We start from the raw sequence: 260,721 nt of genomic DNA, 5'->3' as shown, positions 1-260,721 counted from the left end.
ACAGGGGCAGATACTACACTCATCACTTGCGAAGAAACATTTGAAACACACTTTCACTCATAAGCTAAAAAATTTAAAGTAGCTGGAAACTGCATCTGGAACATTTAGGTCACCAATAAGGCTCAACTTTCATCCTAGCTGTAGTATCATGTTTGTAGAGGGCATGTGATAGAGCACAATTTTGAAAAGGCCTTTCATTTTGTAAAAAGCAGTGCCCATGTATGATTAAATTCATGGGCCCTCTTTGGTTGATTTATTTATTTTCCTTAATCTGTGCTCAGCAACATGCAACCGTATATAAATATGCCTTACTTCAAAAATATTTTATTCTCGCCACTAATTAATAGGCAAGTACCTTCCAGTCTTGCTCTTGCAGAAAGCCCACAGCAGCAGGACAAACCTGGTCCAGATCTACCTATTTCAAGGAAGAAATCTTTCAGATCCTGCTGCCTGCTCACTCCTGCCCTGCTTCTGCATGGTCATTTATATTCCCATTGGGCTGACCATAACTTGTCAGCAATTCCTCTGCCACCCAGAGAAACTCCTTTGACCCTAGGCAAGTTGTGTGAAGAGCACTGGACAGCTTCCAGCCATAAGAGACTTCTGTGGGGAAACACTCCAGACAGTGGTGAAATGGCAAAGAACATCTGGTACCACCTGCTGCTGCTGCTGAGGAACAGGATCTGGGATCCTGTTCCAATGAGGTGGCAAAAGCCCTGGCACAGCCATGCAGCACAGCTGTTCTGCAGTACCACTGGCTGCTGGTGAGCCAGGGGCAGGGTCTGAGGATGCCAATGCAAACCTCAGATGAAGGGTTGGTAGCAGTTTCTGCTGTTTCTGTCTCTTAGACAAGTGCTAATCAGACTAATTAATTCTTTCTTCTTCCCATATTTCAGATGGGCTCTTTTTGCTTTCTCAGCAGGAATGCCAGTCTACCTGTCTGTGTAAAGAAAGCAAGGGAAGAAATGAGGCTCTAGATGTCATCAGATGTGCAGAGCAAGCGTTCATGTTGGTGGGGATCTTTTGTTATATTCTGGAAAGGTATCTCTTCTCTGTGGCAGAGAGTGAGTTCTGAGCTGAGCTTTTCCCTCCTTCTTGTTTAGATTGAAAAACATACACCTAGCTTTAGGTGACCAAGTGAAGCTAAAGAACACAGAAAGAAGTCTCGTACAATGAATAGCCAAGTGCCCATAAATTTCAAGGTCTTTTTTTATTATTATTTGACCTGTAACCCAAAACTGCTTCAAATTGGTTCTGTGATGCTAATTCGTTTCTGTTCCTCACAGTCTACATGTGACAACGAATAAATCAAGAGGTCACTTCCTCTAAAACTCTCCAGGAAATGCTCCCCAGCCATAAACTCAACAAGGCCACAAAGAGAACAAGTTCAATCCAGCCAAGCTTCCAAAACTGCCGAGACTGACGGAAGTTGGAGCACACACCTGTAGATCAGAATGTCCTGAACAGGTGGTCCCATCCAACCTCTCTCTGACCCAAAGGACATAGCCCCCATCCAGCCAAACAACTCTAGGGTGAAGTGAGTGTGCAAGAAGCTCACCAGAGGTCACCAAAGTTTAACAAAAAAGATAACTGTGTTATTTCTATCTTTGTGTTCATGGGCACACACACACACACACACACACACATGCACACACAGAGGCATCCCTGGTCAGGGATACTTACCAGCCAACATGCCTTATTAATAAAGGGCAAATAGCAAGATCTGATTCTGAAATTTCCTACCTTCTCTAAATTCCTATTTCTCTAGCAAATCTCTGTTTCTGTTGTCATCTGAAAATTTCATTACAAGCAATTTTTCCTGTATTTTCAACTCCACAGTAAAATAATGAAAAGGTATTGGACCTAATGTGAACTGTGCCCAATTCTCCTGACAAAGATGGAAATGAAAAGCATCTCCTGTCATCTGTCACTTTGCAATCACAAAAGTCATTTAACCTAGAGGAAAGGGTTTTAAAGACCCTGGAATAATAGCACAGAACTGACAGATCACACAACAAAATTGTTTTAATTTGTTCCAGATGTATTGCTTCAGTGAATTTAATACAAAGACTAATCTGAATCACTGCCCCTATGGTTGTCACTCTTCTATTCTCTCAGGGAGACATGCCAAATTTTTTCTGCTTTCAACTGTGTGGCTTTCAACAGTCAGGCCAAGGGAGTACACAATTTGGTCCCAAGTAACTAGTTAAGTATTTGAAGCTGTTGCCAGCCTTTTATGAGCTCAGTTCAAAATGACATTTAGGGAGGTTTGAAATATCTTAGATAAGAAAGATGCTGAAGAAATAGAGAAGTATCATCAGCAGAAGAAAAAAAAAATAAAAAGGAAAATCACTATCTACTGAAATAATAGAAATTGCATATGTAAACAGATATGCACACATTATTCCCCTATTGTCAAAGTAAGTGCACACCATTAACAGAAATTCTCAAATTGTGAAAGGATATGCAAATTTGTTTAAATCCTAAATCTTCAGTTTGTAGGGTAGTGATTTACTCTGTATTATTAAAATGTTTAGCTGCAAAACAGAGAACAGAATTGAATGTTCTGTTCAAATACTTACATAAATCCACAGTAAACTTGGAAGACAGCTCTGTCTGATACCATCTTAATGGAAACAGCATTATTTACTTAAGGAAAAACAGTATTTTGAAAAGACTAAGGAAAAAAAAAAGAAGTTTGGGCTATGGTAATGGTGAAACAATCCAAAGTGCCTCTGCAAAAATAGCAGAAATTCAGAAGAAAATATTAATGTCAGAAAATCTTTTGAAGGCAAGAATATTAACTTCTGCTGTTATGAATAAATGTATTCTAAATTATTCTTTGTCTGATGGTTTTAAGAAGTATTACCATAATCACATAAACTTCCTTTTTTTCATATAACCTATGTATAGCATAAGGCTTCCCTTTCAGTGCCATGATCAGAGAAACTGTTTGAATGAAGATATTAAAGCAGTGAGATTCCAATTAGCGTATGAAACACTGAATCTGTCAAAATGATTGCTTGGATTACTGCTAAACCCAGAAAACCCCAAATGATGGAAGATGAATGGAAGCTCAGATGTGGAGCTGTACCCATTCCACAAGCCCCTCTCCCCCACCCTGTTTGATCCCGGAGCATGTCTTTTCGCAGCCAAATTATCCTTTTCCTGGTTTACAGGTAGATGAAGAACAAAGTTTTATTCAAAGTGAGAGTCAAGGAGAATATGTTACATAGCACAGTTTTGAAAGGCAGTGACCCTAGCTGTCTTGCTGAACAAGATTAATCTGTCTGATGTAGATTTATGTGGAAAGAGGAGAAAAGAGAGCAATGCTGATGCCTGGGCTTAAAAGAGAAGTTTTACATTATAGCTGAAAGAACAAGATTGTTGCAGTGAAAAATATGAGGCTTCTCATCAGAAATTAGCATAAAGCTAAAGAGACCTGACAAACAGCTGTTTTGTGTAAAAATGTTTTATGAGATTTCTTTTCAATATCTTCAGTTCTTTACTGCATCTTTTATGTACGTCAGGCATGCACACACACATACACAATCAGGAAAAATTTTATGGACATATAGATCAAATTGTTCAAAGGAGTAAATTAAGACCAGTTTAGCAACCCTGCACTGAAGTTAGTCTCTTCATGCCTCAGTGCATCCCAAGCAAACTCAAGGGTCTTATCCTTTACTTGAAAACAAACATATGGAAAACTATGTTTCAACACTGTCCTGGGGTCTCTGGTGAGCTATAGACCACTCACTTAGCCCATAGGGAAAATGAAGAAATTATCCACTCTTACCCCTGTGCTGAACCACTGACCTTACTGAGACTATCCCTCTAGCAAAAATAAATATTTACAAAACAGAAGATTCCTTCTCTGTCTGTGAAAAACCTGTCTCTCTTTGCTGAAGCCAAGAACCAATAGAGTTGATTATTTCTTTTCTGACCTGTTCAGAAAATACGTGCTGTGGGGAGCAGACATGAAAATGTCCTTCTCCTGGGAATTTTCCAGGCTGGGTGATCTTTGTGGTTGTTGCAGTGGGAAATGCCTGGTCCTGGCAGAGGTAGGCTCTGTGCTGATGAGGGCAGGAGCCAAGGGGTCCCCAGCGGTGACAGGATGGATGGCGGAGGACAGGCACTAAGGCCCACAGCACCTGTCAGGGACCATGTGGGAAAACTTCCTGTCAGGGCAAGTTGCCCCTCTGGTTGCTGGACTCCCTCTTTGCCTTCCTTGGCAAAGAAGGAGTCCACGTGTCCAACACGTGACATTCTGCAGCTGCTGCAGCCACTTTGGCCACAGCAAGACTGAAAAGGAGGAAGGCCTAGCATAGAGGAAAGGTAATGCTGCCCAAAGCAGCATTAGATTGCATTTTTTTCACACTTCTCATTCACTATTATTGCCTTAATAGAAACATGCACTCTACTCTTTATGTGTTTAGAGGGGGCTGAAAAATAAGTGAAATAACTTATTTTCACCCTTCAGATTCTGAGTGCTTACATATTTTTCATACTTTCTCAATGTTGCTACTAGTCTGCCTAGTAGTGATACTGCAGGACTGATGCTCATGGCAGCACTGTGCTAGATCATGGTCAGTGCTTGGCACAGACAAATGGTAAGTGTGACCTGTGCCATCACTACCCTCCAGGGCTTTGGACAGTTCCTTACAGTATCCAGATTTTATCCTAGTCTCACTTCAATAAACTCCTCAAGCTCTCTGTTAAGAGGAAGTGGGCTAAAAAAGGTACATAAACATAAATAAATATATGGGTAAGCCAGTCATCTTAGCAAGTTTTAACCACCACTCTCTTGTCTTCTTAGGAACCTTTTAGATCAATGTGCTGATGGAACAGACCTTAGCTGGACAGATGAAGATTTGCTTCCCAAGTGCCATTCCCACATGAGGGATCTGGCACAACCTTCTCTCTTGATTATTTATCCTAAAATGTTTCCTTCCTTCAGTTTTCTCTGACAGTAATACCAGTGTAAAATATTCTGATGGTCTAAATGCAATTCAGAATCTTTACCTCTGTGAAGCCGTTTATTGGTTTAGATTGAGTAGTTTTACACAATTAGTAGTTCTACGCTTTATATATTCTTTTTCAGGGGTCGCTGTTAAGCCTAGATAATGTGTTCTGGTCAGAGCAAAAAACTTAATTTTAGGGACATTACAGCTATATTTTGAAACTGTTGTTTGTTATAGGGATATTAGCAAAATAATCACCCTCTCTAAAATTAATTCAGAACTTATTATGGTCTGTAGTATTACTTCAAAATGCTGTAGTAATAAGCAGGTGTGCACTTTGGGGTATTTTTTTTTTTTAAAAATCCTTAGATAAATGCTTTTACAACACATTAGCTAATTCATTAGGAAAGATGGCATTTAATAATAGCTTTATTGAAAGTGATCACTAGCATATAAAAAAGGTCTTTTTCATATATAATGAAAAGGTTGCAGTCATATATCATTTCTATATGATAAGTTGAGTCATATTCATTGCAGGATAATATCCACCAATTCCACTGAAGCTATATTAGGAATTAATTTTGCTCATGACGTCTTGTGTTTCTATTCTGTATTAGCTACATTATATTATCTCCCTCCACAGGCACAATTACATGTACGTCAAACTTGATTTGATGTAATTATCTAGGCATAAATGATCTTGTTTTGGCTTGTTTCAACAACTTGAGCCACTTCCACCCTGTTCCCACAAGATTTTTCTGCCTGTAGAACTCTCTTGGCAGTTCTTCAGCTCTGATCAAAAACTCAGTCTGAAAAGGTACAAATACTTTGTGTGTACTTACTGTACAAACACAGTTTGCTTTTTTTTTACAGTATGTCACAACTTTTGCAGGTGGCTTGCAAGAAACATTAATTTAAACCATTTTTTTGAACTAGCACACTTGCATATAAAAAGCAAAGGTATCAATGGCACTTCAGGTGAGACACACATCTTTAGGTATCTATTGTAGCTTAAGCTCCTGAATTACTTCCATCCTTATAGAAAAATATTTGTAAGCTATCATTTATGTGTGGTTGTTCAGACATGAATATTTTTGTCTATTGACAAAAAAAACCACGAAACAGTTACGATTTTATCATTAGTAGGGAAATTGGCACCTGCTTCGAAACACCCTGCAGCTATCAGAGGAAGAAGCTGTGTTTTCTTCACTGTCAGGCAATGGTTCAGACTTGAAACATCTGAGAGAAGGCAAAGAGCAAAGACAGTGATCTGGGCACCCTCCCCTTCAAACTCCTCCACAGGGAAGCTCTGTGTTGGCTAGCATGCAGATATACACTTCTGTTGCCTTTCTGAGGGTCTAGTGCTGGCAAGAAAAGTCTCAGTTTTGACTGAACTAACACCTTCTGGGCATATCAGGAACAGAAATGAATTTGGCAGACACATCAGACAAAGCCCCATACTTTGTCCCAGGGCAGAGGGTGCTTCAAAGTGCATCATAAGTTGCTGAGAAAGCAACCGTCACTCCTCTTTTCTCTGGTTATTGTCTAACAGGTGTTCTTAAAACCTGCACAGTCTACACCAGATCAGGCACCCACCAAATACAGAAACAGCTAAAGAAATGTAGGTGCTATCTACAGCAGCCACTGAAATCTGCCTGCTCCTTTTCACTAAGTGTTCCAATGGCCAGCTCTAGTGAGTTGGACTGCCTTTTTGGTGCATTTGAACAATGCAGATCAAATCCAAGGCATTTAGGTACTGCTGGACTAAACCTGATCAATATTACTGGTATCCTAGCAGTCAGGAACTAGCCAAGGACCAGGACCTGGCGCCAGCCCTCTGTACCATTTTAACCTGGAAGGAAGCTGGCTGGAACATCTATTTAGTAGTAAATGTCACTGCTCCACAGCACGAGACAAATCCCACTCCACCTTACATCTCTCATTTTCATATCAGTGCTTGGTGCTGACATGCAGTGGGGTTCCCTGTGCTCTCCATGCCTCCATGCTTTTGCAGTAGGCTGAGGAATGACAGCCCCTCACTCTGTCCTCATTTCGTGAAATGGAGAAACTCATCACCACAAAGTGCTTTGTATAACAGAATTATAAAATGTTGCAGAAGGTCATTAGGGAAAGCCAGGGATGGAAGGCCCTTCTGAAGGGAGAGAGGCAACAACCTCCAGCATGGCAAGTCTGGGAGCCTGGCTGGTAGTTAGGAAGTTTTACACCAGAGAATGCTCTAGGAGCATGTGCTTTTTCTGATCAAGCATATGTCAGAGACAGAACATGTGAGGGGATGAATTTTTCTTCTGAACTCATGAGGTTGGTTCAGTACTGTCAGTTTAGTTTTCCTGCTTTCCAGACCTAGTGAGATATTGCAGGAAGTTAATTAGAAGGGCCAAAGGCCAACTAGAATTTTATCTGGATGCAGATGTAAAAGAGAATGAAAATGGTTTCTATAAATACATCAGCAACACAATGAGAGCTAAGGAGAATCTCCATCCCTTAGTGGATGCAGGTCAAAAACACAGAGACTAAGGATGTGGAAAAGACTGAGATGCTTAGTGCCTTCTTTGCCTCGGTCTTTGATAGAAAGGTTAGTTGTGGTCTAAGTACCCAGCGCTCTGAGTTGGAAGAAAGGGATGGGGAGCAGAATGAAGTTCCATAATAAAAGAGCAGTACTCAGCAACCTGCTACATTATTTTTTATACTGTGGGACCAGATGGAATCCACCAAAGAACAGCTGGCAAAGCTTTCATTGAGCCACTGTCAATCAGTCCTGGTCAACCAAGGAGGTCCCAGGTTACTGGATATTAGAAAATGTGATGCCCATCCATAAGAAATGTGGGAAGGAGCATCCAGGGAACAAAAGGCTTGTCAGCCTGATCTCAGTGCCAGGCAAGGTCATGAAATAGATAATTTTCAGTGCCATCATGCAGTAAGTACAGGCCAACCAGGTGATGAGATCCAGCCAGGATGGACTTAGGAAACACAGATCCTCATTAATCAACATGATCTCCTTCTGTGACAGGGTAACCTACCTAGGGGATGATAGAAAGGCTGTGAGTGCTATCACATGGACATTAACTAAGCATTTTACACCAGGAAAATTATTATCCAGGAGGAACTGGCTTCCTATGACTTGGGCAGGTGCTTTCTTTGGTGAGTTAAGAGCTGTCTGGATGGCCAGAGCCAGTGACTGGTGAGTGGAGATACATCCACCTGATGGATGGTCATTAGTGCTGTTCTCCAGGGCTCAGTATCAGGGCTAGTCCTGACCTGTGCAGGGGGATCACCATTAGTAAGCTCTCAGATGACACCAAGTTGGATGGGAGTATTGATCTCTTGGAGGGTAGAAAGCATCTGCAAAAGGATGAAGACAGGCCAGATCAATGGGCCGAGGCAAGTGGTATGAGGTTTAACAAGGCCAAGTGCCAAGTCCCACACTTGAGTCAACAATCCCAGGCAGTGCCACAAACTTCAGGCAGGGTCTGGAAAGATGCCCAGTGGTAAAGGACCTGGAAGTGCTCGTCAACAGTGACTGAACATGAGCCCAGGTGGTCAAGAAGGCCAATGGCATCCTGGCCTGTATCAACAATAGTGTGGCCAGCAGGAGCAGGGAAGAGTTTTTCCCCTGACCTTGCCACTGGTGAGGCCACACCTCAAATCTTGTGTCCAGTTCTGGGCCACTCATTACAAGAAATTGAGTTGCTTGAGCAGAGAAGGGTAACAGAGCCAGTGAAGGGTCTGGAGCACAAATCCTGTGAGGAGCAGCTGAGGGAGCTGGGATTGTTTGCCCTGGAGAAAAGGAGGTGCAGCAGTGACCTTATCTCTCTCTACAACTCCTTGAAAGGAGCCTGTAGTGAGGTGTGTGTCAGTCGCTTCAGATAATGAGACTGGGCAAGAGGAAATGCCTCCTATTTCCACCAGGGGAAGTTTAGATTGGATATTAGTGAAAATATATTCAACATACAGTTGACAAGCAGTGGAGCAGACTGCCCAGGGAGGTGGATGAGCCACCCTTCCTGGAGATGTTTAGAAGACATAGTGCTTAGGAACATGGTCTAACAGTGGACTTGGCAATGTTAGGTTAACAGTTTTACTCAATAATCTTAAAGGTCTTTTCTGACCTAAATGATTCTACTACTCTATTAACCTATTACTTTTTTCTTCCATTGCTCATACTCTCACTCTTGTCCTGTAGTACGTCTTGTAGAAAATGGAAAAATCTGCTGTAGTTAAAGATTCTTCTGAAAGAAATAAACAAACTCCTAGCACGCCATAAAATACTGCCTCTTGTAGTCTGTAAAGGTTGTAAAAGCCATGTGCACATGTGGCTAGCAACACATTTGAACTTCCCAAGGGGAAGTTCAGTCTGCTTGCAAATCAGGCAACATAGGTTTTGTCACACACAGAAGCACAAGGGGGGCTGTGATGCCATCACTTTGCTGATGAAGGTGCCAGGTTATTGCTTTCCTGGGTGTGGTGCTTGGCCCATTTTCACAGCTCAGTTTGATAACACACAACCCATAAAGCCAAGAAGAATAAAAACACCAGAGTCAGATTTCATCCAGGTCCGAAAACCTCTGAACAAAACATACAGCCTCTTCTGCCTGTGAACTTTTTGTTTTCAAAAGCAGCATTTTGCATGATTCCACTGATTTGAATGAAATTGGGAGAATTTGTGGCATGATTTTTATAGTAAGATTAGCTGAAAAATATGTGTATGTAGTGGTCAGTAGTGGCCACCATCTTCAAATTCTGCAAAACACAGCTCTGCCCCTGGCAAGGCTAGGAAAGGCCACAGGTGGAAAGCACAGTTACACTGAAAAGAGAAAAATGACCAACAGCAATCTTGACACTAAAAATACTCTTGTGTGTGTAGGCTCCAAATTATCTCGTATTCTGTAGTGCAAAACACTCCTCTTCTTCAGGGCCAGATGCCAGACTGTGTAAATCATCTTCCCAGTGCTGCCATCATTGATGTCTGCCAGCTGGCATCAGCTGTGGGTTTGACTGTAGGTACTTCTTTTCCTGAAGCCAAACAACACCCCTAAAAGTAGTCAGAAGCCTTAGGCCTTGCTGTTTTCCTTCTCCCATCCCTCCTGGTGGCAAGTCTACATGCCAGCAGCCTGCTAGGAAAATGCTTGTCAGTTTCTAAAAGCACAACTGCAAAAACAAAGGAAAAACTCCCACATATCTCTTCCCTTTCTCATTCCCACACAGAGGAACCTTGCCATCCAATGGAGGAAGAAGGCTTGCTGGACAGAAGCCCCAGCTCAAGCGGGATGTTTCAGCCTACCCAGTGAAGGGGAGCAGTCCCATTGCTGTCAGGCCAGAGCCAATGCAAAAATTTTACACAACTATTTTTGTGGTGGGACCTAATGGCTTGGTATCTGAGACATCCGCTGAAATTCAAACACCCTTTGTACACAGCTCAGCCAGCCTCATGTTGCTGGTTACTGAAGCCATGGCTCTGGACTGCTTCTCAGGCTTTGTTAACAGCAGAAAAAAAACAACAAATCAGCTTGCTTTGAACTGCTATCAATCATGTTTGGTGTTACTGTGTCAGGCACACCTTGGGCAAAAACCGAAAACCTGCAACATTCCCCATCTCTCTCTCTGCTTCTCCAAATCCTGTTTTTGAGAGAGGAGACAAAATAGAAGCATGGTTATGGCAGGACCTCATGGCTTGCAGCCTCTAAATGTAGGGGAGTCCTGATCTGTATTAACAGAAAAACACCCTGCTGCACCCCCACACACACATTCATGCTCACCTTCTCAAATACTGTCATTCAAGTGCCAATTTCAGATGCTGATTCTTTCATGGGAACACAATACAAATATACAGTAATAGCCTCAATGTATTCTTTTTTCCTTTTCTTCACTTTAACCATTGCATTATTTTCATAGCTTATTCTTAAGGTCACTTCTGTGATGTGCAATCCAACACTTAGTTCCTCTGTCCTAAACCAAGGTACCCATATTCTTAAACCAGTATCTGTCAGCATCAATGAGTGCTCCAAGCACAAAGGGTGCAAGGAAGCAGTAGATGATTTTTCAGATTGATCCACTCTACTTTCAATGTGAGAAGAAAAAGCTTATCACAATCTAATTGCTCTGCTTCTTGCAGAAATGGAACTTGCCACTTGTGCTCACAGTGAGATGAAACACATAGATATTTTGTATTCAGAGGTAATGCTGTTTGAGGCTCTGAGAAGGTTGTGTGCAGTCAAGATCTGTATGTCCTCCTGAGGCGCTTTGCTTTATCTGTGTTACATATTCTAAATTAAATTAAATTAAATCACGGGATTATCTCTGTAAGTGTTGCAGCACCCAGGCCTGGCCTATAGGCCTACTTAGCCATAGACACATTCCCATAGAGGTATGTATATGTGCATTAAAGAGAGAATAACATTCAGATTATACTCTGGAAATTTTGTAAAATTCCTCAAGAAAGGGCATCCCAATGTCTCCACAAAATTCTATTTTTGGAAAATGTGACTTAGCTTTTCAACCTCACAGAACAGGGGTTCATTTGGTTTCATGATTCAGGCACTTGGCTTTAAGTGACATAATTGAAGAGCAGAGTGAAATAAATTGTTTGCCTAACATGAAAAGAAGTAGTCTTCCATTTTTTCACTTGCTCATCTGCCAAGTGAGGACTTGCATGGTCTGTGAATCAGCCAGGCTGAGGTATGAAGGCCACCCAGATCACCCCACAGTTAATACCCTCCCTATGATCCAGCCCATATACTTTGTGGCTGAGGAGATGGCTCACTGATCTCTGAGCAGTTTCTGAGGGCTCTCAGCTCAAACATACCACATCTTTCCTTGGCAGGACAGTGGCTTAAGATTGGTTTGTTCTTTGTTGAACTTCAAATTCAAATCTGCATCCTCTGTTCCAAACTATGGTTTATTGAAGTGCACTTTAACAAGGTCATATGCTATTTTGGATATGTAACAACAAAAATGTAGTTGGAAAATCAAAGAAAATTAAAAACAGCTTGTTACACTCAAATATTCAAAAATTACACAAGTTCTCTGTAATACACAGTTAAAAATAGGAGAGGGCAGGCAGAAACCCCAAGGAAATGTAAATCACAGGGAAAATACAAGGGAGGACAGCAAGACTGGAAGAGATTTCAAGAAGTCATCCACTCTTTGTCTCAGGACAAAATCATAATCTCTGTCATTCTCTACAGATGCTTTTTTTTTATTTTAGACAAGATAAGACAAACATCAAACACCAGTAGTGTGGATTCCACAGCTTCTCCAGGCAATCTGTCCCAGCACTTCACTATCTCTGCATTAATGCCTTGCCTTCAACCCTTTCAATCTTTCCACCATTACTTTGATTCTGTTCCTTCGTGTCATAACCAAGAGGGACAAGAAAATGAGTAGAAATCAATTTATAGAAATTACACTGTGTTTTGAAGAAGGGACAGCAAACAGTTTTCCTTTACAAGTTCATGGTAAGTAGTTCTGGTTTACAACTATGGGGTTTCCCCCTTGCTTTTCTTTTAGGCCCAAATTCATTTCCACACAGTGGCAAAATTATCTGCTTCAGAAAGCCCATTAATACAGTAAATCCATATAAAGATGTGAAGATGAGTACTGAAATCCTTCCTGAACCTATTTAACAGTGTTCCTGTTAGAGGTCTGAATCAGCAAGACCTAGAAGCATGAAACCTTCAATGCCAACATCCCGAAAGGTGATTTCATATTCTTATCTGTAAGAATATATCCTGAAGTTTTTAGATGTATTCTGGTTTGGCTGAATAGTTCCTCTCAGGCAATAGTTTTACCACTGATGTAATTTGAGAACTTCTAAGAAGACTCTGATAAGAAATAGGGTCTAAGCATAGGCTGTGGCATCATTGTATTGCATTGCCAGAAAGAAACCAGTTCCTATGTGGCAGACAGTAACTTGGAAAAAGTTATGGTCTTGACAGTGGTGCTCTGTTCTCATGGGAGGACATTAGCCATTGTGGATGGCCACATTCAGCTTGTGCCACATTATCCATACAAAGACACGTTTGCTGAAGCCAAAAGGCAGATCTGCTGCAGGGAATGAGCTGTCACAGCTTCATCAACTTCCACTGGGCAGCAGAGAGTTCCATAAATTAAGAAACTTGTTCCCAAACATCTGCATGCTTGATTTCCTTCTCTGTTTACAGAAATATTATCCACTATCCAGGCAGGCTGGTCTCTGCTCTTTTTGGATGTGTTCTTGAGCATCTTATGGCTGTTCAGCTTGGCATGATTGTAAATATTTCAGTACTGTTAATAGGTACAGAACAGCCAGATCTTTAGCAACTTACTAGTTGAATTCCTCTTACTATGAACTAGGAAAAAAACCCAAAACTATGCTTTACAGTCATGTTAGTTCTGCATTTAAAAGAATATCTTTGAAGCGGAATTACTACAGTTTGTATGGGACTGTTACAGCAAGGAAATAGTGGGATGTAAGTTTTGACATGGGTTGGATAGTTTGAAGTGGGCAGAATATCTTCAGACTTTAATATATACATTACATATCCAATGAAGAATAACAATGCTCATACAAAGAGTTGACATTTGTCTTTTATTCAGATCCTACTCAAAGATTTTAACTATGGCATAAAGGTAAGACTGCAAGATTAGACTGACAGTCTATGTGCAAACCTGAATACTTCTAATTTTGCAGATCAAAATTCTGCATGTCACAAACTCTCAGGCTGATGCTGCAAGGCTCAGAGCAGTTGGAGACTCCATTTGCCAAAGCTTCCTGACAGAAATTGTCTCACACCACCTAACTCCACAAAGTTCATGAAAGTTTGATGGGGCAGGATACAATCTGCTATCAGTTCCTGATCTATAGAAACACGGAAGTACATGTACAACTTACCACTCATGATCAGATCATGTGCCATGTCAAGTCTGTCCTCTTACAGAACCCAACCTGAGTTTGAGTTTTGTAAGAACTAACTTTTCATCATTTGGTATTGTAAATGCAACATATCCATCACCTGTATTGCACAATATTTTCCCTAGACTGAGATAAAGAAAACCAGACACTAAACAGGCCATTTTTCAGAAGTGTATGTCTCTTCCTTTCTCTTCTCCATGACTTAATGCTATTACTTTCCAAAAGCCTAGGCATGTATCCAAAATCCCACAGAGACTTTTCTAAGCAAACTGCTCCACTTCATTGTTCTTCAGCACATTGTCTCTGCACAGCTGGAGCAGAATGTGGCCTTGAGTCTCTTACCTCCCATCTCTGTGTGTGATTCCTCATCAGTGTTGAAAGGTGCTGTCAACACAGCTTTGATTTATTTTTCATTCTCTGCCTGACTCATTTACAATGGCAAAATCTCTAGATGCAAGATTAATTTGGCAAAAAGCCAGTAATTGCCAACAATGCCGAAAGGAAATACTTTATACAAAAAAATTTCCCTGTTGTATTAACAGAGGTCATAGAAGAGGTTTCATTTTTCCTTTTTTTCCAATACAGAACTCCTGTTTGACCACTGAAGGCAGCCAGATGCTCACATACAACCTCCCAGTTCCATGGGAAATCCCAGGCCTTGTATCCATGCCCTGCTGCATGTTGCAGTGGCATGGGACAGCGCATGCCCAGGGCGCCCTGCTCCCCCAACCTGTGCTGCCAGAACCCAGAGTGCACTTGGCAGCTAAGGGAAGGAATGCCCCAAAAGCCTCAGGGGCACTTTCCAGCATTGGTGAACCCATGGGAAGCTCTGCCAGCCTCCCAGGCATTCACTGCAACAGACAATATAAAGCCAGATCTAACAGTGTATTTATTACATTAACATGCAAGGTTTAGTAAATGTGTTACAAGGAAGGAGATACTGAAAATGAAAGGTATGTGTTTAGCTCGGTTTAGCTCAATAGGGCTTATCTTTAAGTTCAGACAGTACTTCCAAAGCCAGACTAATCTTTGGGACAACTACCACAGCTCTGAGCAATATAAAAAGTGTAGATTTCCTTTATATTGCACTTTTCTTTGGCAGCTTCACCAGTGTGCCTGTTCACACATCCCTAAAGATTTTCTATAACTCCCAGCTCCAATAGCTGATTCAACCAAGGCATCAGTTTGTATCTATTTAGCTTACTAATGACATCCCACATATCACATATGCCAGCTCAGCCACTGGCAGGAAAACGGCTTTTGAAATACACCTTCACAAAGGACAGATGTAGAAGGGTGGCTGAAAATAACAAAAACTTAAAGCTCATGTAAGTTTATGTGTATAACATCTCTGACAAAATCTAGTTCTTTATAAACCCACAGACAGAATTAAGAAAGGAGCTCATTAATAACTGTGTAATAGATTTTAGACCTATATTTGCAAGTAACAAAGGTTTGATTGATAGCATCATTGGAAAGGTGATTACCAGACATAATTTGCTTAGTAAATACAGGGAACAACCAGTAAGTTTCCTTCCATGGCAACGTTCTCTTTTACTCCCTGAAATCATCAGGACTTCCTCCCAGGAAACCAGAACAAGGCAATTTCTGACCCATGGATATTCTGTGCTGCTTCCTGTGCCCAGGTCTTAGTCACTACTCTCTCAAAAAGCAGCAAAACATGCAGTTGTAATGTAAGCATAAACTTGGGTGGTCTTGTATCAAATTACACATAATTTGCTATCAGGCTTTTATTTCCAGGTGTAATCAGGACTCTCTTCTAAAGTAATCAAATTAATTAGGTTCACCAATAATGTTAGAAGTTTTCTAATTAACCTTCTCCGCAGCACAAACAAAACATCTTTCTCATTCTGTCCCCACAATCCCTGCCCAAGAGGACTTCAGCAGCATCTTGAGCAGGTACACCTGGGGAGAGACATTGAGTGCCTTACTATAATTAATATTTTATGACATTTTAACTGGAGGTCTCTGACTAATGGTGTTAACTGGCATGAGCTAAGTGTTATGGAGAGCTAGATGAAAGCTACAGCTTGTCCCAGGGAATATTGTTTATTTCTGCAGCAGGGGGTATCCTATGGGAACCCTTGCTCATAAGGAAGAGAAATCAGAGGAGCCACATAATCTCATGTCATTTGTCAATTAACAAATCACACTTGGATGTTGTTCCTTAAGTGAGAAGCAAATTACAGATGTGCAAGACAGTTTGGGAAAAGCCAGCTAGCAGTGCCCTAGGGCACCTGATCCTATCTCCCAGTCTATCATCCTCTCTCCCAAGTGATGCACTGCTGATTTCTGACCTCTCCTCTGGACTGGAAATCCTTGCATCTGTTCTCTTCAAGAAGGAGGGCCCAGAATAGGAAGAGAAGTACAAGCATATTACTTCTGCTGCGAAGGTGTTTCAAGACATGAAGGAACTGCCAGGCCCTGTCTCTTAGTTTTAAATCTTGGACAGGTTCAGAGTCTGGCAGATGCCCAAGTGTGGCTGCTACACAGTTGCTCCAGGTACATCTGCTCTGCCAGCTTTATCCAGTCATTGGCACACAGATGCATGGATTCCAGTCAACATTTCCACACGTAGCAGTACAGGGAAAAATGATTTTACTTTTGTCATCACTGATCTTCACATTCAGCTGGGCGTGTCTATGGAATAGACTCCTTTCTAGTCCATTGCAGAAGACCCTGTCTACCTTAGCCCCTATACAGAGAAAGCGTTGTAAGTTCGGTCAGACCTCAGGTACCAGCTCTCCTTGTGTTGTGTCGGCTTGCATGTAAGCAAAACTAGCTTCAACACCATAACCCCACTAGGCTAAGTTGCCCGAGCTTAGACCATCTCCAATTTCTAAGCAGGGGCAACACACGGAGCTTTTGATCTAACAGCTTCGTAAACTCCCACGTTAACATGATAATGAAGGCAAGGGAGTTTTATCCAACACAGGTATTCCACAGAAGATTTCTATGCTGTGAGTAATTAGCACTGTAAACTGTACCCATAACTATGAAATAAACTCATCTGCTGAATTATTTCAAGAGCCTGCTTCCCCCACACACACCTTACCTATAAGGCCAAAGTAAACTAGCTTTTAAGGAATACTGTTAATACTTCACAGTAAAGAGAGGTACAATTTTTTAAGGAAGTAATGGCAGCTTCTCCTGTGGCTGAATGAAAAAATAATGTTACTTGCCTTGGGAACAGTCTTGAAAGAATAAGTGTCGTACATGCAGAGATGAAAAAATACTGTGTAAGATGCAGCTGTTCATTCACAGCCTTGTAAAACTTAATGATATCGTGTAGAGTGTGGCTGCTAACGTAAACTGTAAATAATTCATTGGAAGCAATTTATGTGAAGGCACCTTCCAAAGGTTTGGTGTGGTTTTTTCCCCTAGTCAGTGACACTGACTTAGACCAGAACAGCTGTGCACAGGCTTGGGGTTTACGGGGCTGAGGAAGTAAGGCCCAGAAAGAAGAACACTGAGCTACCTATTTTCAGGGGTTTTAAGGATGGGTATGCTGGCGCATCACAATGCCCAGCACCTCTTTGTGTCAGTAAGTCTATTTGATTTGGGTTTTTTTTTCCACTTCCCTTCTAGCAGGGAGAAGAGTGCTAGAAGTCCTGCTGCTTGGCCAGCTGCTTCATGCACACACATGCAGCGGTGTCATCTCCTATTTATCCACCCCTTTGCCATGGCAGACAAAGCCAAGCCCCGGCCATGCTGATAGCCCCAGGGCTGCACGGTGGTCACCAAAAAGTTGCTTCTATTTAGAATTCCTCCTTGCTGTTAATTACAAATAAATCTTTCTCTCACAAATCTTCAGCATGTGATACACTTGCCCTCCATCAACAACAAAAGAAGCTGCATGCTGGTTTTAGTTCTCCTTCCTGCTGTGGTATTCATAACTGATGGCAATTAACGCCACTCTGGAGCACGCTTTATTCATATTTCTGTAGCTGTAAATAACACCCAGCATGCAGGCAGGGTAGCTCTCACTCATCCTTGCCTACAAACCTCTTAGGGTTTGCATTTTGTGGTCAGAGGAGAAACAGGAGGTGGGATTAGCTGTCCGTGCTACCATGGTTAGCCAAAACCTTCCTTGTGGTGACCATTAAAGCCCTGTTCCTAAAACTGGAGGTTTTAACAGGAAAAAGGAGGCATATTTTAAACAGAGGTGGATATTTTAACTTCCTCTTTTCTCCAGAGCAACAGATCGAGTACAGAGCAGAAGTCAGCATACCAGTACTATTTATCCCTGAGACCATGTTTGTCTTGTGGGGAGACACCTCATTTTCCATCTCTGCCTCAGCCTCCCCATAATGGCTGTCCAGGTTTCCCAAAGACTTTCCTGGGAAAGCTCTATCTGTGTGTTAAATACTATGGTAAAGGTTCTCTGCTCACATTCATTGGAGAGCAAGCTGAGCAGGCCCGTCTTGCAGGTGGTGTTGCCTTGACTTTGGTCACCCTTCTTCAGCTTCAGTCCTAGGCCTGAGTCCTTTTGTTTTCCCAAGAGGCCTCATTTCATATGCAGTCTTTATTTCTTAAGAGATGTCATGACCAAAGTGTACCAAGTCTAAAAGTGAAAGCAAAATTTTGAAATTTTGAAAGCAAAAATAATGATTTTTTCCCTGCTATGGTTTAGCCCCAGTAGGCAACTTAGTAGCACACTGCCACTCACTTACTGGACCCTAAATGCCAGTGGGGGAGTAGAGGTGGCTTTACATAAGAACAGTTTAATAATTGAAATAAAATATAATAATAACATAAATATAACTAACTGTATTTAAAAACTGTATTTAAAAGGGAGTTAACAGAAACAGAAAGAGAAATAAAACCCAAGTGATGTACAACTCAGTTGCTCACCACCTGCTGACTGATCTCCCTGCAGAGATCAGCAGTTCCCAGCCAACTCCCCCATTTTACACTGGGCATGATATTCTACCAGTTCAGGCCAGATGTCCTTGACTTAGGGTTAGCACTACTTAGCAACAATCAAAACATAGGTGTGTCAACATTATCATCATAATGAATTTAAACTACAGCTACTAAGAAGAAAATTAACTGTAATCCAGGTGAAACCAAAACATTTGCTCATCATTTTAAGCCTCCTGCCTGTGAATTATGCATTGATTTATATTTTTCCCTTTCAAAAGGATAGCAAATGGATATTTCATCCATTTTCAACCTGGTGAAACTTAATCACACACACCTTAAAAGCCCCTTTACACCCCATCTAAGGTTCATCAGTCAGACCTATTCTGACAATTTTGTTCTCAAAAGGATGAACTGGACATCCCACCTGCCTCTGAACCAGCTTGTTTACATGGTGAAAGTCTCTGCAGTCCTCTCCTTCCTTCCGGGTTACATCCTCCTCCTCTTCTGATGTTCTTCTCTGCCTCAGTCTGTAAAGTGGCTACTCAGATCCCTTGGGCTGTGGCCTTGGCCAGGATTCCCATCTGCCCAGGCTGCACCAGCACTGCTGCAGTAAGAGTGCAGGAGGCGACTGGGGGGTGACCTCAATTACTTGACACCCAGGGTCATTCAGGAACTCGGGAGAATTTTTAAAACTATGTTTATGTTGGTGTATACTTATATCTAGCGGAAGCGACATAATAAGGATTCTGGCTGGAGGATTAGGGATGTAGAAGCAGGATGAGAGCTGGCAGGAAGAAATAGAGGGAACCTATAGAGGGGGAGGAGAGTAAAGACTTTTCCACACACTGTAATGAGCATCCTCAATGCTCTTCTGTCTGTGCATGTCTTAATTTCTAAAGCTGGAATTTTGGAAGGAACAGTAATAAACTGTTAATGCTGGTTTTCATGTAGGTGTTTAAACTTAGTATATGCAAGAGATACATAAAATAAGGTGGAAGCATATAAATGTAATCTCATTTGATAAGACTCAAATCATCAGATCATCCTCAAAACTTTAAATATTTTTCACTTTATCAACACTGCTGAGCGATGTCACAGACTGAGCATTTCCACCAGCAGAAAATTTAATTCTTTTAATTAGCTAGGAAACATATCAAGAGAGCTTCTACTACAAATTCCTGGCATCTGAGATGATGTGAAACCTTTATTCCCAAGTGGACCCGGAAAAAAACAGTAAAAATTTGAACTGCTATATTACAACACTTGAACCTACTGCATGTGGTAGTGACATTAGGAGCAGAAAATAACCAGTTCAAGCCCAGATGTTGCACTCCTCACTGGGCACCCTTTCTTTGATTTTCAGCAGATTTAAAGGCTGTAACTCAGTTTACATGAAGTACTAATGAAGCTCAGTGCAGCAGACCACATTATATTTTGCATAAAATGAAGTATTGAAACCAATGGTGAGGAGAGAAAGAAAAGAAAGAGCAGGAGAAGAGGGGACACGTACAGCCTTCAGACAACGAGTTTGCAAGGAGAAACAAATGCTCTCCATATGCCTGTTCAGAAAGCTGCCAGACTTCCTGTAACATGGGATTGATGTGAGAACGGTAAGCAGCAGCCAAATACCAAGAAGGGGTCTAGAACATGGAGTCTCTCCTGGTGCATGGTTCGTTAGCCACCAGATGCACCAGATACTGGGGCCAGACAATAGGTAGGAGAAGCAGTACCCAGCACTGCCCTTATTCTGTTCCCTTCACAGACCTGATACTCCTTGCACTAGTGTGGGGCTATTTCTTTGCCAGTACGGCTGTGTCCTGAAATGGTGGTGCTCACCACGGCAGGAAGCCTGGTGCAGAATAGCAAAACTATTCTGGGAGGCAGGGCAAGCAGCAGAAATCAGAGCACCAGCCGACTGGTACAGCACCGATGAAGAAAAAAGGTCTGTTACAAGCACAGGCAAGAGAACAATTACAAAGGCAAAATAATTTAACATGTATAAATTAACACTTAATTCATAACAGTAGGGACAATGTTTAGAAATGCCAGTAAGAACAAAATATTTAGAAATAGGTTTATAGTCACATCAAAAAATCTTTCTGTGTGATAAGTCAAATTAATTATTAACAGTGCAATTGGGTCAATAGTTGTGATTTTATTCCAATGGCCAGTGACTGACATTCACTGCTGTCTAGGCTGAGTGTCAGTTGCAGATAGCAATGCACTGAACTGTTATAAAAAAGCCCAAAGACTCTAGCAGACCCAGAAATGAAGGGAAAAGAGGACGTGTTTTCACACAAATGCAGGGATCTTGTTTCCACTTCAGAAGGTCACCCTATGTGCCCCCGGAATGGAGCCCAGCAGGGGTCCCATTCCAGGAGGCTGTGGAGTGGAGGAGGAGATGGATGTGAGGTTTGAGTTACTTGGCCATCAGCTGAACTCTTGCTGTCAATTGGCCACACAGAGCTCTGAGCTCTGTGAGCTGCCTTCCATTTCAGCGCTGTTGCCAACCAGGTGCAGTACAGCACCCACAAAGCCTGAGAGAGACCCAGTGCTGCCTCTACTCACAGCCTTGTGCTGCCCTTTCCCTTGCAGTTCCATGAGCAACATAAGCAATATGAGCAATTTCCATGAGCAAAATGAGTGACTTCCAAGAGCATTACATACAAACCTGTCTGCAGTGCATGTGGAGACATTCACACTCCCTAGGCTGATTATCTACACTGTTTGAAAAAATGCACACACATATTCACAAAATCCTTATTTTTCCCAAGTACTGTATTCAAATTAAATATTCATCTCCCTTAAAAACCGATCCGATTTTACTCTCTAGCAATTTGCAAATCTAAACAGCAAATGTAGAAAAAAAATTAGCATAGTAAGAAATAAGTTATTTCTCTGATAAGCTCATAAACCCTTTTAATTAAAGTCGCAATATTTTTAATTGCTAAAGGGAATATTTTGTTTATAATAGGAAACATTTCTAAGTTTTAATTTAAGTTCCAATCTAATATTTTGATGACTGAGAAATGGCCTCCAGGGGGCAATAGTATCCACCAAACGAAATAATGTGCATTTCAACTTTGTCAAAGGATTTCCTTGCATGTATCTTTTTGGGAAACAGGAAAGTTAAGTTAGACAATGCAAACTTTGACTATCCTCCTGTGAGAATACACTGAAGAAAACAACCACCATTCATTCAAAAATCCACTTAATAAGAAAGATATTGTTAATCAAATTACAAGAGCATACTTCCAGAAACTTTATGCATGCAATCTAAAATTACTAATAAAATGTATAAATAGGCATTGTTTGTTTTTTAAGCTTCTAGACATGCTATTTTGAAGACATCTGAAGTATCTTGGAATTGCTGTATTGTGTCACTTTCCCTGTTGACAGCAACCTATTGACGTTCAAAGGATTTATGAAACTTTGGGGCTGACAGAGCAGGTGGCCTGATAGAGATCAGGGTGACACCACCCCGTGTGCCCCAGCACAGCCAGTGTGAGGGCAGGGTCAGCCCTCACACAAACACAAGTGCTATAGGTAAGTAACCCCGTCTTGTTCCCTTGCTGGCTAGCTGGGATGGCCATCCCTTAGCGAGAAATATATCTGTATACACACACAATATGGATACCTCAAGCAGGTGGCTCCTGGAGCAGCCTTGGAGAGATGGAACAGGGTCTCTCAGAGTTCTTGGGGCTCTCCACCACTCCAGCAGCACACTGGCCTGCCCAGTCAGGCTGAGGAGTCACACATAATCCCACAATTAATCACATAATCTAACAATGAGCACGTCCAAGTTGCACCTGTTGGATGACAGGAAGCACGCGTCAGTGTCAGGCCACCAACATTCTTCAGCCAGAAGAAGGATTCCAAAAAATGGCATTGAGACTCTGCCAGGGGTACCTTTGAAACTGCCACTCCTTGGAAATTGATCACGAGGTGTTGCTATCAGGCCACTACTTCCTGGCAGCTTCCCGACTGTAACTCTGTAAAATGTTGTCATCCTTATTCCAGGTAACGGTCACATTAAAATACAACTTTTCGATTATACATTAAAAAAAAGCTGTTCATTATTCATTACTTACTGTGCTGTTATGTTTAAGCACTTAGTCAAGATCATGTTGCCCAGCTTTTTGGGAAATGAATTATCCCAGAAAGCCTGTAGTCTAAAACTGCAAGAACACACATAGGACTGAAGGCAGGTGTCACCTTGTGAAGCAGTAAGAGATATGGGGTTAGCAGTGGGAAAAAAAGAAAGGCATCTAAAGGAAGAAGAATATTGTGATATCTCCAGGTGCCATTTCTTAAAAAAATTTAGAAAAATGTAATTAATCAGAAGACTGAATATACAAGGAAATCACAATAATCAAAAACCTCACATTCAAGGAGGGAGAGCTCCCATCTTCCTTCTGGTCACTATCCATTAGAGGTACATGATAGGGGGACAGACAGGGGAGATGCTTTAGTCCAGGAATGTGGTTAAATACCATCACTTTTCTTCTGACTTTTCAAGATTCTTGTGCAATTATGAGATCCAAAGGTAACATTGCTTAGTCCACTTGTTGATCTATCTTGTTCTGTTTGACTTTTCTCTTCAATGTCTACATAGCAGTCAGAATACAACCTTAAATTAACTTTGTCATGTTTAACTTGGCAGTTTTATTTTGGATACAAGGTGCTGGTGGAATATTTTCTTTCATTTTGATCATAAAGAAGGAACTCTATTTTGAAACACATTTTAAATTCCATTCATCATGTTGCTTTTGTAGTTTGCCATGTCCAGGCTTGACAAAGTGTTGATCAATCACCCATTGAGAACATGACTCATATAGGAGAAAGCACAATGAAAGCTGTGTTTCTCTGACTGCAGATTTTAATAAAAGGAAACTGCTCTTTGAAGAACGCCAACCTTTTTCACCCTGCAGCCAAAGGGATGTCCAGTAAACCTTAGGAAAAAAAGTCAAAATAACTATCTTCCTCCATAAGAACCAGTATTTCAGAGTCCATTCCAAATGCCTTTAGCAGAAATAACTCAAATGAAGTTGGATTAAGCATCAATTAGCATGGTGTTAGTGGAACTGTCCTCGACAAAATAAACAGTTTTCTACTGTTGCCGTTAGCTAGAAATGGAAGAATGTCCATTGTTAAAAGAGGGAAATTCTGTGTCATGTAATTATTTAAAATAATTTATACATTTTAACATAATTCTGTGTAATAAAATACATATACTAATTGTCTTGGGAAAAAAGAAAGAGATTCTACAAAGACATATAAAGGTACAATCGCATTATGAGAAACCTGGGAAAATGGAATCACAAACAAATATATCCCTATGTTATTTAATCAAATAAAACCTCAGATAACCATAGTTTCTTCTAAGATCAAAAACATACTGGCCATTTCATTTTGAGAGGTATTCCATAGCTTTCTACTCTGGTAAATTATGCGCAGTGATCAGTACTTTGGCCATTTATTTGTTCACAGCTAATGTTTCTTCTAGCAAGTTTGGATGAGTACAAGATTTCACATTTGAAAAAAGAATAGGACTTATTTGGGCATCAGCTATTCATGAACTGTTCTGTACAATTTCTGACCTTTTGTAGCCAGACATTAAGATACATTTACATAGTTCTTCATACATGCAATGAGAAAAGCCACACTGCTAGAAGACTAAGAATCAAAGGAAAAACCGAGCCCCGTCAGCCAGCTAAGCTCAGCAGAAACATGAAGAAGTGCTGATAGGTAACACAGAAAACCAAACACCTGAAGCTGTGTGCATTAAGGAGGAACTTTTCTGGGAACAGCTACAGCTGTGAGGTCATTCTCTTACAACTATTGAATAGCTGAAAAGTGGAAGTTTTTTGAGAACATCTTTTGCTACGGATAAGTGGCTGGGAGTGTGGGACTGCATTGCAGGGCATGTCAGCACATATCACACATTAGTCGTCATGACAACACGAACTTTCCTTGCGTCAAAGTACACCATTACTGTGGGCTTTCCACCTGATTCTCGCCACTACAAGTCCAATCAACTGTGCAACTTGTCTAAGTGATTTTCCATGGGCATTTTTAAAGTAGAATGTTTACTATAATTTCAGGTCCTGTGCAAATCTTTTCCTCTGGAGAGCATCCTCATTCATGTTTATTAATTATACTGGCTCTCAAAGCTCTTATTTTCTTACTATTTCCTTATTTAGTAAACTAGCACTGTTGGATAATAGAAGAATATCTATCTGATAGTTTCCTTTTGGAAATCATTAGTCCAATTTAGTGGGTGTGTCTGTGTGTAGGGTTTTTTTTGTTTGTTTTTGGTTTGTTTTGTTTTGGTTGGTTGGTTTTTGTTTGTGTTTTTTTGGTTTTGTTTTTTTTTTTTGTCATGAATTCTGGAAGCATCTGGATTTGTTCCTTAGCAACACTTTTTAGTTTGCCATTTGCTTTTATTCAGCTCCCCAAAGAGTGCTTTTAAAGCTGTAGTAAGGTTGGCCATTTCAGAGAAGAAGCTTTTATTTTTCCTCTTGAATGAATGGTGAGATCATGCCCAGATATCACAGCCTGACAGGAACATTCTTCAGTATATTAAAAACTGTCCTTGAAACAATGAAATACTTTTAAACTGAGATAATAGGTGAATTACTGGCAAGAATACTGATAACTGTCTATTGTGCTTGGCAAGGGCACAAGAGGAAAAGGACAGCTAATTACTTAATGTACTGTATAGAAAGTTAATTTTGACTAAACAAAAGCTTAGACATTTATCTGAGCCTCCAAAGGTACTTTTCACCTTGTTGGTAAACATCTAGCACCTAGCTTTGCCTACCCACACACAGAGTGCAGTCTAGCTCTCCAGCATGCCTGGCAGTGGTGCTTAGATATCTCTGCATACTGGAAAATACTAAAACAACAGCACGAATTTTACATGTAGTGAGAGCAAATCACTTGAGAGTTGCCCCCTTTGGACACAATAGATACCACAAAACATACATCACCCACACAAATAGTGAAAGTCCTTATGAATAATTCAAGGTCAATACGTTGATACCTGTCTCCATATTTTGCAGTTCCACCCTTCATCACACAAAGAAGAGTTATACATTGTTTCAAAGGTGAGTTTTTTCACAGCATGCTCAGACAATGGGAAACTAGACTTTTTTGAGTTAATTTATAGTGAAATAGTAAAATGGAGCAGAACAAAGAGTGCTACAATTGAAAGAATGTGCCAGCAGAAGTCTGTTCACCCATTAACTTCTGTGGAAAGGCCCTGAGACATACAATGGGCTGCTGATTAAACAGACACTCTGTGCCTGCTCATTCACTGCCCAGAGTCCCCAAAATGTATGGTGCTCTCTTTGCTCCCTGGAACTCCTACAAGTTTAATGGGTGCCATCTACTGCAGACTGATCAGTTAATCCATAAATAAATATATTCCAGAAAAGAAATGTTCAATTTCTGCATGCAGGCTTCAGCACATTTCATGACCTAAACTTCCTCTGTCCAAATAAGTACATTACCAAAACCCTGCAATAAACAGTCTCTTTGGCTAGATCCTTGGCCTAGTCTACTCCCCTTCTGCTGTTTAACCAGAACAAAAGGCACTTCACATTTCTGAGGAGATATAATAAGTTTGCTACCCACCACAACTCTTTGTGTAGCTGCTTTGGATGTGGTTTCTGGCTGCAGTGTGGAAATTCAGGCAATGAACTCCAGCATGACAAGGAGCAGCTATTATTGTGTGCAATGTAAAACGGCTTTTTGGCACCACTCTTTTGCCCCAACACACAACACAGAAAATTGCATCTGGAGTTTCAACACACTTGGGTATCTATTTCTTGAATCAAACTGAAATTCAGAAAGTTGTAAGACTGATATAAATCTTCCTTGTTTAAGCACACTCTTGTATATGAACAGAAAATCTAAAGATCTGTCAAGAACTTCTAATCTACAGGGAAGCCTTGGAGGACGTTTGACAACATCTAGCTTGTTTCTTCTGTTGAATCTCTGATGTTCATACACACAAGTCTCACCCTTGATGCCAGGGCAGCTATTAATATGGTCAGCACTGGGATCAACATTAGCAGAAGGGCCAAAATCAAGTTGTTAACAGCCAGATCTGTAACATATGTTACCTGTTAGGAGGTCCTGTGACACGTACCAGCCCTGCTAAAGAGAGATAAGGTGTATCATACCATCATCTGACACAGCACAGCACAGACTCAGATAACCCAGTGTCAACGCTGAGTGCTCAGAAGATAAGCAAAATGGAACAGAGAGACAAACTGGATGGATACCCAGCAGAATGTCTTTTTTTCTGCCCCTACCACAGATATTCACCTTTATCAGATTTCCAGAGTTTTCTCTTGCACTTCAGTGGAATAATAATTATAACTCCTCTCATTCTAACAGAATTCACTGCCTCTGAGATGTCTCACTTAAAATTACAGAACTTAATGGTGCAGTCTTGGTTTTGCTCTCTCTTAAGACCTGGGGTTTCATATTATGCAGAAAGACACTTGGTGGCACTCATTCAACATAATTTTTACTTCCCATAACACAGATTCTCTGGGCGAACCTAAAAACATGGGAAAATTCCCCTTAGTAAGTGTATCCTCTGAACTCTGTAACTAAGACCAACTTTTGCAGTCATTACCCACTTTTTGACTTAATCATTAATGATGTTAATACTTCATTCAAAAAAAACCCTAAAGATCCCTTTGTGATAGTAAACTGATCACTAAATTTGAGCTGGGATCTTTTTGCCTACCAATTACTATGCAGAATCTTCATATTTCTGCTTTGATGGGTACTTAAAATTTACTCCCTGTGTAAAGTGCAAATTCTCTGTCCCTTAACATAACTGTTCACTGCAAATTGCATACAGCTCTTTGAAAACAAACAAGGGAAACAAACCCTGACTGAACCATCTGGTAACCAGGGTAGTCACTCAAAGACAACTGCAAAGGAGGTAGAGTTTCATTGGCAGTAGCCTGTAGAACTTCTGATTTATACTTTGGAGAGATAGCCATTTGCAACCCAGTATTCATACTGTGCTTAGAGAAAGACATAGGGGAAACCAGCAGCACCCTGACCCTTTAGATGAACAAATACCTATAATCTCTCTATAAAATCCAGCTTTTCCAGGAACTACCCCAGTCCATGTACCTCATGGACAGTACCCTAAAGTGCTGCCAAGGACCACAGCTTTATCACAAATACCTGGCAGTTATTCTTATCAAGGCTGCTGAAAGGTCTGACAGTCAGGAGGGAATTTATTTATTTATTACCCTTAACAGCAGGACAGTATGACATACTAGCTAAGGATAATCTAATACCATCAGATAGCTCAAAGCCTGACTGAAGGTGCCTCTTTTGTGGGAGGGGGAAGATCATGCCCAGATGTCCCTGCAACTCTCCACTTACCACACTCAAAATAAAACTTCTGAGAAACAGATTACAAATAGGTCAGTGGCCACTCAGTGGAAATGTGCTAAAGGAATGGAGCACAGCTAAGCATATTCTCAAAACACAGATAATGCTCTCACCAACAGTGTAAGTGGCCCTCCTCTAGAACAGAAACAAGGTTCATTGCCCATCCCCACCATCCTTCAACAACAGCCAAAAGAGTGACCCACAGCTGTTACTCCACGGTCACAGTGACCACAGAGCATGATTACTCCATGGATGCTCATTGGTCCTGAACCTATGAAATTCATGCTGCTAGGAAACTCCTTTCCCAACAGTTTTACTTTTGTTCCAAGTTTCACCAGCTGCACCAGGGAAACTTTAACTTTTTCGGACAAAGTGACCATGCCATTATCTTCATGTACTTGAATGCAATTTGTTTGTATACTCAGTAGTGTTTATATACTTGAGGAAATGCTTTGCTGACAAGTTCCATAGTTGTCTAATAATCTTTACTAAAGCCCAGGAGGCACTTTTCAATGTAAGCAAAGATTTTTGCATGTCAGAAGGTGCGTACCCAATGCAAGTTTTTTATTTCAGAACTTTTGACTTCTAGAAAGAGTATTACATTTTAAAAGGCGAGACTATTCTCTTCCCCCTTCCAGACTTCTGTGCAGCTAAGGGGCTTTTATTTTAATCTTCTAAAAAGAGTTAAAGACAACCCACTGTTTTAGCAAAAAACACAGAGAGGCAAGGTGCAATCCAGAACCGAGTTACAATTAATCAGCTGAATATCATACTGAGCACGAGTTGACCACATTAAGCACATCGAATACAAAGCACTAACATGTGCTCTTCACACCAAGCCAGTATTCAGCGTATGCTGTGTCAGACGTGTTTTGTCACCATAATCACACAGCCTTTCCCACACCAGGTGCCAGAGCATGAGCCACAAAGGGCAGAGCCTCTCCGAAATGCTTTGATGACCTGTCCCTTACAGGAAGGTGGGGCTGCATTGTATAGAAATGCAAACAGCTCCATTTCTGTGAGCTCTAGGTACTTCGTATTTCATTACTGTTATTATTATTTATTTTGTTAAAGGTTCGTTAATGGGAGAAATAGGGGAGAACCGCAGGAAGCCGAGTCGACACCAGCCCCGGGGAAGCTTAGGGCAATAGGCGAGCGGGCAGAAGCGGTGTCTCGGCCCGGCGCGGCTGGTCCGTGTGCGCACACTGCCCAGTGGGTGGTGCTGCGGGCACAGCTTGCTTGGAGGTCCAGCCCGACGAGCTGCCCTCCGGGGGCGCCGCATCCCCGCCGCCCCGGCTCCAAGCCCCAGGGCCGGCCGGGATCGGGGAGCCGCGGCCGCCGCGCTCCCAAGGGTTAAAAACCTTCGAGCCCCACGCGTGGGAGGGGTCGGGGCAACGTGGGGAGAAATGCAGAAAAAGTAGGTCAGCTGCGTCCAGAGACGGGACGGGGACGGGGACGGGGACGGGGGACAGGGGACAGGGACCGGGACCGGGACCAGCGGGGGGCTCTCCCTTGCCGGCTCTGCAGGAGCCTGCAGAAAATTTGTTCCAGGCCATTAGCAGGTACTCACAGTATTTACAACCCGATAGCTCTACCGCTCAGTACACATCAGTATTTTGGTAAATACACAGACACATTCAAGGAATTTCGGAGGGGGAGGGGAAAAAGAGTGGGGTGGGGGGGGGGGGAGGGGAGGGCGGTGCAAATTAAAAGTGAAGCACAATTTGAAACTCTGCCTACACCACAGCTTTTATAATCAGCTTGTGACATGCTTGGCACTAAACACTGTTTATGTCCACAATTAATGCAGTTAATACTAGGTTAGTAACTGTGGCAGCCAGCCACGTGCATTGCCTGGCACATGGGTGCCTGCTCCCAGCAGAAGAGGCAGGCTTTGCTCTTCATCGCTCACAGCCAGGCCAGTTCAAGCACATCTGGAGCCAGTTTAACTGGGGCCTCCCTCCAATGCAGCACTCAACATTGCCAGTGTATTCTTTCACACAAAACGCTATAAAAAGGGGAGAAGGAATTAGGACAAAAATGGGAGTGAGACAGGATTTAAATAATGGAAGTGCAAGGCTTTTTCCAGTGGAAGCCACCCTGTTACACAGGGCTTCATAGCCTGCCTGAACAAGACCCAGCATCAGGGAGCCCCTAACGGGGCCTCCAGAACCAGTTTGACCAGTTCCTGTTCCTCCTATCTCCCCATGCTGTTGGACATCTCAGCAAGCATTGCACACCTGTAGCTGCTGCTAGGCATCTGCTGTCTCCACCTGATGAGGGGAAGTGACGGGCTGTTCTTGATAAAAGGTGGTACATCAGGACTGTATACCCACCAATCATAAGCATGCAATTCCAAGTAAAGTTCTCCAAAAAAGTCTTTCTCAAGACAGAGTCACCATGTTGCAATAGGAAGATTTTATGAGCTGGTTGCAAAAATTCGTTTGTACTTTTTGGGTGGGAGGTGAATTTTGAAACTGAATTTTTACAAAGATTGAAAGCTCTAGCAAAGACTTCTGCATCAAATTCAGGGCTCCCTTGGGAAATCCAGTATCTTCAAACATTGCATCTATGTCAAGGCATACACCTATGGACCTGCTCATTAATACACCAGGCACGCCCGTAACATGACCTGTTTGTTTTTTGTGGCCACTTACAACTCCAGTGAGAGCAGAATATACGTGCAAATCGGTCACGCTTTAAGTAACGTCACTATCATCTGTCACGTGTTTGTTCACTTATCTGCTCCCCAAGGAGAGGAGTGTTTGTTTTGAGATTTTACATGCCTCTAAACATTTATTCCAGTAATGTCAAGGTCAAAGAAAGGTGTAGAAAGCTCCACTTGCAGTAGGAGCTGGTGTAATCTGAGACAAGATCCCAGAGGAAAGGAAGCCTACTTCACAGTCACAGCTTGGCCATCAAAAACAAATGCATACTGCACTGACACACATCACTCTCCCTCTGGAGGGCTACCTCATGCTAGAAGAACATCCCTCTCAACCCTCATGCTATAACCTAGTTCTTCATATAGTCTGCAATGATCTGTCATATCAATTCCCGCTTTCTTTGGCATGGTATCTCATTTCTGTTCAAAATAAGTCCACAAGTACTAGAGTCAAAGCTTCTTCAGTAGTATTTTAATCAAAATTTTTAGTGTTCTCTTAATTTTTGCTGAGCAAAAGGGAAAATTCACCTTGTTTGTTGTTTTGGTTTTGTTTGGGGTTTTTTAAATTAAGCTACAAATTCACTAAAGGAAATTAATGCTTCACAGGATACAAAAGAATACAAAAGACCACATGTGTTTGCTGTTACTGCTCTCCAGACTTCTTTCCTTTATTGCATTCTTAGTCACCCATTACTGCTTTTTCACCTGCTGCAAGCTATAAGCAAGAGGGTAGCAAATACATGGCAACACATGCTTTTAAGTGTGCTATTCTTTCCTGTTTCAAGGGTTTAAAACTAACTTTAATGCACACGCCTCCAAAATGCACCAAAAACCCCAAAATAACTGTCTCTTACCAGAAAAAAAAACACCAAAACACTGAAATTTAAATTTCAGCTGAGACACTTTTCATTTAGCCATGCTTAAATATCACAGAACTGATACTGCATGTAGACAACAAAAGGGTCATACACTCATCAGCAATTAAACAAATAATCATTTAGCAATGCAAAAATGCAAATTTACGAAAAAGGATTGTGTCCAAGCAATGCACGGATTATGAGGAAAGAAATTTCTATGCCCATTAAAGGGAAATGGCATTCTATGCAGCGTGCAATCATTTGGTATACTAGAGAGATATTTTATCCCCTAAGTAATGAAGAAGGGGGATTAGTTGGAGTCCCTGTTCATTGTAAAAAAAAAAAAAGAAAGTAAAACTTTTCACTGTTTTTTCATCAATGCAAACTTGTGTTTAGGAAGACAGGATAGTGTATGACAAATATACCCTCTCCCTGCTTTGAGCTTTACTATAACAATTCAGGTGGAGACACTTACCCTGTTTAAAATGTCTTTTCTATCCATTTGCCTACTGAGGATAATCAGAGTGTTTAAGCATGGTGCATAGCCCCGACTCCTGGGGACAGGGAGGGGCTGACCAAAGCCAATGGGGCTAATATCATTTAGTGGATTTATAGGTAGGACTTCTTGGACACACTGCTATTCTTTATATATTTTAAAACTTCAAAGATGGAAATGCACAAAGCTGAGAATGGACATGGACTACACCCAGTCTTATCATTGAAATGATTGTATGTCAATTATGTCCATACTAATGAAGTTAGTCAGACGCGCTCTTCTACCTGCAGCCAGATGGCACTGATTGCTGGTGTAGCTCTTTTGGATAACTCCTTCTGGTCAGAAATGTGTGGGAAGCCCTGGTTTCAATACAGTGGTGAAGACTGTGGAAGTCATAACGATCAATCGGTGGAGAGGTCATTTTTATTTATAGTGAAATCTGAGAGTAAGTCTGATGCATTTATGTGCTCACAGGGAGCCTTTCACTCTGCCCAAGTGGCTGCAGCATGCTTTGTTTCTTAGCAGCGTGTTCAGGAATAATCAAAGGGTGGGAGAGTAAGCTGAAAGGCACCTAGGCGATGGTCAGTGGAAGCAGAATGTAAATATGGAAGGCAAACAATGCCACCACTCACAGCCAGATATCAGACCCATGAGCAGCTATCAGCCCTCAGAATAAGTACTGCCTGTGGTAGTCGGTACAGTCAAACCACATTTTACCAGCTGAAAGAGGAAGAAAGGAGAATTTTACTCCCTTTCTACTTCTTCACCCTGTTTCCTCTGATATGCAGGAGTTACGAGAGAAAGGGATCATTATAAGATAGTTTTTGACCCACAATATAGAATAATTCCTCTGTTAGTTAAGTTGCAACTGGGTTCTGCTGTACACTGTGTGGGGTAGAGCTGACTAAAATGTGTGCCTTCAGTCATTTGTTGACTAACCCAGTCTTTGTGGCCAACTCATGCATGTTCCACTGCAAATGCCTTTGATAATACTGCTATAAAGGCTTGTGAATGTCAGTGTAGGAGGGCAAAATATTTTGAGCTGCTCAGCTTCACTTTATAAATATTTTTGGAAGCCACCAGTGTGAAATGCTCCATTCACATTCAGCACTGAAAAAAATAATGGCTTCTTCTAAAACAAAGACACATCTGTCAGTGCAGTAGAGTATATGAATTTACATAATCTGCAGCACAGAAAAAGTACTTTCTCAAACAAATTAAGTCAAAGCAGGCAGAGAAAGAACAGCATGAAGCTCTCTATGCAATGTCAACAATAATTAACAGAGTACTTTATAGTCTGCCAGTGCTTCCCGTGAATAAGGTACTCTCAGACTTTTGGTATGAACAGGCTGCCCTCCCGTTTCTCTGCTGCAACCCAAAGCTGCAAGTCTTCACTTTGGGTTTTTGGCTAGCCTATCATTAACTTTTAAATGTTGAATGCCACCCAACATTTCCCCTTAGAAGGACAAAGGACAGAGGACATGAAGATTCTGTTGCAACTGCTGCAAGGATTCATGGGGTTTGCTTTGCTGTGTCATACTGGGAATTCAGCGAATTTGCTTATCAGATGCATCAAAAGAAAATTAAAACAAACAAACAAACGCAAACATGTTGCACCATGCACAGAACTTACTAATCCCTTTATTCCTCAGTTTCCCTGCTGATACCTTGAGAGAAGGCAGTTTTCTTGTTTCCCTCACATATGCATAAAACATTTGGAAGTTTTCTTCAACTCCTACTGATTCTCCAGGGACGCAGACTGCAGACATTTTGAATCATGGAGTCTCTTCTCTTAGGCTGCCCATGCACAAAATGCAGAACTGATGTGAGCTTGCTTTTGAGCACAGAACAGTATTGTACTGCTCCTGTATCTCTGATTTAATCACACTGCCTTTGCATGTATTTACGGATTAAATTTCCAGTATTGCCACAGAATGGGAAACTCCTGACATCTTTCTCTCTTCACAAATGGTAAAACTCCAGCCTTGCCTAGAACAGAGGGATTTCCACAAGTTTTTCCTCATAGACTAATTTTGACTGATTTCTTCCACGTGTAAGAGTGCTCAGAAGGTTGTCAGGGAGACAACTGTTGACACAGCTTTACCCTGGTATGTGAAGGGTTTGGGCAGTTGAGTGCTTTTCAGCAGATTGTGCATTCGTGCAGATGCAAGCACACTGGCAGACTACAGACCTGACTTTTTCATTTGCCGGTCTGAGCTCGTGAGCAAGCACTACCTCCAAAATACAGCTGTAAGAGGAGGCCAGCATACCCTCAGCTAGTGTTATTTGTACTGGTTTAAGCAACAAAAAAAACCTGGTGACCAAAAGTCAAGTGCAGTCAGTGTGAGACGCAGGACTTATTTGGAAGGTTGGCTTGCACTGTGTACATTGCTGCTAGTAGTTCAGCTGGTTGTTTAAACTCATCCAGACCAATATAAAACACTGTAATAATGCTTCTCTGATGCCAGCATCCTTTTTAAAGTACAGCCCTGAGCCCAGAAATTCCCATCAGCCTGCAGTCTGTGTCATTGCCTCCAGCTCCTCTGTGGATCCCAAAGCTTTCTTCCTTTCCTTCCTGCAAGCTGTGACCAAAATTAAATGAAAACCAGCCATCACGTTCCCTGAATTGGTGTAAAGGTTGAAAACAAGTATAATAAACTTTGCACTGACTGTGGCTAATTAGCACAAGGGCAATCATTTATGATTAAGCCATATAAAATGTTTGTTATTAGCACGAGAGCTGAACACTACAGTACACAGCAAAGGTCCAGGGCACAGAGAAGTTAAGTGACTTACTCAGTTTGATGCAGCAATTCACTGACAGAGGTAGAAACAGGCCACTCAGTTTTCTCTCTCAAAACAGGTCTAATCTCTAGATCATACTTTGATCTCCCTTTAGCAGCAGAAAATAAAACCCCTCTGTTCATGGTATAAGTCTTTACAGAAATTACTTTCAAGTTACAGACTCACCATTATCACATCACTGCAAGATCAAACAAAGAGAGGGGCAGTAGGAGAGGAAAAGAAGGGTTACTTTGTGTCATTTACTTCTACAGTCTGCTCAACAAAGCCAAAGAGGAAAAACAATTTTTTTTTTTTTCAGACAGATGTCTTTTACAGCACATCAAACACTTCTCATGGGCGTATGTCAGAGACATTTTACTACAAAGGCTTTGTCCTTTGCATTCGCAGCAGCCCGGATGTTTATCAGGATTTTCCATTCCCTAAATTCAAGATCACATTGGGATCTGTGTTAAGATGGCAGCAGAAGTACATCAACAAAGTCCAAAGTACAAAATTCTTAGTAAAAAGAAAGCACTAACACAACTTGTTCCTGTGCTAAGGCTGTGGTGCGGGAGTTCCTGTCATTTCTAAAAGAATGTCTGAAGAAGGAAACAGCCTATTTTCAATGCACTGGCTTGGAAAAAGTATGCGGGAACAATTGTCTTTCCTAATGCATTTACTTCTAGTAAATGTAAATTTAGTAAATTTAAAAATTTAGTAAATTACATTAAATTTAGTAAATTAAAAAAAAAATCTAGTAAGTAGTCCTCCGTGCAAAGCATGCGGCTGCCATATCACAAAGACAATATCCCATTATTTACAACGTAACATTTCATGCACATACTGTGCTCTCAGTGTGCCTGCAGCAATTCTCTGATTTGTTTATTTATAAGGGCAGTTTGTAATTCTTTAAGTTATCTAGCACAACAAAGATCATTACACGCAGAGACAAACTGAATTTAACATTGCTACATAATCTTCCTCTCTTAGGCCAAGACTCAACAGCATCTTGCATTTCCTCTCTCCTCACCCCATTCTCTGGTGTGCAAAATCTCAGTCCACAAATTACTACAGGATCCTTCAAAAAACTCCTGTATCCTTCCTTGGTGAGGGGTTCTTTTTTCTAGGACTCTAAGTCACTGAGTTTTGCTGTAAGACAGTACTCCCAGCCTTTCTGCCAGTAGGACAGCATGGTGGAGGATGGCATATGCTTCCCCAGCAAGCTGGTCTGCTGCACTCACTGGGAATGGTCATGCCTGAAGGTTTTCAAATCACCAAGACACACCAGCAACAGTAACAGCACCTGTCCCCAAACCCAATACTTCACTCCCTTCACTTAGGATGACACTGAGCTTCCACAAGACATTCTGTTCCCTGGCAGCACCATAGATTTAAATGTTTCACTTGAGAGGAAGTTTCACTGTAAGCCAGAAGGACAGCATACTCCAACACTTATCGCAGAAAAAGAGGGTAGGCAGAGATAGCAGAGATGTCTGAAGTCCCTTCTTTTGCTTCTGTTTGGAATATAAAAAAATCTCAATTCTTCCCTATGCCAATTTTCTTGTAGCTGGAAGTAACTATTGTCTCATTTTAGTGATCCTAGTTTCTCAAGAAGACAAGACATCAGTCCTATACTTTACTGTCTGCTTACCACCACTGCTACTGTGTAGTCTCACATAGCATTTGTGCGTTGCCCTTGCATTCACCAGCAAGGAACAAACAGATCCATCCATCAGGCTCCAGCAAATGTGTATCTGCAGACAAGGGAACTCATGTTTATTACTGGTAGCAGTAACTCCTTCCCCAGTGAGTCTGAACAGCCTCTCTCTCCAGGTTAAACCAAATGGCTTTGGTTGTCTGTCAGAGATGTAGGTGAATGGATGTGCCGCCCGAAAACTCCCACCTCCCAGATCATATACTACTTATGTGAAAACAATGGGTAAGCTTCTGGCAGCTCTTCCTGTTTAAAGTGGGCTGGGGAAAAGCAGCATGTAATTTTCTGGCAGCAACACTGGAACAGTAAAACAAATGAGTCCCCACAGCTATTCCCACCTGTTCTTAGAGCAATATATATATTGGATATATACCCACCCCTGGGTCTATCTGTGATGTTAACTCAAATTATAAAAAAAAAAAAAACAAAACCAACTGAACCCAGACCCCAGACTTTCCTGCATAGGAAAAAGGGTGTAAAAGAGCAGGTGGAAATTTCTCTTGTTTTCACATCTCACTTAAGTTGGGCCTAAACTCCTTCCATAAAAGGGAATAACAGCAGGACAGATGAGTCTGCAACAACAGCATCAACCCAAGGGTGATACTGACCAGAGGTACTGTAATACATGAATATGGAGCAAGATGAGGGTGAGCCAGAAGATGATGTTTGTCTTCTATGCAGAGCCCAAAATTTGTCTGTCTGTTACAGGAAATTACACTAATACTGAATCACAGTTCAGTACGCATCATCATCCTGTACAGATGTTTTCCATGGTGAGGAAGTTGTTAGGTAGGTTTTACAATTTTATGCAGTAATTTTGTTTCAAAATGTGTCTTAGAGCATCCAGTTTTCCTTGTGCATGAAGGTATCTGCAGCATTTATTATTTGTATACTCTCCAGTAAAAACTCTGGCCAAGACACTCCAAGGATAGGTGCAATACCCTTTCATATTCTACCTGGAAAAGACAAATAGTTTGCAAATATTCTCTAACAAAACATACAGAAGAGAAGATGAAAGAACTGAAAAGGATCTGTGAAATAAAATGGAGATATGTCTCATGACAAATGCACTAGGATTGCCTGGGATTTTTCTGAGATATTCTTAATTTTTTTTCCATGTTATTTTTTGTTAGTAGATATATCTTCAGAAGGAATATACTAATTTAAAAATGCCATTATGATTAGAATTGGCAAGCTTTCTGTGCTCCTGAAACTTTTTCAGAACCCTTGGGAAATTGCTTTAAAAAGTCCCAAAGATTCTAGAGGCTGACAGGGAGTTAATTCAACTCATCTGTAGCAAAACATGTTTAAAATTTATTTATTTTAATAGATATTAAATGTTGACAGTGGAGTAAAGAGATATGCTGATAATAGAAAAATCATCTCTTTTGCAAAAAACAGTAATGAAGCATTATTGCACAAGGGGAAAAAGAAGAAAAAGCATTTCATCCTGAATACTCTTTCCCCTTAGACAATATGGCCTTTAGCAAACTGTGATGCTGTCCAGGTCTTTAAATAGTGCAGTTTCCAAACAAAAGATTGTGTAAAAAAGATTTGAAGAAGATATATTTATAATTAATGATGGAGCTTGGAAGAAGTCCAACAATGAAAGCAATTCTTGTTTTCTAACCTACAGAACAAGCTTTCTATAAACACACAGAGTGAAAATTACCCCAGTAAAGAAGCAAAGCGATGAAGTAAAACAGGGTTCACATACCATACTTGAAAATGTTTCAGACTTTCTGATATTCTCAACTAAGATGACAGCTATCTATCACAGATTTAACATCAATGGAAGTCTGTGGAGACAGCCTTGCTGCTGTATCAATACAGCTCCAAATGGTCCTGCTTCCTTTCATAGCTACTTCTGGATGGAAACAGTTCTACTATCTTTTCAGTAGCCCGTAAGTCAGCATTGCATAGAGTGAAGCAGCTGAATTTCAGTTGTTCTTTTAGAGTTTAGTGTTTCATTCTCCTGGTTTGTGCTGTTTTTATAATTGCTAGTTCTCTGATTGAGGCTCTAGCCTAAATACAGGGGGGAAGGGGCGGTTTGGTCTTTGCAAAAGCCAAACCAAAGATGTTTCAGTTCCAGGTCCCATTTTTTTCTGAACCCTGAAAGTTAAAGCCTGGATGGCTTGGATAAGTGCTTCTAATTCTAGCATACCACTATTTAAAACAAGAGGGAGGATGTGTTTTTAAAAAGCTAAAACTAGTATGGCCTGAAATGAAGTCTCTGAAGACATTTAGGGAGGATTCAGATAAACAATTCCATTCCTCTCCCCACCAATTAATATCTCTCATTAATTTTTATCCTATCCCTTCCTTGCTTTCTATCTCTCAGATATTGTTTGCTTCCCCTCAATTTCCAATGGAGCTTGAAATTAGATTTCCTTTACCTCCTTGCTAGTGAACAAAGCTCTGAACTGCACATCCTGGTGAAAGTTAACTCCCAGACTGACTCACTGAGTTATCTTCCACCTCTGTACCTGAGCTGCCTGAAACCACACAAAAGAAATTACTGTGTAGTCCTGTGTCCATCTCACACCGTCATTATTTGATTGTTGGAAGGATAGCTCTGAGTTTAGTTGGACAGAAATAGAACCACCCAATTGTAGTGGTTTTAGTCTCCATTTATGACAGCAGAAATTGGGCCACACTGTTACTCAAGATAGAAACAGCACTCATTGTCACAATTTATAACTTCATCAGGAGTTAACTTGGGAGCTGCAAGCTGGCAGCAAAAATTCATACATTGCTGCAAACTGTATTTTCATAATTTCTGTTGATACTGGCAAAGTGCTTGTTTTGGCTTTCTGCATGTTGCAGTCATTAGTATAATATAACATAGCCACTTAGATATATTTAGGGGAAGGTCATTTTTATACAAATTGTTATGTCCTGGGAAGTTAAATAAACAACCAAGTTAAAGATATCAACAATCCCACTCCTTGATCTTTGCCAAAGTGAATTTTAAACACTAGTTGATTCAATTGGAGGAAAAATCAAGCAGTGATTATGTCACTTGCAAGAGAGAGGACATTACATTTCTTTTTATTTGAGGACTCACCTGGAATGCTACCCCTTGAAAATGGCTAGATGTATCCGTAAAGCTAGAGGTGTTCAAAGACAAGCTACAACACACCTGGTCCCTATACCATTAGCAAGATTACTCATCCTGTTCATAATAATGAAAATTCCTATTGAGACTTCACTGAGCAGAAAGTACAGTATCCTAACTGTTTATTAACAGCTCTTCGGAATGCGTTTCCAAGGCACAAAAGGACACTGACCTTGAAAATAGTATTTGGGTGGAAGTAAACGTCCAGGGTTTTCATTTTGCAAGTATGTAACCATAAAAGTTACAAAGCAAGTCACTTTTGAGAAGTACTCATCTTTTACGCTCATTAGATTGCAATCCAGCAATGACTGAACATGATATTTAAACAGTAGTGTTTTTGCCAATGAGTTGCATGATCAACACGAACTGCTAATGTTTTCTATTCTAAACCTTCTCAAAATGTCAAGTGTTCTTGTCAGCTGAGTTTAAGTGGCATAAAAGTAACTTTTGAAATTGTTGTTGATGAGATACCCTTGGGAAACTCAGTATATATACTAAAATTATATTCACAATATTCTCTAATCTCCCCTGCTGCAAAAGAATTAGGCTCCCAACTCACATTTCCATTGATGGTAATGTAGCACAGTCTGGGTCTTTCTTCCAGAAAAGACACTGAGCATTCTTAAATAACACAGGTCTTGTGCCCTGAATTTTCTCAAGTGGCAAGAAAATAAAAACCTAAATTAAAGAAATTCCTTTTAAAAACCTAGACCTGATAACTAACTCTGTTACAACCCTCGTAATTGCAGCACTGTTAATTTTTATATAGCTTTTTTACACACCAGATCACCAGCACAGCAGAAAAATTCACAGTTGTCTGAGTCACACTGGCTGTAGCAGATTCACAGATTTCTTCAGTCCCAGTTTCTTCTGTGCCTTGAAACATCGGAAAAAGGTAAGGAAACTGGTGCATTAGCTAAGGTCCTTGCCAAGGATTTGGAAGACCTGGGCTCAGTCCCCTGATACTCATGGTTATCGTGTGTGAAACTATAGGAGCCATACAGAACTGCTTGCAATAACAAACAGGCAGAACTTTGATGTGCCTGTCCAGAGGTCTCGCAGCCTCTGTTAGGTGCCTCCAGAGCTCTTTTGGCTCTTGCAGGGTCTCCTTTGGCCCAAAAACATCATCAGCCCATCAGTGCTGATGATGTTTGTTACACCATTTACAGCAAAGCCATGAATTAATTTTCTTCTAAATTTCTAATTAAGTCAAGATCATCATCGACACTGTATTTCCAGTGCCATGGATTTCACGTGTTGCAGATTAGGTGTTTCCTGAAGTCCCCTTTTTGACTACCAAGTGAATTATTTTTTACTCAAAGTATTTCCCAAAAATTTTGTTAGACAGTTGGAACTTTATTGGATTGCTAGCACAGGGACTGCACATTTGTGATCAGTGTTTGGTACTTTATTCACACATCAGAGAGTCACAGAATGGGTCAGGTTGGAAGGCAGCACAGTGGGTCATCTGGTCCAGCTTCCCTGCTCAAGAAGGGTCATCCTAGAGCACATGGCACAGGACTGTGTCCAGAAGGTTCTTGAATATATAAGATCTTTTACTCAGAAGATGCAGAAATGCCCTAAAGTCTCTGTTCACTTGTTGAAAGGCGAGTACTTCATGCTGTTGTTCCATGCGCAAGTGTCTGCAGTAATAAATAGTTATTTTGGACAGGGAAACTGTTTTCAGGTTTAGCACACCACAACAACTACAGTGGTGCAAAGCATAAGCATTTATAAAGATGAGCTTTCGTAAATGGCACTTCACGGGTAAAGTGAAAATAAGCAAAAAAATCTAAAAGCAGGGTAGAATTTATTATCTGTATTTTTATTATCTGATTTTGTATCTGCATTTTTTCACTTGACCTGTAGCAAGCATTAGATATCAGTTCCATTAAATAAACATTTCAGAATTTATTGCTTTCAAATTGCTAACTGCTCATTTGTGATCATTTAGTAACACTCAGTAATGATGTCTCTAGAACAAGTAATTCATGCCTAAACTGGCTTTCACGCTGCTGAAATGTAAAAGTTCAAGCATGCTGGTAGAACAAGTTGGCCTCCTAAGAACATTTCAGGGTCATTTCACATGTTTAATTGCATCTGGTCTTGTAACTCTGTTATGACACTCCAGGATCTAAAAGCCTGTTTTCACCCAGGTAATATTCAGTGCTGCAGCCTCATTTGCATTGTATTCACAAACTTAGCAAGTGGGTTGAAAAATGCACAGGGATATTCAGCAGATAGCTTAACCCACATCCAGAGATGTCCAGAATGTGGGTTACATACAGGTAGAAGAGGTAGAAGAATACAGCTGCCACATCCAGGTCAATGAGATGCATCTGGGTTCTCAGCCCATCCTTGCCTCAGCTGCCTTCCTCTGTGAACCAGGCAACTGGGCCAGTTGGCAATGCTGCTTAGCAGGGAGAGCACTTTCACTGTTAGCCCAAACTGCTCACAGTCCTGATAGTTGTAAAGTCCAGCATTTTGCAATATCGACTCACTGCCATGAAGTAGGAAATTAATCTTTAGAACAACACATAAGGTAGGAGCTTTCTTAATTACTAACAAGGATCACAAACCCCTCAACAAAGTACAGAGCCATAAATGCAGCAAAAAACATCCTACCAGTATGAATTTTTAGCCAAAACATCAGAAGCCAGGGGACTGATTAGAAGCAAAAGGCTACTCATTTTTGTATAAAATAATAGTAACTTTAATGCTTATAATTTTCAGGTGATTTATTTAGCCTTCACACACATCCACAATGAAGGACAGCAAAACAATTCTGTCTGTGCAACATGGGGATGACAAGGCAGCAAGAATACAGAATCTGCCCAGGACCAGCATGAGGAGTCTGGAATGCCTGGCTGCCAGCCCCATTCTCAAAATACATCGTTCCTTTCTAGAGACAGCAGCTGTTTGTTCTCTGACACTTACAGAGCATCTAAGATTATTTCCATTGAAGTTAATATTCTGTGTGGTCCAGTGAGAACAAAATAGGGTCATAGATGTTTAGGCTGGCCCAGTTTCACTGAAGGCTCCTGGTAAACCCATGGTTACACACAACTCTGTAATTATCAGGTTCATTTTGGGAAGCTGAGTGGCACATGAGGAAGGCTGGGGCAATAACACAAAGGCTGTGCACTCAGCTTTGTTCTGCCACAAGCATGGCCAGTCTTTTGGTCAGGGCAATTCCCATAGCCTGAAATGAAGCTGAAGGTTGCATGCACTCTGATATACTCCATTGCTATGGTGTGTACTTTGTGCAAGGAAAATCCAAGCATTGTTAGAGGTGTGTGCCTTCCACAAGGAAAATCCAAGCATTTTCCCAGCCTATGACTGATGCTCACACCAGAGATGCGAATGCATAATATCTTGGGCAAAAAGGCTTCCTCTAGGATATATGAGCATCGATCTGCATTTCAGTTGTGTGATGGGCTTGTCCATTCCATGACAAAGTGGGCATTGTGGGGTTCTAGGGAAAGTGGCTAATAAGGGTGTATAGACAGGAGAATTGTCCTGGCAACACAGGATCCAGATTTGAAGCCCCAGGAAGGATGTCCTTGTTATGCTCTAGTCTCTTTGTGAGACCTTGGGAACACATAAGCATTTTAACTTTTTTCCACAACAAAGCTGAGGATATAATTTTTTTTAAAAAATGCTATGTTAACCAAAATGTGATATTTTTAGCAGATTTTAAAGGTACTGTCTTCAATGCAGACTTGCATTGAAGCTGGTGGACAGTACTGTGTGACTTGAAGAAAGACCTTCTGACTTCAGTGCTTCCGACTTCCATCAGGTTCCTGCACAAACAGGACGCAGAAGCCAGGAGCCATGAGCCACTGACATTAGTATATCAGGAACAGCAGCATTTAAATGAATATACTCATTTCGACTGAAGAAAATTATGTCAATCTGACTGCTTATTACAAACTTTCCCCTGCTTTTTGGCCCTTGCTATATGTCCAGAGGGCATACTGAGACACTATAGGCATTTCCCTAGGGCAATCCTAAGTGCTGTGAAGCACTTTGGACATCCTTACTGTCACTGAAGAAATGCAGGTACCATGAAATGATAATAAAGCCCACATAAGAATCCCAAAGTGTGTCAAACAGCTAACACTGAGCCTTGCGTAATAACCTGCAATTAGCATGTAATGCCCAAGGCATTTGCACATTGACAACATGGTTTAATCCAGTAATAAAGTAGGCTAAAATGATTATTATAGCTAATAGTATTTTTAACAGAAGTGAAACTACAGAAAAGAAGCTACAGAAACATATCGATTTCAGCTGTGCCTCCCTGACATGTCTGTATAGATTTTGTTATTTACGGTCCATTTTTTCAAAAAGGACCCAAGGCAAATGTAGAAATCCCTGGTTGTATGAAATAGATGGTTGTGCATCAAAATGAGGGATTTGCATGTTTAACTGCCCATATTTGTATCCTTCTATCCAGTTTGCATATGCAAAGGCAAAGATTGTTATATTTATCAGTGCATAAATGAAAGGAGAAGAGATAAATGACCTGGTTTGCAGAGGTGCTGAGCACATGCAGTTTCCATTTATTTCAACTGGAGTGTGAAAAACAGGCCCTAAGTGACTGGCTCAAGCTCACACAATGCATGATTGTCAGTGCCAGGAAGAAAACCCAGAAATCCTTCCAGTCTAATCCTCCCCGTCTAAATCCTCCCCAGCCTAAGCTCTAGACACAGTCTCTCCAAGAAATAAAGAAAAAAAAAAAGAAAAGAAAAGAGAAAAAAATCTGTCCAATAGCCTCACTACACTCTTATTCCTATCTTAATTTGCTAAGAGAATAAAAAAAAGGGACATGAAAAACTCCTGCATAATCTTTAATGACTAGCAAATAATGCCAAGTAGGGCAAGTAAATATGTGTGAAGCATTGCTCACACACCCATCAACTTGCATGTGTGTCACAGATGGTTTTAGTGAAGAGCCAAAAAGAGAAAGAGAGAAAGGAAAAGGAAAACAAGTCCAGATAAAGAGTAAGCTAGAAAGAGAGACAAAGACATTCTCTGTTATTAAAAAAAAAAAACAACCTTAAAAATGCTACAAAAACTAATGATAAAAAACCCCACCATTCCCTTTCCTTGATAACGTGTAGGCTAATCTCTACATAAATAGAAATAACAGCCCTTTGAAATGGCAATGATTTGCTTGGAAAACATTCATTAAAAACGTCCTGCAATTATTGACTCTATCATTATTTCTTGGCAGCAGCTGAGTCTCACTGCATCTTGTGTTGTTTTTCCAATGAAAACCAGAGTATTGTTTGGGGAAAAAAAACCTACAAAAACAGAAACAAAAAAAAAATCAGACAAAAAAAAAACCCACAAGGACATTGTATTTGAAATATGTGCTTGGTGACATGGAGCTGATTGCCCAAAGGAATCAGGATACAGATATTTGTATTATTGTACACGTGAGTAGCTTGAATCATGTACTGCTCGCTCTCTTTGTTTGGATTATGCAGCTTGGCTGGGCAGCCATCCAAAAGATTCACATTAAATTCTAGCTATATTCAGCACAAAAGTCATCTAACATCAGAGAATCAAAGTTACATCAACCAACAAGCACTAAGGAATTGATAAGCCACTAAAATTAGGTCATCTTCTAGCAGCTGCTTTTGATGGATGAAGTAGAATTTAGCCTCAGGTTTTCTATTTAAAGATCTGTTACAGCATCTTTTCCTGCAGCTACAATGAGAACACAACAAAGTATAATGCTTCTGATTAAATGTTTAATCATTACTCTTTACTCTTCTGATTGTTTCTGCCATGGCACAGATTTACAGCACATGCTATTTGTAGCCTTCCTAGCCCTTTTTAAACTGGCATTAAAACAGTCAGGATTTTTAATTCCTTAGTTGAAAAACCTAATAAATTATTTTTTAAAAAATGGGTAAAAAACTTTCAAAGCTGTTTACTTGGCACATTTAAAGAGACAGACTTTCATTTCTGAAACTCAAAATGAGTAAGCAATTATCCCACCACTGTGCCCTGTGGAAGAATCACCACATCGCTAGGAACTGTATGAATACAAAAGTACATATCTGTGCACAAGTACATGAGACGGCTAAGGAAATTCTTATGTTTCTATGATTTTATTTGTGGCTACTTTTTGGGAAATTATCTCATTAAATCTAATTAACATATACTTTTAAAAGTACTAGCTAGTGCACTGGGCTATCTTTGGTCATTAGTGACCAGCATTATAATTGCTAGAATACAACATATGCCCTACTAAGACATGCTTGTGGTATCAGGTTAATACAAATAGTTCCATCATTATCATCATTAGCATCAAAACCATGACACAGCTTTAGAAGAGAGTTCAAAAGGAAATAAACAAAAAAACCTGAATTAATTTCAAATACATAGAACCTGCCCTTGACCTGTTCAGAAGGTCAGCTGGCTGCAGCTTGTGTAAAACACTGTTGTGTCATCATTTCATAGATGAAGCTAATGCAGGACTTCATTGTCATGGCTTTCAATACGACATCTCTCATGTCTGTTAAAATCAGTAGAATCTTATTTAAATAACCTTGAAAAATAGGAAGGGAAAAGAAACTACATCCATCCAACAGAAAAATGAAGTAAATAGTCGTCTGCCTTTTCAAGTAAAAAAAATGATAGGGGAGAAAGACTGAAAAATATAGTACATGACAATGCCACATAAGACACATAACTTTCTACAAATGACAGCCACGTGCATGCTGCTCTATAGCAGTCATCCTCTGTGTTCCCTTCTGCCAGCCTTGTAAGTGGGCTGTTGCTGGGTAAGAGTCATAAGAGGTTGAAACTCGCTGTCGTTTCCATTCCAAATTTGGTGTGCCCAGTCTTTATTACTTGCGAAAGCAACATTATGCACTGTAATTCAAAGTCTAAATCTAGCTTTTTCCAGCTACATACCTCTTCTTCAACAGAAAGACTAAACTGGGGCGGGGGAGAGGAAGGGGGGGAATGTGTAATAATATGTCTGGAGTAGACAACACATCTGAAACTTTTTCTTTTCAAGGAAGAATTCTTTGCAGGAAGAATGTAAATGAGTTTAATTTATCAGTTCTGCTTAGTACTGTATTCTGCTTGGATCTCAAGCTAATCAGCTTTGTCTTTTGCTTGGGGCCTCGGAGAAAAAGCCAGCCAGGGAGCCAGCTTGTAGGTGCCTATCTGGCTCATGGAATAGGACATCTGGTGAGATGGGGATGCTTTGATGACACATAAATTTCTGACAACCTCAGCTGAAGGCTGTCTGTCATAACATCTGCTGTCTTACTGCACTATGACCATGCTATGCATTGAGCATATCTGATATTACACTATGTAAAACTTGGAATGCCAGTTTTGACTGGCCTAAGTAGAAGTAAGACAAAAATGCCTCTTCTCTGCTCTAGCTGGCCCCCTTGTCATATCTTAGTATTAACATCCTCTCTGTTCATTTGTTTACTAACAGTTACCTCATCACCTCCTTATAACTGTGTCCTTAAGGCAAAACTGGCCAAAGATGCCAGAGTACAACAAGAGTTTGCTTACTTTGTGATATTGCATCTCTGCATCAATCTAAGGAAATAAACACAATGTCCTCTATTGTTAAACAAAATACCCAACCCTTTTTCCACTAACTAAAACCATGTATTTTTACAAGGTCCACAAAGTTTGTTTAACTGAGGACAGAAAAGAAGAATAATATTTTCAGGAGAAGCTGTATTATCCTGGTAACTTTTTCTGGCAGTGGACCTCATTTAAAGTTAAACCAATTACTGAATCTTTCAAAATATTTTTATTCTTGACAGTGACAAACATGCATAAATGACAGTGGAAGTTTAGTTTACACAGTATACTGAATCTTATATGAATCTCAACACAATGTAACATTATTTAACCCATGACCATATACTAAAACTTGATTGTTCCAAAATGGACATGAGGCACTCTTGAAAAATCCAATGGGACAATTTATCACTTGACAGTTTAAAAAAGTACTGTTTCTATTATAGTTTCAAAAAAATCTTTCTTTTACCTGTTTCTTTTCCTAGGGTTACTTGCTTCAACAAATAATGTGATGATCAGAATTTAGGGATAATCTAAGAAGGAAGAATAGCTGCCCTTCTCTTTTGTGCTGTTGCCAGCTTTATCAACTGTCAACATTCTTGAAAAGATAAATGGAGATAAAAATAAAACACTAGAAAAAAAATACAAAAAAGAAGACAGTGCAGCAGTTTCTCATATTTAGGGCATTTGTTTGGTATACTACAGTTCCTAGTTTTGATAAAATGCTGTGTTTTTAAATATCAGATTTGTCATTGTGATTGTGAGAAACTGTACTTTGTCAAAAATAATGTGAGGAATTGAAAACAGATCAAATCACATTATTATGAGCCGTAGTTCTATTCACCAGGTATGAAAGCTCTAATAGTTGTAGCTCTTCTTGCTTGCCCACACATAGTTGCTATGCATTATGTTCCAAAACATAAACGCAGAAACCTGCTGCCAAGAGTCAGTAAGAAGAGGAAAATCATGGTTACACATCTTCTTTGATGAGACTACCTTCTTCTTTTAGGTCTCTTTGTTTCTGCCTGTGTCAGAAGAGTTTTGCCATCCTATCTGTGTCTTCTTGGAAGGGCAATATGTCCTATTTCCTCTTAAAGGTTGAGGGTTTGGCAAGGAACATTCTGATCTTCTAAGAGTGAACAAACATTGTGCAAGATCTCATTACAGAGATCCCAAGTTGCCAGCCTAAAATGCTTTACCAGGCAATCACTATTTCCTGGGTATGCTTATGAACCACAAGGAGCTGGATATTTATGCAGCTTGCAGAATGCTGCGCATATAAAAATCAGCTACAAGAGGGAAAAAATGTTTATGGAAGAAAAGGTTGGTATACACTGACACATTTTGATGGGTCACTAATCTAAACAAGCCAAAGCAAAGATTAAGCTGACAGTATGAGGTTTGGTTTGTGGTCATGTGTGCTGAGGAACCAGCTGTGCCAGCTGTCTTTCAGAAAGTGCTCATGTTGTTTTCCATACCCATGAACTGCACTGGAGAAGAAAACTGTGAAAAGAATAATTAGACTCACAAAATCAAGCCCTTGAACCTGGGTAAATTAAGCAATAGGATTAAGGTTTTTCTCTGCCTCTTAATTGAGCCCCCCCATCATGCTCCCTGAGCTCAGTTCCCGTGGCCAAGTTTAGTTACACACTTCATACCTATAGACAAGTAAATAATGTAAAACACGGTCAGATATTCTGCTAGAACCTTGCCTTCTTTCAGTGAATGGGCAGTTACTCAATACTTATGTTTATCCTACTCATTCAGCATGAGATCTCAGGTGTCATTTGCTGCATGCTTTTCAAACCCTACAAGCAAAAGAGAAATTTTCTTTTTCTCAGGCTTTTATCTGGCTTCTACATTATAATATGTTCACATTGTTTCCTGTTTAGCTTTTTATTTTCCCTTTAAATAAACCTGAATACATTTACTAAAAGTGTGATGTCATTACTAGTATTTTTAGATGCACAAAGAGATGAGTTTCAGTGAGAAAAAAAGTTAAATTTGTCTATACAGTAAGCTAATTTGTGTGGCCAGTTTGAGTTGCCAGCTCCAATTCTCAGTACTCAAGAGCACTCTATATTTGCCGAACATGATTCTCACTGCCATCAGTTTCTGCTGTGAGGGTTTGGTATTTCTGCATATCAGATCAACACCTCTAAACATGGATATTCCTAAATCAAGAACCTACTGTTCTTCCCCAGCCATCTAGGTCCTTCTCTTCACCTGCTACTTCTCACCTTTTCACTGACTGCATTGCACCAAAGCTGCCATCTTCCCCTCCTACCAGGTCAGTAATATTTGGATTGCAGCAAGGGTAGCACATTTACTCTGTGTCTAGTATTTAGCTCCAGATAACGGCTGGCAGCAGCAATTTCAAGTGAAATTTGCAAAGAAAAGTCTCCTCCCTTTTGTGTATATGCATGCATATGTGTGTAGAAGAGGTGACTGAAGTAGAAAATTATAATTTTCCCTTGTCCAAAGCCTTTGATCACATCTCTTTCTATCCTGCAGCTTGTTGCTGAAGGTATAGAACCCACTTTGGGGTGTTCTACCCCTTTAACCTTTCCCCCGCTGTTTCCACAGAGGTTTGGGCTGGGGTTGCTTATCTAGGGCCAAGACCCATAATTGTGGATGGTTTTAAAGGTATGGTGAGAATAACATGAACGACAACAAGAAATAAGAATGTCCACTAAATAAAAAGGAAAAAAAATATCACACTCAGGAATTTGTTTAAAGCCAGACCAGGCTTCTTTCTAAGTGCAGTGGTGGAGGACCCACATCTCAGAACTGTGAAATCAAGTAGACAAAACCCATTTTATGTGTGTTACTAGGGGATGATTTGAACACATTGTACCAGACCTTTTCCACTAAGATTCCTAGAATTAAAGCTTACTCTTGTGATGCTGCCGGCAGCCTGTGTAAGCTTTGCCTAGCTGAAGTGGTCAAGAAAGGTACATTCACAGCTATATCAAGGCCTTTCCAACTTACTGGCAATAGCAGTAATGAATATACGAAATATTTTACTTCCATTTCCCTTACCATATATAGCAATTATTCTGTCATTCATCAAATGTACACAAATTTCTTTTCATATGTAAATAGACCATTTGCTTCACAGCTCTAGCCAAACAGTTGTGCAGTTCTTTGTTAAGAAGATAATATATTTAATGATGGAGTGCCTTGTTTCCATTGTATGGAACAGGTGTTGTTTAATGGCACAGGCATTGTAACATTATATTCCTTTATTAATGTGAGTGTAACGAACATATTGTAGAGACATGAATGTACTGGTCTCATGGTTAGGGTTAGTGGTTTCTTATGATGTGGTAAGTGTAGGATAGTGGCTTAGATTCAGACTGCAGAGAAGCAGGAGTTCATTATAGCAAATCCAAGTGATGTGGCTGGTTTTGGCCCTTGTTCACTTTTGAAAAGCAGAGAATACATGAAAGACTTCATGGAAAATGTGCAAGTTATTCAGTGTGGTTAATTCTATGTTGGCTTTGCTCCCATCTTCTTTTAAGACTGTGTATGTGAACATGCTTTCTGAAACAGCAAAACCAATCTGCAATGCATTTATGTTGCTTTTGGATACATCACAATCCCTAGTATCATATTTCACAAAGTAACCTGTCTTCAAATATGAGGGAAGAAGTCTCTAGGTGATCCACTAAAGCTATGAAACAATGCTCACTTGGATAGTGCAGCTACAAAAAGTGGGTCCTTTGCTCTTTTTCACATATGCTGCCACATTTTAAGAGTTTCTGCTCTTAGTGTTACCTAGAACTGCTGTTCAGCCAACTGGCAAGGTAGCTACAGCTGCACAGGCAAACAGGTGAATATGTAAAGCAACTAAAGAATCTGATTTTTCCTATTGTATGAAATTACTCATTTAGTATCAGTCAGAGGGCCAGAACTGACAAGTGCAAGGAAATGCTGGCAGTGGCCATTTGCTTTATGAAACTCAAATGTCTGCTTCAGTTTGTTAGTACACATCTAATCTTTTTTCTCAAGTGCCTCATGCTAGCTTTGATGCCCTATGTCTCATTATGTAATGCATTAAAACTATCTTTTTTTTTTTTTCTTTTTTTTTTTTTTTTTTCCTACCATTTTGGAAGCATTGCCTTTAAAAATCAAGGTATGTAATGAAGTGATTCTGTTAGAGAAAAGTTAACAAATGTGATTAAATCCTCACCTCTGTACTCTACCTCCTAATATATGACATATCTTAGTTTTTGTTTCATCTGGCAATTTAATAATCTTGATCATGTTAATCAGTATTTCACTTCCATCCGTAATGCTAATGGGTCCTTTCAAAGCACCTTGTATAGGTCAGCCACAACCACTTTCCTAGTAAAGCAAATGATAGCATCCCATTAATGATTTTCATTGCTACTTTCTGAATTCCATCAGTTCCCAAAGTTTTACTTTCAGTGAAGGATCAACAAGAGAACAAGGTAGCTATGAAATGAAGTGCTAATATGATTCAAGTATTTTCACTCTTCTCTTTAATCTTCTTTACATTTTTGAAAGCAACTGAACAAATACCCCCATGAAGTTGTTCAGCTTTTCTTTTTGCTTAAACTGAAAAACATTCTGGTCTTATTTTCTTCTCACTAACACAAATTTTGCAATATTCCATCTCCAATTGCAGCTGAATTTCTTTACATTTACAACTCAGTAAACAAGAGGACAAACAGATTCATTACCTGCTTTCCAATTTTCTCCCATGAGGCTTGGGATCAAGGCATGGTTCAATTCCAGGAAGAGAGGAAATCACCTCTATGTTCATGGTCAGTCACAAACTGGGGTGAGTGAAAAGTTCCCACACATGATGATCCCTAAGCCCTGGAAGCTCAGCCCAGATAACTGTGCTTGAACTTGCCATGGGTATGTAGGACAGACAAAACATTTGGGACCTTTATTTGAGCCACTTCACAGATTTGCTGCCATATGTTAAGTCAGTTGCAAACATTGTGCCTTTCCTCTCAAACCAGGCTCTGCCCCACATCTCATTTCATCCTCTTAACTCAGGCAACAGCATCAGTCTTCTTGTCCCTCTCATTTCACTCTCTCTTCCTGAAGACCCAATTTCTTCTATGAAAACTGGTTTTACTGAGCCATCTCCCAAACCTACTGCAGGTTACAGAGAGCAGGGGAGTCATCATCCAAGGGCACATTGGTTCATTTTGCACTGTAATAGTGACACGTGCTACAGATGCTCATACGTGATAGGCATTCCTGTCTTGGCCATGGCCTATCCAGACATTGTAGAGGCACACCCTGAAATACAGCCTCTTCCCAAAGCAATTTGTCTGCCTAGCAAGCAGGACTGACAATGGATTTGTTTTGAGTGGAGGCATGGGCAATTCGTCTACTGTTACAAAACACGACAGAAAACTGTGAGCAAATGCAACTTTTGGCTTCCCGACACAATACTGTATCCGACAAGCCACATCAGGCTTTACTTAAATAGTTTTTAACTGAATTTATTATTAACCAGAATGAATTCTATAACAAGATGGGAATAGTAGCCAGCAGCCAGCTGTGGCAGACCACACAGCTTTCCTGTTACATGTTTCAGCCTGGCTGCTGCTCATCCCTCTGAGGACACAGACCACAGCACAGGATTGATCACACAGGTTGCATTATCAGCTCTTCTCTTTATTAATACCTTGGTTTTGTCACCTGCCATCAGAGACTCAGGACCGGTCTTTTAAGTATGCCTGTCATGTAAATCAGATTTTAAAAAAATCACACTGTCCAGGGTGAAACTGACAGCACAGCCCGGTTTATCTACCAAATCACTCTGCAACCTGGACTTCAAAAGGAAAGGCAGCAGGGTAAGTTAAATCCATACATGATCCTGAGTGGACACTGCTCAGACATCTTTGTTACACAGACTTCAAGGCTACAATACACAGCTTTATACCTAAACTGGAACCAGAGTGGGCCAAGTAGTTCTCCTATTTCTCCCACGGTAAAGATAGTGTAAAACTTTCAGCAGCATCCTCTGAACTAGCTGTCCTGCGAAATGCAAACATAATGCATTACATGACAGTTACAGACACATGAGGTATCACACTCAATATTAATTTTTCTCAGAGTACACTTCTACCCGTATCAGGAGATCACATTGTTTTCTGCAGCAAGAGCTTTTCTTAACTGATGGAAAAATAATCTGATGTTGGCCAAGAGAAACGCTATTTCTCTAAAGAGGAAAATGAAAATAATATATTCTTAAATGGACAAAAAGAAATCTCTGACTGGTAGAAAAAGACAAACAAATTCTGTTCACAGCTCTGCATCTGTCTGTGATACTGGCCAACTTACCTTGAATTGTCAGCAATGTAGCTAAGAGCAAATTGTGACCAGTAACTATGTTGCATTGTATCTTACTATAAAAAGAATTACTAGCATGCAAAGTGATACCTAATCACAGCAGCATGAAAACAGAAAAGCAGGTAGGTAAGGAAGACAGGAGATACAAGGTTTTCCAGAAATAATTGTCCCTGAACAATAGAGGTTCTCTGTGCAAAAGCCTTTTAGTGGGAAGATCAGTATCTTTCAACTATTATTTTGGAAATACTACTCTTCCTTAATAGAATAAACCTATTAATATTGCCCTGGAGCACTTAAGAGAAAATAAATGCATTACAATATTTTAAGAAGAAATCATCTGTCTCCAAATTTGTATTTTCCACCCCAAAAAGAATAATATTATTGAAAATAATCAGTACAGACTTTCCTTCAGGAAACTTTTAATGCTTTTTCTTCAAAGGTTTATGAAGACTAAAGAAGGCTCAAGCATCTGTGTGAACCTAGAGCCTATACAGCTAACAGAGATGCAGTAATCAGTGTCAGCATGATTCACTCTTTCTATAAATTTGCCTGTGACATATACGGGTACAATGCAGCTGTTGTATGGTCTCAGGCAGAGTGCAAGGGAGAGTCAAGTCATATGGGTGCTAAAATGATGTCACTAAACATAGCTATCATTAAATTATTTTTAAAGTTTTAACACGGAAACATGATACTACTAGCCAACAGTTACTGGACAGACCAGCTGGGGGGATCTACTAGCAGCATAATTCACAACATAGACATTCAAGACATTGCATACGAATCTTAAAATAAGCAAAAAGAGGGGTAGAATTCCAGAATTATTTTTAAAACAAATTTCATAACAACCCTATCCATCATGCCAGCTACTCAGTGCTTCTGGACACTCCCTAGTAACTGCTGTGGTCTCGCTATCATGATCTCATCTTGAATTGTCATTACATAATGAGCTAAAAAATAGTATCTTGTTATCAGTGCAGAAAAACCCCTTGTATTCTAAACAGAAAATGAACTCACAATTTATAGATACTAGTTGCTATGTTTTCTTCCATCAGCTTCCTAAAAACCTACTTGCTAGTGACCTTTTGTGATTCAAATTTTCTTCTTTGCCTGTTGACAGCTGATGGGTGGCATACAAGCTAGAAGGGGCCAGAGTGGAGCAAATGGCACAGCAAGAATTTCTACAGCAGCACCACACATGGCACATTTAGCAAGGAAACTCAGAGCACAGGTCATGCTGCACCAGCATGCAAGATGAGCTTTAGTAGGTGACAGGACTCCAGAGCGGAAGGGTTTCCTTGCAACAACTACCATTACCTGGAGCTACTATGATGTTGTATTGTGAGAACACTACTTAAGAAATAAAGCTTTTTTTTTTTTTTTTTTAAGTGATAATAATCATGTTTACACATTCTCACACTACAGACTTCTACTTAATGAGCTAATATATTCCTCAAGTTATGCAACACTCCCATAAGATTTTTCAGATTACAAATGGATTTTTTTCTAGGCACCATATTGCCATGTAGCCTGAAATTATCAACCGACCTGCATTAATTCAGAACTTCTGAAAAGTCATTATGCAACATTGCAACAGAGGTACAGGAGCAGAGGTTAGTCATTACCATGGCCCTAAGTGAAGTGACAGCACTAAAACCACATTAGGGAAAAATTTCAAAAGGCTACACCTACAGTGTCTAAGTAAAGAACGTAAATGAAGTGTTAATTGAAAGTCAGAGAAGTAGCAAGTTATGAAAATAAGATAGTAAGATTTACAGAGGAAAGAGAGACTGCTGATTGAAGAGAAATTATTTATAAGGCAAACTGCTGTAATTTGGATAAAAACTCTCCAGGAGAAGACAATTTGATATTACCTTATTTATGTTGAATTAAACACCATGAGAGATAATTCTTGAAGATGCTAAATCCATACACTGGGGATCTCAGCAGGGAAGACTGACCATGCCTGACATTTAGGATTAAATGGCATGAGGTTGCGCTGTTCTTTTCATTTGCCCTCTGTACTACTCCATTACAGCCTGCTGGTGATATGCTCAGAAGGAAACCTGAGCTGCCCTCAACAGTAATGAAGTGCCATTGTGTTACAACAGCATGCTTAACTTACATGTTTCAGTGTTATTTTTGACAGCCATGTGAAAAAACCCCAAAAATGTGTGTGTGTGTGCATGCATGAGTACATTAAATTCAATTCACATGAGCAGCAGGCATAATTCTTTCCCAGAAATGAGTATAGTATCAAGGCTTAGGTTTTCTAAAAGTGTTTTTTCCTATCTGATGCTTATTTGGGCAAGGAGAAATCTGCTTGTCCTACAGGGAGACACAGCAGCAGCTTGCAGTAGTACATCTGCCTTCCCTCCCAGCCCAACCTTTAGCATTTTCCCAGTGCTACTGCATTCCTATATACAAATTAATCATGGTACTGGAAGCAAATCTCAGTCCTTGCCTCATGCCTTCTCTGTCCCAGGACCCAGATCTATCTCAGTCTATGATGGATCACCAGGCTTCAACACAGAGCTTGAGTGGTGCAGCAGGACTGAAACAGTGCTTGTATGTAAGGGTAATGCCATTTCTAATGCAAATATAAGGTGTTTGCAAACCCACCTGCATCAATGCTGAGAAACCCAAGCTGCTGATAAGCTTTCATCCAGGCAGTGTAGCATCTGAAGAGAAGTGTCTCCCACAATTATTCCTCCCCATGGTCTCAGAGTGTCCTTCACATGATGGATAAGTCAGGAAAGAAGAGCAGGATGAAAAATATCTAGCTGCCATATTTATGGCAGGTGAGGAGATCAGGATACTATGGACAACTCCAAGTTAACTTCAAACAAAACCAACTCAGGTATCAGGTTGCTTTGGTTCATACCACCTGGAGCTCTCTGCAAACTACCTTGCAATCCTTCTTCAGCAGCATGGCCTCATTTCTGGCAGAAACAAAACAACTATTAGTGGCATTTGGCAAACAAAACAAGTGGCATTTGGAAGATATTTTCCTTGTCATGGCAACACATACAACAACCTTTGTGGATGGCAAGAGATTGCTGGGCTTGAACAGGCAAGGCTCTTCTCTTGCAATAATAACAGATGACAATTTAAAAGACCCAAAGAGCAACATTAAAGAGTTGCTGGATGGGGAGCAGTGATGAGGTTCCCTTGAGGAAGGAGAATATTTGGCATGGCTATGACATATGGTTAGTGAAGATCTGTGTAAGTTGCTGGCCATATTGGCCAGGACCAGGGCAGTGATTGTCCTCTTATCCTCAGCACTGATAAGGCCACACCTGGAATCCTGTGCTCAGTTTTGGACCACTCATTACAAGAAGGACATTGAGATGCTGAAGATTGTCCAGAAGGGCAATCGAGTTGATGAAGGGTCTGGAACACAAGTTCTTTGAGGAGAGGCTAAGAGAGCTTGGTTGTTTAGCCTGGAGAAAAGGAGGCCCAGGGGAGATTTTATGCTGTCTACATCTGCCTAAAAGAAGATTATGGCAAGGTAGGTCTTGGCCTCTTTCACAGATTATAAGTGGCAGAATGAGAGGAAATAGCTTCAAGTTGCCCCTCAGTTTGGGGCGGAATTGGATATGGGAAAAAATGTCTTCAGCAGAAGGGCTGAAGTTGGAACTGGCTTTCCAGGAAGTGGTTAAATCACCACCATCCCTGAAGGTATTTAAAAGATGTGTAGATGTGGTGCTTAGGGGTATGATCTACTGGTGGGCTTAGCAGTATTAGCATTAAGTTTGGGCTTGATGATCTTTTCCAATCTAAATGATTAAACTATTCTAGGCCACCTAAACATCTGTAAGCTGTACCTGGTTTCTGCTGAGTCATTTGGTGCCTTTGTGCAAGTCAAAACTTTGTGAAGAAAGTGTCTCAGTTTCTTCCCTTTGAAAGCAGAATAATGTTTACTTAGCAGAGTAAACCTCAGAAACACCAAAAGACTGCCCTGCACTTTGAAGCTCACAGATACCATTTTACAACAGAGTCATTCCATTTTCTCCTCCTGCTGTTTTCCATACCAAAATGAAATTATTCCATGAACACTGAAATGAAACCTGGTTACTAATGGAGGTCAAACCTTTGTCCCTTCAGATTTCTTTGCCCAGTCACCTGTGCCCAAACCTGACTCATCAGTCCCCACTGTGTTTCTTTATGCACAAAACTGTGTGTACTGTTCCAAGGAGCCCCATGTTGACTGCTGGCAATTTCTGTATCCTCCTTCCCCTCTACAGAGGTACTAACTCTGTCTCTCTTCTTCTAGACAGAAAGCAGTTTCCACAAACCTAGTCAAAATATAATTATTCCAACTCTTCAAATCCAGCCGAAGACTGAACAAGTTCAGAAGCTGCTTGTGAGGGCAAATAGCAGACAGACAGACTAATCATAAAGGAAGATTGCATAAGCATCATTTTCTTATGAAACCAAGCTACAGTAGAATTAGGAGATTCAACATGATGTTCCACAGGGACTGTAATTCATCCACCTTATACAATTTATCATACACCAACATTTTTCATTTCACAGAGCAACACAAAATATTACGCAGGAAAAAGAAGAGCTGATCCCTCATTATAGTTGTTCTAGGGGTCACGAACCTCACTATGTGTTTTGCAAGCAGATATAAAAAATTAACTACTGTACTGAATAATTTCACTTAGAGTTAAAATCTATAGGGTGAATAAACAGAACCAGGATTTGGATGTATCATCAAATCACTATAAAGCTAAGTTACACTATTTTAACTAACTAAAATATCAATGAATCACAGACATCTACAGGAATACTGGTCACCCTTCTAAATTTCAGTAGATACGGCATAGTCTTCCTCACAGTCATGTACAACTACCTAAATGTGGCTCCCACAGCTCAGCTCCATTCTGCAGCTGTTTTGCAGTGGTGTACATGCTTTACATTTTGGTATTATGCACACTTCACTTTATAACGTGTGAGCTTTCTGCTTAATTTAAGTTCCTCATTCCATTTGTGGTTGCCATCAAAGTATTTAACCTTGTTTATAACTTACAGAACTGAAGAGTTACCTCAACAATATTGAAGCCTATGCCGTCCTGATGACCTGCATCCAGCCATTTTAAATCAACAAACATATCTTTTCCCTGACCCTTTTGAGCTTTTGTTCAAAAGTTTGAAGGCTGCTTACTGACAAGTGATTTGTTTCCATTAGAACATGCCTCATTCCAGCCATCCGTGACCATTTTGTACTTAGGGCTTTATAACCAGCACGTCTCAACATTCCTAAAATCCCAGAGAGGATCTGAAAATAGAATAAGAAATGAGCATTTAAATTAAAAGCAACAGCACTTGCATGAAGCTGCCAGGTTTTTATGGTAGATAGTGTCTTTTTGCCCACCCCCACTCTCTCTACTCCCCCTTTTTCTCAGGGTTGTAAGCTATGTTTTCCATAATATTTTGCAATGCCACCTAGGGTTACATTTACTCTATTTATAGGGGCCTGTTTCAGAGTGAAACAGGTGTCAGATTGAGTGAAGCTGTTGTCAGCATACAAGTCCTCTTGGGGAGGGGATGGGAGGTTTACTACTTTCTGTACTTGGGGAATTTACAGTCTGATCGCTAATCTCTCTGCAGGGCTCAGTAGGAGGAGGGGGGAAAGCAGGAAAACAGTGGAAGGAAAGGTTAGCTTTCTGCTGGAGCTATGCACTGTTGCCTCTACCCCAGATCCATGTAACCAGACCTTTGCTTTTTTTCATGTGCTGAAACTGATCTGAGTGTTTGTAAAAGGGGCCAAATAGACAGCTTGTCCTGAGGAATGAATTCCTTCCAACAGAAATGAAACAGAGTTCAGCTGAGAATCGGGCAACTGAAGACCCCTGTCCCACCTGTATCCCACCCACTCCTATCTGTTGATTACACCAGGGACCAGTCCCAGGGAACAAAGATCAGCATAATGCTTCCATGCCTCTTCATCTCATGCCACATTTGGCATTATTGTATCCTGAATAGCAGTCCATTAACATCACAATCAGGAACGCTGCAAGGACACAACCTACAGAACACTGTGCTAATGGTGTGCAGCAATAAATACCAGCATAAAGTGTCCCTAGCACACTGAGCTCAGAGTCAGACCACGAAGGCAATGGGTATGTGAAAACAGGAAGGGGGTGGCATAGAAAGATGAGGTAACACTAAAAAAATAGTTTAGAGAAAAGAAGTCACAGCTCCTTGCTCACCTTCACTTTGTTTGCAGGATGACATGCTTATTGCCTAGGCAGTGATTTGTAAGACTTAAATAGAGACCACTAAGACAGCTGACACAGACCAGTAGCAGTTAATGAATTGTTGCAACTATTAATCACTACCTATACCAAAACAAAGACACCAGAACACACCAGACATGCTACAGTGGCAAGGAAAAGAGTTGCTACTTTTTCAGGAACACCTCCAATCTGCAGAATTCAATTTGACACACAGAGGGAGGACAAAGGTAATGTGATAAAACTCAGACAACTGACATGAGGAAGAAGAATGACTGGCTTTTCTTGCTGAGAACATTTAACGCAGAAATTAGTGCCCTTTATGCACAGCATAGAAAGCAGGTCTTTGGGAAGTGTGGGAATAAGAATCTCACAAATGGCATCAATGTGTAGGGAGAACCTGAGAGATGTGCAGCATCAAAGCCAGATGCTGGTGTGCACCATAAAGACTAGAAGAAGAGCTGTCAGGGTGAAGATAGTGTGAAAGGACAACAGAGACCATTTGATAAGTAAGATGACATGTATGTAATGATTTAGAGGTATCTTGGACTTACCTGGCATCACTAGCATACCAGTCTGGCCATATGATGTACATTTTTTAATTATTCACAGGTATTCATCAGGAACTGGAAGCTAACAACTTCCATAACACCTGAAACTGAGAGGATCTTTAAATATTCCTATCTTCCAGATTTTTCTTAAATGTCGGTTAGACCACCATACAGATTTCCATTGCAAGAAAGTCATCTGTAGTTCTTGGAAAGACGCAGGTCACATAAAACTGCCACATTTATCCAAGGCGTTAAGGCAAATGGATTTACATGTGCAAATATCCCAGTTCAACATGTGTTTGTGGATTTACTGTGATTCGTCAGTCATTCATGTTAATAGGCTATACAAATAACAACTTACATTTTAAATTTAGTATTTGTACTTGGAGTTATCACTACTGTACAACTCATCATGGTATTTGTGGTTTCTTTTGTGTACTTATTTATGAAGACTTGAGGTTTAAATATAATGAAAATCACAAAAATATGAAAAAATAATCACAAAAATATGAAAATCCCACTGCACAGAAATGCAGTGGGACTCTTGCAGAACTATTTAGTTTTTTTATTAAGCAAGGAAACAAAATGAAAAAATATCACATAACTTCATGGAAAATGGGATTGGGAGAAAACACACAAATATTTAAGTACAAAAGGTTACATTTTCAGAAGAGCTCACCAGCTCCCATTCCTGAAAATGAACACCAGACTCACTGGATGCTGAGTGCTGTCAAAAATCTAACCACTTCACTGAAGAGCCTAACTGGGAGCTGAATTGTCTTTGTAATCTGATCCCATTTGGGAGATGTGGCATACCAAATTCTTTGGAAAGAACTAGATCTTATCACTGCCATTCCTGAATTAATAGAACACAGTTGATAGAGCACTTTGAGCAATATAAATAATTTTAATAATAAATTTGCATACAGGAAGAAAAAAAAAGAAAACAAAATCTCTGAAGAATCTAAGGCATTTTAGCAGGTTGTTCTTACATTTGATAGGGAACTTCAAAACAAGCAGCTGGATAAATCCCCATGTGGTCAGAGACACTGGGCACAACTTCACTGGATTTTGTCCTTCTCTAACCTCCAGGGATTGTTTCTTCTTATGCACAAGAGTAGAGGGAGAGTGCTGGACACTGGTAAGACCGCCATGGCTCTCTTGCCTGCCGCACTATCTTCCAAAGGATGGTGCAACTGTTTCTTCTATTCCACCATCCCTAAAGCTGTTGTGCCCAACTCTTCCCTCATGGCAGGATTCAGGTGTGCAGCATATCTATATGCATATATGTTTATATATATACACATATGAAAATACAAAAACTGAGACATTGCAGACACGTTATCCAGAGGGGATTATGAAGTCATTGTTTCCACTCCCTGAAATGTGTTTGGGTCTCTTCAGCTATAATAATGGAAATGATTTCCAGGCAAGGTCTGCTACCAGTTTCCTGCATCCCTTCAGCTTTTGTCAGACCTCATATCTCTAAGGAAATGCCAATACCTTGAATTACAGGAAACAGAGACAAAAATCACCATAGTCTTTCTTGTCATTCTTAGGTCCTTATCCCTAATATTCTTGGCAACTGATCACTTCAAAATGATCACTATCTCTATCAATCTCTACCTGCTAGGTGTAGCTCTTTGTTTTGCTCTAGTCTCCTACAGATTCAGTTAATTTTGCATTTTTTTCTCAGACCACAGTTCTTTCAATTATTTCTGCAAAACATCCTTCCTGTCTACAGCATCACACAATTATGCATTATATTTTCATTGTGTGACAGGCCTTCATTCTTGAGGGTCACCAAATCTGCATTTGAAAATTCCTTGATGGCTAGAGAAGAAGCTTGTACACTTCTCCTTGTACAAGTAACAAAATAATAAAAGCATCACTGTGCAGCAGGAACATCACATTCACCTTTCAAAGGGCTTGCTACCCTTATGGAGTTAATTTACATTAACATAAATATTCCATTAGTAGAAATGTTTATCACATACTTCTCCCTCAAGAGGCATTCTGCAACAAGATTCTTCAACCACTTATGTTTAACTAATGTGTATCACATTTGAATAATATAAAAGGACAACTGAGTTAAGTGATTGAATGCCTGGAGAAAACCAGTGTTAATTTCCACTAAAAGCAAAGCACATTCCCTTCATTTTGCTGCTTAATTACTGCAGTATTTGGCCCACAAATAATAAAAAAAATGGTTCAAGAACTCTCCAATAATAGGTTACTGAAGCTTATTTTTGTTTTCCCACATATCTCTGAAAAAGATTTTTCATATGCATTATTTCTAGTCTATTCCTGTGACCCAGAGCAAGGCTGGTAAGGTTGAATACCTGCTTCCCAGTACGTTGTTGATGTAATCTGATAACCTTACAGTAGCTTGGCATGGGGTGGCTTCTGTATCCCAGGCTACATTAGTGCCAAAAATCCACCCAAAGGATATGGAAAACAGTGCTCTTCTGCTCAATTCTGAGAGAATATTCTCCATGGTTCTCCAGAATTTTTCTGAAGAAGCTTTATAAGTAAGCTTTAGCAATGAACTGATCCCCATGCTATTCTGCTAGCGTGACTTGCTGGCCATGTACTTTTAAAAACAGTATCAATGACTTGCTTAAGCTAGTTGGTTAAGATGAAGGACATACTGTTTTATGTAAATTTTAACTTATTGGTAGCTAAAGCTAACTAATAGTTGGGAAGGGGAGGGGAGGGGAGGGGAGGGGAGGGGAGGGGAGGGGAGGGGAGGGGAGGGGAGGGGAGGGGAGGGGAGGGGAGGGGAGGGGAGGGTGAGGCAATGCAAACATCTCTGCATTGGACAGCAAACTCAGTTTCTCTGTTGTAGGGATTACTGGAATCATTAAAATGTTGCCATAAGAACAAACAATTCTACTTGTATCAAATGTTGGATAGCACTGAAATCAAGTAAAAATTATGATGTGTGTTAATGGAAATAAAAATGATAGAAAATTATAGGGTTATTGAAAGAAAGAAGTCCTCAGTCTGATTTGGTAAAACAGAGGGCAGTAAATCAGACTGGAGGGATTTCACTGCAGTGATCAGCATTAAGCTGTCGTGGAGAACTTTTGATGGCAGTAGGGATTTCTGGAATCTAGAGAGGATGCACATCAGATTAGGAAACATGATGGTATAGCAGAGAGCTGGGGAGAAATGTGGCAAGGCTCAGAACTGCCATGGGGCAAGAAGACCTATGGACCCACCTCTGCATCATGGACCATATTCCTCCTTTCTGGGAAAACTAACAGTGAATTCCATGCCACAGTCACAGCATCATCCATCAGACGCCAAAGAAAAACACAGCTGAAACATATAACCATAAAATAAAATCAAATAACAATTCTAGAACTTAAAGAGTACTGACACTTAATACCTGTAACTGCATTCCAAATAATATACTCTGTGCAGTCAAACATTCATGGTACACTTGATCATAAAGAGCAGAGAAGCAGTGTCAAAAAGGATGAAGCATTCCAGTTTCTTTGTAAGCAAGCCTGGTGAAGGATGCTTGTCTGATAGCTATGTGAAGGATTTATTTATTTATCAAACAAATTTTCAGCAATGCACAGAGGTACACTGCTCTGGAAGCTCCACTCTTCCCTAGATGGTAGGAAGCAGAAGCTACAGATGCTGAAAGGACTACACAATACATATAAACATATGTGTAAACACATGTACACGTATACATATATACATGTAAAACCACCATTATCACATGGAGTTACTCTCAGCTCTGCTCACAAAAAGTAAAGCATAGAGCTACCTGACTTTCTCTTTATACATCATATACTTTGCCACTGGAGAACCACAGCCTTAGGAAGAATCACCAAAGTGCCCTCCTGGAGAAAAGTATCTATGGGGAGACATCACCAAGAAGCAGCTATCTTCCTAACAGGCATATTTCTTTTTATATTTTATAGGAGAAATATATTTTTAGCATTCTCAGTAGTACTTTCTCAAAGACAGGTTATATAAAGCGATACAACACACACACACACACACAGACACACACATAGAAGCACGCAAAAAATAAAATATGAATGACTCACTGCACTTATGCAAACTAAGTTGTGTAAGCCTGTTTTTCTCAACTCTTAAAAAACCCCAAAACAGCACATACACAACCCTACAAAATGAGCTGAAATGCTCAGTTATGAAAGCTAAAATTGTTGAATAAAAGCAGAACTCCCTCAGCTTCTCAGGGCCCTTCACACCCACATCTGGTATAGTGTTTACTAATGGATAAAAATAGAAAGTTGAAACTTAACAGACCCTAACATTTATCACAGTATTTAAGAATAAAAACAGAAAACATCTGAGAATTGGCATTCACTTCTCAGGCAAAAGAAACCTAAAGAGGGAAAGATTAACAGCTGTGCTTTGAAAGGGATCCAGTTAACTCTCACTGAAATACTACTCTCTAAGTATTTAGCAAGGACAAGCTAGAAAGAAAATAATCAACCGTACTTCTTCATTTCAACAGGTAGGTAATTTTAATGTAACCTGAAAAGAATTTAATATTTTTTAAAAATCTTGCAGCATTTCCTCTAAACCGTTATATTCAACCCATTGTTGGCAGATGACATCAAAGGACTTGATTTCTTTGGACATGTACAAAATGCATTTTTCTTGAAGAAGAGCAGGTTATTTTCTTATCTGCCAGAACCAGCAGATGACAGCATGAATGGTAGAGATGGGACATGAACACATGGGTCACTGTTCTGGGGTTCAAAAACCATTATCTGTCCATTTGAAAGGTATCCGTGATCAGCCCATAAAGCAATAGCTATTCAATTAAAGATCTGGAAAAGTTTGGCACACCAACTTTGAGAGCTGCCAAATCATGCTTTTGAACAGATAGGCCACAACATTTAGATAAAATAAGCCCTGAATTAAGGAAAATATAGCATAAAATGAACCTTCTAACATATTTTCAGAAGTGTGACCCAAAATAATCTAAGAGAGCTTTTGCAAATAATCCTTTTAATTGCAATAGGAACATTATTTTGGTGAATTATTCAAATCTACTGCTGATGAGAAGACATCAGGCTAGAAAATTGTACGAGTCAGCTAACTAACTCACAGGGTTCTCTTCTTCTCTGTCTTCCATACACAGTACACAAATACATAGCACAAAGTAGAGCATGCCATTGATAAGCCATTGATTGGCCCCTATGAGCACCTGAATGTCATCAATCACAGAATGGCTTGGGTTGGAGGGACCTTAAAGAACATCTAGTTCCAACCCTCTGACATGAGCAGGGATGCCTCTTACTAGAGCACGTTCTTCAGAGTCTTGTCCAGCCTGGCTGTGAACACTTCAGGGATGCGGCAGCCACAGCTTCTCTGGACAGCCTGTTCTAGAGTCTCATCACCCTCACAGTAGAGAATTTCTTCCTAATATCTAATCTAAACCTACTTTCTTTCAGTTAAAGCCACTCCCCCTTATCCTGCTACTGTAGCTCCTGGAGAAGGATCCTTCTTTGGCTTTCCTGTAGGCCCCCTTCAGATACTGGAATGTTGCTGTGCGGTCTCCATGCAACTTTCTCTTCTCCATGGTGAGAACCTGTCTTCATAGGGAAGGTGCCATTATCAACTTTTTGGCCTCCCCCAGACTTGCTCCAGCAGCTCCAGTCCTTATCTTGGTGGCACCAGAACTGCACACAGTGTTCCAGGTGGGTCTCACTGGAGAAGAGTAGAGGGGAAGAATCACCTCCCTTGACCTGCTGTTCACACCTCTTTTGATACAGTCCAAGATGCAGCTGGTTTCATAAAACACCACCAAGTCAGTCTCCTCCAGGCTGCTCTCAATCACTTTGTTCAATCTGTAGCTGTGACTGGGACAGCCACAACCAGGCATTGGACCCTGCACTTTGCTTTGTTAAACTTCGGCAGGCCCAGCTCTCAAGCTTGTCCAGGTCCCCTGATGACATCCCTTCCCCACCACGTGACTGCATCACACAGCTCAGTCTCAAACTGGCAGACTTGCTGAGAGAGCACTCAACGCCAAGTCTGTCTGACTGCTCAGAGGCTGAAGCACTGCTCAGAGAAAGGGCAGGTGGCAGACCCGAGTGTACCAGTGTCCGTGCCAATGCCGAGCAGAGCTGTAGCACCAGCACAGGCAGACCAGGAGGACCCTGGATATGATGGGAGAGAATGCTGCACTGGTAAAGGACAGCAAAGAAGGGAACAGAGAAGGGAGACTGCAGGATGGCTCAGGAGGAACCTGAGGCAGGGCAACAAGAAATTTTAAAGGTGAGGCTGCTTTACAGAGGATATTGAGCAGGCACTAGAATAGGATATATTATATGTAGGAAGAAAACTCTTAGCACATCTTGTGTTAGAAGTTGCAGCTCTATCTCAGGATTCCAGCACCTCCATTCCAGCTCTGTGACTGCAGAAAAAGCCCCTGATGGCATCCTAGCCTCACAATAGAAAGAGGTGCTTGTTTTGTTTTACATGATACATGGGACACAAGTCCTGATTCTGTGCCCACTACTTGTTACTTATTCAACATGACAGACACATAGAAAACAGAACAGAGTATATTTAGAGGAAATAAAAGCCTAGGCTTTAAGGCCACAAGCCACAGCTCAATGGTTTTGTAAGATATCTTTAGAAAAATACCATTTTCTGTGCTGTGGTAAATTAAGAGTTTCTATTTGAAGAAAATATTGTTTTTTTGGACTACAGAGTTCGCAATAAAAAAAAATAATTTTGATCTTTGTCACAAGAGCAATCAAAGCAACCCTGATTTTCAGATTCTTATAGAAGGCCAGACTTCAGTTTTAAACTGTTGCCAGTACATCAGCTTTGATGTACAGGTTTCCAGCACACTGGTAACCCAAAAATCTGCCTGCATTACTGCTGCAGCCACAGAGACAGACAGCATTCAGGAACCAGTTCTGTCTGCTCTGGAAGAGAGCCTAAGACAGAATCAGCAGGTACCCTGCCTTCAAGTTAATCCCATTTAACACTGAGAAGGCGAAGAACAACTACATTCATGGACTCCACTAGCTTCTGGTGCTAGAGCAAATTCTCCTTCAAAACTGAAAACTAGACTAGGTTTGGTTTCAGGAAAGACTCCCAGGTATCACACAATGTCAGCTGCTGTACAACTCTGCCTTCTACTTTGGGTCACTGCAGGGTCAGGTTGAGCCAGGGGCAGTACACCATGCGGAGCAGCAGCAACACCAAGACAATGTTTTGCTAAAGATCTATCAGTAAAAACCTGAGGAACCATATTTCAATAAGAAAACCACTGCAAAATATTCCATTCTGGGGAACCAGACGGAGGCCAGTTTCTACTTTGTACTGCTGACTACTTTAACATGCTTTAAGCAAGTTGTTACAAGTATCAGAAACTTCTAGCACTGCAACACAGTTTTGCATGGGTCATTTATGATACACTGGGCCACATAGATCAGGTCCAGAAATTACATAATCTTGTCAGCTACAACAAACAAACAAACAAAATCTTTCTATTAATATAACTTAAGTGCTTAATCACAGACAAATCCAGCTTGACTGACACTAACAATGCTATGGCTGAGAAAGACATATGGAAGAGCTGAAAGAAATAAGGTAACAAATCTAAGGACAGGTGACCTACCCTCAAATCTTAACTCTACTCATTTTCTCCAGTCAGAAGTCATATAAATTAACTTTCAGATCTCAAGATACTTTTTAATTCTGGGGAATAAAAAAAAGCAGAAGAAAGTTCCAGTCCTACCAAGTGGGGGGTTAACTTTATTTCCACAGTTTGTCAAGTCACATAAAGTCAAATCATGATTAAGTTTTTGCTTAATGCAAATTTTTCAGTGTTTGCATTTTCAAAGAAGGAAACATTCTGAATAACTAACACAAGCCAGAATATTGTGCATGTACAATTAATACTGTTTCAGTATATTTGGATTTCCATTCAACTGTTGTCTTTCAATAGTGTCATAAATAACCAAACCAGTTTATTTCCTGCATTCTGTCTTTCAAACAACATGATAAAGGACAAAGACAAAAATGCCCTGTCAGAGAGGGCAAAATTCAGTTTTACAAGAATCTATTTTACTAAATCTGCTAAATATATCAAGTTTGGTTTCACAACTTCCTCCTGACCAATGACAAGGAGTTCTGAATTCCGCTGGAGATGGAGAAGATTACATGCTGGTACTCCAAAGTGCTTACATTGATAAATTAACTTTATTTTTAGGAAGTACAGACTCTACTTTCAGAAAGTACCACCACCACTACACCCAGGTTCTATTTTTAGGGACAGGCAAGTAACAACAAATTCAAACCAGATAGTTTATGCCACTGACTCAAGTCAAAGGTAGGGATTTTTCCCTGTATTCTTCACCAGTTCTTCCCAACTTCCTGATCTTCCTTCCTTCTGAGCAGTAGAATAAAGAACAGGAGTATCATTTTATTCATTGTGTGACTACATGAGTGCAAAGAAGCAATGATGACTGAAGAAGGAAACAGACAACAACTCAGAAATTTTGTATTCCGTATTTACTGTGGGCAAAAGGATGCTTTATCTGAAAATGACAGTCCAGCTTCCAGATTATGCATTGGGATTTTACTGAGGCTGTAATTTGAGTAAAAATGAGCTGACATCACAATTACAAATGCTAAATGTTATATGATTGGCCCAAGTCAGAAGACAGACACCATAGCCCTGAGGAAAGTCATTCTAAGTGAAGCCCAATAGCTGGAATTTAGTAACTCGCACACGCAAGGTCTCTGCTGTTCAAATCCAGCCAAATTAGGTAAATCAATTCCTGATCAAAAAGCATCACTGCTGGGCGCCCTTCTCAAGCAGACAAGCCCAAAAGGATAATGACAGGAATTTGTTCATCCAGCCCCAGAGGCAGGGCTGTGCCACACTAGCAGAGCTGTTCTTCAAAGCTAGAATGACTCTGGTATTGCCAGCCTTCGTGTTGATGGAAGATGTTGGGCTCAGCAATTGCACAGACATGTCACACATTTTGGCCAAATTCACTTTCTGGTCCTAATAAGATAGCTAAAAAGTCAGGGTATGATTTTTCACATAGGTACATAAATGACCACATTAATGACATATTAATGTCTATATGTAATAGAGACATTTTAAACATACATAAATGTAGGAGGTTTTGCACATGTATTTCACAGAATTACACATAACCCCTTTCTTTAATCATCACCTCAGTACACACTTAGTGCTCACCTGAAGAATGCCTGTGCCCATTCTTTTGAAAATTTTAGTGCTAAATTTAAGATATACTTAATTTTTAATGTTAAGCCATGTCACATATTAAACTCACTGATACCTGCTAAGACTATCAAACACTGTCCCACAGAGCATTTATACTGTTTAAACAGACCCTTTATGTAAGATGAAGAGGTATAAATAAGACCCATGTACCCAAGTACCCTGCACAGGATACTCTTCAGAGTACTGCAAGCTGCTTAGCACAGCCTAGAGCTACTTGTGGCATTGGTGAGTTGTGCAGAGAGGCTGCAACTGAGGAACAATGACAACAGAAACCCATCTATAGTTTGATAAAAATTTTCTGTGAAACAGTGTTTGCCTAGCATATAAGCACAGATGAGTCTATTTTTTGCTGTGCTACCCTAAGCCAGTAATAGAAGCCTAGTAACATACAGCTACAAACTGGCACAAGAACTATTTTCACCCTTTTTATAATTTGGGGAGTAAATTTTAGCTGTGAGTTCATCAGAATTCCAATATAAAAGGACTTGGATAACAAAAGAACAGCAACAGTTTGTGAATTCTGACTTTACAGCTACTTAATAGACATAGGCATATATGCATTGCGCCATAGACAGCTGGTATATCATGTGACATTTTTTAATATATACACCTATTATATTCTCATTTTCAAGGATGAAAACTCTGATAATATAAATGATTGTACAAAAAGGTGTCATCTATTGATAACTGAAACAGTTGACAAGTGCAGCCCTACAAATCAGTTCAAAGAATACTGTAAGGGAAGCCTACTCAGAGAAATGATAATGAAGTGGGTATATGCTGGTACATCATATGTACTACATAAGCAAGACCTCTCTCAGCTGCTGCATCTCTAGCTCCCTTCAATCACTCATAAATTAATCCCAGCTGACTACCAGATGCAATTGCAATTTCAAGTTCTTTATAAAGACTCCTCTGTTAGTAGCTCTGGGTAATTTGACCAATCCTGGAGTTTTGGCTTCTCTCCTATCTGCAGAGGTATGCTAGTGTTTAGGGTAACTGTAGAAAGTCAGATGTGATATACCAGGCTTGAAAGATAAACAGGTCAGTACATCAAGTTAGAACTTTGATCCACCTCTACAGAGTGAAATTATGTCCTACATGGTCAGACAGATGGAAGCCCCCTGTCTTTGTGTGGACAGTCAGTCAAAAATTGTCTTGCAGGCAGCTGAGATGTGGGGGCACCTGGGATGAAGGGTATATGGGGACCCACAAAGTACTGATGGATGGAGGATATAGAACAGAGGTGTGGAAAATATTTGGATGGTTCTAGCTGCCACAAAATCACGTAGAACTTTGAGTTGTGCACTTCTATAATAATCTCTTCTGATGTATTTCACAAGAAGACTGTGTTATGTGGAAATAAGTAAATGTGCACAAGCACAAACTATTTCCCAGCACAGCCCTGCTAAAGCAATATTTACTACTTTTCTTTGAATCAGAAAGCCCCAAGATGGCATACAGGAATTAAGTCTTGTCATCCTGGGGTGAAGTATTAGTCTTTTTTGCATATGCAATGCCACAGCTAGCTCAGAAACATCTTGTGTATCCTGATTTCTAGCTTCACTTGTTAATCTCTAGGCTGAACCTACATACCATAAAGACTCCTTTCTCAACAGACAATTCAGCTGGAGGAGAAAGATGGCAGCAGAACACACATTTGCTCCCAGTTTGCCTTATGACACCTGACCAAAAAGGGACTTCCTGACCTGTGAGGGGAACTCCTCTGACTAACAGTGAAGTTTCCATTCCATCAAGCTAACTCCCCCGTTCCAGCTCAGCAGGTGAGAATTTAAGGCAGTGGAACCATGAAAGGGAGATTGTGGACAGTGTCCTCTTGGCTGCCACCCAGAGCTTGGTTTGCCCTCTGCAAAGACTCCCTTGTGCTTTCCTTGAAAGGGATAGAAGGTCCCAAGAATGGCAGAGGATAAAGGGTCCCAAGAAGGACAGAGGGATAGACGATCCCAAGTATCATTTGTAGGGGTTTCTTTGTTGGTTAGTTTTTTTGGGGTTTATTTTTTAGTTTCACTGTATTAATGTAGAATTCTGGAGAGAAGAATAAAAAGCCCTAAAAGGCACTTTGAAAAATTATTTTTCAGACCACAAGCACATTTTACCTTAAAAATCCTTAGGGTCCATTGCCACAATGTGCTACATTTCCACCTGTACACCAGACATCATTTTCACCTTCTAGCAGAGTTCCTTGTACTTTGCAGATAGTCTTTTGTATCTCATATTCCATCCCATTAGGATCATAGAATCACAAAATATGCTGAGTTGGAAGGGACCCATCAGGGTCATTGAGTCCAACTTCTAGCCCTATGTAAGACAATCCAAGAATAAATCACACCATGTACCAGAAAGCGTTGTCCGAAAACATTTTGAACTCAGATAGGCTTGATGCTGTGACCACTTCTCTGGGGAGCCAGGATATTGAGAAATAAGCCCTATTCTATAAAAGAATTTGGCCTAAATGTGTATAAAAACCAGTATTTTGCAAATCCTATTTGTTCAAGCAAATTCTGACTCTCAGGTACAAGAGAGCTATGTATCCAAGTTAAAATCCTCAGAACTAAAAATCCCAAAATGCTCAGTCCTAGTCTGGTCCATGAAAACACCTGAGCCCTTACAGGATTGTGCTGGATTCTGCACTCCAGAATAACTTAAAACTGTCTCAACCAAGCTGATTAGACACCTCATTCATGCCCAAGCGCTTAACACATAGCAGCCAGGTGTTCCTCCTATCAGCTCCTGAAGAGGTTGAGTCTGACACATGTCAGTATACTCCAGTCATTGGGTCAGGCTGATGTTTAAAAGTAATAGCCACCACTTTCTGCACTTCGTTTTTCAGCACAGCTGCAAGTGATATGTGTTTTATCCTGGATATGGGATAATCATAAGTCACCGCCTCTTTTCCTGAAGTGCTGTAGGTCTTCATTTCACAGGAAAGCATCCTGAGTGGTGCCTCAGCCTAAAGGGCCGAATTTTCAAAATCATTGAAATTGCACTAGTGACCAGTAAATCATTGGTGTGGGTGTGGGACATGCACGAACACATGTGGAAAAAAATGAGCCTACATGAGAAGGAAACTGGGACACCCACCTGAGGTCACTCAGTGAGGTATGGAAACAATCATACTAGCAGGAACAAGAACATAGGTCCTCTCACCAGTCATGAAAAATAAAAAAAACACTACCAAAATTTCATACACTGAAAAAATTGCCAACAAGGCACAGGCAGTAGCCAAGTAATTGTACTATTGCCTTACAGCAAGAAACAAATATGGATTTGAACAGAGAAGACAGGTAACTGAATTTTTATCAGAAGCCAGCAATCCACTTGCAGCCTAGAGAATGCAGGTTTAACACCCATGTCTAGATTTCACTTGGAGACCCAAATATTTGCCCTTCACCAAAGTCCTCTGACCACACCTATTACAATCTTTCACACAGCTGCCTTCCCTTCAAAAGAGATTATTTCTCCTCAGCTTAAGTGGTCAACATCAGCCCAATAAGCCCATTATAATTAACCATGCTGGTGCTTCCTGCATAGCTTCTGACATTCTTGTCTGTTGAAACTCCTCTGACCTTGGGGCTGTATCCCACGGATCCTGCTTTAATCCACCCCTACGTTTTTCCATAATAAGGTTCATGTACCCCCACACAACAAATACAAGCACACATACAGACAGTGTTTTAAATAAGTAGTAGTTTTCCCTTAAGGGTAAAAATGTTCTGTAATAGTATTTCTTTTTGTTATGAAATACTGTAAACGATCTTGGTGTGGTAATATTTTGTAATATGTCTGTGTTATGCAACTAAGGCTGTAGGATTCAGCTGACTTACATGCACCTGGAGATACTGACAGATAGTGGAGACTTGGAGCTGTTGAAAAGCACTTACATATCCTTGTGCTTGTATAGATGCACACAGATAAACACACAAAACAACTAACCCATCATCAGTCTACATACTTTTACAAAAAAAATACTAGATACAATAAAGTTTGTGTAGTTTAATTTCTGCTCATTTCCTGTTCTCTTCAAATGAAAACCCCTTTAAATCTTAAAACCCAGTATTTGTGCCTCTTTTTTAGGGAGGTAGAACTTCTGCCTTCTCTTCTACAAAGACATGTAAATCTTGTTGACTTCAGCTAGGCCAGGGCATCTCAATATCCTCAACTTTGATTTTGATTCTTTTACTCAGCTTTTAAATCAACTTGAAGAGAAGAATGTAGAAACTTGCCAAATATTCATGTTTCTAAAGCAAATCCTACTTCCAAGAACATAATTGTTTGTTTAGTGACTTCTTTCCTACTCCTAAGATCATCATCAGGTTAAGGTGATCTGAATGACAATATTCATATGAAAAGCAGTTTCACACTTCATCTTCCTCTTTTCTTTAATTCTAGCAAGACAGTGGCTGGCTGCATAACCAAAAGTTTATCTCAAAATCTTCACAGACCATATGGTTGTGCCTAGGGAAGTTAACCCTCAGTGGAGTTAAGCACCAGCCTGCTTATTGCCTCAGCACAAGCATCACAGTTAATCACATGCCTGTCGTGGCAGCATCAGGCATTTTTTCACACTTTCCATCATCCCACGGATTCTCTCATCTCAGAATTGTGGGATAGCAAATCTGTGTAGGAAAGGTAGGCTTTTAATACTCACCAAAGAGTTGGTGTGAGCAAGAAATTAATTTGGTACTGCATGGAAAGACAACAGAAATATCAGTTTTTGGAGGATAAGGAAGATAATAAGAAGGTTCAGACTCAGTCTCAGAAGATAATACTGAGACAATGATAATTGTGGTCAAAAAGTGTCAAGCCTGTGCAAGATTAAAAGGTAGAGAAGGGTTTTCTTAGAACAAAATTTTATTAGCTCACCACTCTAAAAAGAAATCTGAATGTTTCCCTGTATTTCTGTTTCCCCCCCTAGCTCACAGTCTGTCCCATCCAATTCTAGGGTTCTGCTCAGGGCCAAATCCAGGTCAGGCCGCAGTGTGACTCCACAACATAAGCAAACACACAGATGTGTGTAGCACCACTTATTACACAGTTATAAATTTGAAACACAGAGCAACAAATTGACACCAGAGCATCTACGTATATATACCTTACCAGATATGACCATTCCTTGAAATGGTCTGTAATCCTACAGCACTTGCATGACCCTAGCACACTTTGCGGGTGTCCTGCACACACAATCTACCTGTCCTTGTAGCAAGCAGCATCAGGCTCTTGTGGGTAGGATCTCATACTGCACTGTACACTCAGTGCTGGGCAGTGTAAGATGGATCTGAAAGCTGAAGCCATAGGTCAGGGTAGAGTTCAGGGTCTTCAGCACACACCTACACAGGAGGTAGGTGTGCTCTTCAGTGCACCACAACAGAACGTGTATTAGAGGCTCTTCTCCCACTTTTTCTTTGACAGCCTGCATGCTCCAGAGCTTCTCGCCAGGAGTTCTTCAGTCAAACTGGTTTCCAGTCCAATGGATCCCACACTGCAGTGCCATGGTTGCCAACATTACTGATAATATACTTACAGAGAGAGCTTTTCCAACTGAACATTGAAACTGAAGTTCAGGGGCCTTGAAGAAAGGTCTGCTATGGAACATATGCTGAACTCTGACAAAGAAGTGCCACACTGCTTGCTGTAAGCATGTAACATGTGTGAATGAGGACCAAACTATGGGGCCTCCTCAAGAGTCAATGGAAAGGAGTTGATGCTGTCAGCAGGGATGATGCACAATTACATCTATCTGAGCCCCTCCAGATAGGAAGTGAGCATTCACAGCACTTAATTAGTAAGATAAAGTAGATCTGGGGAATTATTGATATTGCCAATCTCCAAAAGAGAATAAGAATTCTTAATATTTCACAGGATTTGACTCTAAGGAGCTGTACCTCAGATACAAATGCTGCCCATCAAAATATTTTGCATTGAGGTCACTAAAATGAAATACCTGCCTTAGAGACCTGGTTTTGGTTTTCTGCATCCATCCTTTTAGAATACATTCATGAGTTATAGAGATAACAGATACCACATTCTTTTACCTGAACCCTTACGTTTTGTTCTCATGCCAAGAGTTATGCCAAAATCAACCAATACTAAAAATACTTCTGAAAACACTATACTGTCAGTCTCTTGTTATGTCAATCACCTGTAGGTGAACAGGGAATCCAAAAGTCTTATTCCTTTCCCATTCAGTAACTGTCACACAACACTTTTAATACAAGAAATGTATTAAATTATAAGGCAAGCACAAGAGACCTGTTTGACTCAGATGCATTACCAGTGCTTTTTTTTTCTGCATGAATAACTGTCACTCTCATTTTCATTTTGGTAATTACAGAAAATGGGCTGTTTTTAAATGTCTGTTCCAGCAGACCTGAAGATGTTGATTTCAGACTGATTCAGACTCTAAAGTCTAATTCATGCAGTTGATCCACAACATTAACTGGAGTGTAGGTTTCATCAATTTGGTAGAGTGTCTTTTATAACAGCAGATGGTAATTTTTTGATATGTAAAGCATTAAATGGACTCTTTTACAAAACCACTTTAAATGCTTTCTTTTAAAAAAAGCCACCAACCAACCAAACCAAAACCCACCAGAGAACTACAAAAATTGCTCCCCCCACAGTGCTCAGATACTTTAACCCAAAGAAATTGCTGACAGATTTGTTTTCAGCACAGCAGAGTAAAGAGCTGACAACGTATTTTTTTTTGCTGGATATGGCAACTTAGGTCTATTTTTAGGTCTCCTTTTCCATTTTTAAAGTACACCAAAATAGCAATGGGCTTAAAAATCACCATCTGCTTCTAGAAATTAAATAATTCTCTGAAGAATAGATAATAGGCATAAAAAGCCTACTCGCAACTTTCAGATCTTTCACAGCAAGATTGAAAGTCACATGCTATTTGTAAACATTTTTTATTTCATCAAACAATTCTGCAGGGTCACAACACCCCTGTTAAGTGGTCAATACACCTATTTATCAGTTATCACCAGCATAAACTGTATACATTCTAGTCACGAATGACTGACTAGCAAATGCTATTGCTATTGCTTTTATGACTTAGAGTAAAGCTGCTGATATTTACAGCACAATAAAGGCTCTCCCCATTTCTTTCTTTAACTTTGGTTTAGTTAAGGTGGGAACTATCCTATTTCACAGGGCCTTTTTTTTTTTTTAATGTCCATTAGAGCTATTCTGCAATTAGCATGTTAGCATTACTTGCAAATGTGTGTAAAGAAATCTGAGCTTGTTTGCATCCAGCTAGTTTGGATCCTGCTAACAATGAATCACTATGTCAGTTCAAGATGGCTCTGGATGTGGACACTTGCTCACTGGCTGAAGCCTGTCAGCAGTTTCCCCATCCTCAGCATTTGTGGCCCTGACAGCTTGGATGACTGACTGCACCAATAGCCTTAGAAAACAACATGGTACTATTGCTATCAGTTGGTCCTTACCCTTGTATCTTTTGAACCTTACACAATATAAACTGAGCTTGAAAAAGGTGGAAAAGGAGGATCCATTAGTTTTCCATGAAAAGTGGTTTGATGAATGAAAAAAGGCTCATGCTAAAGTGCCTGTTCCACTTCCTTTCTGAATTAAAGTTCCCGCAAAGTTCTTGGTCATCACACTTTCTGAGAGGGCTCCAGACAAAAACAGCACATACCCAAGGCTAGATGGTACATATCCCCTCCCCTTAGCTGGGAATACCAGGGAAGTGGGAGCAGAGATTGTATGAAAGAATGGTCAGAAGGTGGCAAAGGCCAAAGAAGAGAAAATGAGTATTACTAGTATGTGGGCTGGTGGGACGGTGTTCCCTAGTTCTGTGATTTCAGTAAAGATGACAAATTTGCAACTGCAGTAATTTCAGTTTAAAACATTTCCATGTTTTGAACCACAGAAGAGCACTTATCTTTTCAGTATCATTTTCAAGAAAGGTAGTTTGGTTTGGTTTTTTCCCCCCATGATATTCCATTTAAAAAGCAATGTCTTTTTCAGAGAATAAGACTAAATCTTCTAAAATATAAAATGAGATAAGACAATGCAGGATACTTTAAATGACACATATGATATGTTCTAAACAAACACGTTTACAAAATGAAAACATTTTGGAAGTAGTAGTATTTAACAAGTACCATTTTTTAACAGGTTTGTCTTATTGTAGTTACTTAAAATCAAAGTTCACAACAGCAACAGTTCAAACAAGAAGATGTCCCTTATTCGTGTTTATACTTGGTGGATTAGAATTTTTGTGAAATGAAATTTAAAAGGCCTGCTAGTGGCCACTGTAGCAACAGCATTTAGGCTAACATTTTGACAAAAAGAGAGCAGGAAAATCACAGAGAAACATATGCTTTGTTGATATATCCTACTTTGGCAGGGACAGGGAATTCTTCAGAGTAATGTGCAAGAATCCTCTATTTCTAGTAAACAATTGAGAAACATTTTATTTGTGAGGGAAATTTGTTCTTATTTTTTTCTGAGTCAGTAGTCAGTAACTAAAGAAAGGAACGTTTCCAAGAAAGGGAAGAAAAGAGTAATTAAGGCAAGCAGTGGGTTTGAAAACTTTAGTGTTCCTTGGACACTTTTTCACATTTTCAAAGGGGACCCCCTTTACTGAAGAACAGTTGCAGAAAAAATAGAACAGATTATGAATAGCCAAGATTCCTAGTGATCTCATTGGGAATTACACATTTATTTGGAAGGCATTAAAGGAATAAGATTACAGAAGCAAGACCTGATCCAAATTCCATTATGTAAATGGAAAAAGAAAATTTTGTTGTCTTAAAAGGAAATTGAATTGAGCCTTTAGTTCCCCGTTAATGAGATACTAGTAAACGTTGAGAATTGCAGGGGAAGTGATAAAAGAGGGATGCCACTTCGGGTTGGGTTAGATTTTTTCATATTATATACTTATTTAATATGAAGGTTGTGATTTACTCAAGATTTATCATCGTAAGACTCTTCCTCCTACTGACTCAATCTATCTAAAGTGCCATTCAGATATAATGGAAATAGGGCATATCACAGATTCTAAATGTTTCATTAGTCTGTGGCTGAGCAAAGAAAGCTATTTAACCTGCATAGGATCCATTTCTTATTCCAGACAATTTATTCCTTTCTTCAATAGCATACAGTTATTGCTGGTTCTAATGGTATTACCTGGTTTGAAACAAACACTTCATAGATTCCTCTTTCTTTTACAGTTGGGACACTTTCATGATTTGTTCTATTCCACTAAAGTTGCTTTTGTAAGTGCATTGGGAATCACCCAAATGTGTGCCAAGGCTGCAAGATGATATCACAAACAGGTTCTCCCACCACTTCTAAGTAACACTTAGGCCAAGTGGGCTCATACTATGCACATATGTTCTAGAATCTGAACCCAACTCCAGGAGCAAGGATTAACCTTTGGTGCTGCAAGATTCTCAAAACTCACTGCTTTTGCTGGACCCAGAATAAGTTCAAGGCTCTCAGGAATGGAGTCTGCACAGCAGGACTGTTCAAGCAGCATATCACAGTCATGAGACTTTCTGTTCCTTCTCTGAAGTTATAGGTACACATAGGGGACTACAAATAATGTGAATTTCAAGAGAGAAACAGATCCATTTTGATCTACTTTTCTTTAAAATTAATAAATTCAGGCCATGCATGAACTATCCAGTCATATCCTGTTAAAGTTTAAACAGTGAAACCACAAGGGAAAATAAACTAACATCTCTTCCCTTTTTATCTTAAAAGTGTCTGAAATGAATTGGTTGCTAAAGAAACCTGATATAATTGTGACAGAGTGTTTTGAAACCCTTAGTGGAGTTCATCTGAAACCTCAGCATAGCAAGTGGCCTCTTATCTGCGTACTATTCCAGGAAGAAATGCATGGCATTTCGTCATCACAGCTGAAAGAGTAGCTGGCTCTGCACGTAGGCTAGGCGAGAATAAGAGCCCTCAGCTATAATGAGGGCACACTGGTAGCTAATGCTTAGTCAGAGGCCATTTCCTTTAGCCTTTGCTACTGCTTGCAGGAGTTGGAATGCAGGAAAAGGCAAAAAATAAAGTAAACATATTGAAGGTCAATGTTTATCTTCTGTACTTTTTCTCAATGCAGATTAATTCTGAAGACATGGCACAGATGCATTAATGTGGTGACATCCTAAACCATCCTCCCTATTACAAGGACTTTAAGTAGCTTTATTTAGTGTGGCAGTTCATGAGCAGAATTACTTAAAGGAGAGAGAATCATAAAAAAGCAGATGTCTCCTTTTTTTTTTTTTAGTCTGACATTTAAAGGCAAATTAGTAAGTGGGAGTTTAATATAGATATTTCCTTGTGAACACTGATCTTGAATTTCCAAGCAGGCAAACCGACTTTCTCCTTAATAAAGCTGTTGAAACATAGATAGCTTGTAGCAATTACTTCAAAAACAGGGATGAATCTTCATATGTGAGGGAATATGGTAAGGAACATTTCTTTTTATAGGCTTTTCCTCTTCTGTACATCCTGAAGATGATAATATGAGTGATGTACTGTCATGCTTTTTAACACAGGAATCTGCATAATTTGAAAATGGAATGATTAATCAATAGAATATGAAAATGTTAAATATGAATGTGTAGCAATGTTCAGGCTGTAAGTTTGCAAGACACTTAATTTGGGACCACATTTTGCTTTCTAACTCTGGCTGCAGAAACACTGGCAATTATTGTGAATTTAATGAGCTATCACTATGCTGATTTAAGCATACAACTGTATGTACTGTACAACTGAACACACTGGACTGAGTCATTTTACATACACCAGCAGTTGCTGGTCTGAATAAGGGCTAGATTCGACTTGTTCTGTTTAACTCACTGGCTGAACTGAAAATAGTTGGCACAGATTTTTCTCAGGAAATTCAAACTTACACAAGCAGAGAAAAAACATTGCAAATGAGATGCTGCTGTGTGCAAAAATTCATCTTGGGTAAAACTTTAAACCCCAGTAATAAATCTTGTTTTCAGTTCTCACAAATAGGCTTTTCTATTCAACTCTGAAGGTTTAAAGCAGTTGTTAATCAAATACTGTACACAGTACTAAGCAGGAAAGTGTTCAGTTATTTCTGAAACACATTATTTTGAGGCTATGTTTGAATCTTCCATATTTATGTGATGAGAGTTATGTCACAAAGTTAATCATTCCCAGGATGCTAGCATTCAGGGTAATGAAAAACTTCTTGTGCAAGCAGTCATTAATCAGTGAGTCTAACATTGCATAATGCTTTCTCAAGCATGTGTTATGTGATCAGAGTACAAGGCTGCATAATACAGCAAAGTGTTTATGCCATATGCTGACCTTTTCTAAAGCAGAAACGGAGCCATGTGATGTGCTGCTCCTGCCAGCATTTGCTTATTGCCAATAATTAAGTTTGATGATATGAAGAAACACAAACTTGTATTGCTTTAGAGTTCTAAAAGGAAGAAGCTTTGAAGTTTTTGGCACTGTAAAGCACAAAGATAGCCAACTTGGCTTGGATACACTACCGTTGTCCATTACAGGCACCACCCATCAAAACTGGAATCAAGTGCCCTGCTCAAGTGGTTACTGGCATTTGTGTAAAGGAAAACATGTGCATCATTACAGGACTGCTGTATTAACCAGAAGAGCATAAAGGTCACAGGAGTAAAGCAGCCAAAAGCATGCTTGGTACCTCAAATCTCAGAACATCATTATTACATTTGATGTTCTTGTGCAATAGTACTAGTAAGCAGCTATTACTTAATCTCCTACCAGTATTACACAAAACTATACTTGCGAAATACTTCAGATAAATATGCTGTAATTATACAAAATATAAAAACATGTATAGGGCAAAATGTTTTTGTAACTCTAAACACACATACCTGTGGGGATGTGGTTTGAGTGAGCTATTTGAAAAATTGAATCAGTGATTTAGAAGCTTCTATGAATAACCTTAAAAACTATGTAAACTATGTGCTAGAAGAAGAGTGGATACATGGACATATATTTTATATACTGTGCACGCATACACACACACACACACACACACACACACACACACACACACACACAGAGTGTGGATCAAAAGCTCTGTCTTGTACACAGCCGCTTTGTGTCTGTTGGCAGAATCAGGCTACTGAGTTGCAATAGCCAGCTTCATACAACTTTTTTAGCACAGCCAGCTGTAGCTATACCACTGCTGCTCCAACATCATTCCTCCTCTCACTTGCCAGTGTTTCCTTCTCTCTCACTCATGACTGCCTTTTCTACTTTGAAAAGCTGGTACAGATAGGGATAGCCAGTATCTGTGAGTATTATCACCTGTTACCAGCAACTCAGCTCCATTATGTGATCCATGATATGGTACCAATGTCTGAAAAGTGACTTCTGATATCCCTTGCTTACACTGAGGAAGTATTTTCAAGCTTAACTAGGAATCCTGAAGAGTAAAGCTGACTGGAAGCACAATTACAAAACTAAGACATCTCTGTACTGCAACATAGGTGTCCTAGCCCAAAATTTAGATTCTAAAAATTCCTGCTGAGATTTTGCATCAGGAAGTGACAGTATTAGGCAACTGCATGTAGGAAGTGCTGTGTCCAAGGCCTTTTGGGATGAATGAATTAAACCTTCTCCATCTTCTAAGGAGTCTGACTCATTAAGGATCTTCATGTTTAGTAGACAGGAGTCTGAACAAAGAAAATGCTGGGGACAATAGGAAAGTGAGCAGGTCTCCATCCTTGCTACAGTATCATAAAACCAGGGTGATACTTGCTGCATGAAGGAACTGCAAGACAGGCCTTACCTCTATAAACTATTAGGCAGATGTCATTATCTCTACATCCCAATAAATTAACTTGTAGAATAAGTAATTAGAGAAATTTCATCATGTGTAACTTCAAAGAATCCAGTGAACAGGTCACTACTGTAGGAAATTTTGGCTCAGGTCAATTAAGTGAAAGGAGAGAGAAGAAACTTGAGTTGCTTTGCTGTTCCATGAGTCCTTCAACTACTGCGCAGCTATACAGATGGAAGTGCCATAGTATATCCCCTTCCCTTTTTCAAAAAAGGACTGATGTCAGATAAGATTTGTAAAATCCAAAAAGGAGACAAGAACTTCATTCCACCCGAAATGGAAAAAACCCATGTCCATGTGTTCATTTACAATCTAGTAACTTAGACAGAATCCTTTCTGTTATGCTGTTTTTGTGGCTCCCACCTCCATTCATATATTGCAAGGACACTCTAGGAATCATGTTTGGAGGTTACAATCTCTACTAGTCTTTTGGGTACAGAACTCAGATGTTGTAACCAACCAATACAGAAAGATCTAGTTTGCGGTATTGCTCATGAAGAAATAGAAATGACTGTGTTGAAATTAACTGTGACCTAAGAATGCAGCCTGAACCCACCCTACAAAACCTATTTAGTATACACTCTTCCAAGACCCACTGCTTCTTAGAAGCATGCTCCCTGGCTCTCTCCTCCTTTCACCTCTACTTGGATGGAGTGGTCAAAAGATGGTAACTACAGGACAACATGAACCATTCACCCTCAGGGGTCACTAGCTCGAGATCTCACATGCATTTCCAAAAATACTTCAGCTTTGAAGACAACAGTCCCATCAATAAAGACTTATTACACAAAAGATGGAGAGTCAAACTTTTTTCACACAAGCCTACAGATGTATTATTAACATTTATATGTCAGAAAAACACGACCTTTACAACTATATCCTCACAATTATATTTTTTAACTTTGTCTTTCTAAGCTGCATGGAAGAGACACATTTAAAAAAAATTACAACTGGCTTCAGAATTTTTAACATACTAAAAAGAATTGAGCCAAAGATGATATCACAAAGTCCCTTATGCTTAAGGGAAAATGTTAAATCAATTAGCAGTTGCCAGAATAAAGAAGCAACAATTTGATGTATAAGTTCCTTACAAAAATAACAAACTTTCCATGTTCTTCTGAAACTGGTTATATTATGCAACAAGAAAACTTCACCATATTCTCAGCTTGTTATTGTTACAAAAGCTTTATTAGCAGATGCTTCAGAAATTACAATCAAAGGATAGTACTCACTAGCCAGAACTTTGAAGAGTTTATAACATACATGCACAGACTATGCCTTAGAGGGTTAACATACTATTTTCAACTCAAGTATAACAAATACTTTGGAATACTAGGAGTTAGCTTTGACACAGAATGTTCACACCCTCTGTAATAAATTCTTTTAACATACTTCATATTTCTTCCCATGTGAATGAGTGTCATTGGAAGAATTATCTACTAGATAAAAGCTGAAGATGAAATCTAAGTCTAGACTTATTTAAAGAGGGTAGACACTGATCTTATAATCTGTGACAGTGGCTGATTAATGAGCTACTCATGATTGCTGCAGGCCTCTCCAAACTGCAGGAGCAAACGATATTATAGCACTGGGAGGAATGTGCTATCTGGATGCCACACCTTTGTTGAAGCTTAAGAACTCACTTTGATTCCTACTACATTTATTCTAGACTTGAACTACCCTATGTACATGACCAGATACATGGTAACACACATGCATACCCTCACTACTCACCTGCTGCTTCTGCAGCAAAATTTCTGTGCTATAGAACACATGGTAAGTATGCCCACTTGTAGCAGTCATGGTACGTGCTGTATAGGGCCCACACTGGCTGTTCTGCTGGTTGTGCTCTTGCACAAACAAATTTAAAACTTCCTGAAGCAGAATAGTAGTATCACATCCTGAGGGATTGATTTGGTCTTGCCTGACAGTCTGGATAATTTTATTTACATGTACACACATAAATACACACATACACATGCATGCATATGACATGCCAGTATACATACATATATATTATAAAGCATAATGAACACATTGTGTAAACACAGCACACTCTGCTTAACTACAGAAATTTCTATTCAACTCTGCTCCAAGGCTGAAACAGAGCATGATTTAAATCTACAATAAAAAGGGCATATAATCTAATCTTTAGTGGCAGCTCAGTAATTTCTGATTACATCTTTCAAACACCTTACAGGGAAACTTTTTAAACTCTACTAACTTTGCTTAAAAAGTACTAATGTTCTTAAAGTGAAAAGAACACATAGAAAGTTTCAAAAGTGCTCCCTGCACATTCATGTCTGAGATTTAGAAGAAAGAAAAGCCAGCAGGAAAAAAGGCACAAATAGAAAAAAAAGTCATTCTAATCCCCTAAAGTAGACAAGAGAAATTTTATTACCTTTAGCTGAAAACAATTCTTCTTTTGGTTTATCTGATTGACATTTTTCTTCTTCTCATATTCGGAGACAGCTCTCTGTCTAAAAGTGTGCAGAAAAAGAACATTTTAACCACATCATCACGAACTTTATCACAGCTTAAGTACACAGACTGTATCAGCCTCAGTAGACAATGCAGCCCTATAGCTTTTCAGCAGTGCCTTTAGGTTCAAGAGCAAGGCTAAAATTCCACAAATGACACATGAAAGCACATCTTGTTCAATGCACACCACTCAAATGAACAACAATTTTTTTAAAGTACATTTTTTAAATCTGAAAAAAATTGCCTCTGTAATCTCAGCAAACATCTATTCAGGGATTTTCTTGCATGAAAAAGGCATAAGTAAAGACTATGCAGTGATAAATTAAGATTTCAGCTACTCTTCACATTGCATCTATGAGTTGGGTTTGGTATATGAAGTGACACTAGTGCTAAAACCCCTTACTTTTACTCCCTAAGTCTCTGAAAACCAGATTCTGAGTAGCATAATATTTTGCCTTCTCCTGTGGTGATCTCTTCAACAAATGTGACTATGATTAAATGCATGAAAGAGCAATGACTGAGTAAAATATGCAGCAGTTGAGAATGATCCTAACGTTTACTACTCTAAATGCATAGTTAAAAGCAGTTCTAGAAAAGCATTGACATGAACCTTGATGGAGAACTATGACTAATTTCACATAGATGGACAGAATTTCAAAAATAACTGGGCAGCAATGACTGCAAATGCCATAAAAAGGTTCCATTGAAAACATCTCCAAAAACACTTAACACTTAATTACATAATCTTAGAATAAATAAAACACCTTTTTTTCATTACACATGAGCTACTCAAAAGCATTGAACTGACAACAGCCACACAGACAATCATGAAAATTTTATCCAGAAATTTAGTAAAGCTACTAAGAATGTGAGTTACTTCAGTACTGTTGAAAATATAAACAGCGTGCTACATTAAAAGCTAAAATTGTATGTGTTATATAAAGTCACACATTAATTTCTTCATGAAACTGAGAATTTCTAGGCAATCCAGTAAGTGGAACATACAAATGTTGAGAAGCTATCTGCTGATAACTAATAATGGATAATGGACCTACCTGTGTTATAACTTTTCAATATCCAGCTCACTGGAGTGCAGAAAAACTCACTATTCACTTGAGCTCAGCAGGAGGAGAAGAAAAAGCTGCTTATGTCTAGGGACCAGGAGACAATCTTTCAGAAAACCAGCAGAGACCAGGGCTCACTCATCCATGAGCCATTGTGGAGAAAAGCATGGCCTTACCAGGAATTGAAAGAGTTGAGCCTAAGTGTTTGAAGGAAGATTTGCCAGATCATACCTTTCATAAGGAAAAACCAGCCTTTATAAGAGCATTTTTGTTACAAATAACCCTCTCATTGAATCAGAGTTCTAATACTACTACTAATTATGAGCACTGACGCCATTAAAACACATCACTTAATAAATGAAACAGTGACTACCATATCTTTTGCTAAAATATTTTTCCTCCAGAATGACTTCAACATCATTCCAAAGTACCTTTAAAAACTGTCCTACTGATACTCACTTTGTAATAATATTCCAACTGTTGACTTCTAAGAAGGAACTGAAATTGCTATGATATGACACTATCTTCTCCTGAGAAAAGGAATACAGAGACCACTGTGACAGCAAAACTATTTTCTGAGATCAAAACTACTAGTTAAAGGCATAAATCTACACAGTCATATGCCACAGTATTTAAAGTTGTTAGATATTTTTAAATAGACATTCACAGAAGCTACTTAATCAGCGCTTGGTAGAAACAGAGGCAGCTCAATAGCCAGACTGTATATCAAAGTTATGCAACCGAAACCCGTCTGCATATGCTTAATATTTTTTTCCTATTAACATAATTATTTTGTAGTCAGTAAAAATGAAAATGACATGTTAGAATTTCAAAAACATGAGAAAATGACCCTCTAGGCTTTATATAACTATCAAAACAAGTACCAGTACTTTATTTGCAAATTATTGTGCAAGAAATGATCGACTCAGCAAGTTTACCAGTCAACAAAATGTGAGCTCTACTGGTTATAATCAATTTACATGTAATGATAAGTCTAAATATGAATTTAAATGAGTTCTTGTCATTTCATGTTGATGAGATTCTTTATCATCATAGATATGGACAGTGACCATAGCTAATGTTGCAGAAACAGCAGAGCATGCACAAGTTTCATGAGCCAATGATAACCCAGCATGAATAATTTTGTTTGCATATAAAAAGACAGCCTTGGACTGCTAAGCCATGTTTATTTTCCAGTCAAATTAACAAAAATACTTTCTACAAGGTTATTTCCAGACATTTTCTGTATATGCTGTGTCCACTGCAAATACACAGTATGAATCACAAGTTTTCTTACCTTAAAACCTACTGCATTTCTCTTGCAATGTATGAAAAGAACTCTGAGGCCACCACAAAATAAAGAACCTTTTAACATCATCCCTGTTGTATATAAATATACATTCATAAAACTTGCAAAAGGAATATTCTGGAGATTAAGATAATTCTAGGTTCTATTACAGCACATTGGTCATATCCCCGCACAGCCATCTTTAATACAATCATCAAAAATTTAAAATAACTGCGACGAGTGAAATAAAATTCCATTACAGTGCTGATCAGATGATATGTTGGAAAAAAGAAGGACAAAGACAGGTTTAACATACAAGAATGTATAATTAAAGGCTGGCCTCGAAAATGTCATCATTTAATACAATTAAATTAATATAACGGCAACAACTTTATCAAAACGAGACCATTAAGTGCTAAAGTGAATTTCATGTTGCTTAGTAAGTAAGATAAATAAAGCTTAACATTTTCTGAATTATAATCCTTTTCACTTCCCCCAGCTTTATTAATAATATAGATATTCTGATAGAATACTCAAATATAATTTTTACTGATATGCAGAATAATTTAAATGCATATTTGGTACAGTTTCTTCTTTTTGGTGTTCAGTAGTTGCTTTTGTTTTAATAAAATGATATAGCAGATTTATGCTTAACATCACAGATATATTTTGTCTATGTAAAGAATTACAGAGCTTTTTCAATTGTGGAATGGTATGTTTCATACATGTGAAATTTTTAAAATGCTGCATGAACCTGTGACTTTGCCAATACACAGATCAACCATCAGAAACTGTAATGAGCATGACCTGACACACATTTCTGTCTTGGCTTTGTATAAGTATGGACACATTCAAAATGTTGTAACATCTGTATGATTTGCTGTTACTTTGGTGACTGTGATATTCCCGGTGCAGATGCAAAGTGCACCTTAATGGTCCTCATAGAAGTACTTTTATCCCCCTGTATTTTAAAGGCATCAGATTCTTTTATTCTCCCTTGTAGCGAGGAGGTCTCTTCTCCTTAAATGCAAGAAGGCCTTCAATTCTATCTTTTGTTGGGATAGTCTGCAATGAGCAGAATAACAATTCATTATTGACACCAAAAACAATACCAAGAAACATGTTTTCATACAAATCCCAGTTCTTCAATGCATCCAAGATGCATCAGAAAAATTATAATACAGCAGAAAAATTAAAACTATCTAGTCAGATACAGGAATATATCAGACACTTCAAGGGCATGACAAAAGGTTGATAAACAATTTGGGAGGGAAAGGAGTACCTTTTCTCCAAACAGATCAGTTAAAAAAATTCTCTAGGGTTTGACGTTTGTTCATTTTCTTTTCTTTTTTGTGGGGGTGTGGTGGGGGGATGGGTCGAGGAGAAAGAGAGGCTTGGGTTTCTTGGGTTTTTTTTTGTTTGGTTCATTTTGGGTTTTAGGGAGGGGGAAGAAGGTTATTAATCTGATTACCACATCTTAAATAAGCATATAGTGCTCATGCTTTTATTTCCATCATGAAAACTTGACTTGAAGTCCAAGAATATATAATCTCAAACATATCATTCCCATTTTTCACTGGCAAAGAGGTTTGTCTCAAATTTTGATTGGCTAGCACATATGCCATTATTGACATCATATTAGTGAAGTGTCCTTTGTATTATTTCATGTTAAACCAAAACAAAGCAAAAGCAAGGCAGTCTTTGGACTGGCATGGTAGTGTATGACTGGCTAGATGTATGGCTGGTACTCCTTCACTATCTTCACCCTAACAGTACTAGTATGGCTGTGTTATTGTCCTGAACTGCACCTTCTCCCCTTAAATTCCTTACAAAATCAGACAAAATATATACAAAATATAGATGGAAATTCAAATAAAATGCCAAAAAGTTTGCAGAAGAAATCACAGAGCAATTTTTTTGTTGGATTTCTGCATGTTTCATAACAGGCATCAACAAAGCTTGTTTTCTGTGTTTTTTTCATGTAATCATATTTACATACCTGAGCATAACAAGCTTCTTCAATGGCTAAACCTGTTACTAAGTCAACCTGTGGAAAAGAATACAACGGTTTTTAAAATAATTTTTTAAAATTAATTATATATTATTTCCTCACAGCTGACATAAATATTATGTTGTTGTATGACACATACTAAAATACTTCTGCAAAGATCTTCTATACTACTTTAACATAGAAATGCTACACTGATATGTGGTAAGAGTGATTAGTAACAGACTCCTGATTTGGAAATACAACTAGCATGTAATACGGTAAAAAAGTCTGCTTTTTATTACAAGTCATGTGGTTAGGTACAAACCATTAGCTACCTGCACATTTATAATAATTTCATTTCCTACAGGGGAAAAGATGCACTGCATGATTACTTAATTTTTTTCTGAAACAAAATATCTTCCTAATGTCATATAAGAACAGGATAGTGTGCCACAAAATAAACACAGATTCAAGTTCAAAAGTATTTAAGACAGAAAAATAAAGAGGCCCATGTCTATCCTGCATCATCATCATCATCATCATCACCATCATCATCATCATCATCATCTATTTTTAATACATTTAGTTTCTTTGTGAACTGCCCTGAACAGCTGAAAAGGCTGAATTTTGGCATCACTATTTCTCCATCTGTCTTAAGCACCAGATGCTGCAGAATTCACTAGCTCTCTGCTTGACCACTGGAAGGACTATGGCTATGCACCACAAGCATGTTTCAAGGGGAGCTAAGTTACAGGATGAGCTATCAAAGGATGCCATGACATCTGTGCCATGGTAGTTTTATAACAACAGCTTGGATGACCATTTGCCTTGACTGGCTTTGATACAGTAGATCTTGTCTTGGGCCTCAGCGCTGTACTAGAGGTCATCATTCAGAGTACATCTAACCTTATCATCCTAATTCTATAAACACCATTATTTTGACCTTTCAATCCACTGTATCTGGTAGTGAGATAACTTAGTTTGTAACATTTTGAGCCTTAGGTATTGAAATAAATCTTAAATTCCACCATTATTTGCTGTGGAAACCTAAAATACTCTCTGTGCAGTGGCATCTGAGTTTGGTTTTCAGGCCACCACTTGCTGGTGTTACGCTTTGCTGAACTTGCTGGTTGCTTTTGTGACTTTTAAGAAAAAAGGACAAATTCATCCTCTTGGATTCAGATGCTGCACATGGTATGGTCCTCTTTCCCTTGTACCAGATTCAGCTACAAGGTGTCCTGGTGCATAGCCTAACTTTATGAACAGACCTGCTGAACTCAGCATTAGGATATGTATACCTCAAGTAAAACACATATCCAGGAGGGATTTTAAATGAGCTTTAGAGCTAGGTCAATAGCATGGCAATGGAGTGGCAATCAGAATCAAACATGAAATGAGGCTCCAGGTACAATTTTAACACTGCCATTAAACAATTAAAAATAAATAATATGCCCTTCAGCCTTTATTAGTTACTAAACACTGAGAGTTTGATAGACTTGACAGAGTATGATTTTGATAATTTTTCCCACCTGGGATTTGAAACACAATTTGCTCATAGTAGTTTATGTTTACTTTCTGTTATTAATAATTAGCAGAGTACACTACTCTTGAGGTTACTAAGCCTTGTTACAGAAATCAGCATCTCAGGAGTTGGAGATATAAAAAAAATTACATTTCTTTCTTTAGAAAGTTTTGACCAAATAGACTTCGAAAGACTACACAATGCTAAAGCAAAAACAGTACTAGGAAAAGAATGTCAGCACAGTACAACTGTTGTCAACCTGACTTCCGTCCTACTCTCACCGAAAGTACAGATCCTTACCTCCATTCCCTGATTGATAGCCAGTTTTGCAACTCTCATTGCTACTGGTCCCTAAAATGGAAGAAAAAGCTTATTTACACATCATCAAAACCTGCAAGATTTGTAACTGAAAAGTCTGCATATCAATATTCTTATATTAGGACAATTTAGACTTTGGACATTCACTAAATTTACAGTATATAAGTCATATAGCCTAGATTTTATCATTACAGTAAACATTTGCTTCTAAACTGATAGTTTCAATATTGAGAAAAAGTAAAAGCACACTATTTTCAAAATAACCTAATTATTACGTTTGGTTTATGTTTCAAAAGTGCTGAGTGTGTCGACATTTGTCAAGCTTTATCAATTTCCTTCAAAACAAGGCTTGGAATGGCCACTTTAAGATACATCATTATACGTCTTTGCACGGTCAGTCCTATGTCCCTACTATCACACAATGTAGACATGTGAAAATATGTAATCATGAAATAAAATTAATTGACTCAAGCTTCAAACCTATAGTATGCTATTGCAAAAACTGCTCTGATCAAGTGATGACACTTTCCCATGAGCGACTGAGTTCCCCAGTGAGCAGAGGGTTTCCCACACTCGCCTCCAATGTGCTGCAGAACTGCAAGACATCTTTGGAAATCATCTCAGTTCTGTGCCTATCCATCAGCATCAGCTTCTGGATGTTCAGGCCTGCTGACTTGGGAAAAGCCACATGCTTATGAGGCAGTTCTAATAAGAAGTTGTAACCATCAATCAACTTTCCAGAACCACTGTATGTTAAATTTTTTACTGTACTTTTAATTTTTGTCTTTCTATGAAGGTGTTCAAGACACAAATAACCACCATTAAATGCCATACCTAAGCTATAACATTTTACATTTCCAATGAAAAATTTTAACTGCTACCCTTGTGATCCAATAAAGTGATTCACTAATTATTTTCTTTTTCTGCCTCCTAGGAATTTTCTATCTAGGACCTTTTGCTTCCCTTCTGAGGAGTTCAACAGCAACAAAGTAATCTACTAAAATAATGGCTATACTAAAAAATAAAACCTGTATAACATTTTTTTGTTGTTGTTTAAAAGCTGAAAGCCAGAACACATAATGAAAACACAGACCAGATCCTGGCAAAATGAGGATTGATGGAGGTTTGTCTCAGTATGAAATAATTACCAAATAACACCATTCAATACAAGAGAGAAAACTTCTGAGTATTATTATGTGGCTGTCTTGCCACATAACTAGCACAGATTTTTGGTATATAATTTTGTGACAGTTCTCTTTAATAAAACTGTGTCTTTTTCAGTCTTACTATTGGTAAAAACTAAAAAATCAAAATGATTTGTTATACCTGAGGTAAGAATTCTCTTGCCAGAGCTAATGCTCTTCTGTATGCAGCATCCCCTGCTTCATTCTGTTCTACCACATGGCTAATCAATCCTATTGATTTTGCTTCCTCACCATCTACAATGCGTGCAGAGAAGATTAGTTCTTTTGCCAATGACACTCCAATTGTGCGAGGTAATCTTTGTGTCCCCCCTAGAGTTTGTAAAAAGAGAAAATGCAACTATTATTTTCCCATGTATCTACAAATGTGCCTTGTTCATTTTAATTATTTTAATTTTAAGTTCCATAAACAATTACATAAACATACAGAAATTCAAGTAGTACAAAGGCATTATTAAGTACCTTCTTCAGTTTTCCACACTACATTTAAATTGAAACAATTGCCCTGTTTCTTAGAAAGACACGTAAAGAAAGGTACTATTAATAGAGATTCTGTTCTATTACAGACATATTACCTTATTTGTATCAGCCAAAAGCCTATCAAAAACTACAGTAATTAATATATCCAAATCCTCTGTTTCTTTTTAACACTACATATTTTTAAGATATAAATCACCACTTCCAAAGAACTACACTTAAAAAGAAAATGTACCTTAACAAGTCTGTCCTAAAATTTGCACCTTAGGGACAATATTTATATGTAAACTAAACTAAAACCACTACTAGACAAGTTCTTTAAGAAGCCATGGTTTTGCCTCATCTTACTTCCGTATTAGTGTTGCAGCCTCAACGTGTCATTACAAAAACTAGGGAAGAACAATGACAGGTGCAGATCAGCAGAGAAAAGCATCTAACTTTATAACAGTTAGCTGTTCTTAGCACATTAAAAAGTTCTTTGACTTATCAGCATTTCCAGAAGGTCAACAAGCAGTAACTACATTAACCAGACATGAAGATTCCTTAGCTGGACTAACAATTAACTTTTGAGAACTAACAAACAATGAGAATGTGGAAATAATCATTATCAAAATGGAAGATGTAGATTCAAATCACTGAAGCACATATTTATGAATTAAAACAGTGGAAATGGCCTTTATCCAGAAGAAAGGATTTTTAAAATCATAAGGTCTACCATTTTGACATGGATCTGAAACAAATACTCAATTTATACAAACAGTCTGTAAGCAAAAATTTCTTTCCAAATAGTTATTTCTGCAAGAGCATGCTAATATATTCAAATGTAAATATAAGTATATATGCAAGAAGAGTATTTATAGAAGTAGCTCAAAGCAAGGTGATAAAACACTGTGTAAATATGTGTTCAACTAACAAAACATATTAATTTCTACTACGTAATGTGGACTACGCCACAAGTATTTTATTCAAGCCATTCAGTCCTCTTATTGATGTTTCCTGAAAGTACTTTCAATACATTATGAGATAAATAAACTGACTGGAAATAAACTAGAAGTTTTTGTGATTTAATGTATCAGCTTTCAACTACTATTTTTTCTGAACCACAAGCCTCAGTACTACTGTGTTCCTTTCTATAAAAACAGATCTGCCTTTGAACACCTTATATAATACAAAATTGTAAACAGTTTGGAGGATTTCTGCCTTATGTCTTGCTGACGGCCTATAATAAAAACTGAGATACATTTTGCAGACGAGAACTGGAGGAATGAAAAAAAATTATCATAACAATTAAAATAAAATTTGTAGAACAAAAGTGTTAGTAAATACACAGAATGTAATAGTGTCTATGATCCTGCAGTGCTTGAGAGGATTACAGCAAATCTATCCTAATGGTCAAGGGTAACAGCAATTCAATAAATTCTGCTAATTCTGCTAAATTCTTAAGCTAAGTCTGTGATACTGATAGGGGTAAAATTTTGCTACCAGCACAATTTAGAGATATTTTTAAGAAAGGGACAAGGGATGCACAGTCACTAAAGTTATCCCACACCAGATCCCAAAAAACACTACAAAACCTGAAGCATAAGCCTTGGCTTGCCTCACTGGTGACATTCATGGAGAATGACTAAAGCTGTATCTATCAAATTTATACCAGAACTACATGCCAGAAAAATGTGAGCTGTGTTTTCAAGAAACTCATTGCTTCTGATACTGAGCTGCACCACCACCACCACCCCCACCAAACATTTACTGGGTTATTTATTTAAATATTGAACGTCTTTTAATTTCTCACCCAAATAAGCTGTCATACTAATCAACATCTATTCTTATACACATTTTAAACACAGATTGGAACATAGCAAATGTCTACCTTATTCTCCTTAAGAATATTTTAGTCACAAGTTCTTCCTTTCACCACAGCCATGGAATCTAAAAAAGCATCCAGTTTGGCTTTTGATTAAAGAAAACTATTTGTCCAAATCATAAGACTTGAAACCATATGAGGCTGAATTTACTGACTCTGCATCTTCTGCTTCCTTCTTGCACATATTCCTAGTATTTTTCTTTACTTAATTATCTACCCCTTCCTTTACTGTTTTATCTCTTCTATTACTGCTTTACCAGGAAATGCTGAAAACAAAGTTTCATTGAGCAACAATATTTCATAACTTTGACCAAACAATGGATATGTTGAAGCATGAAATAGTGTTTATAGATTAAAAAAAAAATGTTCTTGCCAGTGTCTTACACAATAATGATTAAAGAAAAAAAAAAAAGCAGACTATAGTTGTTTGGCTGCCTCCTACACTGAAAAGCCATTAAGCAGAGGAGCATACTCTTTGATTAATATTTACAGAACAGAAGCCAACAGTTCACTTCATCAATCATATATATTCAGTAGTAGGGGTAAGAAACTTGCACACACAAAAGCTGTAAGACCAAATTAATCAAATGCAAACAACACACTGAAATACATCCAACACACCAAAGTTGCATCCATTAATGAAGAAAAGACTGAGTACGCCACAGAGATGTTCTGTTTTGGTAATACACAAAGAACACATAAGGTCTGCCAACTATAATCAGAGCTAAAGGAAGTAACACCCAGTCTTCAAAGACATTTCATCTAAATGTAGTGTAGAATTTGATGGGAGAATAGTTGTTTCATCTTCAAAATTTAATGACATGTTATTTCAAGGACCAGTGATCTGGTATTAGTCACTGTGCTGATAAAAGTATTTAACATACACTTGCAATGTAAATGTGTTCTTACCTGAAATGGTATAGAGGAAATGTTGTAATAATTGTAAATAGCGTTTTAAAATACACTAATTCATATTTAAAGTTTGTTTACTGTGAAAAGACACAGTAAACAAAAGACTGCTAATTTCTGGTACAAAAACTGTTAAACAGTATTTTTTTTAATTTAACAAATAGTTGATTTTGTATGAATATTTATTTACTGTGAGTAATTCATCAGTTACAAAATATGTACACAACTGATTTGAATTAAGGGAATTACGTGATAAATGCCCAAGAGTATATCCAACAAGATGAAGCAACTAGCTTACTGGAAATAGATTCATCATTCTGGCAGAGAATATCTAGAGTCACTAGTTTCTCATAGCTGACGGCACTGTCAAAACATATTGGAATAAATCGTGTTCTGACAAAAAAAAATCCAAAATTTAATTCAGTAATAAACCTGTTGATTAAGTAAAGTAAAATCCACCCCTCCCCTCCCTTCCCCTCCCCTTCCCTTTCTGGGCTCAGGCATTCCTAATTTTGTCTCAGAAGAGAACTGTTCCCCATGAAGAACCCTTCCCCAGCACAAATCAGAGAACCACCTAAACACCAAAACCAGCTTAGACTGGGAAAGACACCCAAAATCATGCAAAAAGATGACAGGGTGTAAACATGATGAAGAAGAAAAGAAACAAAACACTATTTCTGTAAGAGAAAAAAAAGCACTGAGATGACAAAAAGCAGGCTATAGGTAAGGCCACTCTTATATATATAGCCACATAGGCCATTTGGAAAAAGACTGGAGATGTGAGGAAAAATGGAGACAATGGCCTGAGGCTGACCCAGAGGTTGCTCCAGGGTCTGTAATGACTGAAAAAAGAGGGTTTTTTGAGCAGCATTTCATAGTAGGTTGCCCAAAGGACTCATATAAGTCTGGCTTGTCAGTCAAGCCAAAGAATGTCCCACAGGCACACCAGACACAATCTCCCTAACTGAGGTCCAAGAGGCAGGAAAACTTGCTGTATCTCTGCCAGCCTGGCAGTGGCAAACCCCATCTCCGAAACAGCCCACTTAATTTGCAAATCAGTCCTTAACTTTCACAATCCGTTCTATTCATCTGCATCTGTGGATTGGTTTATTTAAAAACTTATCTGAAAAATGCCTACACCAAACCACCATGCGTGGGTGGCTTGAAGATGACAGCTTGAATCAGAAGAATGCAGTACTTGGCTTGAAGATGTACGAATGCTTAAGATGTATGAGAGGAAGTGTAAATATACTTTAAGAATTCACTAGCAGTTAAATAATTACAGCTTTTGTACTGAAAGATGAAATGGGCACGTAATTTAGAAAAACTAATTTATTTTCAAAATAAGTAATTGTGTTGTAGATTGAGAAAACAGAAGACGGTTTCCTAGCAGATGGCTGCATACGTGAAATGGATGGAACCAAAGAAATGCATCTGGAACCCAAAGTTTACAAAATGGACTCCACTTCAAAAGGGATTCTGCACCTGGTGTAAGGAGCTCACTCCACATTTCACTCACAAACATGGTACAAACTCTACTGTCAGACAAAATACTGTTTGAGAAGCACAGATCTGCATTACCCCCCATGGACTTCCAGGACTTGCGACTCCCAGTATTGCTAATGCACACACCGACAATATATCTTATTTGGTTTTAAACTGAAATTATTTGAGGAAAAAAACAAACCAGAAATGCCAAAGACTGTTGATCTACTTATTAACTTTTATTAAGTGTACACAAATGCCACAAGCATGAGCACACAGAGATACTCACTAAGACCACATGCCCTCCACTTACTCCATATAAGAGCTTGGTATTTTGTTTGAGGATGCAATAAGTCACCTTAAACGAAATTCAGAAGTAGATACACATTAAAACATAAGTCTTCTTGCTGCACATAGATATTAATGGCTCACAAGACGGCATTTTCCAGTTTCAAAATTACACCCACACATTTATGAAGTCATTACTCAGCTGTTACAGGTAGGAGGTTTTGACCAGTGCTGCACTGTAAGATCATACTTCATAAATCATGTGGGATTTATGCGTAATATTAGGTAAGAACTTTTATTTAACTTGTATTTTAAACAAATAATTTTACTAATCCATATTCTTACACTTTTCAACAGACTATGACAGCTGAATTTCACTTAATGTGAAAATCAAGACAAGAAAAAAACAGGCAAGAGAAAAACTTTTGTCATTACCTAGGGCAAATGAGAGAGCAAAATTAATTACCATGTTAGTATCCTATTTTTACTTATATTTTTAATGAGATCACAGTCAGAAATTGGGTCAGTTGCTATAGTTTTTAGTGGATGGAATTGAAATTAATAAACAACAAGCAAAGCAAAAAACAGACCAATAAATCTGAAGTCTTCACTGCTTAGAAGCAAGTGAATTTCATGTTTTCTCACTTCAGTGTTCTTCTTACAGAAATACACCATTTTATTCTTCCACACAGCAAAGAAATCTGCTAAAGCCCTCAAACCAATTCCTATTCTTTAACCCTATTCTTTCTCCTGTTCTGACTACTATCAAATTAATCTGCTTTCAACTCTTCCATAGTAATGGGTTTTTAAGAATTTATGTCTGAAATTATTCATCCCTGAAATTCTGTGACTTAAGCAGCAGCAAAGAAAGAAGAATTGGTGGGTAATAAAATGGAAGCTCAGGGAAAACAGCAAAGTCAATGAGACAGCAGGAGGACACAATCTCACTTGGTTCAGCTACCAAATCTGAAGATGGCAGAGCACCCTCTCTGCTGATAAATATAGGCAAAATGAACTTGTACGTATGAAGCACATTTTTCATCTTAAGTAAAATGTCCTCCCAGCAGAGGAAGCATACACTACAGCTACACTGCAGCTAACCTAGTACTTAGGCTATAGTACAATGTCTACAAAAATTTGGGGGTGGCTTTGAAAACACAGATTCTACAAAAACACTGGCCAAATCCTTCAATAATGGCATACATTAATATAGCAATATTCAATGCAAAAAGGAAACTCTTCCATGAATTGGAACTTGAGCTACATTAGTATCAACATTTCAGTTTAAAGCCAGTTTCTGTGCAACACTGGACCTACCTAAATAAGTACAAACTGGTATTTTAACACTTTATTGTCTTGGACTACTCAAATATTTTTCCTTAACTACAGCTCTTCCATCACCTTCTTGACATTTCTTAATTCTTAAAAAAAAAAACCCAGAAATCAAAATGTGAGAGGAAATCAACAAAGAGACTAAATAAGCGATTATTCCTAGTCTTCTGGAACTTCTTCCCAGTTGTAACTGTCAGACAGTTACAACACTACAGAAATTAAGTACATTAAGAAAACACCTTTTATGTTCCTCTTGCCTGTTGCTGTGACATAGCAATACAGGACCGAAGTCACTGTTTTTAGCATGCAATGCATCAAGGCTGCATGCAATATCAAGTCTTTTCCCATAAATGGAGGACCTAGTGCTTATTATATTCTTCAGTCACCTAATCAAGCACACATAAGTTGGATTTCATGGGCCTTTACAGTTTAAAGGACCAAAGAAATTTGACACTAATTTTGTTTTCCTTACATCCTACATCCAAATTCCAGGAAGAAAGACATTAGGGGCTATATAGGCATGAGGTAACAAAGAAATGAATCCATATCAACAGCAAGAGCTAGAATAGCTGACCTGCATCTGTGGAGCCCTGCACTGCACTTATTTAAAAAATTACAAATATATTTTAATTAACGTAAGTCATTAAGAATAGTTTGTATAACAAACACAAAGGTTCAGCAAGATAGGGAACATCACTCATTTCTGACTAGCTGGTTTCATCCTGCTCTTCAGGCAGGACTATTCTGAAGTGAGCAGAGCCCACTGCTGAACACTTCATGCTTCTACTTTGTGGCTACAGTCTGGCTGCTGGTCTTAGTTCCTGGATTCTTAGGGCAGATCCTTTGACTATTCTCTGGCAGCAATCCATCTGCTTGACTAAAGATTCAGAGCTAGAGCTCTCCCAAATCCTAAGCAGGTTAGGAATATTTTACTGGAGCCTGGAGACATCAAAAGCTCTTTTACTGCCTAAGTCCTTCAGAGAACAAATGGCATTTGAACACGAAACTGAAAAAAAAAAATCTTTAAATAAAATTTAAAAAAAAAATATCTTGAAATCTGAAGAGAATCATGGAATCTTTAAGAAAAAAATGTTAAATTACAAGCTTCGTAAGAGTCCATTAGCCTGCAAGGCCAGAAATTTGATGAGCAAGCATGAACCCACACCAGCTTCTTGGCCTCAGTCTCTCTTCTCTTTCTTTCTCAGATAAAACGGTATCTTTTAACAGACTTACTACTTCTGTTTCATTTTAAGCCTGAGATGTGTTTCACCCTAGTTACTGCCAGCCTTCTTCCCTATCCAGATTCAGTTGTAACATTTATTCTTCTTGGAAGTAGACCACTGAAACAGCTCAGAAACTGAAAGCATTTATCACACCTCCATTTTTAATCCTAGTCAAACAGGGCTGTATCTTACCATGCACATGTAATTGAAGGTCTCACAGAGAGCATTAGATGTTCTGTGGAGCTATCTGGTGGAATACCAAAAGGAAGATAAGGTTGCAGTGGCCCTTATGCCTTTTTATGTTACAAAACATAAATATGATTTGAGACAGTCTACTTTGCTCTCTCAGTCTCTCTCATCTATTTCCTTGTCATACGTCTCTATTTCTTTAGGTGTTTTTAAGATTCTAAAGCATAATTATTTCTGCTGAAGAAAAAAAAATCTGAAGCAAAACATCATCATTTACAACTTGTTTTTGGTTGATAATTAAGTGCAAGCATTGAACTGCACCCTCAGAATTTTTGATAGTCCTATGTACATCTGAAAAAGACTTATTAAGCAAATTTATCCCTCCATTCTAGCCTGTTACTTGTACTCAAGCCATGTACTAATTCATACCAGTGAGAACTTGTGTGAAAAAAACCCTGGTTGTTTGAACAGACAAAAATAAAACATAATAAAAAAAACTCAATAAAAACGAGACCAAAATCTCAATAAAAACGAGACCAAAATGAGACAGTGATCTTACATGGTACTCACATCATATGTGTGGATTATCCTTGAATAGAAGCAATTTTAATTGTTTTGCATGGATAATTCCCCAGCCTTAGTAATAAGTACATCCTTTACTTACTGGTTCATAACAGAACAGAGGGCTAGGTGTAGCTGTGAGCTCAGGCTGCTAGGTTTGAATCCCACAGAAAATCTCACCCTCCTTATTTGACTAAATACAGTCATGATGCCTCACAATACTCTGGCGCAGGTCTCTAAGTATGAAAGCAGTGGTGTTTTCTTGCGAACATGCTGAATAGGAAACAAACAACTATTTCCCCCTCAAAAATTAAGAAATGTATATAATATAAACTACATATAGCTGATGCTGAAGGTATAGAGAAAGGAAGGCAGGGTATGGGGAGAAAAACACTTATAAAGACAAAACACTAGGAAACTGAGGGTAGGGAGTAAGACTGAAATTGCAGGGAGTTAGAACAGATGACTGTAATGGGAAGCAAAGTTTCCAGTGACCCTGTGCAAAACTTCTAAATGTCTCCTTTTTGTGCAAGATCATCACTCTGTTTCCTAGAAACTGGGCAAATAAGGGCTACCTTTAGCTTGGTTGTTTTCTAGAAATGGCTAGAAAAAATTCCTAGGACAATCCAAATTGTCTCTGGCCAATAAATATGTTTCATCATTCTGCATAATTAAGGAAGCCAAGAAGCTATGAAGACCACATAGGGCCCAAGATATGAGGAGAATTTCACTCTATTCATAATTAACTAAGAAACTCCTTCTGTCATATATTTTTCGTATTAGCAGATTTAACTAAAAGGTCAAAATTAAACTAACTTTCTTCATCCTTTTAGTTTGGACAAATCAAGTTTCAATATAGTTATTCATATTTCTTGATGCCCAGATGCAAAATAATGTCAAACTATGCATCAGGGTAAGCTGAGAGACTGAATTCTCAAAACACTCATGGCTATGTCAAGTACATTGCACTCTGTTCCAGTTTTCTTTGCAGTTTCACAAAACTGCTAGAGCAAGAATCACTTAGAATTACTCAAGAGTCATCTGATTAACACTGCCTTCCCAGATCTCAATTTCTTATTAAAATATAAAGAACGTTAATACAGAGATGTAAGCTTAAAGTTACAATGGATCAACAGCTTTTGTTTGCATGATGAAAAATTGAGGTAAAGCAGGAAGGACAGGAATCTACTATTTCTAGAATTCAGAGATTTGCAATAGTTGGCTCAAACAAATCTCCAGAGCCAGAAAGGTTCTGTGAAATAATTAAGGAAACAGTACTCCATAAACATTTTGTTCAGCTGTTTTGTGCTGAACTAACTTGTGCAGCTGTTCTTCTGAGGCAGACTACACAATTGCCATTTCATTTGTTGAATTTTCTGGATGCTGAAATAAAATGCCAGACATTGAATTCATTAGGAGTTTGGAAACTGTTTTTCTTTCTCATACAATACAGTCATAAATGAATATGAAATGGAAATAATTAGATTCTGTACTCTTGTTCAGTAATGACAGGTCTCCAAATAAGTAAACTACTCAGTTGAAACAGAGCTACATTATTCATACTGATATAACAGACATATTTTTAATTCCTTCAAATTTGACCAGAAGTAGACCAAATCTAGTGTTCTGTCTTACATTGGCCTGACACATTGATGCAACTTACTTCACAGTCATCAACCTTGTGGCAGCTGAACATGGGAGCAAAGAAAACTAGAATGCTGTGCTTCAGTATCAGAGATACCAGATGTTTCATTATATCTTTACATTATCTTAGCTGAGAGACCAGGAGATGGCTTAGTTGTGTTTTCCAAGTACCCTTCAGTGTTCTATAATGCCATGATGGTAACCATGCAACGTAATTCAAATATTTTTGAACAATTGTATTTTATTTGTTACAGGATAAATGATCCATAACTGTATTTTGTATGCATATTCTAAATTCAGTTACTGTACCTCTGAAAAAAATAAGTTTGATTATCTTTTAAGCTTAATCAGGTGGTTTTGTTTATTCTTTTTAGTATAAACAAAAGATCATCACTTTTGATCTTCTGTTCCTCAAAACCCTTAAGTACTTTACAATGTGGTAAAAACAAATGTTTAACTTAATATTTTCTATCTTCTATTACTCAAAACTCCTTAGTAGTAATGCTTCCTAAACAGAGAAAATATCCACTTGTAATATTCATAAATGAGTAGTTGGGAGGGTTACTATTTTAATGTATTTATTGACACAAAAAAGTGCTAAAACTAGTATGCACTAACAAAACCTTTTTTCCTCCCCGTTTTCTTCCCCTTAGTAACAACTCATACTCTTACAGCTCCCTACATGCAAAGACATGGATTTCTTTAGACTGAATGCTAAATTTTTCAAATTCAAACCAAGTGTTTTAGCAGTATAAAATAGGTTTAATATTTTCAGTTTGCTCTAACGCATTATATACATATCTGTGAACAAGGGAAGTGAGATACATCAGAATCTGTTTTGCAGCCTCCGTGGTCATTAGTAATCCAAGTCGGGTAATCACCATGTAACAGGCTAAATTGGCTTTTCTAAAAGCAGAGGGGTGGAACCTAGGTTGATATGTTACAGCAGATATCAAAGTTTTAAGTTTACAAATCTGATTACACCTGTTAAAATTTACAAACTACATAGGAAAATACCTCAGAGTATCACAAATGGACTAATGTGAGTTTATTTAGAAAAAGTGGAGATTGATATTTCTATTTCCCACTTAACATTTTGTCTAAAATATCAGAACAATTAGGAGATAAAAGAAGCTCTTGTTTGCATGTTTTTCACCTTGTTAACAAAACATTGTATTTTTTACACTGATTATACTCCTTCACTCCATAGGAGTTTTGGAAAAGGCAAACTTCTTATCATCACAACACAGTTTCCTCATAGATACTACTGAAATCTATTTCCATAACACTCCTGTAAGATGAGGCATTATCACCTTCATGAACTTTTACACGGAGAAATGAATAATTGTGTTCCCAGAACTAGGCTAGAAGATGTGAAGGAAAGAAGGAATTATGTTAATTTTACATAAGTGGGAAATAAAATATACAAAATATTGAGTATTAGATGATTAAAGGAAAACCATCTATTTTATGAAGGAGGGGGTCAGTGAAAAAACGTATCATGTTGTATAATGCTTATGCACAAAGCAGATAATTTCAATCAAAAGTGACAGTTGAACTCATTACAGTTTCTCTGACAATCATTAGAAAATGTGAATTCACCAGTAAGTGGAATATTCAGACATATTCTTTTCTGAGCAGAACACAGGTGGGTTTCTTGTCAAAGCAGCTCTGCTTTATATCCATTAATGTGTGTAACTAATTTAAGTTCACCAGACTCTTCACTCTGAGGAAGCTTAGCCAAGATGACTGCCCAGTCCCACAGAGAAGGACTGGCAAGATTATAGCTTTGCAGTGGACTGACCAAGATAAATATGTTAAGTTTAAGAAAAAAGAAGTACTAGGCTACCTGGACAGTTGGCCACAGTACACCAAACTCTGGCCAAAGTGAATGCCCAAGGCCATTAGCCAAAGAAGAAAGCTGGCCAACAAGCTTGGCAGCTCTCCAAGGCTCTCCCAGTTGAGGCCCCAGGATCAATGGCTGCTCCATCAACAGTTCCAAGACTCCATTTAAGATAATTCTCAGGCTTTAGAAGTGGTGTGGAAAATCTATGTATGAAGTAGAAAGGCCAAAAGTCTAGAAACCCACAGACTTCATACAATTAGTTTTTTACCTTTTTATTTCATTTACTTCATACTAATTCCTGCCTTAGCTTTATGTGTCAAAAAATTTCCTACTTCCTTCTGCCATACCAGCTATCATTCTTAGGCTCTTCATTGTCTTTATCATTCACCACAAAACAAAAGGGGTTCAGTGCATTATACACGTTTTTGTAATAATAATTCCCTCCCGGAATTATTGTCCATTTTGTCTCACCAATCTGATTTTATGATGAGATTAAGTTTCCCTTGTAAATTTAGCAGGTTAAAGTTGAAGGTTAATAACTTTCCCAAGTTCTGTCAATTTGTAAGAAATGGGCTGAGGCAGCATTTCACACCCTACTGCTCAGACTGGAAGTGAATATGAAACCTGTATATGGGGATCAGGTAACAGTAAGAGAGTCTGCAAAAGAGTAGATGTTAATTATCTCTGGCAGGAGGAGAAATAGCTAAATGCTACTTGGTTCAATTTTCTAGTACCCCCTGCAGGTTAATACAAAGGAGTAGCATTTGGCTTCAAAGTGAATGGCATATATATCCTGGCTAATTAAAATGAAAATAAGACCAAAGGTCTTTCATGTTGTTATTAATATTTAATAAAATATTTCTAGGCTTCTGTGTGAAGAGAATACCAAAGGGAGATCTGACTGTATTTCACCCATCTCCTCAATTTCAGGAAATGATACTATCTTTTGCACAATACCATAGTAACTACTATCATTGTTGGGATTGTACTGAAGAGTCTTCCTTGTTTTCAGTTTCCTCATATACATACCAAATTATCCAGACTACTCATACTTCTCTGGTCATAGAGATAATACTGATGGTTCATTTAATTTAGCTACTTCAAGTGCAAACTAATCTTCCTAAGATAGATTCAGGATTCAAAAATAAATATGTAATTTTGTGAATTTTCTGTACTATGGTGTTATATATTTCATCTCTTATTGCATTGTCTAGCAATCTCGCACTTTCTACTATTGTGCAATCAGTTTTCATTTCACACCCATATTAATTTCCTTTGCATGAAACAATAGGGTAAGCAGATTTTTACAGATCTTATTTTTCTTAAATCAAGTGCTAAAAAAATTAAAATACATCTAAAAATTAAACACTTAACATAAAGAATCTTAGTGATATAGCATTTATATTTCTATTTCAGGCAGTACTGGTAGTATCACCTTCATTATTATCACATAAAATTTTCCAATACAAAATGTTATTTTTATTTGAACATAACCCCTCAAGTTTTTTAAAAGCTCTTCCCTTTATAAGTATTAAAAACAGGCCAACAATCAGCTCATATTGCTTGTCTGGTCACAGGTTATTGTTTTCCTAATTCAGCCAAAAAAATTCACCTGTACCTAAGAATGAAACTCATAGGAAAATGTGACTTGCTCAAAAAAGAAAGGAGAGTAAAGTAAAAAAAAGGAAAAGAGAAGAGAGGGGAAGGGAGGGTAGGAAAAAGAAAGCCTTGTTTTGAGCCACTCTAACATTTTTACATTGGAACACATAGTTAAATTTGGCTTGACTTTGGTAGCAGTGTCATTTGCAATTGACACAATGTATTTGGGGAACTTTCAGTCTTCAAAAAATTCTTATTATGAACTGCACCAGGATATATGCCCATTCTAACTGAGAGTCATTTGTGTCCACTCCAGACAGCTTAAGTAATACTTTAAACAAATAAATTTTGAAGTGACTCCCCTCTTCCAGCATACATAAGTCTTTAAAAACACTAGCTCCATTCCCAGCTCCATAAAGGACTGTGTTTTAGCAGGCACAATAATTTCTGGTATGTTCCCATCCAAATGTTTTTGATGTTCCATCTGTCCATCTGGACACTCTGTGCACTGCCCTTTTTCCCAATTGCTTGTTGAGTTATCAGCCCCAGTCCCCGCCTCAGTGTTGCAGATTTTTAACAGGCTTTCCTGTCCCTCAGCTACTAGGTCCTTTAAGTTCCAGGATCACCTTAAACCCACCACCACCCACCAAGCCTGTCCATCTAAAAAAGCTAATGCAACTCCTGCTAAAACCTCATTTCTTCTCCAATTTTGCTTCCTGTTGAAATACAGTTTCCTGCTAAAATAGTCCTGAGCTGCATCTTCCTTCCATAAAGTCCCTATGAACTGTGAATATCCACTGGGGTGCTCTGCTTGCATCCACATGCTGTAGTAGAGTGGGCATTGCAAAAGGGTAACCAAGACCGCAGGAAAAAGCCTAAGATTTCTGCCCTGGCACCTGACTTCAGCCTTCCTATACAAGGAAAATAATGCTCAGGCCTGGACAGAAGCAAATAAATGCCACTGGGAAGTGGCAGACAAATAAATAAATGAAGACTCAATTTTTTTGCTTCAGTCTTCAGTGGCAGCCTCTCTTCCCACACCTCTGAAGTAGACAGACCACAAGACAGAGACTGGGGGACCAAAATTCCTCCACTGTAAGAGATCAGGTTCATGACTACCTGAGGAACCTGAACATACATATAAATCTGAGGGACCTTATGAAATGCATTACAGAGTCCGGAGATAATTGGCTGATGATACCCTGAGATGAGACCAGTTGGTCAGAGCCTGGTGCTAGTAACACCAAGACTGTGGGTTCAATCCTCATATGCGCCATTCACTTAAGAACTGGTCTTGATGATCCTAGTGGGTCCCTTTCAACTCAGAATATTCGATAATTCTCTAATTCTGTAGTTGCCAAACCACTCACCATGATATTCAAAAAGTCATGTCATTCAGGTGAAGTTCCAGGTGGATGAGAAAAGAGGAGACAATGTATCTGTCTGGTAACTACTGACCCAACAGTCTCACTTCTATGCCTGGGAAGGTCATGGAATAAATCATTCTAAAAGCTTTGTGGGACAGGAAGGTGATTCAGGACAGCCAGTACAGCTTCATCAAAGGCAAGTCCTGCTTGACCAACCCAGTGGCCTTGAATGATGGCATTACTCCATCAATGGACAAAGAAAGCTATCATTTATCTGGACTTCTGTAAAGAATTTGAGACACTCCGCTTTAACATCCTTCTCTCTAAACTTAAGATGGATTTGATGGGTGGACTGTTTGGTGGATGAGGAATTGATTGGACAGTCACATCCTGAGGACACAGGTTAACTTTTCAATGTCCAGACAGACATCAGTGACAAGTGATGTCCCTCAGGGGGTCAGTATTGGGACCAGTGTGTTTATTACTGTATTGGGTTGCAATGCAAGATGTAGCCAAAAGTATGTATTCTATTACCATCTGTTAAAACCAGGTGTGGCATTGTTCTTTATCTCTTCCAGGAGCCATCCTCCCTCCAGTGGGGTGTCTTCTCTTAATGGGCCATTGAGTCTCACTGCAGGACTGATAAAATGACATCATCCCATTGGGAGATGCTTCAGCCAGGGGAAGGAGCCAAGCGTTCCTACCTGGATATAATTTGAGATTTGCAACACCACAGTCAGCCTTTCTCCACTGGACTCCCAGAGGAAGAGTGGACCCATCTACACCACCACCAGACCTTCAGAGGAAAACTACACCCTTCTACAGGATCATTGCTTCAACAGAACCACATTGTCACTGCAGGAGGACTGCAGCCACCATTTAGTTAGACTGCTACAAACACCATGCCCAACAGGGTGTCAGGTTGTATTCTGACTCTGTCAGTGGATAGGCTGGTTTTTTTTTTGTACTACTGCATTTTCTATTTTCATTTTCCTAATAAAGAACTGTAACTCCTATTCCCATATCTTTGCCTGAAAGCCCCTTGATTTCAATATTATAATAATTTGGAAGAGGGGAGGGTGTTACATTTTTCCATTTCAAGGAAGATTTCTGCCTTTCTTAGCAGACATCTGTCTTTTCAAACCAAGACAACTACCTTCAGCGATGATACAGACATCAGGATCAAGTGTACCCTCAGCAAATATGCAGATGACATCAAGCTGAGTGATGCAGCTGACACACCTGAAGGATGGGATACCATCCAGAGGGACCTGGACAAGCACAAGAACTATACCCACGGGAGTCTCATGAAATTTAACAAGACCAAAGTACAAGATGCTGCAACTGGGCTATGGAAACCCCCAGTATCAGCACAGGCTGGGGATGAGCAGGTCAAAAGCAGCCCTGTGAGAAGGCCCTGGGGGTGCTGGTGGGTGAGAGGCTGGACATGACCCAGCCATGGGTACTCCCAGCCCAGAGAGCCAAACGTGTCCTGGGCTGCATCCAGAGCAGTGTGGGCAGCAGGGGAGGGAGGGGATTCTGCCCCTCTGCTCTGCTCTGCTGAGACCCCACCTGGAACCCTGCATCCAGCTCTGGGGTCCCAGCACAGGAAGGACATGGAATTACAGGAGTAAGTCCAGAGGAGGGACACAGAGATGATTCAAGGGCTGGAGTACCCCTCTTACAAGGAAAGGCTGAGAGAGTTGGGGTTGGAAGGCTCCAGAGTGATTTTATTGTGGCCTTTCAATATTTCAAGGGGGCTTAGGAGAAAGAGAGATTTAGTAGGGCCTGTTGCAATAGAATAGGAGTTAATGGCTTTAAACAAAAAAGACAGTTGACTTATATTAGATATAAGGAAGAATTTTTGTTTTACAAAGTGAGGGTGGTGAGGTACTGGAAGAGGTTGCCCAGGGAAGTTATCAATATTCTGCCACTGAAAGTGTCCAAAGCCAGGCTGGATGAAGCTTTGAGCTCTCTGTTTTAGTGGAAGGTATCCTTCCAACCTTTCCAAGGAATCTCATGTCCACCTGTGAATATCTTAAAGCATTAAGAGAGAGTTAATGTCCACTCAAGCTATTCTTTGTGGTTTTTCTTCCTTACAGAGTAGTTCTCTGTTACATATCCAGTGCTGTTTCTTGCAATAATCTGACTTTACTTTAGAGAAGAAACTGAACCACACAGCAATCTCTCTTCATCACACACAGAACTGCAACCGGAATCAGTACCACAGACATTATTCTGTCAAACAACTCAACTCATATATACACTTATTTAATCATGCCATTTTAATAGTTTTAGATAGACATTAAACCAGAGTGAATAATAACTATCTTTAATTTATTAAATTTACAGAGATTAGTCAATTTGTAGTATACTTTTCAAAATCAGTTTTGAAACACCAGTGCCATTGAAACATTAGTAGATCTACTTTGTTTTCTAACTGCATGCGTCTGTCTTTCCAAATTTAGAAAATCACAGCTCAGCTGCAACAAATATATAATACATACACGTTATGTATATACACATATTTGTATATTGAGATAGCATTACCCATTAGGTTTGTACAGCTCCTTCTGGCTTTCTTGGCACTCTTTGTGCCAAGAGGAAACTATAATTTTTATTTACAGTCATAAACAAACAATGGCTTATGTTTAAACAAATTAGTGAACACTACACAAAGAAAGGTAGCATCATATTTGCACTTGTTAAGAGCTATTACCCTTTGCATTTGCAAAGTACATCAGTGCTTGAAATGAGATGTTGGAGATGCATAGATCTACATCTCCAGGAAATCAATTGGTAACTTATATTCAAAACAATCATCTGCATTACCAGTTTGTTGAATTGAAGCTTTACAACTTTTCACCCTCAACAGCACCACAGTGAAACTGACTAACTGCTTCAAAATGTGAACTTTTTAGACCACAAAACCCATAAAAGTTCTCAAATGCAAAATGAGGAAATTTCAACTGGAGAACTAAAAATACGGCAACAAATCCTGAATATAATGAGCAATTCCTTTTCCCTCCTGAGCAGTCCCTCAGAGAATTTCCTTAAAAACCTTAATTAAGAAAGCTTTACTCTTCACTACATAGAGATTTGTGTCCATTGAAGTGTTTCACTTTCACTTCTGAAGATGAGATACAGCAATATGCTCCAAAGTTTTGCTCTCTCAGTCAAGACAAAAATAACACAAGCTAACGTCATACTTAAATATATCATGTCCCTAGTACAATCTTGACATATATTTATGTAAAAAACCCATGTACCTACTGGTATGATAACCTTTCATGCTTGCATTCTGTATGTGTCACAGAATTTGTCAGCACTGGGGCTTTCCAGTTATTTTATTATTAAAGCAAATGGAAACGGAAACTTAAAAGGGCAAGCTCAACATAACTGTGGGCATAGTGATGCATACGTTAACAGGAGATACTAAATATCTTCCAGAACAAGCTATACAAAGTGCATTTTCCTATTCAGTACTGAATCTGCAGCAACACAGTTTGGTGATAAAATGTCATCCATCTGCATGCATCTCTTAATGCTCCAATAACCTTCTGCATGTCAAACACCTTCTCTTCAAACTTTTAGCTTTTGTTGACACTTCATTAGGGTACATTTTGAAAATCCCCTTGATTTGAAATATATTTTGAAACACTGAGTCTCTGGAAGGCTTTTGCAACTCTCTCTTGGTTCTGGATAGGAAGTTTATCTTGCATCTTTTAATTCTAGTTTTTGTATACTCAAATAACACAAAAGACCTCAAATGGCAATTCAATGAGCACTCCAGAGCTCTCCCAGTCTCCTAGCAATTAATGTATTGATGGACTGCACTAAGGACTTTAAGGCCTCCAAAATCCATTCCTCTGCAAAGCCTTAGCATATGATTTTTAGTCTGAGACATCATATTCATGCAAACTCCCTGCTGCAGAACTAAGAAATCTTACAGTCTCTATTACAAATTTAAAAAGCATGTAGACCTTACAAGGAAAAGATCTTAGGAAAGCAGGTAGGACACCTAAACATATAATGGTGGCTATTTGTTGTGAGGTGTTTCAGAGAAGCAAAGATTTAGTTTCAGATAAGCATTGTTAAAGTGGAGGCAGGGCTGAAATGCTTGGCTAGTGTGAATTTTGACCCCCTGTGTTGGGGGATGGGTACGTGAGCCCTGGATGAAGTTGTCCCACCCCAAACCCCCTGTGAAAGGCAGCCCAGGAGTTCTGATTTGGTTTAAGCCCCTGGGGTTTCTCTCTTGCTGTGTTCCTAGTGGTCCCTGACCCTAGGCTCCACCCTCAAAGGTGGAGACCCTCAAGGGTTCTGTCCCTCAAGACCCCTCACTCTGCCTTTGTTCAGAGCTTTTCTGTCTCTGGATCTGAGTTTGTTCCCATGCTGAATAAACGGTTTCATGAGCAGAAGCCCATCTTGTTCCTGTCCCATGCTGGTTCCCAGTAACTGTAGCTTCTCTGGACATGATCCTGCAGTTGCTGACTGCAACAGGTATTAGCTCTCACCAGGAAAAAAAATTTAAAAAAATTTAAAAATAAATTAAAAAAAAAATAAATCTGTGAACCAGCATCTTTGATGGTCTGCTACATTTCAATCCAGTTCTGATTAGGATTTAATTATTTTTATTTGCATCAGCCTTGCATGTCATTGCTCATCTCAGAGCAATTTCAGTGAAATCTCAGTGAAATTGTACAGGAGTGCTCCCCTGTTAACACAGTGTAGGTCAGGATGCTCATGCTACACAACTGCTTGTGCCGATGTTCAGGCCAGAAACCGTGAGAATCCAGAACTCAGAGCTGTGCTAAGAAGTCTGAAATTTTGATGCATCTGATCCAGTAATGGTTTTCAATTCTCTGATAAACTTGTTGCAGTTCTTTCCAATGCCACAGATAATTTCTTAATTTCTAATTTTAATTGACACATCATTACTTTCCCCACAATCATTAAAGATTTCTAGCAGATACACTGCACCTATTCATCTACTGCTTACATAAAAGTAGTTCCTACAGAAAATCAACAACTGAAAGGATATTTTAGATAGCTGTATATTATTTGCATTTTCTATTTGTCCAAGATTTTTCTTCTGGTCATTACTATCCTTGCTGTAGTATACTTTATATGTCTGAATATAACTTCTAAAACTATTCCCATAACTCACAGATGAGACTGAAATGAAAAAGTATAGCTTTTCACAAGTGACAAGACTAAAAGTATATAAACACCAATTGGAATTCATTAGTGGGAGATGTCAGTACTTCATCATTCATTTACCTCCTAATTCAGAAGACCCTGACCAGGTGATTGAACAGTAATATTTTGGTCACCAGTTTCTTTCTTATTTCATCTCTAGAATTAACTTTCCAAAAAGAGATTTTTGTGGTTCTTAAAAACCCCAAAAACTAGTAGAAAAGACTTTTGACCTGCATACAAGTAATTACATCTTTAGTTCAACCAGAAGCTGAAGAATGAAACAGCATACTGAAATTCTTCCTTTGCTCTTGTTACATGTCAAATGCAATTTTCTGCAGTAATTACATTTTGACTATATTTTGTTCCTTTATCACTGAAAGATCATCAGGAAGGGATTTTGATAATTAATCTAACGCACCTGTGTTTTCAGTGGATTACAGAAAGAAGTAATTTAAAAGATTTGAAATATAATATATCTGCTTCTTTATTAAAAAAATATAATATTTTTTCAATTTGGGCTGATAACAAGGGTAAGGTTAATCATTAAAACACCAATTACCTGAACTGCAAATACAGTACAAAAGTTGTTTCACTTATTCCTACAGACTTCCAACATGTAGCACCATTCAATGAGTTACTAAAACCATCATATTCTGAACCACAAATGAGTCATCATACACATTCCAATCCTGAAGATCAAAGCTAAAATTTTACTTTGCTCAACATGAAGTCATCAGAGTTTAAAACTCATTTTAATTCATCACATAAAGCTTGAAACAGTCACTGAACGAACATCCTACATGTCTGTAAACTATTAAATCAAACAATTTGAAAACTACAATCTGTGCCTTCTAAACTGCTTTACACCGATAGAGCAATGTGCCTTTTCAGATAAGTCATCATCTCATAAGACAATATTAGGGAAAGTGTTCTTTTTAGGAAGGGCTTTGGATGCAGTTAAACTCCTAATTTAAAAACCACTGGAGCTACCCAATTTAAGATATTGACAAAAAAAAAAAAAAAAAGCTTTGTACTTCTTCATACATCATACAAAATATAAATACACAATTATTGTACATGATAAGCACTGCAAACACAATAACATTATGAGAAAATTGTGATCAGCCCATTAAATTGGTTAGTGAGCCCTGAACTGTGTTAAACACATATCCATTACATCTACAGATTGCAGTAATTAAGCTTTCTGCATTTTATTGCCATAGATAACTCTTCATAACAGTACAACATTTCATAAATTTCTTTCAGTGAAATAAAATTAAATACACATTTGCTAATAAAGCCACTAAAATAAGGATATTAACAGCTATCTTTCTAATTCTCTGAATTGCTATTAAAATAAATTTACTCATCACAGAATGATTGACTGATTCTTTAAAAAAAAAAAGCTACAAAACAAGTATTCAGGACTGCCTATTTTTAAATGGAATGTCCAAATACTGAAAGAAAGAAAAGAGAAGGAAAACTGCTTAAATACACACATGAAACACCTGAATGTCACTCCTAATGTTTGAACAAGAAGACTTACTTTACAGCTGCCTTTGTCCATTTTATGAACAGACGAAATAGAAACAACCACTCTAAAAATCTGAAAAAGGTTAATCTGGTTTTATTGTACACTCTTATATATAAATTGATAATTATTACACAGTTTTGGACTGCACCCTAGCTCTCATATTTCAGAACATACTTCTAATATCATGTTCTCACATAAGTTAGCAGGAGCTGCAATTCAATTATGGAACACAGTCAATTACTCATGAGAAGAGTTAACTTCAGGTTATTGAACCGTTTGTTCCAAGATAAGTATTTCTCCAACTGAATGCAATGAAATTTCAGCAACAGTCAAGTAAAAAAACTGAGCATGCAAAAAGCCTCATGAGAAATTCCCTCTGCAAATATAAATGCTGCAAATACAATATCTCAAAGGAAAATGAAGAAAAACCCCAGAATGTCATACAAGTGTATGTAAAGTGGAAGAGGGAACAGTCCACTCAAGAACAATACAGAAACACCAACCACATGAGCACAAGTGGAAGTAAGAGCTGGAGTTAGAGGCAAATAAGAAGACCTTCTCTAAGCATGTTAGCATCTTAAAAATGGAACAAAATAAATGTGTGGGTCTCTGGTGAATAAGGCATGAGATCAAGCAAGAACTGACACGGAAAAAGTATGGCAAAGGTCACAGAAAAGCTTCAACATTATTCAGTGTTTTCTCTGCCTTGTTTTTCACTGATCTGCTTCCTGGCCCATCAGAGTTCTGCCTAAGCATCACAGTGGTGTCTGTGGGACTGAACTACTGCAAACAGTAGCAGATGACTGGGTCAGGGAACAGATGAGCAGAACTGGACATTTCCAGGGACAAGGAGACTTGTCCTGATGCATCCAAGGGTGCTAAAGAAGTTGACTAATGTCACTGTGATATAAACCTCTTCTTTTGAAGGTCACAGCAGTCAAGTAAAGTATCCTGGAAGTCATTTGTATTCACAGGAGAAGTCCCTGACCAACCTGAATGTGAGATGGGTAACTCAAAAGATGAGAGGAGAGCAAAGACTGTAATTTACCACAAATTTAGAGAGTTTTTGGCAAACTACCACAGTGTCCTTGTTGTTATCCTCAAACAGCTAAATGATAGTTACAGAAAAAAGAGACCAACTCATCTTAGAGATACACAGAAAAAGCTTCAGATGGAAAAAGCAAAAATTGCAACAAATTAAATTCTAGTAAAATAGAAGAAAAAAGGTCTTCACATGGAGGTGGATCAAACCATAGAACTGGTTGGTCAGAGAGGCTGAGAAGTTACTTAGCTTTACAATATGCCAAATGGCAACACAAGGCCCTGACTAGCCTGATCTAACTTCAACAGGGAACAAAAGTATATGTCCTCAAAAGTGCCTGCCTAACCTAAGTTACTCTATCATTCTAGAATACACAAGGTAAGTTCATCTTGCACCTCAGTCAACCTGACATGTCCAGCTGTTCCAATAAAAGAGGTTGATGCTTCTCTAAATGCCAATGAGGTTGCTTCTACAACTGAACCTTGGACCCAGGATCAGATTCTCCACGTCTGCTGTAGTCAAAATTAGCCTGGACATCTTAAATTGTAGCTCTTTTGTGGACTGTTTTTTTGGGGTTTTTTACTATAATAAAGAAGAATTTGAACACACTGTTCTACAAGTAGATCTAAATGGGTGATGACTTTGGGCAGGAGGGAAAGACATGCAGCTGAGGGTATGATAGTAAGCAGTAATTTTTTGACACAGCTGCTTGTAATATCCTGACACCCTTCCATATAACTATTTAAATTGTTTAACCAACCACATCAGGAAAAAGTGCATCATGACTAAGTTGCCAGAGCTAGCATTCAACAAAGCAACTGCTCTTTGTCAGGTAACACAGAGACTCAAGTAAGCTAGTGTGAGTGATGTAAGGAGCAAGGAACAAGGGAGCAGAAAATCAAAAAACACATGAGTTTTGTCAGCACTTCTCTTACTGCTTAGAGAATGCACAGTTGCAGGCACTGGCTATGATGTAATGGTCATTTTACAGAAAAGTAGTACTTAGATCATTCAACCACTTAACTATCAGGTCACTGTTATATTAGAGTCTACAGATCCCTCTGTGCAAAATCAACTCAGTGGTACAAGTTCTGAACAAAGCTTGTAACAAAGCAGGGGCTTAAGGGCAGGAAAGATCAGACAAATTCATGGAAGCAAAATCCCACGTGAGTTATTAAAAATATATAAACCTCATCCAGCTCAGAAAATCCTGAATAAAAAAAACCAGAGACTGGGAAAGTAATAAAGTGAAGTTTCATTTATAGACGCTTGCCCAGTGGGAGACAAGACACAAGACTAGTTAGACCTTTGGGGTATAAAATACAAGGTTCTATAGTCTCACTTGTGCAAATAAGCCCCATCCATAAGTTGGAGAATCATACAAGGAAAACTATAGCCTCTATTCATCCTTGTACTTGAAAGATTAAATCTGAACTTACAGATTTCAACCAGTTCTTAAACTTCTCTGTGGACCAATCAACTGTCAAGGAAGGTTAGCCTGTGTGTACATCAGGAGACAAAACAATTATCTCACAAACATGTAGTCTACTGCAGTTTCATTAGCAATGCATTTTAAATTTTGTTTGATTCTAAATTTTATTCTTGTTTCAATATAAAGAAAACAAGACAAGTGTACAAAATTGTAAATCTGTGTCAGAAACAAAAGTTCTAATAACATCTTCATCTGTGCCCTAAGGGTCTCATTAAGGGATCAGACAGAAAAAGGAGGCCATGAAATGGTTTGCACAACCACTTAAACCAGTGGAGATTCATAGCTCAAGCTGTATTTACTCAATCAAATGTACTCTGATTTCATTTAGTAGTTTCCTACAAGTCTTTTGCCTATTCAAAATTTTTTCCCTACTTCCACTATGCTTCATTTGCAACATCAAAAAACTATTCTTCAGGTTGAAAAGGTTTGTCATAAAGATCATAAGTAATGTATTGAGAGAGTATTGAAAACAGTTTTTTCTCCACCTAGCATATTTTGGGAGTGTCAGAGGCATTGTTTCCTAGTCCTGTTATAAAAAAAAACCTATGGTTTTAGATTACAATTTATTGTAATTAATTTTACAATTATCTAACACCTGTGCTGATCCACTGACCACTATGAGGATGAAACTTCAGCAAATTCTTCATTCTCTAAATGTCAAAGACAGTGTCTCTGCACTGTTTCTGGTCCTTACATTCCTCTCTTTGTATTTCTTGTTGACTCTACACTGTTTCTATTCAGTAAAAATATCAGCATAATGCTTTCAGGCTTTTGTTTTATCTGCCCATGAAGTCTCATTCTGTACTGTGAGATTTAATCTGCTCTTTGAACTATAGGAGTAATTCCAGCCTCCACTATTTACTTCTTGTGTTGTGAAACAAGAACCATTGTGCCTTCTTCCTTCACACACCTCATGCTGGACAGTAGTCCTGTGGACACACTAACAATCCTCTTCAATTCAGGCCTTAAATTTTCTTTACTCTGATGCCTAAAGAAAACTGAAGACTGAAGAGACTCAAAACATTACCTATCATACCTATTACAGTCCCATGGTGTCTTTATATTTTGAAACAATATATTCCGTATTTCAACATTTATATTTACACTTATATTGCAAATATTTTCCATCAGGAGCAATCACCTTCCTCCACCTTGCACCTTGCCTTAAGATACAGACTTCTCATCTTTAACCAGGATATTATTGTGCTACAATAATAAAAATTAATTTTAGCAAGTAATTCTAAAAGCATTCTTTGATATTACAGATTTTAGAAATTATTCAAAATTACTTAGTTCTATTCTTAGTGTGTTAGATTTACAGTTATCAGAAGAAAACCTATATTTTCTTTTACTATAAAAACAAATGGAAAATTCATTTAAATCGCTCACCTAAAAACAACAGAGATAAAGTAGGGCATGCAAATGATTTGGGTTTGGGTACGGTTGATTTTTTTTAAATGATTTTCAAAACTGAAGTGATTTAATGAACTTTAAAGTAAATGGCTTTAAAACTGCTTCCATTACATCACTGAAGAACAACTGTTCATGTACAAATATGTAATATTTTTCAACCATGTAATACAACAGCCTAATTCTACTGCATTGGGTTCAAGGTATGAAAAATAAAATATCCAAACACTGATTCATATTACTATAAAACAAGAGGCTAATGTGGATAACAGTTCAATGAGCTTTTATTCCACTGAGATAAAGTGAGTCATATAATAGACATTTTCTAAACTTCTGAGAAACTGCCACATTAACTCTGCCATAAAAGAAGGATTAAAGTATGATACAAAGTTTAACTGTCCAGAAGGCTTGATATACAGACGTTTGCTATGGTCAAATAAGTGTTCTAACACAAAAGGTATTTAGTAAAATCTAAACACTCTCACTTCTCATTCTGCTCTTCATAAAAATACATTTGTTTTGGTTTTTTAATATATAAAAGGAAACTGGGATTGTAGTAAGAGGGCAGTCACATTGGCTATGTTTCACTGATGGCCATATCAGTGACAATGTTTCACTTTTCACAAGTTTCACAGAGGTTTTTCAGCTCCTCCATTTCTATATACATATACTATATATTTCTATATGCATATAGATATATTTCTATATATTACTTCCTAATATATAAGGTTTCATCTATAAGGTCTTCTGAAATATGAGAAAACATTTTCTGTTTTTATGAGATTACTATAAATCCCTTTTGAGCTTCTTCCTTTTTGAAGGTCTTCAAAAATTCGTGTTTTATCTTTCAAGTGTGAAAACTGTTGTAACTGGTACTGCCTGTTGAGACCAGGCAATTGCTCTCCCTCATATCATCAAACATCGAATAAAATGTCTCAATCACGAAGCTAGTACAAAAAATGCAACATCACTGGCTTAGAGTGATCAGTAGCATGACCATTTATTACAGCTCAAATGAAAATGAACAAGCTGCATGTCGTAATAATGGAAACACCACTACTAACATCATGCATGAAATGAAAGCTAATACTTCTACTATGATTAGTACTCTAAAAAAGTAGAAAATAAGAAAAAGAACAATGATTAATGAACACCAGTATCACTTTTGCACTTATTTTAGATCTGAAATTTTCCCAGGAAACATTTAAAGAAACACAAATATCACAAAACACTAGTCAGAAAGCACTTTGCTAATCCTTTTGAATGTTTAATTGTCAGGAATTAAAATTGAAAGTCATTATTCATACTGCTTCAATGTCAACAGAAGTTGATAATGGTCACTACAAGCCTCTTTTGCCTCAATCTATTTTCTTTCCTAGCAAACAGATACTTTGGTAGCTTATTCTTTTCCAAAACACTTAATAAGAATTTTGGAATCACTGTCATTTAGATTTTTCAAAATAGTTCCACAAACTGTTTCTAAAACAAAAAAATCAAGCTGGAATTATGTTAAATTCATCTACAAAAATAAGACTTAAGAAAAAAAAGAAAAATTAAATTGTAGGTAGTGAGTTAACTAGCTACATCCACCTAAAAACATGAGTGTATGGATGCATGCATGGGTATAAAACACTGCAAAAGGTGAAAACAGAGGTTATTTTAAAATGTTAATTCTTAGAATTACAATTGATTAAAGTATTTTGGGTATAGTACCAAACCCTTCAACACCATCCTTTTTTCACATTTAGAATATTACATGAGTTGTTGCAGGACTCTAAGTGCAAGGGATTAGCAAGACATAACTTTATTCAGTGGCATTACATATTTAAACTTCCATATATCGAAAAACAATATTTAAGATTTTTATACACTCTGTCCTTCAAAGTGAATATTATTTCTAACTAAATCACAATATATTACACTTTCTTTTCTGCACACATCACTTTTATATGTCTTTACTACAATAAATCAGTAAAGTAAATAACCACTAGACTTGATCTTAAAAACCTTTTCCAACCTAAAGGATTCTGTATTCTAGCATCCAATAAGCATTCGCTGAACTCCTTTCCATCACCTCTACCTAAAAGGAATTCAAAAGAGCAAGTACAGTAGGCAGTAGTCTGTAAAATGAGCTAGGCATCCTACAGCATGACCCCAAGCCAGGGAACACTAGAAATTAGAGTAAACATAAGTAACCAGCAAATAAAATTACTTAGATTCAGTTTAACATTATGTATATATCTTCTTTATTAAGTTGTCTTGTAAATTACTTTTATTTAGACTCATGAAAAAACAACAACTACAGTTTTGCGTCTACAAGTTTAACATAGGTTAAATAGTTCATTAGAACCTCAGTTCCAGGTAAATTATAGACTTCTTGTTGTGTGAAATTCCATTCTAATTATTTGGAATAATTCATACTTACCTAGCATCACAAGACAAGACCAGTGATACCAAGCACAAATAAACAGTATGGACTTTATAGTAGAGATGTATATTGTTTATCTTACCTGCAAAGTTCTATTGACAAGTTTTAATGAAGCTTCAGATGTTTGGTTTCTAAGCAGACTGGAAGAAGACCAAAAGTACACTGAAGACTCAAAGTATATATTTTTTAATGATGTAAACATGAACTGGAGCTAGAATAATTAAATAAGTAGATGACTTCTAATAAGCTTCTCCATTTTCTGCAAGCTACAGGATTTTCAAACTGATGAATACTTCACATTACTTTCTGCTTCTGCACTACTAAACTACAGGTATGATGGCAAAGCATTATGAAATAGCCTTTGCAACAACAAAACATTATCTACTGTATGAAGCCAGATTCCACCTAGATTTATATTCAATATCATATTTCTTCCCCAGAAAGACACAAAAAGGAGTGTCACACATTATTGAATCAATCTGGATTTTCCTTAATCACATATTGTAAAATACTGACTTAGTTAAGTAGGGAGGTTTGTAACTTTTTCTAAGTATTTAGGAGTCTACAATACAACAAATAAGTAATTTTTAAAAAAGTCTTCTTAACAGCTTAAGAAAATTATTTTGGAGAAGTACCTTGCTTAATTCTGATTGTGTTTAGAAGAGATAGATTTTAAGATTTTGACTTAATCAGACACATACTTGATTATGAGGCTAAGAAATTTGCAAATAAGCTCTTTTCACCAAACATTAAGAGAACTTAGTAAATCACAGTGAAAGATGACAGAGAAAACTGCCAGACTGACCAATGAAATAACTAACAAACAAGTGCTGAAAATATTTGACTCATCACTGTGGAGGCCCAAGGGCCAATGATGAAAACCCTCATCCCATGACACTGGGGAGGCGGTAACAAGTAATACCCCCTGAGGCTGGGGTGAGAGAAGGTTTCTCTCCCACAGTTCTTCGCAACTATATGATGATGTATTGTTAAATTTATTCCCCCTTTGATTCACCAAGTTTATGTCATCCTGGTCCAACCCCTGTTCACCATATTTGTAACTCCCTAGAATGTTCTCCCTTCCCCTGATTCCTATAGGCCCCAGTTTGCTGCACTGCCCCACCCATTACCCTGTTGGTTTCCCTGGTCCCTAGCCACACTTTTGCACAATTTTCCGTTTTTCCAATTGGGCCCTGACCCTCAGCTCTGCCCTGTCACCCTGTATTTAATCCTGTGCCCTCAAATCATTATTGTCTTTGTCCCTGGACCTTCTTCAGTAAATAAGCCTTTCCTGGAGCACCATACAAAGACCCATCCCTCATCTCTGTTGTCTGCCTAAAGATTTTGTTGTGCATTCTGGGCTGAAGAAGCACTGGTCGTTCTCAGGCCATGTTGTTGTGTGACACAACAAGTGGCTCCTGAAAAGGGACCTTTTTGGAGGTCCCTGAGAGCGACTCCAGCAACAAATCATCCGGTCCATTGTTGTCGGAAGCAAGACGTCTTCAGGTGAGCCACAACCCAGAAGCAAGACCTGAGTTTTATCAGGGCTTGTGGAAGGGAGAGTCAGCACACTCCAGACAGCAGGAGGACCGATTCAGCTGATGACAGCCCACAGGACCTCTTGAAGACCCACACCCAGATCTGCCAGAGAGTGAGATATTGGTGGGGAGACACCCAGGAAAGCAGGCAAAAAGGGTTTAGTTGTTTAATTCCTATAGGTGGGCAATCCTTTTCCATCAAAAGCAGCCATGGGGAATGTGTTGTCCCAGGCTGAAAGGCATGTATACATACAAGTTAGGGAAGTTTTGATTCTAGAGGAGAAACCTTTTGTTAAGGGGAATTTAAAATGTTTTGTTCAGTGGTTGTTTAAAGAGTTTCCAAATATTTCTATGATCTAGCTTACCAAGTGGAGTTTTGGGATTCTGTTGGGGAGAGGATTTATTTTTTACAAACTTGTGGGGTTTTGAAAGTTGCTAAGTTTTATTCTGTTTTTCGTTTGATTTATGAGGTCATTTCCCAAGTTAGTGGTTCAAGTTTGCTTCCCCAGTTGTCACATTCCGTCTCCAATTTTCCTAATCCCATTATCCTGGAGAACAGGATGGGAGATGGAACCTGCAATGAGGCACAGGCAAGCCACCTGCTGTCTGCCATCTCCCCTCCCTGTCTACCCCTACCCAGGATGGTACTGGCCATACTGCCCCACTCTGTCCTAACCCATGTTCTGTCGCCCCTTGATCCTATTCTCCCATCATACACCACACAAAATGGTGCCCACCCCATGAGGGGAACCACTATTTTGAATTCACTCCCACCGCCCTCTGTTTCCCACCTTTTTGTCAGATCCTTCCCCTGCAATCAGGCCCCACCCTTGCACTGAGTACCACCCCTGTATCAGGACCCTCCCCTTCCATCAGGAAGTCCCTCCCTTGCATGGGCCCCACGTCCTCCAATCCAGCCTCTTCTGTTTCCCATTGCTAGTGGAAATGATGCCGTCCGGAAAGTAGCCATCTTGGCTACTGAAAGTCCAAAACACTGGGCCTTGCCAGTTGGCCAAATGCATTGCTCCTCTACCGAGAAATATGCTTCCCCTTCAGAGGAAGAGAGTGAGGGCTCATCTGAGTTTGAAGATGAGCCTGAAGACTTTTGGCAAAGGACGCAAAAGCGGCCGCAAGGGAGGGGGACTGGGAACTGGTGTTGAAAATTCAAGTGGCACCAGCGCAGTATTGCAGAGGAGCTAACCCCCAGTGGGAATCTGTCCCCCATCAGGAGATGAAAGACATTTGTAAGGCAGCAAAAAGATTACAGGAGGAACTCACCTTATTTTAACAACTTACTGTTGCTCACATTATGGTGCATCATGACTCGAGGCACTTTATGCAAAACCTGCTCTCTCCCACTGAATTCATCTTGCGGGAGGGAGTATGGAAAAAAAGAATTGCAGCAGCTATTAAAAGACTATGCCCGGGAAGACGGACAGGCACATTTAACAATGAACCACCTAGCCAGGGAGGGGGATTTTACTAAGCCAAAAGACCAAGCCATAGACCTTCCCCAGCCAGTGTTAGAGGACATTAAGGGTGCAGCTAAAACAGCTTTGCTGCAAACTCCCGATGGGATCACACCAAATATAGATTTTACTAACATTAAAGCAGCACTGGATAAAACTTCTAGAAAATTTGTGGACCATGTAACACAGGCTATAAATAAACAAATTGACCACCCAAAGGCTCGGCAAGAGCTATTAGAACACCTGCTTGTGACTAATGCAAATAATATCTGTAAAGATATTTTATGCTCTCTCCCCATCGATACCAAGCCAACAACTGCCCAGATGGTAGAGGCCTGCACCCTTAGAGCAACAGTGGACCGGGACACCAGTTTAGTAAAAGCCAGTGTGCTAGCCAGGGTGCAGTGGAAGCATTGGTTGTGGCTAAGGTAATCCCCCACAAACACAATAACACTGACGGAAATAGCCAATGTTTTAAGTGCGGGGAGATGGGACATTTCCAATGGAACAGTTTAAATTAAGGTGACAATAGATCCTGTTTTTGGGGATGTCCTCCCCATCATGCACAATGTCCTCAGTGTAAACACCAACAACAACACACATAACACCACTTGTGGCGTCACCAGCCTCCAGGAAACTCCTGGTTGAGTGCGGAGAGGCCTTGTGCTATCTAGGACACCAAATGCAAGGCTGTTTCACCCTAATCTCTCAACCCTCATGGAGGACCAGCGTGCTGAGCTCCTCCAGTCCATCGTGACAGCACCATCACTGCAGAAGGGCTCAACTTACGACAGGTCCAGCTGGGAACCTGGAAACAGTTAGTAAGCACACTTTGTATACACACTGAAGACATGTACGTGCACAACATCCCAACAGGGAAATATAGGCCAGAAGATCAACCCCAAGACATTTTAATTATGGTGGACACGAGAGAGGGGATAGAGGGACATACCATCCACCCCAAAGTACCAACTATAACATCAACACAGGAAATTACAGTTTATATTTTATACCTGAACCCCACTATCTTCATCCCCAAGGGCACTGTTGTCTCCCGAGCTTATCTTTTGCCAGAATTGACCGTCATCATGCCTGCAGATTCACTAGTGATGTGGGCTCAGATCATGGGTCATGATAGACCTATTTCAAGTGTGCTCTATACCAGAAGGGAAAAACCATACACCTCACAGGACTGTTGGACACCAGAGTGGATGTCACTATCATCTCCTGCTCCGAGTGGCCAAAGGAGTGGCCCCTTGTACCAACCACTGGAGTAATTTTGGGCATTGGGTGAGTTCACACCCATCATCAGTTTCAGGAGCCAGGACATCATCTGTATTGAGGGACCTGAGGGGAGGGCACCCACGGTGAGACCTTTTGTGGTCTGGTCCCCTATAACACTCTGGGGGAGGGATCTATGAACTCAGTGGGGGACAAGACTAGAAATCTTTGTCCCACTGCGGTCAGGGCCACTGAGCAGCACGCCACCCTTCAGCTAACCTGAAGGACTGATAAATCCATATGGATGGATCACTGGCCCTTTCCAGATAAAAAGCTAAAGGCGCTGCAGTCTCTCGTGCAGGAGCAGCTGTCCAAGGGCCATACTGTACCATCCACTAGCCCTTGGAACACACCTGTCTTTAACGTTCAAAAGCCTGGCAAGGACAGGTGGCAGCTCTTGCAAGACCTGAGAAAGATCAATGAGGTCCTTGAGGATATGGGTCCCCTCCAGCCCGGACTGCCCTCAGCATCTATGATACCCAGGATTGGCAGATGGTGGTCATCTATGTGAAGGACTGTTTTTTTTAACACCCTGCTCCACCCAGAAGATGCCCCTGATTTGCCTTCTCAGTCTTTCCCTAACAGTCTTGCTACAAGGCATGAAGAACTCACCAGTGATCCACCAGTGATTCGTGGCCCAGATCTTGTCCCCTATTCAGAGAAAATACCCAAATGTGATCATCCTCCACTATTATGGATGACATCCTTATTAGTGTAGAGACTCATTTCCCATTAGACTGTGCTTTTCAAGATGTCACTGAAGCTGTCCAGAGCAGAGGGTTTGAGATAGCCAAGGAGATCCAGCGCACCACCCCTTGGAAGTACCTTGGCTTCAAGATCAAGGAGAGGACCAGCATGCTGCAGCCTCCCCAGATCAAGGACCCAGGACCCTCCGGGAACTGCACCAGCTCTGCAAGAGCATCAACTGGGTTTGTCCACTGCTGGGGATCAGCATTGCACAGAATCACTCTTGTGCACTGCAGGCTGAAGAAACACTGGGCGCTCTCAGGCCGTGTTGTGCAACACAACACATCTTACAATGCAATGAAAATCAGAATAAGGCATATTATTTATTTATTAGTGTAGAGAAACAAAAACTTAGTATTCAAAAGATGGAATCAAAGAATATCAATGATTACTAGAAATGAAAATATCAGTCATATGGTGGTATGTTCTATTTATATGAAATGATATTCAAATGCAGTTAATTCTTGGAAAAAATTTTCCTCCTACACACATTCTTAAAGCTGACTTCTTCTTTGTGGAAATGATTACTGCTGTTATAACACTTCCATATTTCTACATTGCCATCTCAGTGATTGATGTCATTTATTTCAATCAGATATTAAAAAATCAATGAGGTACACTGTGAATAGTTCATGTTCCAGTATCCCACTTCTGTGGCAGTGCAGGTTCTCCTGGAGTTATTTTACATTTCCAAAAATAGGCATAAAAATTCCTACTCTACTGCACACATATCAGAAGATCAAAAATGAATCAGTAACATTTTTTTATGCAAAAAAATTCAAGGTATTTAAAAATACAACATTTTTCATAACCTGCAGTTATTTAAAACAAAATAACTATGTCATTATACTTTCTTAAAGCTGACCTGTCACAGCTTAAATTCTTCAAAGATATGTTCAACTGCTTAAATCTCTATACAGAAGGGAAGGACCCAGAAGAAAAATCAACATCACCTCAACTTTTCCCCAGAAATCACTTCCATTTTACTGGGCATCGCTATTTTACAGAGGAAGGGAACAGTAAAGACTATGCGTAAACTGTCAGACCTGTCTCAGTAAATGTCAAAAGTCATGTTTGATCATGTAGAGTCAACCAACCAAACTCTGTACTTGGTCTGTGCTTATGATTCTATTATCTAGTCTACTAAAAAGGTGTCATTAGTGTAACCTTACAATCTATTCAGCTGTACACTAAAGATTCACTGTAAAATATTATCTACAGTTATCCTTTCAGAAACCTGTGATCTGATAATAATGTTACAGGAGTAACAGAAATATTCATTATATTATTAAGCATTCATTTCCCTCTGTGACAAAAATATCTACATCATCACACAGAGAAAAGATGGATCTGTGATTTTGAAAATGCACTTCCCTTAAGCTAAGTGCTTATTGATCTGTTTATGTAAATGCCTAACAGTAACACTGTCCCTGACAGAATTAGATTATGTACATACAAATAAGAGATCATTACTTTAAGCGAAGAAAATTTGATACTTGCATTAGTTGTGGGGTTTTGCATATCTGTTTACTTTGGCATTCTTGATGCATTTCAGTCACAATTCTTCAGGCAATGCAGAACCTTACCTCTATCAATGGCTACTTCAGAGAATGATGAAAACTGCAACACCTAAACTATACCCTTAATAAGAATAAACAAATAAAATAAAAAAACCTCTCAATTTTCTCCTGAATATCAAAACAAAGCAATTATATCAGTATTATTTTCAAAAGATAACCTTTTAGTTAGGATCATATTCTTTGCATCTGCAGAGATACCAGACATATGCTGAAAGTAAGATTCCTACTTGGTGTTTGGTCCTAGTTAGAAACAAATCCTAGAACAACTAACCCAACATGACCCAGCAAAACCCAGAACAAACACCTCAAGGCAACTCAGTAATGTCGGACACACTAGAGATTAGTAACGTTAAGTTCAGATAAACACTTCTTCAGCCATATAAAAGACCTATTACTCTAGAAATTCACCACCAATCTCAGAGTCCTTCCTAGAAGTCTCTCTATAGTCTGATGATGCGCTTTGAAATTAACTGCGACAATTTGATCCTCGCATATATATTCTCATACACACTCATATCAGAATTGGATAAGGTGCTGCACTATGGTGTCTCCCCATTCCTATTTGTCCTTGTTCTTAAATAAACACTTATTTTCCTGAAGGAATAAACACTGGGGGCTTGTGGGGCTTTTTTTCAGGGGTGTTGGGATGGGTTTTTTCAAAAGGAAATAATAGAGAAATTTTGTCACTATCATTGGTTCCATTATGTATAATCGCCTCTTGTGTATCTAAAAAATGTCCTTGCACTGGGTCAAGAATCACTAAACCTTGTGGATCTCTTGTTCCTTAAATGCAACCGTTCACAATAACCGTATGTTCAGTAAGATACAGACACTTCTAAGATAATCTCAGAATATATTTTAGAGCAGGAAATGATCTTCAACTCAACTGTCAAATTCATCCCAACCTTAACTGTAGCAGTACTATTACTTCACTACCCTGCATTTATTTGTAAGGATAACTTCATTTTCCTTCCTGATACTCAAGTTGGCTTCCTGATGTGACAGCTTAAGCCATGCTCCCTTTGGCAGCAACTCAGTAACTGCACACATCTTACATACCTTATCCTTGGTTATGGAGAAGTACAGTAAAGATCTGCAGCAAGCCTATTACAATCAATAGAAGAACATGAAAGTGAGTTTACTGTCCGCACCACACAGAGTAAGAAGAAGGTAGAAATCACAAAACACCATCATTTAAAAGACTAAAACTCCTTTCTTTTAAAGACTAAAGTATGAATCATACATGTAATGAAACCTTCAGAGTAGGGGTTTTGTCAGAAGTGATAATATGAAGTTCTATTGCATCGGGAAACAAGAGAATGAAAAAAATAACAAATCAGGAAAATAGCATGAGAGTGCAATAATATTTTGTTCTTTGAATGGTGTTTTCAGGAAACTCAATGATTTTTCCATTGACACATCATACTTCACCACTGTAAAGTACTACTTCCCTTTTCTACATAAGGGGCAGGGAAAGGTAAAAAAAAACAACCAGATTTAGACTCTCACATACACATTTAACATGTTTCTTTATGTTGTGCTAAGAAGTAAAGATGTTGATTCTGAGAAATAAAAAAACAAAATCCAAAAGAACATGTTTTTTACTGTCTTTTGATACTTCATTGAACTGCTAAAATCACAGAATTACTGAATGCTAAGTTGGAAGGAACCTCTGGTGATCACCTTGTCCAACATCCATGAAAGGTCATCTAGAAAAAGTTCAGGACCATGTCCAGATAAAGTCATTCCAAAGACGTAATTCTTCTAATGCTAGAAGCTAGCTCCTGGATGACAGGATGAGCTAACAGACATCTACACAAATCTGGTAAAATATATGGCACCTGAAAAACCTGAAACACATACTAGTCTAAAAGTTATTTTATTTAGCCCACCAGAACAAGAAATGCAAAACACAGCTTTCAGTGATTTCTTTGTCCTTGTTTTTAAATAAACACTTATTTTTCTGGACAAATAAACATTGGGGGCTTGTGGGACTTTTTTTTCAGGGGTGTTGGGGTGGTTTTTTTCATAAGGAAACAACAGAGAAATTTTGTCACTATTATTGGTTCCCTTATGTATAACCACCTCTTCTCTAGGAATAGAAAAGCATGTGTCTTTGCAGACATTCAACTACACCAAACTAAATTTAGGTTTTAAAAATAAAAAAAGGTATTGTAAAGATAAACTTTTAATAAAAGCTGAAGTAGAATAGACCCTCCTGACCCAGAAAAAAGGTCTTGTCTAGAGACATTACATATGTATTGCAGGGAATTCCAGAGTATCAGAAAATCTGTAGCTACAATACAATCTGTAGTTACAATCCATAGTCTAATTTAGGACACCTCTTTTACAGAACATGGAAACAATTTATTTGGGGTTTAACCCATTTTAAAATGGAGAAGCATCAAAACTGACAACATATCAGCCTTTTTCATTATTTGAACCTTTGACATTTCCAAGACTACCTTAAATCCTTCTTAATTCACAGAGGTTTATTTTTTCCATATGAACAATGAGTAAGGACAACAATAGCTGCTTCCTATGCTGCATGTACTATTATTTTTGTACTCCTAGTGCTTCTTTCTTCCTCTGTATTTCTCACTTCAAGACTGAAGAAAAGAAAGCTTTTTAATGGCAACAGTGTTATGCTCTGGGTGACCTCCTATTCTGTTGAAGAGACGGATATCCAGAATCTGGCACTTCTAAAGTGTTCAGCATGAACACTTTTGATCATCCGTAGTAGTTATAAAGCTGGCTAGGCATAACATCCTTTTGAGAAAGTTAACTATCAAAACTCAGACACTCATTTCTTAGAGAAGCAGTAATAAATCTTTCACTGCTATAGGTTCAGACCTGTAGGAAGTGATAGCCCAATATAACTAACTGGGTTAAAACTATCTTTTAATTTCCTCAGGTGAAAGAACATTAAACTATATGCTAAATATTGCCTTGCTCAAACTCACAGCAATTAGTACATGAACCTAGCATCAATCTTAGGAATTTGAAAAAAAGTTCAATCGTTACCAGCTAATTTTCAGGCAGAATTACTATAGCAAGAGAGCATTTGGTCTTCAAATGATTACATTTCTCTTCCATATTGGAAACAGTCAATTCTGTACCAACTCCTTTCTTTCTGACCTTTTTTTTAATTTTATGTAAAATGAAGACTGAAATGAAAAACAAAATAATAAAAATATGAACATTTACTCTATTTTTATAACTTATTCTTATAAAATATTTGCTACAATCTTTTATGTGAGCTTTTATACATCAAAATTCAAAGGAAATTACTGGCTTCTGCCATGCAACATACATTTACTAAATATTTATTCTGAAGCACACTTTTTTCTCTCCGATTTTATTTGGCATATTTACAATGGCTATGTGCGGACCTGTGGTATGCCTCTGTACCTTCATGAGTTTATAAGAGTTATCAGAGCAAATCATACACACATAATTGTATATTGCCTGTCTGTTTTAAGTAATAGAAAGAAATTTAAAAAAAAAAAAAAGACATATCCATTTGAAAGAACATAAAACCAATTTGCTCTTATATTCCATATTTTACAAGAAACTCCCCTTAAAGCCTTCTCTGCTTGAAGCCTTGTAACACTGAGATTATGCATGGGATTCAGCTTAATGCACCTAAGTTTGAAATATGGTTTTGCCTGTCACAGTATCTGTACAGCTCCTGCACTGACAGCAAGACCACAGAACTTATCAGAGCCCCAGCCAGACACTCCAAGGCATAAGGACACCATGTTTAGGGAACTGAGTTCCACATGCTATCTGCTGGCAAGAACAGTCTTCTAGAAGCTGCCTGAAGAGAAAGGCTGGCTTCTACTTCAAGGCATGAAAACTCAGAAACACTTAGGTCCTTTTGCTATTGCGTCCTTTTGCCTTTGTCCTGAGATTAACCTAATTACTGGATGTCTGAAGTGAGAACCAACCAGGTAGCAGGGTACATGGAGAGAAACTTTAACTTTGGCTTGCCTGTGTTTGACTTGCTGCTATGTGGCAGCATTCTAAGATTCATCCAGTAAGAGGAAATTATACAGAAAATGTCAGCTTTCCAATCAGAATAGCTAGCCTCCACTGATCTTTTCAAAGAGGACAACTTATCCCATGTTTATTGCTACACTGAGACAGACTTCCACTACAGAAAAATGCTGGGAAAGTCTGTGACCTACATCTGTGATGAATTTGCCAGAGTTTTTTTTTTCTTGTAATTCTGCTAATATCCACCTAGCATCTCACTCATTCATATAGGCTAGAAGTGACTTTAGAGATGTTTTAATTTTTCCTTATGTTTAGAAGACATGTGAATTCACTGAAATTTTAGATGTAATTGAGATTAAGGCACCTGAGAATGGCTTGATGATTTTAAAGGCAGGGTTACAACAATAAAGTCTTATAGTGTACAGTGAAAATTCAGCACATAAAATGTTCAAACCTATGAACACTTCCAATATTTTTAATTGGTTCTAATTCACCTGCTTTCTGCAAGACCTACTTTTACTTTAGCTCTTCTGGGAGAAGTATCACCTGCTGACACTACACAAGAAAACAAAGTTAAGAGAGATATTTTCCAAAGAACTTTCCCCAGTAAAAACAGGTGAAAAAAGTGACCTCATGACAGAAGAGGAAAACTGCACTTAGCTTATGTTCTTGGTAAATGCAAACATTTGGCAAAAGTGTCATGGAAACACATTTGAAAGTCAATAAAGCAGATGCCAAGCTCAGCAAAATGAAAAAACTGTCACAGTAATAACAAAAAAAAAAGTAGCAAACCCTTAGAATACTGATATTTTCAAGAGCAACGCTCATACGCGTTTAGATGATTAAACTGCTCTATTTTATGTACCTTACAATATAGGTGAACTAGTGATTCAGGCTGAGGGATTTTCCAAACGTGCTAGTTTCAACATGCCAAAACAACTGCAAGTTTAGAAAGTCACCAAATATTACCGCATTTCTCTATTTCTTGCTGAAACAAAAATAAACAACCTCTCGTGAATCATGACCAAACCATGTATTAAAAATGTAATAGTATAAGAACATTACAAACTACAAAAAGAATTTTCTTAAACATAATTTAAAAATTAATACAACCAAAAAGATTTCAATAGTATGTTTTTAAGAAAAACACAGGCCTCAAACACAGGAAGATGTATCCAAATGACTTTCATTTTATTTACTTAGCATGAAAAAACAAGTAAGTATGTCCTGCATCTATGTGATTTACTAGATCAGAATGTTCTTTCACATTGTTCATCTCCAGTTTTTATGTTTTATCACATTAGAAAATTAATCACTAATAATTTACTATGTTTTTAGTCTTTTTCATTAGAAAGACTTTGGGGAGCAGTCAGGAGATGAAGAGAATAGAGAACAGCTTAATTTACTGTCACTTAAAAGAATCTGAAAACAAAGGAGACAACTAAAGATGCATTGGACCAAGTCATCAAAATTTGCTAGCATTCCATACAGCAAAAGACTGGATATTATGCAAAGTATCCAGGCCTTTCTTTTTTCCATGCAAGGAAATCATATAGTTAGCAGTCTGACAAGTATCACAAAACAGAGGAGTATTCAGTTGCTACTGCCCTTTATACAAGTCTCCATTGAAAATACTGGTTTTAGCAAGACCCAATGAGAAAGCTGCTATTTTTTGTCTCATTTTGCCATTTTTTTTAATTTAAAAAAAGCATTCCCTGTTAAATTTCAGAAAACCAACTATCCTTCAAGTTGGATTTCATAAATTCTCTTCCAGCACTACAGAGGTGTAGCATAATACTTCAATAGATATAACAAGAAGACATTTGGCCCCTCTACACAGTTCAAGTACACTGTATAAAGTTGGAATTTTCAAAGATACTCTATTTTAACATAAAAGTTACTGCATAAAAAGATCTCTAGTGTTTTTCCATCCCCAAACGCTGTTAAGACATTTAAGCAAGACTCAGAGAAAATCAGATTAGAAATAAAAGTAATTATTCACTTATACCACCTTTCCAAGGTGCGATGAAGAAGGGACATGTTTTCAACTATCATTGCTCAGCTGAGGAAGTTCAGGCCACAAGTTTCATCTGAAAATAAAACTTCTAAATAAAACAATACTGATTATGAAACTGAGACCAAAAAAATTCCAATTCCTTCCATGCTTGCAATGGCAGTGATAGCACATCAGCACTATGCTCTAAGTGCCATCAGAAATTTAATATTACAAGTATCACAAGAAGTAATATGCACTACCACACCCTACCTCAGAAGCTCCTCAGCTGCATTAAATTACACATCAAAATCCCTCAAAACCACAACCCTCCCATAACAAAAACAAACCAAAGAAACAAAAAATTTTAAAAAATCACATAAAAACCTTTTTCATTATTAAGTTTTAATCTGTGCCCAAAGATCAGTTTTTACAAGTCTACAAAAGCCTGTCCCCATATATACCCAAGAGTAGGTTTTACTACTTGCAGTGATGATGCCTGATACTTTAATCAGAGCCATCTTATTGCTATAGGCAAAATTTAGTTTTTCAAGACAGTGGATTAAGGGCCAGGATGCTGTGCAGCTTGTACCATGGGGAGTGGTAAATGAGGAGCAGGAGAAATATTCAGATCTAAAGTAAGGTAAAAGGCTCAGAGCTAGGATGCACACAGAGAGGGGGAATCCCTGTAGAGCTAGGTTTGATGCTTCTCTACAGCAGAAACAGAAAAATTGAAGTCAACAGCAGATTGCTAGGAATTGCTAGCCAGCTGTGTCACAGTGCAGTAAGAACTGTTTTCTAACACTGAACCATTCTCCCTCAATGGCAGCACCAAGCTTGTCTCTCCAGGCCTCTGGCTCATGTGAGGTAGAAAAAGGTTAATAGATATTTTGCTCTGCGGAACTACCCACTGCCACAAGCGGCTGCCTGCCATGCCTGTGGCAAGAGACAATCCTGATTTCAACAAAAACACTGCAGAGCTGGGATGAGAATAAACCTGAAACATCAGAAAATTCAAGTTACTAAGCTTTTTATTTGACTGCACTAGTATAATGTCTGTACTTTTTCAAAGGTAACCAGAATAGTTCTCAGATACACTGTAGTTTAATGTGGGGTAAAACCACCACTTCAATCAATTCTCTCTCCAATATTTACTAATTTCATGCATTTTTCTTTTGATTAAGTTGCTGGTTTGTTTCCATTAACAGTCAGATTCTTCTGCATGATCAAAACCAAAAAATGTTACATTGAACAGCAGTCCTGTAACTGATCACCTGGTAGGGTGACCATGACAATTTCCAGACACTTCCTCAGCCTCTGTTAAGCCAGTGACAGATTGCTGTTATTAACAGGTCAGTGAATAAATTAATTCCAGGGCACTGAAAATGATGTTCATGAAATGAAAAGTGGCCTTGCTGACATTGCATCACTATTTCTAGACAGTGTGCTTGAACACCAAATAAATCTCACAACTTGGATGAGTGCCAAAAACTAGTGACCTAGTTTCATTAGTGTGGGAAAAGACTAGCAATTGGTCCTAAGAGAGCAGATTACCAAAATAACTTCACACAAAAACATTCCATAAAGAATTTTCTTTAAATCAGACATTTTCCAAACAAACAAGTCACTGAAAATCCTCTCTCCCTTGAAATGTCAGTCTGAGATCCATTAAATTCTACAGCTAAAATGCTTTCATATTACTCATGCTGACATTCCTATACAACATTTCGATTAAAAAGAATAAATATTATCTTCTTTCCATCTCATTATCTCTTTCCATCTCATTCATAATAATTTAATACTGTTTTAAATCAAAACAGCTTTTGCATTTTCAGTGAAAAATGTAACACTTCAGGGTGAGACAAAAAGTTTTACTAATAAAAGTAAGTCTATTTTTAAGCACACAGTAATCTGCTCAGTAATCTTCCTTGATTAAAAATTCCTTGGCTTCTCTTCAAAAAACACAGAGTATAGATGAGCTCAACAGCTGTCAACATAATTTTTAGGAACTTACCAAGTATTGTTGCGTCTATACTAGCCCCCATTTATACACTCCAGCTGGTCCACCAGAGCCCCACTCCCAATCCTTCGCCTCCAGTAACATCTATATTGAGATGAAGACATTTTGAAGAGGGGAATCTTAATAACAACACAAAGTAAAAAGATACTTCATCTTATTTTCTTCTTTCCAAAGCCTGTTGCTTTCTTTAAATTGTTTTCCATTCACCAATCCAGTGAAGTGTAGAAGGTAAACTGAAATACTGTAAGAAAACTATTACAGCACTGGTAAAAATCCTAGAACATTCTTTCATAAGTCAGACTTGAACATGACATAAGTAATGCAATGCAATTAATTTCACCCAGCAGTTCCTGCTTACAAGTCCTTTCTAACACATGCCAATGACAAAACCTCAACTGTTCTCTGTGTGCTATGTGCAGTGAGGGTCACTTGTGCAATGACTTACACAAGAGGTCTACAATTTAAAAGGCTGAAAAATGCCCTGATCATTTAATCTCCTCAAAATGTTGGGTTTTCTTTTATGCTCCAGATTCCCTCTGGATTCATGGCTACTGAAAAAATCCTAAAGGATGATCATAGCTTTTGCTTTACTGTGGCAAACACTCGTGTCAATGGAAATTTTGAGCAAATAATGTCATGAATACTGATGACTAAGTTTTGGAAGACATACCCATCACTTAAATTTCAAAAATGCTGTGGGAGTATCTGGGGAAAAAATAAACATAATGAAACCCCATACTCATTACTTGCTTCTTAATAAACAATTTATGTAAGAGTATCAATAGGAAAGTTTTAGCATCTTATTTCTTTCTCAGTTATCAAAAACTTTTGAAGTCCTTACATTTGTGTCTCCAACGCATTTTGTTTATCTGTAGTAACCTTCTGATCAGTGTGTATATTTTTTACTCCTTTTTCTCTCCTCCACCGTATGTCTCTGTGTCTATGCACAATGTCTTTGTAGATTACCATCCCAACTATGTGCAAAGGCTGTGGCAGTATCATAACTAGGTGCTGTCAACTGTAGACTTAAAAATAATAAAGGGCAGGCATGGGGATGGGGGGATGTACCACAGAAGCTGAGTCACTTTAAACCACTCAAAAGTGGTTTGATTCCAATTTATGAAAGTTGCTTACCTCAGCCATGAAAATCATTCAAGTCTTCCACACATACTTTTTATCTCGTAACTAAAATGTCCATTTGGCAACCACTTTTACAGGACTACTGAAAATGACCAAGTGACACATAATACGATTGGCTGCATGGGTTTGCATCCAATGCCCCATCTTCACCATCTTGTACTAAATTGTGTCTATCGTGGTGCAGATTATCAAGCTTCTTTAACACTACAAGGAGTATTTTCATCACCCTTTTTACACTTCTCATTTAGTGACAAACCAAGAACTAAAATAAGGAGTCTATGTTTCTAGGGCTGTCAATGCAGAGAGACAGGATAGGCACTGAGTCTCCCAAAATTACCTAGATGAATAATCTTTTGCTTTATTCCACTGCCCTGGTATGTTTTTCATGCATATATACTGGTAATTTGGTAATAATATACTTCTGCTTCATTCTGTACTAGAAGATAAAATTAGAGTTTTCCCCCACCACCTCAAGGTTTTAGAAAATAAATTCCCAATCCAGACTGAGTTGCTTATGCATTTTCATCTTCATTCTTCATTGATTCTTTAAGGTTAATAATTTTCTGTACTTCACCTGCCCATTTTCTCTACCTCTCTTAAAACTCCTAAGGAGTTTTTTCTCCTTACTACTTTTGCTAGCACACAGATAGGAAGAATAGAGAAAAAACTGCTTTAGTTTGTCAAATAAAGTGAGTAAGTGAAGATGCAGGAAGAAAGGACACTTGAGACCATATTTAATCCCTGACAATGAGCTGAAGTAGCAATGAGGCTCTTTATAGAGGAACTTGAAAAGGTAGTCAGAAAAGGCAGAGAACCATAAAATTCAGAAATGCTGACTACAGAAGGGGCTGAGCCTAGAAATCTAAGCTACAGATTTTTGGTTTAGCTTCTAGGCCACCAGCAGGAGACAAGTCCTTAATTTGTCCAATATTTACTTCCAAAATGCAATTTTTTCTTAATTTAAAAAGAGACCAAAACAACCAAACCACCAATTTCTAATAGAAAATGTCATGCAATTCTGTTTTCCATATCCAACAAGTTTTTATTTTTCTTGTGCCCCATTTTCCCCAGAAACACCAGCTGTTATTACGTGGTCTTACTTTTGTTTCCGCATGAACTTAAAAATCAGATATTTTAAAAAATGTAATAAAAAAAGCTTCACATCAAACTGTGCCATTGGAAGTTTCTATTATGATTTTCAGTGGACAAGAGAAAGAGTGTCTTGAGATAGATACTAGGTTCTGATTTTAGGACATGTTTGGGGAACAAAAGGGTGGTCTTTTACAAAATAAAAAAGGTGGTCTTGTACAAAGACTTTATACAACTTTAAAAATTAAGTCCAAACTTCATGCAAGGGGAAAATTATTTCATCAAAGGCATTAATGAACTCTGATAGATCTGTATGAGTCAACAGAAAACTCATGTAAGTGATTACATGCAAGTCTGTCCACCAGTAATTTTTTAATTTTAACTGGCTTTGAAAAATAGATCACTCTTTTCTCTATTTACTTCATTGTTTCTATGTCCTCTTCACTTGAGTGCACTAAGTCAACATAACATACTTTACACCTATGTTATGAAACCTACTGTGAATTCCATTCATATTGCTACAGTTGGCCTAGACCATAATTTCTATTCAGTGTCATACAATCCTAAATATATGTAGAGAAAAATGAAGCTGCAAAAGCAAAGTTTGGGTTTGCTTTCTTTTCAAAGCTTCACTGCACACCTCCCTGCAGTACAGAGATGGTTTGAAAAAGATACAAATGTACAACCCATGTTGAGTGAAAGAGTACCTGAATGGGACTTAATTCTACATTATTTAAGGAGGATGGAAGAAAACAAACAACTTGTTGTATTTTTTTCATTTTTCTGGCTGTCATTCAAAATTGAGCAGTCCATGAATCTCACAAAACAATTTTCCAACTCATGAAAGCTTTCTTATATACCCATGACAATTAGGAAAGTAATTGATAACATTGCTCAGCTTGTAACAACAAATTTTAGTAAAAATACTATTCCAAAATTCAATCTTGATATACAGAACAATGGTTTTATTCTGCCAAGACACAACAAAAATCTAAGGAACATTCATTCAATGTTTGTTGGTAAAGTTTGATTTCTCCATTGGTATATCATATTGATCTCAAAACTTCTATGCTCTGCTTTCCAGGATCAAGAAAACTCCCCGTCTCTGCTCTGGCACTTCCTCTAATGCTCAACTTGCCTTTTGGGGCTTTCTTTTGTCCTTGTTTTACTTCCTTCTCTCTATGCAGCATCAAAGCAAAAACCTTAATTAAACACATTATGTTGCATATGCAGCGCTGCTACTTAAGATATTGGAATTTCTGGAACACCTGACTGTTAATTTTGCTTTGTAAACAAGACATGTCCAAATTTAGGTCAGGAAGAAATGTTCTGCAATCTCTGCTAGCAAAATAAACCAGAATGTCAGAAGTGGTCAATTTCTTACACTGAACTTGACATTTGAAATACAATTCTGTACAATTGCAGTCATCTGGGACACACATAATAGCCTTGGATACCTCCTCTTCCTGTAGGAAGTACTAATTGAGTTTTTAATATGGATTTGGAAAGTGTTCTATGGCTAGCAGGCAAGGGGAAAAGGTTGTTCTGAGGGTCCCTCTGCAAAGTTAAGAGACAATTTCATGAAGGTACAGGGGATAGTTTGGATGACACAAAGTTCTATCATCTCTTTTTCTGTATGTTGCCACTACTTGGGAAGTAATCTAGTTACAAAAATAAAGAATATTTGTATATATAATTTTCGAAACATTAGTTTTACATATGGACCTTTTGCAGTATTAGTATTGCAAGACATTTTGCAGTTTTGCCTGAACATCATCATTACAATTGGTCAAAAAGCCTTGGAAAAAAATGAGTCACTTGATGACAATCAGCTTACTTTTATTTAAAAAAAAGGAAACTGTCAGAACCACAATTCTCTTTAATTTACAGAAACAGAACAAATTTACCCCCTTCCAGAAGCATCTTATATATTGTGTTTAATTACTTTGAGGAAAACATGGATGTTAAGACACCTCTTTTCTACGCTATTGGCATTTCTTATTTCAGGCTATTTGTTAAATACAACTCCGGAAACAAACATTAAAAATATTAAAATGCAGCTGGAATTATTGAGACTTCAGATGAGTGAAAAATAGATAAATGTTGTAAGAGTAATTAATTTAGGGTTTTTACTGTATCAAATCATAATAGGATTGTTAAAAGCTCAACAGTCACTATGATTCCACAGTAAAAGAAAAAATTAAAACTTTTCTTAAGTTTTAATTCAAGAAGAAGAAAATGCATTTTCTTGGTTGTTCCACAGTAAATATAACTTTAAGCACAGTATTGATGAAATGCTGAAGATGTTGATTTAGGATCTTATTTTAAACTTCAAGACCTTCTATTAGTATTTAATTTGTGTACTGCACAGTATTTGAATTCTGACACAGGATGGAGAAAAAAAACCAGAAGAAGCAATAGAAGTCACAAAAGACACTATAGATTAACTGAAAAAAACCCCCCGAGATTCTGAGCTAAGTCTTCACTTTGGGCTTTTTTCCCAATCAGTCAGTCAATTGTCACAAAGACAAAGACTTAGGACTAAGAGCTGAATGCTAAAAATTAAAAAATACTCTTATGCAGGTTTCCTTATGTAATAATAATAAAAAAAAAAGTGAATGTAAAAACCTGGTACACTATATGAAAAAACTAAAGGAGAAGAAATGAATAGGCTAGTGAGGGTAGGAATAAAGATGGACAAGAAAGGTACAGTATTACCCAGATAAGATGTATAAAGTTATAGAAAATAAGGAGATTTTTCATTCTAAAATCTGTAGTGATGTACTATCAAGTACATCATAACCTACTAAGCACAAAAACAACACTAAATGTGCAGAAGCTTTCAAGTCCTACCTCAGACACTACCACAAATAGTAACACTAGTTTTTTCAGCATTTATCAAATGCTATTCCTATTACAAATGAAACTTAAATATAGAAATTTAAAGAATATCCTAGCAGTCCCTTGTAATGTGCATTGGATTTCAACTTGAAATGGCTGACATTCAATTTAACTTTTACATTTGGCTGAATTGGACAACTACTGCTGTTAGCAGGAACACATTCTCTGTGAGTTTTTCACATGCGGAAATTCCCTTGACGTCTTTCTCATCCAAATTAGAAAATATTTTTTAACTTTAAAGTAAGTACTGCAACAGGGACCACGAGGATATTTATAAAAGCGAAGAATTAATACTTTCATAGATAAGGAAAATATATGATGATTACCAAAATTTACTTTCTATACAAAAACCCCTAATATTTCAGGGTTCCTATCTCTTATTTTATAGTCTTGAAATCTGCAAGCACTGTCATTGCTCCAAATACAATTTAAAGTCTAGAAAAACAGTCAAAACAATACTGTTACTCAAGTAAGGGGAGAACACAGAAATGCTGTAATTTAATCTCTCCCTTGTTCTACACTTTAAAGACAAAACCAGTCCAGTCTCTTAGAGCTTGAAGCTTCAGTTTCACCTTTGGAAAATAGGGTTCAAAGCAACTTTTAGATCTAGAAAGAATATACAGCTTATTTACAAAGGCCTTCTTAGAGAGTTAACAGAGTTTCTTTTTGTTTCATTCCTTTTTTTTTTAAAGTTTTCTTCATAAAATATGCTTTTCAACTGAATGCTCTCAAGGAAAGCACGATCCCAGGGTTATGTGCTTGGTTTTAAACAAAGTGGAAGACAACTTGCTAATGAAGTACTGGGATTTCTGGGAGGAGCATGGAAGAATAAAGACAAAACGATGATGAAATAAAAAAAGCCTTGCTAATTAAAATGCCTTTATAAACACAACAAACAAAAAAAAGAGTGGCAGCTGTAAGTATGCAGGCCAATGGCCAGTTTTTATCTAGCAAGGTCAAATTACATGCTTACACAGGCATATTAATTTCAATGAAGGTCCTTTTTTTTTCTGGTGGAAACATAATCGTTGATGTATAACAATACCTCCAGCTTACACCTAAATCTTTTGTGGAAATAAACTGCATAAAGAAAATGCAAATTATTTTTTATATATATGCTTGTCTTTTCTACTTCTTGCTATCACAGAATACTTCCCCTTGTCAAATGAATATATCTCATTCTAGAGTAGGAAGTTTATATATGTTCTTTACAAGCATTTTTATCTTCTCATGACAGATCTAATACTGAGTGGTATATAAATACAAGAATAATAAATAAAAGCAGATGTGCCAGAAAGGCATCATCTATCAATTGCAGGCTTAATATGACATCCACTGTGAGAATCTAGAGATAAACAACCAAATTACATCACAAATTGAGACAGTTTTAAAAAGTTAAAAAGCAGAAAAACAAAGGACTTCAACAAAAAAAAATGCTCCAAAAGACAATTCTTGTATGAAGAGAAAGTTGTCATTGAAAAGCACTTCCTTTGCAGGCTGAGAGACACCAAAAACTGCCTTCAATTAATGACAGATATTTGCATTATTTTTAATGTCAGTTTGGGAAACAAAACAAAGAATGAACACAATTTTCTTGTTTAAAAGGACTCTGCCCACACTATTTTGAGTTCAGTACAGACACAGGATTATGCAGAAAGTTGTTTAAAAAGGTTTCTAACAAAGAGATCAAAAAATAGTAACTCCTTTTAGCAATTAATAGCTTTGAGAAAAATCACTCTGACTGATAACAACCATCTCCTTAAACTGCAAAGCTAACAAAGTCTGGTTTCCCATGAAATCCTGTCTCATACAAACTCATTGCTGTCCACTGTGATGAGTATTCTGACTGAAACATTATCCACAGCTAAGACATACACAACAGCTTCCTCCTGTGTGCCCTTTCTTTCATGCCGAAGAACAGGTTAGTTCGTGCTGAAACCTTTTCATCTGAAACCAACATAATTTTCCCTTCATCTGGCCACCTACTTTTAATAAAATTCTAGGGACTGTTTGTTTTTCCAACCTCTACCCTGTCAACCACAAAATAAAACAGGCTAACAGACACTGAATTCGCAGTGAAGAAACCTGAGGAAGAGAGGGGATGAACAGAACTATACAGACTCTGAAATACAATACAGCACAAAAGAAACAGTCTAAGAGATTCCTGGACTACATGGAAAATAATTTTCTGACAGAGTTGGTGAGTGAGCCAAGACGCCAGGTACCCTACTGCTATTTATGAACAGAGAAGGACAGCCTCTGCTGCACAGAGGCCATCTAGGGCACAGACAACCATGAAATTATAGTTTTCAGTTCTCAGAGCAGTAAGGGAGGGGGTCAGCAGAACTGCCACCTCAGACTTCCATTAGATACACTTTTGATTGTTTAGGAGACTAGTTGGTAGAGTCCCTTGGGAGGCAGCCCAGAAGGGCTAAGGATTTCAGGAAGGCTGGACATTCTTCAAGAAGAAAATCCTAAAGACAGAGGAGCAGACCATCCCCATGTGGTGGAAGAGTCAATGGGAAAGAAGTCCAACCTCACTAAACTGAAAGTTTTACTAGAAGTCCATAAAAACCAAAAGACACTTGGGAGACAAGCCCTTGCAACACTTAGGCTTGAGGCAGAGTGGCTGGAAAGCTGCCTGGCAGAAAAGGACCTGAACATGAGCCAGCTGTGCCCAGGTGACCAAGAAGGCCAATGGCATCCTGGCCTGTATCAGCAATAGTGTGGCCAGCAGGAGCAGGGCAGGGATTGTTCCCCTGTACTTGGCTCTGATGAGGCCACACTTTGAATCATGTGTCCAATTCTGGATCCCTAAAGAAAAATCATTAAGGTGCTGGAGCATGTCAAGAGAAGAGCAATAGGGCCAGAGAAGGGAGCATAAGTTTTGTGAGGAACTCCTGAGCATTGTTAAGCCTGGACAAAGTGAGGCTCAAGGGAGACTATCGCTCTCTACATCTACCTGAAAGAGGTTGGGGTCAATCTCTTTTACCAAGTAACAAATGCTTCAAGCTGTACCAAGGGATGTTTACACTGGATATCAGGAAAAATTTCTTCACTGAAGGGTTGTCAAGCAGTGGAACAGGCTGTCCAGGGAAGTGGTTGAGTTACTTGAGTGGTGTAGATGTGGCACTTAGCAACATGGTTTAGTGGTGAACTTGGCAGTGCTTATTTGACAATTGGACTTATGAGCTTAAAGGTGTTTTCCAACCTCAGTGATTCTGTGAGAATAGAATGACAATGTTTTTTGTGTTTGCATAAGACCACTTGTGCAATGATGACTGGCACTCTCCTTAGAAAACAAAAATCATCAATATTCATTCTCAGGTAACTTTCCCGTCTCCAAGTTACCAAGCTTTTCCCTCTGCTACACTTTTCCACTTGTTCTTTGAATCTTGCCTTCCTTACTAGAAAATGGAATTCTAAAGAAACTAGAAAATGTGTTGAAGAGGAAAAACAGAAAGTTTTTCTACTTTTCCTTGTTCACATTCTGGCAGTTTAAGCTTCTTCCATAGTGCAAAAAATCGGGTTTAGATTTCCAAATGCAGAAGAATAATCCTGCTCCCTCACAACATGAACAGCAGGTCTGTGAACAAAGCTATTGTAAAAAAGAAGGCACTGCTGTCATCCCACTTGGTCTTGCTATGTTATCTGCCATGGGTGAATTTTCTGGGGAGATTCAACCTTCTACAGTACAACATACTCTATAGACGCATACTGGTCAAGACCCTCAGCAGACTTAGAAGGTACAATTCAATTAGGTTAATTCAACTAACAGCTGCTCAAACTTAGCCTTTAGAAAGTTGCAGTACATCTGTGCATATTCAAAAGAAAAAATTCTTGCACCTGGGAAATCTGTGTTAAAACTGGCTGGTCAATAGACAGCACCTCACTGTGTCTTTTGATAAACACATTTCATTAATAACAGAATAAACCATAATATGCAACAAGGTCCAAAATGTAACAGCTGATATGCCCTGGATCTATATTTTAACACTATTAAATTCTAGTAACAACCTTCTAACACAGCTCTTTGATTATAAATTTCTGTGTTTTTAAAAAAGCAAACCCTCACAGTATAAATACGTTTTCCATATAGCCTCAAACACCCATATTAATTATCACCCAAGTTAAAATTTTATATCTATCACATATTCCTGGCAGCTGACAGACCAGAATAAAAACAGTAGCTTGCCATGTTCAAAGTAGTTCAAAGAAGCAACTTTGTCTGCCAGCAGATTTCAGGCATACTAGATGGCAGCAGAAATCTATGTAGGCCTAAGAGCTACAGCTCACTTTTCCACTCCAATCCACAGTTCTGTTTTTGCTCAGAGAAGCTTGAAATAAACACTCTCAAAAAATATTCCATTAACCCATGAAGCCTACGGTTCAAGTGTGTATATCTGGCTTCTCTACCTAAATAACATATGCAAAATTCCTCCACTCAGTCTTCATTTTCTGATGACAAAAGGCACAATCAGTTACTATTTGGATGACAAGAAGCACAAAGGGTTGAAACTCTGTCATTGCTCAACAGGACTGGTGCAAGCACAGGCTGATCAGGAAAAAATTGTGATTAGCTCAAATATATTCAAGAAAAATAGTTTTCAGAGAGGCTGATAGAAATAGGGAAAAAATCCATCACTGAACAAACCCCAAAATGTTGTAAGTTGAAAAGTCAATGTAACAAAATTAAATCTGTCACATTTCCAAGGAGCTGAAGACATACACTGGGATCATTATTTTACGATGAGAAACAACAAAAAAAAAAAAAGAAAAAAAGGATTTTTCAAACCTCAGTCTTTGAATAGCAGCAAAATATTCTGAATGAAATTTACAATGTGTCAGTTAACTAGCATTTTAAGGTAAGGGCACAGAAATTTGAAACATCCATAATTAACTGAAGACAAGGAAATGAGACAACGTAAAAAAGTTGAATACAGAGAATATATGGAGAATTTGAGCTGAATTTCTTGAACTAGAGAGTATGTTTCCAATACTGTCCTACAGAATTACTTAGAAAAGGAGGGAGTGGGAGGACAAAGATCAAAAACTGACAACAAAGATAACAACATAAATTTCTGTCTTTTTCTTCACTGGGACTTATTGCTAAGGCATATAATTTCATGACAACAGCACTACCAGTAAATGCATCTCTAAAATCATCTCCATTATTATCGTCATCCACCACTAAAAAGACACCAAAAGACATCAATCTTAACTGTTTTCCGTATGTAAAAGATAGCTCTGACCACAGAAAGTGTTGACTGAAATCACATCTCAACAATAACAAAAATAATATAGCAATTGAAATTGTACAATAATTGTCCAGTTTAGTCATAGAATGGGACAGTTTTATACACGAAGTTCATCCCACGACTCCCATTATGGTTGTTTTTATTTTTTTTTTATGTGACCTGCAATTGTATTCATTAGAATTAGATATTGTGCTTTCAAAATAGGTTTCACCCTTTAGAAAGAAAGTAAAGAAACAGTATAAAGTTTCCAAGAACTCCCAGAAATTAAGGCCAAAAATCACAGGGATGCACTTTTTTTCCGAGTTATTGCCCTTTTCCCAGAGCAGCAAATACCTTAATTCAAGCAGCAATGATTTATACATAAGATAAAAACAAAAGGTTTTGTAACAACTCTTGGAAAGTTATTTGTTACATAACTTTCATTCACCTTAAGTCTACAAAAAGCAGGTAAACTGGCCTTCCAAACACAAAAGAAGTTTTTGACGCAGAAAATCTTGGCAAGGAAGCAGATTTATCCACAGCTATACTCTCAGTTCTTAGCCTCTTTACCACCAATATACAAGCAGCTTAAAAACAGAATTTGAATCCTAAAGTACAAAATGTTATGTAAAAGTGGATCTTAATTCAAATAATTGTTTTTGTACTCTGACAGATAATCCTTCTTCCTCTCTTGATGCTTAGCAAAATTATTCAACCTTTAGATCAAGATATTAAATGTCATTTACATAATCACTCAATGTTAGTTAATGAAGACTTTGTTTAAAAACATAATATACAGATGACCATCCTTGAAAGTAAGAAATACACTTTTTAATTAATTTTGGTAAATAATACAAGCAGTAAGCTGTAACATATGCTATAATACTTAATAGAAATATAAAAATAAGCAGAAAACCATAAACAATTCAAAATCTAATATTAAGTACATATGTCATTTAGCTATCAGTGGTAGCAAAAGCAAAACATTCATACCTGCACCTGGAATGATGGCCAACTTTGTTTCAACTAGGCCCATTTTAGCAGAAGATGCTAAAAAACAGAATATAAAGGAGTTCTTACTGTAATGTAGAGGGAAAAAAAATCTATGGAAAATACATAATGATGACCTTGAAGTTTGCTAATATATTAAATTTTCTTCAAAAAGAGCAATAAATCACTTTTTAAAGCATTTGTTTATTAAAAAAAATTCAAACAGATTCAACTGATCTGTTTTTAGTGAAAGATCCAACTACTTCCATCTAGGCAAATTAAATACTTTATTAATTATTGCATAGCAAGTAAGCAATTACAATGAGTAACAGACACTTGCTTCCAAATGGAAAGTACTAAAGGAAAATGGCTGTTATTGCTATCTTAAAATGGGCTAGAATTTTGTGTATGATTATTTGAATTCTTTAGGTGACAGAATACTGTCTATGGTCAAATAACTTTATAAATCCTAAGTTACTGGCAGTTGCTCAGGACGAAGTTTCCATTTACTTTCCATCAACTGGCTTTACAGTTCTGACAGCCTATTAGCTCAAGGTTCCTCTTTTCAAGAGTTGTTGTCTCTTTTATAATTTAATTTCTTATGCAATAAGAAACACTCACTAGCAACTTTTGTTCTTTCCCTACACCCTGTTTAGATAAAATCAAATCTCCATCTAGACCACTTCAAATGCACAAGAATAAAAAAAAAAAAAAAAAATAATTACATGATCCTTCTGGCAAGACTGATAAAATTAGGGTCAGAAGAATCAAATAAATGTTTAACAAAACCAATCCAGCTAACTGGCTTGTTTTAAATGAAACATTAGCAAGTACTGATACACGTTTGCGCTAAAGTCCTTTAAAATAATGCGTTATAAACAATGTCAAAGTAAGTTTTATAAGACTGTTGCCAACAGACAGATTAGCCAAGCCAGCTACACTAATAACCCCATATTCCATAGGAGTATTCAGACCTACCTGCCACCCGTATATCACAGGCTAATGCAAGTTCTAGGCCACCACCTAAAGCAGTTCCATCTATTGCAGCAATAGTAGGTACAGGCAGATTAGCTGAAAAAGAAAGTACCAATTAACACCAACCTCATAAAGAATGCCTCTGGAATGTGATTTCATTACATTTTGCTCATTTTACAGTCATAGTATGGGAAAAAGTTTCATAAAATACACTGTGACTAAAAATTGATCAGCAACACTTTGGCAAAAGAAAACTCTCCCTGTCTATCTCTGGCTGAATAAGTTTGCATATCTTTCTTTGGCTTCTGCTCACTTTTGACGAAAATTTGAAAAGTAAACTTCAAGAACACAGACAGCAGAGCTAGACAAAGCAGTTATACAAACAGTCCCAGATGAAAGAGAGGTGTATGTACGTGTGACATGCCTGTGGTGCTTTCACAGCTAAAAGCTCTCTGTGTCTTGACGGTCCCAGACCACCACCGGCAATAGCAGCCACCACTACTGCCCCCTTTCTCCTGTAAAGCAGCAGCTAACAGCTTAATAGAGTTGGCAGTCTTTAGTTTGACAAAGAGATGCACATACTGCCAGCATACATGACAGGTAGCAGGGCTCCAGAGGCCTGTGCGACCATGGCATGGTTTGTATGTAATTTATCATCAGTGTTCTGACATGGGAAAGTCATTTAAACAACCAGCTTAAAGTACTGGTTTTCACCTTCTGAAAATTCAAGTTCTCTCCATCCCTCTTCATTACAAACTTAAAGTTTGATGAAAAATGTGTTTTCATTTTAGAAATAAACATGTATATTACTGCTATAATTATATTTAAGAATTACCACAAGCTATCCATTTAAAAATATACTCAAACAGTAGTCCAGTAGTTTGTTGTCACTACTAAAGTTTCAAAGATAGTCAAAAGCAATTCATTAGCTGGACAGTTGGGTGTACAGCATGTTGAAAAGTTAAACCAGCTCTTGACAGCAACAGCTTTTTCTGAAGATGTTAAAAAAATACTTTCTTTGTTTTAATGTTTCAGCTAATTTAATTCAATGACCAGTTCATTCAGTCTTAGCCAGAAATAGAAAAAAACTCTTCTGTCAACATATAAATGAAAATGATGCATGAAAGACTTTAAAAGACTTATTTCCTTTAAAAATCTAGAAGGGTAATATGACAAAAAATTATTAATATAATGTATTAATTAGAACTTTTCCTAGTGAACTAGCTAGTTTTAAATTTAGAAATTGTGCTACCTAGCTTACTTTTTTCCTGTCTGACAGATAAACTTCAGCTAACTTCATTCAACAAAAGAATCAATTAAATATTGGTATACATCAGAATGACAATTATACAAGCCTGTAGTCTCTCACTGAGTAACAAACAAAATACATAATTAAACAAAGGTTATTTTAGCTGCCAATTGACCTGTTTTTATGATTAACAACTAATGAAAATCCAATTGTCTTTAAAAAAAGAAGAAAAACTTAGCAATGCTTTTCAAGATTCTAACAGATGCTTTAAAACAAAGTCCCTGGGTTGCTGGTTTAGATCATGATTAATAGTGATTATCTGAATCAATTTCTGTGCCAAAAGAGGCTACTCATTACAGTTTGCATGAGCTCTTTATTTGACTTAAAAGAGCTCAAGATATCCATTATACCTGCCATCTGCCACAGAAAGCATAGGAGACAGAGGAATAGTAGAAAAATCTGCTCTTTCTCTATTTACTACTTCTTAGTCATATGGGAAGGCAACTCTCATTTCCAGCAGGGCCCGGTTAGTGACAGAAACTTATAACCTTGTCAACACAACCAATTTGCCAAACAGTCTTGCAATTTTGCTAGCTGACACAGGTAGCCTTTCTCTTAAAGAAATATGCCTTTGCCATGGGTAAATAAAAAATAGTTTGCCTGAACATGAAGGCAGGGTCATTGTTAACTGCAGTTTCCATCAGTTACTGCCTGTATGAACATTCGATTTATCAGAGACTAGCAAGCAGTATCTTGAGCACTATTTGCATGGCTTTTGCAGTACTCCAAGGCAGAATACTTTCCTAAGATAAGCAGCTTCCGGAATTAGCTATGGTGCAATTCAAGTAGACTATTACACGTGGAAATAGAAGCTACAGAATGAGTATTATGACACAGCTTAGTTTCAAGAATTACAGCCAGCACTCCTACCATGAAACAATAAAAAACATAATTCAAGGGGATAAAAAGCAGTTTGATAATGTATGTTAGAATCGTCACTTACCAAGGATATTAATTTGAAAGGATCACCTGACATAAGAGTTGAGAATGAATGAAAGGAAAAAGACAAATTCCCTATAACAGTCTTGTGTGTATCAAATGAATTTAAGAAATTGATCATTTTAACATGTTCTTGTTAAGCATCAGAAAAACTAGCATAGAAAAGAGTAAGTAATCACTTGGGACTGTAAACTAAGTTTCTAGGCTACTAGAACTTGTTAACAACGGTAAAGGTTCTTGGAATATTAGTATTTTGTAGCATACAAGACACCTGATCACATTTATCTGCATGATTTTAATGTACAGCTGCCAAAATTGTTAAGCAAAACACAAAAACAGAGATGATGTTTGACAAATAATGCCCTGTAGGCTTAATTGAGATGCATGCACTCAAATTTTAGGAACAATAAATTAAACATATAGACAGGTCAATCTCCACAATGATTTTACATTACAAAGCTCATTTGCTATGAGAGATAAAAAAAATATTTAAAGCTTTGCCAAGAGGCCTAGTGGTTTTATACTTTAACATTACACATTTTTGTCACAGCTCAAATAACAAGATATAAATTTCAGGCAATTGTTGTACTACTACTCATTAGTGTTAATTTCTAGATGTGATACAGGTTTGTCAGGGAGCAATCATGAGCTGCACAGTGAAATAAAAAAGGAGTTTAAGATACATATATATATATATATGAAACAGATTAGCTAAACTAAATGAGAGAGTACAACACACAGACAAGTGTAGACCATGTATAATAAAGATTAATGTTGTTAGAAGTAGTTAAAAAGACTTAGTAATGAGCAGCATTAAACTTTAGTAAGAGAATTTCACTGACTTACCACAGTACATCAAAGTGTGGAATATGAAGGACACTAAATATTAAGGTAGTTCACACAATTAATTCAGAAAGGATTACTTCACACATCCATTCTAATGTAAAACATGCTGCTTATTCTGTAAATATGGTTCTACTCTGCCCATAAAACACGTCCCCAGAAAATACCAATAGTCACATCCTAATGTAACATCAGTGCTTAATTATATTACAGAAAAGTCACATTTTAAGTACAGTAAAGAAATAGAAGGGTCCAACTCAGCTTATGTTATATCAGCAACAGAGTCAGACATAAGACAAAAACATGTCTCTATATTCAAGATCATAGGAGTAGAGACCCTTGGCTGAACAGAAGACAAATGTGAACAAGCAGATCAAAATAAATTTTATGTATTAAGCTGTTTGAGGAATAATCTCTTAGCACAGAAGCTGACAAAACCTGTAAGAAAGGATGTTTACTGGCCATTCAAGACATGATACAGGTCAAGTGACCAACAGGTAAACTGAAGAACTTCAGTAAGAGAAAATAAACTTAGTAACATTAGATAGCTAAACTAAACCCATAAGCAGCTCAAACAAAAAAGAAAATATGACATATAACAATATAAAGAAATGGACCTGATTCCTACTCTGCAGTAACTGTGAGCCTTCAGCTCAACCTCAGGAATAAGTCAATAAATAAATAAATGGTAAATAAATAAATAAATGGTAAACAGACATGTCACATATAGTTTTAGATTAGGCAGACCAGCAGCATCTTGTAGTCTCAGGATACCTCCTGCTCTCCTGTGACTCTTCATTACTGAAAGATGTAGAATAGAGTAAGTAAACTCTCCCACAGATTTCTAATGAGTGAAGAAAGTCACAGAGGGACCACTTTGCAATTAAGCATATAAAAACACATGTAATGTGCTGCCAGTAATTTCACAGAATCACAATCATTCTGAGGCAGGTAATCATTATTTCATCTTCAAGTGACTTTCCACGTGATGTCTACTGCTGGTGACTAACAAGGGATTTCCTTTCTGCTTAGAGACCATGATAGGACAAACAACAGGCCAGCATATGAATACAGGCACCTGGTCTGAAGGACCTGACAAATAGTTTCTCAGATGTGTGCCATAACACCCACACAGCTGATTCATACTATTGTGGATACTGACATTCCCCAAATAGAAAGCAGAAACTGCCTGGATTCTACTGACCTGAATCATAAATGACTACTTAGTCTTCTGACTAATTTATTAATAAAGTTCTAATAAATTACAGATATAGAAGATAATAGCTGGGAGGAAACTGGATTATATGCGACACTTTCTTAGTAACTCTCAAGCAGCCTTCTTTTATTCCTGCACAACTTCAATTTCTCATTATCGACAAAAAATAAATGGCCTGATCAACAAGGAAAAACCTACTTTTCACAGTTAGTAAGGAAGAAGGAAGTATGAAGAATGAATATACATAGTAAAACCAAAATGGAAACAATTTACATATTAAAGTAGCCTTCTTTTTATGAAACATTATATGCACATTTCACATAACAGGCGAAAACCCACTTTCTTTAGCTGGTGTATAATTACTCAAAGGAAGACCTATTACTAATGCTGATCCCTTACTGTGAGATCCTGAAACAGGCAGAGGAAGAATAATATGGTTATCCAGAATTCCAGATTTTGTGATTTGTGTTCCTGGTCAACCTGTATGAACTCGTCCAAATCCAAACTGATTAACGTAAAATATTTAACACCCAGGAAAAAGAATTACTAATTCAGAATAGATCAAATTCAAAAAGACCAAGTTCCTAGGAGTGTCCTCCTTGCTTACTAAACAAATTTATACACGTAAGATTTTCTGTGAGCAACTGTACCACATACTCAGATAAACGGAAAAAAAAGAAAACATTCCTGAGCTAGACACAAGATTTTGAGATTTAGACTATTCAAGTGCCAATGAAGTGTATGAGAACCAGCCATTTGTAGCTTGGCAGCTCTTACAATCAACCTGAAGAATACCTGCAGTACTCCCTCCCTTTAGCTAAGACGTAGGAGTCATCATTGAAGGACTAAAGTCCAATAGACATAGAATTCAGTTTCTCTAAAAGTAAAAGGTCTGCACTGTTACTGCAGTAATACTTCATGATTCCCATAAATCAGAAAAGAAAATTCCATGAAAGCCCACTCAAGCCCTAACAATGCAAAAATTCTATATAGTCCCTTAGACATAACTAACTTCTATTTCTGAAGTACTTTTTACAGATTAGGGCAAATCTTTTCAATTCAACTCATTATAGCGGTCAGAATTTGGTATCTACAAATATTCAAATGAAACCCAGTTTAAAGCCTGCCTTTTTATGCATTTGACACAAAACTAAAACATATTAAAATATTAAAAAATACGTATTAAAATGAAAGTTAAGTCACCTTAACTTCCCTTGCTGTTCCTGTGTTGTCCTATACCTAAACAATGTTCAAAAAAGGTCTTTATTGTTCTTTTCTCATCTTAATTCAGTGACCTCTGGCAACCAACCTTCAGAAAGAACAGCTATTCAGATATAAACCAGAAGCTTGCCACTACCTCTAGTACCTACTGAACCAGATTCAAAACCTTGACATGTCTTTAATTCAAACAGAAGAAATCTTGTTTCCCAGAAGGAAACAGAAAAGAAAGTAGTGAGTATACTCTACTTGCCTCAAAAACTGTGAGCATCCATCTAAGACAGAAGTAGCTACAGAATTCAATTTTAAATAACAACACAACTGAATTGCCACAGAACAAAGAAACAGATTGTCCAAGCTATTTATTCCACATGTATATTCCTGATTATTTGACAAATAAGGTTGATTAGTGAACAGCTTACTAGGACAAGCAACTTCAGGGGGCATTTACAGCAAGTCATTTTTCCTTTTGAATAATGGATTTTGTAAAACATAAAGCCAGGAGGATGAATTGCATAAAAATATCCTGCATACTGTCAGTATTACATGGATTACCAGAGGAAAGTATACTATAAATTGAGGAAGAAATTAACAGTTCCACAATTTGTTAATTAACTCTAGCAAATTAAGAAAATGTGGCAAATGTCTGCAGCACATGGGAAACCCTTAAATCACAGAAGGGCTGAGACCTGAAAGAGACCTCTGGAGCTCACCTTGTCCAGCCTGTTGGCTCAACCAGCATCACCTTGAACAGGTTGCTCAAGCTCATGTCCCGGTAGCTTTTGAAGATCTGTAAGGAAGGAGATTCCACAACCTCCTGGGTAACCTGTATCAATGCTCAGTCCCCTTCACAGTGAATAAGGACTTCCTGACTCTCAGGGAGAATCTCTTCTGTTCCAGTCTGTGCTCATTGCCTCTGGTTCTGTCACTAGACACCACCAGAGATAGCCTAGCTTCATCTTCTAACACCCTCATATATTGCTGAAATCACCTCCTGAGCCTTCTCTTCTCTATTTCCAGCTTGCTCAACCTTTTCTCACCAAAGAGATGCTCTGAAGCATTCATCACCTTCAGAACCTTTCACTGGACTTTCCAGTAGCTCTGTGTTCTACTGAGGAGCTAGAAACTGCCATAGTACTCCAGCAGTGGCTCACCTGTGCTGATGAGAGTGAAAGGATCACCTCTGTTAACTCCTGGCAACACTCATCCTAATACAGCCCAGGATACCACTGTCCTTCCTTGCCACAAGGGAACACTGCTATCTCACATTCAACTTTATGACCTACCTCCAGGGCTTTTTTTGTGCTGCTGCTTTTGTATCATTAGCCCCATCATGTACCTGATACATGAGGTTGTTTGCATTTTCCTTTGTAGAAATTATTGAGGTTCCTGTTAGTCTACTTCTCCAGCTTGCTGCCCTTGAGTTCCTCTCAATGGTAGCACAACCCATTCCTTATGATTTTACATCATCAGCAAACTTGCTGAGGCTACACTCTATCCCATCATCCAGACCATTAAAGATGTCAAACAGGACTAAAACCTGGCGCTGTCCCTGGGATACACACTGGCTAGGGGCCTCCAAGCAGACTTCATGCTGCTGATGCACAGTCTAGACCCATTAATTTAGCCAATTTTCAATCCATTTCACTGCCTTTTCATCGTCCATACTCACCAGATACCCTACAAAACTTTTACAAGAGGTACTGTCAAAAGCTTTACTGAAGTCAAGATAGGCAATTCTCAATTTCTCATCTAACAAACTACTCATTTCATCATAGATGGTCAGACCGGTTGAGCAACATTTCCCTCCTCTGACTCCACCTTATGACTACACCTTATGATTTTCTTGTCCCTCATGTGCCCAGTAGTAGTTTAGTTTCCACTTTTAGTTGTTCCAGAACCCCTCCAAGGACAAATTCTAATCTACAGATAAGAAAGCTCCCTCCCCATTTCTTAGTACATTTATTTAAATGTAGTAACAATGGAGACTTCAAATTAATAAAAAGAATGGTCACATGCACCCAACATGTTTAAATTCCACTAAGTGGACATGTGTAGATAGATTCCATGATTGAAGGTCACCCATTAGGAAAGCAAGAAAAGGGAAAAAAGAGTCATATCTTAAGAGCGAGAATGTCAAATAAAGAATTTAATATTTTAGTCTTGTTATTATAAAGCAATGCACTTATTTACATGCCATTTAATTTTAGTGTATATTTCAACTAAAAATAGCTTAAATCTATGATACTGCAAGTCTATGGGCTGATTCCTACACCAGCATTGAAAAGTTTGAGATCTGTTACTTTAGAGAGTTTCTTTATGAACCCCAAATCTCCAAGTTGCCTGTTGCAAGTTATAAAAGAATTTGCAAAAGGTCACAGACATAAATAGGAATTTTGAATCAGCAGTAATGATTATTTGAGACTACCTCTTAACTTGCATAATAACTGGGAATGCATTTTCACTTCATTTTTAAAATAATTAAGTTTATACATAAATATTCTTATTTTGTAACTCAGAATAAATTTCTCTTCCACCTCTTCCTAACCAGATTCTTGATGTCTCTTGGTGATATGGCTTGATTATTAAACTAAGATCTTTTAACTTAAAAAAAAAGGGTGGGGGCATAAACTATGCCCCTTGAGTGGCAAGTAGAGGCAGTCCATGTGCAGTTCTGATAACTGGAATATTTTTATACTAGGAGCATTATGATGACAAAATTATATTCAACATATTAAATACTTTACGTCACAGAAAATCAGAAAAATAATTACAAAACAGCACTCTATCTTGATTTCATCTTTGGGGACCTTTTCCTGACAACATTGTGATGGCATATAACCTTTGCAATATGTTTTTTTTCAGGTAGTCACCTTGCCTTGCAAAATCTGTAATCAAGTCAGTGATTATAACACTTTGCTTTAATTTTCAATTGCAAGCACTACCATCAAAAATACTCTTCTATGGGGAAAAAAGCTAACAGAAATAAACTACTTCAACAAGTACCTTCATCCTTTCTCTAACACTATGAAAACCAACTAGCGTATGCAGCAACATTTGTAAGTGGCTGGGAGAGACTGTCAAATCTTCCTATATGAACTTCAGGGTAAAGAAGATCTAAAAAAAAACATTTTTGGTCAGGGCAAATAATTAAATGTTACAAAGCTTTACCTCTCATAAGTTCAAAAATAATGACAAAGTGATTATCCCATTAATTTCTGTATCTTCATATGCTTCAAAAATATATCCATCTGCAAAAATGACCATACATTGAAGTCTGAATACAGAATTCTGTGCCATATATTTGCTAGTTACAGCTATGAAAGGCTTCTAGGTACCCTTTAATGCCTGTGCTTTAGATAAGAAGCTTAATAGACTACAACTGTTGGGAGACTTGAACATAGCTCTCTTTGGTTTAATACCTTCAAAGTTCAAACAGACAATCAGTAACAGTAAAGAGCTGCATAAAAAATTATATTTTTTAGTATTTGTAAATGAATTTTGTTTTTTAATGAAAATTGTTACTGCACATTACAGCTGATTATTAAGCAAAAGGTATAAATAAAGTTTTTCTTTCAGTTATTTTGACGGAGACTAAAGCACCTCACTCAATCCTATTAATTTCCCGGTTTTCTCCACTAATCATTCACTCTTCTATATGACATAGAAACAATGTATTTTTGAATTGAAAAAAAAAGTTCCAACTTTAATAAAGTAAAATTATATTCTTTATTTTCAAATTTTCAATTTCGTATTTTATTATGGACAAGTAAGAGAGACAGTGTGTTCTACATTGTTGATAATAGAAACAGAAACTGGGAAACTAAAAAGAACGAAAGAGGTGGTTTAATTAAACCTTCAGCTACTGTTTTCTGTATCCAACTCTTCCATGATTTTCTTGTACTACAGAAAATAATTTGGATATTTCCATCATCTCTCAGTCTGATAAACAGATTCTTCAGTTTCCTCATATTTACTGATGTTTTGTATTGCAGTCTCATTCTGCCCTCAGTAAGGTAATAACAAAGTAAAACCTAGATGGCAGAATCCACTTTCTGTACAAATGAATGAAAGTTTTGGATAAAAAAAAGTAAAGAAAATTATTTATTCTATACTTTACTCTTACTAAGTACATTTAAGAACTTATTATTCCCACAAAAACAGCACAGCACATAATCAAGCAGTGAATTTATGAAACACAAAGGAGTTAAATTAATTCACTTACATTTTTACATTCTATTTCTATGCAAGGTTTTTTATTCTTTCTTAAAGAGCACAAAAAATAAAACTCAAACTGTAGTCTCTATATAATCTACACAAACAAGTATAGTCTTTAACATAATCTCTGGTTATTAGGAGAATCAGATGCAGTTTTCTTTTTTATTGTCTACTTGTATGATTTACAGTATGAAGATAACACATACTCTATTATTACTAGCACTCTTGTTTGACACAATATATTCCCCAGCCTAGTGTTAAAATATTTTATTTTAAATTAGCATAATTTACCAAGTAATAGCTTCAAGGCAATTCATTCACAGAACACTACAAAAGAAACACTCCCTAACATTTCACACTAAGCTTTTTTTTTTTCCCAAGCTACCCTAGTAAGATCATCAAGCCAGTGCCTACCTACGCAAAAGGTGTATTCACTACAAGACTTGACAATTCCAAAGTCAAAGCCTTGTGCTTGGTCCAATCGGAGAGCTCAGGATTTCTTCAACAGAAGAGCAACATTATGCTTTCAGTACCATGTCAGAAGTTGCTACCCTTTGAATACAAATTCATTCAAGGAACAGAGACAGAGACCAAGACATGCAAAACAAAGAGCTAACAAACTATTCTTTCTCATTCAGTGATTGAAATATGCAACTTCAAACCTGAACAGGGTTGAAAGAATAATGTTACCAACACATTGAACGTGCATAGTGTGGCTCCCTGGAGAGGGAACGGAAGCCCTGGCCAGCAGATAATACTGAAGGCCTGTTTTAACACAGAGCAAACTGGCTATGCTGATCCCAATTAACCATTAAATGAGTAGCATCCTAGTTTTGGTACAGTTACCTTTGTGGAAGAAAACTTAAAGAGCCATGTCCAGAGCCTCTTGTCATCCAGAATATATCATTAGGAATTACTACCAGAAGAAAAACTAAACTACTGCTGAGGTTATGTTGATTTTTGTCACAGCTGTATTGCAGCACTAGGATCAGACAACAGTTAGTCAAAGGCTATCTAACTTAATTCAATATCAAGAGAAGAAATAAATCTATCACTGGAAAACAACCAAGAGCCTAGCAACATACTCAGAATGCTGGCACTCAAGGATTTTGTTAGTTATGCTGTACACTTAATCAAACACGCAACATCATAACACAGCAAGCAAAATACTATGCTAAAATCTACATTTCAGTGTCAGCAACACAGAAAGACCATGATGCCTGAGGCTGGCTGTTAAGCATGGCTCTGCTTGCTGTAATTTGTCCTTTTTCAATTTGACAGCTATCTGAAATTTCATTCAGTTTCCCAGTAAACGCAACTCATAGCCTGTATCCTTCCTCCCTAAGAGAGAAACCCGCAGTTCTTATCAAAGGATTTCCAAACCAGAGTACTCCATCTTTGATGGCCAGATCTACTTCCAGCAAACACAGATGGATTTAGTAAATTTGGTAAATCTTGAGTGTTCACTACTAAACTAGGGTTTAAAATGCTAACTAAAGTTCCATAGAAGCCTCAGAGATTCAACAGTAAAACAAGGCAGAACACCGACCTCACCAATGATTATTCTTACTTATTTTTAAGCCTTTGCAATGGGAAGGTGGCGTAGCAGTTAGCAGACCAGCAATGAAGTGAAATCTTTTATAATATTGATAGAGGTTCTTGGGACCTCTGAAACCAATTTTTCACAGCTTGAATCCAAAACCAAACCATGGCATATAACATGGAACCAAAAAAAAAAGTGCGTATGCACAATCTTCAATAGTCAAATTAGGAACTTCCTTGAAAAGAAGATGTTTGTCTGAAGCATGAACAAGTGTGCTCTTTTAGGTAAATTAAAAGTTTGGTGATGACTAAAAGCAAGGACAAAAAAATACTAAAGGAGGAAAAAAAATCTGTAAATATTGCATTGTATCTGCTCTGAATATAATAAAAAGCACACAATAAAAAAAATACAAATGTAAGCAACTGACCACAAGGTGCTTTCATTCCAGATGATCTCTTTCAAAGTGGAGCATGTTAAAACTAACCATAACTGATAGAACTATGTATAAACAAAGTTACTAAATATCACCACTTTTTAAAGTTGTATCACAGCTTATGCCTCAAAACTAATAAAATGTTTTCAACAAAGACCTGTAAGATTTGTTATAATGCAACAAGACCAACAGAAAACAAGTAACCTTAGCATTTTATTAACAAATTCATTCTTAACTTAGTTCAGACCTAAGTTACATCAGGCCACGAGTAAGGTGTTTTGTCTCCAATTGTGAAATAAAAAACAAGCCTGACTACACATTAATTTTAAGAAGTAACCAAGAAAGTCAGTCTCCAATTTTTATTTCCTGTTTATGGGGTTTGGGCACTTGTGCCTACATTCTTTGGAAAAGCTTCACTAATCAATGGCATTTCTCACTTAGTATACGTTGGGGCCAAATGTCAAATTGAGTAATTACATGTATATGCTGAATTGAAATTTTTTCTACAGCTTCATATTTTATTTTTATTAAATATAATATTTTTATTGAGGAGTGTGGTTATTGCATTCTGCTTCATACATAGCTTCAGTCTGTTTTGCAACTGAAATCCCAAAAGATAACACATACATACTATCACAGCTCTGTCCCCACCATCATTATAAAGAACAACATGGATTTAATAGGAGGCATACTATAAAATACATATTGAAGATCTGACCCACAATGATGGGGGTTTCCCCCTCCCACCCCAGACCCCAAATCCTCAAAAATAAGGCTTCTGGAAATCATTATCATTTGACCTAATTTAGCCAGGCCAGTCTTGCTGTGCATAGTTATAAGAGATCTATTAAGGCTTTTCTCTCCCAGTTTCTCCCAGTTTCTTGACAGCCTCACATCAGTAATGAAGTGCTTCAAGGCAGAACACAGTAATAGACAAGCAGTCTTATAATTCTTACTATTAAAAAAAAAAACAGCGAAGAAAAAAATGACAAAAAAATCCCAGACACACACACACACACAAACTCAAACCCCAAACAAACCTCCACAATTCTGGTATAATTTTAGCAAAAGCAACCACTGCTAAAAACAGAGGCTGTTTTCATTTCCCCCTCCCCAACTTAAAGCTCTAAATGCCACAACTAACGACTCTGTTCAATTTTTTCAAGCATTTATTTATAAACAAAGTAAGAAGTAAAACTACAGTCTTACTTTCTTCAGCCAAATTTAGCAAGAAGTTATAAATTATTCCCATACAAATAAGTACAGTATGCTTTCAATTTACAGAAAATTCCCTTCTGCAGCTGTACTCCAAAATGATACTACAGCTTTTTACAAAACAACTAGTGTAAGGATTTTAAATGTAATGACATTGACAGAAACTTAAGAAGCCAAAGGATGACAATTCTAAAAAGCTAGGTTTGTCTAGTTTTTCAACACATAATTTATCTTTATTGTATTTTATCTATACAGGTAACTTAATGGTCTTCTTTCTGAAAATATAGCTAAAAAGATGTAACTCCTTACTAGGTCAGACATCTGAATACAAATGGAATTATCAAAACATGACCTAGTTCTGAAAAGCAAGAAGTAGAATACATTTTAAAGAGATTACAGTATTAAACTTGGATAGAAAAAAAAAACAAAATAGGAGATTGGAAATATTGTTCCCTAGCTACATAACATTCTGCAGTGGTAAATATTAATTTGAAAATTGTTTCTGCTCTTCAACTGTCTCACCGCATTCTAGTTGTTGCTGGGGAAGAAAAATACCACTATTATTTTCAATTTACAGATTAATTGCAGTGACCAAATGCAAATACAATGTCCCAATACATCTACATAAATTACATTTTGTAATGACAGATCACTTCTTCAGAAGAATTAAAAAAAAGAACCTCTGAGGAGCTGTAAAATTAATATTCACTTCTATTCATAAGGGCATCACACAATGTGATATCTTATGCACCCAACTAACCTAAACACCTACATATATTTTTTTGAAACTGTCTACCATTTCCTGATGTAGATGATGTAGAGAATGGCATGAGACCCCCACCCGGGGTAATGCATTCAGCTCTGGAGTCCTCATCACAGGATGGACATTGACCTGCTGGTGTGAGTGTTCTCTGGACTGCACCCAGAGGAGGAACACTAAATTGATCAGAGAGATGGAGCACCTCTCCTATGAGGAAAGGCTGACAGAATTGGGATGTCCAGTCTGGAAAAGAGAAGGCTTTGGACTGACATAAATTGCAGCCTTCCAGTACCTGAAAGGAGCCTAGAAAAGAGATGGAGAGGGTCTTCTTACAAGAATCCGTAGCAACAGGACAAGATGAACAGGAAGAGACTAGGTTTTAGGAAGAAATTCTTTACTGTGAGAGTGGCAAGGCACCAGAACAACTTTCCCAGAGAAGCTGTGGAGGCCCCATTCCTGGAAGCATTCAAGGCCAGCCTGGATGGGGCTCTGAGAATGGTCTAGTGAAACTGACAGAGGCAAGTAATTCACTGTAAGCCTTTTAGATAACACTGAAAATTTTCTCACATATTCAGTAAATTCAGTTAAATACTCTCACAGGAACCTTAATGAAGATGAAAACAATCAAACATTTTTCTCAAACTTTTTTCAACCCTGCTGCAAAACAAAGCATCAAATAACTGTGAACATTTTCCATTCATTCAGCGAAGAATGACAAATCCAAATATTTCTTCAGACTTTAGAAATTTTCTCACTTAAAAATTTGAAAATAATTGATTTTTAGAAACTATTTACTAATCATGGGAAAATCTTGAAACCGGTTGCTCGTATTTAAACACTAATAACAGCTTAAAGTATTTCCAGTAAATTCAAGCCAAGAAAGGCTGAAAAATTATTACTTAATGGTAAGAAAGTCTCCCAAATTCTTACAAAGTAAATGAATGGAGCAACTTGTTGCCACTTGCTTGGCATTCCAATAAAAGGACAAGTACTAGCATGACATACCGTATCAGCTGCAGGAAATTAATGATCTATTCACTCCTAGGTATTTTATAGATTTCACTTATTTAAACAGCCTTGAGTGTCTACTTCACTTCAAAGACATGACAGTCATTTCAGGATATAAGTATCTCCATGAATTACCTAATCAAAGTTTCATTCTTCAGCAGGTTGTCATTTACCTAAAAAAAACCCTGCTATCCATTCATAACATTCTGCCAAACCAAAATGTGACATAGTGTTCTTAAGGAAATGCATCTAAATAAATTTTCCAAATAATTATTTATTCCTCAGAGTTGTATGCCAAGTTTTTGGTGACAAAATATGTTTTATGTGGAAGTTAAATGTAGAAAATTAATTCCTTAAAACTTGGAACACTGTACTTCTCTTTTCAAACAGATCATATTGGCAATAACCTGTTAAAAAGTAATTATATTTAAATTGATCAGCAGAGATGTATAAATATAATTACTTGATGGTGAATTCCTAAAGTAAAACATACAGAGAAATTACTATCCTTAAAAATTGGTACAAGTTGATTAAAATCCAAAACTATTAACAGATTTTACTACGCTAAAATATATTAAACAAGATTTTAAAATACCTTAGTGGCTAAATTTCTATTAGCAGTTGACGTTTAACATGTCTAAAATGTATTAGACTGTACTAATTATACAAACCACAGGAATGCAATAGTAAAAACTGAATTCTAAAGCACTTTGATGTCAGTGAACAATTCACCCTTTATGAAAACAGCAGGTCAAATCACCTTTATTTCAGTTGAGATTTAGCTTTTCTAGCATTCTTTTAAAAAGTCCAACTCAACTTGGAACATTTTAAAAGAATGAATGCACCATGATTCATATTTATCAATATACTCAATAATCCTTATGTGTTCCTTTCCAATTCAAGATCTGTGATGTCATACTACACAGTTTGGGATACTCTACTACCTGTCAAGAATAAACTATGCATATTTATGTCATACCTCTGATCTAGCATTCTCAGGTTAAAGTTACAATAACCTTTTTCAAGGGAGAGGTTACTTACCCAATTCATTAATAGTTGCTCTTGCCCTGGAGACAAAAGAGCTAACTTCACTTGAGTGCATTTTTGCCCTTTCCTTAAGGTCAGCACCTGTAAGTGACATTCCATATATATGTTAGCAAACTGTACACAGTACTGTAGACACATTTTCAAAAGCAAAATATTTCTTCATTTCTAAAATTTTTAAGTCTACTTGCAAACAAGGAGTTTAAATTTGTCATATAAATTTTCCATAGATTTCAAGGAAAACATGAACTATTTATCAAGGAAAGACAAAAAAAAAACCAAGAAGTTCAAAACAAACAAACAGAAAAGAGATTATCCATAACCAGATTTTCACTAAATATATTCTTCCCAGTGACATTTTCTCTTATTAAAATAGTTTATGAACAGTAGCATTTATGCTTATAGTTCATCTATCATACCATTTTATTTTCCCAACTGTGTCACAAAGTCTGATAAATATGTGTTTTTCACACTGTACTCTTGTTATTCTCTTATTGGTACATACAGTACATGCATTGCAGGACTTTACATTAACAGACTATATATATCTAAATAAAAATGCTACAGTGGACCAATTTTTTCAGCTCTCTTTCCACACATTTACTTAAATTTATTTTGGAATAAGTAATATACCATCATTTTTTGTTTGTCAAAAAAAAGCCACATCTTGAAAATTTTTACCTATTTCTTCACAAGTATATAAAAATTAGTTTGTTTAATAAGCATACTATAGCTAGATATGCACACAAACATGTTTTTAAAAACTCAGTTATAGGAAAAAAGCTGATATTTTCTCTCATGAGTGTGTAAAAAAGATAAAACTAACAGTAGTAATAATAATAATAAGAAGAAGAATACCTAAATATAGAAGCCTGTCTTTCTTATAGATGAATAATACATAAAAAAGGCAAAACCGGCACAGACATATTTATTCTTTAAAGATGTGAAACAGTCATAAGGTAACTTAGTCTGTACTTGTTCCACTTGGTAAAAATTAACCTATTGAGCTAGTCTCTTTGCATAAAAGAAAAGGCCAAACAAGACAAAACAAAACCAAAAAAAAGTTTATGTTTCTCTACCCTGAGAATACTATCCATTCAGGAAAATGTACTGAACCCAGATTAAGTGAAGACTGTAGCTCAGAATTTTAAATTATGCAGTCATTTTAACTTTCTGGACTTAACTCATGGTAGGCCATCCTGACCCTCTTCATCAAACACAGTTTTAGACTTTGTTGACAGCATTAGTTGGAATGCTAAACAACTCTAGGCTTGCCCTGTGAAAATCAGTATCTCAATCTGACATTTTCTGATGGACATACAGTTGTTGCTTTAAAGTACCATGCCTATCAACACAGGTCTACATCTTTCCTCCTACTTTTGTTACAACAAAGCTCCTCATTTAACTGTGACTTCTGCTCTCCTTATATCTATGTCAATATAAAAACAACGAAGCATCAGTCCTGGCTGCATTTGCATATTTCCTGCTAAGTAAAGTTAAGCCTAATTTACACTATCAGGCACTTTGGCAGAAACCTCCAAACAACCTTCTAGAATGTGCCCCTACTCCAACAGTAGGACAGGCCAGTTGAACAGTACAGGAATTAAAAACAGGAATTACTACAGTTAAGCCTGCACTGCAGAAAAATTGCAACTGCTACCTTAGTAATTTACAATAAATGCATAAAGAAATCTTGCCAGGAACTCAAAAAGCAAACAAAATTTGCATCCATAGATCTGGATAGAACTCCATATAAAACTGCAAGCAACTTTCACAAATTCATTTACATATAGAGTTCTGGAGCTAAAAGGAGCTTTTGAAATGTCATGTTCAAGAAACTAAATGGGAAGTTGCTTTAAAAGTCACATCAGCAAGCATGCGAATGAAAAAATATCATTCACTCAATATCAGTTAAAGTCCGGATCTAGCTCCTTAACTCTGTTCAAATCAGTGTCTATGTTAAGAAACTGTATGCTTAATGAACAAAAATTTCTTTGGCTGTGCAATCTGACTCAAAACTTCCACACACTGAAATCCTTCTCAATGGGCATCCCCTCAAAAAGCATTATAGAGAAAACATCTAGAATTACTATGAAGAAAATCTCATGTCAATATGAGATTAAAGCAATTTTTAGGGTTTGATTTATTCAGACTAGAATATATGCATAGAAAAATGGATTCTTCCAAAAGAACCTCAACTTGTCTAAAATAAAAAATACACTGCAGACTTCTTCCTTCAGTTAGAATATACATTTCCTTGAAGACATTTACATAAATTGATTAAATATTTAACAAAAATCTTGTTTAGGAATGAATTAAAATATAGCTGCTAATTTAAAATTAACTATATTGACTAGTATAAAGAAATTTCAAGTACATAGCTGATCTTAGTGCCTTAACCAACTTTTGTAAACTAACATTTCCTTTTATTAAGTGTTTCTCCCTCAGAGATATCAAGGAAATGGAAAGCGCCCTTTTGGTAGCCCTTTTTCTATTTTAGCTCTCCAAAGAATAGTAATAGTAACTGAAGCTTTCTCAGAGGGAAGAATTTTAGTCAAAAGCTATTCACTGCACACCAAAAGAACATATGTCTTGGCATCCTCTGGGTCACAGGAGACAGAACTGCCACCAACTTAACACTTTTGTTCCTGTTATAAGTTTCAGCAACTGGTCAAAGAATTACTGATGAATTCTGACCCAAATAGCAAAGAACTGTTCAAATATTTCTTCAAAATCTGTTCTTAAGTTAGAAGTAGAAAAGGTTACGTTTCTGAAGCTAGCCATGAAGGAGAATTCAGGTTGAACCAGAGAGTTCTGCTCTCTCAGCAACTAAAACCAAAGACCCCTCCTAGCACCCCAGGTCTTCTACTTCAAAGTAGCTGAAAATAGTATTTGCTTAACTGCTGAGAGCAACAAAGTAGCTAAGGTTTTCAAACCACAGAAAGTCTGACACAACAAAACTCTGTGATTTTTCTACGGGCCACAGCCGAAATCTGTGGACCGTTTGACCTATCTGCTTCTCCCACATCCACTCCCAACAGAGTCCAGGGGCTCTACTGTGGGTCCATTCCTTCCCACCACACTGAACACAGAACTCTCTAAGACCTCCTACTCGAGAAGGAAAATGGCAAACCCAAGCTACCAGGGAGTAGAGGCAAATGAACTGTTGCAGATTTAATGGTACACTGAAATTGTGTCCCCACATCCATCTGGTTTGTACTGGAGCATGAATCATTGTTTTCTCCATTTAAGCCTCCTGGCGTCTCCATGCTTTGTCCCACTAATATATTTTCTTCCACTCAGAACAGTAACAGAAGCTGTGATTTTAGGAGTTATGCTCTCCAGTTCCCATTTCCGTGGCTCTCAGCATTTTATGAACTACATTTTAAAGATTGTGAAATGCCATTTTCAAATTACTAGCTGCTACCGCAGGACAAGAGAAGTGCCACAGTGAAAGACTACATGGACAGTACCATCAACCACTTCCTCCTACAGCTATATTAGCATTCAGTCAGGTACTCTCCACTTGTGAATAAATTCTTGAATCAACTTAACTCACAGAAGTATCAATTCAAAATTTACACAGCAAACAGATAGGACGCCTGAGTTTACCTGACAACCTTCTGACTGAGAGAACTTTCTCCTGAAGACAGCAGTCTTTTAGTTGTCAGCTCTGATGTCCTTCCAGATCAATTCTTGAAACTGATGTAAGGAAGATACAGGCTGTTTTAAATACTACATACTCTTGTATTGAGGTTGGTCAACCCAATAGAAAATCTCTGCTTGATTTTGATCCAGCACTTTCTCATTTCCCTCCTCCAATATTAAAAGAAAATAGGAAGTGTTTGTTTGCCTTTTTTTACTTTACATCCCCTAAATATGAAAACCCTGTCATAATAACTCTCCTTTGCTTCTTTTCAAATATTTGGCAATTCAATGGTTGGCTGTAATACACTGTCAGTTGAGAGAATTATCACAGCATGTGCCCGACTTCCACTTCACAATGATACCAGAGAAAGCCAAGGGCAGTCCAGCAAGATAGGGATATTGCTGTTATTCACCAGAATTTTTTCACCTACACATATGTATGACAAGGGTGGCTTTTAACTCAGAGAACACACGAAAGGAAACCAATTTTTATAGTGATTACTCTGACCCCATGCCTCCTGCCTTATTTGGATATTTTTACTAACTTGCTAATCAGAATTTATATACTGTTGAAAAGCTGTATGTTGTGTCCATAAAATATGTTCCAGCTATAAGCCTCACTTTCCAACTAATATAAATGCCTAGAAATCTTCTTGTATGGACTATTCTATTTGTCTTCCAAAACACACCCCAAAATCGCTAAATGAAAAAGGCATAAAATGTAATGGTTTATATATGATACTTAAAAATTTAACTTTATTCAATAAATACTTTGTATTAAAAAGTAGGTCTTTTAGAAAGCTGGCACACCAAAATTAAACAGTGAAGTTATTCTATCAAGTGTCTGAAAGTGCTTGAATTGTCTTTTGTCTGAGAAGAAGAAAGGAAGTGACACATGCACAGGCATTTGAGATAGAATAAAGTAGTAAAATCTTAGCGCAGCAGTGTTATTGTGAGCTTGCCCTTTGATCTTACCAAACACAGATCGACCAGTTCTCAACACACCAAGATTTCAGTAAGGAGGTGACACTGGGGAATATCAGAAGATACTGCCTTGCATAATATATCCAATTCTTCTGTATCTTGTCAGCAAGAACTAAGAACACTGCAAACAGCAAAACACAAAGGCACCACCAGTCCACTCAAACAGGTTAAGGAGCTTATGAAGGAAACTTAACAATGCTTTCAGCTAGAAGTACAAAACACGCACTACCTCACCGATTAAAATGCTAAGAATTCCTATGAATCCATATCCTATTCCCACACAATGCATTTAAGAAGACTATGAATTAATATACTTCCTTCTCCACACATACTGAACTAAATAAAATACTGAGGGCAAAGGGCCAACTTTGACATACATTAATCTATAATACATTATAGATTAACTTATAATCACTAAAAAGGAAAATCCATTGAGGTACATGGAATTATCTTTATTTAAAAGCAGATGTGTGCAACTTCTAGAGATGCTATTCCAAGAAATCCAAGAACTTATTAGCAGGACACCAATAAACATTTAGAAGTTTAAGAATACCCCAAGAATAAGCTGTACATATATATGCGAAGACAACACTATAGTCAATTTACATTCAAAACTACAAAGATTTATCAGTATTTCTTTTTCTCCAAATTTCAAAGAACTTCAGAAATAAAACTTTTATATCCTGAAATCTGTGCTCAGGACAACTTAGCTCCCAATTTTAAAACTACAATGCCCTATGAAACAAATATATTTATTTAAAGATAGTGTCAAGTCTAACACAATGTAACTTTGTTAACACAGTACTAAGTCACGAGTAATATATACTTCCAATTTACATCCTTAAAATCCTTTCAAGAACACACAAAAGAATAATTTAAATTTGATCATAATAATGTTATGTCCTGGTTTAGGGCAAATTTAGGAGAAAACCTCCAGATGGGGTCCCCCTCCAGAAAGCAAATTCAAGTGGCCCCTCCCACAACTGGTTCAGGAAAAGGATTTCCTTGAAGTAAAGTGGAAAAAACTGTTTATTTAACAGAAATTGAATAATATTAAACAATAAAACCTCTCGCTGTTCAATGAGATGGCAAATGCAGAAAAGTCCTTTTCATGTGGTGTAGCTTGGTTCACTCAGTCTCTAATCAGTCCCTCCAGCACTGGAAAGTGCTGAGACCCAGGCCCTGGTGGGCCACAGGCCTGAGCTCCCGGGGTTTGTCTAGGTTTTCAGTCCAGAGCAGGTTTGAACAGACCCAAGAAAAAAAAGTAAAAAAAAGTCTGGGGAACTTCTCTGTCTCAGCTTGCTGAAAACTAACTAACAGCAAAGGAGAGCTCAGTCCCACTGTCTGTCCATGCTGCAGACAGCACAGTCCAGGAGCAGGATGCAGGGAAGTGAGTGCCATTTCTGGACACAAACTGCATGCTTCTTCTTTCCCCCCCTTCACTCTCAGAGCCAGTCTTAAAGGTGCAGAATTTAATATAAAGCATAAATAGAACACACAGTTGGGGACACAAGCATCATAACATCATCCCAGGACATGTTACCATGTAAATTAATGATTTTTACTTTGCTTTCAACTAACATTTTTCTGTGTGTAAAGCTACATGCTTGACAAACCACAGCACAAAACAATGTCAGTCACTACAGAAATTTCTTGCCCTCATAAAAGTAAAACACTTATGCTTTGCAGACAATATATGCAGGTATAACAGTAATTATTCCATTGCACCTTCAGCTCTGCCAGACCCAGGATACTCAGATCATCAGTCTGTAACCATTAGAGCTATTACTGACTGTAATCCTGAACACAAATGAGTTCAAGCTGCTCAATCAAGAACAAGCAGGATGCATCATAACTATTGACAATCTAGAACACATTCCACAAAGTAACAAAAAAAAAAAAAAATCACCTATTTGATAGAATAATAAAGTCTAGCCTGGAGATTTTATTTCTATCTTTTCATATAAAATCTCTAGCAATGACCTGGTCCAAACTTCTATCAAATGCACAGACCTAGATTAGGTTGTCCAGGGTCTTTCCAAGCCTTTAACACTGCTGGCAAGGGAGAGTCCACCACTTCTCTGGGAAAGCTATTCCTGTGATTAATTCTTAATTAATCTTCTCACTGATTTTCTTACTTTTTTTTAATTTGAATGGTATTCCCCTAGAGCAACCTGTGCCCACTGACTTTTCTGTCGTTGTATAAACCCTTGTAAATAGAGTATTTTTCCCTGAATCTACCTGGCACAGGAAGACCAGTTATCTCTCCCCTCTCAGCAACCTCCAACCCTCTAATCACATTATGCTGGCCTATCTAATTCACATTATGAAATGCTGAGCAGAATAAGCATATGCCTTGATTCGCTGATAATTCTTTTCCTGATGCAGTCCATGACACTGCCTTCTCTGCACCATGTTATACTACTACTAACTCATGTTAAGTTTGCTGTCCCCCAGAACCAGTAAGTGCTTTGCAGCAGAGCTATACCCCAGCCAGTGTGTTCCCAGACTGTTCTGCCACTTAAGTTTATTCCATTCCAGATGCAGTTCCTATTTACCTTTATTAAAACTCACACAATTCTTGTTGGTCCAATTTTTCAGCCTCTCAAGGTTTCTCAGTATGAACGTTGGCTCCTCCTTCCCAGACATCTCCCTCTCCTTCCACTTCAAAGTCATCTGCAAACTCAGGGATTGTTCAGTCCTATCATTAGAATATTTACAAATATATTGAATAGCACTACGGGACCCAGCATCAGCTTTCAAGGAATTCCACTCTTTGGACCAGTAACAGTTTGACTTTGAGCAATTAACATAACATTTCTCTTTGATCTTTAGAGATGAGACACTTTTCACACTATGTATTCTAAATTGTATCTTACCAACTTTTCTACAGGAATCCTAGAAGAGAACATGTCAAGTGCCTTGTTAAAGTCAAGGTACAGAGCATCTGTAACTCTTCTTTCAAGCACTGAATAAGTGGCTTCATCACAGAAAGCATCATTTTGGTAATGCACAATTTATCCTTGGTAGATCTGAGATGAGTTTTCCCAGCCATTTTCTTTCTTGTCTTTCACAATCTTGGAGAAAACCTCAACATTTGTTCCACAATTTCCCCCAAAGATGTAGTGAGACTGACAGCTCCGCAGTTTCACAAATTTTCATTTCTGTACATGGGTATAATATTTGACCTTTTCCAGTCACTTAGGCCTTCAATGACCTTTCAAGTAAGATAGATGGTGGACCAATTCAGATGCATCACACCAAATCCTGTTTATGTGTATGTGTCCAATTACTACAGCTGGATCTTAATTCAGTGTTTTGCTGTTAATTTTGTTGTTCCTTCTTAGCATGGAGACTTGGGAGCTGACCTTTCCCATGCAGACCAAGGCAAAGAGAAAATGGAATACTTCTATCTTCACTGTGTTGTCCATAATTAAACTGTCAGACCCTGTCTGTGCAGTGGCAGACCTACATTTTCCTTGACCTTATGTTTGGTACTAACATACTTACAGCAGTTTTTCTTGTTACTCTTGACACCTGCCAGCTCAAATACAGCTGAGCTTCTTCCATCCTAAACATATTTATGCATAACTGAGCGCTTTAGAAGTCTGTCCCATTTTCCAAGGGTGAATAAACAACTCCTCCAAAAATATAAAAAGGATATTCAAGAGATTAAAAGACAGGAGATTGGTTTTTTTTTCAATAAAAATGAATATTCTAATCTAAATGTTTAAAAGGTAACGAATACACAAAATAAACTTAGAATGTACTGAATATGAGAAATGAAACATTGTTTCAGAGAGAGATCTGAAAGTTGAGGACAAAAAGTGAAAAAACATACCAAAATATCTACTAGCAATCTGCTTCCAAGATCAGCTTCTTTTAGGAGTACTACTGAAAAGGAAGATCTTACATAGCAGTACAACTTTACATTTTCTGTGCTCTGAGATTTTATATTTAGACTTGAAATCAAATGTGCATGTAACAGGTAAAATTTATACTGAAAGATCATTTCCTCAAAGAATCATCTTTAAAAGAATAATGTACCATTGTTAAAATATGGCTTTGCAAAACTTTTTTTTGTTGGTTGGTTTGGTTTTTGTTTTGTTTCCTAATTCTTTAAGGACTGATTAAAAAAACTAAGATTCACATTAACTTTGCCCATGCTGCAGAACACCTTGAAACTTTTCAATGAGGAAAGAATCCCACAACATTTATTCTAAGTTTCTTCAAACTCTCATGTGTTCTCATACTTATTTTTTCCTTTATGTCTGTTTCTTAATTTTAAGTTAAACAGACATGATCACCATATTTATGTGACAAACATGACTTGGATCTCTACATTTTAGTGGATTTCTGTTGCGGTTTAACCCAAGCTGGTACCTAAGAATAGCACACAGCCACTTACTCACTTCATTTCCCTTGCCAGTGGGATGGGAATGAGAATCAGGAAAAGAGTTAAGATAAGGACAATCTAATAATGACAGTAAAAGAAGAATAACTGTCTTCATAATGACAACAACAATAGCAATGAATATAACAAAAAAGAGAGAAATGAAGGCCAGGGAAAAAAACACAGGATGAGCAGTGGCTCAGCACTCAGCCTGCCTGTCCCCCAACAGCAATCAGCAGTTCTCAGCCAACTGCCCCCAGTTTATAAACTGGGCATGATATTACATGGTAGGAAATATCCCTTTGGCCAGTTTGGGCCAGCTGTCCTGGCTGTGATCCCTCTCAGTTTCTTGTGCACCTGCAAAGCTTTTGGCTTTGGGTAAGCACTACTTAGCAACAACCAAAACATCAGTGTGTTCTCAATATTATTCTCATATGAATCCAAACAACAGCACTGTAGCAGCTACTAGACAGAAAATTAACTCTGTCCCACCCAAAACTATGTAATGATTTCAACAACGGTAGGAATCAAAAAAACACAACAGTAAAGAAATCAGTACCATATACCACAAAATACTAAGCAAGTGCTTAAAATCTCCTCATATAAAATGGAATGGAGAACTTCAAAACTTACATAAAAGTACTCACAAGTCTATTTTCCAGATGCACAAAATTCTTAGAAAGTCAGCAACTGCAAAGATCCAAAACAATTTGAAACTAATGTAAGTAAGGGGACATATGTTCATGGGCATTAGGAAGACATTTGAGTATGCAACACATAAGGAACCAAAAAAGTAAAACCAGAGCACTATCACTAGATTCAGCTTTAACAGTGAATTAATATACTCAGAACAGGCTCTGAAGTGCCGAATAGCTATAAACAAACAGTCACTGGCTGAAAACACAGACCTTGGCCCTTTGCCCATCTAATTGGGTTATGTCTCAATCTCTGGTATTGTTACTCAAACACACTAAGGCGATTATGACATATTTTTCATAATTGCCTGTTAAATATAACTTTATCTAAGGAACTAGTTCATAATATACGGTTAATGCATCTTTCATAACTTGGGAGAAAGCACCTTTCTAACTCAGTAGTTACCTTCTGAGTAACTACTTTCAGTTGTAGACATTTGCTTACTAAAGAGCAATCATCAATCCTGTTGCACATCTGTGTACAGACACAAATCATTGCAAACACCACCTGAACTGAGTACAAAGGGAAATGCATTTACATATAAAAATAACAAAAAGCAAGCTCTATTCTAAATTTCAAAACAAAATGAGAAAAATGCTCACTGCAATCATTTTAGTTGATGAAAAAACAATGGCATGAAGGCTGACATGTATATTTCCTACATAAGAAAGTAATTTAAACTAATAAAAACATTTTTTTCCCTGTATACTGTATGTTCCTGAAGTTACCTAAATGTGGATATACAATTTTTAAGCCAAAATGGATACTGATATTCTTCCATGTAAGATTGGCTATCCTAATCGATTAGCATGACTTGATATCTGCAGTTTTTGCACATATGCCCTCTGTGCCACAGAAACATTCCTGAGAACCATCCAACTGTGGAAAACAAACAAAATGTCTGCAACTCCTATATATTTAAGCCTAAGGCAAGATGCCAGTCCTAAATATTCCACATGGTAAAATGGCAGCATTATGGCTGCAATGTAAATTATCTTACATATACTGCAATAATTTACACACAGATCAGCATATTTAAAGCACTATCAGCTATATCAGTTCTCCTGATATTTCAGAAGATGGGGGGGGGGGGGGGTTTGCCTATTTTTTTTTTCTTTTAAGCTTTTGAATTTTGATACTTTCTAAAAGGCCCAGGTGCTACTTCACACTGGTTTCTACCTAAAATCCAGGAATCCTGAATATAAACAACTAACTTCATATTTAAAGGGTCTACAATCTTCCTCCAATGCCTATGCAAATTCAGATCAGCTACAGATTAAAGTCAGCTGGCTCTTTTTCCATCCTGTGTGTCCAGCTCTAAATTTAGACATACACAACAATATTCCTTGCTAATCTCTTCAGCTGCAAAAAACAAAAAATGTTTACACCTCACACATTTCCTGAATTCATCTTCACTTGCAGGAGCAGGGAAAAAAAGAATCATTATAACAATACAAAACTAATCTCTTATAAATAAAGTAATTTTCTTCCCAAACACCAACCAGCTTTCTTTGTGAATCTTCCATCACCCAGTCACTCCCCAGTCCCTCTTCTCTTACAGCTCCTATTACAACAGGACTTCCTGAAGTTTACTCCATGAAACATGAAATAGACCAGTTGTGCTGGTTTTGGCTAGGGTAGAATTATTTTTTTTTCCTTTTCAGCTGCAATGGGGCTGTTTTGGATTTCTGCTGAGCACAGAGTTGATAATATTGAGATGTTCTTGTTATTATTGAGCAGGGCTTACACAGAGAGAAGACCTTTTCAGTTTTTTGTACTGCCATGCTGGTGAGGAGACTGGGGATGCATCAGAGACAGGACACAGACAGGACAGGTGACTGCAACTGACCAAGGGGATATTCCAGACATGTGACATCATGCTCACGTAATACAGTGTCATGGAGGAAGGAGGAAATTAAGGACATTTGGAGTCCAGTTTTCTTTCCATTTTTCTTCCCAAGTCACCGTCACACCTAGTGTGTGCTCTCCTGTCAAAGGCTGAACATCTGCCTGTCCATGGAAAGAGGTAAATGAATGTCTTGTTTTACTTTTCTTGTGCCCACAGCTTTTCATTTCCCACTTAAACTGTCTTTATCTCAGTCCATAGGTTTTATACCTTTTATTCTTCCAATTCACTCTCTAATTCCACTGGTAAGGGCATGAGCAACCAGCTGTGTGTGCTTAGTTCTCAGCTGGGGTTAAACCACAACCAGTGGAAATGCATGAGGATAGGACAGTTACATGTTTCGAAATAGTAAATTAAGACATTATTTTTGATTCTGTGCTGTGTCTCAGTTGTACTGATTTCTGTCAGGCTAACAAATCAGGACCACCAGAAGACCAGCACAAAGGCTATATAATTTTTGACTCTCAGATTGACATAAAATCAATGGAGAATATCCAGAAAGAGAAAATGGTGCTAGGAGTAGTGAAGGTGAGCTGGGATCCACAACCATGGGCCTTTAAAACACTCAAATCATGACAAACATGTATGCTCCAAGCTTAGAATAATATCTTCTAAAATACCCCAACTACAGGACAAGATTGTGAGTTTACAACTCACATCATGGCAAAGACAAATATCAGCATTTAATAAAAATCAATGTAAGTTGCAATCATTGTTAAATATAGAGCCTTTTCTTTAAAAAAAAATAAAACAAAGATTTTCATACAACAATTGTATTTCTACATTATTTCTACAGAAGCATTACAGAAGTACTTAGTACTTCTTTAGTTGTGGTAGTCTGAAAACTCAACTTCAACTTCCCCAAACAACTTTTCATTTTCAAATTTAACATTTACTAGGAGAAGTTCTACATTGAACATAACTGTAATTCTTACACAGAATAGCAAAGTTCATGTTATACAACAGCAACAACTCTGTTTTTACCCTATTTAGTTCCAAAGTAAAGGTGCAATTATTAATTGTGATTTCTATTAATTCTACATCTTCCAAAACAAACGCCTCTGAAGAGATCAACACCGTAGTTTGTTTTTTTTTTTGACAAAAAATTATAATTAATTAACTTAAGAGAATAATCATATATGGCTATTCTAACAACACTACCACTGGAAAAAATAGCATTAATGAAGTGCCACATCTTATTTGTATCAATTGCAACAGCTTTGCAGTAAAGTCTTCTAACATCTATAATAACAACTGACACACAGTTTTCTATCTTCTGATTCACAAGAAAGCATTTCCAGAACTTTCTAGTGGTGAGACTCTTCATCTTTCTTCTCAAACCTTAAATGAATATTCAGACCAAATATTCTTAGTAAATACTACTAAGCCTTACAATTCAAAAAAATATGAACACACCCAGAATTCTCAGCAACCTGTTTGTTCCACTTTGATTTCTAGTAAATTCAGCATCAAAAAAAAGACATTTCATAGCACTATCACAGATGACTGACTCAAATATTTTGCATATACTGTACCTCAGCGTTTTAATACTAAAAGGAATCAATACTGATGGGTTAATCTTTTTTTGATTAGCAGTAAGTACAAAAATAGTTTACTAGCAGCACACCAAGTTTTATGAGCTGTAAACAGAAAAGAAGGAAGTGTGATGTGTGGTAGAGAAAGTCATCATTTCTTCTTTAGAAGTCCTGAAGTCTGTATGCTAACATAAATGTTATTTAAGAAAGGAGGAGTTTTTCCTGAGAAAAAACATGATTTGAACTGCTAGATCACTTGAATGCAGACGAAGATATGGGTGAAATTCTTTTTCAATACTTTTCATTTCTTCCCTTGATTTTGCAGGCATCACCCTGTATCTCTTTGCCTTTTTTTTTTTTCCCCCAATGATCTATATTTGTCATGATCATATACTAGCTGTAAACTTCCCACAGATCATGATTCAATGACACTGAATTCTGTGCTGCTATACAACAAGTGATACTTTCAGTGCAACATTTAAAGAAGCTGGTAAATAATACATACAGTATATGAAAATAAAGACACCTTGTAAAGAATATCTGCAGAAAATAATCACATTCTGTTGCCTCCAAATTGCAAAATGACCATTCTCTGCATACATCAGACTGCAAAACAAACTTGAAGAAAGACTTGATGTAATGGCCTTAGAAACACTGTATGAGGTGAAAACTGATTTGGCTAGAAACTTTTTCAAGCTACACTAGGTAAGAAGAACAGGAATTTTTGTGGGAAAACCAAAATGGGTGATTAAAGATATAGTGCTCTGGGTTAAAGATATAGAGCTCAGCTTCGGCCACTCTAACTCTCTTCAGAAAAAACAAAAACAAACAAACACTGAAATGGCTGGCATTCCTGCACAAACATCTCTGGCTCAAATTAATACTGGGGCAGCACTCAAGGACAAAGTCTTCCCATTCTACATAGCAGAACATGTTCTTCTGTGTGAAATTAAGGACAAGTAAGTGAGCCATGAACAGACACATCTCTTAATTATCCTTTGTTCACACAAAACTCAGATACGAAAACAGCAGCTGCAATTCTATCTGTCAGTACACAAAGTTAAGTAGTTCAGAAGCAGTACTTCCCCTCACTCCCAGTGTCCCCAAAGGCTTCAAACTGACTCAGAAAAATAAATCAAAGAGCTTGCAAATAGCAAGATTTCCTATCCATTTAATACATTTTAGGCATAAATATTGCAAACTAAATTCTATTTTCTAAGGATTTGTTATTTTAAAATGCTTCAGAGATATTTGATCACTTCTATTTTTAAAAGACCATCCAATAGACTTGTCAGCAAATTACTTTAGAGAAAGAAAGGAAAGGAAAAGGACATCCAACACGGGAGTATTACCTGCCATCTGGAGGGGTTTAACAAATTATACAGACTGGTGATATTTGCACCCAGAGCTCAATCACTTAAAAACCATGCCCGTCCATATGCATTCACTAAATTCCAGCTGGCGACAAGAACCCCACAAAGAAATCTTAAAATATCAAAAAAATATTATTTTAGATCTAAATTTTTTATATCCTACAAAACTCTGACACTTCACTTTTAATATGAACTACATACATTAGATTGGAAGATTCTGAGGGAAGTTGTAGACAGCTATCTACCTGCTGACAGACAACGGAGAATAGAAATTTTCACTTCCTTGAAGTTGCAAAATAAAGCTCTAATTCTAAGTAGAAAATTAGATTAAAGAATGTAAAAGTGACATACAGGATGCTAAATTAGTAGCTGGAACCAGTAGATAAACAGACAATGAGGAACGTAAGTGTTTTTTGTGGCAAAGTTAAGCAACAAGAAACAACAGTGCATGACCTAAGAAGTTCAAAGCAAAGTCCTTAAACATTGGTGGCACCCAGTGAATACAACGACCAGAGACCCCTATGGACAACACTCTAGGATCATAAAAGGACTTCCAGTAGAAGGCAGATGCATGCAAATTAGTTCTGGGAAAAGTGATGTTTATGTATTACCTAGGAAGTATGCTGTAATGAATATGTATGATCATGATGGAATAAATACCCTGTTGTAAAGTTTCATGACACACATTCAATTAGAGGAAAAATCCTCAGAATGTGTCCAGACCTGCAATAAACAATGTCTGATTTCTAATACCTCAAATTGTGTTAAAAGTTAATTTTTAGCCAACTTCAGTATCAATGCAGCTTTTGATCATTAATAAGCTTTGGGGGAACTGCATTTTGTTACAACAGGCAGGATCTGACTAGAAGTCACAGCATTTCTTTCATTTGTCTTATAAATTTTGTGCAAGACAACAAAAGAGTTGCCTGAGCTGTATAAACAGAAGCACCCATGTATTTCTATTTATTAAATCACACACATTGAATCAGTTTTCAACCAGGAAAAAAAGTAAAAATTTTACAAGGAAAAAAATAAAAATAGAAATTTCAGAATTTGTTTGTTTTCACACTGCCTATATTACTTTAACAAATAAATTTTTAATGATTTAATACATTTTTAAATGTTCAAAACAAAAGTCCATAGACTGTACATTAAAAAAAAAATCTACATACAAAATTCAAACCATTTTCACTATGGACAGGTCTCTACATTTTCCTGTATCACTTCATGAATATATTATAAAGGTAATGTTACACATGCATATATATAAGCAACTCCATGCAACATGTATGTAAATTCAGCTACTTTTTTCTCCCTCAGCTTTCAAGAGCTGCACATTCAATTTAGATGCTACCAAAAAAAAAAAAAAATTTTACTGCAGTAAATATACAACAAAGGTATTCTTAAAGTAAACCAGTGTCAGCTGCAGGCCAAGACAAGTGAGTAAGAAATTTTAATTACTGGAAGTTTTTCTTCATATTTGTGGCAATTAATACACATATATATAGCTGCATTGTGTCCAATTCTATGCCATTTATAAAAACAGATGTGAAACTTACTGTTGCAAACTGTCTTAAGATTGAGATATTATAGATTCAGATATGTGTAAGTACCTCTGCTACATGCCATTTTTATTCACTCTCTTCAAAAGCAAATGGGAAAGAATTCTTTACCATGTAATAACTATTTTTGCCATGTATTGCGCACATATATTCTATTTCCAGCACACTACTACCAAGCACATGAGATCAGATTATTTTTGCCAGCAGATTTTCTCTGCCAAAGATATAAATGGCTAAGCAGGCTCAGTTCCCTCACCAATAAAGAAATCAGGTGCCACAGGCACTTAGTACTCCAGAGAAAAGCATTATTTAATACATAGAGTGCACTGTGACAATTGCCTCAGAAAACCGTGAAGAAAACTAGCATACTTTCTTCACAAATCAACATGACAAATACCCACAGATCTGAAATGAGCATTTCAAATGGAAGTGACTACTCAATTTGACTTAATATTTATGGAAGAATTATGGACCTTAGATACTGAAGTGGAAAGTCAAATGTTCAGAAAACAAAAGAAAAGAGGAATTAAGTCCCTCATCTAAGAACAAATGCATTTACCAGGGCCTCGCCAAATTTGTCTTATCAATTTAGCATGATCAGGGCTAATCAATAATCTGTAACTTCCTGTTAAAGTGATCTTCACATGGTTTTAGTCCTTTAAAACCACAAAGTTTTAAACCATTTTATATAGATCACAGATGAGCGAGTTTAAGTTTTGAAAAAAAATTTGATCCATGAGCATGCTATTGCTCTCTTTTTAACTAAGATTTGAACAGTGAAAATTACATTAACTAAAATAGCTAGCCTCCACCATAATCATGTCAAAATGGCTCTTGTATTATGAAATCAGAGCATTGTTTAGGCTGAAAAAGACCTTCAAGATCATCAAGTCAAACCATTTACTTTGCCCATGTCCCTGAGTGCCATATCTAAACACCTTTTAAATACCTCCAGAGATCTTGCTGGACTCAACCAATTTGCTCAACACCCCTACAAATCCATTAAAATTGCCAAACCATGAACAACATGCTATTACAAAAAGACAGAATTCCACTTAATACAGTCCTCTGTGTTTTCTGAACAATTATATAAAACTCAGTTTCAAAATATGCGAAGTTGTCTTGGAAATCTAAAAATGTGTATGTTACAGAGAGTGCAAGCTGAAAAGAAAAAGTTCCTGGATAGTTATGATAATAACCCAGCTCTCAAGAGATCTGAAAAAAAGAAAAAAAAAAGTAAAACAGTAAATATTTTCATTCTTCAATATAGGTAACTTTTTCTCCATTCCAGATTTGAAATTAAAGGCTTAAAGCAAAACCACATTTCTGGTGAAGGTCTATAAAGAAAGACAGCCAAACAATATTTTGAAATTCAGAAATGTATCTCAAATTTATAATATAATACCTAATATCCTAAGGCATTGCAATTCCAGACTCCAAGAAAAAATGCAACATTTTTTGTTGTGTTCTTACATGAAGCAGTGAGAATAACAATACCTGTAAATCATCTCTCAGAGTTTCTCTAACTGCTAACCATGAAGGGTTAGAAGTACAGAAAGAATCTTCTTCCAGATCCTGGATTCCTACCAAAAGAATGTTAATGGTACTTTTGGATTAAAAATAACTAAGGAGCACCTCCCTAAATACTAAGTTCTTAATTAAGAATTCACCACAATATTCTGAAAATAGAATGGGAAAAAAGAATAACCATCTAGGGCTGTAACACCTGTCAGAATAGGCTTAAAGTGACTTCAAGCATCCCTCTAGCAAAGCTAAAAAGGAGTAGGGGAGCATTACAGCAATGTTGGTATTCATTACCATACAGGACATTTTTGGAACTAATCCAGCTAATGACTCCAGATTTAATTTTTCATGTCATACAAAGCCATAGTTTTGTACTGCTTGACTCTGGATAGCAGGTAAGCCTGCACTCCATTGCTTTCTCACCGCACAGCAGGATGGACAAATGAAAAGAACTGCAAAAGCAGCGAGGAGGGAGAGGGGGACCTTGCAGGTTGAAATAAAGGCCCTTTATTAAGTACAAGGGGAAAAATAAAGAAAACAAATTATGCAAAAGCAGTCATTCCCCACCAGCAGACCAATGTCTCTCCAATCCTGAGCAGGGTCTACTTTGGAAAAACAACTACCCAGTTCTTCTGCAGAGTATGATGTCATACGTTATGGAATATTCCCCTGCTCAATTCACATCGGCTGTGCCAGCTGTTCCCCACCCCAGCCTCCTGCTTACCCTCAGCTGCTGACTGGCACAGTGAGAAGCAGAAGGGACCATGATGTTGTGCAACCACTATTCAGTAACAGCTATAGAACACTGGCGTCTTTTCAACACTGTTTTGGTCACCTATCTATAACACAGCACCACATGGGCTGCTACATGGGAAATGAACTCTAAACCAAACATGCCCAGTACAAGTTTTAAAGATAAGACCACTAGTAATCAATGCATTTGTTAGTACACACATCAACCACAGAGGAAAAAACTCAAATACTTCAAAAGAGCTACAGAGAGGTACAGAAATCTGAAAGTTGATATATACAAGGATACCAGAGGATTCACCCAAACTGCCCTGTGACTTCCAAGAGCTTAAAGATACCAACAATGGCTACATAGTTATTCCTGTAGGTTTAGATATTAAATCAACAGTTATCTAGCTTTAATACTCCTGCAGGGCATAGACTATAGCTTGCTTAATGACAACAAATTATACCATACTCAGAATTTTTTCTGAACAGGAGAATCTTAAGAAGACTTTACTCACCTCCATGGAAACAAAACTGTTCCGATACAGCATCTTGTGCACTACCCTACCATACCAAATCAAAGACTTCAGCAGCACTGAATTCTGCAGTCCTCTCACTCTGATCCACACACAAACATCAGAAGCAGTCTGGTGATGGTTATACAGGTTTCCAGTTAAGTCTTTACTACAGTCAAGTTCATCTGCACATCTCTAACATGTAAGCAATTACAGTAATTTCTTACATGGTGTCATGTATGCCAATAGTCTTCTAAATACGTGCTTCAATGATACAAGATAAAAAAGGAGGGGAAAAAGAAGTGTAATGCATTTAAGTATCTACACATGAAATTCAATGCAACTCCTAAGCAGTGCTAAGCACTGCCACAAGGACTCTATTCCAAAAGTCAAACCCAGCTGTAACAAGTATATGTAATACAGGAATTCATCTACTCATGCAACCTAGAAAATATGGGTTTGGATAAATCTGATAGAAATAGTATTGGACAACTTTTTTGTAATAAAAAAATAAAGGCATTGCATTTGCAGCACATACATAGCCATTAAAGATACATTCCTAACAAGCAAAAACTGCAACAAGCCAGTGACATCACCAATGACTTCTGAGGAGCAAACCCTTGAGAAGCATATTAAAAAAAAAGACAAACAATTACAGAGGAAAACCAATTCTGATTATTCTCTAAATATTTACATAAAATATTTAAAATATTTTATATCCAGAAAGCACAGCCTCTTTATGAGAGCAAATGGGAAAACAAGTTGTCCAACTATCTAGGGACATCCACTGCAGAACACAGTTTTTCCCAGTATAAAATGTTCTGCATCATCTGGTACCTTTTCCATTTTAATTTAGTCTGTTCTGCTATATCCACTCCAGAAAAGATTTCACTGTTTGGAAACTCGTTGAAAGATTTTAAGTAAGGTCTGTATGTGTGTTTCTCTGTTCTAGGAAGTCAGGTGAGGTACCCCAGTGAGGTACCTTTTATTGCTTCATAATTACCAAGATGTCACTTTTATTTAAATTCTGGGATACGCTGAAATTGCATTTCCCAGATATTCACTGCTCCTGCCTGTGTTAAGTTTGGACAACAAGTCACTACCAACGTCTACTCTGGAGACTCCTGTATCATTTTTGTAACAATCCAAAAGATCTAGAGCATTGCATCAATTTCAAGCATCTCAAGAAACTTTATAAGTTCTCCAGCTGTTCAGAATCATACTTGATCTACTTATTTGTAAGCTATATGTTTTTATTTCTTTTCATTCATTAAATGACTTTCAGTCATTTGATAATAAAAGTCATAGCTCTAAAATTAGACTCCAATCCTCTATTTATCATAATAAAAAGCAAGCTGCACCTCCAAAGTTTTTTATTAAACATAATATAAACAAGATGTAGGAAGTGAACTAAAAAACAGTCAACTATTTCCTTTAGACATTTGTCTCCCTAGATTTTCTGTACAGCTACTCAGAGAACACCCTGAGCAAGACTCTGACTGCCGTACACAGAATTCAAACAAATAAATTTCTCTTATCACCAGTATATTTATTTGTAACTACTTCCCCAGACATAACAAATTATGCTGTACCTATTATTTCAATTTAACCATTTTAGTCATTCAATTTAATAAATTTTTCCCATGCTTTTATAATTTTTAATGGCTTTGGGAAAGTCATTCCTTTTCTTTTTACCCTCCTCTGGATAAAGAACTAGCCAAATATCACTACCTGAGAAATATATATTTTAACTAGAATTTAGTATTTTATATTGTAGGTGTCTTTCACTGGAAAAAAATATTTCCAGAAAATACTACATTGATTGTAAGCATTTGTTGTAATAGACTAAAAGCCTAAGACAATTTGTTAAGCTACTAAAACTGAAAAATTTTTAAAAATATATTTTTTAATCAACTGGTAAAACAACACCCTCACCATTCTCTCCAATAGACAAAAGTACACTTTAATCCTGCTTGTATACTTCCCAGAACACATAAGCCAGCTGAATGACAGCAAATATAGTATAGCCTTCTGTTGCCCAAAATGAGTTCTAAAGACAGATACCCATCCAATAAAATAATCCCACATTTCCAGTAAGCGAAGTGGGTGCTGTATTTCTACATAACAGTATTACAGAGTCCAGACTTTGGCAAATATTATACTAGTAAAGCACTAGCTTGATCAATCAAATAAGGTAACTGTCTACAAAATGTTGATTCCATTTGGCAAAGCTCACCACACAACTAGAGAACCAACTCAGACAGATTTGGAACTTTTTCGTCAAGTTCAAGTAATAGCATGGATCTCAAGTTAAAGATGACTTCAGCTCTGTTGAGAAAGGAGAAAGAATGCTTGTATCATTGGAATAAATAAACCTTTATATTTCCATTTTTTATCAGATGTCACAAGCCACACAAGAGAAAGAGCGGTCAGATGTTCTGTTTCATCAGCTTGAAAAAGCAAATCTCAAAATTGCATCAACCAAGGAAAAATACTGCTAAAAAGATTACTCTATAGTTGGAGCTCATATATTTCACTAATGGTCTGATCTTAAATTTGGGTGTTTATTTTGTGCACACAAATCAGAGCTATGGTCTACGGCTCATTCAAGACCAAAAAAAGGGAAGAAAAATGGCATGGAAATATCCACAACTAGCATTACAGCCGAATACATCCAATTACCAGAAACTTTTTTTTTGTAAATTTTATGCTATGGTAATTTTAGCTAAGAAGTAAGTTGTCTCTACTTCCACTAGACCCTTAGAAATCTTTGACACAGGAGACAAGTACACGGTGGTTGAAAGTACTTTCAATTCAAATTGTCTGTATTCAGTGAAATAATGGAATCCCTCTTAGAAATATAACATTTTTATAAATTGCTCCTGATACTAAAGGAGTAACTAAACTGAAGTTGCCATCAGAGAGCTTCAAAACTAGAGAAGGACACACAATATTTCATACACAAATCTTCAGAGCACACAATGTAGGAAGAGTGAGTCATCTAAACAGATGCCATACACAAGCATTAAGAAAAAAAATCTGCACCTCAAGTAAGGGATGGAAAAAAGAACAAAGTAGTTAGGGATTTAGCATCTTCTATTGAAGTTATTCCATTTTAACTTCTGTACCATACTTATTACACAGTTCTGGTCACTACTTACTCAATTGGAAAGAAACCTTCCTGACTACTTTTATTTTAGACCATTTTTGATACAAGTTTCTCTGAGACTTTATATAACCAATCCACCCTCAATTCATAGCTCTTCAAGAATAAAGGTCTTGCCTCAATCTTACTTTGAAAAATCCATAATAACTGGATGTGGTAGGTTAACTTAGGCTCTCTGCCAGTTCCCCTCCTCATAAGATAGGGAAGAAAATACAATTAAAAGCTCATGGATCAAGATAAAGACAGCGAGATCACTCACTTGCTACCATCATCTGCAAAACAGACTGGACTTAGGAAAGATAAATTTAATTTATTGCCAATAAAAGATAGATAGTGAGAAACAAAAACCAAAATAAATCCATCTTCCCCCCACCATTCCTTCTTCCTTTTTTCCTGGCTTAACTTTATTACTAACTCCCCCACCTCTCCCCAGTGCTGTGCAGAGCAAAAGGGAGGGGGAACAGGGCTTGCAATTCAAGCACTACACTTCATCCCTGACATATTTTCCTCCTCACTCTTTTCCCCTGGTCCAGCATAGAATCCCTCCCACGCAACAGAGTCTTTCCCAGGACTTCCCACAGGAGTCACAGTTCTTCAGGAACCGCTTCAGCATGGTCCTTTCCACAGAGCATAGTCCTTTAGAAACAGACTTCTTCAGCGTGGGTTCCCCAAGGGCCACAGAATGCCCAGGCCAGAACATCTGGTATACAGCCTGTATAGGCTGCTCTCCACAGGCCACAACTCTGCCAGGAGCCTGCTTCTGACTGGACTCCTCATGGGCTGCAGCTTCCATCAGAGTGTGTCTACCTGCTTCAGCATGGTGTCCCTCATGGCCTGAAGTGTGGCTATCTGTTCCAGACGGGTCCAGTGTCCATGACCTCCAGGATGACAACCTGCTTTGATATGGTCTTGGCTTTGGGCTGCAAAGGAATCTCTCCTTTGGCACTTGGAGCACCTCTTCCCCTTGCTTGCTACTGATCTGGGGGTCTGCTGTTCTTGCATTTTTTTCTCACTCCTCTCTCATGGCTGCTGCACATGGTTCTTTACAATTTCTAATATGTTACCACAGAGGTGCCACCAGCATCTCTTAAAGACTCAGTATTGGGCAGTCATGGGTCTGTTTAGGAACTGGCTACACCTTGCCCTGTCAAGTACCAGGACAGCTCCTAGTCTCTTCTCAGAGAGGCCCATGGGAACTAAATATATTAGCTTAAAAGCTCCATTTCAAACTAGAGAATAACTTTCAGAAAGCTGAACAAATGAAAATCAAAAATTTATCATTTTCTCAAGTAAGGCATTGCACCAGCCAATGAGAAGACAGACAAGTGATTCTTAGCTAAGACTTTCCTAGTTGATTAGATGCTGATTTGAAGACCGCACTGTTGAGTACAGTCTCACCCAATTTCCTACCATATTCTTTGTACCTGCTTCCTCATCAGAAGTGGATCAGTCTTTTGCAAATTAAAAAAATGAACACTGTTTGATTTTCATATTCTTACTGAAAAACCTCCTGGGAAACTCCTTTTTGCATTTTTTTAGCTCTGAAAAATCCAGTGTCATTCCAATTTCTTCTTAAATTTAGTATGTGTTGTCAGGGTAGACGGTAGAGGAGCACTTGGAGTTGGATGACTAAGGTATTTTCAAAAGAAAGATATTAAAACCAATTTTTCTTACTGGGACTTTTTTTCTGTATACAGACAAAAGGATCAAACCACAATAATTGCACTCTTTATTGGCTCAGTTGTTCAACATGTGTTCTAGAAAATCATGACAAGAACTAGTCATTCCAGAAAGACAACATCAAAATTAAGAAGCAAAATGGTCTACATCAGACAAATGCAAGCTGTAGAATCTAAATGTAACAGATGACTGTGCACACACTCACAAGACAGACCTGCCACATGGCTGACCAACCTAACACATTTCATGTCACACATGTTTGTTCTAGGGGAAATGAACAACATTTCATGAACATGAAGAACATGAGTCTAATAGTCTACAAGCAGCTAACAGCACTTGGAGTCTCAATGCTAGTGAAAGTTGGAATGAGAAAGAGGAAAGAACTTAGGTACAGTCTACATGGCAAAGCATTTATTTGGGGCAATGAAAGGTACATGCAGCAACAGAAATATTCAGAATTTTCATGTGTGATCTGAATGCTAAAGAGAGAAGAGTGGACTAATAGACAACATCTCTTCTTAATTTCTGGTGCAGGAGCTGAAATCTGGAGAACCAAATATGGTCTGTGAAAGAATACACTCCTCCTTGCTTGCTTAACAGAGACCGAAAGAAAAAAGAAGACTACACCCACAGTAATACCTCCCTACTACTCCTGCTAGTTCTATAAAAATAAGAGTAGGTCAAGTATTTGAGAGCAATTATGAAACTCCTCTACTCCTCCATATCAAAACTTCATAAACAAAGAAGGCTTCAAGGATCTGCTCTACCAGGCTTATCTGCTTCATAAACTTCTGCTAGAAAAACTGCACCAGCTGGAAGTGGCAGCCAGGAATCAGACTCCAAATAACCAATTCAACCATGCTGGAAACAACCCTGCTGGAAAAAAAAATTGTTCTGATGCAGACAAATTATGCCAAGAGGAAAAGCATTTGGGTTGGCTTTACTCACACTACAGACTGAAATGGTGAATTTTTTCTGGCATAGAGATTTCTTCTGCTTTTCCAAGTAGGGACTTTATTGGCCAAGCTGCAGTAACATTTAGGTCAAAGTGGTTTAAAGAGCTCAAATACCAAAATTTTTCAAGCTGTCTTGAAAGCCTGTTACAACAACAACAGCAAAAAGTTAACTGTCTATATTCTGATACGTGTCAAAAATTTTTAAAATAAGGTCTCCAAAGAACATTTTTCAAATATGTCAAATAAAAATTGTTCCACAGCTTGCTGTCTTTGTATGCAGACATATACAAAGCAAATAACACATCAACCTCACAACCTCTATTTCATACACTCCAGCTCACTTTGGAAAAACAATACTGAAGAGAGACAGCTCTAAACACTTGGACTCTAAACTTAGTCACCACAAAAGTCTCAAATATTTACAAGTTACAACAGAAAGCTCTCCTAGCTCTCCCATGCAAATCAAAATCCAGAAGCATTGTCTTCCTCTGATTCTTTTCTCCTTTATGAGATAGTAAGATTTTTTTCTGCAACAGAGGAGGTATGGATGCAGGGAAACTGACAACAACTCACATGTCAATTTTTAAGAGAAATTATCTCTAACTGGACTTGGACAGTAAGAGTTAAGCAACTGTCCTGGTTTTTCAGGCACCAGGGATACTACTCTGAATGGTAAAACAGTAGCAAAGGGTTTCATTTATTAGCATGAGCTGCAAACTGAAACAATGGACTATGGGTCAGTAAGTTACTACCTGAGACAAATACATGAATAATATGGGTTTTTAATGCCTTCTTGACAGGACATGAAAAGAGGCCTGGTGGAACATGACAGTACCAAGAATAACAACAATACAAGGAACGGTAAGCAAAAAGGTAAAAGGAAAATAATATAATCAGAATCTGTTTCTTTAATCACTATAACCATCAACACATAAAACTGTTTAAAAAAGAAAGACCATTACCTGATCCCATAGTTTTCAATTGCAAAATACAACATAATCCCTTTTTCACATCATCAAACACACTGACAAGAGTAGGTGAAATGGGAAAAAATAGAAGAAAGCAGGACACCTAGAATCATGCAGCAGTCTTCAGCTTCAGCCAAAACACATCCAAAGGTAAAATTCTATAATAACTAGAAGTTCTGTAAGTATTATCTTAGCTTTTAGTCAAAACTTTAGAAAATTGAACAACAAAATCTTTAAGGTGCAATATTAGCTTGTTCGATTCTTTGGACCAAAGCCATTCTCAAATACTCTCTGAAAACCAAAAAAAGTACTCTTAAACAATGTATTTTATTTGTACCCTTTTTTCTACCTCATGTAGTTAAAATCAGAATAAGCTCTAAGATTGTCTCCAGAACGACCCTGATTAAGCAGTGAGGTTAGACCAGATGACCTCACTGAAGCCTCCTCCAACCTTATCCATTCTGCAAATACACTGACACAAAATCAGATTTTGCAACAACTTGTGGCAACAACTACTGCCTTCTCTCTTCCTAACAGTACCATAACACCCAACTCTATTATGCACACTTACTTAAAATATTATGAGGATGAAAAAAAGCCTAAAAATCTGCTCACAAAAAATACCCGAGCAATATCACTAATATACATATGTTAAAATTATATTAATAATGAAAAATCAAGTTATTCAAACAGCCTATGTGAATGTAATTTGACCCCTTGTGTGAACACAGCACAGCCTATGATTACTTGATCACGGACATTTTACCCATGGGATACCTGCCTTATTCCATGCATAAGCCTATGCCTTCCTCAAGAATTGTCAGAAAATAAAGAGATTCCTGTACAGACTCATCTGATTTGGCTGCAGAATGGTGCAAGTACAAAGCCTCGACTTAAATAGGCCAGGATTGGTCATACATGTTCACTCCAGAAAGGCCAATACTTTACTTATTTGGTTTCAGATATAGAAAGGAGCCAAGAAGTGACTCAGTGACAGAGCTTTTATAATGGAAGCATAAGAAGCCCTCATAGACATAATTACTCATAGACATAGTCTATACATAATCATAGACATCGTTAACCCCAGATATTCAAGGCTTTGACTTCTGGGTGCCCCTTTTGATCAGTGCTAGAGCATAAATTAGGAACTTTCTACACCCACAGATGTATGAAATATTAAAAAGGAGACACAAAGAAAAGAGTAGGTAAAGACTCATAGTGAATTTTTATGCAGAAATTATTTATGCAGAAAGGATATGATTTCTGGCACATCTCTACATTCTTTCATACAATTCCATTTTTGTCCCTCTCCAATTTCACCGTGCAAAAATACCATAATTTGAAATCATACCCAAACCTACATCAGTCATCAACAGAGTTTAAATATTTTAATCATCCACACTGCTACTTTGAGAAAAATGGTTGGATGTCATGTTTTGTGGCCTAGGCCTTAGAAGGAAACAAGACACTTGGCTTGTGGCTTTCACAGATATTTGTTGATAGCTAAGGAATGGCACGATTTAATGATCTTGGACTTCATTCCACACATAAAAGGGAACTACATTCTGGGACAAAGTTTCCCAATATGCAGTCTGTAAAACATCAGATGGTGATCCAAGAAATAATCATAAAAGTGTATTTTTTAAAAACATACATTTCCACACATATTAGCAAGAAAACATTATTGAGGAAACACAAAAAAAAATAAAAACACTCCAGTTTTAGCCTAACTAAACAGCACTATAAGGCTTAAGAAAATTGTGACATTTCACAAGATGATCCTCACATTTTTCAAGGAAATTAAATGTTCTTGAAGCAACATATTCTCCTTTAACATTTAAGTTTGAAAACACTTTCTTCTGTTCTACTGAATTTCCTGAGTCCCCTCCAGAAACTGCCTTCTTACATCCAGTATGTTCCTCTCTTCATCTTACTTCCCTAAACTTTTAACCTTTTTTTCCAGATCTCACTATGCTTCCTCTATTGTTCTCCTTAGAGACACCCATTAAAGTCACCTGCTGAAGCAATCCATCCATCCACTGTGCAATTTTTGCCTATTTTCATTAACAAACTCTGCCTCAGGTATTCTGTTTCATTCTAAATTTCAGTTACCACAGTTGGAACATCCTTTATTTCACTGCTTGGCTACAGAATCTCCTTTCTTAGGACTCTTGTTTCACCCACCACTTTTTTAAAATTACAGACATCTAGCTCACACTGTATCTCTATTCCCTGGGTTAAGATCCAGATATAGGTACGCAGCCTTTGTCTTTCACAGTCTTTTTTTACAGGACTAATTTTCCTTCCTAACGTCCTTAGAAAACCAAACTCTGCTTGGTTTTCTAAGCAGACAAACAAGCAGCAATGACTACATTAAGTCTTTATACCAAAACAGCTCAGAAGAAAAAAGCTAACAAAGAATACTGGAGATGTCCTAGGAGGTCATAAGTACAATAACAATAGCATGCCTGAGATAAGATACTTTCCCTCAGAAACAGTATTTCTGCTCTCCTATTTCCAATATACCACTACTACAAAATTCAAGAATGTCAAATAAAAAACATCGTTAAAAAAACCCAACAGACATCTTTTTATTTCAAGTGCATAACATTTAACTTGAAACATCATTTGCATGTGTTGCTCTGAGGCTTCATTCTTCATCAGTTTGAAACGTACAGTTTTTTTCTGAGATGACTAAAATTTAAAACTTCTTGATTTAAAAAAAGATACAACTTTTAAATTAAATACGCTGATTAATACATACACATTTAACCTATTTATATGTATTACTAAGTACCTTTTTTCCAAGACAATTATTTTCACAAGTCTTGTAAATGACAAACTATATCTGCATGAAAACAGGCTTACTAAAAGCAACAAAATAAAATTTAAGTTCAAATAAAAGTGCTTAAGTATGTTACATATTTCAAAAACTGGAAAAACTATTTTACATTTAAAACTAAACTAATTATGTTATTTGGGACTATCAAGAATAACAACTACATAAGTGATCAGAAAAGTAAAATTTCAGAACTGATCTCCTCTTTCTTGACAGTTCTATTAATGCATTAGAAAGAACAAACTGTTTTATTTCTGTTTCCCGTTTCAAATGGATGTAAATTAAATTTGAATAAAGTAAGAACTGGTTAAAACTTTTTTAAATAAGAAGACTATTCACTTGATATTCATAAAAGATACTGCTGTATTAATTGATCTTGACATGTCAGCAAATTCTGTTTCCCAGCATCTGGTAATTGATAGCTTTTGCTTTTCTGAGCACTTCGGCAAGATGCATGTACTGTTGGATATGTGGGCTGCGGTGTGTGCTTTTTGTTTTGATTTGTTTTTAATTTGAGAATACATTCAGCCTGCGGTAACATGCATATTCACCATGAAATTTTAAGTTGACATATGTTTCTTTAATTAAAAGTTCAAGTTAATACGTTTAAAACACAGGTTTGCTACAGCTTTCTACAAAGCCTCTTTATATGGCCTCTAAAATTGTTTGCATCTTATTTGCACATACTTCCAAGAGCTTCTAGATCAATTAAATTATTTTTCACCATCATGGTTAAACTATTATATATTTTGAAATACTTTATGACACAGAAAGAATAGATCCAATATTTGATTCTTGTGATTGCAGAAAATAATTCAAAAATGTATTGTTTCTTACTGAGATGAATATATGAAAAAGACATGTTTCCTTGGAATCTGGGCCTTTTCTTTTTTTTTTTCTCTTTTTTTTTTTTTTTACGTGCAATAAGAGAATGCAGATTTCCACCTTCTCAGGAAAATTAAGTTTGCATACCAGCGCAGAATATCCCTGGGACTTCACTCCGGAATACAACAGTTCGTACTTTCTTATCAGATTTCAAAGCATCCACAGCTTTTGACATCTACAGAAAAAAGGAGGAAGGGGAATAACCAAACACTTTTTAAAGTGTTTCATTCCAATACTTCACCTTTTTGCTAAAAACTATTCTTTTCACTTACCATTTTTACAAGATTTTTGCTAAGTGCATTCTTGGCATGAGATCTGTTTAATCCAAGCACCACAATTCCTGGAGGGGAAGAAGGATCACATCATTGTTACAATGTAGTGAAATATGTATCATTTATGTAAATTATTGTTATTTTGAAATTATACATAAGGCATTGAGGACTGAAAAAAAATAGTGTAATCACTACTGAGTTTCTGAAAGAAAATAAACTGACTTATTCTTTTCAATACTCAAAAGAAACTACACTTACTTTAAGAACAAAAATATGGCCCTAACGTCTTCATGTGGAAACAGTGCTTACAAAGGTTGAATGTAGAATTACACAACTGCATGCACAAATTTCATGTTTGTGCATGAAGTGCTGACATACAGTCAGGAAAGACAGTTAACTGTAAAGCACATCTTTCCATATTTAGAGAGCCTATCTACAGGGACTTCTTAAAGTATGAAGTGCTACCAGAGCAAAGACCAGCAACTCCAATACAGGTAAAAGGAAGTCATAAACATAGAAAGAATGCCCCCAATGGGAAACATGTACTTTTGTTTAAAAAGGAACAAAATCAAACAAAAATCCTCCCCTGAAACACACAAAAATCAAGCTTGATGCTTGGTACATGGCTCCACAGACACATTCACAGATCCTTTAGTCCAGTCACAGATCAATTGTATGACTGACTACCTGTGCACTGGTTTGAATGTTGCAGCAGAAACAAAAATTACCTTAATTTTTCCCCCCATCCCACCACACACAGGCATGATTATCAAAGAGGAAAATTCTGAAAAGTCTGTCATGGTAATAGACCAAATGCCTAAGCTTACCACAACTATAACAATCTTTTAGACAATTACTGCCTGAGGTCAAAACACCAGCACACAGTCCTGCTCCTACCCTGGAAACATTTTATCAATCAGGACCTTTTATGCAGAGAATGCAAGGATAAAGGGAAAAAAAGGACTAGGGCAGGACCAGGAATGAAAGGCAGAAAGGGAGCTCTGTCTCAAAAAAGCCCACAGTATTGCTATCAACCTATGATATGAAAAAACAAAATTCCAGAAACTCAGTGTTTCCCTGGGTGATTACTACTTCACCACTCAGCTTTGAATGTACAACCTATACATAATCTTGCTCTTGTAGCCTTCCTTGTCATCTCAGTGCATATACTGCTTCTTCTACTTTCAGAAAACCTGTCCTCCCTTAGTGTTTGAGCTCCCTTCCTCTCCTTCCTCCTGCATGTATGTTGCACACACATGCACACAAGCTTTAAAAGAGTTTCTGCTCCTTCTGCAGTTACCAATTTGAAGACAAAGTCTTCCACTTGTCTTCCATTGCTACCACTCTCAAGATTCAAATAAAAATAGTGTCATTTGCAAGTAATAAAGCACACATTCCTTGCTCTTAAGGTACAGTCAATTGCTAAGTATAGATACCTTCTAAAAGAGGGGTGGAGCCAGGTCAACCCAAATCAACTTCATTCCCTTGATCTACAGGCCTGAATTCTCATGTTTATCCCTATGGCTGGAGATATTCATACAGGACTGCCTGTAAAGGCTGTTACTCAGCACTTACATAGGAATCTGTTTATGTTCTATTATCAGAAAGGAGTAGTGCTGTAGCACTTTTTTTCAGCTGTTACAATTTCTTCTCCAGGAGGAGGATCACTCCAAATTCAAGTACTCCATATGTTCAACACAAGTAGATTAGGAAAAAGCATCATTGCATGTTAAAGCAACAAAAAGACCCTTCACCCTGACTTCACTTTGATTTTCAGGCACTACAAATCCCACGCTTGAATAAACTAGAGATCCTATTATCCCAAACCATACTTCAGTCAGGAAATAGAGTCCTTTTCAGAAGCATATTATACTTAATGGCAATGACACTTAATGACACTTGAATTTTTCTTCTCCCCACTGAAGCCCAAAGACTGCTACTCCACCACCACCAGCAGTGTATTCAGAAGAAAAATCCAGTTAACATTAAAGCACTTAAAATATTTTCCTATAAAGCAATGATCCTTGAAGACAAATCATACAAGTCAATTTTTGCTTAGGAGCATCGTATCAAGTCATAAAACTACCACTTCTGCTTCCTTCTACAGAACTAAAAGATAAAGATGGCACTCACACAGTAATTTTCATTTAAGTATAAAAAAAAAATATGAAGCAAGGATTGCAAGAGGAAAAGTATAAAATGTTTTCAAGGGATACCTACATATTGCAGTGATAGATATACAAAAAGACATTCTTCATAGTCACATTTTAATCGTTTTTGTTCTGATATGCCATTACTACTAGATCTGAGCATCCTGAGAAAGAAAGGGACCTTGAAGATCATCTAGTTCCAAGCCCCCTGCAGGAACACCTTGCACTAGACCAGGTTGTCTAGATGCGAATCCAGCCTGGCCTTGAACACCTCCAGTGATGGGGTATCCACAGCTTCTCTGGGCAATTAGTTTCAGTCCCTAAGAGTAAATAATATCTTCCTAATATCTAAACTAAACCTGCTTTATTTCAGTTTAAAGTCCTTCTCTATATTTCTTAGTTTTTATGTTTCTCCCTTCAGAAAATGGAATGTCACAATAGGCCACCCCGAAGCCTAATGTTCAGGATGAACAATCCCAATTCCCTCAGACTTTTTTCACAGGAAAGAAGGTACTCCATTCCTTTGATCAGGTTCATGGCCTCCTCTGGACTCATTCCAACAGCTCCATGTCCTTCCTGTGCCGGGACCCCAGAGCTGGATGCAGGGTTCCAGGTGGGGTCTCACCAGAGCAGAGCAGAGGGACAGAATCCCCTCCCTCCCCTGCTGCCCACACTGCTCTGGATGCAGCCCAGGACATGTTTGGCTCTCTGGGCTGGGAGTACCCATGGTTGGGTCATGTCCAGCCTCTCACCCACCAGCACCCCCAGGGCCTTCTCACAGGGCTGCTCTCCATCTGCTCATCCCCAGCATGTGCTGGGGATGCTGATACCAGCGTCAACTGGTATTTGCCTCAACTCAGTTGCAGCATCTTGTACTTGGTCTTGTTAAATTTCATGAGATTCCCATGGGGCCACTTCAGGAACTCATCCAGGTCCCTCTGGATGGCATTCAGTCCTTCAGATGTGTCAACTGCACCAGCAAGCTTGGCGTCATCTAAATATTTGCTGAAGGTGAACTCAATCCCTTCATCTATGTCATCAGTGAAGCTACTAAATCACAGTCGACCCCATATAGACCCCTAAGGTACACCACTTGTCACTGATGTCCATCAGGACCCTGAGCCATTGACCACCACATGCTGGATGCCACCGTCCAACCAGCTTCTCATCCACTGAACAGTCCATCCAGCAAATCCACCTCTCTCCACTTCAGAAGCAAAGATGCTGTGGTGTACTCTGCAAAAAGCTTCCCAGAAGTCCAGATAAATGACATCTCAACACTCCCCTTGTCCACTAACAAAGTCACTCTGTCATTCAAGGCCACTGGGTTGGTCAGGCAGGACTTGTCCTTGGTGAAGCTGTGCTGACTGCCTTGAATCACCTCCCTGTTCTCCATATGCCTGAACACAGCTTTCCGGGAGGACCTGTTCCATGACTCTTCCAAGCACAGAGGTGAGGCCCATGGGTCAGTAGTTCCCAGGCTCCAGCTTTCAGCCTCTTTTAAAGATGGGTACAATGTTTCCCCTTTTCCAGTCACAGGGGACTTGACCTGACTGCTGCAACTTTTCAGTAATATCTGTTACATTGTTATCTGAAGCATTTAATCATAGTTCATTCTGCCTAACGCACACACATGTGAATGCGCTTTCCAAAATCGTTTACTGTTTGAAAAATCTACTTGTGAAAGAAAAGATAATAAAAAGTAACCATTAATAAAGTAATCATTAATAAAGTAGAAATTAGTACTAGTACATCAACTTTGTTGGTCTATCTGAATGGTATCAAAAACGTGACAGATCTACTAAGAAGGAATAAGCACTCACGTAATGCTAAACCCAATATTAATGTCATACTTTTTCCTGGGAGTCATCCCCACATTATTTCTGGGACACATTCAGCACATAATGTGCATCTATTAAAAATACATCTGCATACAGAAAACTATACTCATCTTAACTGGCTAGGCTCTCCAAGAGACAACGATCCCCAGTGTTGTCTAATATAAGTAGCTGTATACTACTTTCCTAGCCAACCATTAAAGGCAAAGCATAAGTAAATGTACAATATGTTCTCTACTTATAAGTTGTTCCTGTCAAAAGAGAAAGCTGACTGTGGTATAATTCTTAGTGTTTAAGAGAAAAAAAAAAAAAGGTTTTATTATAAAAGTTATATGATAAAAATGAAAGTTATGTCATAAAATGAAAGCATAGTAAAAGCCAAAAAATGCCTTTTACTGAAATAAGGATACATAGCATATACTGAATTTATTACTTGAATAAAGTGAAGAGATTAGATACTAGTTTACCTACTGTTTGTATCAGCAAACAGGAAATCTACCTTTTAAAAATGGTTTTTATCACTTTTATCTTGCACTTTTTAGAGATCAAAACACTCATCCTCAATGTATGATTACTTAAAAATTAATCTTGTCTTTAAACCAATATTAATTGTTTTGTCAGAGTTCGAAAGATTCGCTACATCCACATATAAAGTACTTGCAGACTTTTGTTTGTATTTATTTTATTTTTATTTGCATTAAACCCACATACACGTGGTTTTCCATAATTAAAAAAAATAATTTTTTTGAATTAATGTCTGAATTATGCTTTGATAATCTGAAGGAGGATCAAAGCAAGTTATTTTTAAGCTTGTTTCACTTAACTACTCAGAAAAACAAGGCATACAAGTGTACTTAGATGTTTATTATTCTAAAGTAGCTTTTTAAGCAAAACAGGAACATATGGTGAATGTATCATGAACAATTCTGGTGGCATTCATTAATCATCTTATCAAGAAGTATATAAGTGAAAAATCACATAGATGTGTACTAACCAGCACTTTTTAAAAACATCAAAACATTCTTCAAAATCCCCTAACTGAGCCTATTTCATCTCTAAATTGTGATTTAACTCTTTTCCACACTTCTTAAATTAGTAGATCTCTCCTGCTCAGCCCTGCTTTAAACACAGCGAAAGAATGGGAAGTTTTTCCAATTTATCAGCTAGCTATCAGTTTCCAACCTCTGAGCAAACAACTTCAACCAAGACTACATTTGCTTTTGCCTATTCCATGTACATTAAAATTCTAACTGATGAAGACCAAAAGCTGTCTTACTCTAAACTGAACCAAAACCAGCTGGGAAATTTGATCATAAGGAACCATTCAAGTGAAAAATCCAAATTTTATAAATATTTATATCCCATTCCAGCAAGTGACACTGCAACACTGGAGTCAAGACTAAAAAGATATTTCTCCCAATTGCACCTCTAACTTAAAAATCCAAAGCACTAGGTTCATTTAAATTTGTAATGGGATCACTAATGCAATTTGGCTAAGTTCTGAAAGGTCAATAGCTGTAATACATTTCAGCCCTAGTGATGATCAAACAGAATCTCGAATAAAGTAAAAGATATATACTTAATTTAAAAAAACTAACACACTGACAGTCATTTTTACTCAGAGAAAACTGACAGTAAGAGCTTCATAAGTTGCAACATGGGCAGAATACACAGGTATTTTTCAATCACATTCTATAAAAATTTCACACCTTCTGTATTTTAAGAAGTTCAGGTCAAATCTGGAAGCTGGAAAGCCTCGAGTTAAAATTTCAATAACTAGTTTTTGCAAATATAGTCTCAGTTTACATTTAACAACTTCCCAAGATCTGGGGTATGCAAATCACATGGAAATGATATGAAGCAGAACAGTTTGCTACTTTGCCCACAGGCAAAGATTTGTCCAGTGCTACAAGCCATGTGCCTGTACGTGAGGCAGGTACAGCCAGTTTTCTCTCCTCCCCAGCATTCACAACACATCCTTCTCTGAGCAACATGGAAACACTAGGCATCTGCAAGTGCACAACCACAGCATCAACAAGCATATGTGTGCCATAAAAGGTAGTCAGAGAACAGGGTCTGATCCTGCATGGAATCAAGAAATATTTAATGGGATGGTGTGATGAGGCCACAGAGGCACCAGAGTACCATGCAGGAACGTCTAGAACATGAAATGGCAGATCAAGCAATAGCAGGGTAGAAAAGAGCAGGACCACAGGGGTGTTTATAGAGCTGGTGTCCTCATTCAGCAGAGATATTACATGCTGTAAGATAAATATAGATAAACTTGGCATACAGGATGAGGAGCAGGGTACGTGGTAGCACTACAGGGAGAAAGCAGAGCTATGTTTCTTTTGCAGAAAGAGTTGCCTGCTCTTTGTGCTGCTGAAGACAGCATATGAAGTTTATGTCTCCTGGCCTATTTCTACATCCTTGTTCTTATCCTTTTATAATTAACAGTGGTTTTTTCTATGTCCTTCTGGAAGTCAATACCAAAGAAAATTCCTTCTGCTTAAGAGAATTCATTAATTAAAAATACACTGATTGAATCCTTCCTCATGATAGTGACAGTCGCTTTAACATTACAAATAATATCTCCATATTTTGGGGCATTAGGCTACATATTCATTATGAAACACCTTCATAACATTACAAAAACAATGATTCCTAGCTGATTCAACAGCTGGAACACACTGCCTCATTTAATGTTTGTTATGTAATAGAAATAGAAGTTCAGTACTATGTAAGATCATGATATTTTCTACCACTTTATGGTAAAGCACAAAAAAAACCATGGAAAAACACTCTTCTAATATTTTAAATTCTTCTTTGCTCCTGTCTCGTCTCTTCCTTAATTTAAAATAATCCCCAGAAAATCTGAAGCTAATCTAAGCTAATTCCAAGTTCCACAGTTGGCTGGAAAAACAGGACTGAAGTAGCACATTTTAAACTAAGTGGAAAGAGTTGGGAACAGAAGTACAGAAAAAGATGATTACAAATCAGATCAGATTACATCATCTTTACTATCAATCCTAAATAATGACAAACACAACATCAGTTTTCCCTTGAAAACAAAAGAACAATCTTCTAAGCCTCATGCTGAAGCTCAAAGTTTTAAAGTTACCTGTCTGTATATGTATAAAAATCTATGTATAGGCATACTCAACTCATGGGCATTTGCCTGAATTGGCAGCAGGTCTGAAATAGCTGAGTTAATGTGCTCAAAGATGTAAACTAAACTGTCCATCTCAATACATGGTGGTTCCAAGATATGTTCTCCATATAAAAAGATTCATGTGCTGCAGATAATCAAAACCCTATACTATGGTCCTCTCCATGAAAGCAGGTATAACATCATGGCTATAAAAATAAATCCTCAGGAACAGAGTTTGCACTGACTTCTTCTCCACCATTCCAAGCCCTGACGCATACACAGGGGAAGGAAGTGACAAACACCAAAGGAAGTGTAACACCTACAAAATCCAGTGAGCACTACATGAGAAGAGGAAGTACATAGCATCTGTGCTATGATGCACTGGCGGCAGGTCACTAAGGAGCACAGATTTTCTTTCTTTTTTTAAGGTGGTGAGTTAAAATAAGACTCTTGATATAGTTGAGTAGAACAAGGTGAGTAGTAGTAGAGAACACAAAAGGCAAGAAGTATGAGATGGTTATTAGGAAAGTGGCATGAGATGAGAGAATACTGAAGACATACCTTCCAGCACAGACATCATGGATCTAAGTCCTATGCCCTTCTGTGCCCACTGCACACAAACACAAAACCAATGTCTGAAGCAGCATGACTCTAGAAGTTTGCTGCTAAACTTCATTTTCTCACAATTAGAGTGGCAAACAGATGCCAGCTCAGAGAGATGTACTTCGCAAACACAGTACATATGCTGCAATACTCTGGTAAAGAAGAATGATGCTATTGACACACCTCAGGGACAGAATGCTATCCACAGAACACTAGACAAGCTCCTGAAGTGGGCCCATGGGAACCTCATGAGTTTTAACAAGACCAAGTGCAAGGTGCTTCAACTGGGTCAGGACAAGCCACAGTATCAATCTAGGCTGGGGGATGAACAGGTCAAAAGCAGCACTAGGGAGAAGGATTTGGGGGTGCTGGTGGGTGAGAGGCTGAACATGACCCAGCCATGGGCACTCCCAGCCCAGAGAGCCAAACGTGTCCTGGGCTGCATCCAAAGCAGTGTGGGCAGCAGGGGAGGGAGGGGATTCTGTCCCTCTGCTCTGCTCTGGTGAGAGCCCACCTGGAACCCTGCATCCAGCTCTGGGGTCCCTGCATAGGAAGGACATGGAGCTGTTGGAGCAAGTCTAGAGGAGGCCACCAGGATGATGAGAAGAATGGAATTCCTCTCCTATAAAGAAAGGCTGAATGAATTTGAACTGTTCAGTGTAGAAATTAGAAGGCTTTAAAGTGACCTAATTGCAGCCTTCTAGTACCTGAAGGGAACCTATCTGAAAGATGAGACAAGACTACTTAAAAGGGCATGTTGCAACATGACATGGTGGAATGGGTTCGAATTGAAAGATAACAGGAGGAAAATCTTTACTGTGAGGGTGGTGAGGCACTGGAACAGGTTTCCCAGAGAAGCTGTGGATGCCCCATTCCTGGTGGTGTTCTAGGCCAGGTTGGATGGGGCTTTAAGCAAATCTGGTCTAGTACGAGGTATCCCTGACCAAGGCGGAGGAGTTAGAACCAGATAGTATTCAAGGTCCTTTCTAATCTAAACCGTTTTACGATGCTGTGAAGAGCTAAGCAACCAAACTGACCCAGTTCTGCCACTGCCATGCCGGCAGCTCCCAGCACCCTGCGACGCAACCCCGTCCGCGGTGACAAAAAGGAGGAGCCACCGCTCCCTTCCCGCCCCTCGCCGCCGGGCAGCTCCCCCAGGGCCGCCCTCTCCCTGCCCCGCAGGGGTCACCCCGGCCAGGCCGGGACAGCGGGTGCAGAGCCACCTTCCCCTCGTTACCTTTGTGCTCATCATCCAGGTACCGGACGCGCAGCTCCTCCTCTTCCTTCGCCTGGGAGCCGTAGCTCCTCCCGGCCGAGGGGAGAGCGGTGGCGGCGACGCCTCCTCGCAGCGGGGGCGCGCGGTGGCCGTTGCGGCCGAGGGGGGCGGAGGTCGGGGCGGCTGGGCCTCTGAGCCAGAGCCGGGCGCGCAGGAGGCCGAGCCCGCCCAGCGCCGCCGCCGCCGCCATCGCTGCTGCCGGCGCCGCCTCAGCCTCTCGCGGCCTCGGCCCCGGTCCCGCCGCCCACGTGACCGGCTGCGGCACGCACGGGGCGCCGCTCCCCGCTCCCCCCTCCCCTCCGCGCGCCGCCGCCGCCGCCCGGGGCCGCGGGGTGGGGGCGGGCGGGCCCGGCTCCTGCGCCGGCCCCATCCCGGCTGGAACTGGCAGGCCAGGAAAAGGCTCGTCGGCCAGCGGAGATCTGAGACTTGCCAGAAAACCAGCCCCAGCCTAGGCCGCGTCAAAAACTGTGTGGGCAGCAGGGCGAGGGAGGGAATTCTGCCCCTCTGCTCCGTTCCGGTGAGGGGGCTGGAGCACCTCCCCTACAAAGACAGGCGGACGGAGCTGTGGCTGGTGAAGCCTGGTGAAGTGATAGAGAAGGTTGTGCGGAGACCCCAGAGCAACCTTCCAGCATCTGAAGGGAAGTTCATCAGGATCTGTAGTGATAGGACAAGCAGTAATGGATACAAATTAAAAGAGGACACTTAGGTGAGATTTTGGGAGGAAAGCCTTCTCCGTGACAGTGGATGAGACACTGGAATAGGTTGCCCAGAGAAGCTGTGGTTGCCCGATCCCTCGTAGCATTGGAGTAAGACCTCGAGCAACCTGGTGTAGTGGGGGAGGTCTCTGCCCCAGCATGGGACAGGGATTAGGACAGGATGGTCTTTAAAGTCCATTCTAACCTCTTGACATTCTAGGATTCTGTGATTCTCACACTCAGCTTGAAACATGGAGGTGTGTGGACAAATTTCTCATCAGTAAATGTGGAAGTTGTGCGACACATTTATTTGCAGTGAACTTGAGAACATCCTGCCTTAGAGGCAGCATACACAGGCTCTGTTGTGCTGTGTGTGGTGGCACCAGAATGAGCACTCATGAACTCAGCAGCACTGGCTTCTTCCTCCACATCAGCCGTGGCCAGGCCTGGTCATGACATCAGCTCTAAAGAAAGAAAGGAGCTATGGTCAATAACAGAAACCAGGTAGCACGTGGTTCTGTATGCTGCAATAAAAGACTGCATGGATTGTCCATCCTCCTGTTTTGGGGCTCTCAGAATTACCATTGTGTTGCAAAACTGAGGATCAAATTAATATGCCTTGTGTATTAGAGTTGGGTTTAGGTCTCTAAGCAACACTGCCATGGTGTCTGCTTGCCCTCCATGCACACAAACAGACATACCAGCGTGCAATAAGTCAAACAATAAAAGCAGTAACAATGGAGGTAGGAGGTAATTGCTATGTTTTGTTGTAAATTCACATGATTCAAGACCGCTATGACCTGTTTCAAAACGGTTGAAATATCAACAATCCATGTGTCAATGCCATAACAATTTACTTGAGCCAAAATATCCATTAGATATAAAAGAAGTTGACTTGTTTCCTTAGACAGAACCTGGCAAAGGTTGTTATAACTGCAGTTAATGCAGGTCAGTAATGAGGCTCTAAAAAGCTGTGAAGTTTGTCTTCTTCAAGTTTATTTCCTTCAAATTAGGTCTTGAGAACTGAAACGTGCCTTTGAGCCACCCCCTGCCATTTTCATAATTCAGTGTTACTTAATCAGGGGTATAAAGCTGTACTGCTTCTGAGCAGAGGCTCAGATGGAGCCATTTTGATTGTTGTTTCAGAAACCTAGCTACTGCATTCCTTCATGGGGTTGCTCAGCAGCTCCTCCATGCCTTCCTTCTGGAGAAACAAAAGTCTAAAAATAATGTTCTATTTGTTCTTGTGGAGCACCATGAAGGGCAAATGTGCGTGTGGGGGAAGGTATAGGCAGACTATCGCCTTGCATTTATTACCTTTTACTATTTAAACAGGGCAATAGCTTGTGATTCACAGCTCTTTCCAGTAGAGCCCACAGGGTGCCAAAGACTTCCAGTAGAGAGAAATAAAGAAATTTTGTTTGCAGTTGAAGAACATTTTAGTTTATGAGAAGGAATTTTGAAACGTCATATCCAATTACATCAATAGAAACAGGGAGACAGCACTATTCTAAAAGATGCAGAAGATAGAAAGGCATTAAAAGCAGAACTAAATTCATTGCCGCATCGTAATGTTGCCTTGAAGCTGAAGGCAGACATTTAGTCATATGCAGTGGTTCCCAGACTGAAGAACTAGTGAACACATTTCTGAGCAGAGGTCAGTAAGTGCAGGCAAGCCAACAGATTAATCTCCATTGTAGAAACACCCAGTCATTTTTAAAACAAAGAATTTTAGAAATGCAATTTTCTTTTACATGTCTGATTTTACTTTCTTTGTGTAAGACTTGAAAATTTGATTTCTATTCATTTTTTCTCTATTAATGTGTAAAACTGCATTATAAGATGTGCACATATGTGTGTTTTGTTGCAGTCATTTAATACTACGCTGCATTTTGTTATACTGTATATTCAATTTCTCCCATTCCTTGACATGCAAGCATAATTTAGGACTTGGATGAAAGCAAAGTTTTCCATATTCTCTTGTTCCTTGTTTTTTTTTGCTGTAGTTTACTTCTAAAACAAAGCTTTGGGATCATAGTAGTATCTGGAAAGGTAAAGTATGTTGACATGGAGATTATTATTTAAAGATATATCCTAATTTTAAAAAAATTGAGCAACTGGAAGGTAATTGTAAGTAACTGCCTAAATAACGTATCACACTGCTTGGTAGCCTGATTGCTGCTACACACAAAAATCCAAATATTGATACTTGGTGATTGGTAAAATAAATTGATTATAATAAAACTTGACTCAGCCTCCCTTATGTCCACAGAAGCAGTGCGTGAAAATAGAACCAGTGTAGATGGAGACTAGCTCACCAAATTCTCTGTACTCAGCTGTAACTTTTAGCACAGTCCCATAGTCATTTTCTAATCCAAGGGGAAAAACTTGAAGGTCCTTCACCATAATTAATGTTACATTTGGAGTTGGCCTTGGAAAGCCCATTTACATCAGGTTACAGGTTCTCAGACTCAAACTGACAGGTGAAATGTGCAGCCCCTTTTGTAGCTTGATTATGGCTTTTGTTTGATAGTATAATCTGAAGGGGGACATTTGGGACTTGGGGTCAGGGCAGTGCTGTTGCAACTTACCCAGCACAGTGCAGAAGTGCAGAAATTTGGACACTGTTTATGTGGTTTGTGGAGAGAAGTTTCTTAATAATACTATTCCGTATATGCTGGTGCACGGCACCTGCCATAGTTCATTTTCTAGAGGAACAATCTCACAGTTAATTAGGTATAACAGAAGCATGTGGTCTCTCAACCTTGGATCTAAATTAAGTACCTAAAACCAAAGAGTGTGAAACTACTCGTGGATGTTCAGTTAGGGATCTAATGCTATTTAAAATGCTAATAAATTATTTGAAACAAGACAGAAAAATAATTGCATGTGTAGTTATATAATATGTGGTTTTACAGTGAGCAATGAAAGGGTTCAGACAGTATGTACAATGAAGCAGGAGTATGGGCAAGGAACCTCACCCAGTTCTAAGATGCTTTAATTTTCTTAAATTGACTCATGTAAATGCAGTGTAACAAATTGTTCAATTTTCTCTGGATGAGCGTATCAGTGTCCATGTGTAAAGTGAAGAGAGTGAACGTGTTTCAGAGGAAAAACGTAGCACCCAATTTTGGCTTTTTAAACTAAGTCCTTTGTCTGTGATACAAATTGAAAAGTAATTGTCTCTGTAAAAGGATTGTGATATCTGAGGGTGAGATCCATCAGCAATCCACCCTCTTAAGTTGGTTTGCAAAAGTTGATTCAATTCCACACTGTCCAGAAGCATTTGTCTCTTCTAGTGTTCATATATTCACTTTTTATCAACAGCAGGATTTTTCTGATTGTGTTATGCAGTTTGTACACTTGCCTTTCCAATCTTGATTTTTAACTTTTTGTAAAACCTTTTTGATCTTTTAAAACTGATAGTGATAAAGACGTAACCCTTTTTATCTATTTATTATTAGTAAGCATATAGCACACACAGCATGTTCCCTTTTTGGCACTGAGTCTATTCAGTATGTTTTGCAGGCAGCTGTTTCCTTAGATTGTCTATTTTCTTTCTTCTCAGTGCAGTTTTAAGACTGTAATGCCAAGATATAAGATGTTTTTACAACTTTTTCTCTTCAGGAATTACTCTTACTAAACTTAGTCTACTTGGGTATGCTTACAAGCTTGCTTAGTTGGCACTTGTTACCCAGCTGCAGCACATTATTGAAAACTACCTATGTGTCGCTCATGTCTTGGAGCACAGAGCAGATCTTCGCTTTGAATTAATGTCAGCCCAATTTATTTGTGCATATACACCTTCAGTTTAAAAATAGAGACAGATGCGTTGAGTTAATATAGTGGAAAAGCACATGGCATATGTGAGCCAATTACAGGGACTTCTTAAAGTCTTACTTCCCAAAACTGTCTGTCCATTCTCTTCAGATGATAAACAAGACATAATGCGAAAACAATTACAGGAACACAAACATGCTGAGCAAGGCCTCTTCCATGAGTAAATTGGCACCTACAGCTCTTGTAATAGTGGAAGATCAGAGTCTAGGGAGGCCCTTATGTACTTAAAGCTGGAATTGAGCAGTTATTTATAAAATAAAATGAATAGAATGCTTTATTTTGAGGCAGAGCACACAATTTATCCCTAAAGGACATGAAATAAAGGTGTTTATTTTTATGAAGATAGATGTAAACACAGATACTGAAAACAGAGAATTTACAGTGAAGATTCTTAAAAATTGGTATATTTGTATGTAGTTACAACTCCCAAATACATGCGTGCTGATATGTCTCCTTTTGCCAAAGCTTTTAAAAAGCTTTCTTGTGTTTTTAAACCACTTCAACACATCAGAAATGTTTTGAGCCAGCTAAATAACTATGCATTCAGGCAAACTGCAAACCAACTCTAACATCATGGAATACTTTTCTTACAGTAAATGTACCCTGTTATATTAAGATTGTTAAAATAATTTCTTTTCTTCATGATCAGGCAAACCTTTGTCTGAAGCAGTACTCCCCTTCCTTATCTGTAGAAGTTACTCTCTTATCCTTCTGAAGAACTCCAGAGCCAACAGTCATGGTAACTATGCCTGAAAGAATATTTGCTTTGGCAACAGGCAGGGCAAGCTCTCCTGTAGTATATATGTGTCCTGGTTTAGGGCAAATCTTGGGAGGAAACCTCCAAATGGGGTCCCTCTAGGAAAGAAAATTCAAGCAGCCCCTCCCCCATCTGGCTCAGGAAAATATTTCCTTGGAGAAAAGTGAAAAAACCTGTTGATTTAACAAGCAAAGTATTCACAAGCATTTAAAAAAAATAATAATATTAAACAGTGAAACCTCTCACAGTTCTGAAGAGATGGCAAATCCAGGAAAGTTATTCTCGTGGGGTGTAGCTTGGCTCACTCAGTCTCTTATCAGTCCCTCCAGCACTGGAAAATGCTGCGTCCCAGGCCCTGATGGGCCAGGTGTGAGCTCCTGGTGTTTTCCTGGGTTTTCAGTCCAGAGCAGGTTTGAACAGCTCCAAGAAAAAGAAAAAACACACTCTAGGGAACTTCTCTGCCTCAGCTAGCTTAAAAAAAACCCAAAAAAACTAAAAGCAAAGGAGAGCTCTCTCCCGCATGTCTGTGCTGCAGACACCGCAGTCCAGGACAGGAGCAGAATGCAGTGGAGAAAGTGCAGTTTCTGAAAACAAACTGTGTGCTTCTCTTCCCACTTTTGGTCTCAGAACCAGTCTTAAAGGTGCAAAACTTAACATCCAGCATAAGCACTACAGACAACTGCAGATACAAGCATCATAAATTCACACTAGGACAGGATGGGTCAGTGAAAGCTGCACCTGAAGCACAGAAACAAGGGAGAGTTTACCAGATTACAACTAATGTAATCAGCATTTGATTTAAGGTATTTGACATGAAAGTCCAGTAGAAAATGTATTTCCCGATTTTTTAGAGTACTTTTATGCATGTTGAAAGGCTATAAGGGCTGCAGCTAAGGACAGTGTAAAACAATATTGTCAAATCTGTGATATCAAGAAGGATGAAATTAAACTAGGTATTAGCCCACAGAAGGAAGCATTGTGCAACAAACAAATTCTGTCTTCATCAAAACAGTATGTAAATGTGGAGAGTGGGGTTTTCAACTGCAAAAGCATTTGGTGAAATAAAAGGGGAAATTCATCTGAATAACATTTTGTTTATAAGTTTTTTAATTAAAGTAATAAAGGACATTTCAGTGGCACTCTCAATGAAACGTATTAAAAATTTCTGTTACCATTACAATCAGGAGATGAAAAATATTTTAATACTTCTGTTCTCAGAAGTGCCCTACACTGTGATTTCTAGTGAAGCTACCAAGAACTTCTGCTCTCTTTGGAGGCAATACATTTGTCATGAGAGCCAGCTCACTGTGAGGAGCTAAGAGAAGCCTGGTCCTTTATGTTCAAGTAATGTAAAAAAGTGACAGAAAAATGAAAAACATTACATAGCCTGTTTTTGTTGTAATTCTTTATTACTCTCCATGAGCAAGCCAAGAGTTAAGATGTATGTTACATTTCTGAGTAGCATAATTATATTTCCTTCCTGTTTAGCTAATTTATTTTTTTTGGGGGGGGGGGGGTGAAAACACAAAATTCAGCTTACAGTCAATGTACTGTAGATAATACTTGATAATGTATTGTCCAGTTTTTTGCTAAAAACTGCAGCATTTTTAAAGAAGATAAGAAGATAATTGCATAGTTACTGCTCAAAAAATATGATGCTTTATGCACAAATCACTCTAAAAAATGTAAGCTTAAATTTTACAATATAAAATGCATGTTTAGTCTTTTATGATGAACAATATATTGTGCAGAGTTTTACTGAATATATTGCATTCTTTCTAAGAAATGCCTCACATTGATTTTCACACCATATGGTGAAAATGTCGGACTCTTTTTTGGTCTTCTCTTCAATTTCATTAGACTAGATTACCTTTTACATCTTAGCCTTAACTATATTTTCCTGCATTCTTTATTCTTTACGTATTAATGCAATTTAGATACTCTCCTAAGTTGAATAACCATTTTCAATGAAAGCCTATTCAGTTCTATATAGAATTCTTCTAATGTCACAAAGCATCTGCATGGCCTTACGACCCAAATTTCCAGGACAGAGCATGGGTTAAATAATCACAATCTTCACATCTCACATGGATTCAAGAATAGATGAATTGGGAAAATACGTAAGTGAGGATGCTAGCTTTGGAGCAGGCTGCAGGCCCCATGGCCTCTCAGTCCTGCCTGAGAGCTAGCCTGGGAAATTCATAGGAGGATTTCAAAACAATCCTCAGGGACACAAAACAGCCTTGCAGGTGCTGTTTTTCTGTCCTCTTGTTTTCCTTGCAGGAGAAGGTCGGGGGATGTTGTACCCCACTGACCAATGATGGTGATGTGTTGATTTGCTAATCAATAAGAGTTTCCTTTCTGTACTTTCCACGTATCTGTCTATAAAACAGGCCTGAAGTAATAAACTAGAGAATTCTCCTGTTCTGACTCCCTTGAGAGTCTGTGTCGTTCTTTACGCTGTTCCCAATTAGAACGACACAGCATTTTTCAGACTTCTAATTTCTTGGCATTCTGTTGCATCTAGGTAAAGCCTTATAAAATAAGGGCCTTGTTACCTTTGTAAAATCAGGGCTCAGGCCTGCTACTTCGTTTGAGTAGGAGAAACTATGGGAGAGTGACTCAGCTGGAATAAGGGTAGAGAGACATGAGAGATAAGGTGTGTGACTGCCGCATGTCCACACCGTGGTGTGTGGTGGTTGGTTGACTTGGGCTTGTTGTGCCTTTAAACTACGAAAACTGATAACTGGCTAACTGCTTAAAAAGGCCAGGTTTTTGCAATAAAGCAGCTCTCCATTGCACCTGCCTGGGGACTCTGTGTCACTTTGCTTCATACAGCATTCCGCAAGGAATTTGTTTCTGTAGATCTGTAAAATATAGGATCTCATCTAGGAATCAATTTTTGCAATTCTTTAAAATTAAACATCAAACATATTTACCTAAAAAAAAAAAGGAAAGAGAGAACAACAAACACCTATTTTCAAAATCATAGTTAACATTTTCTTTCTAGATAGTTTGTCTTTTTGTGTATATCAATTTATGTCTGGAATGTAAAATTATAATCCTGTTCCCTTATGTGTGGTGAAGTGTCTTGCCTGCCAACCACAGCACAATATACCATGTCTAAGACTTAAAAAGTTAACAAAATTTCCAAGACTAGGCCAGTATATTAAACTAATATTGCCCACAGCCTTCTGCTTCAAAAATGGCCCCTAACATTCAGAAACTTTGCAGAATTTGTACTGTTTCAACAGTGTACCTGAAAAAAAAGTTAAGAACATGGTTTTCCTCTTCATTGAAGTCTTTTAGCCATGCCATTATCCTTTGGAAGATGCAGTCTACCAATAGGTGAAGGAAGTAAAAGTATGAACAAGAATGGGGAATTTCCATGTTCTGAAGCATGGAAAGTATTTTAAAGTATTTTAAAACTACTTAGTAAAAAAAGTTCCCAAGATGTTCAGAAGAGCTAGTAAACTGTGTGAAATATATATTTAATACAATTTGGTATATTGGGATTGTTCTACCTATTATTCTTAATCCATGTATTAATTAGGCTCTAAGTATGACTTAATATTTTTTGCAATGGAGGTATTGAATATCCTCAGCATCTTTCTACTATATCATCTGGTCACCCTCTACCAGTGAAGCTCACAAGAATTATGTCACGCCTCTCTGAATTCATGCATCTTGAGCAGAGCAGGACTAGACAACCATTTCAGTAGCCACTGCACAGAAACTTAGAATACCATACCTTCACCACAGAATAAAACTTCTGCAGTTTTCTTTGTAGTTTTGATATCACCACAGCTTCTGTTTCCTCAGTGTTACTATGAGCCTTGTCCGCATAGCTTCAATTGTATGCACCGTAGGATGAGGTTGTAACAAGATGGAACCACTGAAGTCTGCTTTGACCCTGAAATGAGATTTTTAGTAAAATTTCTTATGCAACTTGTAGCTCTTTAGTCTGGAATGCAAAGAGTAGGAGTTTGACCCAACAGAAATCTACATCCATGTGTATATCTGCATTATAATCAAGGTGCTTCATAATAACAGAATTCAGCTGTGTAAATGAGAGTGCCATTTACAGAGGACAGATTTTTTTTTTTCCCCATTACATAAATTGGATTGTGCTGGACTAAAAAGATTTTTTTAAATAAATGTTTTTTTGACTCATTATGTTAAACATGTAGAATTTCTTAACATAAACTTACTAAGACAAATTAATCTACAGCCATATTTCCAAACAGTTGCCTGTGTTCCAGTTTTTCAAAGTTAAGCCTGAAATGTTCCCAGCATGACTTTTCAGAGGTGATCACAGCCTACTACATCTCCTGAGCCTATGTAGCGCTGTGACAAGTCATGAAAACTCACCATGTTTTAAGTATGCACTAATAAGACTAATGAATTTATCTGAAATTTTTGGCAATGTCTGAGTTACATCAAATATTGTAAATATATGAAATAACCACAGTGTATGGACTATCACACAGAATTGTAATGCTAAAAAGCAGAAGTGTATTCATCATTTATATTCCTTTACTCCACATTTTTAACTGAACATCACTGAGTCTAATGAAATCTTGCTTGCTTATGGAGTTGTTTCCCTTTTACTCAATCCTGTGTTGTATTAATCATAATCTTGTGTTTAAAGCATCACTCTGTTGTCATGAAAGCTATTGATGTCACAAATTCAGTTAGAATTTCATTACACAATCAAATATTTTTTAAAAAAATGGACTAGAGGAAAAGAAAATCATTGTTCAAATAGCAAAGTTTAGATAACAAGCTAAAAGGAAAAAGTATACAGGGATATACAAAGAGTAAGGCATTTTATTACTGAAGTCTATTGGAGGAAATTTCTCTTTCAAATACTAAGAAAATAGTATTGTTTTTAAAGTTGTATGTAAAATATATGTACAAGTGTATCATAAAACTAACCTTGAGCTATTAGATATACCAAAACAGATGCACAATAATGAACAAGTGAAGGTGACACATGGGGTTATTTTAATGTTAACGATTGGAAAATAAATACATTTTAATTAAGAGTTGGTACATACACTTTATATTCACTACAGGAAAAGTTAATTGAGGTACCATTTAAAGATTTATTCAAATTAATGTTGGTGTGCTCACAAAATGACATTTCTCTGAGATCAGTTTTTGCATGTCTTTTTAGTCATTTTTACTGTATCCAAGTCTTCAATTACATGTGTTGGCTGAAACTTCTTACTAGCTATATTATGTGGTCTGTCAGACTTGTCAGATACAGTATGTCTTTGAGTAAAAATGTGCTTACAAGATGCTCAGTGGCACCAAGTGAGTTACATTCCCATTCCCACCATAGAATGTAACCAGCTGTTACATTTTGCTAATAGAAAACTAGCAACAAAGGTAGGAAACAGATAATTGCAACAATTTGAAGACAGTGATTTTGAAAGAAAAAATATTTGAGGAGTTGCTGCAGCCTTCTGAATATATTTGTTCAAATCCCAGTAAATGGCAAAGCAATTTGTTTCTTCATAATAGAACTAAACAGCTTTGTGGATAGGATGAAGTATTTAAAATCTATTTTTCCTCAGTATTTCCCTATTGGATAGCTTAGATTGTTTGCTGTTTACATTGCTTTTTATTGGCAATGTCTTAAAATGTCCATGTTCCCTCATGAAGGTTCCAAAAGCCTGTAGAGCCCAGAAGTGCACCTAGGTGTCCTATAATTTTGGTGTTGAAATATTCTTTATCGTGATACCAGGCTCACTTTTAGAAAAACTCAGCAGTAAAGTTCACTTTTTGTATCTAAGATAACTGAGGAACTTACTATTTGTACAGAGTAACAGAGGCCAAAGTGCTTACCTTAAGGATATGTCATAGAGTCAGGCCTCATAAAGGGTACAGGTGAAGATGTAGCTTGTAGACTCTTTTTGTTCTGTACCTTCTCTAATAGAGGGATAAATACCCAGATCTTGCCTAATCTTGGAGCCAAGAGACAGTTGGAATGGAATATATGAAGAACCACCAGCTACATATGAGCTGGGAGATCTAAGAAAAAGGACTAGTATCCTCTTCTGTTCTACCTCTAGGTTAGATTTTTGTACAAGATAAATATATAAACCACTTGTTTTGTGTGGTATTTGAATACTTACCCTGTATTAGCAACACCTGCACATCTAAGACACCAATCCAAACCTCACTGGAATCAAGAGAGGGTCCCACTGAAAAAAAATATTGGCAATGTTTTAAAGTTGGGCGGTCAGAGGTTGCTGATAGCTAACATAATCCATCTTCATAATAACAAGGATTTTATGCTGCCTAAGCTTATCTTACTAGTATTTAATTGGAAGCCAGGCATAAACTTCTTTCAGTCAGCACTTCATTAAATTTACAAGCATTCCCACACACACTTGTGTGTGGGATGTTGAGTAGATGAGAGGCATTTGACTATTTGGAGGCTGACTGGCACAGAGCTATTTATCCAGACACAGTTTCTTTTCTGTATTTTAAGAGCAAAAGCAGAAAATTATTTCATGCTATGCACCAATGCTGCCCACATTTGTCCCCCTGTTCACACTTTAAAACAGTTTACACTTGTAATAAATGTAGCCATTCAGCCTAAGATTTGGCATGGTGAATACCTGCCTCAGGTTTTGTCTAAGTTTAAACAAAATGGCCCAGGCATTTCTAAGATTTTTGGAGGAAATTAATTGTCTTGAAAGATACGCCAGCTTTTATCATCTCCATGTCTTGTTGAAGAGTACTACACTTAGTCAGTGACCTCACTGGGGTGCCAAGGATGTGCCTTTTGCTGACTTTTCATCCTTCTGTCAAAAGTCATGCAAACAGGCTAAGTTGCAATATTTCCATCTTGAAGGATCTAGAATTTAGAAATAAGTGATATTAAAACACAAATGTGTCTTAAAGAAAAGTGGTGCCATATGGTAATACTGAGGCAGTATCATAAAATAATTAAATCCGTGCAAACATCTGCTAAATACTTTTAAATACTTAAACCACTTTTAAAGCTATATTTTCTATATATTGACTATAAGGACAAAAACAAGGTACAAACTGTACATTTTTACACTTTTTTTCCCCTTGGTGGAGCAATGAAGTGCTCTAAAGTAAGAACTTACTCATTCAAGTTTTGTAAGATTATCAAAAATAGTATGAATAACAATGAATGATCTATTAGCATCAGTTCAGGTCATGTCCTCACATAGGAAGGTTGCCCAAGCTTAGACATAAAAAGGGAAAAAACCTTTTGCTTCAAGGTGGTGTAGCCACCTATGTGAGAGACATCAAGGATAGAGGAAAAACAATTAGCAAACTCAGACTCTCAATTTTTCTTGTCCCAGAAAATAAAAGTTTTCAAACAATATGGTGTAAGATCTGTTAATTATCTGGGGCACTGAGCTTGTCAGTCATAAAGGATGTGTAAAATTTCTCAGGTAATTTGTAGGTGACCTTGTATTTCTGCTTTATTCTGCCTAAGAATACCTTGTATGTAGAAATCACAGTAACAAAGTTTCCATGAGGCAAAAAGGAAAGTAAATGCAGTCTTGATCTCAGCAATTCCCAAACCTGCTGCAAGACTCTTACCAGAAAGGGAGAGAAACGTTCTCACTTTCTCCCAGGAAAATGCCAGAACTGACTATAAAACCTGCAATTTTCCCTCGGAATAAACACTAAAGATATGAGAACGATTTTTCATAAAATTGAACTTTCACCTCTGACATATTTGTTTTTCTCTTCTTAATGACAAATTACACAAACAAAATTATATGCATTTGCTAATGCTTTTTTCCCCTAAATGGTTTCATAGTGTGTTCAGATTTAATTCCCCAGTTATGCCCTAATATTGTTGGCTATAACTTTTGTTATGCTATAATGCTACTGAATTATTTTCTTTTATACATGTAGGAGTTTCCAAAGACTTCCAAAGAAAGTAATTCCTTTTACAAGACTTGGCAGACAAACAACAAAACATTATTGGAAGAGAAGGAGGAAAAAAAAGAGATCTATCTTTTAACTGACTAAACAGAACAAACATATATTCAGTTTTTATGTACATTAGTAACTTTTACCATAAAACACTCTAGATTTTTGAATTTGGGGTTCAAATTAAATCAGATAACTGAAACTGGGTTATTGTTGAATGATTCATAAAAGATAACATTTTTATACATTCAGCTCTTTGAAAAAAAAAATGGTAGAAAACCTCCACAGTACTTTCAGGTGAAATTAAAAGTATTGAATATGTTTCAAGTATTAACACAGTAAAAATCCTGGTGCCACTGAACTGAATGTCTGTATCCCTTATGACTACATTAAGGGCAGGATTTTATTTAATTCACCCTGGAAATAAAAATTTCTTAGTTTTTTGTGTATCATTTTAATCTGAATTATGAATATTTCTTCTGTCTCCCCTGCCTTTTAAGTTAATTTAGATGTACTTTCTCATTAACCATGTTACTAGAAAGACATAATGCAATTCCAGTCTCCTGCATTTGGAAGTGACTGTGGATTTTAACTCCTTTAATCTGATACAGAACAAGGTCTTAATTTTAGTAATTTTCAGTTCCTCATTCTGAGAAGCCCATGCTCCTTAAAAAATAAGGTAATTGAGAAGGGGTGACTCATAAAACCAAGGATGGATACTGAGTCTAGGCAGCTCTGTGTTTACAGTGGTACATGGTACTGTCAGAAAGAGAAAACTTTCATTTGAATTGTATTAGGAGCAATCAGATTCATGGCAATGAAAACAAGTAAGAGAATTTATGCAACATAAAAAATCCAATACTTTGACAATTTTTAGATTATCCTGGAAAAATAGTGAAGAGTATGTCCTTTGGCATTGATGGTAGATAAGACTTAACTGTATTCTTCCAACTCTGGTGTCTGTGATTCAATATCTGAAATCAAAGTAAGGAAAACGGTCAGAAATAAAAAAAAATAATGTCTAGTCAAAGATATTACTGCCTTAAAAATGCCTTAAGAATTATATTTTCCAAAGTAATTCCTATGTATTCCTACTACTACAGCCTAAGTAATGTTTCAAAAACATCTTTGTTAGACTGTACAGATTTTTCACATTATAAATATGAGTTATCACATCTTTCTGTTTCTCTGCATTTTTAAGTAAATCGAGTTCCTTCTTAGATTTGTAGGCAATTTTTCATCCAATGAGATCAAGTTTTTTAAAGAGGTTGGGTTTTCTTACTAATATAATTCATAATATTATGCAATAAAAAATAATAGCAATGATTTGGCATTTCAAACAGGAATTGATGAGGCAAGAGAAGTGTTTAATTAGGTAGAGTCAGATACAGTGTAGTAGCAAGTTTAAAATAGAATGAAAATAATTTATAAATCAAACATTCCCTTCAAAAAGTGTGATTATACAAAACGTATATTTCTAGAGTAGAACCACAACTCAAAAAGCATTCAGGGAGCAGAAATAGCTGAACTACTGTCAGACATTTTCTTGTTTTATAAGGAAATAGTAATTTTCAATAGTGGCTGAAGTCAGACCCAGAGCATATCATAGTGGCTCCATATGTATTTTTACATGCTATAAAAAAATAGCATGTCATCCAATTGTATTAAATTTCACTCTGTAAGCTTTTGCTTGTAACAGTAGTGATAAGCTAAAAAACGAAAAGAAATATTTGATGAACGGGAGGTGGGGATAAATGTAAAACACTAACATCTAGTGAAAGACAGTCAACAATACAAGCACCATATAAGTTGGTCATACGTTTATTTTCATGTAATTCTATGGTGAACAGGGAGTTGGACACCATGACCCTTATATGTCTCATCCAACTTGAGATGTTCAGTGATTCTGTGAATCTATGACATTGCTGGCAGTGGTAAATCCAAGTACAGCCGAGCCTACTCCCAAGTAGGGTCACACATAGTTTGTATAGCTGTAGATAACTGCATGAGTTCCTTGAAAATTATCTAAACATTGATTCTTTTCTTGTGCTCATAAAACAGCAATCTGATTAGCACTCTTCCCAAGTACACTGCAAATACTGATTTTTATACATTCATTCTGAGGCAGAGAAGGTTTATTGAGATAAGCAGCTAGGGCAAAGACAGATTACAGAACCGCACAAAGGTTGGTCTAAAGGAACTTCAAGAAACAGACTATTTATCCTCTTTCTCAGAAAACTAACATCCTGACAGATCCTTATCTTAGGTGCCTTTAAATATGTCCAGTGAGAGAGATTTCATAGCCTTCACAAATTATCTGGTCCAGCACTTTTCAACACATTCTTAATGTGAGTTGTTCTTATTGAGGAGTTCTAACTATTGCTTTTGTTGAAGACTATTTCTTCTCATCTTATTGCCATTGAATAGACACTGAGTATCTTAATCTTTGCAGCAACATTATATGCACACGAAGACTCTTCTCTGTATTACTCCTTAGTCATTTTCTTTTTGCTTGTTTTCAGGTTAACTAACCTTAATTTCCCCAGTTTTTTGTGTAGGTCCTGCATTTGGTGAGCTTTTCATGGCCCTGCTCTGGGTTCTCTGCTATTCTTTGGATTTTGCTTTGTTTTCTTCTTGAAAGTACTGTCCAAAAAAAACCCTAAAGCCATCATAATGAAGAAGTTTTATCTACATCTTTTAAACTGTTCCTCTGTTCATATGTCCCAATATGCTTTTCTTCCAACGTCGTGACCTTGTTAACTCATGATCAACTGGTAAGCCAAGTCACATGTCACACCCATGGAGGCTTGTTGTGAGGCAGCTGATGCTCATCACACAATTGTGCAATTGAACATTCTTGTTTGAATAATCTGTCTTGTGTTTACTGTTGAGTATCATCCATTCACCTGCATATCCTTTTTCCAATTTTGCCAACACCATTTTCAGTCTTAAACCTCTCTCACTTTACACAGTCTCTTACGGCTTCAGATTATCTTCAGATTTAAAAAGCACATTATTACAGCTTTGTAATTTTACTGAAAATATTTAATATAGCAAACTAGGTGCAGGCTACTGAAAAATACCATCTGCTCCAGGTGTTTTTCAGATTAAAAAACTGATAACTCACCATGTGGTATTTTCATGTAAGTGCTTTTGCCATCCCCATCTTAGCAATTTCGTCTTGAGCACAAATCCCTGGCCTAGTATGCATCTGTCATGTCATGAAAAAGACCCTTACAATAGTCAAGATATATACCATCTATTTATTCTTCCCTTCTCCATAGCCATCAGGGGCTGTGGTAGAGTAAAACAGACAAATGTGTTCACGATGAACTCCTGTGTATTTTCACCTATTTCCTCACTAACTTGGTAGTGTTGGCAAGTAGATTGATTCATAGTTTTTTAGTTTTCCTGCCATTTTTAAAAGAAACAATCTTTTTTTTTTTTTCCCCTAGAGCTTCACCCCATTGCTCAAGGATAGCTACTACAAATTCTGAGGTATCTTCAGATGATTGTTTGAGCAAGAGTCTCATCAATCATTAGTATGAAGCTGTATTAATCCACAGGTGGATTTTTTGGTGGCTGCCAATTTGAAAGTGTCAAGCTCACTGAATTATTCTCACGCTATCCTGTAGTGATATTGTCTTGACCTCATGCTTTTCTTAATGTTGTTAGAGAATATTAATCAAAATATAGGAAAACTTTGAATTTTGTGCTTTATCTGTCATCATTTCCTCTTCTTTTTCTTGCAACTGAGCAACAATTCTCTTCTCAGCTTTACAATGCTGATGTTCTTGTTCCTGGTGATGTATCTCTCTCATTTTCTAGTTCAGATCTCCATATGTGTTTACATACATGAACTTAGTTTCCACCTTCTGTATGTTTTGCTTATGTTTGCTGCCATTGAAATCCATCATTCAGCAAATTCCTCCGTTCATACATTTCCCTGTTTTGTGTCCTTGGTATCACTGCTTTACCGGTTCTGCTGAAAACTTCTAATTCTTTGACTTGATGTCCTGATTTCTGCTTTTTTTTTTCTTTTCTTTTTCTTTTTCAGTTTGCTGATTTCATGCTACATTGCACCATCTTTTTTAAAAGTAAGCCTGCCCTCATGTCATGATCCATAAGTCACTTTACTTCACACTCTCAACATTCTCAAACTCCTTGGTGAGAAGGAAACTTTAAAGCTCTTTCATTACTGCATACTTCAATATCTGCACCAAAACATTTTTACTAATGCATTCCAAAAACTTGCTGAGCAGTCTGTATGCTGTTTTGTAACTTCCCCAAAGTCAAAGCAAATTTCTGCAGAATTTAGCTGTAATTACCTCTGTTAACCACAGAACATATCTGTCCTGTGACAACCCAAATAAAGATAACCATGCATTCCTTGATCTAATATGTACCACACATACCTACATCACCACATCCACCCACCCCTCCCCTCAGTTGGGAGGGTTACAAGTAGAACCATTCTTTATACATTTGGAGTTATTTTTGCTTCTTCCATACTGTCAGCCCTTCAAGATGAAAGGTAAAGGAATGTAATTAAGAGAGCTTTAATTAAGTGGCATAAACAGCACAGAGATTGTTTGGGCTCACTTCCTTCCTGAGACACTTTGGATAAAAAAGGGAGAGTACAGTGCAAAGTTTAGAAAACAAAACCCTTAGCCCTATATCCATATCATATCTTTGATAACAAGAAGACAGAATACAATGTTCAGCCTACATTTATAGGTCTGATCCACATGTTGTAATGATGGCATAGGAAATTAGACCAGTTGGTTTTCCTTACAGCTGGAATGTGCCTTGCTTCGTCATTCTCACAATGAAAATAATGAGATGCTAGACCCTATGATTATTTTCTTAACTATACATCTCACTTTATTCAGTAAGACAAGACTTTAATCTGGGTTCTGAAAGAATATTAAGTGGGCAAAATCCTCTAGTTAAAATGTACTCTTATTTATAAAGTACTCCTAATGTTCCCTAAGCCTTTAGCTGATGATTGAAATGCTTTTTGGATAATAATATATGCTATTTTACCTAGTTTAGGGTATTTTTCTCTATAAACATCTGTGAAACAGAAGGGATGAGACTTTCTCTTAAAATTGTGGGAACACATAAAATATACAGTACACTTCCTGTTATAGAAGGCTATTTATTAGTCTAAATACTTGTGCAATATTTGGCAAATGATCAAAACTAGATTCCCTTAGTGTGTTTACAGTGTTCTAAATTAAAAGCAAACCCCATTTTCAAGAGGCATATTTCATTGAAACTGAAATGTTTCTATCGTGCTGCATGTAGTTGTACTTTCTACTTGACATGATAAGCTCCAAATGTTGAGCACAAAGATTACAGCAAAGTTTGTAACAAAGTTCTTGAGAGAGTTATACTCATCATCTAGCAATTCTTTTTATATGAAGAACCAAAGGAGTCTTTTCCCCAGTGTAGGAACTTTTCTTTTTTTCTATGACTGTATGTTTACTTAAGTTTCTGCCTGATGCTGTACTTAATCAGCTACACTGAGACAAATTCTTTTGATTTCATTGCAAATTCAGTTGCTCTTTATCCCATTTTAATGCTCTTTCCCATAACCTTTGAGTGGTAAAATGGTCACAGACAAGAACATAAGAGCTCCCATTTCTCTAGTGAATGCTTCAGAAATGTACTAAGACATAAATTTAGCAAAAGTTTTGAACAGACACTGCTTCTGCATCAAACTCTGAAAAAATATCTTGGAGAGCTACAGAAATGCACTTTCAGGGAAACAAAAATTACTCCCCACCATTCTCTTTTCAACTCAGGTTCAAAACCTGATGGAGCAACAAACTGGTTTATTCATTATCATTATTGTTACTAAAGGGGTTTTGACAAGTATGAGAGAAAACTGGGTCATTTCATAATAGCAGCTTCTGAGTGTATTTCACTATTACCTAAGTACTCAAAAGCTGTGCAACACTTAATAAAATGTTGCACAGGAAAAATGTGCTTGGGTCATGTTTCATGTTATAAATAGACAGATAGGCAAACACATACACTGTACCATTTCCAAGAAAAACACCTTCTATTCCAGTAACCTGTCTCTCTTTCCATATCTCAGATTTAGTAATCTTTTTACTGAATTGCAGACTGCCCTTGGACTTTCAGTCATCCTTGAATTTAAATAAAAAACATTGGCATCTGTAGTTTTATTTCTTTTTTCTTTTACCTAAGTACTTTAATAACCATGAATAGTCCTGACTGAAATTCTGATGAGACACTCTACTGCACTTCAGGAAAACCACCATTTGCTGTATACAGTCAATTGGTCTATGGATATTTTAGGAATGTGGCTTTAGCTGAATCAGGGATACTTGAAAAGAAAATGAGTATAAAAAAAAAATATGTGTATGCAGCCTTCTAAAAACAAATCTACCTTTGTCCAAACACTTGAGTACCTTTCCAAGGAGTACCTACCTCTCAAAGGGGCATATTTTGCTTCATGATCTAAAGGATTCAGTTAAGCTTTTTCCTGTGAAATAACTCTGACATAATTAACAATTTTTGGAGCCAAGCATTTTCAAAGATGTTGCAGAAAATACTTCTATCAAAGTTGAGGCAGACAATTCCAGAAAACTGAAATCTAATTATTACACCACATTGTGTAAAGAAAGACTCGTTCAATAAATAACAAATATGCATGTTGTCAAGCCACACTTTCCTGATGAATACACTGTTGTTGCTTTCCTTTTAACATTCTCTCCATTTTCAGCACCCCTATTACATCACACAGAAAGATTCTACCATAAAAAAATGAGATTTTTATTGAAGGCTGGATCTCTTTTGTCTCATGTAAATACAGTGCAGCCAGAAAATTTATGCCAAATTAAAGCAATAGTAAGGTAGTAGAATTCAGATTTTCTAATTTCACAGGAGTCAGAAGATGTAGATGGGAAGCATACCGTGTAACACACCATATACTCAGCTTGATATTGAGAGATACAGCCTGTAGAACAGGAATAAACAAGGAGGTCAACTTTAGGATCAACTCTTAATATTTTAATTTTTAAATTTAACTAGGATTATTCATATATGCTTAGAACCCATAAGTGCTTTTTGAGGAGGGGCTGATAAGGACCATAAAAATAGCTGAAGAAAGAAACATTTCAAACTGAGCAAGGATGTAGAAATCAAGGCAATAGGCTTTGGCTAAATTGAGATTTTAATCAGCAGTTGCTCATGGGACTGAACGAATGACTGTGATTTCCTTATTTCAAGAGATAGCTTCAGCAACCTGTAGAAAATTTGAGCATCTAACTAACTGCAATGGATGGGAAAATGAAACAGCTTCAGGTAGTTCATTACTGGTACAGAGAGAAACTTTCTGAGATCCGCCCATGGGAATTGACAGGAGAGAAAAACCTCTTAGTTGACAATTGTGGGACATGTGGAAATCACTCTGGAGCAGCAGCAGTGTGTCTAAATCCATTGTTATCCAGATAGACTCAAATGCTCTTTTAAGAGTAAAGGCCATTCCAGTCAGTTTTTGAAGACATGATATGTACAAGTGAAAAAGAGAGAGCAGACTGGCGTGTAGTCTCTGGAGTGTTTCTGTAATCTCCTGAGGCCACGCATGAGCAAAAGGAGAATGTTTTCCTTAAGAAGCATTATCACATGATGAGCAGGATTATCAGAAGAAGATGAGCAGGATTATCAGAAGAAAAATAAAATTAAGAAAAGCATGAAGCAAGATAGTAAGTGAAAGCATCAGATTCACAAATGTCACATCGACAGATTGAAACAGATAGTGATAACATGGAACCAGGAGGCTCTCAGGCTTTTCTTACTACTCAGATTCATTATATGACATCACACTTAAAATCTTCTGAGAGCGACCTGACTTTTTGTACAATCTGTCATGGTACTTAACTGTTTATTCACATCAAACATAACACATGAAAGTGAGAAATTTGTAGCATTTTTAACAAGGGCAGTTTCCTTCTTAACCTGCACTTGTTAAGAAGATGAGAGACATGAAAAAAACCAGAGTGGTTTCTAAAGAATTCAGACTGCAGAAGTGGTTTTCCTCCCTCTGAATGTCAGCTACAGGCCACACTTTTGTTTTTTTTTATATGTAGAGAGACCAGTATAGATCATATCATATTCTCAGTATAGAAAGAGAAAATTCCCTAGCGGACTCTCAGATGCAAGCCATTATTTTTGGTTTCCATGTATTTATCACTGTGTTGCTTGGATTTACAGTGAAATTTATTGTTGATACAAAAATTGATGTAGATTAATGTATAAACCAAAAGACTGCACCTCCCTTCCATACCCTTTTAACACTAGTACTGAGGAGTTATTCTATAAGCTATTAAGAAAAATCTCTGGATTGTCAGCTCTTGTCCTTATGGGAGACTTCAAGTTCACAGACATTTACTGGAAATACCATATTGATGTTACAGACAAGTCTAGGCGATTCCTGGAGCTGAAGATAATTGCTTGCCACAAATCCTCCAACTAGAGAAGATGCCTTCCTATATATGTTATCTATTTATAGAGAAGTACCCGTGCGTATGATGGTAGGTGTTTGTCGTGGCCACAGTGATGATGAAGTGGTTGATTTCAAAATTCTTAATGTAATGAGAAAAAAGTTCAACGTAGTTTCTACTGTGTATTTCAAGAGAGCAAATTCTCAGCTACTCAAGTAGCTGCCTTGAAGTATGCACTAGGAATATGCTTTTGAGGCCTCCATGAGTGCTGATCAGTCTTAAAGAACCACTGTTGTAAAGCGTGGAAGCAAACCATCCTATTGTGTCACAAGTGTCAAGCAAGAGGGACAGAAGACCAGCTTGGTTTAACAGGGAACTCCTCTTGGAACTTGAGAAGAAAAAATGAGTGGATGATATCTAGAAGATGAGAACTTCCAGGAAGATCATATATGTTCACAAACACAGGAGATGGCATGCAAGGCCAAAGCTCAATAAAAGCTTTTTCAATAAATTGAAAATGGCCAGTGTTGTGCACTTGTAAAACATGTTAATATCAAGAGGCCCAAGGAAAACATTGGACCAATTCTTGTTCAAGGTAGTCCCAGAAAAACTGGAGGTATTCAGTACTTCTGGTTTTTTTTCCCCTTAATAATACTGGTAAGACCTCAGAGTCAAAGGATCACAACTGCAGGAACAGTGACTCTCCATTTGTGCACAGAAATTAAGGGGCCAGCTGTATCACCTGACTGTTCATAAGATCATGAGACCCGATGAGATTAATCCCAGAGTTCTGAAGGAGCTGTTGGATGTGATGGTAGGACCCCACTCAAAAGTCATGGGTGTCTGGGGAGGTCCTTGCTGACTGGAAGCTGGACAGTCATTACAATTTAAAAATATGTGAGGGAATACACAGGAAACTACAGATTTGTGAGTCTAACCTTAGTACCTGGAAAAATCATGGAGAAGACACTACTGGAAATGAATGGCATTTCAAGGAAACTCAATCATCAAGCTCAGCATGGGTTCACAAAGGGAAGTCTGACTAATCTGAGATGCATCTACAATTAGGCCATCTGCCTAGTGGGTAAAGAGACGGAGGTGGATGTGGTTTTCTTGGATTTCATAATGCTTTTGATACTGTCCTTTATAGCATCCTTTTGGACAGGTTGTCCAGCTGTGAGATGAACAGGTGCACACTTTGCTGACTGTGTTGACATTCAGAAGCATTTCCTTATTGAGAGGGTGGTTGCACACTGGAAAAGACTCCCTAAAAAGATGGTTGATATCCCATACCTGGTGGCACCTTAAAAGGAGACATTTTGACAATGCCCTCATGGCTTTAACAGTTAGTCAGCTGTGATCAAGCAATGGGACTAGATGAGTGTTGTATGCCCCTGCCAACTGGAACTACTCTATTCTGTCCTAATTAAAAATTTGTGAAAACTCCTGAACCAAATGCAACCAGGAAGTAAAAACCTTCTCAAAGTTGCTGGTCCTTTGGGGACCTTTACTATGTTTCCTACTGTTGGTGCTTTCTCTTCCAGGACTTCAGCCAGCATCTTTTTCATGGGCTTGTGACAGGTCTGGGTCATGGCCACTCAGGATTTGAAGGCCTGGGCAACTCACTTCAGTGCTTTGTGATTCTTACAACAATTTTGGTTTTATTCCTTATCTCCAGATTGAAACTCTAGTTTCAGGGGATGCCACCATCTCTCACCCTCCCATGAATCTGTTCCCACCCTTTTGATGAGGGATGTCCTCATCCTTTGAAACACCAGTCTGAGTTGTGAGATGTCCCAATACCTTGTCAGCTCCACGTTGAACCAGTTCCAGCTTCAAAAGGTTGCTTCAAAGGATGGAGATTCACTTATTTGTCAATCTGACTCCAGGACCCCAAAGAGGACACAGTGCATGGATGAATTCTGATACATGCTGAGCAGAGGGGAGTCACCCTCTTCCTTACAGAAGTTCCAGAACTTCTTCCAGAGTTCCTTCTGGCTAGAGAACAAAGATTGGGCAATACATGCTAGAGGAAGCCAAGTGTTACCTGTGACACATCATGGGAGAAAGCAGGAGAGCCCAAAGGTCTGGCCAGCAGTGTGGAGTATGTGGAGAGCCTGGAGATGTCTGTCATGGGCAGAGCAAACTGGCAGGATTCTGGGAAGGCACATCCAAGGCCTCAGTGACTGTCTCGTAACACCAATGTGAGTATAAGATGACAAGATGGGGAATGGAGTTGGCATTGGTGTAGAGGTAACCCCAAATGCATGTAGTGAGATGGTGTAGCATGGGTGTTGATGGCCCATTGTGGTATCACCTAGAGATGGATTGTGACCCAACATCCCTCACTCCTTACACCTGAGCACCAAGTTTCACCCAGCCAGCTCAGGCCCAAACACATCTGAAGGACAGGATGCCATCCACAGAACCCTAGACAAGCTCCTGAAATGAGCCCATGGGAACCTCATGAGTTTTAACAAGACCAAGTGCAAGGTGCTTCAACTGGGTCAGGGCAAGCCCCAGTATCAGCACAGTCTGGGGCATGAGCAGATGGAGAGCAACCCTGGGGAGAAGGATTTGGGGGTGCTGGTGGATGAGAGGCTGGACATGACCCAGCCATGGGTACTCCCAGCCCAGAGAGCCAAACGTGTCCTGGGCTGCATCCAGAGCAGTGTGGGCAGCAGGGGAGGGAGGGGATTCTGTCCCTCTCCCATCTGCTCTGCTCTGGTGAGAGCCCACCTGGAACCCTGCATCCAGCTCTGGGGTCCCAGCATGGGGAAGGACACGGAACTGTTGGAGCAAGTCTAGAGAAGGCCACCAGGATGATTAGAGGGATGGAGGACTTCACCTATGAAGAAAGGCTGAGGGAATTGGGATTGATTAGCTGGGAAAAGAGATGGCTTTGGAGTGACTATTACGGCCTTCCAGTACCTGAAGGGAACCTACACTAAAGATGAAACAAGACTATTTACAACAACAATGGCATGTAGTGACAGGACAAGGTGGAATGGGTTAAAATTGAAAGACAGCAGGTTTCAATTAGATACTAGGAAGGATTGATTTATACTGTTAGAATGGTGAAGCATTAGAACAGGTTTCCCAGGAAAGTTTTGAATGCTGTGGGTGTTGTCCCTGGAGCTGTTTGAGACCAGGTTGAATTGGGCACTGGGTAATTTGTTCTAGTTGAAGGTGCCCCTGACCATGGCAGGAGGGTTGGACCCAGATGCTCATGAAGGTCCCTGTCCAACCAAAATCATTCCATGAATCTCCTGACTCCTGATGAGCATTTGGCAAGGTTTGGAATGTTGAGTGAGGCCTTTGATGTTGGCATTGTGCAAGGAGAGTTGTTGCAGCTCTCTGTTTTCAACTCCAGAACCATTGAAGAATCTTCCCCCTCCCTGCCAGGTTCAGGCAATTGGGACACCCAGGAAGTGCGCTTGCAGCAGCAGAGGTGAGCTGGGAGGTGAAACCTACTGAGGAGCTGAGATGGTTTCCTTCCTGAGGACCACGACATTTCTGTCACCCCTTCTGGGTCCAGGCAATGGCCTTGGTGCTTCTTCCCCTTCTAGAGTAAAACCTGCTGCTGCAATGCTGGTGAATGGGAGCAACTCATAACCCCAGCTCCCCTCAGGCCACTGCAGAGAAGAGCATGGCCACAGAGGTGGACAACTGCTGTCCCATCTGCCTGGACAGCTGGAAGGAGATCAGCTACATATTGCCATGCCTGCACCAGTTCTGTTACACCTGCATCCTGCAGTGGGCAGAGAGTACACCCAAGTGCCCTCTCTGCAAGAGGAGGATTCTGTCCATCTTGCACTCTGTGGGGACAGAAAATGACTACATGGAGCATGTCATTGCACTATCTGAGACACCATCCATCATTGTCCACCAGGCAAGAGGAGACCTCAGACACCTTGACTTCCATTTCTCTGAAGCATCCCAAACATGGGCTGCAGAAGGAATGCCCAGGCATCCTGTGGGCAGCCTCCAGCCTGGGGAATGGGTGGTACTTTTCCGGGACCACCCATGCCTCCTAGATACTCTGGTGCTCTGGGTCCGACCCAGGTTAAGGCAGATCTTCAGGAACAACTGGATGGAGGCAGACCTAGTGGAGGACACTGTCATGGACATCCTGACCAACCATGGAATCGATGAAGACCAGCTGGTCCAGATGCTGGGGGTATCCCTCCAAAACCATGCGGCGATATTTGTGCAACAGCTTATCCGTGTTGCTGTGCGACGGTGCAGCAGGGAAGCTTGTCGTCTGCTGGCCCACCAGCCCTATCTCCCTGCCCAGGTCCCAGCACTTTTGACAGCCCTGCAAGATGTACCATGGATGAGATGCCCAACACCTCCTCCACTGCCATGGATGGGGATTTCAGAAGCTACCCCTCTATACCCATTACCATCATTGTTGGAGCAAGAAGAGCCCCAGGAGGAGCCAGAGGAGTCTGTTCCTCAGTCCTCCACTTCCAGACAGGGCAGTGAACCCTCTCCTGAGGGGCCATGATGACCCCTGAAGAGGCAGGCAAGTAGCCCTGGGGCTTCTTCAGCCACCCCTGCATTCATGACTTTGGAGGATGCCTCAGGGGTTAGCCAAACTAGAACTGAACCACCAGCTGGGGCATGCACCAACCCCCTAGGGCTCCCAGCCCCTCCTATCTTGCTATCCAAATAAAATGAATGTATGGAAACTCATAAGAAGTCTCAGTGTTACCAGCAGGACAGGTGGCAGTTCTGTCCTTGTTACTCTCCTGTCAGACAAGTGATAGCCAGATCCAGACCCATTCTTGTAGCCAGGCCCAGGGCAGATATTTCCAGCAGGGTGGTCTCCAGGTCTAGGTTGTGCCCCACAGCTCACCACCCCAGGCTACTCATGAGCTCTTCAGTGCCAACCTCTGCCCCCACATCCTGGTTCTCTGCTCTCCTACCAGCCTGTGCTGCCCAGTGCAGCCTCGCTATGGTAGTGACTAATTCCCTCCCCCTGCCTGGAGTCACAGCTTGGTGCTGCTCTCTGTGTCAACCCATGGTCATACCCTGCCAAGGCAGGAGCCCCTAGAAACTCATCAAGGAGAAGTGCAAAATACTGTCCCTGGGAGGGGACAATGCCAGACTGGCACATATCAGGCTGCACAGCTGGTGAGCAGTGAGGGAAAGGCAAACATACTGCCCTTAAGCACAGATTTTCCTCCCACTGGTCAAGATCCAGCCTTGATGCTGGTATTTCTGCTCTGTTTAGAGAGGACCTATCTATGCCAGATGGATGCCAAGGAGTTGAAAGCTTTGTGTTTGTCTAATTTGAAGAGAAGGAGGCTGAGGGGTGACTTCACTGCTGTCTACATCTTCCAGAGGATGGAAAGTGGAGAGGGGTTTGCTGATCTCCCTAGGATCCAGTGACAGCATATGTGGGAATAGTTCAAAGCTGCACCAGGGGAGGTTCAGATGGGACATAAGAAAATACTGTCTTACTGAGAGTGTGGTCAGACACTGGAATAGACTCCCTGTCAGTGCCTTAAAAGGAGGCATTTGGACAATGCCCTACATGATGGGCTTTAACTTCTGGTCAGCCCTGAAGTGGTGAGGCAGTGGGACTAGATGATCGTTGTAGATCCCTGACAACTGGAAATATCCCATTCTAATACCTGTCAATACCATCAAATAAGTGCCATTTGCCTTCCTTCTGTTTATTTGCAGTTACATAAATCTTATTTAATGAAATATGCTAAAATTTGCATTTCTTAAGCAATCTCATTACAGAAAATGAGAAAATGTTAACAATTCCTTCCAGTCCCATGCAATACTGATAGTTCATATATGTTGTCTGTTATTGTCACTTGCCCAATATAGTTTTGCTTACACAAATATTTTTTGATGTTTGCTTGTTCTCTTTTTTAACCATGAGGCTTTTATAGAACATATGTCACCAAGTCTTTTATTGAGAATGAGAACTTCAAGCACATGTATTGTCTATTCGTGTGTACAGTGTCAAGAACACAGAAAAAGGAAAACAGTGTTCTGCTACAGTGGCCCTCATTGCATTTTATCATCTTTTCAACTCTTTGGTGTGATACAATATCATGCTTTGATATTTTCTGATTTTTATACAAAGCATTAATATCTCGGCTTTCAGGGTTTCATAACAGAACTGCCGTGGAAATTAACGCATGTTCTCAGTATATTTATATACCAAATTTAAGAGAATTTTTGGAGGTCCAGAGTGCTAGAAATTTGTTTAACATCATGCCTCAGAATGTAGACATAATGTATCGAGATAGCAGGGTAGCCTGATTGTTTTACGTGTGTAACTTTTTAAATGACACGGCTATTTGCACATCTAAGAAACTGGATAACATGAAGAAGTCTAACAGCTGGCTACTGTTTTGAGCTGTGCAGTGACTTATCAGGGGAGTGAGGGATGGTGGCAGAAAAATTGACCTTGTTATCTGAATGTTAGTAGTATTAGCCATTTAGCTTCCTCAGAACATTTGAACTGATGCAGGCTTTTTCAGATAAGGTCTCTTTCAGATGCACTAGAAGCAGGAAGGATGCTTGCAATGCACGACACAAACCCACATCACATTAGGAGTTAAATGCCCTAGGATTCTGCCTAGTGTTTTTAACTTTTTATTTGGCACTGAAATGGAACAATATGTTACTTGTTCTTATGCAAGAAATACCGAAAATTCTTTTGCTGTATTCTTGTAGTTACCAATCTTGAATTGTGCAATAAGCTATAAAAGTATTTTTCAAACAATATGGTAATAATAAAGGCCATATTAATTGGATTCCCAGTTTCTTGCTAAATTCATTGTACACAATTTTCAACAGCATATTCATGTACTAGCAAGTAGAAAAGGTTTTCAGCAGCCGGTGTTTTAACAAAACTCCAGGAGTATGTTTATTGCACAATTTTGCATTTAAGTTGCACAGACGTAGTTTTGGTCTCATAAACTACTCAAATAGACATTAGGGAGAAAATAACAAGAGAAGAATAATCAGGGATTGTCAGTTACCTGTCTTCTATTCATGAACAAGGGCATATTTGGCTGTGCAGAATATTAATAAAATGTAAATATATCCCATGCAATATGTAAGATTTACTGAAGACAGAAAGTTGAAAGTATTCAGAAAATCATAACGTTTGGCCTCAGTATCTGTCTGGGCATATCCACAATTTACCTCACTATCAAATTATTGGCATTGACAGAACATGAGGCTATATTACTGTGTTTATACACAAATAAGTTGGGCAAATCTAAAAAATGAGCTGCAGTCATACTTTGCAGTCTTAATTAGCCACCAGTTGATATCACTAGGAAAAAGTTTACCTTGCTAATCAACAGTTATCTTTCAGATTTCTCTTAAAACTCTCCATGAAGCCATTCACACTAACAATTATCATAAAGGAGAAATTATGCTAATAAATCTCAGAATTACCAGTTTCTGTATGTGGCCTTCCTTAACATTTGTAATTGAAGTCACACTAAAATAAGGATTCCCCTTTTGCCATGTTTTGTGTCGATTTGTCAATTGCTGAATTAACAAGCTTTTTATAAGTTATGCCAGTTTATACACACTTAGATAAAGCCCATGTTGTGCTCAAAACCAACCTTCTGCTGTCCCATTGAGGGACTACATGACTAGCCAGGGATACCATAGAAGCTGATTCTGTTTCCTGCAGTGCAAGGAAGGCAGGTTGGAAGAGCACAGCTGCCTGGTCCTACACTTACATAACTCTGGCTGTCCCACTGCACCGTCTCCCTCCCCACCCCCACTGGGTGACACTCAATCTTTCCCATTTCGCATCCCAATGGGAAGCAGGGCAAGGAAGCCATCTACACAGCAGTCACTGCAGCTGAGCAGTTCACAGCTCAATAACGGGGCCTTGTGTGTACCACCCACACTCTCACAGTTTGTACCTTTAATAGGTATGTGAAAGATATTACAGATATTAGATAAACAGCAACTTCAGCATGGGAAGATCAGTCATCAACCCAAGTTAATGCCCCTGTGTTGGACTATGACGATGAACATAATAGAAAAGCATGTGGTAGGTAAGATCTGGTTTTGAACAAAAGACAAATTATTTATTTCTTTCTTCAAATGAAGCATAACACTAAGGTATAAAGGGAGTATAAATAACATCTGATTGTGCTCCTAAGCTCCATGCTATAACTTTCTTGCAATGACATCCTTCAACAAATTAACTACATCATTACTGTTAAGTATTAATTGCACAAAACAGATACACAAAATATATAATGAGCTAGAAAGAGGACAACATTCTTCCATTATGACAAACAATTCTAACAAGAAATGGAAAAAAACCCAATAGATCTAGGCTTACACTGATGGCAACACTGAGAGTTTTAAGTTCTCTCCTTGAACACATTACATGTGATAAATAATATGCAAAATATTTAAAGAATTTTATTGTTGCTTACAGAAGATACTTAGCAAGCAAGGAGACAGTAGCAATCACTGCCTCATGTCTCATATCCCCATCATTCAATGCAAATTTTTACATTTCATGCAATAATCCTGAGCTTATTTTCAGTAACATTGAAATGTCATCTATGTTAATTACCAAATACATACAGAGCCCAGCTATGGGATCTATTGTATTATTAAGGCATGAAAAAAGAATAGCAGTTTATCAACTCTGAATGCCACAAATACAGCACAGCAGTTAGAAGGCTCAAAAAAGCTCAGAAAGTACCAGTGATTTCTGTGCGAAGGTCCTCCCAGAACACAACTGAATCATCAGCTCCTGAAAAGGCACAGAATCAAATCCTGTCCTTACTGACATCAGGGAGTTCTGCCATTGCCTTGACTGCTGGACCAAGCTTCAGAGCTATCAGGAGTGACTCAGACTCCTCTTCATATCCCCAAAAAATTGACAAACTTCCTCTCACTCAAGTCAAGTATTAATTTAAAAAAACAATACCTACATATTGTTTTGTTAATTAGTATTTTAAGCCTATGGAAAGGTTCAATTCATTATACAGTATGGCAATTAATAAAAAGCCTTTTCAGAAAAAGCTTATTTGTTAGTCTGATTTATTAGTATGTTAAAAGAAGGGGGAAGTGTCATGAAAAGAACCTCTGCCAAGTTTATGCTCTATTTGTAAATTATTTTTAGTTTTAAAATGAAAGATTTTGGTAAGCCAAACCAAGGATATGTGATACAATTCTAAACTCCATGGTTCAATGGCTCTTCTGAATGACAAAGAGCACCACAGCCTTGTCCAGTCATCAAGTGAAGAACTCATCATCTGCATAAGTTGTAAGGGGCTAGCAGTGTCTAGATTGTGCAGTTCTTCACACAGTCTCTATTTTACATTTGAGAAGTTCTTGCAAAATGCCCTTTAGCAAGCCAAGGTATTCCAGTTCAGTTAATTAAGCCATTGAAACCAGGGACAAATTGCTGGCAAGACTTCATGCATAATTGCATTATGTCCCATTCTGGGAACTGAAATAGCAGATGATCTCCTTTAACTCTGCAACTGCTATTGCCTAGCCTTTATGTAAGTATTTACCTAGCTGAGCTCAGAGTTTACAGATCCAGTAGCCTTTCTATTTCATGTACAGGTGGCCCATGGTCTGCCACAGACAGAATGCTGGTATGCAAGAGGGGTGGACTTTCCAGGCCTGCACCCCTTGCAGACACAAGCCACCCCTCGGCAGAGATGGTGCCATCCGATTCTGTCACTGCAAGGCTCTGAAAACCTTGCAGATGCACAAATCTGACTTAACTAATTTCACCTAAAACATCAAGTTATAATATTGAAAAATTGTTTGTCACACTAAAACATTCAGGAAACTCAGTACTGTCTCATTTGAGATTGAAGGAGAAAAAAAAGGTTGTTGATATTAGTTACTGGGTTAGAATTTGCAAGGGGTTTGGTTAATTTCTACTAAGAAATAAGTTAAAGAAGGCTAAGGCTATAAATTGGTACTGTTTCATTTATAAATATTCACTTTACTTCTCTTCTAAAAAACATGTTAAGGAAAAAGGTGGCCAGAAGAATCACACATGTTGTAAATTGTAATTTGGTTGTTAGGCTGTTAAACCCAAAAACGTAAGTGAAGTTGAGCACAGTGTAAGAAAAAACCCAGCTTTTAATTAACAACTTATTTACAAGTTCATAAAATCAACTGAACTGGAGTAGATGTTCTATGTTTGTCACCAATATTTTATTGTAACTGGTAACTCGCACACTTTGTAGTAGAACAAAAAGAAATTAAAGTCCACTATATACAGCCTTTGTACAGGCTACTTGACTATACTCAAGGCATAGTGATCATAGCACAACCTAGTCTTCATAATAATTTGTGCACAAAAAGACACCAATTAGACATTATGTGAACATTACAGTGAAATGACATCACAAGTCCAGTGAAAATTCAGCATCATACAAAACATATTGATCTACTGCAAATGACATCCTCTGAAACAATAAGCCTTTTTTTTTCAGTAGTAAATTAACCAGAGTCTGATGCAGAGATTTGTGTAGTTATAAGTCTTTTAAGTGAAGCAACCTCTGCAGATAAGTTTGCTATGCCCTGCTTCAAATAGAGGTTCTCTGACTCAGAGACATTGTAGATATTGTCTTTTATTTCAACAACTCCAGTTTTGCAACCACTCTGAATTTTAACGTTGAGGTCCTTCTGATGCCAGAGTTCTGGTTTAAGTGACCAGTCTTGGATATTAGTCACTTGAACCGAGAAAGGAGTGTGAGAAGAATGCACCAAGTTTTGCGCACCATGTTTTTCAAGCTCAAAATGTCTTTTGGAGGACATGTCAATGGGTGACGACAATTTCTGTGTTGCATCATAGTCATTATCCATTGCTTCCACTTTAACTTGCATGGCTTTGGCTTTGATTCGAAGCTTGTGAGGCAAAGCTGAAGAATTCACTTCTGGAACTTTAACTGTTGCATGAACATTTTTATGTTCAACTGGGGAATGAATTGGACCCTTAGGAACCTGCTGTTCATCTTCTCCATCAGATGACTTTCCAACTACACCATCATCAGTTTCTGACGTTCTTGGGGAATTACTGGAGGACCTATTAACTTGCAAGAGAGGAGGAGAATGTGAGTACACATTAAAGGTAGCTCCCATGTAGTTTGGATATATGGATGCTTTATATGAACCTCTGTCATCTCTTGGCTCTCTCTCTATTTCCATGGGCTCCTGCTTTATAATCTGGAACTTATTTTCAGGACTTCTACAGTTGCTTTGTATACGACTTGGTTGGGTATGCTCTACAGTTGATGTTTCAGATACATCAGACATTGAGCTTTGAGGAGAATGTTTAATGACAGAAATACAACTGCTACCAACTATAGATGGTTCATGTTCATCTACAAATGAGTTAATATTTGATTTGGAACTCTGATAATCTTGAAAATACACAGTTGTTGAGCTACTGAGTTTCTGTATCTCTTGGGCATAGGCCGCAGAACTAATTAAACCAAACTTTAACTTCAATGAAAGCAGCTCTGCCTTCAAAGTAGCATTCTCTTCTCCCAGTGCAATTAGTTTGTTCTCTAAGACAAGGTCATTCAGTCGTCGTTTTTCACGAGATCTTTTGGCAGCTTCATTATTTTTCCGCCTTTTCTCCCAATACATAGCATCTTTCTTTTCATCTGGAATGAATTCTCGCTTTCTCCGGCAAGCTGAAGATTTGCTCTTTCCACTACTTGCTTCAGTAAGTAGTATATCTTCATTTGTAGACAATTCTTCAGATACTTCTGCTAAGGTCGACTTCAGTACCATGATTTTGTCCACATTGCTACTTGTGTCAACAGGTCCGTGCTCCTTTTTAAGGGTCTGCATTTTTCTCAGCTGCATCAGAAACAATTTGTAGAAGATCTACAATAAACAACAGAGCAAGCTATCTCCCCAGTACTTCTCACTCCACAACTCGATAAATACAGTAATTTTAAATCCACGTACATTCTTCCTTTTCTTTCATAATCTCAGACAGAAGTGACTGTCTAGAACCAATTTTCTTAGCAGATTCAATGGGAATCTTCTTAAAAGCCTGAAATAAATAGAAAATGTTATTACTATTTAGGAATTGCTGGTTCAAAACCCACAAAAGTGGCTGCTGACAAATAGTTCAGACAAGAATTTTGTTCATTAAACCCGCTGTAATATGATGACAGCTTAACACTGAAACTACCGATATTCTACATTTCATGACACCTAGAGGAGGCAGATTTGCTTCCAAAACAAATATTACATGATCCAAGGAAGAATCAATTAAAAAATATTTGAGTTTTGACCCTATAGTAATGCTGTCACAGAACCTTCCATGATATCACTGGCCAAACTAAAACCTTCCAACACTTCAAGCTGCAGGACACAAAGCATGTTGATGAGAAGCACTGCAAAGTAACCTGTTCCACGTTAAAGCATCTCTTCTGAAAACAGATGTGGTGTATGACTTAGAAATGCAATACATTTGGGTCCTTCATGGATTAAAAAATAACATAAGCTGATTTAGAGAAGCTGAAGTGCTTTCTATTGTCTTAAAATACCACCATTATCCATTATATATATAAAGCATTTAATTGATGCTTTTGAATCCTGTAAATATATATATATACACACATATATCTATATATATGTGTGTTTGTATCCATCATATTTATTCAAACTAGCAAGTTCACATACATAATTGGGTGACTACTTAATGACTAAAAAATATTGACCCAAAATTATGTAATTTTCTAGTATCTTACAAAGAAAACATTAAAATGAATATTGAAAAATACATTAGAGAAATAACATTTAACTAAAAATTTGCATTTGACAAATAGCCACATTATGTCAAAGTAAAGTTTAATACCATTGAGGCATGCACACTTCCAGGAAACAGTATTTGCATTGAAGTAAAATTTTAGACCCAGAAGTCTTACCATTAACAAAGAAAAACTAGCTTAACCTTTAGCTTCAGACATTTTAATCATTATATTTGAACTTAAGAGTTTAAATTGGCCTTTGTTTTATTTAGTCCCTTATGATGCAAAAATATTTATTCTCATAAGATCGCTTGGTCTTGATCTTAGACACAGCTTCCCATTATATAATTTTCCACAGTCAGTCATGTTCCTGGTAAAAGAATGTGGTTTGCCAAGTGCTTTTACAGAACTGACTATCGAGTCAGCAATCATTATTGCCTGTGTGGCAAAAAAAAAAATCAGCCACTTCAGATTAATGTCTCTATTTACTGGGAATGTTTTTACAATGACTGATGAATCTGATTTTAACATTATCAGTCAAGAAAGTTATAAAAGAATTAATGAATTGTATTCTGCCAGTTTCTCTTGTCTTTTCCAGAAGGCAAAGTGGAATGAGTGATGTAGTAACAATTAAGCAGGGTCATAAAGACTAAGGTTTCAAGCTGGGTTCTGTTCCATCAAACCATGCCAATTCTTCTGCCATGAAAAAATTAACACATTTAATAGAACAACTAAGTAGAATTTCCTAAAATACATGGTTAATTACTGACATGTAACTATTTGTCTTTGTTAATACAGCCCTTATGAAAAATAGAGTTAAGACGCCAGCCACACCAAAGACAGCATCTAATATTTTAGTGCAAAAGCAGCACCACAAATTGTTATGTTTGAGAAGAAGAAATGTACCTCTAACACGCAAACAGTTACATAGTTAGACCCTGATCCAAAATTCTAGGTTGAGTCGAAAGGGAGCTTTCTGTCAAGATTGAAGGAGCTGGATCAGGTTTAAAACCAAAAAATGAGCCCTACAGAGAAGCAACATCTGTTTCTCCAAATTTTCAGTACAGTTTGATTTGCTGAAGTAGGTGTATAAATATTTTGTCCATTTCACTGATACAGTGAATCAATGATTAATTAATACGTATACCGTTTTAAACCTAGTGCAACTCAACACTTACAAAAATCATTGTTAAAACTTTAAAACAACAACAAAAAAAGAGAAGACAAGGCCACTTGACCTTTTGTCACATTTGTAGAATATTCAGTCTATGTAGCATCACTTTACACTAACAGAATACTGGAATTTCATTTCATTATCCTGTAGAACTGGGAGTACACAGTTTCTGATCTGTAATTGTCTTGATCCACTACAATCACTCTATTCACCTGTACCACTAGCAGACACATTCCATGGCACACAGCAGGAAACTGTATCATGTACAGAATACCTATGAAATCATCACTTGTTTCTTAGCATGTATCTCAGCCAACTCTCATCTAAGCAAAAAGTGTTCAAAACAACTTTCATGAAATTTCATGTCCTTACTGGTTCACAGCTCTTACTGAATATAACAATAATGGAGAGCTACACTCAAACCCAAATATTTGTTCTCCCAGAAAACACACACTAATATGCATGTCATCATTTTTATATATATATGAGCCATATAGCCTAGAACACCTATACTTACTTGAAGTGGTAGCAATAGCAAGGAAGTACTTATAGAATCATTGGATATTTTAGAAGAACAAAACCATACCTACACAGATTAAATACTATCTTCCCCCCTATAATGTTCCCATATTTTAGTTCCGTGTGATATAAAAGCAGAGTTTAGTCTTGAACTAAACCAGTTCCAGGTTTAGTTCACCAGGATAAGTGCACCAGGATAAGAATTCAGACTGTTGCTATCTGCATGGTCTCCAGCTAAAAGCTATTCCAGTTCAGTGTTTGTCCAACACTGTGGTCTAGGAAAAATATTAATAATGGTAATAGTAATTATCAAGAAAGGTTTTGGATTGTGGGTTGTTTTTTTCCTGAATGAGTGTAGACTAATGGCATAGTTCATCAATATGACCAACCATATTGATGGATAAAATCTTGACTGCATGTCCAAATATCCACCTGCAAGCCTAACAGTGGCACTGAGCTGCACTTAGCCCAACCAGCTGCAGAGTTCATGTCCCTTGTTCCATGGGACATCTGCAGATTGTACACTGGAATGGCCCAATCTGCTCACTGTAGCACTGTTAACTCCTGTTTTGGCCAGTCTCCCTTCTGTACACATTGTTCCTGGCACAAACAGACAGAACGTAAGTAGCATGCAATCTACAGCAAATATTAAGCATGTATCAAAATGATCGTGTTTTTGCATGCAATATTCAACTTTGCTCTCTGCCAGAGTCCATCAGCATCAGTGAAGCTGTCAAGACAGACATGTAACCCACTGACATAGTCATATGGGTTTGCTATTTATGCAGTTAGACCTACTGCCATTACTTTCATGAATTAACTCCTATATTTATTGAGCACCTTTATTATGGTAACTGGAATTGTGGCTTTACAAACAGGAGTCAAAACCCTTGTTTAGTAATACTTCTCCATGTGGATCAGCCCAATGCAGAGTCTGTAAACAAATTAAATTCCATCTGATGATAATGGCAACATGCCTTCAATGGAACCAGCCATTTCACTTCACTTCACTTGCATTTTATAATTCCATTTGAAAACATGAGTATTTACACATAAATTAATGAACTGTAATGATTCCTCTGACTACATTTCAAATTCCAGTATTTTCCCTTATGAATAATTTTTCAATTGCTTTATCACTCCCTCCTAAAGTGTTATAAAACCAACATTTGGTTGGTTGATGTTAATGGCATTGAGTGCCAATTCTACAATGTAATAACACTCGACCCTATTAACTTAATTACAGAGCCAGTCCTGCTCCCACAGCAATTTTGCCATTGGCTTCAACAGAAGCAGAATACAATCCGAGATCCAAGTATTAATGAGACTGTTGTATAGGACTCATGCTATTGAAGCAAAAAATTATGTATGCAGAAATCACAAAAAAATTAATTTATCCAGGGGACTTCAAAAAATGCTGAAGAGACACCATGGCACACTCAAGATCTGATCACAGGGATTTACATATTCACACCACAGTAACTGAAAGGTCTCATAGTTTGGAGGATAGGGCCACAATCTTGCTCTCTTCTGTGTAATTTAATTGCATAAGTCATTTCTATTTTAGAGAATATATGTGTGCCTCCTCATACACCTAACCCTCCCCATAGAATGTTGCTGCATGATTTCATTTATAGTTGGAAAAATAATTCATGCTATTTCCAAGCACAATTTTTCAAACATATCCTCAGATAAAATGATTGTTTAATTCTACAGCTCTAGCATTTTGATAGTGATTCTATCAAACTAAGTGAACTCCCATTTCTAGCACTGAAGCTCAAACACAATTCAGTTTTGTATCATTGTGTCTACATAAAGAATATATATCAGTCCTTAAAAATGAAAGAAAATAACTGTTACATAGAGCTTCTTGTTCTAGGAAAAAAAATGCCTCTATCGTCACCACTACTATACGGCACACTCTAGAAAAACAATTTTGCTGGTATTAATGTCTCTGCCTATTTTTAGTTGCTGTTGTCCACATTTTGCATAGGCATCATTAATTATATTACTGCCACCATTCTGCCCCAATTTATCAATTTTGAAAATCTGGCTACATACCAGATGAGCTGCTATAGAAATTGTTCATGGATTCAAAAGTCACCAGTTTGCATTCCAAATATTGGAAAATGATACATAACTGAAAGATATATTTTACACTTTATCTTTGAAGTATTCCAAAACTAGTTGCTATCTATCTCAGTACTTTTATGATATATAGAAAAAATACCATTTTCATTGCACACATGGGACAGGAAACTGAGTTCAAACTCAGGTGGTGCATGTGCAGCCTCCCTAAACACTGCTGAAAAATTCTGGAGATACTCTACTGCTTTCCACAGACAAAAATTATGCCATGAAACCCTGCACCTATCATTAACTACCATAATTCAGAAATCCTCTCCAACACAGTGTATTTCCCATCTCCACGGAAATCCTTCAACATATTTCTTCTTGCCCTTTACCTACAATAGTTTGTGAGTTTGTGTTTGTGTTAATGAAAAGCTTTAATGCTGCCTACACTGAAAGAGTGATATATCCCTGGGATAGATCTGTGGGCCAAAGGGTCTAAACAACGTGGAACAAATGAAGATAAACCTTTTTGGAAAAAACCTAAGTGACTACATTTTATGCTGAGATGGGCAGGTTATCCTCAGTCACAAAGGGGAAAAGCATTTACAATACAAATATTGCCACCAATTTCTGCTGTTATGTAGTAATGTGCATAAAGACCATGAATATATTACAACAGCATGAAGCATTGCAGAACTATTGATCCTGTATACAGTTTCCTTTTCCTACAACTTCATGTTGTGCTTAAGTGGTTACTGTTTCAGGACCAATGTGTAATTAGGTCAGTGGAACACTGATGATGATAACTTTGTACAAGATGACCCACTTTTGCTAAAATGTTGATCGTGTTATTGAAAGAAAAAAATGGAATGTGTCCACAAAATATATTGCATCAGGCACATCAGAAATAATTTATTATGATACTGTTCAATCAAATTTAAGAAAAAGAATGCATAAGATTGTCATGGAACTTGAAATACTATTGCAAATTCGTATTACCCAACTCTACTTTGTACCCAGAAAGCTGATGTCATATGTAATTTTTACAAAAGGCTTTCATTGTTGGAAAAATTACTTAAGTTACTGTTTATCTTAAGAACTACAAATTAACTCATTCAAGTATGGCCTGCTTACCAAAGGTAAATTACAGAAATAAAATTTTTCTTTGAAGAGCACAACTTAACATATGCTAAGGGTAGCTGTTGTTCAGAAAAAGTCAGTCAAGCTTAAGTGTAAATTTGCCGCATATTTTCTTTCATTTCCTTATGAAGATAGTATGATTCTACCAGATCTGTTCATTTTTCCCAAAACAAGCTGTTTATTGCTCTGGTTCAAATGATGTAAAACAAGACCTAAGAATATTACTGATAGCACCAGGAAAAAAAAAAAAATAAAACTGAGAAGGAAATAAATATATCTTGGGTAAATATTTAATTCCATATATATAATATATATAGTATCCGCATGTAAATATGCAATTTAACAAACAGCATATCACTTTCCAGTATTTTTAATAAAGCCTCAATAGCAACAACTGTTACTGAAGTTACAGTATGTTTCTCATTTCAATAGCAACTTGACAGCAGGAAGAACTGGACTGTGAAAAGCTATAACTTAATAGCAACCATGTTCTGGAAATACAATCTCGGGTTACCCTTAGTCACAAACCATAAAAAAAAAAAAATAGCCCACAAAATCAAATATTAATTATTCTGACAACAAATGGCTTTCTATTATTGAACTGAGTTCTTAAAATGCCACCCATGGACCAGACCTTCAGCTGACCTAAATTTACATGGCTCTATTTAAAGGCAGCAGAATTATGTCAATTAATCCTAGCTGATGCTCTAAACATGCATCTTGTTATATAACAACTGAAATAAACATACAAAATAAACACTGGCTGTAAAATGTTATCTATCACTTGTGGCAGAGAGAGCAAAAAAATAGCAATATTTAGGGCTCCAATTCTGTGAGATGGTCCAGACCACTGCCCATACTGAGCATTATTTTCTTTGTTGGGTTGCATTCCACTTGTAATGAGAAGTCTTGCAGCACTGGCATCTACACTCTCAGCTGTTGTGCAGACACCTCTGTAGCAAAAACTGGTTCATTATTCAAATACTGCAGGACAGACTGAAAATTACACCAAGGTGGAGCAACTCAAGAAAGGGAAAAAAGCTCTGTATTTTACATATGTATATATAATTTTAATTATATATAAAATTTTATAATTATATATTTAACATCTGTCACAAAATTCGATCTCAGTATGCTATTTTGGACATGGACCAATTCAACAAGTGAATTAGGAAAAATAGGGTATCTAAAGCAGCTTTAGATTTATTTGAGATCCACCTTATAATACAATTTTTAAACGAGATTGTGTCAACAGGAGAATACTTGGTCTTGACTAAAAAAGTTGTAGAAGCAATCTTGTTTGTAAGTCATGCTTACCATCAGTATTAGACAGTTACATTATCTTAGAGCTACAAAAAAAATATTTTCAAATACTGTAATGTAATGCTTTAATACTGTAAAATACTAACACGGAAATCAATTGTCATTTTCTTTTAGAATGGAGTGCAGGAATTGGCCATCTATTTGCATTTTTTTTCTATTACATAGCCTAAGCACATTTATATCTCATAACTGGCTGTAATGATCATGGCAAGGTCACCTAGAAGAGTCAATTAAGCGGATGAGTCAGATACATTGCTTAACAGTGTGTAATAAGACTCAAACAGAGGATTTTATTGTTCATATTATTGCATCACAGTGATGTTATAACAGCAGCAAGATTGCCGTCTGGAAAAAAACTATTGCATAAGCGTAGTTTGCATAACTTTGTTAAAATAAGTCAATTTAAAATGAGTTAAAGGCTTATTTCATTTAAGAGTCCTATTTCAAGATAAAAGATTGGAAAAAAGCAGCATGGCACTGATATCTTTCTCTGACTCTATTTTGACTATATTGCAATAGTAAGAATGTCTGTATGTTCTACAGATTTCATCCAAAGCAAGGCAAATACTGCTCCTTCTTAAGATGAGATAAGCTGTGTGGAGGTCATGTAAGTTCATATTGCCCATGGGAAGACTCTTAGCTTTTTGACAGCTTCACATCAGTTTCTTAAAACAAACAAAATAAACAAAAAAACCCCTCCCCAAACCTCAAAACAAAATGGAAAACAACTCCCACCAGAACAGCAGAAACTTGAGGCTTTGGCTGCAAATTCAGGAAGCTGGATATTTTAAAAGCTAGTTAAGAGTCCTTTGGAGCACGAGTTAAAAATATAAAGTACATGAAAGTGAAGGCAGAATATTGTAAAGCGTATTAGCATTTTAACAGTCAAAGACATCTGTAATGGGAGAACTTCTGTAACAATAACTGTTAGTGCCAATGTTATTAATGATCCTTATTCAGTAGTCTTTGAACTTGTTGGTTTAAATCAGGTTTTTGGGCCAAAATACCAAATCCCTATTCATTCAAGTTTCCCATCAAAGTCAACATTTTGATTGAATAAGGACCATAAAAGCAATGCACATAGCAATATCTCAAACGAGGCACTGGATTTAATTAATTACTGAAGAGGGCAAAGATAACTCAAAGTAGGTTACACACACTGGAGCAAACATAACAAAACTAAGTGCAATCATTCAAGTTACAAGGACAACGAAAAAAAAACAGGGTTGTTTTTAACACAACAGTAACTCCAAAGGAGCCTCGCTGTACAAGGCTGTCTTGGTCCTAACAATCAAGTAGCAGAAAAGTTTATTCAGTTACCAAGAATATTACATTTTTAAAATACTTTGCTGCTACTTCCTACAGCAGGTACAACGAACATAAAGCCTGTGGCTGGGGTACTCAGGAGGTTTCTGGTCAGAAGCACAGTGGTGTTGGTTTCACCTACTGGAGAACCGTTTCAGTAACCAAAAATTAAAAAAAAAAAATCCAACAACAACTGAAAAATAAAAATCACATCATCTTGAAAGGCAAGTTATCGTCAGCAACTTTCAAGCTATGTTCCCTCTGAGGACACAGCACAAGCTGGCCCCAGAGTACAAAACACACAGCCACAGCGACGCCAAAGTGACTTGGGAAAAAAAATTACAGAATTGGGCAATGATGATTCTCGCCTTCCCCCCCCCCCCCCCCCCCCTTATGATGTTGTCGTTCGTTACGTAAGAAACGAAAGAAAACGCTCATCTCGTGCCTACCTGCGAGGGCCTTTGTCTGGCGATCCCTGCCTGCAGGCGACGGTGGGACTAGGGGGGTGATGGGCAGCGGGGTGGGGACGCTCCGCGGGGCGCGGTGCGGGGCCGAGCCCGGCCCCACACCGCGCCCCGCCACAAAGGCTGCCCGGCTCGGCCCCGCGGCCCCCTACGTGACCCGCGGCGCATGGCCCCGGCCCGCTCGGCCCCGCGCTATCAGCCCGCCGCCCCCCCGCCGCCGCCGCCGCCGCCGCCCCAGCCCAGAACAAAGGGCTGAGGGGGAGCGCCAGCGCCCCCAGCCCTCGCTCGCCCGCCGCCGCCGCGCCCCGTCCGCCGCCCGGGGAGGGAGGCAGCGGCGACCCCCCCGAGCCTCAGGGAGGAGAAGCTGGGCGAGGAGGAATCGTCGGGCTCCGCGCACCCGCTCCGTTCCAGCGCCCGCCGGCTCTGTCACACTGACCTACTGCCGGCGGCCGCCCCCGGAGCCCGGCTCCGCTGCCCCACGGGGGCCGGCGGGACCTGGCCCTCAGCCCGCCGCGGCCGTCAGGGCACGGCCGGGACGGCTCTTTCTCTGCCCTCCAGCGCGGCTGAAATCCCCTTTAAACGCCTTTCTTCCCTAAATTAAGCCGTTCCCGTTTGCTTCGGTTTGTCGTTTTGGGTTGTTATGGTTTTAGACTTTTTTTTGTGTGTGTGTGTGTGGTTTGTTTGTTTTTTAAAAAATATTTTGAATTAATTTTTTCCACTCAAAGCTCGTATCGGGGAGATGGCACGGCGTCTGGGCGAAACGCCTTCCCTAAAAAAAATACAGCCTGATCTAAAACGCCTCCGAAGGCGTAGAGTTAAAAATCCGAGCAAATGCCTCGAACGTCTTACACACGCACGGCTCTGGAGAAAAGACCAGAAATAGCACATGAAGCCACAATTGCTAAAACGCGAAGGGGCTAAATATAGACCCAACACAAATCTCGTTTTAAGGCACCCGGCACGCAGCCGGCGAGCGCGCCTCGCCTCCCCACTTACCCAGTTGTCTACTTCCCTTAATAAACACACTTTAACAAAACCTGTTACAGTTACGGGTTTGGGGGGCTATTTTTTTTTTTTTTTTTCCGGGGCGAGATTGTCCTAGTTTCTTTGTAGGAAGATTATAAAATCGCATAATTAGCTCCCTCTTCCCAGCCCGGCTGCCAGCAAATTTTGTGGTTACATAATGCAACATTTCCAGGAACTATTATGCGATCGGTCCCGCAGCGCCTAAAAAACAGCGACAAAAAGTGACGGAAAGGGCTGGTTGAGACAAGCGCAGCCCCGGTCCCGGGCCGCTGCCATTGATCCCGACTGCCCGCGGGCAACATGCCCCTGCACCGCCCGAGAGAGGGCTGGGTCTGGCCGGCGGGCTCCGGCAGCAACTCCCGGTGGTTTTGTGGCTGAGGCACGGCTGGGTCCTGGGCAGAGCCAGCCCTCCGCCCCGCACGGCGTCCGCCGCGGCAGCTCCGCTCCCCGCCGGCACATTATGCAACGCGGGAGAGCCGCTCCGGCGGCGCTGCCCGGAGCTCCCTGCGGGGACACGCGGGGGGCAGCGCGGCACGCCAGGAACGAGCACGCCCCGACAGGGAGAGCAGCCGGCCGGCATCTCCCGGGCTGCCTCCCGCGCCACCACCCCTCCGCCGAGCCGCCGCGCAGAGCGGGGCCGCCAACGGACCCTTCCCTCCCGGCGGCGGCCGGGACCTGCCGGGCTCCCCGTAAGCAACAGCCGATCCCCGCCCGCAGCTGCAGCGAAGCCCCGGGCGGGCACCCCAACTTTGCACGCGCGCCTTCCCTCCTACCTGCAGCGCACCGCGTAGCGCCGGGCATACCCCGCCCGGGGCCGGCCCCCGCGCTAGGCGGGGGGCGGGGCGGAGCCCAGCGGGGCGGCAGGGGGGGGGCGGGCGGCGGCGGAGCGGCGGGCGGGAGCGCGCGGCGGCGGCGCGGAGGGATGTGTGTTAGTAGGGCAGGCAGCGCGGCGCGGGGCTCATAGCCCGCATGCCGGCCGCGCCGCGCCGTGACTGGCGGCAGCCACCAGCCAATCGGCGCCGGGCGTCACCGGGGGCCGGCCAATGGGGACGCCCGGGGGCGGGGCGGGGCGGGGCGCGGGGCGGCGCGCGGTACAGTAGGTCTGTGTGCTGCGATTGCATAACCGCTGGCGGGGGCGGGGGGGCGGCGGGGGGTGCCCGCGCTTACGTAACCGGCGCGGCGGCAGCGCGCTGGGGGGCGCTCGCCCCGCGCAGCCTCCGCCCGCCGGGGCGCGGCGCCTCCGCTCGGGCCCGGGCGCCGCTCCCCGCCCCGCGCCCCCGCCTCGGGCCCCGCCGCCCTGCCGGCGTGCGCGGCGGTACACGGGGGTGTGTCTGCGCGGCGTGCGGGAACCGAGCCCTCGCACCCGCCGTCTCCGCGCGATCCAACAAGGACGCAGGGGCGGCGCCCCCGAGGCGCGCACCCGCCGCCTCGCCACGGCTGCTGTCACTCGCGGAGAGCAGTCGTGGTAATCGTAAAAAGAAGAGGCGAGAAATGGCAAGGGCAAAGGAGTTCGCTGCCGGCCTTGCGGGGCGCCGCCTGGCCCTGGGCTCCGCGGGCGCCAAGGTTTGTCCGCCGGCCTTCGCGGCCGTCAGGGCAGAAGGGTTTCGCTGGTTGTTGCTTCTTCTCTGCCCTCGCCGCTGAGCCGGCAGCGCTGAGGCGCTGCGCAGAAGTGGGGACGCACTTCGGAGAAGCTCGGTCCCGCTGGCCCGCCCGGGGCGATCCCCGCCAGCAGCCGCCCTCCCGCGCCCCGAGCCTTGCCTCCCAGTGAGCAGAGATGCCGTGGAGAGTCTGGCGCTGGTTTGCCCCGTTTAACCTCCTCACTAGAAAGTGACACATGGCCAGCAAGAAATCCAGTTGTCACCCCAGAATGGGTTTGAATGCACGCGTTCGATAAGGTGTGAAATATGTGTCTTCCTCTTTTTTTATCCTCAGGGAAGGTTTGCATCTCCGTCTCTTTTTTTTTTTTTTTTTCCTTCAGGAGTAAAACTTATGGAGACAGCAGAAAAATTTCTTTATTAAATCCTAGTTCCAGAACATAAATGATTCCTGATTTCATTCTGTTAAACACTTATCGAAGTAGTATAGTCCTCACCAACATTATCCTGGTATATTACTCTGTCATCCTATATTTATATGTCAACAGAGATAGCCGTCTGGAGTAAAGCAAACCTAACAGAAAGCAAATTCAGAGTATTTTTCTGTTTATCTCGGCCCTCAGTCTTTTATCACATGTACCCATAATATCCCTCCACAATAAAATCGAAGTGCCTTGGATTAGTTTCTATCTATCTCCCTGGATTATTTAAAATGAAAGGTCTAAAAACCTTTACTCACATTGGTTTACCCCTCTTCCTTTCCTATTTCTAATATCTAGCTTGTGCAGCCATGTTAAAGGTAACAGAGCCCACCGTGACAGAAAGGGGATTCAAAAGCAACCCGAGTCTAAGAGATCAACCACTGCCTCCACCTGGAGGCTGCACAGTCAGGTTTTTTTCCCATGCTTCCACTTGCCAGTGGATAACAGACATGCGGAGACAGTTGGCATGCTATTGGAAATGTCAGTCATGAGATCCAGCTATGAGCTTGAAGACCTGCTTGCTCATAAATATTGGTGGCTTAAGGTCCTAGACACACTGAAGAACCTATGTGGGGAATCCTGTGCAGCACACATCGTGTCCCACACATATTGTACCAATCCAGTGCTCTCAGGATTGTCAAAAGCCAAAGTAAATCCTGAAACTTCAGCCAGTTTTCAAAATTAAATGGTGTGTATTGTTTTCACCATGATAAATGATTTCTGATGCATCCTGGGCATACACTTAACAACCTTAAGTCTCATATCTAGGGGGGAAAAAAAAAAAAGCAATAGTTCAAATTTGTCTTAATGACTCAGGTTCTTGAAATTCTAGAATTCTAGAAAGAAGTCTCCAAGGCAAATAATATCTCCTTCCTATGTGGGTGGACAGTCTTGGAAATAATATTCCAGATGGAGTTTGGTCGCCTATTTGCTTATATGTTTGTCACTAATTATAATCAGCCATAAAAACAGACCTGATCTTTCTCCCAGATTAGTAACAAAGATTTTTTTTATATTTTACATTACTTCGACTCAGTGGAAGTTAGGAAAGTCAAAATCTTTTACAGTAAATTCTGGTCTTACTCTCCAAATCTTCACAGTGGGCACTTGATAGATTCAGGGATAAGGTGGGATACAGGGCTGAATGCTGATATAGTTGAAGGAACGTAGTCACATGTACCTCTCCTGAGGTACAGGAAAAAAAACCAAACATGGATGAAGGACATAGCTTTGTCTTGGATGAAAGACATAGCATTCTGCGCTAAAGGAGTCTAAGGCTTTTGGGAAACTGTAAAAAAGAAAAGCATTCTATGATTATCCACCACTGCTGCTTTTCCTGTTGGAGGGATGAAGTAGGTCTTGAAGATCTTCAGCTAAATTCTCAGTTGACTCTAGCAGGGTATGATTTATACTTGCTTTTGGACAGCACAATATTAACTTCAATTCCTTTAGATTTGTTGGTATTTATTGCTACATGACTTAAATTCTCTTAACACTACCTCTGATTTTGGCTTAATGAGAATTTCTAAGGCTACACTGAGTCACAGTACTACATGCAAGTCTAGAAAAGGCATTTGAGAAGCAACTAATGAAAATATAACAGAAGTAATGCCTGTCATCTCTAACATTTGTTAACACCTTGGCATTCAGTTGTGTCCATGCCTCTTAGGCTTTCCATAATATCAGCTTTGAATATGATCCAGCCTGAAATCTAGAATCAGATGAAAGTAAAAATTCCAGTGCCTCCAAAGAAAAAAAAGCTTTCATTCCTCACTTTTACTATAGTCCACATACAGTACAATGTAATAATTGAAATAAATCTGGAGCAAACTAAGAATAATTTTTTTCTTAAGATTATGCTCTACAGTTTAATGATTTACTCATATATACATACATACACAAGCACACATATATTCTTTGAAATTAACTGAAGAGATGGTGACTTCTGCTATTATCCTTGGTTCTCTTGCATTGCTTTCCTTCTATCTGTAGGAGGTTTACTACATAGCAATGCAATTACAGAAAACTATATACACCAATCTTTTTATATATTTAATGTGATCAGTGCTCAAAAATGTTTAAAACTAACTGACTCCTCCAGGGCTTCCTGCTCAAGAAGAGCAGTAGTGAAAGTTCCATAAAATAGATGATATTGTGATTTTATAAAGATCAAAGACAGAAATAAAATGCATTAAAGAAAAAGGCAAGTCATTTGACTACAGTTCAAAGTATTAATCAAAATATTTCCATGCATCTGGGAACATTTGTGGAAACTGTTCTGGAAAAATATTTGTGCTGCAATGTACTCTTGCTAAAAGCAAACCCAAGAGAAATAGATGTTCACATTGTAACTTAGGCAGACATAAGTGAGGCAATGTTTACTGGAACTGTTAAGTGTGAAGAAACACCAAAAATTTCACAATAAGTGCATGTACTAAATAAGGAAAATTTACATGATACATCTGTAATGCAACAGCCTACTTAAGGCTACATGGCTATACATATGACAAACTAAGAAGGTTATGGGGTTTGAGGATTTTAGATGAGTCTAAAAGCAAACAAAAATGTCATGTTTCTTAGGTCACAAATGTCGATTCTGCCCATAGAGCCACTGTCATGTTATCTACTTAGACTGAGAGACAATATTGGGACCAGCAGTATCTCCAGGACTGATGTAAGTATCTGATTTCACGTGAATATTTTAAACACAAAAAGAAGTATTTTGAAAATGTCCTTTTCATTAAAAAACACATATGCTGCTAATGTGTACAACAATGTCCTTACTGATACTCTTGAGATAGTGCTGCCAATGTTGTGGAAAGTAGAAACATGTAACAGCATTAATTTTCAATATTGGACTGGAAAAGAAGTCACTGGAAAGCCCTCAAGAATGTGAAAATGTGCCATTTTATGAAGTGTATAGTATGCATATAGAAAGTGGGAACTGCTAGGAATATCACTGAAAAGAAAAATAAAAAAAAGAGAGATGAGTCCTAGCTTCCCTCTTCCTGTGACTGAGTAGCAGACATGATCAGTAGGAAATCTGGAGCACACCGCATAAAAACGCTGAAGGAAAGCCAGCAGGTGCTCTAAGTGACTGAGATGGCAAGGCACACCTTACACCCACATTAATTTGAAAGGAAGGTGGAGATGACATGCAGGTAGGAAGATCAGCAATTTCTCATGGCTAACAGCACAGGTGGGAGACAAGCGACACGTCATTGCCATTGGGAAGTGTTTCAGTACAGTGAAACAAGCTCACTACACTAAATTATACTTAACAGCACCTTGCTCAGAAATTGCCAAGGACCTAAAGCAGGGTTTGACACGTGTACTTACTCAGAGCTGCCTCACTGTTGACTTTTGAATCACTCTGATTAAAGTAGACAGGCCAATAATTTGGAGGATTTTGGTGTGAAGTGAGGATTTCTTGTGAAGTGAGGATTTCTTGTGAAGTTAGATCAGTTTTACTGGAAGGGGCTCAAAGATACTTAATGTCCAGAGGCTTTCCTGGTCTGCAGCAACTGCTGGCAGGATCTTGTCTAAAGCCCCAGCAATGAAATTTTTGTGACAGAGAAGCAAACAAATAACTCCCCCCAACACCTTTTCACACTTTCCTTTTAAACAGTTTTCTGTCCATGTGGATATGAGCAATCTTATCTCCAAAACAAAAGTGACTTGCATAAAAGTTTCCCGAATGACAGAATTAACACAAACCTCATTCAGTTAGTCATCTAAATGAGATTACTCAAAAATGATAATAAAAGTCACAAAATTCACTGCCTGCTCTCCAGCAGAGCCAAGACAAGTGAAAGTCAAAATTCTTAGTCAGTCTTTTCAATATGACCGAACAGTATTTACTTCTACTTTTCTAGTCATCTACTTTTCTGCTCCATTCATCATACTCCAAGGTGAGAAATGTGTACAGAAACCAGTGGGGTGGGGGTTTTTGGCAGTCATTTCTTAAACACAGTTGGGACTCGGTCTTGCCATTTAATCTTTATTCACATTAGTCATCCCACTGACTTTGATGATTTACATTTGTGATTAATCCTGACTTAAATTACAGCACTAAATCTTTAAGAAATATATCCCTCTTGATTTACCAAGATGTTTGGAAATCTGTGTGCTTGACCACTGCAGGCAGAAAGACACTGGGGACAGATATTTTTCTATGATGTTGTGTTTTGAGATAGGACACTGAAAGCAAACATCTCACAATGGGTTTTTACAGCCACAATAACAACTAAGAATAGTAAAATGCATATTAACATACTGAACAGTTGGCTCTCCTATGACAGTAATTATCAGTGAGTCATTTGGTGAAGCCACTATACTTTACAAAATAGTTGGAAATGTGTTCTATTGAAGAAAAAAATGGAATAGTAAACTTAAAGACAAGAAGAACTATAAAAAGTTTGTCACACAGCAGTGATTATCAGAAGGACAAGAAGAAGCCTTTGTTCTCTGCAGGGAATGATTCTTCTACTGTTTTATGGTTATTGTACACTATAGCTGTGCAGGCACTGAAGAGGTTAATTATAGCCTTATTAAGAGAATGGAGCCTAATTCTTAGTCCTAGACCCTTTCTCTCAGGGACTTTAAAGAGTCTGCAAAACACCCTTATCACAGATCACTGAGAAGCATGCTCTTGGCTGTTCAACAGCTATTGTTGTGTGGTCCTCACCATTTAAAGACTGGCAGATGGCTTAATTCAAAGTTTTGCTCCTGAAATTCTCTGCTCTGCTGCTTGGTAACACATGAGGATGATGAAAGATTACATTGCCGTAATACTTTTTCACTCTCAAAATGCTCAGGTGGCTAAAGATTTTCATTCTATGAATGCAGAAGGCAAGTATCTTTCTTGCCGATGAGTTCAGCTGGGATCTAGAGATGTGGGAAACTGAGACTGCTACTGCTCAGATCCAGAGCAGGGCTTTGTCTGATAGGCATTTGGAGAAATCTCTACCAACCACTGCTGGTATAAACCTCTTTTGCACTGGTGGCTTCTTACCTTTTGAGCTGCGGGCTTGTAAATCTGGCATCCAGAAGGGTGGGTAGAAAGTGGCCTAATATGCAGGAAAAGACACATAGAGTGAAAGTGAGCTTGCCTTTTATTGCATACCCTTCAAGACACTCACCATGGGAGAAGGGTATCTATGTTTCATTGCTTACAGGATAGTTTATGTATTGAGCTGGATGGACCCTGCCCTGAAGAATGTCCTGTGTTAACCTGTGGTAATAAGCAGTCATCATGGATCTTGAACCATGGATTCATACAATGGTATTGTGGGTGACCCTGATTGGATGCCAGGCACTCACTGAAGCCCCCTCTGCCTCTATCACTTCCCCCTGGAATGGGGCATGGGAAAGAAAGTATAACAAAGGATTCATGGGTTGAGATAAGGATCAAGAGAGATCACTCATCATGTGATGAGTGAACTCAAAACTCAGTTTGGGGATAATAATTGAATTTATTGCTAACAAAGTCAGAGCAGGATAATGAAAAGTAAAATAAATCTTAAAGACATCTTCCCTCCACTGCTCCTCATTCCCACCTCTACTTCCTCTCTCTCAATGACATTGGGGACAGAGAGATGGGGAATGGGCATTACAGTCAGTACATCACATAATGTTCCTACTGCTGCTCAGTGAGAAGAGTCCTTCTCCTGCTCCATTGTGGGATCCCTCCCACAGGAAATAGTCCTCCATCAGCTTCTCCAGTGTGATTCCATCCCACATCTCCACAACTGTGGAGAACTCCACAAACTGCTGCAACATGGGTCACTCTTTCACAGGGTGTAGTCCTTCAGGCACCGCCTGCTCCAGTATGAGTTCCCCACAGGGTCACAAGTCCTGCCAGGAGATCTGTTCCAGTCTGGGCTCCTCTTTCCACAGCTCTGCAGACCCCTGCCAGGAGCCTGTTCCAGCACTGGCTTCAGCCCCTGGGCCTCCCAAGAGGTCACAGCCTCCTCTCAGACATCCACCTGCTCCAGCCTGGGGCTCCTTCATGGGCTGTGGGTGAATCTCTGCATCCCCATGGACCTCCATGGCTGTAGGGCACAGCTGCTTCAACATGGGCTGCACCAGGGGCTGCAGGGGAATCTCAGCTCCAGCACCTGAGCACCCCCTGCCCTCATTTTCTACTGGCCTCAGTGTCTGTAGAGTTGTTTCTCTCATGTATTCTTTGGTGCCAATTACATCTGCACATTAAGGGGGTTTTTACATCTTAAATATGTTATCACATATGCCTTACCATCATGCCTGACTGGTTTGGTCCTGCCAGCCTGTCCTGGAACTGTCTGGGTCTGGCTCTATCTGACATGGGGGAAGCTTCTGGCAGCATCTCACAGAAACCACCCCCAAAGCCCCAAAACCTAGCCACACAAGCCCAACACAAATGGTTTGAGCTGGAAGGGACCATAAGTATCAGCTAGGTCCAACCCTCAAGCATTTGTCCGAACATGTCTTGAACCACACTTATTCCTTCATAGATCACTACATGGAAAAACCTACTAACTAGCCAGCTAACAAATAGTTCTCTAAAAATAAGTATGATAGAGACTTACACAATAATGTATACACAGTTTTCTTCATTGTGTTTCATGCAGGAAACAAATGTCAAAGGCAAAAAATAGTTAAACATAGTAAGAGAGCAGGATATTCAGAATATGTGGTCCAGTGAAGTCATTCAACCTCAGCACTCTTTAAACAAAGATATTTCAGAGGTCTCACAAATGTCTCAATGCCTATGTCTTTCCTTTAGATAGGAAATGGAAATATAGGGTGTTAATCTATTTCAAATATCATACTCTCATTCTTCATGCATAAACACCAGTACCTCAAGAATATTCAGTACAAATCTCTTATGTTAGAACAGATAGACAAGGATAAAATTTATACGAAATTAAACTGGAACTAGAGAGAAGGAAATCCTGATTTAGTGTTGCATATACTGATGTGGTTGCAACACTTCAAAGTTAAAAGTATCTTCTCTTCTAGAAAAATTAATTCATTTATGACTTCATACCTGTGGCTAGCAAGAGTAATATGTGGAAAGAAAACACACAAGAAAACATTGAATTTGACTGTAATCTTGCTTTTACATTGAGCTGTCTTAAACACAGGACAAAGGTTGGAAATAGTACACTAAGTTGAGTAATGGTTCAAAATGTCTGCAGTGTTAGTGGCAAGCTAGGCTTACCTAGTATTGTTAGTGAAATGTTTTTACATTAGAGCAACTATAAAAGTTCTTTGAATTAGGTCTCAAAGCTGAGCTATAGCAGATCAAGAAGGAATGAGGTGACAAACTGAAGGGATGGAGGTTTTTTTTCCCTGCCATCCCATTATTGCTGCCTGCACGTGGCACACACCGTTGCAATCCATGCAACCTCCCCATGGAACCTGGCAGAATATGTTCTTTATGTCTGCTAGTGCTGACACATCCTGGAGAAAAAAATTCTTGAGATTTGTTAAGTTAGCCTCTGAGGTGCCTTTCCTTGTGTTCAAACAGAGGAGACACCAGAAAGGGAGAATGAGCTGGAAAGTATTGGTGTTTGTCCAGGGGCAAAAGCTGTTGTAGCCACATTGGTTTGAGTTGAGGTGTGAAATATTTCTGTGAACTTCTTACTGAGCAGCGAGACAGCTGTGGTCCAAAATTAAGTCAAGGGAACCAGACTTCCACTGCTGATGGTGAAGAGTACAAAAGGATCTAGAAACTCAATCTCTAAAATGTCCCCAGAAAAAAAGGTGAGGAAGATGAGTGATCAGCAAAGCAAGACTTCCTGAAAATACTTAAGTGAGCAAGCATGGAAAGAGAAAAAGAATATTCCTTTATCTAGGTCAAGTCCCAAACGCTGTCCATGCAATTTGTGAAAATAAGCATAGAATTTGCCTCCATAATCCCTACAAGTTCTAAGGACAGTGATTTTACTTGCATTTGGCTCCAACCACATTTCAGAAGTAAAATGTTATTGCCTTGGTACTGATAGTCTTCTCAAACATGAGCCTTTTCTCTTTTAAAATGAGTATATTTCTAGAAGGCACAACACACACCACCTTAAGCTGTGGGAGCTTAGGAACACTGTTTTGTTACAAACGTCAACTGAGTGGTAGTTGATGCAGCTGTACTCCTGCCCTATGTACCTGAGCTAAATTCTGCTTCAGCTAATTAGCCGTGAAAGAACGTCGTCGTCAAGTCTCAGAAGAATAAGCATGTACAATTCCTTCCAGACTGACATATTCTTCTCTAACACAAAGCTGTTTTAGTTTTCTGTCAACAATTCTCATGGAGATGAATTGGTGTTAGTTATGCCCGGTGCCCAGTAACAGGAATGCCATAAAATGGTCAAGAACACTTGTCATCTAAGGCCTCAATTTGCCATTTTTGTTTACTGTTCCTCTATTATTCTTAGAATAGAATATATTGCCTCATACACAGAAAGAGAACAATAACACCTACTAGAAAAGATCGTTTAAATAAGTGATTAGCAAGACCATTTTCTCAGCCACAGGGTCCCAGCATCCATTCCTATCCCAGGCTATAGGTAACATGTTCACACAGCTTGTGAACTAGCTTTCTACAGAAAATTTGAGGTCAAACAAACAACAGATGATGGGGAGATGTGTAGTTTGAGAACTGATAGAAGCACACTGATACTCACCAGTTTTTGTAGAGGTCCTTTAAGCTCTCTTCCATTACAGGACAAAAGCACATCCTTTAAAGGATGAAGAGGAGCTTCCAAAGTTGCAAGTGAAGATAGACTACCACTGTGATTACCACCTTACCAAATGTATTTCCTATTCCCTTTGCATTTCTGAGTTGTTATTGAAGAAAAATGAAACAAAGCAAAAACCAAAATACAAAATTAAAAAAACCCCTGAAGAACAACAAAACCAAACAAGCAAAAAAACCTGAACCAAACCAAAATAAAAAACAAATTAAAAAAACCCCCAAAACAAAACAAACAAAAAACAAAACCAAAAAACAAACAACAACACAAAAAAGCATAAAAAACACCTCACAGAACAAAACAAAGCAAAATAAGCCAAGTAGGACAGCTTGTTTGGATTTCCACTGAACCTCTGAGTGGTTCCTGGGACAATCACAGATCTGTGAACATGGTGAGTGCTCTGCTGCTTGAAAGAACTTGCTCTGCTATCCACATGTATGAAGTCACTCTGCAGTACACATCAGTAAACTGGGCTTGGTACAAGTACACCATATGACAGAAAAAGGACTCTGCCACTCCACCTACTCCAGTAATGGACAGAGTTAAACTGAACCTAGAGAGGAAAAAAGGTCAAAACACTTCTTTACGTGCACAGGCATTTTAACTGATAGAGGTCTTCTTGTAATTGAGCTAATTTAGTGCTCACCTTCTCAATGGGTGTTGGATCCAGAACAGAAACTCCCCCAAAATAGGGTCAGTTGCAGGTCTGCTCACTAATTACAGCAGAAGGAAATGGGTGTTTTGCTGTCCTTCATGCAGCCTCACTCCTCCTCACCTTTCATTTACTGCTCCTAGGACTCCTAGGACTTATTACAGGACTCCTAGTCAAATGTATCTTTCTTGCCCTTCTCAGGGCAGGCAGCTGTGGGCTTACCTGCCTTTAAGGTTGGTGACCATTGTAGCTTTGTAATGAGCAGCCTGCAAGCCCAGGGTCACCCAGCACTGAGATACTTGATTCAATGGGCTGCCCTAGCACTGGGAAATCTGAAGGCCTCGCATTTTTTTTCTCCCCAGCAGACTGCTGGGCAGACTGCTAAGGAGCTGGGTTGGCAAGCTGGTGTGAAACTGGGCAGGCTTTTGACTGAAACCTGCCTGGCAGGCGAGTTTGGAAATGTGCCTGTGTTTTGTCAGAAGATTTGTTAAAACAGACACATTCCCACAGAATGTTCTGATTTTGATTAATCAGCATTTCACGGTGGGTAAAGTGTTCCCCTGGAAGATTCCTGACCATCTTTGCAGACAATAAGCTGCATATTTGCAGCACTCCCAATTGCAATGATCCTTCAGTGTCTTCCACTCAAAATGCTCGTGCTGGTGATAGTCTGAGTGCTTCCCTGCAGGATTACTAAACTCCACCATGTTTGTCACGAACAAGGGCAGGGTGGGACATAGGCAAGGACTCCAGGCCTGGGTTGTTTGATATTAGAGCAATATTTTGCAGGCAAACAGAGAGGAAATGTCCTTCCCATGACTAAAGTACCTCACAAATATTCATAAATATGAATTGCATTGCTCAGGTTAGTTCATCTCACACAAACCTGCTCCCAATTTGCAAATTAATATTATGAATTACAGGCACTAGAACTGCTGTATTAGAAAAACAAAGAAAATATGCAGGTTAAAGAAAAGAAACTCATACCATTCTTGACTCTTCCTTTTGTGTTATTGCTTCACATTACCACCCTGCCTTTTCACCCACCCCCCTGCCCTCCCTCTCCTTCAGTGTGTCTGGTATACATTTTAAAAGCCAATGTTTTTTGCTTTCATCTTTGTCTTTTGGAGAATAACAACAAGTTCTGCTTGCTCTGACAAACTGAACTTATTCTCAGGCCCTTCATTTCAAAGCAGGATTTGAGATTTGACACACAGAAAACCCAGAGGTGTAGAAGCCTGTCACACTTATTTTTGATTTTGGTTTAACTGATTCATTTATTTTAAGATATTGTAGAGAATGTAATGACTCTACTGCACTTTTGTACATCTGTGAGTCATGAGATAGCCTGGTCTAAGAGAAGGTCAAGTGTTGGGGGTTAGGGGTCCTTCCTTTTGTTCCTTCTCACCTACAGAATTTTTCCCATTATTTTCGGGGGAATCTCACTGCTGGTACTTATTGGGTGCTTGACAAGACAAAGAGTTTGGCTGGGCCCAGGGGGAAGGGGGGCACGTAAAAGGGAGGATGGAGGCAACTGCTGGAGGGCTCGATTCTTCGGGCGCACCAGCCCGGAATCTCAGCTCATCCCTGCTGTTCCAGCTGGGTGTTCCTCAGAGCCCTGCAGGAGCACCGGGACTGACTGCCCGAGGGGTTTGTGAAGCAAAGCCTCTCCTCCATCCCTTCCCGTCTCAGCCCAGAAGGCTGTCACGGGGTCCCTGGTTCTGTTTTCTTGCTAATGCTGTAGTTATTGTTGTTTGTTTGCATCGTTATACATACTAGTGAAGAACTGTTCTTCCTATCCCCAGATCTCTGCCTGAGAGCCCCTTGATTTCAAAATTATAATAGTTCAGAGGGAGAAGGTTTGCATTTTCGTTCCAAGGGATACTCATGCCCTCCCTAGCAGACACCTGTCTTCTAAACCAAGGCACCAAGTCACAAAGTTCACATACAGATTTTGATTTTCTGAAATCAGGGCAAGTTCAGAGTTGAGGGTTTGGGCTTGGACCATCTCAGGAACATATAAGGTTTCAGTTCTGGTCTATTTAGTTGTGGAATATTTATTTTTCCTTTCCCTTCCATTCCTACCACTTTGGATTTTATTTCAGTGATTGTGTTTGCCATGTTTGGAAAAATTAACAAAAAAGTCATCATTATTACATTAACCTTCTGCTAGGATTAGAAGGAAGAAGGAAGCGAAATGTTCCACTGAATGACAATAATATATCCCACACTTGCAGTCATCTATGGCTAACTAGTTGTCAGTAATATTTGAGTGACTCAGGGGTAATATCAATGGCAATGACAAACTCCCTAATGGATTTCATGACCAAGGACTTTCAGGCTCTTATTTTTGAGGTAAAAAATTTTGGGGGAAGTGAGGAAGCTATTAGTTTGACAATTAAAATGTATATCTGAAAGGAAGCATTTATAATATAAAGGCTTTCTTAATGTAGAGAGTTGCTCCTGTTTCTGAAGACTATCAATCTCAGGGCTTTCTCATCTTCTCTACTGATATTAGTTAACATATGGCACTTTGTCCCTGGTTCATCAGTGCTTATCTTGTACTTCAAATTCATCAGACCAATTTTTTGATGCAGGGGTAATTTTTCTCTGGTTGTCTCTAGTTTTTGTTTTCTTCAGCTCTTGCTAATCTCTTGCTACAGAATACAAATCTACCATACAATGTGCAAGTGTTGCTAGCTCTTTGACCTATTTAATTTTCTGTATGTTGCTATGTAATACTCTCTGCAGTCCTTTCTCTTAAAAATCAGACATTTACATGCATACTTTTGAAACATGGAATGAACATCTTCAGGCTCAAAATCTTCTTCATTTGTTCTGTCACAAGTTGGTGGAAAATACATTTTAAGGCAATATAAACCTTGCCCCTACACAAGAAGGAAAACAGTGGTAAATGGAAGTTTAAGAGGGAAGAAATGAAATTGTGTGGAATAACATTTTGAAACACACTTGGATGTTAAAATCAAGAGAACAGTTGATTCTGATAACTCAAATGAAATTTAGTTTAGTAAAGGGCCAAGTAACATGTTATGCTTGATATTTAGCATTAATAGAAAAAATACCAACTTGGTTTCTTTGGTTAAAGGCGACAGCATAAGGTTGCTAGATACATGAGAGACTATGAGCATGAAGATTGATGTCTGTAGTAATGACATGACATCAATGTGCAGATTGTGACTCTAAAAGAAACGTACTTTGAAGCAAACAATCATACTATGGACTAATATGATCAGTGGGTTGATGGCCTACAGTGGTGGATCAGCGGTTGATGGATCAAGAGCCCAATGGGAAAAGGAGGCAGGACATCTTCATTGGCCATAGATGACACAGCCAAGAGGTAATCTTAAAAAAACAAAAATAAAAATTAAAAAAATAAAAATAATCATCCAAAAAATCATAATAAATTAGAGGAAGTAGGAAAGTGATAAAGTGAAGTAGCAAAACAAGGAAGGAGATGTAGGAGGAGAATGAGTAAACAGAGATTAGGGAGGTCAGTGAAGATGTCAGAAGCAAACTGGTTGCACAGATTATTGAGGTTGGGCTCAATGACATTGACTAATGCCACTACTTTGGGTAAGCTACAGAATACAGAATTTGACTGTGAGAATCAGTCCAGTCTTCAGAAATCAGGAAGAGTCTGGCATAAAAATTTCAAAGACATGGTACAGGACACCTATATGTCACCAAACACTGGCCAAGCATGGGCTGTGTGTGTTTATTGTAACAGCTAACCTCAGATGACAGGACACAATAATCTAGTTCTCAGTTAAATTTTCTCAGTATGGAACTGAGATATTCTTTATGTGTTCTCTCTTCACAAATGTGTTTCATGACTTAAATTGACACAGTTTATTCCAATCAAAAATTCTGCCTAAATATCTGTCTGTAATTTGAAAAAAATTAGGCATAGTCATTCTGAAAAAAATATAAAGCCCCAAACACTTTAGTAATAAACCATAACACTGGATGTA

The 260,721-nt window shown here is 38.4% G+C and overlaps 3 protein-coding genes and 2 long non-coding RNA genes across 7 annotated transcripts; 1 reads left to right on the top strand and 4 right to left on the bottom strand.

Annotated features, from left to right (window-relative positions):
• Positions 1-41,182: 41,182 nt before the first annotated feature.
• On the bottom strand, positions 41,183-55,696 carry LOC106628545 (uncharacterized). The gene is made up of 3 exons (XR_001331961.2): positions 55,611-55,696; positions 53,327-53,421; positions 41,183-41,465 (listed from the first exon to the last, which is right to left on the bottom strand). It is a non-coding gene; the product is annotated as an uncharacterized LOC106628545 (long non-coding RNA).
• A 5,844-nt stretch (positions 55,697-61,540) lies between these two features.
• Positions 61,541-85,180, bottom strand: LOC106628546 (uncharacterized). Its single transcript, XR_001331962.2, has 3 exons — positions 85,073-85,180; positions 63,757-63,856; positions 61,541-61,807 (listed from the first exon to the last, which is right to left on the bottom strand). It is a non-coding gene; the product is annotated as an uncharacterized LOC106628546 (long non-coding RNA).
• Positions 85,181-87,075: 1,895 nt separating this feature from the next.
• AUH (AU RNA binding methylglutaconyl-CoA hydratase) lies at positions 87,076-201,806 on the bottom strand. 2 transcript variants are annotated; one of them, XM_005530064.3, is made up of 10 exons: positions 201,747-201,806; positions 192,768-192,835; positions 192,583-192,670; positions 163,128-163,214; positions 147,388-147,480; positions 146,413-146,469; positions 92,661-92,848; positions 91,317-91,367; positions 89,504-89,551; positions 87,076-88,569 (listed from the first exon to the last, which is right to left on the bottom strand). In XM_005530064.3, exons 2-10 carry the CDS (start codon positions 192,768-192,770, stop codon positions 88,492-88,494), a joined length of 693 nt encoding a protein of 230 aa, XP_005530121.2. In that variant the 5' UTR covers positions 192,771-192,835; positions 201,747-201,806; the 3' UTR covers positions 87,076-88,491. The 2 variants fall into 2 exon arrangements, with proteins under 2 accessions (XP_005530121.2, XP_087910649.1); XM_088054523.1 differs by lacking the exons at positions 192,583-192,670; positions 201,747-201,806 and having other exon boundaries at positions 192,768-192,827.
• A 25,332-nt stretch (positions 201,807-227,138) lies between these two features.
• On the top strand, positions 227,139-227,999 carry LOC148184486 (uncharacterized). Its single transcript, XM_088054630.1, has one exon. The coding sequence runs from the start codon at positions 227,139-227,141 to the stop codon at positions 227,997-227,999; it is 861 nt and encodes a 286-aa protein (XP_087910756.1).
• A 3,552-nt stretch (positions 228,000-231,551) lies between these two features.
• Positions 231,552-246,117, bottom strand: NFIL3 (nuclear factor, interleukin 3 regulated). Of its 2 annotated transcripts, none has more exons than XM_014258806.2 (2): positions 246,042-246,117; positions 231,552-235,541 (listed from the first exon to the last, which is right to left on the bottom strand). In XM_014258806.2, the coding sequence occupies exon 2, from the start codon at positions 235,346-235,348 to the stop codon at positions 233,975-233,977; it is 1,374 nt and encodes a 457-aa protein (XP_014114281.2). In that variant the 5' UTR covers positions 235,349-235,541; positions 246,042-246,117; the 3' UTR covers positions 231,552-233,974. The 2 variants fall into 2 exon arrangements, with proteins under 2 accessions (XP_014114281.2, XP_014114282.2); XM_014258807.2 differs by lacking the exon at positions 246,042-246,117 and adding an exon at positions 244,228-244,250.
• Between the last annotated feature and the right edge of the window lie 14,604 nt (positions 246,118-260,721).

This window comes from Pseudopodoces humilis, chromosome 4 (assembly GCF_049639895.1).
Source record: "Pseudopodoces humilis isolate 2021_Gansu_Grassland_sample_001 chromosome 4, ASM4963989v1, whole genome shotgun sequence".
Lineage (NCBI taxonomy): Eukaryota > Metazoa > Chordata > Aves > Passeriformes > Paridae > Pseudopodoces > Pseudopodoces humilis.
This window is presented reverse-complemented; position numbering and strand designations above follow the sequence as displayed.

Coding starts and splice junctions, on each gene's coding strand:
- AUH (XM_005530064.3), bottom strand. Junction 91,368..92,660: donor CAAGAGAATTCTTACCTCAG/GTATAACAAATC, acceptor CTTCCATTTTAG/GGACCAGTAGCAATGAGAGT. Junction 88,570..89,503: donor AAGAAGCTTGTTATGCTCAG/GTATGTAAATAT, acceptor TGCTCATTGCAG/ACTATCCCAACAAAAGATAG.
- LOC148184486 (XM_088054630.1), top strand. CDS start 227,139: ATGGCCACAGAGGTGGACAACTGCTGTCCCATCTGCCTGGACAGCTGG.
- NFIL3 (XM_014258806.2), bottom strand. CDS start 235,348: ATGCAGCTGAGAAAAATGCAGACCCTTAAAAAGGAGCACGGACCTGTT.